This window comes from Camarhynchus parvulus, chromosome 4 (assembly GCF_901933205.1).
Source record: "Camarhynchus parvulus chromosome 4, STF_HiC, whole genome shotgun sequence".
NCBI lineage: Eukaryota > Metazoa > Chordata > Aves > Passeriformes > Thraupidae > Camarhynchus > Camarhynchus parvulus.
Window position 1 is genome coordinate 48,572,019 of NC_044574.1, and position 284,554 is coordinate 48,856,572.

The 284,554-nt window shown below is 42.4% G+C and overlaps 11 protein-coding genes across 17 annotated transcripts; 9 read left to right on the forward strand and 2 right to left on the reverse strand.

The window, feature by feature from the left end:
- Positions 1-322: 322 nt before the first annotated feature.
- Positions 323-16,284, reverse strand: SH2D4A (SH2 domain containing 4A). The gene is made up of 10 exons (XM_030947846.1): positions 16,164-16,284; positions 9,332-9,677; positions 8,407-8,566; positions 7,727-7,889; positions 5,589-5,654; positions 5,043-5,178; positions 3,620-3,836; positions 3,093-3,223; positions 2,470-2,690; positions 323-998 (listed from the first exon to the last, which is right to left on the reverse strand). Exons 2-10 carry the CDS (start codon positions 9,504-9,506, stop codon positions 906-908), a joined length of 1,362 nt encoding a protein of 453 aa, XP_030803706.1. The 5' UTR covers positions 9,507-9,677; positions 16,164-16,284; the 3' UTR covers positions 323-905.
- A 1,724-nt stretch (positions 16,285-18,008) lies between these two features.
- AP5S1 (adaptor related protein complex 5 subunit sigma 1) lies at positions 18,009-20,497 on the forward strand. The gene is made up of 2 exons (XM_030948200.1): positions 18,009-18,181; positions 18,629-20,497. The coding sequence occupies exons 1-2, from the start codon at positions 18,033-18,035 to the stop codon at positions 19,053-19,055; spliced, it is 576 nt and encodes a 191-aa protein (XP_030804060.1). The 5' UTR covers positions 18,009-18,032; the 3' UTR covers positions 19,056-20,497.
- An 86-nt stretch (positions 20,498-20,583) lies between these two features.
- LOC115903593 (sulfotransferase 1 family member D1-like) lies at positions 20,584-22,952 on the forward strand. The gene is made up of 8 exons (XM_030948199.1): positions 20,584-20,902; positions 21,296-21,550; positions 21,625-21,750; positions 21,855-21,952; positions 22,046-22,172; positions 22,251-22,345; positions 22,426-22,606; positions 22,740-22,952. Exons 1-8 carry the CDS (start codon positions 20,620-20,622, stop codon positions 22,850-22,852), a joined length of 1,278 nt encoding a protein of 425 aa, XP_030804059.1. The 5' UTR covers positions 20,584-20,619; the 3' UTR covers positions 22,853-22,952.
- Positions 22,953-24,244: 1,292 nt separating this feature from the next.
- On the forward strand, positions 24,245-26,834 carry LOC115903234 (sulfotransferase family cytosolic 1B member 1-like). Its single transcript, XM_030947543.1, has 8 exons — positions 24,245-24,331; positions 25,217-25,365; positions 25,545-25,673; positions 25,785-25,882; positions 25,989-26,115; positions 26,193-26,287; positions 26,363-26,543; positions 26,615-26,834. The coding sequence occupies exons 2-8, from the start codon at positions 25,218-25,220 to the stop codon at positions 26,725-26,727; spliced, it is 891 nt and encodes a 296-aa protein (XP_030803403.1). The 5' UTR covers positions 24,245-24,331; position 25,217; the 3' UTR covers positions 26,728-26,834.
- Positions 26,835-27,264: 430 nt separating this feature from the next.
- Positions 27,265-29,560, forward strand: LOC115903249 (sulfotransferase family cytosolic 1B member 1-like). Of its 2 annotated transcripts, XM_030947567.1 has the most exons (8): positions 27,265-27,336; positions 27,843-27,991; positions 28,221-28,349; positions 28,438-28,535; positions 28,715-28,841; positions 28,919-29,013; positions 29,089-29,269; positions 29,341-29,560. In XM_030947567.1, exons 2-8 carry the CDS (start codon positions 27,844-27,846, stop codon positions 29,451-29,453), a joined length of 891 nt encoding a protein of 296 aa, XP_030803427.1. In that variant the 5' UTR covers positions 27,265-27,336; position 27,843; the 3' UTR covers positions 29,454-29,560. The 2 variants fall into 2 exon arrangements, with proteins under 2 accessions (XP_030803427.1, XP_030803428.1); XM_030947568.1 differs by lacking the exon at positions 27,265-27,336 and having other exon boundaries at positions 27,807-27,991; positions 28,221-28,352; positions 28,444-28,535.
- Positions 29,561-33,878: 4,318 nt separating this feature from the next.
- LOC115903034 (UDP-glucuronosyltransferase 2A2-like) lies at positions 33,879-45,278 on the forward strand. The gene is made up of 6 exons (XM_030947149.1): positions 33,879-34,614; positions 40,966-41,114; positions 42,326-42,457; positions 42,865-42,952; positions 43,570-43,789; positions 45,002-45,278. Exons 1-6 carry the CDS (start codon positions 33,879-33,881, stop codon positions 45,276-45,278), a joined length of 1,602 nt encoding a protein of 533 aa, XP_030803009.1.
- A 2,633-nt stretch (positions 45,279-47,911) lies between these two features.
- Positions 47,912-68,576, reverse strand: YTHDC1 (YTH domain containing 1). 4 transcript variants are annotated; one of them, XM_030947145.1, is made up of 18 exons: positions 68,467-68,576; positions 64,573-64,674; positions 63,651-63,979; positions 63,165-63,519; positions 61,824-61,913; positions 61,262-61,315; positions 60,559-60,653; positions 58,619-58,727; positions 58,401-58,518; positions 57,467-57,551; positions 55,423-55,589; positions 52,869-52,951; positions 51,434-51,470; positions 51,302-51,341; positions 51,136-51,198; positions 49,539-49,673; positions 48,693-48,900; positions 47,912-48,318 (listed from the first exon to the last, which is right to left on the reverse strand). In XM_030947145.1, exons 1-18 carry the CDS (start codon positions 68,492-68,494, stop codon positions 48,269-48,271), a joined length of 2,148 nt encoding a protein of 715 aa, XP_030803005.1. In that variant the 5' UTR covers positions 68,495-68,576; the 3' UTR covers positions 47,912-48,268. The 4 variants fall into 4 exon arrangements, with proteins under 4 accessions (XP_030803005.1, XP_030803007.1, XP_030803006.1 ...); XM_030947147.1 differs by lacking the exon at positions 61,262-61,315; XM_030947146.1 differs by lacking the exon at positions 47,912-48,318 and having other exon boundaries at positions 48,381-48,900.
- Positions 68,577-95,154: 26,578 nt separating this feature from the next.
- On the forward strand, positions 95,155-109,740 carry TMPRSS11E (transmembrane serine protease 11E). The gene is given in 11 exon segments (XM_030947802.1): positions 95,155-95,202; positions 95,204-95,254; positions 102,803-102,926; positions 104,182-104,297; positions 104,726-104,793; positions 105,246-105,409; positions 106,381-106,419; positions 107,500-107,680; positions 107,902-108,167; positions 109,038-109,180; positions 109,579-109,740. Coding segments are annotated over 11 exon segments (1,362 nt in total).
- A 10,038-nt stretch (positions 109,741-119,778) lies between these two features.
- LOC115903409 (transmembrane protease serine 11E-like) lies at positions 119,779-158,785 on the forward strand. The gene is made up of 10 exons (XM_030947870.1): positions 119,779-119,942; positions 128,211-128,332; positions 129,037-129,155; positions 141,524-141,591; positions 144,755-144,918; positions 153,504-153,542; positions 155,410-155,605; positions 156,405-156,664; positions 157,399-157,541; positions 158,624-158,785. The coding sequence occupies exons 1-10, from the start codon at positions 119,779-119,781 to the stop codon at positions 158,783-158,785; spliced, it is 1,437 nt and encodes a 478-aa protein (XP_030803730.1).
- A 6,246-nt stretch (positions 158,786-165,031) lies between these two features.
- UBA6 (ubiquitin like modifier activating enzyme 6) lies at positions 165,032-194,400 on the forward strand. The gene is made up of 34 exons (XM_030947875.1): positions 165,032-165,155; positions 165,448-165,578; positions 167,785-167,847; positions 168,713-168,807; positions 169,641-169,669; positions 170,459-170,553; positions 171,048-171,159; positions 172,234-172,314; positions 172,873-172,995; positions 175,132-175,255; positions 176,472-176,575; positions 176,990-177,052; positions 177,517-177,593; positions 178,247-178,313; positions 178,720-178,863; positions 179,543-179,610; positions 179,875-179,953; positions 180,144-180,224; positions 180,574-180,651; positions 181,915-182,096; positions 182,446-182,551; positions 183,273-183,362; positions 183,472-183,552; positions 184,128-184,256; positions 185,089-185,140; positions 185,248-185,311; positions 186,133-186,202; positions 186,813-186,884; positions 187,583-187,700; positions 188,700-188,893; positions 190,026-190,153; positions 190,947-191,034; positions 191,403-191,497; positions 192,735-194,400. Exons 3-34 carry the CDS (start codon positions 167,807-167,809, stop codon positions 192,868-192,870), a joined length of 3,066 nt encoding a protein of 1,021 aa, XP_030803735.1. The 5' UTR covers positions 165,032-165,155; positions 165,448-165,578; positions 167,785-167,806; the 3' UTR covers positions 192,871-194,400.
- A 2,426-nt stretch (positions 194,401-196,826) lies between these two features.
- On the forward strand, positions 196,827-225,185 carry CENPC (centromere protein C). Of its 3 annotated transcripts, none has more exons than XM_030947984.1 (19): positions 196,827-196,939; positions 198,231-198,277; positions 199,337-199,398; positions 199,722-199,810; positions 200,878-200,968; positions 201,072-201,291; positions 202,175-202,378; positions 202,553-202,932; positions 203,583-204,420; positions 204,972-205,010; positions 206,233-206,300; positions 207,383-207,451; positions 209,126-209,230; positions 210,010-210,108; positions 212,699-212,797; positions 213,083-213,237; positions 213,656-213,746; positions 215,159-215,228; positions 224,831-225,184. In XM_030947984.1, exons 1-19 carry the CDS (start codon positions 196,925-196,927, stop codon positions 224,871-224,873), a joined length of 2,784 nt encoding a protein of 927 aa, XP_030803844.1. In that variant the 5' UTR covers positions 196,827-196,924; the 3' UTR covers positions 224,874-225,184. The 3 variants fall into 3 exon arrangements, with proteins under 3 accessions (XP_030803844.1, XP_030803845.1, XP_030803846.1); XM_030947985.1 differs by having other exon boundaries at positions 210,013-210,108; positions 224,831-225,183; XM_030947986.1 differs by lacking the exon at positions 204,972-205,010 and having other exon boundaries at positions 224,831-225,185.
- Positions 225,186-284,554: the final 59,369 nt, after the last annotated feature.

The following is a 284,554-nucleotide window of genomic DNA, read 5'->3' on the forward strand; positions in this document are numbered from 1 at the left end:
GAACATCATGTTGAAAGAACAAGTTCTACAATGAAGTTTACACCAGATGCATCTCAGTAATTGGGACACAACTTGCAATAAATAGCTCCATTTTGGAAAACAGCATTCTTTACTGGCAAAAACTCTTCTGTAAACTGTATTAATACTGATATAGGCGTTCCTTCTTACATTTTTAGGCTCTGTACATGTGGTTGTCATTCATAAAAATGACTCTGTCCCATCTCCTTTCCTCTTCAGAAAGGATAATCCCTCTCAATGCAGAAAGGCCTGTGTGGGAGTTAAATACAGGTTAAAAGAGTGAGGATCTACATTCAGAGGCTAGAGGAGTTTAAAAAATGCATTCTTCATGTATGCAAATCTCTTGTCACAGAGAGTACCTTTCACTGAAAGGCACTCAGGGTTTGCTTGGATGTTTGGCTGAACATCCTTCCTTCCAAGGACACAGCATTTTATAGAATTAAGCTTCACATTTTGCAAATTACACATCAAGATAGATTTACCTCTCCAAGTTGTTTTGTGCCTTCAGGAAGGTATAATCTCATTCAACTGTAGGTACTCATCTATTTCCCAGAGAACCTTGCATTCAAGAATAAAAGGCAGCTTGAATACAGAAGTCCCTCAAGAAACCTACAAAAACCCACTGACAATCCATGGCAATATCTCCCTGATCAACTGATTACTTCATCAACTCATTCTTTCTATCTTGTGGGATGTATCCAGATTTGCAGCTTGCTGGGCTGATGCATCCTGTAGCTCACAGTACTTATCTTCCTACTGCTTTGTTGTGAAGGATACAAAATAGAGGCACCGATGGTTTCAGGTAAGTATCAGCAGCTCTAGTTCCAAGTCCAGTTCTAAGTTCTTTGTGAATACAAGTCCAGGGCTGCCCAACGAGATGGGGAGGTTTACTCAAAGAGAGAGATGTAATCTGGCTCTTGGTCCTCTTGGCCACATGGATAAAGCAACAGCTCCTTCCCCAAGGAAGTGATGGGTTCGTCCTGTTAATATAGGATATGATCAAACACCAGTTTTCGAACAGACCCTGCCTTTCACAACTTCATAATGTGGACAGTAGTCTTCCTGCCTGTTATGGTGCGGATGTGTTCCCACCACTGTGTGATACAGCTCAGTTTCCTGGAGAACTCAGGGAAGGGCCCTCAGCCCTCTGTCTTCATAACACAATGTGCTCTGTGCCATAACTCAGTGACACAACTCTGGCAGTTCTAGGAAAGAGCTGTGCTCATCCCTGAGAAAACTACAGCTTCTCTGACATGGAGAGGCGCCCTGCCTAGAAAGTGCAGCATGCAGGTAGAGCAGGACCAGGGATTGTGAACTGTGCTTCTGACTGTGTTTGTGGGAGGGACAAGGGTGGATTCTGGAGAGAGCACACACCCTCTGCTTAGGCAAGTCCTGTTCTAAGTACAGTCTGTGCTTCCAATCTCATTCTCCATCCTAGCAATAGATGCATGGTGGGAACTTGCCTTCTTTCATGCTCACCTGGTGGGTGATAAGCAGAACCCAGTGGGGCACTTTGGCAGAGTGGCCACATCTGCCCACATGTGCTGTAGTGCAGGGGAGCTGCAGGATTCTTTGCAGACTGTGGGCTTGGCTCCATATTTGATGTAGCTATGCACAGCAAAGCTTTAAATCCTTTAGCTCTGATACAAATACCTGTATAACTCCTGCTTTTAATACTTTCAGCCTGAACTGTGAAAATCATGCAAGAAGCAAGCTCAGGCAGTCCAGGTAAAGTTCTGTAGAGCAAATGAATATAGCTATTGTTCTCATGTCCAGTTTTGTTTAGCCATGTCTGTATTAAGCTAGGCACTTTTTTAAAAGAAACAGGGATTTTAAATGAACCTCTGAGAAAAATTATTGACCTGCCCCTGGGCAGATCTTACAGTAAATGAACGAACAATCCACCTGGCTCTCCTAGAAACCCATGCAACTGCAGTCAGTGCTGGTAAAGACCACTGTTATTGTTGCAAGAGCCTGCCAACCTTCCTCCTTCCCTTCTATTTTTTACCTCTGCTCAGTACCATCCCTTGTCTGCTTTGAGATTATAAAGATATGTTGCTCTCTTTCATGCTGAAGCTGAAGGTAAGCAGGATTTTGTGTTTACCCAACTTGCCACTGCCCCTTAACCATGGAGAGAATACAAAATAAAGGAGCTTGTATGAGTATGCTGTCACCTCTCATCAACATTTCTCTAAGTAGTTTGGGCCTAGCATGCAAGGTGTTCTGTGTGCTTGAGGGTGAGTGAGTCAAATCTAAGATACCTGAGATGTATTAGGTCACCTGGGCTGTACCAGTCAGGCTGACATACCCTTCTGAAGCATCACACAGGGTACCCAGCAGCAGTTAAAATGGGTCTAGTTACTGACTTCAAAACAACTGAATCTAGTCTGTCTTATTTTGAAGCGCCCTGAGGCAATGAAGCAATTAATGAATGCATTGCTAGATGTTCACCTTGTGGTAGTCTACAAGGTCAGCCAGAGTTGAATGTTGCAGCTGGTCCACTCCAAGAAAGCTGTAGGAATCACTGGAGGCATCAATGAGGAAATGTTTACATCCTTCCACAGACCGATAGGAGAGCACATAGCCTTTGATTTTCTCACTGACCCGGATCAGAAAACTCCCTGGTAGTGTTTTATTCAGAAGCTCTTCTGCTTTCTTAGAGGTTAGGATACCTGTTCAAAACCAAAACACAAAACTGAAGGGAGAAAAGCATATGTGCAGGATTGGACAGAACAGTTCTCACAAGAAATCTGCTCTAAAACCAGTCCATGGCACCTTCATCCCTTTCACTGTTTTCTTGCCCAGTAGCCCAAGAAGAAGATTGCTGCCATTGCTAGTAACAGGCCATGGCCAACAGCTCTTTGTTAACTGTGCCACACTTGGCCAACAATGAATGACAAATGTGGAGAGCTCGAAAGGACTGTTGCTGTGTTATGAGAAAGAATGGTATTGCAGTTGTTGAATGTTGATTCCAGTATAGGAGTTTATTCCCAAGCCCAGCCTATGTTAGCAGCCATGTTAGCAGAAAAAACTCCTTACACACTTGGGTTGGGGTGGAAATTCCCAGGACTCACCATGGAACCAAGGTGCTATTGTGTCTGTGGTTTTCAGATAGCCAGCTCGGAGGGGGAATTGCTCCTCTTTGAACCACTTGATGATGTTTTCTTCTGTGGAATTGGAGATTGTCCTCTGGACTGCCTCTTTCCTGTTAAAAAAGGCCTCTGGTTTGTGCATCAGATTCAAAAGACAGGGTTTGAGTCCCTGTGCAGGACTTACATTTTACTTAGGATTTTAAGACCCACCCTAAAGAGGCAGCTTACACCAGTTCAGCTGTATGGAATATGGTTTTTAGTGGACATCTGGCACCATAGGGGCTCTCTGTGCTCCAGGCTTAGGACACTCTACTAACTTAATCTGTTACTCTCCAGGAATGAACACCTGAAGGCCTCATCACACCCCAGGCTGGAATATAGCCTAGGCTCTGTATTTTGCCCTGCAGTGTCTCTTCAACACAAGGAGGAGAGACAACCATCTCAACCATCTCTTGCTAGAGCAAAAGAATCTCATCCCTTCTTTCCACAGTGCACAGGGGCTTCCTTACCTAATTGCTCTCCCATTTGCCGTTGCAGGAGGTAGAAGTTTAGGCTTGGGGGGGAGAGGTGGGTATTGAAGTGGTCGCCGATCTCCTGCTGTGGCACCCTTGGAAATATCTGCCTGCTTCCCTCTGTGGATGCCCTGCAGTGAAAGCCTCCTGTAGTCATCTCTGGCTTGCCGTGCAAGGGAGCGTCTCTTCTCATCTGCTGCCTTGGATTTCTGCACTAGAACAAAAAAAGGAGTCTTACAGGAGCGAAGAAGCAGCAAGTTTAAAGCTTGCTACCCTTTGCCCATCCTCCTGCTTGTTGAAATGTAAGACTAATCCATTTCACAAGCTGAAAGAGTCACTCAATTGTGAGACCATTTGCCACGTCTTTCCCATGTGTTAAGTGGCACAGTTTTTATTCCTTTAAAAGATTAAAAACCTATTTTTTTCCTGGGATAAGATTAAAAATCTGTGTGTTTTTTCTCATTACCAGGTCCTTTTGTACTCAGACGCTTCTTGGTTTTGTTTCAGATGCTGACTCCTGGTTCAGACATGGATTTCTGTAATGCCTTTCATGTAAACTGGGGCGGGGGGGCAGAGCTTGAAGCTGCTGAAATGACCCCAACTCAATCATTTGAAGGATTTGAAAGTGCTAATCAGTTTTGGAGGGTGGGAAGGAGCTTTGCTGAAACTATTATGGAAAGTGGAGATCATGACTGTTTTTGTTTAGGTTTTTTTTTCCTGTAAAACTGCCTCTATTGTCTAGGTCCATCTCTCCCTGGAGTCTGTATGAGTAACCAGCTCTCCAGTCAGCGGTTTTTTTATCAGTCAGAAAAATAAAACCCCTAGACTGAAGTGGAAACAACTGGTGATACAGCATTGCCATCTACTGAGCAGCAGGGGAGGAACTGAGAAGAAAAGTGCATCAGGTTCTCCTTCAGGAAGCATTTGGTAGCAGTGATGGCTGCTACTGCAAGTCTCATATTGTTTGCTATTTTACTTTCTATGATTGGGATTCATTATATGAGACAGTGCAGAAGGGTTTTGCTTGTGTAAGATCATGACTAAATGACAGGAAAGCCCTTTTTGTTAGTCCCTGTTACCCATTATCCTTGTCCTTGAGCAATGTTACTGCAAAGTCCTACAAAAGGCCAGCTTCTAGTTTAAAATTAATTGTACTGGCTATACTCATGTGGTTCCTGTTTGTTGCTTGTTTTAACATAGCATCATTTGGAAAAGTTTTCCATTTCCCTGCCCAGCTCTAGTCTCAATGCTGCGTGGACTCAGAAATATTTCTGATAATACAGTGCTGTATTTCTTGACAATACTCTCCACCCTCCGACCTGTTACTCAGTTCTAGTATGGCAGGGGAAGGGTTGAGATGACCCCACAGAGCCCTAGGATTTCTCAAGCCTTCTAGGAAAAGGTAATTTTAAGATCTTACAGAATTCCTGCCATTCAGGCTCATTCTCATCCGATTTCTGCAGCATTCTCTGGCTCTCTGTGCTGGAGTGGCTCTGTGGTATTGGCCTCTGGGGGGTTGTGATCTCTTCTGAATTTTTCCTCTGTGCTTCCTTCATCTATGAAAGAAACAGTACGTTCAGCTTTGTCTCAGGCAAGCTTTAGCCCTGCTTTTTAGCAAGCCTTGAAATACTGGGAACTCTGTCCATTACAGTGAATCCCTCCAATTTCAACAACATAGAGACCCTCTATCTTTACTGCAGGTAACAACTGGGCAGGAAGGGAAAACAGCCCACCAAAAATCATCAGGAGCATCTCCCTGTGCTATTCCTCAGTCTGCCAGCCTGGCCTGCTTTGTATCATCTCCAAATTATCACACCATACATGAGGAGCATAGCAATACTGGATAAAACTGGTCCAAAAGGTGAGAACATTCTTGGCTCATATGGGGCTCTGAAGCTGACTGGGACTCTAGGATAAAGCACTGATCCCACTCAGTGTGTTAGGAGCATCATGGGTTGCCACTTACCTGTTGGAAGCTCTGCTTCCTTGCATGGCAATCCGCCAGCATCTGGTGAACATTTCTGGTTCCTCTCTGAGCAGAGCAAAATAATGGTGAGAAATAAATGTGACATTAGGACAATCGCTCTTTTTTTTTCTTCAATAGATGCTTAATACAAAAGCAGTTATGTGACATTTGTTAAGAAGTTTTTCCAGCCCGCTCTGACAAACGTTGTGGGGGTTTTCCCATCATATTTGGCCAAGCATGCCACAGGAGAAGAACTCAGGGGTGTCAGGATAGCCATAAGCATGCCTAGATTTGCTAAGCAATGCTCACAAGTGCTCCCAGGGAGTAGTCCGTTTCTTCCCTTCCTCTAAAGCAATCCCTTGCAGAGCCAGCTGTCTACAGCTTTACCTGCCTGCGCATGTTTGCGGCTGTGGCTGGATTTGCTGCAAACTCCTACTTGACAAACTGATCCAACTGGCTGGATATTACGTGTTCTCTCTTCCCTGAGAACCAGCCCAGCTGCCCTGCCAGCAGTCTCTAGCTGAGAGCTGCCTCTGCAGATGAACTGTTAGGTTTGGCTTTCAGTAAACACCCACCCACTGCCCCATCAGCCCCCGACTGCCTCCCACAGTACAAGTGATGAGTTAACTGTACTATTCTGCTTATCAAGGTCACACTTCCTTTTAGCTCCATCACCTACTTGGCTAATATTTAATATGAACATGGCTTTACAATTTCCCTCTCCTCTTTAGGAAACTAGGAACTTCAAATGTCTGTGGAGTAGCATTTCTTGTAGATCAGCCCTATTCCCTGCAGCATGATACCTGGATCTCTCAGGTTAAATGGGAACTAGTATAAATACCATGAACTAGTTCTCAGAGAAGACATTTTATGCAGGAGGTGGGAAAAAGCCTCTCTTCAGGCCTAGAAAATACAACAGGAGACTTCAGTCTGGAGCCCTCCTTCTAACAGCAAAAGCCCCAGAAACCTGGCAAGATTTACTAATAGTATAATGACAGAAAAGAAAGGAAAATATACAACCTCCATCTATTCCCACGTGCAAGATTTTGAAAGGGGGGTAGATTTTTGGTGGTGGCTTGTTTGTTTTTGGGGGGTTGCTTTTGCTTTGTTTTGGGTTTTTTTGGTCAGTTTTGACTAATAAGTTCCTTTGAAAAACAAGAACCTCCCACATAGTTGCTCAACTTCAGCAAACAGTGCAGAGAAAATCCCCATGTGACTCAGAGGCTTTTGATAAAGGAGACAGTCACTCCAAATTCCATTCACTATTCTGGTACCAGTAGAAGAGCATTTTGCCAAAACCCAACCTTCTGTTATCATGCTTTTTATACCCAAGTATGGAGTAGCAGTATGATAAAAGAATATACACTCATACAATTTCATTCAAGGCTGAATGAAAAATGCAGAATGAGATAGGACTTCTCCCATTAAATTGGTAGGATGTCCTGTTCCTTTTGTTCAACTGTAGTTGCATGGGTAGTTAATTTAACTCTTTATTTTTTTCCTTTCTCTGCAAATGGCTTTTTGTAGCCAGTTAAAAAGCACAAATGTATTTATTGCTGGAAAAAAATATTTCTGTAATGAAACACCACAGGAATGCAGGCACTGTATTACTGCATTTGGAGCTGTCCTGTGCTATCAATGTCATAAGCCATTTTCTGTATTAGAAGACAAAAAACCCCAAGAGACACCTAAAATATGCATCTCAGATGATGCTGGTAAAATTATCTTCATTTGGTCTTTTTATAAAAGTAAATGATTTGGCTGAGGGCTGTGATGTTCCATTTAAAATTCCTAGGATAGCCTCCCTGGTCTTGCCCCAAAAGCCATTCAAACCAGCCACGGTGCAGAAGGAAAAGTACTGCACCCCTTATTTTACCCACAGAGAACAGAAGCAAAGCAATTCAGAGTAGTTTATCCATTGGTGCAGAGCAGATCTATCCCAGCTGAGAACAGCACATGGACCTTCTGAGTCTTAAGGAAGGATGTAACAACATGGCTTCTTCTATTCTATAGAAGAAAAGCTTCAACAGATAGATGGCTTTTTCCTTCAGATTTGTATTTACAGCAACCAGGATTTGCTCCACTTCCTAGACCTCAAAAAACATGATTCTTACAGTTACGGGAAAATGGAAAACTACCTTTGTGAGCTCGTGGCTTTTTCCTGTTGTATCAATATCAGTCATTCTTCTCCCATGTTCCTCCTTTTTCTCCGCAGTGTTTTTTGTATTCCCATGAAGATCTGTCTCAGCTGGAAGTCCTGGCTGTGGGTGTACAGACCATGTTGCAGAAGATTCAGTCTCTCTGAAATGCAAGAGAGAGAAGACTTAGGAGGGAGTCACTTTCTGATGTCTGAGCATCTCGTGAGGAGGCTGCACGTGAACAGAGCAGAGCTGCAATCATGCCACATGTGAACAGGCAGCTATATCTCCAGATCAGGTAGGTGGGTAATTAAATTAATGACTCGTGGTGAGTAACCGTTGTCCGGCTGTACCCGGGCACCTGCCGGTGAATCAGAGCGATCCGAGCCCATCACCTGCTGCAGTGGCAGCATCAGCATTTCCTGTGCTCTGCAGAGGGTCCCATGCAGCAGCCTTGTCACAAGAGGCTCAGTGAGCCAGGCAATTCTCAGGCTGCAGCTGGTCTCTGCCAGCATTGTGTGTCCTCGCAGAAAACCAACCTTTGCCTGTGCCTTTTGCCAGGAAGAGTGGCATGACAGTGCTAACCACAGCCCCTACAGAGAAGACCCAGCTCATGTGTCCCTGACAAAGCCTTCTCCTCCACATCTGCCCACTGAATCCTTCAGCTGAAGGGTGCTTACCTGCCCTCCTGGCCTTGCTCTCTCGCTAAGCGCTTTGCTCTTTGTGCCTGGATCTCTTCACAGATGGCTGCATAGGATTTATCTGAAGGATGTTCACCCATCACCCAGACCCACACTTCATTGTCAGCGCCGAGTTTCCATGTCACTGACTTCCTGTTGGCTGGAAAAGAAGCAGCTCTTTGGCAAATGCTGTTTGCTGGGTAGCTCTCTGCAGGGCCTGTGCTGCACTTGCTGTGCCCTACCATTTGTTGTTGGTTACAGAGCCTCCCCAAAAGCAACTGTACATGAAGAAACTAGACTAGGATGTACTTGCCAATTTTTTCATACTCCTGCAGCCAGGTCAGTGAAGGAGGCATTTCTGAGACTAGGAGCAAAGGAGAAGAATCACCACTGTTTCTTTTCTTGCCTTAATTCCTGACCACTGTCCTCCCCAAACTGTGTGAGGGTGAGCTACTTACAAATAGAGCATGTGAGGCAGACCTGGGAGAAGAGAGCTATCTTCCTAGCAGCCGGCATGCTGTGTAATCCTGCCAAGGGAACTTCAGTGGGAACTGCCCATCAGATCTAGTGCCTCAGGAGAGCTATTCAAATCCATGGCTATGGTAAAGACAGATTCTGAGGCACCATTTAGTGGGAAACTTACTGAGGTGCATCTCCTGGGGGCAAATAAGCCCTGTCTTCCCAGCTAAGGGAGTTGAGCAATTTGGTCAAGGACAGAATGTCTGGGCCAGGGAGTAAAAACCATTGTGTGCCTGGCCAAAACTACCCCATTGCAGGTGGATTAATTTATGTTTGAAAATAAGCCTATGCCACGTCGCTTGGAGAAGAAATTAATCTAAGAATACATTACTTCCTATTTCTAGGAAGCAGTTGACTAGGCCAGATACATGCCAGAGGGTGAAGCAGCCAGGAGGCAGAGACTTACCTTTTCTTGGCAGTGGCTTCTTTGCTGAAATCTTTTCTGCAGCAGCTTCTCTTTCCTCCCACCGTCTGATCTGTTCCTGCCTCATCTTGAAGAAGAGGATCTGCTTCTGCTCCTCGCTGAGTTCTGCCAGCAGCTCCGGATCGATGTACATGTCTGATAATATCTGTTTCAGCATGGCTGCAGGTTTCACTTACGCACGTTCGTGGTGACAATCTTCAGGGATCGGATCCTCTTCCAGGCTCCGACAAGAAAGAGTGCCTGCCCGTCTGAGACTGAAGTAGGAATGCAGGCGTGCCAGAGCAATTATACTTCTGTCTCTTTCCTTCTTTTTTTTAGCTCAGACTTCCTGTGCAGACCAAAAAACGTAAATAAGTACCTTAAAACCTGCTGTTAAGATTCCTTGGAATAAGAGGTGAGCTCAGCCCCCATGCAGCCCCTGCCGCTCTGCAGGGAGAGCTGGCCAGAAGGGGCGAGGCCTGGAGTGGGGAGGTTGTGTTGATACTGTGATAAACCGGGCTGATAGTATATCAAAGAGAGAGAGCGCTGCCTGTTAGTCATCAGAGGTGCGGCTTGGCTGTGCTCAAGCAAACATTCTTGCTGGGCAGGGAATCAATGAACCCATGACTATATGGCTCCTCCTCCTTCCAAACAGGAAAACTTTGATGATTGAAAGCCCAGCCTGCCTCATTTTACCAAAGAAAGACAGGGAGGACTTTCGACTCTGCTTTTGAGGTGGGAAAGGGAATTTCAGAGTGCTCCCATCCATCAAAGTCAGCCTCCGAGCAAGTCAAGGGAGCACAAGGAGTGCAGCTGGTTTGATGAAAGGCCATTTGGATAGCCAGTGTCCTAGACAGCTCCTGCTATGACACATCTTGCTGATGCACCTCCCACGTGGTGAGCCTGGCATGGGACATCGTTGTCTGACAGGATGAAGCTGATGGGGAGAAGGGGCAACCCTGTTCCTGCCCAGGATACTGGCTCATGTCCACAGCATGCTAGCAAGGTACTACCACCCACACAGCCTTGCTTTGTGCTCAAGGATTTACATTTACAACAGAGATTCCACTGGAAAATTGAAAGCTCTCCTGTCACTTGGGAAGGTGACAAATGAGAAAGTAGAAATGTGGACTAAAGACCTTGAAAACAACTATTTTCCTTATCTTATCTGGATAACTCATGGAGATCAGGAGATTGGCACTGCTTTTGGTGACATGGGGAGGCTGACAGTCATGTATTAAGTGCAACACCAGAGCAGGGTGGCTGACTGGCCACAAGTGGCAGGGACTTTCTGGACAAATTTTTGGGAAGTGTTGCTATTGGAGTACAAAAAATAATTAAAGCAATGGTATTGTTCATGTCCTTCTGCACAAATCCTGGGAGTCTGAGGAACAAGCATGTCAGAACGTAGCACAGTAGGTGGGAGGCAGAAGGTTATCGAGGCAGTAATGTGGAAATACAAAGGACACAGACATGGCAGAACCTGTGCTAGGGTGAAGTGGGAATACATATTAAATCAAGTTAATGGGGTCAAATCAATTAGGCATCTTACAGGAGAGAGACTGAACTTCTAGGAACCCAAATGTTGGAAGAAAAGTGCTGGGAGCATCTTCTCAGTATGACTGCTTGGCTTCTGAAAAAAAAAAAAAAAAAAAAAAAAAAAAAAAGGAGGTAGCCAAGCCAGCAAGTGCAATACTGAAGCTTCCCAAGGAGCATGCACAGAGCACACAATTACTTAGATGAAACGGGACAGCACAACAACAGCAGCCATCATGAAGTCAGACTGTCAGAACAGTATCTGCTGCGTTGGTCCACCTTCCTCTGTCTTGCACCCATGCTGGGAGAAAACAGTCTGTCCCAAGCATCCCCCTACTTCTGAATATGGCTTGCCTTAAAATTGCCAGAGGCACGGCTGACTGGAGCGCCACTTCATTTTCAGCAGGAGGAGCTTGAAAGGAGCTTGGAGCAGGGGGAAGAGCTGTAGGCAGGGAGACAAATTGCTCCTCAAGGAAACAAGGGAGCAGATCATGGTCCCAGAAATGCATTGTCTGCAGCAGAAGCCAGGAGCACGAGTCCTGGGGAGTGTACAGTGACCAGGAGCTGGTATTAAGTTTCCTCATTTCTATTTTGTTTCTCTGATTACATAATACTTTCCCTATTAAAAATGTTGACTTCATTCTAGAAGAAACATGCAGTGGCTGTTCCAAATCGGTATGGATTTGGTTTAAACAAATTATTTTCTTGATTTAAAAAAATGTTTTTAGGCGAGATGATCTGACTTGAGCAATGCTTTCTGAGTAGCCCTCTGATGGCAGGGATTTTTCAGCTCAGCAGCCAGAGGGTCTTGGGCTGTCCTCGAGCCATGGAGATGGCAGGTATAGAGAGGAAGACCTTCCTGGGACATGACACATGAGAATCCATCAGCAGAATGCATGCAGCAGCATGTCCATGCTGCTCTGGCCTCTCAGGAGTTGGAATGGCTTTGCTATGGCATTTACTTGGGTGAACTTGATGTGCTTTGCCATATGCCATGGTGACAAACTGGTCCCTCTTTCCATGCCTGGGCACACAGTGTATTGACAAGATGGAAGGGTACTCAGCAAACAAGTTTCACAGTACTGATGCAGTTTTGCAGAGTTGGATTTCCTCTTAACATTGGTTGTAAGAGGAGATTTATAATGCTGTATCCCAAAGGTACCCTTTAAAGCACCAGCTATTTTAACACAGGGAAATGACATAAGTATCTCGAGAGGTTGGCAATATTTCTGTTAGCAGTCGTTTCATTAAAGATCTAAGAGCTGGAAATCCTTGTAATCAGTCATATACTGTTCCCAAAGTCTGAATCAAAGCCACATTACTGACACCTGGCTGGAAGTAGTTTTGCAGATGCTGTTCCAGCTGTAAGTAGTATATATACAGTTCAAACTTTGTGAAGACAAAGACTGCAGTAATGGCACAGGGACCTCCAAGCAGGTAACTTGCAGAAAAACTCTAGTAGAGGTCCTGTTAAACTTTCTACTCTTTGCATTTTTTTCATGGGAGTGGTAGGTGGGAGCTAGATTTGTGGAGAAATAGAGATGGGAGTAGCCAAAAATAGCAAAAACCAAGTGGGGGGATGTGGGAAGCCAAACCAGGGCTTTGGGGCTCTGCCACTCATGTTTAAGGTACTCAGCCTGAAAGCCATAACGATAAACACAATTCAAAGGCTAAATGACTCTTCAAAATGTTGTCCTTCACACAACATTTAAATCTCCTACTGGAGGGCAGCCTCTGCTCTGTGCTCCTGTAAATCATCTACCAGGAACAGGAGAAGTAAGTCTATGAATACACATGGAAGTGCCATAGCTTTGAGAAGATCTGGCACAAGCTCCTGCTCACATGTGCAGCCGGTGACACTTTGGACACAACAGGCTCCCAAGACACTCCCACCTGGCCATACTAGTCCTGGTCCTCACCATCAGTGCTAGCAGAGGGGAAGTTTCTCCAAGAAACAACAACAGACAGACAGACAGAAAATCATAGATCTGTGTTATCATCATATTGCAAAGGTTCCATATCTTCTGGGTGATTTCTCAAGGGGAGCTCCTTGCAGCACCGACTCCTTCTTCTCCACAGTACAGCCAACAAATTCCATGTCTCTTCACAGCACAACCAACCCCAACTCTTTCCTCAACCAGCTAACCCTTTTGTAGCACTTGTCTTCTTATTGGCCACAGCTGTGGCCTATTAAGGGCAGGTCTGTTCCTAATCTTTGGTGATTAGTACAGCTGCAACTCCTCAGGTGTGAGACTGCCTTCTGCACTATCTTTATTTTCTTACATTCTATCCCTCCACAGATGATTTTCACCAAGAAATCAAACAGCACAGTGTAAATGTGCTCATTTTCAGGGAGGTAGCTTATTCAACCTGCTGCACACACCTCCACTGTAAATGTGACTGTTACTGTAAATTAAAAATAACCCAAGAAACTCAACAGTGAGGAGGAAAGAGAATGCAAGAAAAGCTGTTTCAGGGTACAGGCTGATGACTTAAGAGGATTTCTATTGTCATAAAGTAGTTTTCCCCTTAAAAGGCAGATAAGAGCACTTTGCTCAGTAAATGGTGAACTATATTATTTTGAGTCAAGAGCTCCTCCTTGGAGCTGATTATTTGTTTAGTGAGAGGTGGCTTCAGAGAAACCACTGGGAATTCTTTTCCCTGATCAAGAGGCTGGACTGTTAGAATGCAGCTGAATTTCCAGTTCCAGCCACTCCAATGCCAGACTGATGAAGGCATGAAGGCATTTCTGATTTTTTTCAGAAGTGAAGCAAAGCAGAATTGCAAAACCCACTTGAAATCAGTGCAGCCAAAGGTAATCACCACTCCAGCCTTCTATGGGTTAACTGTTACACATTGGTTCATAACATGCACTTGTGTCAGAAAACATTTATGTTAGCAGCTGCACCAGCAAGGTTAGTACCAAAACATCCTTCAGTGCTTTGGGGTTTGGCTGCTCATTTGTTTGTTTTGTTCTTGTTCATTTGGGGCTTTTTATAATCCTCATCCTGTTCTAAATAGGGGAGTGATTAATTCCTCTCTTTCTGTTTAATTTTGCTTCAGCCTACTGTTTTTGTTTAGGGTTTTTTTGTTTGGTTGGTTTTTTTTAGATGGAAGGAAAACCTTCTGGTTTGGGTATAAGAGAAGGAAAACACAACTGCACAAGCACAGCCCCCATAAGACAGAACCAGACCTGTTCGTATCTTAGCATTATAGAATGGCTTGGGTTGGAAGGCACCTCAAAGATCATCTAATTCCAACCCCCCTGCCATGGTCAGGGCCACTACACCAGGTTGCTCAAAGCAGCACCCAGCTTGGTCTTGAACATTTCCAGGGATGTTCCAGTGCCTCAACACCTTCATGGGGAAGAATTTTTTCCTGATATATAATCTATACCTGCCTTCTGTCAGTTTGAAGGCATTCCCCTTGTCCTATCACTCCACACCCTTGTCCAAAGCCCCTCTTCAGCTGTCTTGTAGCCCCTTTATGTACTGGATTCTGCATAAGGCTGGCATATAATGCTTGAAAGAACAAAACCAATGAAGTCACCACAACATAAACTACCTTGAAATTACCTATAGCTGAACTGACTTGCCCTATAGGTCCCTGATATTGCTGGAGGGGGCAGCAGCTATCTTGTAGCAGGTAAGAATGGATGGTAATGACAAGAAGGAAAAATAATTTGATATGGCAGCAGCCACTGAACACAGTCTGAGGCCACAGGGCTCTATTTTCAAGGAAAATGTTTCTTCCCTCCTAGAACAATGTGCAAACATTTCTTGTATCATCTCCCTGTATCAAAATTACTGAGAGAATTAAGAGTGTGGTGAAAAGGGTGAGAGCTTCTATAGGTTAACACACAGGATCAGATACTCAACCAAACTCAGTCAGTGTAAAAAAGGAGATTTCTCTAACCACGTAATTTGATTTACTGTTCTGCACAGAAAGAGGTGCTGGATGGTAAATCCCAGAGCCAGCACCCCAAGGCACAATCTTGGGCTATTAAGTCTTAAGTTACTACTTGGCTGAAGTTGTTATTGGTTCATCCTTTCTCTACCTCAAATTAAAGCCATTATGCCCCGAGAAATCATAGCCCATGCTTGGTGAATAGTAGTCTTTTTGTAGGGGGAGATGCCTGAGCTAGGGTGGGGTTTTTACTATTATAAGGAGCAAAGTTCATCACTAGGGCAAGTTCTCATTATAGAAGCAGTAAAAACCGGGGATTTTTTTAGTTCATCATTACACATCCTGGATTAGAAGGGTGTTATCTTTCTGTGTTTTTCCCCTTCAAGAACTTATGCCATCAATTTTCTCTCTTCCACATTCCTGTGATTATTGCTTCCATTGCTTAACCACTTTGTTCTTTACCTTGTTTGGAACTTCACACCCATTATTCATCAAGGTGGTGAGAGGAAAGCTCATGTCTTTACAAACAATTTGATGAGTGACAGTATTGGTATTAACGTCTTTGAAAAGGGTCTTAATGTCTGTAGTAACTTTAGGCAGCAGGTTTGTTGCAGAGACCAGACAGCTTGGCTCCTGAAACACACAAGTGGGTCTGCACAAACCTGAACTTCTGAACTTTGGGGTAAAACAGTAGGTACAAGGGGGGATAGGTTGTAGGCAGCTCGGGAAGGCTGTACCTTCTGAGCACCTCAGCCAATGGAGAAAGGAAGCGGGCAACTGCGGCTGGGAGTTGAGGATAGAGGTTGCGCCCTCTGAAACCTCGAGAGAGAAAACCCCGGGGACTTGTGTGGGATTCCCTCCCTTTATCAGAATAAACTTGCAGGACTCCTCTATCTCCTTTATGGACACAAACTTCTGGCATTTGTGGATTTTCCTGACAGTGGGAACCGGTATTGGGGCACCTGTGGGGAATCCCACTGGAGGCTGAAGGTCCACTTGCATTGGTCCAAGAAGTTTAGTCCATCTTTAGACAATGTACAAATATGTCCGTTCATATTTAAGTTATGATAGTGATTGATTTGTGGCCCTGTCAAAAGCCAAGATCATTTGAACAAGCACAAGCAGTAACGAGCCAGAGCAGAAATTAACTGGAGCCACAGACTAACCAAACATGAAAACAAACTGGAACTGCAAATAAGCTGAAGCCAGAAATAAGCTGGGGAAGGTGAAACCAAATTGGAGTCTAAAGCATGCTGGAGGCACGAACAAACTCTATGAGCTGAACCTGAGACAAACTGGGGACAGAAGCAAATCACCTGAGGCTGCAAAGAAGGTGAAGCAGAAACTAGAGAGAGCCTTCACCGAGCTGGAGACGCAAACTAACGGGACTCACAAAGGAGCTGCAGCCGCCAGCTCCCCGCAGCATCTCTGTGAGGGCTGAGCTGCCTGGGCGCTGGCAGGGCCGTGCTGAGAGCAGGCAGCAGCAGCATCCTCCTCGGTGCAGGCATCCCGGCGTCTTCCTGGGGGATCCACACCCGGCGCGGCTCGCTCGGGCACGAGCGGCTCCGGGAGCGGTCAGTTCGAGCTGTTCTGCCGGGTTACAACAGAGCCAGCGCGGGGCCGAAGGGCTCGTCCTGCCGGCAGTGGCTCTGGAAAAGAGCTGGGGAGAAGAACCAAGCTGAGGCCCGGTGGCAGGAAGGGTCGCCAGGGGGCTGACCTGGGACGGGACCCGCGGGAAGGGCCCCTCAGGCTCCCACGGCCCCGGGGCGGCGGCGCCCCCTGGCGGCCGCGGCGGGCACTGGGCGGCGCGCCCCTGTCCCGCACCGGGCGCCGCCTGGCGGCCGCGGCGCGACCCCGCAGTCCCGGGGCGGCAGCGGCAGCGCCCGGCCCGCAGCCAGCCAGGCGCTGCTCTGGGATATATGTACACAGCAAGGCTGCGTGAGGATAAGGCTGGCCATCCACTCCTGGGAGTCAGCTCCGGGAGGGACACTGTTAGGAACATGAATCCACCGTGTCAGAGGTTTATGTCCAAAAGGGAGAGGCCATGGAAATTTCCCATGGGGTCTCAGACCGTTGGGGGACTCAGCCCCCTTTTAATCCTAAATTCCTGGCCGCATCACCCTCTTCCTCTTCCCCATTGGCTGAGGTACTCGGAAGGTACAGACTTCCCAAATCGCCCTCTCTACACCCCGCTCTGGTAGGCATCCCCTCTTTGATATATAAAAGAAAGAAGAACAATAAAGGTATTCATAATTCTATTAAGTCTTTGTTCTTTTTCTGTATGTTCAGGAATTTCACACGGCCTTGGCTAAGCAACAGTGTTGATTCGTAACATTTTCTAGAACTAACAGTTTCTTCTGTTACTTCTCTATCTATTAAAGTTCCTAGCCTATCTACAAGCAGATTCACATGGTCTGTTTGTAAAGACACATTCATCTTATTCCTTTCAGACACCATGCCTGGGATGGATACCGTAGTTTGAATATGGACACCACAGCTGGGTCGTCGCCTCCCCAAACATACCCCAAACACGGCAGAAAGACCCTCACACCCTCCAGTTCTCACCTTTAATCCATGAATAACCAGCCACAGCCACAAAGAACTGTCAAAAACCAGCTTTGCCACTGAAGCCATTTCAGGCAGAAAACAAGTTTTCCGTGGCTGGAAAGGTCTCACGGAAGAGTCTCATGCCTCCACCCAGAGATGTCCCTCTCCATGGCCCCTCTGGCCATAGGCCCCTCCATGCCCCAGCGCCAGCCACACACTCATCCATATGCCCCACTCAAGACAAGCACCTTTCCATGCCGGCCCTGGCCATGTCCCCCGAGCCACCTCAAGACACATTTACCCCCCTGTCCTCCCCTAGCCGTGTCCACCCCCTTCCCAGGGACACACACTCCCTCCCGCACTTAGATCCCAAAACTATGCTGTGCTGGCACTTTGAGCCACAGACCCCGTGCGGCATTCCGTGTTCGTACCCACGGAGACACCCCGGGAGGGGAACACGGACAGGAGCAGAGCGCCTGCAGAGAGGCTGCCAGGGCTCCCTCATGAGGGGACACTACCTCCGCCTCGGCCGCGCGCCCTTTCCCCGCCCACCGGCCTTTTCCCGCCAATCAGCTCTCGCTGCCCCCGAGCCTTGGCCAATCGTGACCCGCACGCCCGGGCGCCCCGCCCCCCCGCCCACCGCGAGGGCCGCTCCTTCCGGGCCAGCGCCGCCGCTTCCGGCGTGCCGTGCCCGCGGCGGGGCCGTGCAGCCGCTATGGTGCGGGCGTTCGTGCTGCTGGCGCCGGGCGGGCCCGCCCCCTGCCGCGTGCTGTACGCGCGCACCTTCGGGACTCCCCCCGGTGCCGGCCCCGGGGGCCCCCGGCAGCGCCTCCGCCGCAAGGAGCAGCTGCTGGCCGTGGCCAGGTACTCGCGGGACATCGGCCCCCGCGGGAATCCCCTTCCTGCGCATGCGGGTGGGACAGCCGGCACCGTGTGCTCTCCGTCTCCTGAGCCCTCTGAACTTGAGACGCCTTCTCCCTCTCCTCCCTCCCCACAGCCGTGATATACACAGTTTGTTTGATGGGAAGGCTCTTGGGCATTGCCTGACCCCCAGGGCTGGGACACCCCTTGACTGTGGGACGCCTTCCATTCCTGAGTAGAGCCTGTGGCAGCTCCCCTTTCGGGGAACAGGGCTCAGCGAGAACCCCAGGTCCATGCCCCATGCTCCTTCCTTCATGGGATCCACCCTTTTGGAGATCCTGGCCTCGGCAGGACCCCTGGGACCCTGTTCCCTCGTTCTCCCAACAGAGGGGTCACTGTCCCTGGATGAGGTGGGGTCTTTAACACTAGTGTCCCCCTTTTCTCTTTCAGGCAAGTGGCCTCCCAGTGTCAACTGCTTCAGGCATCCTTGGGGCGCCCGTCCTCCCCACAGCTTCGCCAGCTACCCGATGAGCCGGTGTCCCTCCAAGATGCTCCAGGGGGTGTTTTCCAGATGCCCCCCGGAGACCCATTCCCTGAGCGGGTGACAGTAGTCTGGTTATCGGTGCTGGCCCTCGCCTTCGCCTTGGTTTGTGAACCCCAGGAGAATCTGTCGTTGGCTGAGATCACCCTGCGGCGCCTGGCTCCCCGCCTGCTGCTCTCCCTGCGCCTCCTCGGCCCCGGTGCTGACGTCCTGCTCCATCCTGATGCTGCTGATGGCCTCCTGGACCGACTCCTGCCCCATGGGCAGATGCTTTTCCTCAACGAGCGTTTCCTCCAGGCAATGGACCGAGAGCTGGGTCTCAAAGCATCCCGCTGAGCCACAGATGACATTCCTGCCTACCACCCCCAGATATTTTTGAGGGATGAGAGACAAGGGAGGGATCTGAGGTGGTCATCAAGCCCCAGTGGGATGGATGAGAAACATAGTTCTGGTATAAAGAGCAATGAGCCAGCTAAGAGCAGGGTTTTAATCCATTTATCCCCTAACACCATCATGGGAGAGCTAATAGCCATCCCCATAAATCCACCTGGAGCTAGGACAGTGCCAAGTTTCCTGCACTGCATTCCTGCACCATTCCACGTGCACATGACAGAGGGTGGAGGCTGCACGTGACCATGAATGGACGCTGTTACCCCAGCTGGGCACTGTGGGGCAGGCAGGGTTTCCTGGCAGGGGAGACATGGCTCTGGGATGGGACCTTGCCAGGGTACATGGGACAAGCAGGGGTGTGCATCCGGCCATGGGGCATTGGGGTCTCTGTGTGGGGGTCTGTGTGGGGGAATTAAATAAACAGGCATTGGGGCAGGATGTAGCCTTGTGCCCGGCACAGCAGGGTGCTTCTCCCTAGATGGTGCTGCTTGGGGCCAGGGGGCGTGTGTGACACCTTGGGAGGTGGCAGGAGTGGCACCCACCTACCCAGCTCTGCAGGGTGCAGTGGGGAGTAGGATCCTACCCTAGCAGTTTCTGGGTGCTGGGAAATCCAGGGAGCCTGGAACTGGCGTGCACAGCTCTTACACCACTGTGCTGGGAACAGGCTAGGCACTGCCAGGCCCCAAAGTGCTTTCCTTTGTAACTGCACCAGTAACGCTGGGGCACCTGAGGAGGGGTGCTGGGCACTGGGCTTCAGCCATGGTGGGTCTCTGGCTGCGCCAGGGGATCTCACTGTGTGCTGGAGGTGTGGGGACATTGCAGCCCACTGTGGCATCCCCCCCTTAAGGGGAAGGGAGCACCGTCTTCACCTTCCCATGTGATAGCAGCTGTCACATGCTGCACCCACAACTGGCTTGATTACAACCAAGAGCCAAAGAGACATTGTCCTGGAGTGTTTCAATGGTGTTAGCAATTAATTGTTGATGAGAATCAACTGGAATCTGAATGTATGGGCCATTACTGTGTCTTCACTGATAGGATTCCAGTTGCTGGATTTCAGTATCACCTGGTTTATGGCCAAAATTCTCTTGCAAATCAGCCACCTGAATTGGATCAAATGGGATAGTTATTTGTGTGTGGTTTTCCTTTCCACCCTGAGGTCTAGTAGATTCAGGGGGAATTGAAGGAGATGAAGAATCATCTTTTCCCAATTCTTTGTCGTGGGAATTGCCCTGTATGTTTCCAACCCATGTAAGTCTGCCAGACTTTTCCTGGAACTTTGATATCATGGTCACCAAATATGGCACCGTTTTGGTAGCAGTTTGCTGACCCTGTCCATTATCTGTATTTCAGTTTTAAGTAAAGGTCATAATGTTATTTCCTCATCATCAGATGAAAATGTTACATGTATTTTTTGTCAGGGTAACAGACCCATTTTCTATCTTCCAACTCCCTCCCTCCCTTCCAACTGGATACAGAAGGTCAGAGTTGTGAGACTGTATTTCTACAAATGGTCCAGATGCTCTGTCCTGCACTGGTGCCTCCTTTCCCAGAGACCCCACTGACCTGGCCTGGGCCAGGCACCACTTGGCTTCTGCTTCTCCTTGATCTCCTCCTGGAGCAAGAGCAGCACCTACTCCATCATGGTGGTTCCTGTACTGCACAACCTGCTGGATCAGATCATCGAGGATGGAGGAGATCAGCCTATGCAGCTCTTCCCTACAAGAGACATCAAAGGAGCACTCAGGAGGGCAGAGAGGGGGGCTACCTCTGCTTGCAGCACCCTCAGCCAGGTCCATAGCTGTGCTCTGTAGCTGAGCCAGCTCTCCTTAACCTTTACAGCTTGGGTGTGGCAGGAGGGTGGAGGTGCCAGGGCTCCTGGGCACCAGAGCGCATGGAATCCTGAGAGGTATGGGGGCCCTGGGTGGCAAAGCTGTCTCTGCACCTCCACAACCCCATGGCACAGCCCATGGCTATGGCTGGGGGAGAAGTGCAGACAGGTGGGAGGAGAGGTGATGCTGGGCTCCATTCCTGACCCCTCATGGCTTGGGCTTAGTGCCTGGCCAGCATCCACGTTACCGAAGTATCATACCAGGGATCAGGGCGTGCTCCCATGGCATTGGCAGTACCTCTGCCACGTGTGTTTTGGGCTGGACTTTGCCTGATGGGGTACTGTCCTGGCACAGGACCCAGTACTGCCCCAGGCACAGTCCTGGCACAGGTGCCATCCAGTTCGGAGGTTGTGGAGGCTGCCAGCAGGGAAGAGAGCCAGTGCTGTGTGGACCCACTGTCAGCCATGGAGCAGGAAGCTGAAATCACACAGGAGCTGGGAAGCCTCCATGGCATCCCCCTCTACAAGAGCTTCATCGAGGGCTGGCCACAGGTAAAGGCTTTCCAAGCCCGTCCAGACGACCTGCTCCTCTCCACCTACCCCAAATCGGGTGAGTGGTCCTGGGGAAGGATGCAGGGGGGACGGGGTGACATCAGCCTTTGCAATGCTGTCCCTGTGTGGCAGGCACAACGTGGCTGAGCGAGATCATGGACATGATCTACCAGGATGGCAATGTGGAGAAGTGCCGACGGGATGCCATCTACAACCGCGTGCCCTTCCTGGAGTTGAGGGCCCCTGGGGAAACAAGTGGTGAGCTTCCCTAGCCTGGCTGCCTGGCTTGGGTGGAGAGGGAACAGAGCCAGCATGGGGGTGAGGGTGCTGGAGTTCACACCTCTAAGTCCCCTGTACCACAGGTATTGAGCTGCTGGAGAACACCCCATCCCCACGGCTGGTAAAGACCCATCTCCCAGTCCAGCTCCTCCCGACCTCCTTCTGGGAGAAGGACTGCAAGGTAACGTGGCAGGTGCTCCCTGTCTCCCCATCTGGGTTGGTGGGGAGGAGGCACCACTCCGTACCTCCCAAACACATCCTTGGCTCTCTCCAGATTATCTACATGGCCCGCAACCCCAAGGATGTTGCCATCTCCTACTACTACTTCCACCAGATGGCTAAGATACACCATGACCCTGGCACGAAGGCCGAGTTCTTGGAGAACTTCATGGCTGGCAAAGGTGTGAGCTGAGCCACCTGTGGGAGGGACATCCCCTGCTACCCCTCTTTCCAGCTAATCCCTTGACTATATCCCACAGTGCCCTACGGATCCTGGTATGACCACGTGCGTGGATGGTGGGAGAAGAAGCAGGAGAAGAAGATACTCTACCTCTTCTATGAGGACATGAAAAAGGTGAGGGTGGGATGTAGGGGAAGGAGCCCTGGTTGCCCCCCAGCTTTTTTGGCAGCCTCCTCATGTCAGTCACCCTACAGGACCCACGGCAGGAGGTGCAGAAGATCTTGCAGTTCCTGGGCAAGGAGTTGGCAGAAGGAACAGTGGATAGGATTCTGCACCACACTTCCTTCCAGGAGATGAAGAAGAACCCTGCTGCCAACTATGAGACCGTGCTCCCCGCCTTGATGGATCACAGCATCTCCCCCTTCCTCCGGAAAGGTGGGGGTTCAGCTGGGGGTTTGGTGGTGGAGGATTTGGGAGGGATGTCCCTGGATTGTATTTGAGCCCCCATCTGTGGCTGCGAATATGTCATGTGTGTGAGGATTTACCCCAGTTATTTTCTTGCCCCCAGGGATCTCTGGAGACTGGAAGAACCACTTCACTGTGGCCCAGAACGAGCGCTTCGACCAGCACTACCAGGAGCTCATGGCAGGCTCTGACCTCCACTTCCAGATGGAAGTGTGAGGGGCTCATCTCCCTTCCCAGGAGGACCGTGCTTCCCCCCTTGCTCTCCCAGTGGGGAGGATGGATCCAGATGGCGATTCTTGCACTAATTCACTTTTCCCCCTGCAATAAATTGTGATAAACAGAGGTTGAGTTATTGCCTTCAGGGAAAATGAGGGTGGGGCTTGGACCCCCTGAACTCTAGGCAGTGTCTGGGAACCCCTTCATGGTCATCAGGAGAGAGGGTGGGCACACAGGGGATTTTTAGTGATGGTCAGGCATCACCAGGAGTGGGCACCTTCCCAGAAACCACCACTGGCCCCTGCCAGCTTGGGCTGCCCCAGCCTACCAAAGTGCCTGGAGGCAACAAAGATCGATGATGAGTGGAAAATCCCCAGAGCACCAGCGAATCCAGTGCTGCCGCAGCCCTTGCATGCACAGGAGCTTTCATGCCTCTGGGTTGGGGCAGGTTTCTTGACCGAGTGGGTGGTGATCAGGCTCTCCTTGGCCCAGCTGGAGCTTGGCAGCCCATGGTCTGGGGGAACAAAGGTGAAGGGAAACAGCTCCCTGCTGCTATGTGGCTAGGCTCAGCAACATCACTGTCCTTGCTGGATAAAGAACACACCTTTCAACCTGGCTGCACTGTGCCCTGGCTGCACTGCATCTGGGATGCCTGGAGCAAACCAGTCCCTGTCCCACTGGGGGCAAGGGTGTGCTTTGGAGCCCCACGTCCCCATTTACACCCCATTTCTGGCTGGTTCTTCAGTTTCCAAGGCTGCAGCTTCTTGGCAAGACAGCCTCATGGGGTTGTTCTATCCTGAAAGATGCAGCCCAGATCCAACTGCTAAAGAGCAGCAGCGCTATGAAGGGACCTGCCTCACAGAAATAAATCCTTTTCACACATTCATGTAAATGCCATGATGCCTTCCACTGGAAGATGTGCTTACCCAGCTCCTGGCTTTGCACATGCAGCCAATTTTGCTGGCACGTGGACAGCAAAACCCTTGAACACCTGCCGTGGCATGCCTCATCTTACCAGGAACTTGGCCCTGGAGATAAATCAGGGACGTTTTTCTCAAGGGTGCCAACAGCTGAGCTGCTGGCCCTGCCCAGCTGCCATCTCTCCTGCGCTTCCCACTCCCTCCCAGCTAAGGTAAGGAAGAACATTTCGCCACCATCGGCACCATTAAACACTTTTCCCAAGAGCACTTGTGCTTTGCAACCCCGCAAACTTTGGATCCGTATTTGAGTGGAGTAGCGGTACAACCAAAGCCTGAACCCCACATCCCGCTCACAAGCCCCACGTCGGTGTGAGGAGCTGGGGACGTCCACGCAGGTGACTCTTGGACCAGGACAGGGTGATGATGTTCAATCTCCCGGGATGTGGGTTGGGATTTCCTCCCTTTGTTTACTTCAGCGGGTGGAGAGGGAAGCTGTGATTTCCACTCCCGCTGCCCGTGTGCGTCCCGACGGGTGCTGAGCACGGACAGCTCATCACAGGTATTTGGGGACCGTCCTTAACCCGCTCGCCCCTTCCCCGCGCTCCTCCCACCACAGCACCGGGGCCGGGTCGCTCCAGGCTCCTGTCCCAGCGGCCTCCCCCGGTGCTTCCATCTTCTGGGCTGGGGAAGGAAATTAACAAATCCCGCCCCGTAAGCGGCGGGGCAACCTTTGCCTCCTCCCTGCCAGAGCGCCCGGAAAAGAGGCAAGTGGCCGGGGAGCTTTGGGCACGGCGTTTCGGGGGGCTCTGGCCTCATAAGCCGGGGGCCAACGGGGGTGGGTACGGGGGCGCCGTGTCCCCGCAAGCCCCCAGGAGATGGGAGCAAGACACCAAGCTTCTCTCCAAAAATCACAGCGTGGGGGTTTTGCCGCTGGCATGTCCAGCGTTTCTGTCCTGAGCCGTGGGTGGAAAGGCTTCACAGGGAGAGAGTTCTGAGTTCTGCTCCTCATTCCTGTCTCTGTCAAACCCTCACTCAAGTCCCCTGAAAGCAAGACTTCCTCCTGTGTGCTGCCGTACGATACGGAGATGGGGAGGAAAAAGCAAAGAGAAAGCAGCCTGCCGCTCCAGCCAGGAATGCCCCTGAGAGTTTTTATACCCAGGAACAGCGCTGCCAGCTTGGTATGGGCAGCTGCCCACTGCCTGTCTGACCGGAGGCCCCCAGAGTCTGACCATGCCCTTCCACTCTCCCAGCACTGCACCTGGGCCCCAAAACCCCCACAGAACACAGGTGCCACCTCCTGCAATGCCAGCAAGCAGGGCATGGTTTCCCTCCTAAGGCCAGGATGGCTGGGTACAGCAGGAATTTTGGGGCCCCCAAGGAAGGAGATGGCCCCATGATGCTCCTGGCTCCAGCCAGCCCTGTCCCATGTCCCTGTCCCCAGCAGGATGGCCGATTCAGACACCTACTTGCGGCAGCCCTGGCGCACCGTGCACGGCATCCCCATGGTCAATGCCTTTTCCCACAACTGGGAACGGATTGACACCTTCCAGAGCCGCCCTGAGGACATTGTGGTGGTCACCTACCCCAAATCTGGTGAGCGTGCCCAGGCACCAAAGGAGGGCCAGGCTCAGGGAGGGAGCCCATGCTGCAGGTGCCTGGGCTGGGACTGGGGTGTGCCAAAAGGCAACGCTGGTAGATGGTGACCCTCTGGTGCCTGAGATGGGTCTCCAGTGGGAATGGCATCAGCTGGACACCCAACCTCTCCCCACCAGGCACCACCTGGGTCAGTGAGATCATGGACATGGTCCTGAAAGGCGGTGACCCGGAAAAGTGCAAGCAGGATCACATTGTGAACCGGGTGCCCATGATGGAGTTTGCTGCCCCTGGGAAGTTACCGGCAGGTAGTGGGGTGGCAGAGGGTGGTGGGCGGCAATGGGTGCTGGATGGGGACAGGTTTGGTTTTGTATGGGAGGCCACCATAGTGGGATCACCTCTGGGGGAAATCCTTACAGGCACAGAGCAGCTGGAGGCCATGCAATCCCCTCGCATCATCAAGACCCACATCCCAGCTCATATCTTGCCCAAATCCTTCTGGGAAAACCACTGCAAGGTAACAGGCTGGAATGAACATACTTGGAGGGATCCAGCCCCCATAAGGGGGCTCCCTGCCCTGTTGGGAGCTTGCAAGTCCCCACATGCCACCAAGCTTTCTGCAGATGGTCTATGTGGGACGCAATGCCAAGGACGTGGCTGTCTCCTACTACCACTTTGATTTGATGAACAAGTTCCACCCACACCCCGGGACATGGGCCGAGTACCTGGAGGAGTTCATGGCTGGCAGAGGTGGGACAGGGCACCCCTGAGTGCATGCAGGGGCCCCTGCAGGGGACTGTCACCTACTGGCTGCTCTCCCCATGCAGTGGCATATGGTTCCTGGTACGACCACGTCAAGGGCTACTGGGAGCGCAGGAGGGATCACCCCATCCTCTACCTCTTCTACGAGGACTTGAAGGAGGTGATGGGGCAGGGGGGATGGTGGTGTGGGGTCCGGCTGTGGCAGGAGGGGTGAGTCTCAGCCTGTGTCGCACAGGACCTCCGCCGGGAGGTTGCCAAGGTGGCCCAGTTCCTGGGGCAGAAGCTGTCAGATGCGGCGCTGGACACCATCACCCGACACACGTCCTTCGAGGCCATGAGGGACAACCCTGCCACCAACTACACCAATATTCCCTCTGACCTCATGGACCAGAGCGTGTCGCCCTTCATGCGCAAAGGTGAGCGGCTGCGGGGGCCTGGCGCACTGCCTGCCCCGGCCCCTGCTGAGCCCCATCTCTCCTGGCCACAGGCACCACCGGGGACTGGAAGAACCACTTCACCGTGGCCCAGAACGAGCGCTTTGAGCAGGACTATGCGCAGAAGATGTCAGGCACCGACCTGTGCTTCCGCACTCAGATCTGAGGGGACGCCGCCGGACGCCCCCCAGATCTGCCCTGTGCTGCGGTGGCACTGCTGCCGTTCCTTCCCTCCCCTGGAAGTGCTGGAGAGAAATAAAATGTGCTCCCTGACCCTGCCATGGGGTGCTGCTCACGGTCCTGAGCCTCTGCTGATCCCAACCCAGGTGTCCCCCTGAGGCTGCTGTTCTCTTCTTGGGCTGGGGACAAGCAGGTGTCCCCCCTCAGCCACTGTGGTGGGGGGATTGCCAGCAGCAGCTCATGGGATTGCAGAAGGTTTTGACAAAACTGTGTAGGAGGAGCATGCTGGGTTGGTGTGGGCAGTGAGAGGTGTCCTTGTCCCCTCACACAGCAGGATGTTTCCTGGGACCTGTGGGGCTGAGATGTCCTCTGTGGCCCTGCCTGCAGGTCAGTGGCTGCCGGTTTCTCCCTGCCCTCGCTCCTCCCTCTCTGCAGCTGCTGGGCTGGTAAATATTACTGCCCTCAGCGCCCTGCCTCTTTCCTTCTCCTTCCTGCAATTACCGAGGGAGGCCCCAACTCTCCCTGTCCTCTGCTGTCACCCTCCTGCAGTCACCGTCCCGGCGTCACCCTCCCTGCACAGAGCAGCAGGTCTGAGGTGAGACGGGTGTCCCGGGGTGCCCTGTGGGTGCTCTGCCCATGCTCAGCTCTACAGAGCTGCGTGCTGCAGGGTCCAGGGTGGTGGGTTTGGGGCATTTTGTGTTTGTGTGCAGTCAGCAGCCCTAAACCTTCCCCTGACCTGTGATCTCCTGCTATATCCCCAGGGACTAGTTCCCTGCTCTCCAGGGGCGCTGAGGCAAGGGAAGAGGTGCTGTTCTAGTCTAGTCCCCTAGGACTGGGTGATGCTAGCACACTCTGGGTGCCCCTGTCCTTGCTGGGGCTCTGGGTGTGCTCCTGTTCCCACAGCTGGGATCCCTGTTCCCAGCGGTGAGTGCCGCGATGGCTGCGATGACGTCTGGTCTGTGCTCTGGTGCTATCACCGCCACTCCCTGAGCAGGCACAGGGCCAGGTGACCGGGCTGCCCTGGCTCATAGACACCCTGAGAGGGGCGGGGGGAACCTGCCCTCATCAGCCATCCCTGTCCCATGTCCCTGTCCCCAGCAGGATGGCCGATTCAGACACCTACTTGCGGCAGCCCCAGCTCACAGTGCACGGCATCCCCATGGTCAATGCCTTTTCCCACAACTGGGAACGGATTGACACCTTCCAGAGCCACCCTGAGGACATTGTGGTGGTCACCTATCCCAAATCTGGTGAGCATCCTCAAGGCAGTACCAGATGTGCTGGTACTGGGTGGGCAAGTGTGTTGTTCAGCTGAGACCCACTGCCTGGGTGTATGCGGCACATTTAGAGGCTGTCAGGACAGAGTTGCGTAGGATTTCTCTTGTCCCCCATGGCTTCTGGTTGAGGTCTGAGGGATTTTCAGTGCTGAGACGCCCAATGCTGCCCTGGCTGCTTTCCTTTATGGTTTCCTTTCCCCAGGCACCACCTGGGTCAGTGAGATTGTGGATATGATCCTGCAAGGCGGAGATCCTGAGAAGTGCAAGAGGGACATTATCAGCAAGAGAGTGCCCATGCTGGAGTTCTCTGCCCCTGGGAAGATGGCAGCAGGTAGTGAGGTGCAGGGGTACCCCACAGGGGCTGAGTCCCAAGGGTCTTTGCCAAGGGCCCACTGAGGAATTGCTCTGGGATCCCCCAGGAACAGACCTGCTGGCCACCATGCCCTCACCCCGTGTGGTGAAGACTCACCTGCCGGCATATATCCTGCCCAAATCCTTCTGGGAGAACCGCTGCAAGGTAACGCCCAACCCTTGTCCCAGCCCTGGAGGGAATTGCAGCAGCCCTGTTCCCCTGAGACAGGACTCCCCACTGCTACCTCCAGCATCTTAAGTGTTCGTGGGAGATCTAGGAGCTGGAACGTCCTTCCTGTTGGGGGTCCTGGGGCTGCCCCTCATATGTCCATGGCCCATCTGCAGATGGTCTATGTGGGACGCAATGCCAAGGACGTGGCTGTCTCCTACTACCACTTTGATTTGATGAACAAGTTGCTGCCACACCCTGGGACATGGGCCGAGTACCTGGAGGAGTTCATGGCTGGCAGAGGTGGGACAGGGCACCCCTGAGTGCATGCAGGGGCCCCTGCAGGGGACTGTCACCTACTGGCTGCTCTCCCCATGCAGTGGCATATGGTTCCTGGTACGACCACGTCAAGGGCTACTGGGAGCGCAGGAGGGATCACCCCATCCTCTACCTCTTCTACGAGGACTTGAAGGAGGTGATGGGGCAGGGGGGATGGTGGTGTGGGGTCCGGCTGTGGCAGGAGGGGTGAGTCTCAGCCTGTGTCGCACAGGACCTCCGCCGGGAGGTTGCCAAGGTGGCCCAGTTCCTGGGGCAGAAGCTGTCAGATGCGGCGCTGGACACCATCACCCGACACACGTCCTTCGAGGCCATGAGGGACAACCCTGCCACCAACTACACCAATATTCCCTCTGACCTCATGGACCAGAGCGTGTCGCCCTTCATGCGCAAAGGTGAGCGGCTGCGGGGGCCTGGCGCACTGCCTGCCCCGGCCCCTGCTGAGCCCCATCTCTCCTGGCCACAGGCACCACCGGGGACTGGAAGAACCACTTCACCGTGGCCCAGAACGAGCGCTTTGAGCAGGACTATGCGCAGAAGATGTCAGGCACCGACCTGTGCTTCCGCACTCAGATCTGAGGGGACGCCGCCGGACGCCCCCCAGATCTGCCCTGTGCTGCGGTGGCACTGCTGCCGTTCCTTCCCTCCCCTGGAAGTGCTGGAGAGAAATAAAATGTGCTCCCTGACCCTGCCATGGGGTGCTGCTCACGGTCCTGAGCCTCTGCTGATCCCAACCCAGGTGTCCCCCTGAGGCTGCTGTTCTCTTCTTGGGCTGGGGACAAGCAGGTGTCCCCCCTCAGCCACTGTGGTGGGGGGATTGCCAGCAGCAGCTCATGGGATTGCAGAAGGTTTTGACAAAACTGCATGTGGGGAACATGCTGGGTTCCTCCCCCCCCTCACACAGCAGGATGTTTCCTGGGACCTGTGGGGCTGAGCAGTACTGGTGGGGCTGAGATGTCCTCTGTGGCCCTGCCTGCAGGTCAGTGGCTGCCGGTTTCTCCCTGCCCTCGCTCCTCCCTTCCCTGCAGCCACAGCGTTGGTAAACATTACTGCCCTCAGCACCCTGCCTCTCTGCCCTTAAAAACTGCTGCTGTCACCCTCCTGTTATCACCCTCCTGGTGTCACCTTCCCCGTGTCACTCTCCCGGCGTAGAGCAGCAGCTCTTAGGTGAGACGGGTGTGCCTGGGTGCTCTGCCCATGCTCAGCTGCACAGAGCTGCATGTGTGCGGTCCTGGGTGGTGGGTTTGGGGTACTTCGGAGTGCAATCACCACCCCTAAACCTTCCCCTGCTCTGAGCTCTCCTGCAATATCCCCAGGGATATTGAGAGGGAGGTGAGGGCAGCATTCAGTTCCAGTTCACTGCTCCCCAGGGGTGCTGAGGCGAGGGAAGATGTGCTTGCTCTGGGTGATGCTGGCACGCTGTTGGGGCCCCTGTCCTTGCTGGGGCTCTGGGTGTGCTCCTGTCACTGCAGTTGGGACCCCTGTTCCCAGCAGTGGGTGCAGCGATGGCCGCGGTGCCCTCTGGTGCTATCACTGCTGCACCCTGGGCAGGAATGGTGTCTGGTGACCAGGCTGCCCTGGCCATTGCAGCCTCCCTGCTCTTTCCCCAGATCCTTCCTGCCCCAGCAGCAACTCTCCCACTAAAACAAACGATTGGCAGGATGACTGGGAAAGTGACGCGGAAAGGCTTGCCATGGGAGTATGAACAGCAAACATCCATGAAAAGGTGGAATGGAGAGAGAAACTCCTCCCTTTTGGGCTGGTCTAGATGAGTCTCATCTTGTCCATACCCATGGGATTTGTAGATTTTCCCATCACCATAGCATGCAGCTTTCCCTGGGAGATTGGACAGATACTGGCAAGACAGGAGTGTGCCACATCTGCAGGGAGCTTGGGCAAGTCTGCTGCTGCTCCTCACTGACAAGAACAGGGTGCAGCACCTATTCTTCCAACAACAATGCAGATTCCTAGCAGGGACACGAAGCTTGGCCTGAACCTTCTCTCACTTCTTTAATGTTTTGGCTTTGCAGAGTGGAAATGGCTTCCATGCCAGTCACCCTGATTGCTGTTGTTTACCTGCCAAGGTGCCCCTGCAGCATTACAGCAGCAGTGAAGAGAGTTCATAGAATCTTAAAATGAAAGAAAAAATCCAAGTGTCTATAAACTTACCCTGTTTTTTTCATCCTGCAATAACAGTGCAGAGGTAAAAAGATACAATTTATTCAAGAAAGATGGTCATGGTGAGGCAATTTCATCTCATTAATTTTGCTGTAGTTTCCCTAAACCCCAGGGATTACAAAGCACTTGTGCTTTTACTGAGCGCATGCACATGTGACTTTGCAGAATTGCTCAATCCTGTCACATCTGCATGTAGGGATGAGCCAACTTTGAAATTTTCCCAATTTAGTATACTCCCTTCCTGCCAACACCCCCCCATCCCACCAAAAAAAAAAAAAGCTAGTGAAGACTTTTTAATGTCTGCTTTCAGACCTTTCAGACCAGAAGTTGTTTCATTGCATTAAGTGAAAGGGAAAGCACAGAGTCATTCGGTGCTTCTTCAGGGCAAAAGCTTCCCTTTCCCACCCTGGCCCAGAATTTCTGAGGTGCTGGCTGGCATGGAGGTTTCCTAGAAATCAAAGTGCCATGCACACTGGAAGCCCCAGCCAGCCAGCACAATGGTGAAGAGACCCGTGTGTGGAAAACATCAGTTTGCATTGCCTAACTTTTGCATGAGGGCCTTAGCCTTGAAAAGCCTGTTGTTTTTTAACAAGGCCGGAGGTTGCATCACTGTCTGCAGCACTTCTGTTAGTAACGGTTAGATGTGTGAAATACAGACACTTAACACCATCTACTTTCTTCTGCTCCACTTCTCTCTTATGTACTAGATTTTGTACTTTAATCCTCTCAAAATGCTTATCTTCTCTGATCTGAGTAATCTGAGTATCATCTTTAGAGCTGGCCATGGAAACAAGACAATTTTAACTCTTCGGTTCCCCTAGCAATTGCTCTTGTTTGCTGTGGAGGAATTTGATACTAAGGGGTTGGAAACAAAAAACAAGTTCCCATCTAAGTTTTTTTTCCACGGAAGTGGTCACAGCGCCAAGACTGAGGGAGTTCAAGAAGCATTTGGACAATGCTCTCAGGCATGGTGTGATTCTTGGGGCTGTCCTCTGCAGGGGCAGGAGTTGGACTTCAGTTATCCCTGTGAGTCCCTTCCAGCTCAGGATGGATTCTATGGCTCTGTGATCTGCTCTAGCTCACATGAACATGGCCTTTCAGTAGTTGCTGGGAAGATTATAAGTTTCTTATAGGACTTCATATAATAAGCTATATTAGCCTGAAAAAAAATCTTACTCTGGATACAGAGGTCTGTGGAGAGACTGTAGTGAAATTCCTGGCTGTAAGGCCAAATTATGGTTGAAACACCCTGGCATAATAGTCCTGGATTCTGAGGGTTTAGAAAAATCCCTGTTGAATATTATGGACAATACTTAAAAATCATTGAAATGCATCTTTAGATTCCGATATTTTCAGGTTATTAAACGCTTGCCTAGATCTCCAGAATCAAGGGCCACAGAGCCAACACAGGTAACGTACCAACTTTTGGAAATTTGCACAGACAACACCAACTTTTGAAAACCTCTGCAAACAAACCACAAGATTCACTCTTTGTTCCTGTTGACAGTTTATATACATATCTACTATGTAACAAACAATTTTGTTTGTTACATAGTAACAAACCTGGGACCATAAAGGGAGTAAAAAAGTATTTTTAGCTGTCAGACAACATATTTCTTACCTCTAGCATACAAAGTCTTCCAAAGAACTTGGCTCTGTAATAACATTATAGTATATCCTGGCAAGGGAAATACCATCTCAACCATTAAATTCCCAGAGCATAACAAAGACTTGAACAAGTACAGAATCCATGCCTTGTTGCCATCATCCTGTATTTTATTACTTCCTCCTTTTGAAAAGTCCAGTTGAGAGGGTAATTTACTTAAGCTCCTTCTGCCTGATAACCAATCCTGCTGAAGCAGCCCAGGCATAGAGGAGGGGAGCAGCCAGGAAAAGCAGCAAACAGGTGCAGCATATTGCACCTTGCAACTCAGAGCACAATGTTTATGTACCTTGGAGGACTCTGCTAGGTAAGAGTTTTTTGCTGCATGGCATTTGCTCCCCAAATTATGTTGGATTGAGTCTATCATAGTATGTGTGGGTTTTAGTTGCCATTTTGGCTCCAGGTGGTTAAAGAACTGCTTCCAGGCATGGTGTTTATATTCAAGGGACAACTTTCCAAGTAAAAGCCATCCCAGATGATGTAGGTTTTGCTCTTTAGCACCTTTAGGGCCCAGAAGAGGCCCAGACCCATGTCTAGATATCTGAACTGAGCCCACAACATGATCAGGTTGGTGGGGATGTGTCAGAGGCAGTAGCAATGGACTCACTGTCCATTGTTATCTGGGAGCAGTTGGAAGCTACCAGTGACCTATTAGAACAAATTGTGTGTTATTATTGGCATTATCATCAACCAAAGGAAGGATTTGTTGACTTCTCTCAGCATAAGAAATATCAGCACTTTTAGCATCTCACTGTGAAAAAGGATGACACTTCCAAGTCAGCCCTGTGGCCTCTTATTCCTTGGCCTGCCTCTGGCATTGCTTGGAAAAAATGCAAGGGATTTGTTTGAGTCTCAGGGCCAGCATCCAGGGGACTGGCTCCTTTGACAGCAGGGAGGATTGCTGTCATCCTCCTAACAGGAGAATAGAACTCCCTCAGCGGGAAGCTAACAGGGTAGAAGGCAGAAAGGGAAAAATGAATCATCAAACATATTTTTTTTTTCAGAGCTCAGACAAAACACAGGTTATAAAGGCACTACCTGTGCAACAGCAAAGTCTCTCTTCTGCTAAGAGTGCTAGTAAGGAGCCATCAAACACAACATAGAGGTGCAGAATTCCCAGCTGGAAGGGAAAATTCCTGGACTATCTAGCCCTTGACTCTGCCATGGCCATGAAAACAACCGGCTCAAAGAAATACCTCCAGCTGCTCCTTTTTCAGGTTGCTCTTCTAGGGCCTGTCTTCTGTGGGAAGGTACTGGTTTGGCCAACAGAAGGCAGCCACTGGCTGAACATGAATGTAATGGTACAGGAGCTCATCCGCCGTGGGCACAGTTTTACCATCCTGGTAGCCAACGCTAGTCTCTTCATTGAGCCCAGGCCTAAGACCACGGAGAAGTTTGAGATCTATAACGTGCCCTACAGGAAAGATTTACCCGAAGCCCTGCTTAATAGCATAGTGGACCTATGGCTCAATCACAGACCAACCATCTTGACCTTCTGGCAGTTTTACAAGGAGCTGGGAAGACTGTCCATAGGCTGGCAGGGGATGAACAAGATGATGTGTGATGCAGTGCTGAACAACCAAGAGCTGATGGCTCGTCTGCAGGGCTCTGGCTTTGACCTGTTGCTGTCAGATGCTGTGACCCCCTGTGGAGAGCTCCTGGCTCTCAAGCTGGGTATTCCCTTTGTCTACTCACTACGTTTCTCCCCAGCCTTCACTCTGGAAAGGCACTGTGGCAAGATCCCAGCCCCACCATCCTACACGCCTGCAGCCCTGTCTGAGCTCACTGACCGCATGTCTTTTGGGGAGAGAGTAAAAAACTTTGTTTCTTACCACCTGCAAGACTATGTTTTCCGGAGCTACTGGGGACATTGGGATACCTACTACAGCAAGGTCTTAGGTAAGCCTTCTGAAACCTCACTTCTCATTATACAGTCTGTCCCTATGATCTGCAGAACTAGGAGCCCACCAGGATCACAAAGTCAAGAGAAAGGTCAGCAAGAGTTTGACTATTGTCCCTAAAAAGGAGCTGAGCCACAAGCAGTCAGGGTGCTGTGCTGCTATGCCATTGCACAGAGAGAGGATCAGGGTCATTCCAATTGATAGATTTGACTTTTGTCATAATTGTAGGGTTGAGTTTGATATGACTTCCACACCATACAGGCCTCTCAGCAAGGGTGACTGCTTGCACAGAAAGCAGCCAAGAACAGAGCCATTTTCCTCATCCAGAGGACCATAACAAGGAAGGGAGAGCTGGTGAATTACGAGCCAGCCTTGTCAGCCTCAGTAGCAATATTTAAGTGCATTGTGGCTTTGTAATAGAGAACTCACTTATGTCACTGGTCATATAAAACCAATTCTCTCTGCACAAAACAAGTTTTATTTAGAACATACCCTCCTACCCACAAAGCAAAGTGAAAACAACAAACCTTTCTCTGCAGGCTTTTCTTCTGGACTGTTTTGAGTGATTAGGTAGAAAAACATGTTTATTGTTAATCACATGTCATTTCTACTACCTCCCCATTGAGCTCTTTAAAAAGACTTCTTGCAAATCTCTCAGTGTTCAATTGCCTGCAAACACCTGCATGATGCAAGACTCCACAAGTACACCAAGCAGGTGTCATGGATACAGTACATGGGGTATCTCAGTCTGGCTCTTCACAGTCCAGCTGTGACCTTCCATGACCCACATTTTTGTCCCAGAAAGGCTGTCTAGGCAGCATGGAAACCATACCAAAAGCCTTGAACGACAACACTAGGAAACCATTGTGTAACAGCACTGGGCAGAAACCCTGTAATAGTGATTCTTTTGCACAGAAAAGAGAACTTACAGTATTTCTTAACTGCACATCAGGAGGGACTATATAAATTAAAATGATGGATTTTCTGGTTCAATTTATAGTGCATAATTGGCTCTTAGTGGCAGGCAGGAAGCCTGCACTATCCCCTCCTGGTCTCCCATGGTGCTCTGTAAGAGGCAAGTTCACATGAGGACAGTCTTACTCTGATATTGGAGTAATTTGCTATGTAGTTTCATGCATTTGAGATGCAACTCTTGGGCTGCAGCCCTGGATCAACAACTTAAGTGTGTTCCAAAGGAATGCTTAGTGGCTTTATAAAAGCAAAAAGTTGTCCACACAGCCAGTGAACATCTTTGCTGCCTACCCAGCTGTGTTTCAAAGAGCCAGAAGAATGAAAAAGTTACCTCTTCTACCAAACAAGTAACACAGAACCTGTAGTTAGATGGGCAGGAGGGATGGGATTACCAACAGGATACAATCCTTACTGAACTGAGCCCCCCAGGGCTGACGATTCTCACTGCTGCTCCAGAGGAATCACATCTTCCAGCTCCAGCAAGTTGTTTACCACCAGAGGGTGCCAGCTGGTGCCAGTCACCTTTTTGGTGCCCTAAGTAAACATGATATTAAACAGGCCATTATCCAGTACAGGATTTCACACTGCCTACCTTTGGCTCCCTGCCCTCGGGATCAAGGCAGTGTCAACTCCCAGCCCAGTTCAGGAGTGCCACTGCTCCTGGTGAAGGAAGGCCACAGAGGCATTGCCACACAGGGCCGGCTATGGCAGGGAAGGAGGTGGCTGTGCTGGTGCTGCTGGCTGTGCTGGGCTGGGGGTCCGGGGGGAAGGTGTTGGTCTGGCCTGCTGACAACAGCCACTGGCTGAACATGGAGCACATACTACAGGAGCTTGTGGCCCGGGGCCACGAGGTGACCGTGCTGCTGCCTTCGTGCTTCCTCATCGTCAATCCCACCAAGCCCTCACCCTTCCAGTTTGAGGTGATTGAGGTGCCAATCACCAAAAAGGAGATGACTGACTTAATGGATAAAATGTTTTATTTTTTTTTTTATGAGGAGAAAGGGCTACCTATCTGGAAAGGTACTTATAAGATAGTTCAAATGGTATTGCAGATGAAGAACATAACCAAAATAATTTGTGATGGAGTTGTGAAGAATGAGGCCCTGATGGAAAGACTGAGGGCATCTGCCTTCAACCTCTTTTTGGCAGACCCACTGTTTCCCAGTGGGGAGCTGGTTGCTGAGAAGCTGGGTATCCCCTTTGTGTATACGTTCCGGTTCTCCATGGGCAACACGGTGGAGCGGCTCTGTGGAACACTCCCAGCTCCTCCTTCCTACGTACCAACCACCCTAACCAGGCTAACAGATAGAATGACCTTCTGGCAAAGGCTAAAAAACATCCTCGGCTACGCTCTGCATGATTTCATGTTTCATTACCTTCTCTGGGCAAACTGGGATCAATACTACAGTGAAATTTTAGGTAAGGCTGCTCTCTTTCCAGAAATTACATCTGCTGTGCATAAAAGAGTAAATGCCCAGAGATGAGATGTTAAGGCACAAATCAGGAGCAAGACAGCCCCAAATTTATTCTCCTTCCTTCAAAATTCCTGCATCAAGTCAAGCAATCCAGGCAAGTACAAACATTGCCTGTTAATCCTGACCTGCTACAGTGGTAGAGCTAAGTCTGTAAAAGTACTTCCAGGATATGTAAAACAGTGCTAAAGCACTTGAAACAGGGCTCATTAGTCATATTCATAGATAAATCATGACATAAACTAAGAACAGTAAAATACTACATACCCAACAAACACTAGTACTTTTTCTCCCATAGCACACTTCTTACTTGCTACCTTGTCTCAAAATTAGAGGCAATATCCTCCTCTGGACCTTTAAAAATCCGGGAGATTAGAGGAGCCCCAACTCACAGTGATAAAAGATCCTCTGCAGAAACATGATTCTTTGCTTTTCTGAAAGTGTCTGAAAAACTATTATAGTTATATCTATTTGTAAGTGGTTTTTAATTTTTTAAAAAATAATAGTTGTATAATTGTTTTTCCATTTTTGCTCTAGGTGATGCTTAAAAGGAAACAGGCCAAACATATGCATTGCTAGTGGGGAGATAAAATGGGTATTTCAAGATGAGACTTTTAAATGTTTTTATTTATATTTCATTAGTAAGGTGTAATTCTGAGTAACAACTTAGCTGAGAGAGCTAAGTTGTTAAGGTATCCTACTCTTAAGAGTATGTAGCGGTGCCTTTGTGTAGATTATCATATTATGATGACAGAGACTAGAAAATCTTGTGCTGGCTGAAGCACAGTTTGGTGTCTGTTGCGTAAGCCTCAGAGCTGTTTGGATCTTGTGGTGTCTTTTTTTATTGTGAACTGCAAGGTTTAGCATTTAAGGCTCCAAGTGCAATACATGTTTTGTTAGCTTGCATGGGCTGCATGATGGATTTGTGCTGAAAAGACGTTTTGATAACACAGGGATGTTTTAATTACGGCTGAGCAGTGCTTACAGAGTGTCAAGGCCTTTTATGCCTCTCAGCCCACCCCACCAGAGAGGGGGCTGGAGATACACAAGAAGTTGGGAGGGGACACAGCTGGCCCTAGTTCACCCAAGGGATATCCCAGCCCATAATGCTTTTGTGCTCAGCAAAATAAAAGATATGGGGGAGAAATTTGTCAGGGCTGCTGTTTCTCAGGGACTCACTGGGCATTTGGCTGGTAGTGAGCAACCGTTCTTTTTGCATCACTTGCTTTCCTTGCTCTTTTTCCTTTTTCCTTTTTTTTAAGTTGTTTCATTCTCAATCTATGAGTTTTCTAACTTTTGCCCTTCCTTTTCTCCTCCTACTGTGGGAGATTCAGAGGCTCTGTGGTGCCTAGCTGCCTATCAAGGTTAAACCACAACACAGGGAAAAGGCTTCTAGTCTTCACATGCTGCAAAATGCACTTTGTGGTGAGCAGATAGGAGCTGCTGTAATTTTGAGATCAGCTGTGGCTCTGCAGAACACTCTAGAATGGGATTTACAGCTTGCCCAGCCCTCCCATGAATGTTGTTTTGTTTTACGATGTTTGCCAATCTTGTCACGTTTGCCAGTCTAGTCACCAAACAAATGCCACTTGTAATTGGTTGGCTCTAAAATATTTGCACAGTGAAGCCGTGAACTGCTTCCAGTTCAGTCAGAGAGAGTCGTACGTGGAATGCTGAAATGTTGGGGCCAAAGTTCCCCTGGCTGCTCTGGGCCTACACATGCTGCTGCAGCACTGTTTTTTGTGGGAGGGTGGTGGTCTGGCCCACCGATGCCAGCCATTGGATCAATGTGAAAGTGCTTCTGCAAGAGTTGGTTCTCTGGGGTCATGAAGTGACTGTGCTGGTGCCCTCAAGCAATCTGCTCATCAACTACCAGGACACCTCCTCCCCTTTTACTTTTGAGGTCATGCAAGTCCCCTTTAGCCAGGAGACCCTGGATGCCTTCATGGAAGACTTTCTCAATTTCTGGATGAATGAAGCCTTTAATCTCTTCCCCTGGGAGATCATGTGGACAATGAAAGAGCAATTGGAGGTCTTTACCAATATGTCAAAGCAGACCTGTGACACCTTGGTGATGAACAGTCGCCTGTTAGCAAACCTGCAGCAGGCCAAGTTCAATGTTCTGATCGCAGACCCCCTGTCTGTAGGTGGGGAGCTTGTAGCAGAAATGCTAGAGATCCCTTTTGTCTACAGCTTCCGCTTCTCAGAGGGGAATGTGGTAGAGCGGCTGTGCGGTGGGCTCCCGTCCCCACCTTCCTATGTGCCTGCCAGCACAATGGGGCTGACACACCACATGTCCTTTATGGAAAGACTACAGAACTTACTCTTTTACATTTTCACGGATTTATTTTTCATGAAGTTTTGGCGAGATGAATGGGATGGGTACTACAGTAATGTCTTAGGTAAGGCAGCTGTTGAGTGGCTTCTTTTCTTGCATACATTGTGCCTTTTGAATGTTTTGAGACCATCATGCTGTTGTCTCAAAATACTCTTTCTCAAAGGCCAGCAGAGGTGGCAATCCTGAAATATCTTGCAATTCTGCATAGTGCAGGATGCTGAGTGTGAGCTCAGCTTCTCACCAATAAATGCTGTCACCTTTCCCTTTCATCCTCCATTCAGAGTTTGAAACAGTCTCCTTAAACTACATACCTACCTGAAAATTTTACTCCAACATAGTACAACTCAGGCATGATTCAACATTTAACAAAGAGTTCGTTTTAGTTCAATGGACTTTGAATCTTTCCAGGGTATCTAAGTTTAGGCAGATAACGAGTGAACAGCAAACACAAGGGCATTTCTTCTGTTTCTATCCAATCTTCTCCTGCATTTGCAAAGAACACATTTGTGCTCTGAAAACTAGTCCCTCTTCGCTGGATTTAATTTTTTAATCCAACATAAAGATTTAATTACACCTTTATATCACTCTACTTGTAATGCAAACTTAATTTTCACTTCAGCCACTTTATAACTGACTCATTGCTCTCTAATTTAAATATAAATAAAAAATTACTAATTATTATAGTGATCAACTAGTGTAAGAAGATGCCCTACAGATAACTTTTATCTTGCTGCTTATTTAGGTTGATTCCCGCTTGCATTAGGCTGGCTTTGGAAAACTATTAATCAATACTTCTAACCCTTTTATGCCCCAGTTTCACTTTGTGGAGAAAATACTGCAAAGAAAACTTGCAACATCTACCTAAGAATATATATTTTTCCAAATGGTAAACTACAAAACATCAGATTACCAATAGATTTTTTTTTCAGATGGATTTCTAGAAATATTGGATATTGCATAAAATGACATTAAAAGTATCTATGAAGTTGGCCAATTTTGACCAATATGTGTCAGAAGCAGCTGACCCAGTCCCCAGGAATACTAGAGATGTCTGTACCTGTGTTTTATTGTTATCTGAGCAGCCCCTAAATGAGTCACCATTTGAAAAATGCTACAGAACTTTGTTTAAAAACTTTCCTCCTCCCTGACAGGTGATCATCAATCTGTGATTCATTCATTTTTTATTTGGAACTAAATCTTCTGTGATTGTTCTCTTTCCCAAGTGTGCTCTGTTTTTACTACAAGCACAGGTAATATTCAGCACTACAAGAATTGCACTTCTATATCAGATACTAAAAGCTTCTTGCTTGTATTTCTCTAAAGTAATCATGAAGGTTCAAAATCCTTTTAAGGATTGTACCTTGTGCTCCTGGCCAACTGCTAAAGCTGAGCAAAGGACAGGGCAAGGAATAGATCCAGATTTGTTGATGTTTTCATTTTATGCATGGTTTGATAAACTATGCTGATTAGGAGTGCCAACAGACAAAGGTAAGGCTCCTGTTTCACAATCCAGAGCAAACAAGGTCACTCCGGTGCATGTTGTAAACCTCTTGTACCTTGTCCACAGGAAGGCCCACAACCCTGTGTGAGACGATGGGGAAAGCAGAGATTTGGTTAATCAGAACATACTGGGATTTTGAATTTCCACGCCCTTTTCTGCCCAACTTTGAGTTTGTTGGAGGACTTCATTGCCAGCCTGCAAAACCATTACCAAAGGTATCCCAACTTCATTTTTCTGTTGGCTGGTTTGTCACAATGACTGTTTCTCTCCCTGACAACCACACAAGCCCTGTCCTGGGAAAGCTCATTGTTATTTAGCATCTGTCCATCCTTGCCCAAACTGAGGGCTGGTTTACAGCCTGCTGTCTTAAAAGAGAATAGCTGATGTCAGCATGGGGTAACAGAGCGTCTGTTTCAGGAGAAAATAGGTGCTACCTCAGGGTACTTAAATGTAATATTTAATTCTAAGACACAGACTTGCAGCCCATGATAACATTGGAATACCTGATGCCAGAAGGCACTGTGACAAGACAAATTCTTTAGGTAAAATGGGGTCAAAACTTGCAGAAATAGATGAGTGATAAACACTTTTTCTATTGTACCTTAGTTTAAGACAGCCTAAAGGGAGTAAAGCACTGAGCATCTCCAGCCTATGCTCTCTGTGAATTGAAGTATTCAGGTGGAATTTGAAACTCCCAAATACTGAAGATGATAACACGACAAGCTCTGGTGTAGATTATCATTCCTGTAGGAGCCTTGGAAGATACAGACCATCTTCAGTGCAAGTTTTCTACTAAAAGAAACCTGCTATCTCTCTTCCCACTCCCCTGTAGCATGGGTTGAGCGTGGGGAAAATGGATACCCATTCTCTTTTGCATGTTACTGCTCCAGTTCACACGATACTAACTAATAAAAGGAACAGGAAAACCTATTGGTCTGATTTGTAGATGATATTTTGAGCATTGTAAGGAATGAGAACTGTCTGACTAGCAAAGTGACAGCACCAACTTGGTGAATCTGTGATCAGGATGCTGAAACACCCTCTCAGGTTTCAGCAGAGCTATGTAATACAAAGTACTTGTTCCAGTAAAATCCAGAACCATGATCACATTAAGGAGAGTGTCACAGAGTATGTATGGCCTGCTCATAATGCCAGGATTCACTCCTGCTGCTTGAAATGAATCGCGAAACTTGCTTTCAAAAAGACAAAGCATCTGTCACCTGTCTCAACTTGTCCTGCTCCTTGTTTAGGAGAAACTGACTGTTTTCCACAGGGCCAGGTCTGTCTTTGTCAAACCCTTCAGTCAGGAGGTGCTCACACCACCATCGTTTCCTTAATAATCTGAAAAGGTTATGCTCTCTAGTCACAGAAATCTGTGAAATCTGCATTGTATAATTACCCCTGGTATGTTTTCTGCCTCTCCTAGGAAATGGAAGAATTTGTTCAGAGCTCAGGGGAACATGGTGTCATCGTATTCACTCTTGGGTCAATGGTCCACAGCCTAAGTGATGAAAAAAGCAATGTGATTGCCAAAGCCCTCAGCCAGCTTCCACAGAAGGTGAATTTCTTTTCAAGTCTCAAACAAGTTGCCTTGTTTTTTTCACTCCCTTTTATGTTTGGAGTGGCCTGTTCTTTACCTGGATCCCTGCTGGATGTGATACAGCCAGGAAGCTGGGTTCTCTCAGAGAGACACACTGCTGAGTTACTTCATGGGGAGTTCTGGTGTTTCACCTCCTCTGACCCAAATGACATGGAGGGGCATCTACAGGCCAAAATGCAAAAATCACTCCATGCATTTTTTTATAATTAGCACATAATAACCAGTCAAAAGAGTTCAACTGCAGCCAAAGCTATCTAAATTCTTGGAAAGGTATAGGGGTTTGAGATAAAGCTCTAAATTACGTGTAATAATACAGAAAGGCACATCACATGCACTGTGTTTATCTTATTCTTCCTTTGTTCAAGGTCCTCTGGCGGTACAAAGGGAAAAAACCAGAAACTCTGGGCTCCAACACCAGGATTTTTGACTGGATACCACAAAATGACCTGCTTGGTAAGACTGTTTCTATGTGGGATGGATTGCATGCTTGGAAACACCGTTTCCTTTTTCCTTTCCAGTAGAATGGTTAAATCGAGCCAGAACCATGTAACACTTGTGGATACACTTAGTTTCACAGCTTAAGCTACAGAGCTTTGCTCTTGGGAGCCTTTGTCTCCTAAAAGGCTCTGACTCAGAGAGCTTGGTGGCAGCTGTCTGAAGGGCTCATAAATACCCGTAGGCAGGAGTAAATGCCAAAGTAGAGATGTACTCTGGAGTTGGATTTGGCCTCTGCAGTTCATCTCCAGGACTCATTCTTCAAAATGTTTGACCTAAGCAAGGCTGAAGCGCAGGTCTGTTCTTACCCTGATACCGTGTGAAAACTACAACTGCACAATAGCGAAAGGGCTGAAGTAACTCTGGGGTAGTCTGGAGGGATATGCTGATTCACATGTTGTGTTAAAATAATTATGCCTGTGTGAAAGCTAAGCATGCAAGCTCTGCTGCTGATCCAGAGGTCAGGGCTGTTCCCTTCTCTAGCAGTGCACTGGCTCCTCTATTCTGTGTTCACACTCCAGTGAATGCAGCCTACCACAGCTGCTGTAACACACCCCTCTCCTTCTCTGTTCCAGGCCATCCCTTGACAAAGGCCTTTATTACACATGGTGGGACCAATGGGCTCTATGAAGCCATCTACCACGGGATCCCAATGGTTGGGATTCCCATGTTTGCTGACCAGCATGACAACCTTGCTCACATGGTAGCAAAAGGAGCTGCAGTTCAGGTGGATTTCAACACAATGAAGACACAGGATCTGGTTGATGCATTGAAGACAGTAATTTACAATTCCACGTGAGTTTTGCTCTTGCCTTACAGTATTCTTGCCTTAAGTAGACATTATTAAAATACTGGGCCGCTCACGTGAAAAATTCTGCTGGCTCTTCTGGGAATGGAAAAGTAGCTGAAGTTTGGATTTCAGATGAAGACCATCTTTCCTGTCTGAGAACCAGCATTTCTCAAAAAGGAGAGATCAGTAATTTACTTTTCTTTATACTGCATTTTATGAGTGCTTTGAGAAAAATAGGTCTTGGAAACTTCAGAGGAGCTTTTGAGAGTTCTCTACTAGTGTAAATCCTCTGGAGGACTTAATTCTAGTTTTATTAGATCTTAGCTGCCTGTAGTCATAACAGTTTTTTCTCCTACCCCTGACTTAGGAGTATTCTTAGGTTATTGTACCTATCAGTCAGGGCTTAGAGGAGAAGGAAGTCCAGCAGCTGGGATTGCTTGCTAAGGATAAGACCACAGACAAAGGGATTGGAAAAATGCAGAAGTCCTCAATCTTTAGCAGCAACTCCCATCCCATGTGAAGGACAGGTGTTCCTTCAAGTAAGAACTTGCAAATTCCTGAATCAAATGGACCAGCACTGATGGAGGTATCTAGTATCTGAGGGAGTCAACCACGGTGGAGGTAATCTGTCACAACCTGGATGGCAGCTGGTACATGAGCCTGACACCATAAGGTCTGGAATCCCCTTAGGTCAGTTGGGATCAGCTTTCCTTGCTGTGCCCCCTCCCAGCCTCCTCACTGGTGGGGTGGTATGAGAGACAGAAAAGGCCTTGACTCAGTATAAGCTCAGCAGTAAGGAAAACATCCCTATTGTATCAACACTGCTTCCAGCACAAATCCAAAAAATAGCCCACACCAGCTACTATGAAGAATGTTAACACTATCCCAGCCTAAATCCGCACACTCTATTATACTGGAACAGAAATGCTGCAAATGCTTCCATGTTTTTTTTTTTGTTTTTTTTTTTAAGGAGTATCTGGAATAATTTTGAATAACCTTTTTTTTCAAAATACTGGCTTTCTCTATTACTATTTTTAACCCAATTTTATGCATAGAGGAATAAACTGGACCAGCTTCAAATATATTTAAATAAGACCGATGAAAGTAAAAGCAGGGCTGTCTACCTTCCTCAAGAGGACTGCCAGGTGCTAAATGGTTTATTTCAGAAATAAGTGAAAAATCTCTTCGGTTTCTGCTTTTGTTTTTTTTTCCCCTAGCTATAAGGAAAATGCTCTAAAGTTATCCAAGATACAGCATGACCAACCTGTTAAGCCTCTGGACAGAGCTGTCTTCTGGATTGAATTTGTCATGCGTCACAAAGGAGCAAAGCACTTGAGACCAGCTGCTCACCATCTCACCTGGTACCAGTACCACTCTCTGGATGTTCTGGCATTCTTGTTCACCTGTACAGCCACTATTGTCTTCATTCTTTTCAAGTGCTGCCTATGTTGCTGTAGAAGATGTGGCAGGATTGCAAAGAGGAAGACAGAATAGACACCTTGTTTCCATCAGCAGTTTTCTTCTCCTAGGCTGACTCAGCAAGGCATTTATGCACATTGGTTGGTGAACAAGTTTATTGGGATGTGCTTTAAGCTGGGTTTATCACGAATGCACCACAACAAAGCTGCTGTGGGGCAGCGCTGCTTGCTTAGCCAGCAAATTCCTTCTTGTCCAAATAAAACTAAATTATAGTTGCTTTATCCCTTGGGACCATGCTAGCTGATCACACATGGTCCTTGCCATGGTAATTGTTGCTCTTTATTTTCAAGTATCTCAAATATTTTGGTATATTTCATAAATTCAGCCTTGCCCTATGGGTCTGCAACTAGGCTCCTTATCCTAACTCTGTCATCTCCTCTAGTGTTATGCAGGCTTGATCACTGATTCACAACCAAAATGCCTCCTCTCTTGTCAGAAACTCTCTAGACTGGACAGTGAATCCAAGATCAGGGGCTCTTAAAAAGTGCCCATCTGAAGGGCCACGATCATGAAAACTGGGAGCTGCAAGTGGCAAAAGCACTGACGACTTGGGGGCTGAGGGGAGATTAGAATCCTAAGACCACCATAAACATTACTTTCCTGGGAACCATTTCTCTTTCCCATTCAGCCAGGAATTCCTACTGCACAGGCCATCATTCTAAATGCAACACTGCAGGGGCATGAAAACCACCTCTGTAAGGGACTTGCCCACCTCAACCCCCAAAGGCCTCTGAGCCATACTAATTGAAAAATGCAGGAAAACCTCCAGAGAGGGAAATTGCAAAGAAGTAACATTCCATGTGGAAATAGTGCAATAGCCACTTGCCTTGCCTGAAGAGAAAACAGTGCTGCACTTGGGTCAGACAGGAGTGGTAGTAAACATAGTACCTCTTCAGGTGTTAAAGATGCCTGTAAAATGTTGCTAGTCCAGGCCTCCTGTTTCAGGTAGGGTTATTTCACTGCTGTGCCAGCTTACTCAAGAAAAATCCCACTCAGATTTTAACTGATATTTTTAAATACTCTGGAATTGTTTTCAAACAGAACATGATTATTTGTTTACATAATAAAATTCCTTATGCCACATCAACTTTTTTTTTATTAGCATTGTCATGTTTCAACATCTGCTTAAACTTCTTCATACTACAACATGTACAAAAGCTCAACTGTTTCCAAACTATAGAGGGGTTACAAGAAGAATACTGCATATCATGGCAATTTCTGGTATACTGTTCCTGTTGTCATGATGGGATCATAGCTAGGAATATGCACAGTGAACAGAAAGGGGAACTGCACGACACTAAGGCCCCAAATCAGAAAGGGGTTGCTGTAACTGTTCAGAGAGCTGGGTGGGTCCCTAGTCACAGCTCCATCAGGCTGGATCACTAAGAGCTCCTGTCACCCAGTTGCTGAGATGTCAGTTTGGATGCCAGAAGGCCAGCAAGCTTCCTAGCATGCTGCACAGGTATTGGTGAGACAGGACTAACAAAGGACACTGGAAACAGGATAGATGGGAAAAGCTGGACAAAGTGCTCCACAGTCCCTGTAAGGAGTGCATCATTTCTGTAACCTACTCTGAGTAATTTCGCTTATCTAGTACTGAATTTAAAAAGTAAAACAACCAATCAACCAACCAACCCAAAGAAAAAAACTCAAACCAAAACCCCCTCTTCATTTTAGAGTCTGTATATAATGCAGAGAAAGATATCAAAGTATGAGGGTGGTCTGTGACACATTTCTCCAATTAGACACAGGATGTATTCTAAATCTGACAGACTGATCTAATCCTCCAGCTAGCAGGCATTACCTCTCTGTGCACAATAAACTGTGCTGAGGAGCCCAAACACATATTCAGCCTCTAGTACTGCTTAAAGAAGCCAAACATATTTGTACATTGGAGATCTAACATTTTGTCTAACATATGTAGATGTCTACTGTGACTGTAGACTAAAACAAGCAGAGCACAACCTATTGCCAGATCAATAAACCACATTTCCACAAATGCCACACAGTGGCCAGTCCTATACTGGCATTTATAAAAATAGCTACAGCACCCAGCAGGGTGGAGCTGGGGGTGTTTAAAGCACAGTCTGGATTTGTTACATGAGAAGACACTGAGGGAAGTTTATGAAGAAGTCCACCAAGGCAGTGCTACTCTTACAAGTTTTGGAAAGTTGGAAATTGCTGGATAAACTGAAGAACTTTCAGTACAAGTTTTATTTTTTTCCTCCCTCACATTTTTACCATTGGCATAGATAAGATATTTCTTATTTAAAAGAAGTAACAAGTGATCACTACAAAGAACATAGGTACAGACTCTGGATCTTACAGGACTAACATATTCCTGAGACAGGTATGTCGTGGCTGAGGACAGCCTCTCAACAGCTTGAAGATCATATGATTAAGTTGAAGATGTAGGGCCTTAACTCTTATGAGCTGCAGAAGTTATTGGCCACTTCACTATGGAAACAGAAATGCAATTACCTTTTATATCAACAGTCCTTTTCCTAAATTCAGGCTTCAGATCAGTTTTGCTTACCACAAAGAACACTTGAACTATTTCTGAACATAGATCTTTTTCTAGAACTGCTGGAACCTAGCAAAGCTGTCAAGCTTAGAAAACCAAGAAACCCGACATGGAGTTTTAAACATTTCAATAGTTACCAATTTATTTTTATAAAAAAAAATGGTAGCAATGTAGAATACAGCAATATTTTCTGGTTCCACGCACGCAGGTTGTGAACATTCCAAGCAATGTGTACATTTTGGAAAGAGACCAGACAAGAGAATTGACCAGAATGTTACTGAACACAGGAAGATTTTTAAAAAAGGCTAAAAATTAGGTACCAATAGTGTCTTCTTAATATTGCTTTCCTTATTGAAGACTGAAAATAAACCACTTGACTTCACAGATAGGGTTAAAAAATGTGGGGGAAAGACGGGGTGGGGGGGAAAAAAGGCTGCTACAACACTGCCATACCGTCAAAAAAAAAGAAAGAGATCATACTTCAGTATTTGCATACTTGATAGCAGCATTCTCCCATCGAACCATATGAAACTACAGGAAGAAAAAAAAAAAAAAAAAAAAGCAGTTATCCATCAGTATTCAAAAACCTAGAATGAAGTCACTAAGTAGAACACTTATTGAGAATTAATCAATATCTACATTCTTAGCTGCTTCCAACTTTGTTCCAATAGAAACATGAAGTTGTGTATCAGCTTTGTGTATTTTATTTTTGGCCTATTTGAATTTTTCCAGTTCATAGTTCACTGCATGCTTGGAATAGAGAGGGTCATTATAAATCCTTCTACACAACGAACTTTAAGTAGACAGCTGAAAATAAAATGTACTACTTGTAAACACACAAAAAAATACAAGCTTTTTTTGATTCAAGTGAGCACTGTTCCAGATAGATTATCTTCGGTATCTACCTCTTTCACCTCTGTCTCTGTCCCGGTCACAAATCCTCTCTCTCTCCCTTTCCCGATCTCGGCCTCTGTCCCGTTCTCTGTCTCTCCGATTATCTCGAGGCCGGTCGCGCTCCCGCTCTCGGTCCCTCTCCCGGGGCCGGCTTCTCCGACCACTGACAACAGCTTGCGTGCGGCGAAGGAAGTCATCTACCCTCATGTCATAGTCGTGCTGTGATGAAAGGAGAGCTCTGCTATTTTCTTTCCCAGATCAGAATTCCCTCCCTTATCTATAAGGCTGGCTGTAACTCCTCAAAAAGCCCAGTATTTAAAAAAAGGCAAACCCAACCAAACCAATTGTCCAGCACCCATGTGCAGAATCTGGGGTTCAAATGCCAGACACCAGCAAGAGACCTGAAAGCTAAGGAGCTTTCAAGCCAGCTAACAGAAACTTAATAATCCACCCTGTTTTCTGATGTGTCTGTAAGAAGTTTTAAACCACAAAATTCTGCTGATACAGTAATTTGTTGCCAATGAGCACAAGCAAAGTTACAGCCCTGTCCTTATTCAAACCAGGTTTCAGGATGAAAATGTTTAGAGGTGGACAAGTTGGAAGCCAATTTAAGCATACACCTCAGTTTAAGAGTATGAGAATTTTTCACCTCTACCTCACCAAGGAGAGAAAGACTTCTCAAATTTGCTGTAAGTGTGTAGTCAATCTAAACAACTGATCTTTCCAAGGAACTCTAATGCAGGTCGTAAACACACTGTTTATCATAGCAAACGAAGCTCAGGCCAGGCTACCCCTGGACCCCAGATTCCTACTCCAGCCTGCAGACTTGCATCCCCTCTGTCTGTGTGGACACTTACTACTCGTTTGTCTCTGTATCTCGCTTCATGGGGTACAGGATGATGTCCTGAGTATGGAGGGTGAGCTTGAGGTGGAGGTGCATGGTGCTGATAGTAAGGGTGGTGTGGTGGTTGCTCCATACCTGGATACGGTGGCTACAAGAAAGTTACAGGAAGTTTGTTGAAGCAAAGGAATGCACACAAGGAGTGCATCATTCAGATGGAAAACACAGCATCTATATAAAATCTGATCACAGCCTCCTAACTGAACAGCAGACTACTTTCCATTGGGCTGGCATGCTTTACTCCCTCTCTACCATTGCTTGGAAAAGTCTGGTAACCACCCACCCCACAGCCCAATATCCCTTCCTTCTGCACCTGCCTCAATATGACACTGTACACAAAACTTCTGCTATTTTAATGTGGCAGTTTCAGTTCTGGGTTTTTCAAACCTTTGTGTATAGAATGTGAATTCTGCCCAATCCGGTGAGCTCTTACAGAAACAAGTCATACTCATTCCTTATGAATTTTTTTCTATTCTAAATTAAAACCCAAATAATTTGCAAGTCAAATTATTTGAAAAAAATGCTAGCCCTCTTTTTTTGTTTTTATCAAAACTTATTTTGGCTGATTTCTTCCATTTCTTCAATCCGCACAGTCCTCCTTTGCCTAGTACCAAAGCATCTTGGCTTGCATTTTTGTTACAAAGAAAGTAAATGAAAGCACTGGATTCTAGGACAACTACTCGGACTGCATGCAGAAGAGGAGAGGAGGAGAAAGAAGGGAGTTTCTGGAGGCTTAACAGTTTAAACAAACTGTTTTCCCTCCCATCTGACAACCTTGCTTACTTCCTTCAGTTGTAAGGAGTTGTGTTTCAGCTGACAAAAATGAGAGGCTATAGGAGCATCTCTATACCTGGCACTGCTTTTTGCTCATTGCCAGTACAAACAAGAGCCAAAAGACTCATTATAGTTATACAAAACCAGGCCAGACTTACTACTAAATATAACCAAAATAACCTCACTATGACTACTTCTCTTGATGTGAAGGCCACAATTTGTACAACTGAACTATCTACATAGTTGTAGATATGTCCACTCATGTATCTGCTCATCTTTTTGAGAAAAAAAGTGCATTTCAGGGGAGGCTGTAATACAGAAAGACTTCGTTTAATTAGGTTCTGCAGCACATTTTGCTAGTTTCCTGCATGCTTCATCGCCATAGCCAAAAGCAAGCCACTGCACAACACTAGAGCCCAGCAGCCCATTCCATGAACCTGTTCAACAAGTCCACCTGTTTGATGCATTTGCTGTTTGAGAGCCAAGTACCATCAACATTTAGCAGGATACAGAATGTGATTGCACCCTCCCATCTAGGCTAAAGCAGGGTTCTGCTATTTCTTTAGAGCTTACTAAAAATGCCAGACTACTGTTGAAAGTAAATTTCAAAATACTTATAATCAATATTTTTCCCCTAAAATTTTTACACGGTTACAGCAAAGATACATTTTACAAAAAGCGAAGAGTTGAGAGCACACTGAATATGGCAGGCTCTTTTTGGGAGAAACAAAAAGAAGCTGTATGCTAAGGAGAAAAATCAAATTCAAAAAGACACAAACCATTCCTTGCCATGGTGGTGGTGGTCCCATGTTGTGGAACTCCCTCACGTAATCATTGTAGGACTAAAATGAAAGACAGTAATATTAAAATTTGTGTTGAGTGTTCTTTGGAAGTGCAGAAAGATGAATATAAAGTTGCCCAAAAAAATTGCATGCAGTAACTTACCCCATTTAAAAATACATCTCGTCGAACTCCTGAAAATCGTCTGTTGGGAATAAAAATTTATAGAACTAAATCCAATTTATCCGTGCAGACAAGTTACCAGGACATAAAATGAGTAACATGAACACACCTTACCTGTCTACTTCGGGATATCTGGGATCCTTTATATACCCTGTTCAAACATCAAGCAGTATTAATTCAATTTACTGTCTCAAGTTAACAATCTTAAAAACTATATTCATTAGAAAGTATCCTCTCATTTTGTGGCTACTACAAAATTATGTCTACCTGCTATTACCCTCACTTTTAAAATAACTCTTGAAAACTTACAGCTTCTAATAGACAATGCAGACAAGTAGTAGAATAAAAAACTGACATCAACAAACCCACTAAGAACTTGCACACAGTACCAACAAATATGCAAGAGGGAAACTGTGCAAATAACGACTTGAAATTTAGTCAAATGAATTAGGAATGCATATCAATTTGAAGAGTGCTGCCTCCAGGCATTTAGCACGTGGTTGTTACTACTTCCTAACTGCCTATTCAGTAGAATGTGTATTCAGTAAAAAGCTCATTTCCCAATATGTTTTGGATGCAATGCTACACAGAAATTAAAAACAAACTAAAAAGTATCTGGAAAAGCCCCACAGGACAAAGAATTCTTACAACTTCAGTAAATCCCTTTAAAGAGCTCAATAGAACAGTGCAAAACATCAGGCATGCTTGCACTACAATAAAATAGTGACCTTCACTATTTTTTAAAAAATCTTGTTCTGTTTTTTAAACAATGGCCTTAGAAAGATGCAGAGCAGCAACACTTTTTGCATAAAAGAATGCAGTCTTTGCAGACGAGCTGGACAGATACAGGCATGTTCTGAACAGGTTTAGAAATCTACGACTGAAATAACAGAATGCGCTTTTCTAAGAGATATGAAGCACAATTTGCTAGACTAAAAGCAACAAATTCTTAATAGCTGCTTTCTGAAGGAAAAAAAAAAGCTGCTATGAGCAGTGCTGTTGCAGTACCACTGCAAACATTTCTTTCTAGGGAACAACAAACTTCCCTTCATCATTAGATCCTCTTGTAAAACACAGTGCAACATCCTCCGCCCTAACTCATGTCAAGTTTGTAAAAAAACCTCTGAAAACATAACTGAATGCCTACCATCATCTTCACACAAAGGCTACTAGTCACGCAGTATCAGCTGATGTTCCCAGGAGCAAATTTCTCGAATATTTTCATTTGATGATTAGCATCTTGACAAGTAGGTCAGATCTATTTTTGTGCCCACATTAACACAGCACTTGAGAAGATCATTCACAACAATGTACACAATTCAACGCTCTTAAAAAGGGCTCAGCCTAGGTTAAACTCAGCTCTCAAACCAGTGAAACAGTGTCACTGACTTCTTGGAGAGGTGGGTTAAAGCAGCAGGCAGCACTTGAAACAAGTCACATTTTTATATCCAAGTTGTATCAGTATTTTACTTTTGAATTAATGAAGAGATGCTAAAAGAGAAAATACTCATGAATTGGTGCACACAAATCTTCATAGTAAGATATTAACCTGGTCTTTGGTGAAACTCAGGGGGATAGTCAATCCTTGGTTTCTTTCTGCTGTTATGAATATCATAATCTTCTGGTCGACGCCTACACAAATTAGATATCAAAGATTAAACAAGGTTGCTTGGAGAATTTGTCACAGCAGAATACCTCACAGGAATAGTCTGAGCTGCCCAGGATATCAATATAATCATTCTCAACTCTATTTGCTTCAAAATATTCTACAGCTTTAAATTTGAATTGAAAGAATCAGAAATAGCTCAATTACATACACTCCACTGTTACTTTCTGTCTACAGGAATTTTGGTAGTTAAGGAAGGAACTCTACCCAACTGTATCTTCATCCCAAACAAAAGGTGACAAATTTGTCTAAACCAAACTCAAGCTTAGGCATTAACATTACACTTTCCACATTACATTTTGCACCACCTATTGGACAACAAAGAATTTCACAGAACATTGCAGTCAGAGGGTATGAAGACTACCGCATTTGATAGCTAATGGGTAAAGAATTCAATAAAAGGTCTACTTCCACAACATTTATGAATAAAACTCTGCATGCTTTGTGAAATTGCAACTTAAACTTGAATAGGCCAATTGTGCTATTTATAATAATTTCTGTTCTAAGCAACTTACTAGCAATGCACTGGTGCATTTTTCAATTTAATAACACTCAAGCTTCCTAATAATTAAAATAATTAGGGCTGTTTTCTATAAAAGCAGTTCTTTGACAGAAAAGATATTAAGAACTCTGCTCTTCCTTATAAAGTTACATTCCAGTTGCTGTTAGGTTCAGAAAGGAGCTGACAACTGGGTGCTTATTTTGCTCCAAGGTACATAAACATTACTGTACTGGGAGACTCTAGTGCTAATGTAACAGTGTTTCTAAACACAAAGCAGCTACAGAACCATTCCCTTCTCACCCCCCCTTCCCCAACAGTATAATTCCTTATGACAAGACATTAACACTTTCTTATATTGCTTAATTACTGTGCAACTTGCCGGCTGAGTAACAAGCTTATATAGCTTTTAGTTTTATAAATAGTGACTTCTTCCTCCCTTCCCCAACTTCAGTCATTAAAGCCCACCATACCCAGTTACTAAGCTTTTTAAAATGGAAGCAGATTCTTTAGTATGAGCAAAAAGCCCAAAAACCAAAGCAGTTGCATCTACAGCAAATTCAGATCAAAGAAAATAAAAGCTGGTGTAAAGAATAAACATACCGCTTTCTTGTAGTTTTGAGAGTGCATTTACGACCGGTATAAAATATGATAGAAACAGTTCATATAGTAGTCCAACTACTGACTTTAAGCTGTAAGCCACATACATAAATGGAGGCCCTGGCAGGCTTGAGAAGGTGTGGTGGTGTTATATGTATAGTTTGCAGTCCATTGCAAAACCTTCACTTGTATATACTTTATTGCACTGGAAACCTCTTAGCTTAACTCCAAAAGCCATCTTGGTGTTCAGTCCTTTAAAGCCAAAAATAGGGGGGCGCTGCCAGGTTTCCTCCTACCTACTCGTTACAGTGTCCTTTTTTTTAAGCTCAAGGAAATGGGGACTCTTGTTGGGGCTCTGTACCTACCACAGGATGTTTCCACAAAAAGGAAACTTAACCAAAGGTTTCAGCCCAAACCATACATCAGTCTGTATGCAAAGTGGCTACCACGGGGAAAAGGTGTTTGGCAGAAGGGCTAGTATCAGTTCTTTGCAAAGACTTCTCCAATTCTGTAACAAGTTATACCCCCTTTTTTCTGGAAAATGATGTTAAGTTCATAAAGCAGTGATCAATAACCATGTCGATCCTCTAAAAATACTTTAAGTCCACAGGTACTGCCAGCATCTGGAAAGGTTGTATATACAGACACAGCAACAGCCATTCTTTTTGGTTTGTTGCCGGGTCTCCAAGGGCCACTTGATCCCTTTTGGAAAGAACCTACTGTTTTCAGAAGCTCAGCAAGATGTGTGAATTCAGTGGTTACATGTTAGAGAATATTTGGCAATAGGGTTAACACATCACGGTGACACAATTTGAAACAGTCCCAATAATGCTCCTCTTGAATATCAAAATAACTTAAATATTTTATCCTCAAAATGAGGCGGCATCTTCTGCAAAATTCTAAGTGATCCTTATAAAAGTCCCATATTTGATAAGGCTTATCCAGAGACACACCTGAAAGAAAAGGCTTTTACAAGATATTAACACATTTTTGGCATATAAATATTTCCTCCTCTCCATCTAGCCTGCTCATAATCAAGCCAAGCTTACCTACAGCTAGCATTACAAGTTGCATTAGCTCAACAAATGATCTAGTCTAAACTAGAGACAGAATTTTAAGAGCTTTTTTCTGCAAAAGCAAAGATCCCCATTTTCCTCTTGAAAAATGACAGACCGGGGAACCATGTGAAATCCTCAATGAAGCCACAAACTTGTCCATGCAGCTTGATTTGAGGATTTTCTCTCTTCTTTATCGCAGGGCAAGCTTTGACGAATCACATTCCTCCATCACGTTATTCTGACACATGTGCCTATTATCAGTCCAAAGAACGTTTCTAACCTTCCCACGTCCCGAACGGGGTCTCGACGGGATGGGCGTCCTCTTGATCGGGGTTGTGAGTGCATTCTTCTCTTGTGCCTCATTTTATGAATGACTTGATACAAGTCAATACTTTCATCAGGAGGGAAGAGAAGGCAAAGTTGGGTTCCACATTCCGGCTCAATTTCCTAGAATTAGTTAGAAGTTCAGTAGTGGTTTATAAACTGAAGAAATTAAACTCTCCCCAAATACACTGACAACAGACATTTAAGGGGAAAAAAAAAAAAGGACATTTCAAAGAGATTTCAGTATCACTAAACACAGCAAAATTCACTTACATTACCTTTAACTCTTTAGGTACTAATTAGAATTTTCATTAAATAGTCCAATACTTTGGGTAACCATATCTTCCCACGAGACATACAGGTCACATCACTGTTTTGCTATAAAATCAGAGGACTGTTTTTCATCACAAAGAAAATGATTACCTATTACAGAAAGAAAAGTGACATACGTAGGGAAAAAAATCCATCCCAGCTTCATATATAAGGCCATGGCCTGATGAAGTTGACTACTACCACTCAGTTCTTCATTGTATGGTAGACAGTTCCATGAAAACACCAACTCAAGGTCTGACCACAGTCAAAACAAGCAGTTTGTCTGCTCAGGGTTATTGAAAAGAACACGGAATAAGAAAGCCATTGTATCACACTGAATTTCACGTTCCACCCACACCTTAAATATTGGGTGCAGTTGTGCCCTTGCATCATCAAAAAATAGGGAGACAATAGAAATGGGAAGCTTCAAAGCAGGGCACCAAGAATAACGAATTAATGCAACAATTCCTACATGCAATGACTAAAAAGGTCAGGTCTCTCCAACCTAGATTAAAAGTGAAATATGTGGGATATGGGGAACAAGATGGAGATAACGGGATCATCAGACACCACAAGTTGTCTGGAGGAGAAAGGGACAGACATGAACTTGCTGACTCTCTCTTCCGGTACAAGAACTTGGGCCATCAAATAAATCTAGCAGGAGCCAGGTGCAAAACAATCCCAAGAAGTGCTTCTTCAAACTGGTGACTGCAGGCCTGCAGAACACCTTCCCAAATGATGTTGTAAAGGCAGATTTTCAGTGTACGTGTTGTCAGAAGAGAGATCCATTCACAGTTGTGCAAATATAAATGGATAAATGACAACCACTTCAGGAAATAAGCAGACTTGAAAAGCAGGAGAGCAAGCATCAGGCAATGCTTGTCCAGACTATAACAGTACAGTAATTTGATGAAAAAAGCTGAAACCCATGTCCAGACTGCAAGTCTACTGTAGACAAAACATTAGGAAAAAAAAATAAATTTCCTTGGCCATTTAACAGGAGCTAAGTTAATTGAAAAACTTTTTTTTTTAAGTTCACACTAAACTAAAAACAGTATCAAAACTATTATTCTTCTCCTGCTACACAACAAAGCAAACATATCTGTGGGCAAAACAATGCAACATGGAGTTGACATTTTCCATACAGTATGGAGATTACCTCCCACCTTGTCTTAAGAAAGCAGAACCTGTTATTTTACCCACACCTTGGGTACATGATGACAGTAGCAACATACCTCCACTCTGGTATGTCTGACAAGACAAAGAACCAGCCCCACTTGAAATTTGCTTAGCATATATTCTATAATGGGAGTCTATGCCTTAAGCAATACAGTACATATAAAAAAATGTAATGCAGAGCACAACTAGAAACACCAGACCTTTTTCTTAAAACCTGATTAGCATATGGTTTGCACACTATACAATGCAAGGCACATCACATTTCAAATTCAGAATACCACACAGTTTTGAAGCAAACACTGTTTATCATAAAGATGAAAACAGAATTGGCACTGTATTGTTTCCTTTCCCTTCTTCCACGGCAGCATTAGAAAGAAGCAAAATACCTTTGCCACAGCACTCTACTCCAAGTAACTGCTATAAAAACATTCCTACTCTCCTGCACATTCTAAGCTGGAAGCAAGCACTAGAGGATGTCAGTTATAGAAAAAAAGTAAGAATTAACAAACCTGTCCATCGCGTCCAATCTTTACTGGCTTATGTTCGTTCCAAGGATTGGTCAGGTGAGCAGATTTAGTGAACGGCAATTCCCGCCTAAATATGCAAGTGGCACCATTTATAGTTTTGCCTCAGTTTTTTTTATTAAGAAAATAATTAAAAATGTATACAGCAGGAGATTACACATAAAATAATCCTGTTATCCTTCGTATAGTTAGGTCTCTGCACATATTCTTATGGTCTATATATTAGTAACTGAAGACTTCACTTGGACTTATTCCAGTAGTAACTGATATAGTTCATACTATACAGGCCCTCCTTTAAAAGAGAGTATCCTGGTCTTTATGGAATATTGAGATTGTGTTTGTTTATTATCTCACCATCTGAATACACTGACCAGTCTCTACATGTGGTAGCTCTTGGCACATACTTAAATCCCTGAGCACTGACCAAACTATGAAGCTAGAAGTGCTTTGAGCTGGAGGTGGGAGCCAGTAGCTTCAAGAGGACCTTTCCAACACAGATTTTTCTCTAATTCAAAGTCTCACTTTTCCTCTATTCAGTCTTTCTGGCAGTCCAAAGTACTTGTACAACCATGCAATGTGTTTCACGGGACTGCTGTAACTTTTTTCCTTAATAAGAGATTTAAAATCTTTTCTGTAAGAACATACTGCTCACAACCTATACATTATGCAATACTTGCACTACGTCATATGTTGTTTAAGAACAGTAGTATTTTCTTTGTTCAGTCAGATCAAAACAGAAAAAAAAAATTAATGTAAGGACAAATCTTTTTCATCCACAGCTGTCTATTCAAGTGAGCAGTGAGGATAGATCTCTGGTTGAATCAAGTTTCAGAAGGATGCTTTTGGCACTTGAGTAATATGCAAAAGTTATATTATAATGCCTTGTTACTAACAGCAACATAAATGCACAATTGGTTACCTGCAAATCCAGTCAATTTTAAAGACACCTCCCAACATTTTTGCATTCATTCCTGCAGGCAGCACCCAATGTATAGGTGATCCTCCATGATGGGACTCTGAAGATAATCTTGCAAACCCTGAAGGATTTTGTATGAATTGTAACAAAGATACAACAGAAAGGCTATTGCATATTGAACTCACTTTGACTCACCTTGAAAATAGCTCACTTTTCCTTACCTTGGAATTTGCCACTCTCTCTTACAGAAAATATCAAAATAACACTCCTCGCTGATCTAAATGCAGCATTAAGCTTCTTTTCATTCACTGGAAGTGTTGACCATACTCCCTAAAACAGAAAAACACCCACCCCACCACCAAAACATAACAGTTAATCTCAAGTGATTTAGCTAACATAAATATGTAATGTAGATGAAGAAAACAAGACCAAAAGATTGTACTGGAGTAGAAGATAATAGAAACAAGAAACATACTGCTAAATTATTTTCCATCAAGAAATATTTTAGCCTGCCTTGTACTAAAACTTTTAAAACACTGGCTTTTCAACCTTTTTTGAACACTGAAGATGCATTTAGATCATCTATAAGACTTCCATTGTAATTATAATGATGGGCAGTTAACTTAAAAATAGTAAGGATGAAAGTTTTCACATGTTTCAAGTGACTTAGGGAATTTATGTATTATATAACACACAGGAATTATGCAAAACCAACAGAATACTACTAAAAGGTGGGCAGGTAGACTTGACTATAGTACTGCAGATTTGCTGAGGACAGTTTGCAGACTTTAAAATTCTTTCAGTGAAATGCCAGCAACATGAAAGACACTGAAGTAGCAATTTAAAATGGCACAAATCAGTTTGTTTAGCCCTACACATCTCCTACTACTATTATCATCTTTTCCATTTCACCAGCTGTTATGCAGCCACACAATAAAACCCAACCTGTTTAAGGTGCCAGCTGAGCTGATATAGAATAACAATTTATTGAGTTACTCCTCTATCCATTTTCTGGGTAAACAAGCTTCAGCCTCAGAATAGGCTATACATTCCAAAGTCAACATTCCTTCCCTTGCATTTTTTTAGCACAGGGGAGTACTTATGCCCTACTCTGAACTCAGATCAGTGTTTGTCTGATTCTGGTAATTCACTATCACCACCAGAGAATATCTGGGGTTTTTGCTAGCTTTCAGTCAGATTACATGGCTTTTGGCTGCTTGTAAAGCCCTGCTGTGAACTCAACAACCTATTACACTGGCACCACAAAAGTGAGTTTCATGAAAGTCCAACATCAAAGCACTGATGCCTCTACACTTAAGAGACAAACCATCCACTTCAATAACTTCAGGAACAAGGATACTACTGCAGCTCCATATGTGGCTGAAGCACAAAAAAGGATAGACTCCTTTACAGAGTCACCAGTCAGAATGGTGTTCACTGCACCTTCAAAGCTGGAAGGAGAGGCGAGAACCAAACATGCCTAGGACTTTAAGATTTGTTTAATAATTTTGATGCTATTTTCATCCTAATTTAAAAACCCTTCATTAACAGAATCACCTACTCTATGTATATTGTGTAACAGCAAATCAAGTATTTTCTCTATGACCTGTTCCAAAGAACACATGCCAATACAAAACCACCAGAGTGGTGCAATAGACACCTAGGGCAATTCCTCAACAGCTGAAATCTGGTGTTCTGGAATCCCTCCCAAAGAACTCACTCACACCAGCACTGCCAGGCATACATTTCCACAGTAAGGCTTCAGATCCTGAATCACCTGACCAAAACTATTCATGTAGCACTAGAAAAAAGCCAAACAACCTTTTGAACCTTCTCAGAGCACAGCAATAGGAACAGAGGTGCTGATGGATGGGAGAAAATACCACCCCAGCATTCCCGACAGAGCCTGGCTTAGGATGTTATCAAACAGACCCTAAGGCCCCTTTTAACCCCATTCTTGCCAAGATAAATTGCCAGTGGTCTAGGACCTTTCCTAGGTTACGCTGGAAGCCAAAGAATCAAGGCACAGCAGCTTTGTTGCTGCATCCACTGGGATCCAAGCAATAAAGAACATAACGCATCCAACTACAAACTCTCCCAAACTGAGGCGAGCGTGTCTGAAAACAGACAAAGGGATCAGTTTGAAGAAAATACAACATACCTTTGCCTTAGCAAGCGATACATTTTCATGGTTATTACTCTTGATGAGAAAGAATCTTGCATCTTGGAGAATGTATTTAAGTTTGCTTGTTTGGTCTGAAAAGAAAACAAAGTATCAAATAAGCTGAACCGCAAATACTTACCAAACATGTTGCTTTGAGTACAGATAGTTGCTTGCTTCCTTCAAAATACACAGTATCCCACCCATTTCCTATCTATGTATTATCACAGTCAACCACCCAACTTAAATTCAAAGCTGCAGAGCACAAAATGCCAGGGGAAACCAAACCAAAACTAAAACTCAGATATCCAAGTAAAGAAAAAAGTAAAATAAAATCAGCATGATTCAGTGATGTTCCGATATGTAGGACTTATTTCCTTGCTTAAAGATCTTTGCATAAATGATGGGTAACACTCGTAACAAGCACAAACTGTTCAACAGAGAATAGTGAATGCTGTTCCTCTTTGCAGCTTTAAGCACTTCCTTTTTAAATTTGCTGCCTCTGCAAAGAGCACAGTGATTGAACTTTTTGCATATCGCTCTCAAAACATGCAAAAGTAGCTCAAGATTCAATTATCATGCTCAGAACAATGACGTGCTTAAATTGATTTATATCAGAACATCACTACTTACAGGTAATTTAATCAACAGAGACAATGGCTTGCTATGGGGCATGCATTAAAAATTCAAATTTAAATGATACCTTTTTGGACAGCACGAACGGAAGATGATAATTTCTCATGCTTCTTTTCTGAACCTGTGTTTAGCCAAAGTACATTTGTTCAGATTGAGCCTTAATAGAGATAATATACAATTTCTACAGCCTTGTCCCATACAATTTTCATTCATGACAAATTATGCTTTCTAGCGCGCACCCACACACACAAAAAATACTATTCAATGTGCACGAGTGTTTTGTTTTGTTGGTTTTTTTTTTGTTTCAGTTTTGGGTTGTTTGATTTGGTTTTTTTTTTAAATAATATTTGAACAATTTCCTACTCAGAAAACTAGTCACTGAATCATCATCTTCCAAGTTTAAAAAAAATAAAAAAAAGTGAAATTTCCACTTAAGCAACAGAATAGCATTAAAGTAACAAGAAAGCCTACTTCCCCCCAAAGGTATCCACACACAACATGCCAGAAGTCAATACCAATTATACAAAGCTACAGATCCTATAAATCTCTACAGCCAGTTACATTTATTTTAGATTACACATTAAGATTTGATGCAAGTCACAATGACAAGCAACAAAAGGGAAGAATACCTGCATATGATTCTGATGCAGAACTCCCACTTCTGTCAAAAACAATTGGAGAGATACCTCTAGCTCTCTTCCTCTCCTTCTTTTTCTCATCTAAAAGAAATCATAAAAAATAAAAGCCATACTTTAAACACAGGCAAAGTTGAGATTAAAAAGTAATGAGACAGGAAAACAGCATCAGTAAAAGTGAAGTTACCATTTGGCTCGCACATTAAAATTGTGGTTGTTGCCACAAAACTATCATGCACAGAAGAAGCAAATGCTAGTTACTCAAGCTTTTCATTCACAAAAGGAAGATGAATAGCACAAAGCTATTAAATCTGTGCAATGTTTAGAGACAGAATTTATTATTATTATATTTTTAGTAAGGGTGGGTTAGCGTTTCTTTCCAGCCTTCACCCAAATGTGCAACATCTAGCACAAACCGTGTAGCAACAGTGATATGAGCTCATTTGCTCAGAGCTCAAAACCAGTAAGAGACAGGAAAACAAAACACTGTGGCACACGGGCAATTATTTCACTCTTAAGAAAGTGTTACATTATACCACAGAATTTTTTAGAACAGTTATTACAGCTTCACTTGTCTTTAGGTTACACCTTGCTGTCTCTAATTCCATACAGCAGAGCTGAGCTAAAAGAGGCAGCATATTAAGCAGGATGACCACCTATGGAGACTTCAGACAAGGAAGATACAAAATAGGAATCTTAACAGGATTGCAAGCTGTTTTCCTAGAAAAAACAAACAACGAACAGCCAAACCCAAAAGTATTTACGTCATTAGCACTTCACATCTGCAAGTTAGGACCAGCTACAATATACAAATACAAACCAATTGTTTCTAGTTTCTGCTTAAAACATTTATTTCATTCTAAATTTGCCCTAATAATTTCAACTTAGGTTTAGATTTCATATGCTGAGCACAGCCAATACTTAAGATTCAGCTATCCTTCCCCAGGGACATAATGTTTTACTACACCAGTCTACCTGGTCACTCATCTAGATGGACACCAAACAGCTCAACGCTGAATTAAAATTAATCGTGTGGAAAATGAAGCCATTAGATACCCAAGAAAGTACTAATTTTAGTGTTACAAAGCATTGAACAGCAAGGCCAAAGCAGTCAAGAATACAATGAATCCTCAACACAATAATCTGGATATTCACAATTTTGTTTTACCACTTTCCAGTACATTTTTTCCTTGCCTATGGTATTTCATCATTAACATCTTCCTGACTTCTGCCACCACGGCTTACTTTCAACGTGGTCAGGAAGTGGTTATTTTTCAAAGCAGTCAAACTTTCCGTGGCCAGGTATTTCACATTAGCATGCAAGATGCTGCCTACCTGATGCATCTGAACCAGACCCAGATCTGACTGACCCATCTGTGAAAGAGGCAGATTCAGAATCAGAATCACTGGCTTCACTCCGTGTGTCATAGTCATTTCCTTCCTTCTGATCCCTCTCATCCTGTTCATACTCTTCTTCATCTTCCTCCCCATCTTCTTCCACCTCTTCATCCTCCTCCCCTTCATCATCTTCCTCTTCTTCCATTCCTTCCTCCTCATTCTCTGTGTTGCCTTGTTCAGAGGAACCACTACTGCCAGTCTCGTGATCTGAACAATATTCCTCAGAGTTCACCTCTTCTTTAGAAGAATGGCTAGATCTGCTTGGTCTTCTATCCACATCATGCCTGATTCTCTGATGTTTAAAGAAAAAGTGAATCAGCAGTCATATAACATTGTCAGGATGCACACACAGTCCTAAGAGAACGTGCCTTACAAAGTCTCATAAAATTGCTTTATTTATAAGGCAGCAAGAATACTTAATACCTCTGAACCATCCGGTGTAGAAGACTTTGCCCTTCTGTCAATATCCCTCTTCCTCATGTAAGATTTTTCTGGTTGTCCTTTATAAGGTTCCCTGGAACTGCTTGACATTCGCATCTTCCGATCGCCATCTGGGCGCTTGTTTCTGTCAGACCTCTGGTACTCCTCAGTCTTGTACTCTGACACCAGCTTTCCTTTCGTACTCACTATTCTCTTGTTATTGCTAACTGATGAACTGGGAGGCTTTGGCATCATCTGCCTTGAGGAATGCACAGAAGGTTTTTGCCTCTTGCTTTCAGCATTTTCCATCCTGTCAGTTTTTCTTTTTGATCCTTAAATAGAAAGAAATATCAAATTCAGTGTTATTTCTGATATCAAAACAAAAACTGTAGAGGCTTCGACATCCTCTATTTTAAGTAATTACCCTGTTGCAGTTATAGGCAACATCTTCCAGTTGTAGGCTTTGCAGCAACACTCAAAACCTGCTGCTTAGGAACAGCTCATGTTCTAAAACGTATTTTACTTGTAAGACGTATGTGTTTCTCAGATTTTACACTTGGAAATCCTAATTTAAATGCTTAGGGGATTGGCCTAAAGCCAAATAAAGAACTGAGCTGGAATCAGACTTTGCAACCCCTTCGCTCCACTTCCATCTCACTTCACTGAGCCAAAAAGGACAATCATTTTCTAACAGCAAATGAATTCAGAACAAGCCAGACTCAGCAACTGCTCTTGAGGAAATGGATCTGACTGTTTGCTTGGAGGGTCAGGTGAAAAAGTACATGTCCATGAAATAAAGACTTTTGGAACTCATTCACTCTTTGAATCAAGTTATAAAATCCACTACTTCAAAGACTAACTGAAACAAGACAGACATTTTTACCACTTATGTTCCTGCAGAACAACCACTACCAAAGTCACATACCCTTTTTCTCACTTTTGTCTTGCTCACTATCGGGGTTATACAACTCATCATCCTGGTCAGGAGCATCAGTCAAAATGTCATCCAGAACATTCAGTTCACCATCTGAAAATACACAAAAAAAGTCAAAACCAACCATAAAAAGTCTGGATATGTAAACCACAGAACTAGTAGTTACAAACCCAAACATTTCCTTCAGGGCTACAGATTTGCAACAAAGCAAAAAATTGACGTCTTCTTGATTTATTTCTATGCTTTCATTTGGGAGGATGAGGTAGAGGAAATAAAAAAAATTAAAATATGTCACAAGATGTATTTAGACCTCTAAACAAGGTCCAAGTTGGCTCCTCATGTCACAAAAGCTTTTCAGCAAAGTTGACCTACAAATGGAAGCTGAACATAAAATTTTAGAAAAAGGGAGACCAGGAGGTAGTCTGAGTGCCATTAGTAAAGAGAAGGGACCCTTATCTCTGCAAAATTCTGAAAATTGCATGATAAATTAATCTCTCTTCACTATTTTTGTTGTCATTGCTGTGTTAGAATGGTGGGTTTTGTGGTTCACTAACAAATAGAAAAAACATAATGGAGAAAACAGTATTTATTTGCTGCATCATTAACTCTGAGTTGTTCTGAAAAAAAACCCCACAACTTGATCAAAAGGTCAAACGTTAAAGAAAATTAATGCCAGAGGCAGTAAATGACCACACCTGCTCAAAAAATTTTAAAATCTGTCACAATTTCTGGCTGTTTCACTTTGCCTGAAACCAAAAGGGATATATGGTGATCCTATTAGAAGGAGGAGTCACAAGCTTTAGGGTAGCAGATCTATATTTCAAGCACTTTAAAAAGAATGAACTAAGCCTAAACATGCAAAGGGAAAAATAAAAAAAGTATTAATTTTGGAATCTCTCCAGAATTCTTAGTTCTTTCCACTTTGTGATTGATTGCATTTTCTGTGCTCAGGAAAAAGAAACCGGAGCAACCTCCAAGGATTCAGCTGGTTTACAATATCCGTAGCAGACGCAAGGTAAGGACTCCAGTACTGCATGAAACTGAGGTAATGCAGCAATTAAGTCCTCCAGAGTCTGGCAGCTTGTCTATCTCAAAATATTCAGCTGAGCCACAAAATAAAATTAAAATTTACAGCTTGATATTGAAAAACCCCAAACTTAGTCCACACACTATATATTTTTATATATATATATATGTAAAAATTAGTATTAAAATTGTCTCTCTACTCTATACTACCAAGTCTGAAGTCAGCATGTGCACTAACTTTCCTGCTGGCACTTCTCCACATTTTCAGTGGTTAGGGAATGCAGAAGTGATCCCTGGAGTGCTCAGTTGGTGTCTCTAATGCAAAGGAAATGGTGCAGAGAGAAGTGGATCAAACCTTTCCCAGGCAGTTTACAGTCAGCAGGCATTTAAATGCAACACAAACTTGCATTGCAAATCACTTAGGAACAGCCCTTTATGTTTGTAGACATATATCTATAGCAAATATTCTTGCTGTAACTGATAAATATATGAGAGTCAGATTCATGGCTGTGTAACTGCCAAACACGGGATGCAATTTCCTGGCTTGCATTCTGCTTGTCCACAGGAAACTTGGCAAGTCTAGAGCACAAGGTTTTTTTACTGGACACTAATGAAAAAGAGGTGCACTGAGATTAGAAAATTAAACATATCATCCATCTCAAATCACATGTATGGAACCTTAGATTTGTTTCCCTCTTGGTGAGACAACAGCATACTTGAATAAACTAGATTTAACCTACCTACTGCAGCAGCATTGAAAGGTGCTAAAAGACTCCTGTATCAGCTCATTCAGAAGTATAAGAAGGAAAATTTAACAGAAAACGCAAGTCTGATGCACAGTCTTTCCTAAATCCCTTCCAGGTTAGATGGGCCTCATTTGCAGCTGGAATGTTAAAGAGGGTGCAGGAGACAGGAGCAGGATCCCCCATCCCCTTCTATAGGCACATCGACCTGATTTGTCTAGAAGCACATCTCCAGATTTATTTAGCAGCCTGCCTCCTGTCTCGCACTGGATACGCTGCTTGACTGACTTGCACAAGATCATTTCTCTCACTGAACCGCCATTGTCAGTGTTCAACCTGAAGAGCCAAATTATCTCGGAGAGGCACCAGGAAAAACACCAAAGCAGAAACAGAAAAATGGCAGAGGACAGGTGTTTTATAGTCCATCACCACTGAAGAGGGAGGGACCAAATGAGTTCTTTCTGTGACAGATACTCCCAACAGGGCTCTCCTGCGTCTTGTCTTTTGCGGGATCCTTCCACGAACAAGTTTAACTCACCCAAAATAGTAGGAAGGTAGCCTGGGAGGCCATTTCATCTGCTGCCCAGGAGAATTAGAACTATTGGAAGGGTCCAAGCAAAAATCCAATTTGGCACGCAAAAGAAATAAGACCCTGTGATCTAAAACTAAATAGGTCTGCAAGCCTTAGTTTTGCTTTTTTAAAGTAGTAAAACAGCATTTCTCTTCCAATGGGAGCACTTACAGCAGAAATCAGTTCAGCTGCAAATGTGCATCAACACTTGTTATTCAGTCAAAATAATCCCTTTCACATGAGAAATAATTAAAAACAAATTAAAGTAAACATATAACTTGACCACTGGCAGTGATTAACGAACACTAAAAAAAATTCAAGCCCAAGTGGATAAATATTTATACGAACAGAAATTTATAGATGACAACAGCAAACATTTCAAATTCACGGCTCATCCACAGTGGGCGATCAGATCTCTTCTGACACAACCTGATCACATCCCAATCTACCAGTCTTACAATAATACCACTAAGGATCAAGCACCACCAATAACTTTATTTATTATTCTGACAAAATCTACTGGGAATTTTCCAAGTCATATAGATTCAAAATAAATATCAGACAGCAAACCTTTACCACTCCGACAAAGCCATTTTGTGGACATATATCCTGCAAAAGGCTTTACCGGAAGACATTATTCTCCACAGAAATCCAAATGAACACAATCCAAGCCATACTACCCTAGTGACACTTTGCCCTTTTTATAACTCCACAACTCTCTGCACTAAGCACCAAATGGCAATCTGCTACACCTAACTCCGGTTTGGCTTCTTCAAAGAGGTTATTTTGTGAGGACTAACATAATCTCACAGATAACATGCGGATCACTTCGGCTCCCGTGGATAGCGGTAGCCACTTACAAGAGCTGTGATTCTATTATTCGACACTAATTGCCCTAGATTATTATTACTCCAGAGTAATGACTCTGAAGTCGTCCGATTCCTCTAACTCAAATTTATTTACCCACAGTGCCCAGATTTCACAGCTGACTACAAAAAGCCGAGCAACAATCGGCAAAGTAAGATTCCAACACCAGTTTCTAATTACTAAGTAACTACATCCCCCCACAGAAAACCGTGCAAAAAACCCCAAAACCAAAACGGCCTAGGGATCCAAGCAGAAACAAAAAGCCGCAATAAAAATAGCAAATACTTTCTGCGACAAGACAACCTGCAGTAACTCGCTGTCGATGATGTAAAACTTACGGCCCACGAACTTCTCCCTCTTCCCGCTGCTCGAGTCACCTTGCCCCGAGCCCGCTGCTGCCGGGACACCAAAGTGTGAGGGGCCCTATTACCGCCTGCTCTCCAAAAACCCACAAGAAGCGCTTCCGCAAAAAATAAAATCATCCTCGAAAGGTCATCTCTGACCCCGCCGCCCCTCCGCTCCCCCGGAGGAGACGGACGTCTCCCGGTTGAAGGCCCAGCACCAGCTTCCAAGGTGGTCCCGGGGAAGGGGGAAGGCTTAGGTGGGGATCGGGCCCCCGCCTGAGCCTTCCCCCTTCCCCGGGGCCTAACGCTTGCCCCCCTCTCTACCGCCACATACCCTTCTCCTCCCGGCCATCCGTCGCCATCCCGCCGCCGCGACGAGCGCCTAAGATGGAGGCTCCGTCTTCCTGCACGTAGCGCTTCCCTCTTCCCACAGGGCGCCGCTTTGTTTACGCTCCCCGCGTCAGAGCGCGCCGTGGGCGGGCGGCGTCGGGGCATGCGCCGCGCGGGGCCGTGAGGGCGCAGGCGCCATGTCAGCCCCTGGCGGCTCTGGGCTGCGTTTGGCTGGCTGGGCGGGGAAAGGGGGAGGTTTTCTGCTCTCGAAGTGCGGAAAGGTCGCATTTCGCCCGTGGTGTTGTGGTAGCTGCGTGTGTGTGGTGTTGGAGCCCTTGCTGAGAGTCTTGAGTGGGGCAAAGTTTAACAGTACTCAACCCCTGGTGTTGGGCGTTGCTGTTCCCTGGTTTTCTCTTGTTTTTTACCTTCCCGCCCCCCGTTTTTTTCCGTTCTCCTGGCAATGAGGCCAGTTCAGAGGAGGGTTACCAAGCTGATGAGGGGGCTGGAGCACCTCTCCTATGAGGAAAGTTTGAAAGAATTGGGATTGTTCAGCCTAGAGAAGACTTTGGGGTGACTTAATTGTAGTCTTCCAGTACTGAAGAGAGTCTACAAGAAAGATGGTGAGAGACTTCTTACAAGGATATGTAGGGCGAGGACAAGGGGGAGTGGCTTCAAAATGAAAGAGACTAGGGTTAGATTATATACCAGGAAGAATTTTTTTATTGTGAGAGTGGTGAGGCACTGGCCTAGGCTGCCCAGGGAAGCTGTGTGTGCCCCATCCCTGGAAGCATTCAATGGATTAGATGGGTTAGATGGAGCTCTGAGCAACCTGATCTAGTGGAAGTTATCCCTGCCTGTGGTAGAGGGGTTGCAACTGGATGACCTTGAAGGTCACTTTCAACCCAAACTATTCTGCGAAATATGAAACAAGTGTGGTTTATCTATCCACATTGTTTTTTAAATAAATTCCAGTTTAGAGCATAATTCTTTTCTACCATAATGTAGGTGGAAACTTCACCACCTCATCTTAGTTGCCCTTTCGGGCAGCTTATGAGGAAGCTTGGGCACTAAGTTGCATTTGCTAGTTTATCAGTATGTACAATACAACCAGGGGGTCAGGTCATAGCATGGGTTTAGGAAAGGCAGGCCCTTCTTGACTAACCTGATCTCCTTTTATGACCAGGTGACCTGCTCATTGCATGAGGGAAAGGCTGTGGACGTGACTACATGGACTTCAGTAAAGCCTTTGGTGCTGTGTCCCACAGCATTCTCCTGGAGAAGCTGGCAGCCCGTGGCTCACCCAAAAGAACAGGAAGCTCAGGGGAGACCTTGTTGCCCTCTACAACTACATGAAAGAAGGTTGTTGTGTGGTGGGGGTTGGCCTCTTCTCCAGGCAAGTATCAGCAGGATGAGAAGAAATGGCCTCATGCTGTGCCAGGGGAGCTTCAGGCTGGGTGTTGGGAAGTATTTTTTCACAAGAAGGTTAGTTAAGCATTGGAATGGGCTGCCCAGGGAGGTGGTACAGTCACCACCCTTGGAGGCATTCAGAAAACAACTGGACATGGCACTTAATCTTACACTGTACTGGTGGTAATTGGTCAAAGGTTGGGCTTAATGATTTTGGAGGTCTTTTCCAGCCTTAATGATTTCATGATTCTATGATAAGGGTTGTGTGTAATTTGCAATTATAAAGTAAGGCTTGCTTTGTCCACTATGGTAATTTATATGTTTATATCTTATTACCTGACATGCTAACTGTTATAAAAGCTCTGTTATAAAGCTCTACCTGTCTTCTTTTTTTTTTTTTTTTTTGTTTAACTGGAGTAGAGGCATAGCAAGGTGAGTAATGCTGTAGAGTATGGGATAATTTTATAATTTTGCTAGACTAGCCTGATAGGTGCAGCCAGTCAACTAAATACCATGAACCCCCTTCTCTAAAACACTGCAGTTCCAGCAATCTTCACTCCTGATATTCACTGTGTTTGCCTGTGCTCCCAGGGTGTACAGGTTGGTAGAAATGCCTGATCAGCACAGCAGCTGTTGGCTAGCTTAAGGGAGCACTTTTCCTTTCCAGTGGTGGGGCTGGAGTGCAAAAGGCACTTGTAACACTGCTTGGTGTTGTCTGTCTCACCTCAAAGCTGTGCAAGCAAAGTCTGAACAGAGAATGAAAACATGCCCTGAAGAACTGAAGTATTTCTGCAGAGAGAGATGATGAAAGATGGAATTATGTGATGAGGTAAAATTTAGGAGGTGATTGTGAAGTTTTACAGAATGAAATAAAAGTACCTATTCTTCAACTTTCTATTGGCTTCTTGATTTGATGAAAGGTGATTGCTACTGTAGTGCTACAGCTTGAGCTCATTCAACATTTATCACGTTTATCTGTTCTCTGGAGTGTCTGAGTGGCAGAACTTGACACTAGTAGATCTACTGGCACTTAGCTTCTGATTCTGTAGCCAAACACTGAAGTAGTTCTTGTGTGTCTGTTCTGATCACATCAATCATCACTTGGGTAAGGTGCTTGTGGAGTGACCTTTCAGTGTCTGGTATGCACACAAGAAGTTTATTTAACTTGTGTTATTTATAAGCAATACCTCCATTTTCTATTTTTACTAGAAATTACTGCATGGTGTTAACTTTACATCCTATTTTGCTACCGATGGAGAAAAGGTCTGTTTGCATGTAATGCACTAGATGGTGCTGTCAGCACGACTTAAATGGAAGGGCACTTCCGTGGGGCTGCTGCTGATGTCTGGTTTTGTACTTCCCTTTGAATCTGCAGGTGCACCAAGAAACCTTTGGAGAATACTGTACTTTAAAGCCCATCGTGGTGGGTTTCATGCCTTTCACATAGGACAAAGTTAAAACATCGTTAGCATGAGTGCAGCACCTTTACTGTAGTATGTTAGTGGTGATAGGTATCTGCAAGTGAGCATAGCTGCTGATGCTTTTTTCAAGGATGTAATGTTAGCCTATATAGACTAAACCATATCCAGAGGTCCCTTTCAGCCTTAACCATTTTTATGGTTTTCTTAATTGATGGGGTCTTGTTCAAGAGTTTTAGGGTAAGAGAAACTGCTTAGTGCAGCAAGCAGCTGGTAGCTGTGGCTTCCTGCATAGATTACAATATAGCAAATCAGTCTGGAAGGGAGGGGGAAAATGGTGCTAAACTTGGTAGTGAGTTCCCTTTTAGATCTTGCTGTGTCAGAGATTTGATAGATACAGTTATTTAAAGGGACAGCTAATTGCTTTGCCCTAGCCTGTTTTAAAGGGATGTGGAAGAATTACCTCAGTGTCTGCCAAATCCCTTTCAAAATCAGATCACTACAGTTGCTTGAAAATTCTCCCTTTGAAATGTCTTTATAACATCTTAGTATTAGCCCATTTGTCCTTTTTTGTGCAAGTAACTGCTGATGGACATTCTCTGAAGACTGTCTACTAAGATGGGCCACTGCTGAGAGGTGACTATGGTAACTGAGAACATCTGTGTTCCACATAAGAGACAAACTTGGGCTTGCTTTTATGTCCAGGCCTTCTGCTATCTATCAAGGAGCTGAGTGGGAATGCTTGCTGATTGCTTGAGGTGTATTTTTGGAAATTATTCTTTGTAGGTCCGTTGCAGTCTGTATAACTTAGAACTGTGGAGAACAAAGGTGAGGTGGGACTATCACTTTTGTAAAGTAGATCAGTGTGTCTAAAATTAAAATGCAGAGTCCACTGGTTTGGAATTTGTGCTCTGGATCATAGGATAAGTCTTGTTACTGCTCCTGCGCTTATTAAAATCAGACTTTTGTGATGTAGCTTAGCAGGGAGCCATCCATGTAGCTGCAGCCTGGTATTTAAGCCTCTACTGATACACCCATATATTTGACTGGTGTTACCATGTGTGTGATTTCCATAAAGCCTGATACCTTCCAGAATGTATGAGCACTAATACTTGTCAGCTGCCTATACCCCAAAACAGTAAGGTGCAGGTTACAATAAAAAATTCTCTGCTTTGCTTTTATTAATTTATGCCTAAAAGCCTTTCAAAAGCCACTCTGGGATGCCTGCAAGTCTTTTGCTATGTCAGCCCATGGAAGATGTTTACAGTTAAAAGTAAGTTGTAATTTTTCAAGAAAGCTCCAGAGAGTGCTGGCAAACACTTGTTAGCATAAATATTCATGACATATTTGATTTAATTCCTCATTTGGACTTGAAATAAGCTGCAGGAGGTGCTGGTGGAGAAGTATAGCTCCTGTGTGCTTCTTGTTCCTGTGCCTTGGTGCACTGGCAGCTTCCTGTTTACAAGGTAACTGCCGTATGCTGGACTGAGTGTGTGTCAAGGTCACGTACTTCAGGCCAGGGAGTTTATTGGATCACGGAGTAACTGCTGTGTAAACAGGAAACTCCCAATAAGGATTACTCAAAAATTATTTTTAATTAGTAAATTAATAAGTTGGAGTGGGGAGGGGGGAAAGGGAAACTTAAGTTCTTGGAAGCCAACACGATTTTTCCCTACTTGCCACAAGATATGGGTTTGACTGCTTTTCCCATAGTTTTTCCTGTTTGTGTTTGTTGCCTGTTTTTTTCCCTGGTCAGGCTTCTTCCTTCTCCCTCTGTCCCATTAGGTGGTGTGACTCTTATGCTGGTAGTGTTAATGGCCATATCTGTTTTCACTGGGTTTCAGGGAGGGTGAGCGTTTTATGAATAGCTAAATAAAACCTGATAAATGCTTTTGGAAGTGCATGTCGTGAGACAGACTGACCCTGAAGGGTTGAATAGTTGCTTCAGTGACAAGAAGTTAGGACAAAGCTGAGTTTATTGAATGGTCCTCTTTGATTTTGGTTTTGTGGGGAGACCTGAAGAATCTGCATTTCATAATCATCACTGCAATTTTCCCTTCTTTGAGCACTTCTGCTTTAGAGACCAAACTGTTTCTCTGTCCTTTATGTTTTCAAATCCCGTGAAGTAAGGTTAAATGATACAAGTGAGGTGGTCTGTGTTTCTGCTGCAGGATATGGTGACCTTCTATCTTGCCTGCTCCTTGCTTTCAGTTGTGCTGCCAGTTCTCACAGTCATCACTGACCTAATTTAAATTGCTCATCTGAAATAAAAGTTTCATTTTTTTTTCATGGATGACTTTCCAGAACATGAGGTGAAATAGCTTTTTGAGAGGCAGGGTGAACACAGAGAAAAGGAAACTGTCCTCTTCTGGCAGTCTTGAGTAGTGTTTAGATGGGCTCAGTCCAGCTGCAACCCTGTTCAGCTTTGTGGGTTTTCTAGGTCAGTCCCCGACAGAATCAGGAGGTGGCAGCATCTTATATTTGGTGCATATTTTGATTCCAGATCAATATGAACTATTTTATTTTCTTTGCTGCAGTAAAGGGGTCTACAGTGGTTATGGCTGGAGGAAAAGAAATGCAGGATCCCCTTGAGATCACTGTCATGAAAGTGCTGTTTGGCATAGTTGGACCTTGTGTGGAGGTGATGGGTGGGATTTGTTTGGGTGATATTTCAGGTGGTAAATTTTTGCTCCTTGTCTGCTTCCCTGGGAAATGAGAGGCTGTGAAGTTGTATTTAAGGTTATCCCTGAGATGTGTTTCTCAGATCTCCTTTCGACATTTGCTTTTGCTGAATTCAGCTGGGCCTTTACAGAACTATGAGAGATGTCTGAGCCTTACAGTAGCCACAAGATCCTAATACCTGAAGTTAAGCATGGCCTTATGGTCCTTACTAAATCCTTTTGCAGTTACTCTTTACTGGCAGTGAGCCCTGTACTTGGAGCTCAGCTGACATGCTCTCCTGCACTGAAGGGGTGGGGTGTCTATTTGGTAACCTCTACTCACTCCCCTCTGCTGTGATTTATATTTGCGGAAAGTACAGCTCTCTTCTTAGCTCACTGGAAGTGTACGAACAATTACTGTGTGGTACAAACTGTCTAGCCCAATTAGACAGGGGTTTAAAGAACAAGCTTGACAAGACTAGGTGTCTACGTGGTACTATAGTAGACCCTATCATTAGCTAGATAGCCCTACCTTAACTTATCCTGAAATAGATGAATAGCACCCTGATGCAAACCAAGGAATTCTTTGGGTAACAAAAATAGTGTCCAGGGCTCTGCACACAGTATTCATACCCATGGGTAGCAGCACTGTTTAAAGCTATACAAAATGGACAGATAGCTTTCAATAACATCATGGAGAGAAAACATCAGGTTTATCTGTCTTGTGCCAGTGTATTTTTCTCTATTCTGTCCTGAGGAAGAAATGTGGAGGGTTTCAGTTTCTGATACTACAGCCTTTTAAGAAAGAATTGAAGAGAGGCAGTGCCATGTGCCTGACTGTAAAGGTCACCTTTTCAAACTCTCACTGTCATAGCCAAGCACAGCAAGGCTTCAGTGTGCTGACACTTCTGAACACCTTCTGCTGGGTTTCTCTCTGCAGAGAGCTGTTCGGAGTTGAAGGTCTGATTAAAGACTGAATGTAATTATTGGGATAATGTTTCTGGGAAGTCATCTTTAGAGAAAGAGGGAAACTTGTATTTGGTGAGTTTGCAGGGAGTTTTCTGTTAATAAGTGGTTCTTTGGGAGTCCTAAAAAAATTAAAACCCAGTTACCTGCATGTCTTTAGCAGAGTTTCTGGTGTCTAACACGATGTGACCATAAATGGTGTTCTCAATAGGGGTCGTAGCCTCTTTTCCTACTCTGCTCCCCACCCCTTCCTCCAGCTCTTAAAATGTCAAAGCCCATTGAGTTTGTTGGGAGACACTGCCTGCATTAATGGTCTGTCTTTGAGAAATCAGGTTCAGAGTAGCAGTTGCTCAGAGGTTTAGTCTATTAGAAGCAATATCCAAGGGGAGTCAAAGGGCAGGAAGCAGCTAAGGAAAAAAATGCTATCCATCTCATAATTGTAGGAATGCTTCTTTGGCATACATATCTGGTTTTGAGTAGAGGTTTTGTATGTATCCATCTCTTGACCCCAAAATCATGAAACTACATCAGTGGGACCAAATGTTATGTTTGTTCACTTAAAAAAGGGACAGTGTGTAAATAGACATCACCAATTGCATGAGGAGCTACTGTCTCATTCTCCACATATAAGCATATAGATGGTCAAGTTGGGACATACATTTTTCTGTGAAAGGAAATTAATTTGCTCCCAATATTGTTCCATTTTGCAGCTGCAATGTTTCTGGTCAGACTCTTGGTTGTGACTAAATGTCTTGGTTCGAATTGTAAAAGCTGTGTTGCTTTTCAAAGTGGTTTTACTGTGATTGCAGATGGCTGCAGCGTGCATGGCTGTCAGGACATAAGCTGGTAATAGCCATTTGTGTTTGTGATGGGTTTTGCTTCTGTGATGGCTATAGTTTTTCCTATTATTTGTACTCATGAAACAGGTTGCCCTGTTCTTAACCTCTCATTCCAGCACCAAAGGAGATGTTAAGGCTGTGACTGTGTGTTGTCATTACAGTGCAGGTTTTGGCTTGTCTCTTGCTTTTGTACTCTCATTGTCTTCCAGCTGAATCACTGCTGTTATCTGGTATCACACCCTATTTTTAAGCCACAATGCTTTTCTGTTTCTGGGACTGCTGGAATACTCATGCTTCATAGGATTGGAGTTTAGACTTGCTGATTCTGTGTCCTGCTTCAATTATCTTATGTTTCGGATTTTTTTCTGTGTGAGTTTGATTGTTTATCAAATAGTTTTTTTGCTTATCTGTGTTACCCTCACTGGATACTTAGAATCGTGAGTCAGATAGCAAAACTATGGGATTTTATAGATAAACAGTAGAGCTACAATAGAAGCCAGGGCTCAAAGGATATTGCTGGGTCTTCTGATTCCTCTTCCAACTCAGAAATTATCAACTACAGTTTAAGTGCTCATGGCCATTTGTTTACTTAACAGAAGCTTTAGAATATCTGTAACTGAAGCTTAGAAGAACAGGTTGAACAGTTATTAAGTGCTCAGATACATAAGAGTGGGTGTTCTATTGCCTTTAAGTTTTAGAAGTAGGATTTATACTTTGGTGCTTTGTGTCACTGTAAATGTTAAAGAAATGAAAGTAAATTACCAGGAAGTGCCTTGTCTGCAGTAGACAAGTGGTAAGAGGTAAAATGTTGGAAGGAAATGATTAGACTCTGAATCAGTGATCAGAATCAATATTGACAAGATTGCATGTGTTTGAAGCCTTGATCTCACGTGTTGGATTTCAATGTAGCACTGAAAAAGTTGAAACTCAAAGAATTATACATCTTTCTCAGGAAATTGTCCATGAATTGGATTAAGGAACTGTTTCTTATTTGGGATGGCACTTCTCAGCCTGTACATATGTTCCTCTAAAATTTTAAATTATGTCCCGAAGGACTTCTCCACATCTGGAGCCTTTAAGTCTCCTCCAGTTATGCATATGCCTCTGACACCTTCCCCCAAGAAACTCCTCACCATTTAAAATTGGGTGACCCCTCTCCTTGTACAGTGTGTTGTGGTACAGTGCTTTGGCTGGATAAGGTTTGTGAGCTAATCCTTAATGACTGAGTCCTGCTGCTGGAAGCTGAGGTGCCAAGTTGCATGGCATGGCTTCCTGTGGGGCTTGATAAGTCTTGATGAAACACAGTGATTGTCAGGGAGACAGCACGTGTGCCAGAGGTAGCAGGAGGGGCCTTAGGCAACTCCTGCACCTTCACGGGTTTGCCTCAGAGAGGAGTTACTGTGGGAGTAGGTAATGAAATGCAATAGATTTGAGATGATGGCAACAGTTGTTCAGTCCAGAGAAGCTTACGAACTTAACTTGACCTTTCAGGTGTTTTCTGGGAACATCTACTCACCAAACGTCTCTGTACGGCTCTGTGTTGGTACATATGGAATGTGGTTTATAATTTTCTTCTCAACCTTGGTTCTCTATCTGCTGTTATTGTACTAATCTGCTTCTCCAGCTCATCACAGCTGTACTCTGAACTTTCATTTGTTCTGTCTCCTTTCTGCTCCTCCTCTGCCACCTGGCTTTCTCTTCAAGGCACTGACAAGTTCTGCTGCAAAGCAAGGCAGCTGAGTACAGCTTACCTTCTGTGACCCAGGTGTAGAAATTCTTCCATGCTGAGATGTTTTTTCAGACACAGCTTGCTCGGCAATTATTCAGATGAGTCATAAATACATGGGTCTAATTTAATCTGTGGTGTGGTTTTGAATTTGTCAGCACCGTTGGCTTACTCATTTGCTTTTTTCTGACATAGGATTTAATGTTTCATTTTGAGCCTATTTGTAGGGTTTTGTACTTTGACTGCTGTATCTTTTTTTCTTTTCTCCCTGAGGAGTACTTTGCATTTTTCTGAAAAGGGTTAACACAAGCCTGAGGATTTTCCATTCCACATCTCCTGAAGTGAAAGCAGATGCAGAAGTACGTAGTGTCACTGTGCTGACTTTATCTGCCTTATCTTTCTTCTGGTATCTTAGAACCCGTTCAACCAGCTGGTTTCTGATGTATTGAAAAACCTACATGGTTTCTTTTTTGTTTTCTGCTCCTGAAATCCCTAGCTATTACAATAAATTTTCAGTTCACCTGTATTTTTTTTTTCAAGAGCCCCAGGTTATCCTAAATTTTCTTTAATCTGACCTGCATGACTCCTCATTCCTTGGTTTGTAAGGAGTAACTCTGTGTTTTGGGATTCTGAAGGGAGCTGACCCTGGTTAGCAATTAATAATCAGCTGATGGCTCAGGTCCAGCCAGCAAGATGGGGGAGAGAATCAGAAGAGCAAATGCAAGAGAAACTCTTGGGTCAAGATGAAGGCAATTTAAATGAAGGACAATGTGTATGTGTGTGGACATCAAGTGACACAAAGGCAGTAACTCGCCACCTTCCACAAGAAGTGGGATGCCCAGCCAGTCTCCAAGCAGCAATTACTTTGGAAAACATGACCCTCGGACTTTTTTGCCAAACAATATGTGATATGATGTTATGTGATGAGGTATCCCTTTAATCAATTTGGGTCAGGTGTCCTGTCAATGACCCCTCACAATCTTCTGCCTACCTTTTAGCCTACTTGCTGGCAGGGAGTGGAAAAGTAGAGTGGGAAACAGAAAAGGTCTTGTTGCTGTGCAAGCACTGTTCAGAAATAGCTGAAATATTGGTGTGTTGTCATTACTATTTTGATTACAAATCCAAAACACAGTACCATATGGGCTGCTGTGAAGAAAATTCATCCCAACCACACCAAGTATACTCTCCTGTGGTAGTACTCTCTGCAGTCAGTTGAACAGTTTTAATTGCCTCCTGTTTTATTTTATAACCTACTAACTGCTGCTTTGAAGTTCTTTTTAAATTTGTATCATGTAGCAACATGTTAGTAATTCTTGCAAGTATTGAAGTAGAAATCATAATTACGTCTGTATGATAGGTTAATTATCTTAATTATGGCTTACTTGGGTATTATAGTTGCTTCAAATGTGGATATATTAGATAAGAACTTGACAATCCAAAGAACAGCCAAAAAATTACTTTGCTTTGGGAACAAAATAACTTTTCTCTGGGAATAAAAGTGTTTGGTGGTTTGAGGTTTTTATGCCCTTCAAGTCATGCTGACAGTGCTAGATCACTTCAGTTTTAAAGCTTCTATATTTAAAAAAAAATAATAAACTTAAACTGATTGTTTTTAGATGTTCTATAGGCTAAAGTAATTTTCAAAATTTCAATTTCTGAGTTACTTCAAATTAATCAATTCCATTTATTCTGCTCATCATGGCTATAATTTTGAGATATGGCCACAGGATATTTTGTTCAACCTCAGTAAACATCTTCTAGTCTTACATCTGACAAGGTGGCTGTGATACCGAGGAACCCAAGAACCTTCAGATTTGGTTCCTTATCATTGTTGTCTCCTCATCTTGGAAGGCTGTATGACAGCTGTCCCTCTTCAGAAAAGACTCCTAGATTTTTTAGACCCCTTGATTCTTAGCTGCCCTTTTGCTGTGGGAAAGTGTGTGGGCCCTATTTTGTGTCACAGCCACCTTACAGTGCTTATGGGATTGTTTGTGAAAGGGACAGGTTTCAGTTCCCGTGTTACGAAGCAGATCACATCACATCTGGGTGTTTTAATTTGGTCAGTCAGTTAAAAACTCTTAAATGGATGAAGTTAGATTAGGGCAGTATCAAGGCAACCCAAACAACATGAAGTCTGGCTTTCTCAAAAGAAAGAAGGGAACACTACAAGGTCATGGAACCTAATGTCTAGGATGTAATCTCTGCTTGATTGGTAAGTGGCAAAAGGGATTCCAGAGCCCTGGGAGCCTGCACCTGATGGGGAGATGCTATGGAGTTGGGAGCAGGTGACCGTGCCTCTTGTAACAGAAAGAGCAACTTCCTTGGGGGAGGGATTGCATAGTGTTTGCTGCAATCCAGAAACCCACCACAGTGACCAGAATCAAACCTGCTAAGGAGGACAAATCTCTTAGGAGAGACCTGCCTATACATGTTTTGAATTTTTTTTTAAATTTTGCATAGTCACTTTGCTTTTCCTACTTAAAAGGTTAATTTTAGCTTGTAAAATTTTTCTTTTTAAGTTGAAAAGTTTTTTACACTTCTGCAGAGTTTGCCATTCTAGCAATGTTTTGACAGATGCAGCTCGGGAGGTCAATTCTAGCAGGTGAGAGCTACTACTGATGGCTGTGTGCAGGGAGGCTGCTTGGCAGCCCCAGCTGGCCTGGGCTGCACAGGCGCTGCCTTTTTGACTACCTGCTGGCAAGGAATGGTGCATTTTGATGGCTTTCCGATCTCATAGTGTGTGGGAGAGTAGGACATGGCTTTCTAGAGTGAGAAACTAGGCACTATTAGCAGATTAACAGTCTAGGGGCTTTTTGCTGTTTTCTAGGATCAGAGGCTTTAGCCATTAAGCAATAGCTCCATGCCTGTCCTAGCTCCTGCTGTATGCCTGTCTGGATTGCCAGCACTGCTCACAGAGCCAAAGTCAGCTTTTTTGCCACTTTCTCAAGATACCTGCTGTTGCAGCAAGGCCAAGCAACTTGGGTTTGTATGGATCTTTGTCTGACTGGCTTTTGGTTAGTGTTGTTGGCTGTGTCACTGATCACCTCACCCCTAAGAGTTCCCTTGTTATTTAGGAGCCTAGAGTTCAAACACCAGCCTTTCATCAATACAGGTATAAATATCATCTTGCTTTCATACGGTGGCATTGAACTGTTGAGGGTAAGTACAGGGAAAATGTGGTGGCAGAAGACTTTTTTCCTCCATAAGAAACCAGGCTTTGGTATTTTTTTTCTGGGTCTGTTACCAGTCTGATACAGATCCAAAATCAGATCTGCTGTTTCACTTGTAGTTCAAAAGAGAAATGGAAATACTAGTAGTGAATATATTCTGATGATCAGGTCATCTGCTGTGGGAGATACTATAAGGATGTGCTTATTGCACATCTTTCTCTTTTTACTCCACAGCTTTGTAATGTAGTCCTCTAAGTGCAAGTTGGGCCTGAACAATTGTACCTCACAGTGATCCCACTTTATTAATGCAGTAGGTTATGTCTTAGAGGCCAATGTCAGTTGTGCAGAAAGTTGTGTCCTTGGGAGATCCTTGTTTTTATGACCTATTTGCTGATTGCTTTGATATGTGCTAAGTGAGGACTTGTGCAGCATTGCCACAGCTGGAGATAAATTCCCTCCAGTTACATACAGGTAACAGTGATGTCAGCCTGGAACTGCCCTGCTATTTGAAGCTGGATAGTCAACTGCTTTATACTTTTCATAAATATTACACAGCTGTTTGTCACATTCATATCTTGCAGCAAGGTAGTAATTGGATAATGTGTGAAAACCCACTGTAAATTCATTGCTTTTAATTTCACTAAATGCCTGTAGCATTCGCATTGTTTGATAATTTTACAAATGCTGGAACTTAAACCTGGCCCTGCAGGTAGTTAAGTCATGTCTCCTCTCTAGTGTGATATCTCTGCCTGTGTGTCATGTTGTCTTAAGGAGTCAAATTTAGAGAGAGATATTTGTTTTTTGTTTGAGAAAGGCTGAGGCTTTTTCTGGCTGTAGGTGCCTAGAAATGTTGGCAGAGGTATCAGAAAATACAGTGATTAAAACTATCATACTCTATGGTCTCCTGCTGTTTTGGAGGCGTGTTTGGTTGCTTACCACCTTGCTAGGCAAGCTGCTGAGCTTTTCAGGCCTTGGGTTTGTCAATTCATTCCCTCTTGATGCTTAGCTAAGAACATGACAGAAATTTTGATGCCTGTTCAACTTCTGTTCTTGTGTTTATTGTCAAGTGCTGATGGTCTCTGATTTGCTAGCTACCTTTTGTGTGGGGGAACAGCATCTTGAGAACCAGCTCAAGTTTTAATGTTGTAACTACTGTCACACATCTTCAGGATGGGGAGATTCTGTTCTCCCCTTCCTCATTCTCCACTCTGTAGAAATTATTTCTGAATGTTTGGTTGAAATTACCCGACCTTATCAAATGCTAATAAAAGAATGAGTAAATTCTGTTCTGCTGAACACAGAAGATAAACTACTTCTAAAGAAGGACTCCAGAGTACAGACCTCACCAGGCTGGTGTGAAGAATTTCCTTAACTTTTTGTTTTGAATGCATCTTCTGTGGTACTCCTTTAACAGTCCAATAGTCTGTTGGTCCTAAAGGCTTTCTACCTAGCATGCTGAGATTTATCAGCCAGTTGTCTTGACCAAACTGTTCACTGAATCTTTCCATGATTATTTGTTATGTTGCTATTTTAGTACCAGATTTTGCTATTTTGCCATCTTTCTTTGGAGATATCACCAGTTTTTTGAAGGGCATCTTAATAGACTCCCTTCCTCTGCTCCGTGTTGTTCCTTTTTCCCCCTTGTTTCTAAAGTCTTTTTGGTCACAAGAGGGTACATTTGGCCCAGGCTTCCAGTATGATGACCTGAAACAGCCTTCGTATTTCTTATAGGTGTTTAATCCATTTAGTTGTCAAGACCTGATGGGAGTCACTAAGAATAGGTCCCACACGCCCACACTGCTGTCACTTGGAGGACCGGATATGTGGCAGACATCCTGCAGGTAGCATTAAATTGGATGAACTGCATTCTGGAAGAAGTCTGACCAGCTAAACTCAGTATGGCAGTGACATGTAGACAGACAGACAGTGATACTGGGGCACGGTAGTGGAGCACCAATTAGATGTGTTTTTAGACAGTTTGAAAAGCCGTATTTGTTTGATAAGATGTATCTGAATATGAATTGCCTAGCTATCTGGAGCAGAGAACTCCAGACAGATCATCTCCCTGTTCCAGGTGTTCAGCACTAGTGCACAGGGGTCCTGGGAAGAGACTGGCAGCCAGAGCCACTCCCAGTCAGAGACCAATTCATCTGTCGGGGCTATATGATGTAACAATAAGTGCTGGTGTTTTCCCAGCTGGAGCCAAATGGCTACTTGTTCATAGTGGATTTTCATTGTTTGGCTTCTCTTTCTTGAAAGAGAATGAAGAACTGAAGAGAAATAGCCACCCTTTTTTATTCAATATGTATAGGTATGTATCATGCCTTAGTGACATGCCGTTGCAAGCAGCAAACTGATTCTGGTTTACCTTTTCATATAGGAGTTAGTTAAAGTTTTGGGTGGTCAGAATCTAGATTGTAGTGAAGCATCTTTCATATTTTGAGACACCATTTTGCTTTCAGCAGACTTTTCCTTAGCCCCTGCCTTAGATGTTTGTTCAGGCAGTAGGAGCTAGTCCTCTGTATCCCAGAAGTGTATCTGAATGTAGCTCATAAATAAATGTAGCTCATTTTAAAACCTACAGTCTGCAGAGGAAAATAGTGCAGTTGTCACCAGAAGTGGAGGTAAGGGAGAAGGTCAAGAAAGACTCATTTTCAAGATGGAAAGACGGAGACCTTCATCTGAAATACAAAGCAGTGCAGCATATGCTATTCCAGTCATGAATAATGGTTAGAACACAGCAAGCTGCTTTACTTAACAGTTAGGAATGTCTAATGAAGACCTAGTAGCTTAAATGATACAAATGAGTCTTCACTCCTCACACAATTAAGTTTTCCATGTTATTGGCAAACATTACACTTGGAGAATAACACAAGCTTAGATTTCTTCAAACTGATTATATTTAGATTTTTGTCTGGCCTGGGTAGAGTGTGTGGGAGAATTTTGCTTGTTAGATTTTTATCTTGCATCTTGTGGCTAGTGACAGACTGCTTGTTGCTGTTACAGCAGCAGCTCCACCTCTTTCCAACATCAATTAGGAGAAGTTACATACAAATTAAGTAAAGTAGTCCTGGGGCTATTTGTGAGGATGACCACAATGATACAGGATGAGAAGGGGAGGCAGAGGGGGGAAAAGGGCTCATGGTTAACAGGTTTCTTATGTTTTCTTCTATTATTTTTTTCTGGTGTATTTTCTGTCAGGATAGGGGAAGGAGATAATAGTTAACTACAAATAATGAGGTAAAGGTGCCGCACCCCAGTGCTCCAGGAAGGATGGATAGGGACGCCAGAAAAAGGGGTGACTTTTGGATTGCTTTTGTTCAGCTTGGTTCAACTCAGCTGAGTCATGTTGACTCCATGGTTGTTTCTATCCCATCACAGCACAAAGCAACATTATATTAGTTTAACATCTTGTTGTAAATCAGATGGAAGTAAGTTTGGGTCACCCTGCAGTTGGCAGCTGATTAGTGATTGCAGTTCAGCAGGTAATTGGTCACTAGTTAATATGCAGTGACTTGGCTGATAGCAGGCGTCTCTCCTCAGGCTCAGCTCCTTGCAGGACCACCTCACAAAACTTGTGCCTTGTGATCCTAACTGCCAGCATAGTGGGTTAAATATGTGGCTTTGGAAGGCAAGCTTGTGTCTTCAATCATAGGACTCTCAAAGGCGTAGAGCTTGCTGTTTCTTTCAAAAATCCTTGGAGCTGTTTGGTTGGATAATTAGAAATGTCTGCTTAGTTGCCTACCAGGTACAAGCTTTTGGGTTTTGTGCAAAATTAAATACAAATTACTTTAGCAGTGTCTCCCACAGGTTATTCTCAGTGTAAGAATCCTGGATTATTTACAGTATAAACAGCACTTTCTGACCTGGTTGTGTCTGGGAATTGACTTTCCTCCATCTGTGCTGAACTTGCAGGGAGAATACTTAAAGTGTGTTATACTGCCAGTGTAATGGAGAGAACAGTGGTAAGAGCAGTATCCCCCTGGGGTTTGATCCAGTTGTTATATTGGCTTCTAACACTATCTGAGACACCTTGAGGTATATGAAATGTCCTCCTGGGTCTGGCACACAGGACTTGGTCAGACCCTCAGCTTTCCTGAGCAGCAGTTGGAGCCTGTGAGATGTCAGCACAGGCACAGAGCTGCCTGCTGTTGCCTCCCTTGGTCTTGAAGAAAGAGGTAGAAGAGCCAGTCCAGCAACACCTGACTGCTAGGCTAAGGGCATGGGGAACTGATGCTTGTGAATGTCAGCTACTAGGAGTTTTGCCCACAAGTGTGTCAGTGTTTGAAGCACAGGTAACAGTAAGAGAGCGTCTCCCTCTCTCTGCAGCTGAATATATTGGAAGTTCGTTCTCCTTTTCAAATGTATTAGCACTCGTTCTGGTCTTTCTGGTGGGCAAAACCAACTTCAGTTACAGATATTTTTTGTGAAGGATAACAACTTTGAAAAGTTGTGATTTTTTTGTTGACGTCTTTTGTTTCTTGCAGTCCAGGTTTTGCTGACTCATGAGAATGTCATGGATGGCTGAACATCTTGAATACACCCTCATCATCTCCAGCATAAGATTTAGGGTTGCCAAGCACTTTACAAGGGTTTGGCCTGGGAAATTTCAGGAGTATTTGAACTAAAATACTGTTTACAATGGATGAGCACTAGTCTGTACAAAGTCAACTGCCAAGCTCTTGTGGAGTCACCATCATTGCAAAGCACTTTTTTTGTGGACTATGTCAGTGTGAGCAAGACTGCCTTCCCGAATTCAAAATTTTGCAAACTTCTAGACTTTTGCATCCTGCTAGTGCTAACAGCTGTGTTGAATGAGCTTTGGATGAAGCACAGAGGGCATTTATATGGCCTCAAGTTGTAACAATATTGGCTTTCTTTACATTGTGGAAGGAAAAATATTTCCTGTTATTTATTATCAGCTTAGCTAATATTAGCAACTAAGCCATACAGTCATGAAAGCTCTTGGCTAGAACTGTGTCTTGCAGTACTTGTTCATACAAAGCATTTTTTTTTCTACCATTGGGTGCAAGACCAATTTTTAATGAATATTATGCACTGGCCGTGACAAATCCTTTATGTTCACTGTGAGATTCTGAGTGTTAAAACAAAGGGGGCTTCACAGATACTGACATTGATCAGATGACTGGGAGGCTGGCCTGAGCTCACCTTGCAGCATAATTGCCTTGCTCTGTGTGCCCTCCTACAGGGAAGCCACTCTTTTAAAAAGGCAGTGAACAAATGAAGGGTGAAAAGTCACCCTTCATGCATGTTTTCCTCACCTGGGCAGCATCATTGTTAATTTGGCAAAGTCCAGAGCACTTCTATCTGTGGCTCAGCAATGAAAACGGCTGGATGAGCAAAGACAGCCCATATATGGAGTGGTTGCTTCCTGCCCTATGGCTTCAAGCTATCAGCTGTGTGGTAAAAGTTAGTTTACATGATTAGAAACCATGCAGTTGGTTTTCTTTAAACATCATGTATCTATTTCTGTTCCCTTCCAAATGGTTCTTTTCCTCTGCTTCTTTCCCACAAGTCCAGAGAATGTGGGGAAAAAAGGTTTAGTTGAGATGGAACTGACTGCTTAAGGATGAGCTACCATTCAGGAGTACCAGTGAGATGCTCTCATCCATCTTGCTGACTTGTCCCTGTCAGGAACAGAACAGGAGCTGGCTTATCGCTGCCCAGACTTCTCCCCTTGTTGCTGTGTGCTGGAGCACGCTGACCTGGCTCCCTGAACAGATGCTGCCTGGCAGTGTCTGCATAGCAGAGATGATTGGGTGAGATGGAGGCTTCTTCCACTTAAGTCCAAGAGCCTCATTTCTCCCCAAGTAAGGGAGGTACAGTCTATTTGTAGTATGCAGACACAGCCTTGTAGTATGAAAAACACAGCTGTCACCAGCACTGTTTGATTCCATGTCCCCACCCAAATGCTTTGTGAGCTGCGCTCCCTGCACTAGCATTCTCTTTTTTTAGCAACTCAAACCAAGGCCTGGCCCACCCAGTTTCAGCAGGCAGGAAGGATAAAATATCCTGAGAGCCCTGCCTCACTGCAGGGAGATCCCATGTGATCATGTGAGATCATGACATGCTCAGCGCAAAGATGTTGCTGTGTTTCTATTGCAGCCCTGTTACAGCTAAGCATTCCAGATGTATGTCTCCTGCTTTAGGGTAAATATGTGCACTACTGTCACCAGGGTGGAGGCTGTCCTCTTATATCTAAAAGAATGGGGAAAAAAAAGTAATCCTAAATAATGCTCTGTTCCAGCTAGTAAAAATCTTGAAGTGAAGACTCTTGGTGTTTGCAGTGGAAGGTTGCTGGTTGTAGAAAGATTCTCCCAGTGCTATGTGCACTCTCTTTGGTACTGAGTGTTACAGGGTACTCAAAGCATGGTCTGGACCTTTTGTTTCTTGCAGGTGATGAAGCTCCAGGCTTACTAGAGAAGTCATCTGTGATTGCTGCTGGAACACTTTGAGAGCAGGAAAGAATGTGGATCAGTCTGCCAGAATAAACCTTCTCTGAGTACTGGAGCTGGAGGCACAGGCAGTTATATGCAGCCAGGGCAACACTGTTCTTGCTGGGCATGGTCTAGTGCACCTCTGCACAGCATGGACTGGAGCAATGAAATGCAACAGGTCATGGGTTGTGTCTCTCATGTGTTGGTGGTTACTTGTATGGTGTCTTTGCTCTATATTCCCTGAGTCTGCAATCTCTATAGTGGCACTGTGACTTGGCCTTCAATGTGGTAGGAAGGTTTCTGAATCCATGAGACTGCAGGATCCACTGGCTTAGTACTGAAGAGCTGTTCCTTTTGCTGTCCAGGAGTTATAACATTGGTATTTCTTTATTTGTTGCTACAGCCTTTAATTTTCCTTGCTCTTTTCTGGATGGATGAGTATAATATAAATGTCGGATTTTTCCCCCCCTTTGTTTAGCTGAGTTTAGCTCTTTGTCATTTGTAGGAGCCTCAGCCTACATAGGGAAGTGCTTCAATGTTTAATTTCCAGCATTTTTGATTCTCATCTTACTAATGAGAATCTCACCACTATTTTCCCTTTCCTGATTTAGAAACTAGAGCTTTGCTCAAGATCATATCTACTTCCATTTCCTTGTGTCTCCTTCATACAAATGACAACCTGAAAATATTTTTGTCCTTTCATGAACAGGTTGTTAATTTCATAATTCGCAATAGGAATAAGTTAATTAAATATCTCTTCTTCTTAATGCTAGCTTTGTAAAATAGTTATGTTAAACAGAACACACAAATACCAAATTACTTTGCTCTTTAGGGTCATCTTGCATCCCCTAGAGATGTATGTAAATCCAAAACCAAATTCTTAGGAGAGATATTTTTGTTAATCACCCTGTTCTTCTCCCCTTTTTTAGTTTGCCTTTAACGAGACTTGCAACTTAGTCTCCAAGCATGTGTTACTGCAGGTATGTGAATAATCATCCCTGAAGTAATGGGAAGAAATCTTCAGCTAGTGGGTATTAGCACAGCTCTGTGCTGGGTGAAGATGAAATCATCTGAAGATGATTTGAGTCATCCAACGGAGCCTATCAGTTTCTGTTGTGGCACTAAGTCTTACCCAGGTAATTCATTACAGCAGCAGCTGATTGTTCTTGCTTCTCTGTGTTTCCAGGACTGCCCAAGGAGAGGTTAAATACTATAGTGATGGTAAGGACTGTGGGCACGTCCATGTCTCAACAGTGCTTACGGAAGAAAACGAGAGCTGTCCTGGCAAACATGATGGGAGGAGTCACAAGGGCTGCTGAAGCAATTCTTGTGACACAGTAGAGCAGGATCTTGTTAATGGATTAGTGTATAAGACAATTCTTCAGCATTCTGCAAGTCAGGACAATTCTGGATAATGTTCATTTCTCAATTAGGGAAGAGATTGACAAGGCAGCAGGAGGCTCCAAACAGAAAAATTTCTACACAGTGATTAAACAAGGAGGAGAGTTTTTTTTAGGATTATCCTAAATGAGAGATTGATTAAATACTGCTTGACTCAGAGCCTTAGGTGAAACTGTGCGGTTTGCTCTTAAGGGCACAAAGGAAGCAGAACAAATTGGAAAAAAAAAGTGAAGGTTTGCAGACATAAAAAATTACTTCTGTATCCACTGGCTTTGCAATACATGAGTTCAATTAAGTTCATACTACAGCAGTAAAAAAGGACAACTGAAGATTTAAGTTTGGTTGTGCTGTAAGCTCAGCTGTAAGTAATACGCTGCTTCTGCACAAGCTGTTGGCACTGGTCGCTGCTGAGCAGAATCTGGCTATTCTGTAGCTTGTGCTGATACAGTTTCTAGCAAAGCAACCCATCCTGTTAGTGTTTTGTTAGGGACAAGTCAAAGCAGTGTTCTAAAAGGAGGAAGTTATCAAGCGCCTTTTCAAAGGCTGAAACAGCACTTACCTATGTTTGCATATGACTTGCTTACTGTATCCTTTATGCAAGGATAGAGAATGAAGTCATAGGATGTGGGATTATTTAGGTGACACTAAAGGTGACATTAAATGTATCAGAGCATTTGTGGATGAGACAGGATAGTGAGCTCTTTATGGGGAAACTCCAAGCTCTGTGCAAGCCCTGTAGGAAACTTTGGGGCTTAAGATAAAGCCATGAACCTGCTCTGGAATCAGTCACATGTCTGTCCCTTCATGGATTTCCTTCTTTCTCTGTAACAATCAAAACCAGAGTTAAGTGACATATATGCCTTACTACCATAGGGTGTTCCTGCTCAGACATCACTAAATTTTTTTTAAAGTCTAGGTTTGTGTTAAATTTCTTCCAGCTTCTGTTCCTGCAGTTACTGTGCTTCAGGGCTACATAGATTCTCATGTTCGGAGGGACTTGACATCAGCAAGATGATCTGGTTTGGACACATCAGGTAGACCAAGATTCAGGCTAGAGAAGATTCCCACGGTGGATTGAAGGCTCCAAGTTCCAAGCATATTTGGACTTGCATTAAACAAACTATTAATAAAAATAAATTTGGCAGCAAGTCCTCTGGCCTTGGTAATCAATCACGACCTGATGGCAGCCTCAGCTATCGTGGTGTGACTAAGTGAAAAAGCAAAATGTGGGTGAAGATCCTTATGTATTGAAAACTTTTTTGTTTCTTTAAGTTTCATAATGAAAGATATTCTGTCAATAAAACGAGAAAGGAAAGGCTTAGTAGGTTTTTTTATAGGCCTGATAAACGATATTCCCTTTTGTGAAAATACACTCAAACTAGGGGACAAGCCAATTTGTAAAGTGTGTTAGGTGTATACTCTTCTTTTTTCCTCACACAGAAGTTTGAATATACCTTTCCTGAATGCTTTATAATAATTCTTTTAATATGTATATTTTTGCTAATATTTAAAATATTGCTAGTGTGCTACTGTACAAGTAAGATACTTGAGTGCAACCATGAGGAAAAGCATAAACTATGGAATTTGGACTTGCATTTGTAATGGGTAACAAGAGAGCTGTGTTGCAAACTTTTTTGTGACATTAATTATACAGATCTTACCTTTTCCATTCCAATTTTTCCATCCTGTAGGTAGCCTTTCTTTCTTTCCCAACTGTGGCTGTAGACCACAACTGTGACACAGTTGCAGTGTTCTGCGCTGAAGACTGAACTGTCTAAACTTGTGGCTACAAGGTGTGGTGAGGTGTGTGCCTCAAGAGTTGTAATTGTGTTGACTTTTTCTTGAAGGAAAAGGAATTTGTCGGGCAGGAGCCTCTGTAGATGCAAATATTCTTTCAGGAGTTTTCTATTCTAATGTTAATTTAGAATTCTTATGAATAAAGGGGATTTTATTTCCTTGGCAGGTGTCTTGGTAACTGGAGAGCTTTGGAGGAGAAAGATGAAAAACGCACTTGGCTTATCAATCGCTGATGCATTAATGTCTTCTCAGTGTCCCCATGTGAAAGAAAAAGTAACTTTCTGCCTTTACTTCAGGTAAGTGCCTGTTGTATACCATACCTCACCTGGCAAATTTTGGGAGGATCTAAGAAAATAATACTGCATGTCTGAAATTAATTTCAAAAGTGAGTGCCAAATTTTGGTCACGTGTAAGACATGAAGTGCTTTGCTTTAAGCTCTCTCAGATCAGAAACTCTGTCCAGCTAAACTGGGGGGGGCACAGCCCCTTTCTGGAGCCTGATGTGTCATCAGGTGCAGACCACGCAGAGAGGGCAGCCTGTAGCCGGGAATGCCTGTTGCTGCAGAGCACAAGGCTGTCTGTGCCTGGAACCTAATGCACTGTCAGTGCCTATAGCTACCTGGCAGTCAGGCTAAATGATCCCTGTAGGATCATTCCAATTGAACTATTCTGATGAGAAATGTGCCATGGTTCCTCAGCTGTCTGAAAGGAAAGACACCAGTATGTCCTTCCTGTGCCTCCTGGTCAGGGTAGGTGGGTCAGACCACATCTTGCTCAGAACACAGATGGGGAAAACATCGATTCCAAGCTGTTGGTTGTTCTGTCAAAGGATTAATAGTACTTTGTTATTGTTATGATGGAATGCCTGGCAGCTAAATGAACTAGGTTCTTGTGGAGTAATCAGTGGAGGGCACCTAAAGAATATGAGATACAGCAGTCAGATTATGGTCCTTCCTGAGAGTGTTTTTTAAACTTCCAGTTATATGAGTCAGGAAATTCTTGAATCGTAAAGTTGAATCATTGTTAAGAGCTCTATGTGTCATTTTCTTCCAGAAAACTGATAATTCCATTTGAACGTGCAAAATAGTTGACATTTTACATAGGCTGAAGCAATGAGTCACATACCTGACCTCTTTTTTATATGTCAGAATTTTCTTGTGCCTATTTTAAATTGGCCACTCTTGGTTGAAGTCCCCTAGTAATTGCATGAGGAGAAACTGTGAACAGTGGTTTCCTGTTCACTTTCACTTCTCCACAGGGTACTCTCTAGACCCCCATCCCTTTCTATACCTTTGTCAGATTGTACAATCCTGTCTGTTTGGGCATCCCATACATAGAAGCTGCTTTGTTCCTTTGATCAGCTGTTCTGCTTTCTTTTACTGTTCCTCTGTATAAGCTTTGAGATGGACAAGTGGACCAGAATTTAATGCAGTATTCAGATGCAGGCATAATATTTATTAATATTGGGATATAACTTTGTTTCCTGTAGCTTTTCTGTTCTCTTTACAAGTAATTTCTAGCATTCTTTTTGGGTTTCCTTTTTTTTGAGTCCTTCTGAATTAATATTCTCATAGGAAACTTCCTCAATCTTATTTCTGAAAGAAATAATAATTCAACTTCTGACACCTAGAGGGTATGGTTAGGACTGGGTTTTTTTTAATATGTGTCACTTCTTCATACTTTTTAATTCCAAAGCTCATCAGTTGTTTTATTACATGGTATCTCAAAATTATGTTTCTGCATCATGCTGTAGTTTTTTTGTGTACTGTGATAACTGGACAGTTATTGTATGATTATCATCTCAGTATTTATTTTTTTCAGACAATTTATGATTATAGCAGAGATTCCTATGATAGTGAGCTGGCTTCAGAAAAAGCATTAGCATTTATTTATTTTATTTACTTGTTCTTAATGGGTTTATTGTTTTTTTGATACCATTATGTTTGGCTTTAGTCTTCCTCAAGGCTTTTTTATTTTCCTTTACCAGGTAGGATGCATTTGCACTAAGAATAACATTATCTCTTGAAAAAGTCTCTCTGTCTCCAGAAAACATGCACTTTAAGGTTTGTCTTTTAGGGGGTTTATAATTTATAAATAGGAGGCTAATATAATTTCTATCTTTGAAATTCAGCATGTCAGTAGTTGATCTGGTTTTGGGTATTTTTAGAAAAGCTGAATCTGATGCTGATGTAGTTCAGACAGAAAGTTGATAAACCAATTGTTTAAACTGGTCAGGACCAAATCAAGAGTTGCTTCCAATTTTGTGGATTTCCTAGCTGTCTGTACTGAAACAGTTATTTGCAACCTCCAGAAATCCAGTATTATCTAAGTGATCAGTGTAAAAGGTTTCAGAGTAATTAAAATAATTGGAATGATAGATCCTGGGATTTCCACATTCCATGGCCTTCCTGCCACCATGTTTCCTTTATACCTGCAGTGTCCAAGTCCTTTTTTGGGGTTAGCATTCTGGGTCTGCCATCAATGTCTTGGAGAATCCTGTGGAACGTGGAAACCGTGATTTTGGCTTTCTGTCCCTGTATTCTGTTCATATCAGACTTTTAAACACTTTTTTTTTACTATGTTAGTTTTGTGTAACTTCTGTCTCATTCTTTGCTTGAGGTTGCAGTGTCTACCATGAATTTAGAACAGGATACATTGTTCCTGTGGGCACCAGTCTGCTTTCTGCTTGTCCATTTGAAGCTTCTGTATAGTCTTCCTGATGTGAAGTGCAGATCCTGTTTCCCTCTCACTTTAAGCAGAAATTTGTTCATTGTTTGGTGGGTTTAATGCACTCTGGAAGCTCCCCAGTCTCTGGTGAACCTGAGCCTCACTTCCTTACTCCATTGCTATAGCCAATCATTGAAACTTTGCCTCCTCACCAGCTGGATTCTGGTGGGGGTCTTGATCTATGTCGTTTTATGTTCAACCTCCAGGATCTTTCTTCTTTCTTTTGTGTGGTACCCAGGTGGGCTACACCCCTGCCTCCTTCCCAGCATTTCCTAACTTCTCCAGGCTTTTTTTTTTTTTTTTTAAGTGTTGCAGTGTAGCACAAAAGGGCACATAAGAGGACTGTCTCTGGAACGAGGAGGCAAACCTGTTTGGTACCTGGCAATGGAACCACTTGTGGCTATTGCCTGTCCCTTTTTCTCATATGAGTTTTTTGCTGCAGGGAGTTATTGCCAGTAAAAGAAGAAACTCAGACACCTTGTACAGAGAGGGGACTATTGATCAGGATTATCACATTATTTAGCAGTTGAGTGCATTCCTGTCATGAAATCAGGCCTGGAGAAGCTTTTCAGTGCCCTAAAAAAGCATCCTCAGTTTAACTTCTTTCTTTAAGCAGCAATAGGGGGTCTTTTCCTGCAGGTGAGACTACACAAGGATTGCCATGAGGGCTCTGTATGGTACATTCTTCCACCTATGGCACAATCAAGTCACAAGACAGAGCTCTATGTCTGAGGATCATGGGGTGCCTGGAATTAATGTCTTTGCATCACCTATGCTCAGGTCAGGTAATCATGTGACACTTGATACTTTACCCTGGAAATTGCCACCCTCTAGCTAGGCTTCTGACTGCATTTTGCTTGCACATCTGGACTGACTCAGGTGTTCCTATATGGGATGGTAATGCAGCTTCCAGTTAAAGAATTGAGAAGCAATTACATTAAATGTGTCATTAACAACTGTATTCATCATGTTTTGTAACAAATAATGCTGAGACATTGAATCCAAGTTATGAGAGGCTGAAGCTTATCTTTAGCTTATGCTTCACTCAGAGGAAGCTGGCATTCTCCAAAAGCAGTCTTCCTGTTACTTGGGTATGGACTTGATGTAAGTGGAAGGAAGAGCTCCAGCCATGTAAGGTGCATTTGCATCAGCGTGTTACTAAGCTGGTGATCCCTGAGCTTCAGAGGGGTCAAATGGAGGTCATTAAGGTGGAGGAAAAGAGTCCCTAGAGGTTAGAAAGTTTATTGCAGTAGAGCAAAGAAAATGTGTGACGCTCATATCTTGTTGTGAGGTCTGTCTTCTTTCTTGTCCTACTGAAACAGATCTGTGTGTCAGGCTATATGGTCATACACATCTTCTATTAAGTTTAGTGGTACTGAGAAAACTTAAAACTTCTTAAAACTTAAACCTTTAAAACTTAAAGCATTTCTGAAGGTTCAGAAATGCTACTTTAGGTTATAGTTTGAGCTTGTGATGATTGTTTGCCAGCTAACTTGCTGTCACTAGCACAAGTAGAACTTCTTATTTACAACCTGAAAATATTTATATCACAAATGTTTATGACACAGCAGAATTTTTCAGGATAGAAATGTATGTGTAGCTAGGTGACCACAATTAAAATTATCATCTAAGGACTTAAAGAAGAATGAAAAATTTGAATTTAGCTGTTGTTATGAGGGCAGATTCTTTTCTGGCCAAATGACCAATTTCAAGGAAGTTCAAGGGAGTTAAGAGGCACATACCTTTTATTCTGCATCAGTTGGTCAGTTCCATAGCTGGCCTAGGGCTGAATGTTGTCTCTTGAACATGCAAATGTTCTGCATTGATCCTTCCCACAATTTCTGATTTGTTTTTAATTATACCAAAGAAGGAAATAAGCTCTGTGTCCTTGCAAAATTTTCATGGCTTTTCTGATTTGGGGTGTTGCAGGGTGTAGCTAATGCTCTGAAAAGGCTTCAGGATTCCTGGATGAAAGGTGTGATGAAAGAAGTGTATTGTTATTGTTTTAGGGGAGGAATCATGCTACTGGGTAAGCCTCTGTCACTGAGACTTGCTGGACTTGTTTGTTCTGACTTGCCTATGACTCCTTTCTTTCTTAATTCAGGAGATAAAGCCTCAAGTCTATGCTGAGATGGTGCACAGTGTGTTGTGGTGCTCGGGACGGTGGAGAGAGCTCTTCCCAGAGAGAAGAGCTTCTTGCTGACCTCTTAGTGGTACACAGAGGTGAGTGCCACGAGCTTCTGGTTTGCTTCTTGGTATTTTGGGCAGCATGGCTACATTGTGTGTAGATTTATAGGGCAGTTTGAGCTTCGACCGAGGGTGTGGGGAGAATGGCACTGGTGCTGAGCTTGCTTCTGTTTTGATCTACCTTTCATACATCAGTAATCCTTCTAATATTTCAGCCTTTCTCCTCACCCAAAATGCATGTTTTCTGAGAATTCTCCAGCGTATCTACAGCACAGTATGGCAAATCAAGGTGGCCTGTGTGGAGGGCAGGTGAGAGTCATCTCACCCTGCGCTGACTGACCTAACTTTTGTGCTAGCACAGTTAGAATGTGTTGTAGGCACAACTGCTGGACGAGAGGATGAGTGGAGGACAGTTGGTAAAAGTAGCTTCTTGTGCTTTTGATTATTTTAATGGGCTTTGTATGCAGCCAGTGAAGTGTTAATTTGTGCAGAATCAGCTTGGAAACACACCAAATCTGGCACCTGACCATTTTGCCTGCCCTGCATTGGAACGAAAATCAAACTGAAAACCCACAGAGACTGTAACTGCTTGTGTGGTGTCTTGCTTTTAGAGTAGATTTCAAGAAATCAAAGAAGGACAAAAGGAGGCAGGCAGAGCTATTTTTGAGGGCTGGAAAGCAGAGATCTACTGCTATCATCTGTGACTGCCAAACTAACAGAGCAAGATACTTGTCTATGGCCAAACACTGCTGGAAGGGGAAATCTGAGAGGTAAAGACGATGTTAAAGCTACAGAAATTTATCCTAAAATGATTGCAGTCAGTGGCCATGTACTTAACATTTTCTTTACACTGAGATGATCTCTCAGTGTTCATGCAAATTGTAAGTATTTATATAGTGAGTACTTCTGCTAAAAGTAATTCTTAGTACTTCTGCTAAAACTTGTTTCAGAACATGAGAGTCTCAAGAGGTTGGCTGTGGCAGTCAGCTGTAGAAAGTTAAGTGATAAAGGATATCTCAGTCCTTGGCATTACAGTTACATCCCACAGACTGTTGTAGTGGTATGGGAGGCTACCTCTATCTACAAATAAAGAGCTCAAAACTTCCAGTCGTGTGCAAAAAGGATGAGAGAGTAAGGAACAGCAAACCTTTTGTGCTGATTGCAGAGGTGATTGGATAACCAGGGAAGCCAGTACGAGGAGCATTTTGGCATCATGGATATAGTTGATGGGAAGCTCTGAGTTAAGACATTCCCAAAGACTGAATGCTGCCCTTGAATCTTGAAGCTAATGACAGGAGCTGTGTTTAGAGTGGTTGTCTTTACCCAGCTGAAGTGTGCTCTGGGGAAGCAGCAAGACCTTGGTAAAATTGGATGGTTAAGGGGAGGAGCTCAATTAGTAAGTGGCAAATACATTACTGATGCCTTATCTGACTGCAGAGGGGTGGCATGCAGCTCCTACTGTTTTTGTGGGCTGTTCAAGGGTGTGGGGAGATCAAGCTGATTTAGTATGACGCATAGAAAAACGCACACTTCATTTCCCTCAGCAGATACCTTCAATGTTTGGAAGTCTTTCATTGTATCAGAATGCTTTAGGAGATATCAAACATTGAGCAACTGAGGCTGGTAGGTAACTGACCTCATCCAAACCAGGGTCTGGCAGTACTTAGGCAGGCACCAGCTTCTTCTGCTTCAGTTCTCAAAGCAGCTGATGTTGTTGTCCCATTCTTTTAGAAGTGCGTGTCCTGAGTATGCCACAAGAGCACAGGAGAAGTGCTAGGTTGGCGTGGTTGCTTGTGGTAAAGGTGGGAGTGAAATTAGCAAGTCTTGCTTTGTGGCCCTGTGCTTTTTCTATAGGCCTCCTAGAGTAAGCCAGATGTATCCCATTTGCTGCCATTCCCAACCACCCTGCCAAGGTAGAAAGCTCCAGGGACCTAGTCTGGATTTTTAAATCATGCTCACCAGGCCAGCAGATTATTCTGTTCAGTTGTCTTGTGAAAGCTCCTATTTCTAGGAAGAACGATTATAGGCATGTACCTGAATCCATCAGCTGGGAAAACTGGTCATGACTATAAATGTGGAGAGACTCTCCCCATCAGATGAGCCACCCAAACTCTGCCACTGGCTCTTCTGAGAATACTGGATTATCAGTTGGCAGGGATATAATAATAAAAAATATAATAAATGTGTTACAGGAAGACAGCAGCAGATCGGACAGAAGAGGTTGTATGTTTTTTTCTATGTGGAACGTGGCAAAACACTTTCAGTAAAGAGCTGGTACAAGGAAACATGGTTCGGATTAATCTAAGAGCAAATCTAGTTGGGGATGCTCTGAGGTCTTAGCTTAAGAAGTCAAAAAATATCAAGGGCAGATCTGTAAAGCAGAACTGGGTGGCTGTTCCCTGCTTATCCAGAAATTCGGTGACTAAGTCCACATGATAAAGTTACACTTTCTTTTCTTGTCTGACCAGATGCATTCTGATCAGTTTGCTGGTATTGCTCTTGCTGAAGAGTAAGTACACACAGTAAGGTGTGTTATCAACCAGAAAATATGGATAATCTCAATATAGTGAATCAAACCCTGTCAGGCAGAGGTGGGAGCTGAAGTTGCATCACTTGCATTGTGAATGAATATAGTAACATTTTAGGAAGTTTGGTACAGGTTTAGAGGAAAAACAGCTTGTCACCTGTGTATTGTGCTTGTCTTTCACTTTTGGGTAAATGTTCCAAATTCAAAGGTAAAGAATTCATTTGGGGCTGGTCAGAAGTCCAGCCTGAAATCCTATGTGCTGTCTCATTGGTTTCACAAGGGAGACCAATTTTAGCTCCGTAAAATTTTGGCATAATTCTTCTTCATAATATGTCAATAACTATTAATGTTGCTTTATTTCTTGCTGTATTTCACCTATTAAAATATCTTGTATCGAGGTTTGATTTACTACATCTCTTTCTAAACACAACTTTAGTGCATTTTGAAATACTTAATTATATTAAAATATATCTACTTTCAAAATAATTCATTTGGATTTTTTTTTTCAGTACAGAATAACTTTTTAGTGATCGCAGTCTTTGTCTCAGAGCCAAGGTGTGTAAGCTAGGAGATTTAATAATTTGTTCTTCCCAACCTGAATTAGCTGTAATATGAACTGGAGAGATGCTGCTGTCTTCATGGATTATCTTGGGCCCCTTGGGAATGACGCATATTTTAAATGAGAACACGGATTGCTGGAGGAGGTTTAATGTTCACGATAGTAGCCAAGATAAGCAGGTCTGTACTGAACTAAAAGATCTTGGGTTTGAAACTTCTCACTAATTCACTGCAGACTGAAAGCTGCCAGATATAGACTCAAGGAGGTATTTTTAAGAGCCGAGAGGACTTGGCCTTTCAGAGCTCCCAGTGGTGTCTGGGTGTCTGATCTCTGCTCCTGTGGAATTTGAGTTATCTCATTCATGCTAGAGGGTGAATGCTGAATTCCTGTTGGCCCTGCTAAGAGTTAATTTGCAGCTTAGTGGAGTTTGGGCAGTAAAAAAAGTCAAAGCCTGTGATATAAGGAAACAAGAAATATGAGGCTGTGTGAAACACCAGACTCCAGAAGGCATCACACAGACAGCTGTGGTATTTGGGGTCTTCTGAGGAGAATGCCGATCTGTTAAGAAATGTCTCTGCTACAGGAAGAAAGAAAGGATGTATCCATGGTCGAAGGCTTTCCTCAGCACTGCAGAGGATCAGCGTTTCTCTGGCCATTGAGTGTTGCTGGGTGGAGCACAATTTGCTTCTTTACTAGAGCGCAGAGAAGACCATCTCCAATTCCTAAAGAGTGGGATCCACCTGCCACTATATTATATAACTGTGGAGCAGGATGTCCCAAGCACAGGAATCCCTGTCAAGGTGGTTTTTCTGGTAGTCCTGCCCTCTGTGGCACCATAGCAAAAAAGGCTAGGGGAGTGAAGAGCTAGTTGGAGGTGTAATGTGTATGCATAATGAAAGCATTGAGTGGATATAACCTGAACTGTCTCTCAGTAACCATCCTAGCCTCTGTCTCAGCAAAGCTAGGCATGTCTAGTTGTGAGATAAAATAGAAAAAAAACCAAACAGCAAAACATGGGGGCTACTGAGCTGGGTCCCACACACAGACATTACAGTTGAAGGATACTGGTAACTGTACACTGTGGGAATCGATGAGTCTTGCTGCTTTCATTGCAAAAGTATTTTGGTTTTTTTCCTATTCTGTTACTTAGCAAGATGGAAGAAAAAACCATCCTACTAAAGGGAGGAAACTCTTTTGGTTTTGAAGAGATATTTCCACTTTAATTTGTATATCCGATATACAAATTAATTACCTGTATATGGGTGTTGGTTGACACCTTGTGGGTGTTGGTGGATGAAAAGCTTAACAGGACCCAGCAATGTGCACTCACAGCCCAGAAAGCCAACTGTGAGCTGGGCTACATCAAAAGAACTGTGGCCAGCAGTTTGAGGGGAGGTCATTCTACTCTGCTCTTGCAGAGTACTGGAGTACTCATCCAGCTCTGAATAAGCTGAACATAGGAAGGACACAGACCTTTTGGAGCAAGGCCAGAGAAGGGTTGTGAAGACCATCAGAGGACTGGAACAGCTCTCCTATGAAGACAGACTTGAGAGAATTGTGGCTGTTCAGCCTGGAGAAGAGGAGACTCATGGGAGATACTGTGAAGAAATTCTTCACTGTGAAGGTGGTGAGGCACTTGAACAGGTTTCCCAGAAAAGTTGTGGATGCCCCATCCCTGGCTGGAATTGTTCATGGCCACACTGGGTGGGGCTCTGAGCAGCCTTGTCAAGTGCAAAGTGTTCCTGCCTTGGCAAAGGTGCTGGAACTAGATGATTTTGAGTCCCTTCCAACACAAACCATTCTATGATTCTATGATATGAATGCTTTAAAGCTTTTCCTAAAAAACAAGTTAAGTGAAGTCAGTGTCAGAAGTGGTGTAGGGTTCTATTCCTTATCTCCCATGTTTACATTTCCCTCAGCACTACAGCACTTCCTAAGATTTCTGTTTCCCTTTGCAAGTCTGTGTGACTTGTGGAGAACAAGCAGTTCTGAAATATTGGAGGAGAAAAGGATCTGTGCTGCCAGTGTTTGTGGCTATAGCTGGTATTTGCACAAAAAGGAAATAGAGACAGATGGCTGGAAGGACAGTGCTGCCTGTGAGAGCATGAGTCTCACAGGCAAGGAGATGCTCAGTTTTTTTTAATCTTAAGTTTTGCAGCTTTGGCATAAAGCCACGTTTTGAGGAAATCTATCTGGATACAGTTCAAAAAATGCAGCGGTTAAAAATCCAAGAGCACAGTTGCCTCAATATCTGCAGAGTCAGACATACACTGCCAGGGCTGTGCTGTCTGTTCTATGTGCCAAGAGCAGTGGAGGGATGGTGCTCCAATTGCCATTCAGGTGGAAGCCCTTGGAGTGGGGACAGGTGCAGAGCAGAGAACCAGTCTGATTGAGATGGATGGGAGGGGCTCAGGCTGGAAGCACAAGCTCTCCAGTGAGGAGAGCAAAGTGAAATGAAAAGCTGCCTCTTTCAAGCATGACATGTGGCTACTGAGGAGGGGCAGAGGCATGTTGCCATAGTGGGCTGTTCTGATTAGCCAAGAGGCTTCCCCTCAAGGGTAATGACTGACTGCCCATGAGGTATGTTGCAATTCCCTGGGACTGGGAAATGCTGTGAGATGGGTATGGGAATGTTCCGTGGAAGGCTGCAGCATATTGAAGAAACTGAGGCAGAACAGTTCCACCAGTTTTAGGTTTTTATCTGAATCTCTTTTTCTGCTGAACTCTCAGAGTTTAGATGGACAGTGTATACAGTGCAGGTCTAGACGGTGAGAAGTCAAGTCCTCAGTAAAGCCAGGTGAGTTCTGGTGGGTGTTATTTTTGTGCTTATTGCAACTTGTAATTTGCAAAGGAGTAATCTTGGCCAGCCTGGGTTTTCCAACTCCTATCAACTGCCCTACAGCCTTGACATCAGGAAACTGAGCCAGTCTGGTGGGGGAAAACTTGGGCTGTGCATTGCAAGAGCAGAACTTGCCCCAGTAAAGTAGGAGCAACAGAAGGAGAGGTACTGGCTTGTGACTCTGAAGCAGAAGACTTGATCTTGGTCACCTGTCCTGTATATTTTGGTAACACTAAGCTGCTGTTTGTGACTACCTGCAGCTGTGATACTGGCTGAAGCTCCTCTATTTTAACTTTTTCTTTCTGGTATGCCACCTCTTTGAATGGGTAAAAAATTTGCCAATTTGGCTAGCGCCCTCACTAGCCAAAATCAAGATGTTATATGAGGAGATTAAACTTCAAGTTTCTTCCAGCTTCCCTGTCTCTTGCTGAATACACCCTTGCTGCCTGCAGATCTCTCATCTCCTTCCTCTGTAGTGCTATCTGGGGGGTGTTTTTTTTTTCTTTCCTATTATGTCTGGTTCACAGCAATACCAGCATGGATCAGGGGGTGTAAAGCAGCATGGTGAGTAGCCAGCCAGTCCTCCTCCTGAGGGCTGGCTGCTGCCATTTGTCTCTCCAGGATATCTGAGAGATTATCTCAGGTGTTTTTCTGATACCATGTACTAATGCAGACCATCTCGCAGAAACTCAGTATGTGGCATGACGATTACCACATGGTGTGCTGTGGAATTATTTGGGATCTTTTGTAATTGTGCATAAGGTTTTGCATCATCCTACAATAAAGCTACTGAGGACAAGCACAAAAATGCATTTTTCCTAATGTTCTGTTGCTTAATGCTGCACTGGAGGACGTAAGTGGAGGAAAAAGTCTTCTGTGCCTCTGTCCATGTGTGAGTCAAGTTCTCTACCATTTTACAGGTTTGCTCTTGGCTTTCAGAGAGTTACTACTGGATCTTGTTGCCATGTCACCTTTACACACAAGTACCTCTTTCTCTATAGATTGTCTGGCAGGAGACAGGATGTGGTCACTTTCAACATATGTGTGGCTTTGGAGCAGTAAGACCCAAACCCTGTAGGGACTCAACAATTGTCACTACTCACACCAACTAAATATAACCAAAGCTATGTATTATGTGGCATCTCTGGTTGCCTAGAGTATGCTTGGGGCAGAGGTTATTTCATCAGTCATGAATTATTACATTTATGTTCAGTTTGAGTGTGGGCAGTTGGCTGCACCTGAAATCTGTGTAATATTTCTTGGAAGTGAAATTGTCTCTACTAGCATTTCCTGCACAACTTTACCTCGGTGTGTATGTGAGGCAACAGAGGCAAAGTTAGACAGGAAACTCTGACTAAATATAAAGGAAAAGTTTTTGCCATGAGGATGGGCAGTGACTGGACCAGAGATCTTGAGAGACTGAGTTACCTTTCTCCTTGGAGATACTAAAAACTTGACTGGACAAGGTCTGGAGCAACCGACTTTAATGGGGCTTAGTTTAAACAGTCAGGCCCTCAGAGTCCAGAGGTCCTTCCCAATCTACCTCATTCTGTAGGGTTTTTCAGCTGAGCTAAGCTGTGCCAGATATGATTAGAGTCTGGATGAGCTATTGTCTTTGTACTGGAGCTGAATTTCTCCATGTTATTTTCTTCAATGCAGGCAGTGATCCAGATGGACAGAGCAGTAAGGCGCTTGGAGCCATGGAAGATCGCAGTCATTGTTGTGTCAGTGATAGTAGCCTTAGCCCTCATCATTGGCTTGATTACATTTCTTTTGTGCCATGGTAAGTGCCCTGCTATTTTGTTGTGACAAGCTTTCAGGAATCTGTTGTGTTTCACTTGCTACTGTGGTCCTGTCTGATGATTTAGGCATGCAATTTTCCTCTGGTATAAAACTCACATGAGAACTTTCAAAATGCTATTTGAGAGCTAGATTGATCTGAAGACCTGTAAGAATACTTGAAATGTGCTTTACTTGAAGCAGAGAGTTCAGTTTTAACCCTCCTTTTGTTTCTTGTCTTGGTGTTTCCACTGGTATCCAGTGTCTCCACTGACTGACCAAAGGATAACAGTCTTGTATAAGCCAGGGGTGCGTCTAGTACTCAGGCTATGCATAGTAAGCTTAATCTTGAATGGGTTTTTGCAGAAACTCAACCTGGCCCCTCTAGCTGAGAATATTCCAGAAAGAGACAGGGCAGTGCTTTAGGCTCTTCAGAGCTCAGAACTCAGTTCCGGTTGCCAAGAGCCCAGTTTCAGTAGCAGATCATAGAATCATTAAAATTGGAAAAGATCTTTGAGATCACCAAGTTCAACCATCTTGGCTTATGACTTGATGACAATTAATTCCATTCCCAGTCACTTGCCTCATGAATGAGGTTGAGTCATTCCATTCCCAGTCTCTGAGGTAGCAGTGTGTGTTTTTTGAAATGCTTTTCTGCATTCCATGAATGGAATGAATCATGTGGCCATCTCAGCTCACCAAGAGTCAATGAGGCTGTGGCTTACACTAGGACACCAGAAGGAACAGTGGCAGAGCTACAGGTCAGCTTTGCTTTTTGCCAGCTCTGTGTTGCAGGGCCCCTCTCTGCCATACACTCAAGAGACAGATTTTTAAATTAACCCAACCACTGAACAGATGTAAACAGCTCTGCCCCACATGCCTCTCAGAGGGGCAGGAATGGGACAGAGTGCAGCCGAGGAGGAGTGGATGTGTCTGAGTCAGAAGAGCTCCTTTGTCTTGTGCTATGTTCACCTTAGGCCAACAAGAAGATGGACCTCAGGGCAAATGTTGTAGTGGGTGTAATTTGGAGCTCCTTGGGATGGTCCTCAAAGAAGAAATGAGCCCCTAGATGGTCCATGGAGCAACAGGATGGTCCAGAACCCCCTTTTACCAAAGTGCTGCTAAAGCTGTAATTTCAGTTTACAGGATCACTGTCAGGGCCAGGGACCCTTGCTTGTGCAATGTTCTGTGAGATATTGTGCATCTTTGAATTGTACTAAAGATGATCAGCTACCTTTCCTTCTTTTTATCCACTGTAGATCAAGACAGATATTACAATGCATCTTTCCAAATCACCAATGTCGACTATAATCCTCAGTATGAAAGGCAAACTACAGAGGAGTTCAGGAACCTAAGTGAACATATCGAAACCATGGTAAACTAAAATCTTCTCTGCTTATACCTGACCTATGCTGAAGAGTTCTGCAAATGTGTAATTGAAAATAGAGTCAGAGGTGATTGTGCCTCATCCCTACATGGCTGGCCTTACCTTACACACCTTGCTGCTGTGGGTTAAAGATGCATAGCTGACTTTTCACATGCAGATGGTAAGCACAGGTGTCTGCTTCACAAGCCCTGTGGTGGAACTGGCAGGCACAGAGCAGAATGGATAGTGAAATCAGGCAACTCAGTGTTTATTTTGGATTTGCATTCCCTGATGGAAATTTAGTGGTAGCTTTGGTGTAGAGGTGGAGATCTGAAGGCATTTTCCTGTGATTCAGAGGCTCATGAGAAACACATGTTATATTGTAAAAGCATATACTCATTGCAGGTGTATTTTAACACACTCTTTTCTTTTAACAGATGTCTCAAGTATTCAGGGGGTCCTTTCTAAGTAAAAGATACATCAGGTCCCATGTGGTCAGTCTAAGGTAAGTAATGTGAAGGCCAGGAATAAGCAGAAATGTGCTAAATAAATTTTTTTCCTACCTGTTGACCATATGAAGCATTCCTGCTTGCTTGGGTTACACCAGTAGGGTGACTTGTCTGGTTGTTGCTGTCCTCTAGTGTTCACAACACTGAGGACACAGTTACCCTTAGAAGTCAGCAAGGAAGAGAAGTTTGGCTTTATGCTTTTGCAGATTGAATACCCTTTCCCTAACTGTTCCCAGAAAATTCCCTCTGATCACTGTCATAGCAAGAAGCTTTTGCTCTCTGCTGACATGTCATCATTTTCCTTTACTTGAGCACAGACATAAAATTTGTTCTGGACATCTGTGCAGACCAGACCTGTTCTTATATAAAGAAGGCAGGCAGTGCAAAGCAGAACCTGGAGCATTAGTAGGCAAAGAGAACTACACCATTTGTTTTTGTTGGTTTGTAGCCCAGATCCTGTTGGAGTGCTTGCATCTGTTGTTCTGGTATTTAAATTTCCCTCTGCTGACAGTGAAGCAACGACCCGGGGTCAAGTCAACAGTGTGTTACTCAGAAGGCTGAAAACAATCTCGACACTCCTGAATGTTGACCAGTCTACCATTAAACTCACAGGCAAGTGCCTTAGGTTTGTGTTTTCAGCTTGGAATTTGTTCCTCACACTCTGCTGTCCTCAGTGTAATGAATTTCACCTTAGTGTGCAAATATGGGCTGTTCTTGTTTTCTTTCTTTGCCTTCTCAAAATTGTCTGTTAGGCTGACAGCATGGGAAGTTGGAAGACAGAACATGGAAAGAACTAAAACATTGGCGCTGATTTATGAGTGTGAGCTCTTCTCCATGCATCAGAGGCTTTCCCTGTGTGACCTGGTTGTGTTGAATGAGATAGTCCCCCTCAATTCATCAAAAAAGGTCCAATTTTGTGACCAAACAACTTTAAGACATACAGTAAATTGAGTAAGAACCTTTATAACCAGGCACTGAAATGCAGAGTCCTCAAGCTATTAAAATTGCAGGGCTGAGCTGGTTCCCTTCTCTATCCTCTGCCATTTCCTTTGTCATTTGACATGTTTCTGTAGCAAGTGTCTCTAACAAGATTCTGAGGATCACTGGGCAGTAATCCTTTCCCATGAATCTGTTGTGGATTGCTGTCTGACTCTGACAGAGGGGTTTTTTTTGTAGGAAAGAAATTAGAAATGTTGCAGTTTACCTTCAGACAATCCCAGCACTGAGGACTTGTGAAGACTCATCTGACCACCTTGCCACACTAAACCTGAACAAAGGCTTGTAGGCATTTGCTGGTGGCTGTGCACATTGTACACGTAGATATAACCTGGACCCACTTGCAGTCATCTGCTGCTTTTGTTAGCTCTGAGCTAAGGCAAGAAATGTGCATCCTGCAGCCTTTCTGTGAGGAACAGAGGCTTAACTAAATTTCTCCAGCACAGCAAATTACTACTTCTTGTACTGTCACTCCAGGCAGCAATGCAAGCCATTTAATTTTTGTATCCTGGGTACAGGGAGGGAGTCTGGGCTGGATCACATAGCCTATGAGATAAACTTACTGTGGTCTTTCCTTTTCATTCCAGAGTTGAACAAGGAAAAGGGAGATAATCTTTTAAACAACTGTAAGTACAAATACTTTTTAGTAATGGTCCAGGGACATGGTGCTGGAGGTTCTGTGCTTACAAAGTCCTTATACTTTCATGATACAAGTTGAAAATATAATTTGTTGCAGATATTAGAACAGTAGGCAGTGCATGAGCGAGGGGAGACTTCAGCTCATTTCCTTGCAGTCTTGCTGGCTCTATACATTTGTAGAATCAAGCATTCTGGCTTGGTGGTGGGAAGCACTTGCTTTAATGTTGGTTGTTGGAAGTAGGGGCATGTAGTGAGCCACTATTAGCAAGTTTGCAGAAGAACTACAGTTTTGCTGTTGGCCATGATTCTTGCTGGAATCCTTCAAAAAACATTTTCCCTCCATCCCCCTCCTCCCTGAAGAAAGGTTTGGCAGTAGATGTCTGTCAGATTTGACCTAAACTTTAAGGGAAAGACCAGAGGGTGGGAGAGGCAGAAGAGCTGTCCACACTCAGAGCAAGGCAGTGGCATGGCCTTGGAGAGTGGTAAGTTCTCAGTCCTCCTGTTGTGCTCCCCCTTGAGGTCTTAGAGCTCCTCAGGAAAATGGGAGACAGCGTAAGTACCTCCCATGGCACTCCAGCAGTCCACTGCATGCTCTTGAAGACTTTGCATGTTAGCTTTCCCTCTTCAAATTGCCTATGAGAATTAACTGGTTTGAATCTAACTTTTTTCAGCTGGGTAATACCTCATTGTTGGCACAGTGGCTGTAAGTAAATTGTTGGGAAGAGTACACTATTTTTTTGTTGCTGCTGCCAAGGCTAATCTGTAGGTGACCTGAAAAACTCCCTTTTTTTTCAGGGTCTCAGATACACAGCCTTCACGTCCCATGGGAATTCATATGGGCTTGTGTGTCTGAAAACTGGTTTAATGAAAAAAGTACTGACTCCTCTACCAAATGTCTTTGTTTACCCTGCATGTATCTTGAGACACTTGTGACCATGGCACTTGGTTTCCTTGCTTTAGGTGAAGGCTGTCTCTTGATGGAGACTCCTGCCTTGTTGCACCTGTGCCTGCAGCACAGGTGATGAGGGCTTCAATCAGCTAAAGCAGAGCTGCCTTTTCTCTGACAGGCTGTGGAATACGAAGTCAGACGTCCTCCTTCACAGGAGTGGAGAGAATAACTGGTGGGCAGCATGCACGGGAGGGAGAATGGCCATGGCAGGCGAGCATTCAGCTCGATGGGAGCCATCGCTGTGGGGCATCAATCATCAGTAACACCTGGCTGGTGACTGCTGCCCACTGCTTTAGAGGGTAAGTCATCGGCACCTCTCTGATCCTACAGGCCTTAGGACTCTTGGGTGCTCTGACCTTTTGTGACCCTCTAACATCTGTATCTGCTGAAAGATAATGAAGTTGTACTCTTCCCCTTCGGCAAACCTGGTCACATTGCTCTTTGATGCTTAAATGGAGACCTAAGCTCCCTTAAGTATGTTGTTTTGTGTGGCTCTGGCATAACCTCAAACATCTCACAGAGTAAGAGATCCTCGGAGGTGGACTGCCAGCTTTGGAATTCTGCTGAGACCTCCAAAACAGAAAAAATTAGTCCGGAAAATTATTGTTCACGAGAGATACGGTGACGTTCTCCTTGATCATGAGTATGACGTGGCTGTTGTGGAACTTGCCTCTCCTATTGAGTTCACAAGTGATGTGCACAGTGTCTGCCTTCCTGAAGCATCTCATGTTTTCCCAGACAACAGTTCCTGTTTTGTCACTGGCTGGGGAGCTTTGGAGAATGATGGTGAGTGTCTCTTGCCTCCCTGTGCCCTGTCACACATGTGCCTGAGAAGACTGATGTTAGTTTTATGGGTTTTTTTTTTTATTTTGAGTTCCTTAGACTTGGTGTTTAATAGTTGCATGTCCCAGTGAGATAGCTTTGGACTTAGTTGGCTGCTTTTTTTTCTGGCTTGGTCAGTGGATCAGAAATGGGGGGAAGACCCTGAAGGTTAGTCTTACAGGATTTAAGAGCAACTTTTCTTAGTTTCTGTACACACAGCACTGGTTGAATACATTTGGTTCTCCAGTCCCTCTGGGTTTAGCTCTGACATCAGTTCTTTCGCTGTTCAGATTTTTTGCAGATGCACCATGACAATTTTCATCAGTTTTTCTCTCTTTAGTCATAAGTGAGGCCTCATCCAGTGATTTGAGTAAGCTTCTTTCAAATTAGTCTGTGTCGTTGAGGTTAGAGAGGATGGGACTATAAATCTGCTTGTGAGAGTCACTGACCTGTATAGGTTGTCTCATGGGAGACCCTTGGGATGTATAGTGATTGCCCAAAGCTATGCTGCAGTTAACCAAATGGGTCTTTCCAATGATAGCAAGGACATACCATGTAGCCTACAGTTGAATGCAGCACTGAAATATGTACAAAAATCCATTTGTCCATTATGCTGAAGAGCATCTGGTGATGATGAAAGATGGATAGGAGTTATGTTTGGGCACAAGTGAAGGACTTTGGCAGCAGAGGGCATTAACTTTCTTAATCCTGAGACATTTTCTGGGTAGCTCCCTTAATTGCCTGTGATGGCAGGAAAAATTGGCTACTCTTAATAACTGAGTTTTTTATTTTGCTTACCTTGTCTACAAATTCTAATACCACTTCTCCTTCTAGGCTACAGTGTTAATCAGCTTCGACAAGCAGAAGTGAGAATTATAAGTACTGCAGTTTGTAATAGGAGACAAGTGTACGGCGGAGCGATAACAGCTGGAATGTTGTGCGCTGGATACTTGGATGGGCAGGTGGATGCTTGCCAGGTAAGTCTCTTTATTGGTATTAGTAAAAAGGAAATAGGTGGGGTGGAAGGTTATGTTTTCTAGAAATAAAATGTACTTTGGGCAATCTTAAGTTTATGAGTTTCATTATCTTGATAGATACAAATTAAGAGCTTCAAGGCTCACGTACTTCAGTTTGCATGAGTTTTTTGGAGTCTGCACTTCAGTTTGCATTAAGTTTATATACAATGCACAAGTGAGAGAATGCAAATGTGAGAGTGTGAATTAGACATAGGCTGTGAGCCTCTGTTTTGTCAGTAAACTGTGTGAAACTTGAATTATAGCTGAAGTCTACCGAAAAATACCCGCTAATTGTAACAGAAGAATTTGAGTTCATGGCTGTTTACTTTTTTTCTGTCTGTTGACATTTTTCTCCTTAGGGTGACTCTGGTGGGCCACTGGTGCATGCAAATTCCAGAGGAATCTGGTATCTTGTGGGAATAGTGAGCTGGGGAGATGAATGTGCCAAGCCAAATAAACCAGGAGTATACACACGAGTGACTTACTATCGAAACTGGATCCACTCCAAAACGGGCATCTGAAATCTGGAGCAGGTTAAGTTCTGTGGGCTGTGTACAGCTATTCCTCTGACACATCCTGCTCTGTGGTCACCCTCTAAGCAGCTGCTGGCTTAGCTTGTGGTCGTGTATAAAGTACCTGTAAGCTTGGAGCAGTCTGGGACTTGAAATTGATTTGGCCTACAGCCCAGACAGGAATGGACTTGATCCATGTGACATTTGTTTGTTCAGGAAGTAGTCTGTCAGAGGGACAACTGCCTTCATCTATACGCAATATATTGACCCTTTTTTCTACATGGTCACATGTCTTGGCCCCAGCTTTTATACCCAAGCAAAGTGTTTGAGCCCAAACAATCATCTACCAGCATCCAAGACAAGCTATAACTGAAATCTAGTCCATCCATTTGCTGTGTGCTCACAAGGCCCTATCTATCCATAGAAAAGCTACAATCCAGGCCCTGACTCCAAGGCTGCTGTACTTCTGAGTTCTTGAGCTTTCTCCTGCATCATTCCAGGAACTGAAATATAATGAAGAATGGAAGATGGCTTAGAGAAGTCTTGGCTCCTAATATCACACTGGACTGTTAATTAAGTGAATAGAGAACTTTTCCTTGCCTGAGAAAGAAATTAGTGGAAAACACCAGCTTGTGTCCACCTTCTTTGAACAAGTGAACGTATGCCTGTTCATAGTTTCATATAAACAGTCTCTACCACAGCATTTGCCAGGGGAGTGATGGCTGGACTTAAGACCAAAAACCACCTTATGTTCATACCAGTTTGTTGTGATAGCACAATATTTGGCTGAATTAATTTCCAGTTTTATCTTTCCAGACTGTATTTTTCTGAATAAAAGTCCTTTGCCTTTTGTGCAGGATGGATGGTTGAAACAATCTTAGTATGACCTTCATCAAAAAAAACTTCTCATTCTTATGAATGCTGTTCTTAAGTCTTTATAGTTTTATATGTGCATTTTTAGCTATATCCTATAAAAAAATAAAATGCTTTTGCATTACAATGGAAATATCCCTGTCCTTCGGAGCAGGACAGAACTTCTGACAGATCCAGAAATCTTATGTACAGAGCTCTCTCTTCTCAAAGGAAGTAAGAATTGCCTGTGTTGCATTGCCAGACTGTAGCTGACTCATTTGATCTCAGCCACACAAACCTCATATTCTCTCTGGCTTTGTTTTCAGGAGCCCATGTTTCTGTCAGCCTGGGCAGAAACATATCTACCTTCTGTCAGGTAGATATCCAATGCTTTCTACAACCCGCAGCAGAACACACCTATTCTTGGTGGAGATGCTCTCCTTGGTGTGTTTGCAAGCTTTCCAACTTCATGTGGATCCTGATCCTAACAACAGCAACTGCTGTGGACTTAATTGCTGGATAATGAGCCACTGAACTGCTCTTTTATCCCTCTGTGGTCAGAAGAGAAAGAACTCAGGAAAGGAGATACTGGCCACACTGCCAAGATTCCGAGCTGGTCCAGCATGGCAAGCAAGCAAGAACCTTCTGCCAGGCTAGAAAAGGCAAACAGCAGGCTGTCAGTATGCTTTTAGTTAGAAGGGCCAGGGAAAACAGGCCCTCAGTGGTTATAGTCTTGGGATCAGAGTGTTGTTCAAGTTGAGCACAGTCAGCTGGCAAAGTTAATGGCAGCTCAGGGATCCCCTCTGGATTGTGCAGCTCGCTGCCAGTGCTGCCCAAATAGAGCAGTGATCCCTCCAGAGCAGTGATAACAGAAGTATTTTGATTACATGTTCTGTGATCTGTTTTTCAGTCCAGAGAACAGTTTTTCTAGAGCCTCACTGGAGGTACAGGAATAGTTGGAAGCCCACAGAAGATCTGTAGCTGTTGTGTGTTCTATACTTGTGTATACCTGGCTCTTGATTTTTTTTTCCTCCAGGAACATTTCTTGTGGAATGTTGTGAGCTTCAGAAACAAACTTGGTGGTTTAATTTAATTTAATTTAATTTAATTTAATTAATATAGGGAATAAGCACAGTCAGACTGGTTCCATAGGTCTGAGCCCAACAAATTTCATTTCAGCCTCTTCAGCTGAACTCGTCTTTAACATATATTGCTTGTCAGAGGAAGCTTAAAACTGATATATGACAAATATATATGAAGTTTTTTTCTTGGTTGTAGCACTTGTCTTGCCAGAATGGTGAATGAAATTTTATACTTGTCTTCATAAATATCATTACAAAATACTATGGATTTTCAGTTTTAAAACCACTTTAGGCTTGGGTTTTCAAAGGACATAATGGTTTCTCCATCTGCTGGATTTCATTGTAACTTGCACACTTCACATTTTTAGGATTGCAAATACCAACTTTCTCACTGATTCCCCAAAATAGATAAGTAGATGTCCAAAAAAATTCATTTTGCATCTGTGAACTTTCCAGTTTGCTTCTTTTGGGTACTATATCAGAAAGCCTAAAGCATTTAGCTCAGTCTCAAGGGCTGGAGTAAGTCTCATTCTCCAAAGTGGTGAAAATAAAACTTAAATACTCAACTTGTCATTTGCTTAAGGAACTGCCATTTCTGAAGGTCTACTTGTAGAGATACAGTACCTAATCTCCCTTATTGCTGAGTGCCAGCACAGTGCAGCCAGGAGGAGTAGGGATGAAGAGAATCTGGCATCTATTGCTGTATGTTTTGGAAGCTTTTATTTTGGACTACCTTGTGGAGATTCTCCTTTATAGCATCTGGAAATTTTGGTTCCAGTTTCTTCTGGAAGCAATGTTCACATTCTCTGAGGCCTCTTGGTGATGCAAAGCAGTACAAACGGTGACAATCAAGAAGAGCATTTGAAAGAACAGACTTCATCCAAAGGAATATTGATGTGGTTGGACATGATAGGCGTGAATCACTTGTGGAAAAAGTACACTGATGTCAACCTTGTCTGGCTTTTCATGGGGGAAATTAAGGAAACTGAAGCCAAAACTTTTTATTTGGTTTAGGTGGTTAGCAGACTTGCATTTCTTTGAAGCTGCATTTTCACCAATTTGTGAAGCTACAAGCTGCAGTTTCTCTCATCTATGTTTTTAGAGGAATTAACGTCTTCACTTAAGGCAGAATGGGATATATCTAAGTATACAATCATGCATGACACACAGGAATGTAAGTTATATGTAAATTTAATAAAATCTGTTAAATTTGCCTTCTGTTTCATGTACTTACTAATTTCCTGCGTCACAACAACTTTAAGTTGGAGACTCCTCTGTTTTAAATGCTACACTGATTCTATACCATGGATTTATGTGCTGGCTTTTATGTTCTCTTAATCATCTGTTTTTTTGTTTATTAGAAGCTGTTAGATGAGCAAAATGTCATCCAGACTAGGACAGAATTCACCCACCTGGCCAGTGGTTACCCAAATTTATGTGTAGGTAAACAGGTCCTGTGTCATCCACTAGAGGGTGAATGGTATTGTACAAGAGCCTTACGACCCATGGCACCTGGTGATGCTCTGCTTCAGCTCACTGGAGAGGAGCTGGAGGACAAGGCACTGTGTTCCTACTGCCTTGAGGATGCAGAGATGCTGCACAGTTTGTTTGCAAAATCTGGGGAGGCTGCAGCTGCTTGAAGCTGGAGGCTTTAAGCACAGGTATCTGCAGCACCATGTGAGTTTCAGGCATCTCCCATTGGAAAGTTGGTGTCCCTCTTTCCCCTCTAAGTGTGTTAAATACAGTAGGCTGTGGCTATGAGAGCAAGGGCTGAGCAGGTTTTGTCTGCTTATCTGCAGCAACAAAGCCAGAGCTTTGTCCTGTGGAAGAGTAGGCTGGGAAGGCACGTGGTCAGGTATTTTTGGCATTGTGGGTCAGTTTTCTGAGCTTGTCAGCCTTCTTGCAAACGAGATAGCAGAGCAGCAGTAATTTTGAGAGCCTGGTAGGATAAAGATAGCGAGGTTTGCAGTGGCATGCTTTGGTCTCCCATATTGACAGTTCCTGAGGATTCTTGTAAATTGAAGACACTGATCAGATTTTTTCTTGTCCATTTCTTGTCATAATGGGGAACTTGGTACAAATTTTACTGTGTTCTGAGCTGGAAGGGAACTACATGCTGGAGTTCATCAATCCCAGTCTATAATACCTAACAACCAGCCAGATGAACTTGGAATTTGAGGTTATTTAAGAGGATAAAAAGGAGTTTTAAAGCAACAGCTTTATTGCAGTATTATAGGACATGCCATGTTGGCTGTAGATGGGAAGGTGGCCATTTGTTTGAAAGAAGAGTAGCCCTTTTGTCACATTTTACTGGGTCCAGTGCAAGAAAGGGAGTTTAGAGACAGACTTCTTAAAGGACATAATTTTAACAAACATTTTTTATGGCTTAGAAAACAGCTCTCTGCTTATTTTCAGACAGAGCCTGTGCTGTGTATGTAAAACAGATAGCATTTATGAGCATTGAGTTACATTGGCAATTGTGTCATGACCCAAAGATATGCTCAGCTGGTGTGGTTGTATTTGGCTGTGTGGTTGGAGTTTCTGTCAAAGGGTTTGAAGTGAAGAATGGAAGAGAAGAATAATTCTTATGATCTTTTGTATGCATGGCTAAACAGCATCCTTCTATAAAACAAAGCTGTCAGCATTTCAGCTTGCTGAGTGTCTGATCTATTACTGCTGCAAAGAAAACTTTTCAAAACTCAAGTGGTTAGAAGACTTCAGAAACAAATAAAACAAATGGCAGTTAATCTGCTTGATCTTTAATTTTATTTCTAAAGGAACCCTTTCTTAAATCACACTTCCTTTGAAGAACATTTTGTTTGCCATTCGTTGTTTGTGGCATTTTCTCAGGTGCAAAAAAATTGTTTCAATTAAGAAAGAGAAGAGGCTTTGAGGGACTTGTCACCCAAAAAATGCAACTCTTTCTTTTATATAAGCCTGCATAGGTCTGAGAAATACATGGCATATCTCCAATTCACTTGATTAGCTAATGAATTCCTTCCTCCCTGCAGTAAACCAGAGTTGTGCTTGCTATATGATGTTTGTCCCTTCTGTGCCTGTGCTTTCCACCTTCCAGTTGTGCCACTTGGCTGTCCCTTACTTTAGGACATCAGCCTGGAATTCAGATCCTGTTTTAACCACAGATTGTTCTTTGCAAATCAATACAAACAAGCAGCAATTGTCACACGTCTCTGACCTTCACCAGGCTCTTGGGATCACCTGCAGCCTTTGGAGCTGTGACTCAGACAGTCTGGCACTGCTCTCCAGGCCAGCAGATGACCTGCATACCAAAGGGGGCTGCTGATAGCAACATTCCTTCTCCAGTGGACAGACCAGATGGAGGGACTGTGCTAGTTATGTGATGTCTGCTATGCTAGAGCATGATGAAAATGTAAGAAAAAACTTATTTACTGTGAGAGTACTTGAACTTTGAACAGGAGAAGTCGTGGAGTCTCCATCCTTGGAGATACTCAAAACAAAACTGGACATGATCCTCAGCACCCTCATCCAGCTATGCTTGTTATGAGCAGAGGTTTTGGGCTAGATGATCTCCAGAGTTCTCTTTCTGCCTCAGCTGCTCTGTGATTATCTTCTCTCCAAGGGCCTTAGCAGCTTCAGGGAAAGGCAGATGGCCATGGCTAAGGGGTGAGCTGACTGTCCCCCTCAGCTGTGTCTGTGACAGCCACGTGCTCTGGTAGCCAGCCTAGAGAAGCCTGACACCAGGTCCTTTTCATGCTTGACCCTTAGTGCCAAGCATGCCATAACAGTGCTGTTGTCCCAGACTTGCCTGGCACTGTTGCCTTTGAATAATCAGTGGAAACAGCAGGGCATGGAAGGGAAAACAATCCATTCTGTGCCACCTAAGCAGGAAGCAAGTTACCCAAGAGAGAGCTCAGACAGGTGGTCTCACAGGAAGGCAGTGAACCAAGTGGGACCTTCATTTGGTAGTCTGCATGTTTCTATCAGGGGGACTGATCTCCTGGGCTGTGGCTGAAAGTACAGCTAGAGTCAAAACAGGTGCAGCATGGAGGTCTCAGACATTATTTTCATTATGTCAAATTTAGTCTATGAAGCCTTGAAGGCTAATGCAGTGTATGATAAATCAGGTGCCCGCTGACAAGAACGCCATGTAGGGTCTTGCATGCTGCTGCAGAGTAAACTGGAACAGGTGATACCTGTGGCAGAAAGCATCTCAGACTCTGTTTGACTTCTACCAGACAACTTAGCTGCTAACAAATAGTGTGAGATCAAATTCAAGCTACATATTTTCTGGGGATGTAGAGATGTAGGAAAAGCCTTGTTTTGTGTGTGCTGCCATCCACAAAGTTCTGTCAAAGTGCTCCCAGTATGTCCCTCTAGCACTTCAGATGTGTGAAACAATGCTGCTCTTCCTTTCTTCAATTTGAGCTGTGCCTATAAAAGATTTATTTGTATTTTAAAGTGCTCTGTTTCTTTATAGGCCTAGTAAGTCATGTGAAGACCTCCTGTCTCCTTGGAGATGCTGTGTGCCTTAAGAGGGAGTGAAGAATTCATGCACTGGATGTAGAGAGAGGCTTGTTAGCCTGACAGAAGAAAATGCAGGCTGCCCTGTTTCACTGCAGCAAGCAGCAGCTCTGTCTGAGCAGCTGCAGAGGGCAGGCACATGTGTGCCACCTTTTTGCCTCAAACAGGGTGATGGGCTAGGAATTTGTTTTTAATGACTCTGGCACTGGGGGACTTCTGTTGTTGAAGGGCGTTGCTGGCATTCTGGGCTGGCCTCCCTGCCTGCAGCTCAGATGGGTGTAGCAGTTTCTGTTACAAGGGCCTGGAAAGAGGGACTGTTTGGAAAGCAGCCAGGGCAGGATCTAGCATACTTCAGAGCTTGAGGCCATTGCTGCAGCATCCCAGAGTCTCCATGTATTCAGGATCTCAAAGCTGCATGGGCATACAATAAATCTTGCCCCAAGTGACTTTTCAAGGCTCAAGAGGCCCTGGCTTCTCTCTCAGCCCTCACATTGGCTCTGGAGAATTTGTCTATTTTTTAATTGATTTTCTGCTTTTGTTTTTCTGCTTATAAGTTATCAACTGCGTCAGTTATTAAAAGCCATGGCTACAATTTCATGTAGCATAGGAAAGCACAGGATAATAAACTGGTGACCTTTCTCGGTCAAAAGAGTAAAGTTGTGTAGCATGTCCACAGCTGAAATGAAAAAATATAATGAAATGCAGATAATTTAGAGCTTCTGCTGATTTTTGTCAGCCAAATGCAAGATATTTTTGTGTTTTTCAGGAGGAGGAGGAAGCCTGAAGCCATAACTGAGCTGCCCAGGTGTGCTGATGGAAAAAGGAGTGAGCTTGTCCAAGGGAAGGATTTCCTTGCAGTGTACCAGTTTGGTGTTGTCAGATGCTCACAGAGAATCACAGAGTAATTTAGACTGGGAGGGATGTACAGAGGTCATCTTTTCGAACCCCCTGCTCAGAGCAGCTGTAATTAATTCAGGTTGTTTAACAATCAGGCTGTTCAACAGAGCTTCTGTCAGGTCTGTTAAACATCACTGACAGGAGCACTCACTTCTCAGTTTAAAGGTAATGATTGATTGCTGTCTTTGGTCTGAAATTCATGGCCTGGCTTGAGGAACCGGTAGACAGTTATGCAAAACATCTTTGCCTGTAAATTCCGGAGATGTTATTGCTACAGGACTGGCCAGTGGTCTTCTCTAAAGGTGTTCTTTGTCTCTGGAGCCCATGAGGCTGTGTGAGTGTACAAACACAAAGCCGGGTACTCTGTCATTACCCTGCTTAGGCAAGCAGTCTGTCTGACCGGCTGGGCTGACTTTGCAGGGTTAAATGGAGAGAATGGTCATTACATCTTTTTACACTTTCATTCACAAAATCCTGTGCACCCACATTCTTGGATTTCCACCCCACGCCTTGATAGCTAGTTTCCGTACTGCTTCCCTAGTATTAACCAAAAAAAGGTAACTAATTGCTTGGCTTTCTGAATGACACCCTAATACCAAGCACTTTGCAACTTGATAATTTATTGTGGGTAAAATTATTTGCTAATTATTGTCTTTTCTTGGTCTATCTGTACCATTGTTCCTGGGGCACAGGTATGTGTAAATTGATTTTGCATCATCTGAAAGAAGCAAGTGTATTTCCTGATTTCACACTGTTTTGCAGGACAGCTCATTTTAATGTGTAATTAATTAGCAAACAAAGGCAACCTATTTAAAGTTTTATTAGGCAGGTTGCAAAATATTCTTGATTGTAAGAAAATGAAATAGTTTTTTAGGAATATCTTTGTTATTCATACTGTGGAGTAACAATAGGATAGTCTGTCCGAGTGTGATTGGAAAGCTACCAGAAGTTCATTCATCTGTTGTCCAATTCCTTTTCTCTGGCACTTCTTCCTGAGAACCTTTGCAATTCTAATGAGTGTTTTTCATCCTTGTTTCAGGGCTCAAGATTTCAGGTAAATGATGTCTCAAAATCTAGCTGTTTTCTAAAGCCTACTTCTCCTGTAATACGTTTTTTACCTGATCCAGGTGGTCAGAGTTTGCCACTGAACTTCTGCACACATCAGGGAGAATTCTCTGCATCTCACAGGGTAAGCACTTCAAGAGCCACTTTTTCCCAGCATAAAAAAGAAAAGAGAAAAGACAAAACCAACAAACAAATAAATGGGAAAAAAAAAGGAGGAAAAAGACCCCAACAAGGAATTTTAGGGTATTTTCTTGACTCATGTATTGAAGGAGGAATCAATCAATCTCCATCACTCCATCAAGTGCTTGAGTTCCTGTGGGGATGTGTGTGTTTCTGGGTGGAGCAGGGAATCCTTTGTGCACAATCTTTTTTGAGTTTTACTGATTTTGAAAAAGTAAATAATAGGGTGGGTGGTGGGGAACGGAAGGTACAGCCCAGGGATAATAATAGTGCTTGACAGGTACCTGTGTCCTCAGTCAGTAAAGCTTCAGGTAAGGCAGGCAATTGTGACAGTGCCCTTTCCACAGGGAGCTCGGAGAAGCCAAAAACCCCAATTTATTTGATCAAGGCAAATGAAGAAATCAGTGTTGCAGAAACAGCAGATGTGTTCAGCTCTTCCCACTGTCCTCGAAAGGATCTGCCCAGATACTCCTACAATTGCATTGAAATGTCTGTGAATGGATAACTCTGGGGAAAGATGGAAAATGATTTGGTATGTTTTGGTAAAATTTTAGTCAAATTTTCCTCTTGTCTTTTTTCTTTCCTCCTCTCCCTTTATGCTGAGGCTGTTTCTGGAACAGAGTGCACGTTCCAACAAAAATAACTGAAATCTTGAGACTTCATGGGAAAACCAAATGCTTCAAGCTTTTTGGCACAAATGCAAGTGCATCAAACAACAGAAAACAGATTTGCTTTATCGTAATTTTACTTTTTGGTTTGTGATTTTCGATTTTTGATATAAATGCACATTTTCTCACTAGGGGATCTCCATATTTTCCCCTTTCCAGATGGCTCTAAAAATCACGTTTGTGCTGGGAGAAGGGAATTCCAAGGAGATTGGTGGCCCTTTTCACAGAGTAAGCATTTTCCACAGGCGGGGTTATGCCAACCATTAAATGACTAACATGTAATTAGGAGGCTGGATACTTATAGTTGTCTTGTCCCCGATGCCAAGGGAGTCCAGGACAGCTGTGGATGAGTGAGCACCGAGGTAGATCAGGCTTGGCTGACCAAGCTATTTATGTCCATATTTGTTTTTGTGTGGCTCCCTCAGAAGACAAGTGACCTAGTGTTGTGGACAGTGCGGTGCCTCTCCGCTGTGGGTTTTACAGTGAGCATGTGGTAGAACGTGCAGCCATTCAGGGCAAGGCCTGCAGTAGGGATACAAGCTGGACAGAAAGGGAGTGCTGGAAAAGGGAAATCTCAGGCACTTCCTGTTTCGCTGTAGCGAAGAACAAGTCTTCTTGCTTGGGCCGGTTTATCTGCTCACTCCATCTCTGCCTGGGGAGCTCTTTGATGCGGAGCTGATCGGAAGGTTGCAGTCTCCTTATCAACTCCATGCTTACCTCTGTTTGTTTTTATTCTGAAGTTCGTTCCCTCATTTTGCAATAACCCACAGGGTGCTGGGTGTTGCGCCAACCGTGCCTCAATGAAGGATCTTCATTCAACAGCTTTCCCTTCCCGTCACACCAGTCAATGTGATTCCTGCGTTTTCCAGCACCATTCTCTGCGCAGCCCAGACTTTAGCCAAGCCTTCATTGGAGGGCAGAAAGGCTACCAGGCCTACAGGGACCTACCATGGGATCTTCAAAAGTAGGTGGCATGCTTGAACCTGGCAAAAAGTTTAATTTGGAGGTGTAATGGTGGTAAAGGGTACTGTCTATGGGAAAGCTTTAGGGCTTCAAGGACATAGATCCAGAGGAGAAATCTGTTTTTTTTTCTCTGACCTTTTCTTCTCAATGCTCTATCTATGCCTCTTTCATCCTTTTAGACCTGGGGTACATCCTGGATCTGTTTAAATGTGCATTCTGAAAAGGGGTGATTTTTCAGAGGGAAAACTGAAGAGGAAATTGCAGAATGAAAGGGTGGTTTTGGAGGTTGAGGTCTGGATGAAAAGAGTAACATGGCTGGAGTAAGCAATGCAGAAGGAAATCCTTCTCTAATATGGTCAAGAGTACAATGATTTGCTGTCTGTTTAGAAAGATGATGTCTGGTTAACACTTATCTTTTCTTCCTTCTGATCATCTTAATCTGCCTACAGCAGAGCAGTGCAGAAACCAAGCAGTTCTTTTGTGTCAAAATCAAGTGCTAGTAACATGATTTTTGAAAACATGCGGTTTGGTCAGGTGTAGTTGCAATATTATTTCCCCCAAATCCTGCAAAAAATCTTGGTTATATAAGTGATGGCAGCACAACTACATAAAGGGAACACTATAGGTGTTCATCATTCTGGTTTTAAGTCTTATATTTTAATGAAGAAACCATGATTTTCAGGGAGGAATGAGTAGGTGGTTTGCATCAGAAAGTGTTTCAGGCAGTCAGAGATGCTGGATATCCTTAGTTTTGTTTTACCATAACAATACTTCAGACAGCACTGGAAAGTTCAGAGTATTTTTAAAAAAATAAGTCTTCCAGGTGCAACACTCTACTATTCTCTCTTGGGTCAGAACAGAGATTGGGTTCTAGAGGTACAGGAAACCTCTTGGAATTTGTAATTTCTGTTTGACTCACTGGATTTTGGATTCCTATGGCAATAGGGGAATGCTCAGTCTCCCTCGAATGTGGCTTTTGTTGTTGCCTTAGCAGTTGATGAAACTTAAAAGTATGACCTCAGGGACAAAATTCAAAATAAATTGAATTATTTTTTAGCATCCTATTGATTTGGCAGGACGGTTGAATTTTTGTGTGTGATTGTTAAAGACTACAACATTAATCTTCTCTCTGTGTTGCTTTGGGCAAATGACTGTGGATGATTGCAAGATACTACTTATTTTTTCCATCCTTGGTATTGTTAAAAGTTGAGTTTTTAAAATAATTTCAGGGCATGCTGAAATTGAAACATTGTTTCTGGATGGACAAAACTGATTCTTTGTGCCCACTGAAGTGTTCTCATTTTGTGGAAACTATATCATTTTAGTCAATAGTCCTGACTTTGCCAGGAGAGAATGAAGTTCATCTCTGGGCTCTGTGCTGCTTAGTAGTACGCTGCTCAATACCCAAAAATTTTCTGCCCCATTTAATATCCATAACTTAAAATATATGCTACTCCATCTGTCAGGTAAAGAAGAAATTTCCATCAGTTGTGATTATCAGTTTGTGTTTGTTACATAAAGAGGGAAATCTAAAAGAGAGTTCTCTACCTAACAGAATTGAAAAGCCTTTTTTTTCTAGTTAGATGTAATTCTCCTTGCCATGTCCTTGTGATATCAGCAATGGTGTAAATAATTTTAATGACAGTGTGCTAGAAGTTAGTTGAATAACCTCTGAGTACAGTTTGGTTGCTTCCTACTTAGGAAAGGATTTAATTGTTTAAATGGTTGTTTAAATTATTATAAAATCTAAAGTACATTGGGGGAAATCTGTGTTGGATATTTACATGTTTGGGAAGGGATGAAAACTGCCTAGTCTTAATCAAAGCCCCTGTGTAACCAGAGTTCTTTGCTGGGCAGGGATGTGGATCTGAGTGTGGAGCTGTAAGCTCTGCTGTTTGAGCTCGTCCCCCTCCACCTTAGTCCCTTGTAAGAGTGGGGTTTCACTATCAGCTTTGTCCAGTTCCCAGATGCCTCTTTTCAAAGCGTTTCAAGCTAAGTTGGAACGTGTGCTCTGTAAAGTCCTTCAGGGAGCAAAGCTGCTGAGGAAACCTGGGTGGAGTAGACAGCCTTGCTGGTCTTGTCCCGCTGTTGTGCTGTGTCCTGTGCTCTGGGGAGCAGGTGCAGTGTCCTCTCTGCAGCTTCCTTGTGAAGCTCTCGTGCCCTGGCAGGGCGAGGTGCAGACCTCACTGGTGCTGTATATGGCAGTCTAAAAGTGAATATGCAGGTGGAAATGCAGTGCCACTTGCACCAATTTGTCATTCAGTAGGTGGGCAAAATGAATGCAAATTACAGGCTGCTGAGGTGTAGCAGGAAATAGATGCCAGCCGTGGTGCAAGGACACTCATGTGCCACTGGCATTAGTGGGAGTTTACCTTGATTATTGCAGGAGGCAGATGTGGTTCCTGCATGGTGCCAAAGAAAAGTCCATCCTGCCTGGACTGTCCCAGAGCAGATCCTGAATTCAGGAAACCCTAAAAGAAATACTTTTGCTTCTGGTACATACCACACCTGAATTGACTCATATGAAATTGGAACCATTGATGTTTCCTTGCTGATTTCCCTCAGTTTCTGGCCAATTTAGACAGGAAAAGTAGAATGAGACAAGACCTCCTCCTGAGCCTTAAAATCTTGTCATCTTTATTCCCTGAGCAAGCCCCAGGGTAATCCCAGCAGCTTTTCTGGCCTCTGCTGTTCTTTTTAGAGGGTGTTTCAGAAGTGTTTCCCTTTATTGTTTTTTTCCAATGCAGTTTTATGACTGGGCATTTTGGGTCAGCATAAGCTTTGCAAATCAAGGCATTCTGCTTCTACCACATGCTCCTTGCATGTGTGTGTTTTTTATTAAATACAGAGCCTCCTTTTGAATGAAGCCAAGCTAACACAAAGCCTGGGATGGCTTAATTTGACATGCTTCTGATACTAGACAATCTGAAAGCTTCATGTAGTCTGTGGACAGATTTGGTGATAACAGTTAGACAGATTTTATACAGAATTGAACACAGAAATTATCCAATTTCTCTGTTACTGGAGAGTTGCCTGGCGTTTCAATATCAGCTGAACCACCTGTCTAGAGAGCTTTCTCTAATTTCAGTAGCATTTTTCCCATGAAGAAATTTGTCCATCTCTGTTCAGTGAAAATACATTGCTAGATTACAGCATTTCACTGTTTATCTACCCAGCCTAACAACTGTTTATTATATATTGTGGTTTAACCTCAAACAGCAGCTAAGTGCCACTCACACCCCATACACACCACCCCTCATCCCAGTGGGATAGGGAGGATATTTAGGGAAAAAAAGGTAAAAACCAATAGGTTGAGATAAGAGCAGTCTATTAATTGAAATTATTATTATTAATAATAGAGAGGGGACAAAAAATAATCCCAAGAAAGACAATTGATGTACAATACAACTGCTCACCCACTGACCAATGCCCAGCCCATGCTACAGCAGGGAATGGCCCCTTCCAGCCAGCCTTCCCCCCATTTATATACTGAGCATGATGCTCTGTGGTATGGAATATCCCTGTGGCCAGTTAAGGTCAGGTGTCCTGGACATGCTCCATCTCAGCTCCTTTCACATCTGCTCACTGCTAGAGTGTGGGAAACTGAAAAGTCCTCAACTGACAGTGAGCGCTACTGAGCCACAACCAAATGATCACAGTGTTACCCACAGTATTCTCACACTAAGCCTAAAACATGGCATGGCTCTGTATCAGCTACTAAGAAGAAAATTAGCTGTATCCCAGTCAAAACCACCACATATAGTGCTTTGAGAAAAAAAAAAGATAAAAATCACTATAGCTGTAGTTGTAATATTACATTTTTCACATATAGTACCTTAATATATATCTTTTCTCATATAGTACCTTAAGGGACAGGTACTATATGTGTCCTAAAACAGTGGTGAAGTTTTGTCAATCTAAGCATGCCTCTCTTATAGGAAGGACTAAAAGCAGAGGACGTGTAATAGCCCACAGGAGATCATCTCCAGGTGACTGTTTTGGGTTTGGCTTTTCATCAGCCTGTCCTGTCAGCACCTTTCCTGAGCAGCCACTGCCAGTGGGTGGGTGCCAAAGCAGAACCTGTGCTCTCTTTCCTGGTGCATGCTGACTTAGCTGGACACTGCCTCTGACACAAAGCTCACTGCAGGTAATGGAGAACCTCCACTGGTGTCCCAGAGTGCTTCCAGCCCTGGTGAGGAAAACCTTGGAGGCTTTTCCTCTGAAGCAGGCAGTTTGACTCCTAGATGGCAGTTTTAATTCTGCTTCTTTGCAAGAAGTGAAGCTGAATTTCAGTAGGTGAAAGATACTAATTTCTTCTATAAACAAAGAGTTTCAGGCTGCAGTGAGTCAAGTGCATTTATGATTTATTTAATGCGATGTTTATCATTTGTTAACTAAACATCCTTAAAAACCCAAGTTCGTATATTAGGCAATATTTTAAATTTTCCTTTGAGACTGACATTTTTTTTGATACTCTTCTGTTGCTAAAAGTCAGACATAATTAACTGTGTCTTTCTTATGCCTTCTATAATGCAAGCAGGAGGGATCCCTCTGGCTCTGCATTCATTGGTGTGAGCTCCTTGTTGAGGAAAAGGTTCCTGAAAGACTTCTTTGCGTATGATGTGAAGGAACCCAAGTATGGAATGCAGGGCTCCAAATCACATACCTCTGTTCAGGGAAGGTCTCAGTGGGTATTTCTGGGAAAATGTCAGCTGAATTTCAGTTGAAAAAGCTGAGACAATGTTGGGAATTACTAGGAAACCAAGAGAGGACAAAGAAGTGAAGTCATTATGTCAGTGTAAACAATTCTATGGCAGTTTTTGTTGTTTCTCTTTGCCAGCAAGTTTTTCGCTCCTTTTCTTCATTGGAAAAATCTTAATCTGAGACATAGCAGTCTTCTGTCAAGAGATGAAATCCAGTCCTTGTTTGCAGTGCATTTAAGATTACTGCACAGACATGGTTTCCTGGGAAAGAGCAGAGTTCCTGGGGAAGAGGGACAGGCAGAAGGGACTCTGTCAGAAAGCCCTCTGAGGTCAGTGGGGAGCTTTCATCTTCAGGTATTTAGTTCAGGCATGAAATTTCAACTTCTACTCTGGAGGACTTCTGTGACTTTCCCAGCTGGAGTGTTTTTAATCTTAGTGTGCATTTCAGTTCCTGTTCCCTTGCTTTGAGCACATAGTTCCCATGGAGTAAGCAAAGACTGCTTGCCTCTTGGTCTGAGAAAAATAAATTCCCAGTGTTGAACTTTTATCAGCTCTCTCCAGAGTGTTCAAGCCCTGACAGGTCATCACAGGGATCTTAGTTGTTTCAGTTCTGGCACAATAACTGTTCTAGAAAATAACAAATATTTGTCTTGTGTGTACTGAATCCCTGCAAGTGCTGTTCAAGTTTACACAGCGGGACGTGTCAGATAAAATAATTAATTTTTGAGGAATGACCCTTAGAAGGTACAGCAAAGCAGTAATAACATTCAAAGTTAATGGGAACAAAAAATTATCAATTCAATAATCTTTGTGGGTTTGTCTCACAGATATCTTTGAAAACCTGGATTAGAAATCCTCTTAGTCTGCAGCATGTCTATTCAAGATGTTTGTGTAGATAGTACAGCCTAACCAAGGATGTTTTGCTCAAAAATACCTTTTATTTTTAAAACCAATTTTCATTTTTAAAAGAAATTAGGAGTGGAAGATAAAATTTAACAGCTATTTCTTGTTTATATATAAAAGGAAGGGGAAAGGTTTAATATAAAAATCAAGAAAAAAGATATCCAAATCCCAAACAGAACCTCCACTCCTGTAAAGTGACTTTCTAAGATTAATTTGTCAAACAGTTTCTTGTTTGAGGAAATTTAGCTTAGAAGCTGGTGCTGAAACCCCTCTGCACCTCTTTGAAATGATGTTCTTAAACAGGTTTCATGAATTAGGTGAAAGTCATGTGTGTGAGTAGAATTACATGTGTGAGTAACTGTTGTGGACTGGGTCTTCTGTTAATGATAACATGGAACTTGAAATACAAGAAATAAAGAATAAGAGTTACAAAAAGTTTTACAGTCTATACAAGAGAATGCTGAAAATGTTTCAGACTTATAGTACTCTATCTAACTGTGTCCCAGCCATGCTCCTTCTGGTCTGAAACTGCTGTTTCACTGATGTGATAGGCAGTAATTTCTTCAGGCTCACCCTGCTGCGGTGCAGAGGTGGCATTCAGCCTTTCAAATGGGCTTCTCCAACCCAGCATTTTGGTTTGAGGTTATGCCAGGGTCATTACAGCTGAAAGACTTTCCAAATGTTTTCCTTCTGTGCAGCCTAATCAAGACAACTGCTTTTTAAATGAGAGTATCTACAAGAAGATAAGAGTAGGTCGTCTTAAGTTAAATGCATTTTTGTGTTTGTTTTGTTGGCTTTTCTTGTAACTCAGTTTCATTTCAAACATAATAGACACATTTGCAAAGCATTTAGGCCATGCAAAGGACTATTACCTGGAGTGAGGGAAAAAACCCCAACAAACCATAAAACAACAAATGCATGTTGACATCACCACTGACTTTATGATTTCACCTAAAAAGCTACAACTTAGAAAGATTCTTGCTAGTGAGATAGAGTCCTGACTATTTGTACTTCCATATTTTTCATTTCTCCAGCTGAAATGGTAAGGAAATTTTCATACAGTAGTCTCAGAAATAATTTTGGAGGTGCTAATCTCTGAACTGTTAAGAGGACTATTAAATTTCAGTCTTTGTTTTTTGGGGGTCTTTTTGGTTGATTGGTTGTTTTTTGTTTGTTTGGCATTTTGGGGGTGGTTTTTTTGCTATGGAGTCACAAATGAGTTTTGACTCAAACTTGATGAGAGGTTAATGGCTGTTATACAGGATAGCAGGAGGGAAGGAAACACTAAATAGGACGTGCAGAACAAGTCAGAACAGATCCAAGTGACAAATTATTACTCCCATTTTCATTCAATCACGTATCATGATATTTGGCCTGAGTCTGTTGTTTTCCAAGCTGAAGTAATAAGATTGTAATTGTAAGGCAGTGCACTGGAATTAGAATGAAATATCAGGATATGCTTTGCTATTTATGAGCCATGCACAGTTGCTTGCTGTCCCTTTCCTGCACCAGCTGCAGGGGTCACTTGCAATTATTTCAACTTATTTGAATGTATTTAAACTTCTGGCTCACGAGGTGTGTGCTCTGGGAGTGAGCTGTGTGTACTTTGTATGTGGGGACTCACTGACGCGCCTCACACCCTGGGGAGAGGATCCCTGCAGCCTGCTTTCCTGAGGTGGGCTGCACCTTAACCTGCAGGTGTGCACGTCTGCATGGGTGAGGTGTCTGAAACAGAATGAAGGACTCTTTACCAAAAATAGTGGCTTCTTGTTCTGTGTTTTGTAATGGCTGATAAAAGAAAAATAGCTTTAAGTTAAAGAAGTCTTTGAGTTTATAGACAAAAACAGAATTTGCTCTAACCAACTTTTTTTTTTCAGGGAGTTTTTTAAATAATACTGTGTCCATTGGCTTTCCCTGAGTTAATTTTGATTAGTACCCATGTAATTAAGAGCACAGCAGAGAGAAGCATCTGGTGAGGTTCCTACTCACATGTCTTTGCCCACCCCTGTCATTCTATCACTTCACCAAATTCTGCTTAAAGCAGTACTTGCCTTTTTGTTTAGATTTGGTCTGAATAAGACAGGAAACACAGGCTGGCCCTCTGAAATCTCTTTCTCTTTTTTGTTCAGCTCTGTTTTGCAGTCTGAAGTGGACTGAGCAGCTAGAATAATGATACGTACTATAGATACGTACTATACAAAGTATGGGGTGCTTTTTCCCAATTTTACTGCACAAAGCAGTTTTGGGAGCAAAGGTGCCAGTGTGTCTGATAACTGATTTGCTTAACCAATTGAAAGCTGTATACATTGCTGTGTGAAAGTTCACCTAGCTGAAAAATAAGTTTTGGTCTTGCAAATTTCTAGTTGGGAGTCACATGAGAATCTTAGTAAGAATCCTCTTTGATTTGGCCCTAACAATATCTAAAACTGTCAAACCTGTCTGTGTTCTTTGACTTCTAGCACATCCCAACACCTATTTCAAAATAGTCTTGTGTCATGGTTTCATTTTCAAGGGTATTGGGTGAGAAGTCAATTAGTATTGCTGGGAAGAATCAACTAATGTTGAGGGAGAAAACTTTAGCTTATTTTTTGGGGTGGGGAGATGGGGGCCTTAAATAGAAAAGGATCTCTTAATAATCTCCCTTTGTTCTTATTTTTTCCCAGAATTCGTCAGTCACCTATCAAAATAAGGCATCTTGAACCCTGGAAAATCGCTGTAATCGTTATTGGAACAGCAGTGGCAGCAGCTATCACCATTGGTCTCCTAGTTTATTTTCTGGCATATGGTAAGTTTTGCATAATGTATCACTATTCCTATGCTTAGTGAATTTCCTCTGTGCCTGTTGTGCCAGATGACACTGTGAGTTTTCACCAGTCTGTCTAAAGCTTATTTTGGGAAAAAACACTGGCTTCCCTAGAGCTCTCTTTCCTTCCTCATTTGGCAGCTTTGCAGATCTCCTAGGAACACTTCCTGCTCTGCAGGGTTATTTAGGGCTGTGGTTTCTTTTGGTTTTCATTTACTTTCACTTGTTTCACATTTTTCTCATTATCTACTTCTGGGATGAAGTCAACACACAAGTGTCTGGTCTCCCTTACCTGAGTGGCAAACAGAGCTTTCTGCATGTCTGTCTGGGGTGTTTCTCTGTTCCCTTTCTCTGATCACTAGCAGCTTCCTGCCGCGGCTTGGTGTTGAGTGGACAGGCCAGGAAGGAAGGTAACTAAGCAGCAAGGTGCAGCTTGTGATTCTGTGTAAGCCCCAAGTGCTGTTGGTTGGCCAGAAATGTCATTGCTGGGAAAACTTGGATTAGATCACCAAACTGAATCAAGCGATTGCTCCTAGCTTTTGGAAGCTGGATTTGAATGGGTTGGATACAGCTGAAGGCTCATCCACCCCCTAGATGTCAGGATATCAGTCAGTGCCAGGTGTTTCTCTAAAGTTCATTCATCTTGGTACTTTGAGTATTGTCTGTTCCTCTTCTTTCCCTTACAGATCAGAAGCTGTTCTATTACAGTGCCAATGTAAAAATCACCAACATCCGGTACAAGAATGAATTTTCCAGACAATCCTCAGGAAGGTTTAGAGACCTGAGCGAGAGGGTTGAGAGACTGGTAAGTTTGGATCATTGTGCCTTTCCATTAAGGACTGTGTGATAATACAAAAGTCATTAATGTGAACAGCACACTCGGAAACCTCAGTTCCCTGGTGGGCAGACCTGGGAAACAGATAGCAGGAGAGACATGATCATGCCTGGCACATCAGGCACTTGCCACTCGGCATCTTCTAGCCTGTCACTTCTCTCTGTCTCTGCAGTGGTGAAGCAGATATTTAAAATAATCTCAGCTCCCTCCTATATCACTGATTGTAGGATCACAGAATGCTCCCAGCTGAAAGTGTCTCACAAGGACCGTGAACTCCAGCTCTTAAGTGAAATGCCCATACAGTGATTGAACCCACAACCTTGGTGTTTTCAGCAAGAGGCTCTAATCAACTGAGCTAATCTCATCATTTGTGTGTGTTCTCTTTCCATGAGCCTGGCTTTGTGATTTATGTCCCATCGTCTCTAAGGAAAGCATTCTTTTACGCCCTCTCCTTTACAGGGTGGGGAACTCTACCTGTTGGGCTGTTACTGTTTGTTGAAAAAACAACACATGAGCCCTTTTCCTGCGCCTTTGGTATGTTTTGTTGGGAAACCCTCCTACGAATAGCAGAGGTTGCTGAGTGGCTCTCAGTCATACAGTAGCTATGGAAATAAATAGACACATTGCAATTTCCTTTCTTGTTTTCTCTTTGGGACACTACCCCAGAGATGCTAATTACAGAGTTCATCTCTATACAACAATAAGCACGTGATTGTGCTTGTATCTTTTTGTGTTTCATTCATCAGAATCTGATGCATATCTCCTACCTCCTGTTTGGCAACCATGCACAGATACCAGTTAATAGGACAATGCTTTGCCCACTGCTATAATTTAATTTAGGGCAATGTCACTTATCCACAACAAAATGTGGATAAGTGTGCTGGACATTGCTCTGGAGAAGTAGGGTGCAGTGTAGGGACAGTGCTAGCATCTCTTCACAGCTCCACTGCTAAGGGCTTCAGTGATCTTAGTCAAGTTGTCCTCTTCTCTGTATGTGTCCGTTCTCTTTCTGCCTCTTTGTCTACTGGGACCCATTCCAGATTTCCCAGGATGCACTTCTGGTGCATATCCATATGCATAGAGTCTTACATGAGCTGTCTTTGCTTAGGTGGTACCACTTTACAGCTATTGCCTAATAATTGCAATAATTTTCACCTTGTGATGTAGGACCTTGGAGAGGGAATGTTCTCCCTGACCAAGAAGACACTGTGTATTGCTGAGGGGGAACGAAGGCAAGGACTGAGAAGGAGTCTGAGGAATAACACTTCACTGACTACAGTTGTATTCCTTCCTCCCACTCCATTCATTCTTCATTTTCTTTAAAAAACATGTGCCTCCTTTGGCAAAGAAACACCCATTTTAGCTAAGGACTTCTTTCAGACAGTGTCCAATGCAATCAGATTCCCTCTGAACATGGCTATCAATTTAGATGCTTGAATGGAAGCCAATGCTTTAGAAACCCCATCTCTTCTCTGGGTGTTGAGCAGTTCTGACAGTAGTGACAGTAAATACCAGTGCAGGTTGAGCAGTGAGAACCATTATATCAGGGCATGTTAATTGCATCTGATAAGTAACACCATAACAAACATACACAGAACTGTGCTGTCTTTCCTTCATTCCTGTAATTTTTCTTAAGAGCTGTCCTTAATTCAGCCATTAAATTATATGTTCCTCTCTCAAATGTTATGAATTTTTTGCTTCTATAAATGGTCCCTGCCATAAATTTGACTTTTTGTGGTTTTAGTTCCAGGTGTTCCATTTAACAAGGATGTACGAGATGGAGAATTGTTTGTAACCTTATTGAAAGCAACTCCATACAGTAATGAAACAATGTGCTCCTTGTAAGTCTGATTTTATAACAGCAAAACTCATCTTGTGGTGATAAAAATCACAGCGATCTTTCCGGACACGTGTATCCTCTTAATATCTTGACAGACAGCTGTCTCAAAACATTTGCATTTTTATTCTCAGCATCTTCACAGCAACTCTGTGATAGAGGAGGAAAGACTTGAGTTCTTTATCACATTTTCTAATTTGCCTGGATTTACCAAAACCCTTTGCAGTCTTTCCCTGGCTGGTTTTGGATATCCAAGCCTTTACATTGTCACAGTAGTAATGATACCCAAAGCTCATGTTGTGAAACAGTGAGTCAATGCAGATAAATGCAATGTCTTTCTCAATACTTGGTGCAAAGTGAACAGAAGTGAATCATCTCTGATAATCAGAAGCATTCAAATTAACTGAGTTAGTGCAACTCCCTGCCAAGTCTTCCCTTCTCTGACTCCTTCCTGATGAAGCCCTCCTTCATTTGTCTCCAGAAAGACACAGAAAAGATCTCATTTCAGAGCTGGTGTTTCACCAGGAAAAATGTTTTTGCTTCCATGCGGAAGCCTTATCGTGACTTCCTTGGGACCTGCCGCAAATGCCTGATGTTTGCTTTGGTTTCCAGATTTGAATAGTAACACCCATTGTGTGAACAACATTCCTGACTCTTATCTCATTGAAGGTGGGAGGGAATGCAGCCAGATCATGCCAGAGAGCTGATGAAGCTTGTGCACCAGTCAACATCTCAGGGCTGACTGGAAAGTCTGGAAAATGTCTTCTGGGGTGGAGCTGAGGGGACTGAGGAACAGATGATGAAAGGTCTTTGCTCCTTGACTGGCTTCCTGTAAGTGTCTGTGAGTGTTTCCTTTGTGCTCTCTTGAAAAATCAGACTTGACTGTATGCCACTAGGGAAAGAGAGATTCCAGCTCACCAGAGCCTCCTCACTTTTTGAGTTGGACCAGTCCCTCTTCCCTTGCCAAGCTAAAATGTTCTGTGCCAGACTGTCTCCTCTTACACTGGATAAAAAGGGCACCGTCTCAGCCTTATGGCTCCTTCTCCAAGGAGCTTCTATTTTATAGTGGTTTCACTTATTGTGTGGCTCATCTGCACAACTTTTATGCACTGTTTTTCTCCAACTCCTTCACCAGACTTGGATTTCCTTTTCTTCTCCCACAAAATGTATTAATTCTTTTGGATTTCCCAAGAATGCCTTGGACACTAACTACTCTCTTACTAACAGTATCCTGGAGGAGATTTCCAATGCCCTGCTTTAAGCTTTGCTTCTTCAGCATCTCTGGCATGCCAAAGAGCAGAGGGAGCTGTGACAATCAGATAGACCTGAGTGACTGGGATGATCCCAGTTGCCTACTCTGGACAGCTGCAGTAACTGCCCTGTGTGCAGGAAAAAGGATGGAGGGGTGTTGTGTCTTGTGTAGAAAGTCATCTTTGACCCCAAGGAAGGGGGATGTGCAGTCAGGAGAGCTTGAAATGAGTACATCAATCTCAGTGGAAGTTGAAGGCTGTCAAGTTTCTAGCTGTGAGAGAGAGGTGAATATCAAGCAGCCACAGCAGGAGATCCCTTCAGTACATGGCTGGTTGCTCAACAGAAACAGACATCCGCCTTTATCAGGGGTTTGTAAATGTACCTGTTGGCTCTTTTTTGCCACTATGATAAATTCTGATATTTCCTCCTAGAAGTAGGTGGGCTTTCCCCTCCTCAAGGAGAGCCTAGGCAACCCTTCTCCCTTCTCAGGCACCTTGTTATCTTCCTATCTCCTTCTCTGGCCAGAGCTGTTCCCAGCCCTGCTGTGTGGCTGCTTGTCCCTGTGTGAGTCCATGTGTCTCTGTGGAACCTTGTTCTGGACGCTGTATCTTTCCCAACTGTCATTCCCTACTCACTCCTGCTCCCATGTGCTGGTAATCCTGGCTGTGAGCTGGGTGCAGGGATGTTCCTTAGGTGTGAGTGTAGCAGGGCTCCCTCCACAGTTGGTTGGGTGGCTGAGGGAGAGTTGAGATGTTTGTTTTCCCTCCTGGAGTGCCTTGAGCCATGGAATGGACTGACATGGGTTTTCCCTTTTGTCTCATAATCCAGAAGGTGCCTGGAGTACCCCCTTGTCCTTTCACGATCTGAAACCAGCACAGAACTAACTGGCTGGATCTGGGCAGAGGGGGTGGGGATTATATTAAAACACTACGTGAATGCTTCCACTGGGAAACCACTGCCTATCCAAATATTTCTATCGAATTAACGGAATTTCATGAAGTAGTTTTCACCTCAGAACTCAGCATTTTCTGCCAGGACATCTCCTTTAGAAACAGATGTCTTGCTTCAGCTACTTCAAGTGACAAGAGAATCTTCTATGTCCTTAAGTACAGGTGTTGGGGGAAAGTTTTTAATTAACGCAGCTCCTGAAGTTTGTCCTATCTGATAGAGCTGAATGAGTGTGGGTTTAATTTAATGTCTCTACTGGGTATTGCAGAGGCATTTGAGATTCCACTGGAAAACGCTGCACAACAGTTCTGATAATGACACCCGTTCTCAGCAGGTTGAAGGGCTCACTGCTGAGTCCCTCTACTGAACTGGTGAGGAAGGAGGCAGTTTTCTCCTTTGGGAGATGATGATTTTAGAGGTTTTTAAGACAAATCTCTCACTATGAATTGTGTGGAGAAGAAACAGAGAAGCAAGCAGGTGTCATGCACCTCCTTCCTTTCCCCCCAGCTCTGATACCTGATAACCCTGTTTGGTGGAAGGGTTAGCCTTCAACAGGATGCTTGTAACTGAGAGGCTCTCTGCTTTATACCCAGGCATAAGCTTGCATCATCCCAATATTGGGAAGTATCTTGAATCCTATAAGGTATGAACAGATTATTGTCACATCTGCAGGGCCAAAGGGTCAGGCAAAGTTCTGATTAGGGTTTCCATCTGAGCTGGACTCCAAGGAAGCCTACCTGAAAACACCAAGAACACTGGTGAATGAGCAGATGAGGCTGCTGCTTTACAGCACTTGGCCTTTTAGGGTCACAGGTGACTCAAATCTCCCTGGGGAGCAGAAATGTGTGTATCTGGGAGAGACAGGGTGGTGAAATACAAATCCCTTCAGAGCTCATAGCTGCAAAGCCAGGTGAAACTGTGCGTGAGGTGTGTTTGTCACACCTTCCACATGGGTGTTTAGATAAAGCTCAGAAGTCTGGGGCTTGCCCCATCAGTGCCTCATGGTCCTTGGGTCGGGAGGTCAATTCAGCAGGAGCAGATCCCCAAGGCAGCAGGTTTTTGAAACACTCCTAAAGAATATTTGTTCTGGGAGACCAGACTGTGAGGATCATTTTAGAGATGATAAGTAAACATGCCCCGAGAAAAGGAGTATGCTGAAGTTCAAGGGAGTCCAACATGAGTTTCCATTTTTACAGCAAATGGAAAAGTGCAGGTATCTACAAATATCATGTAGCTTTGTTTGCTGTGTGTGCAAACCCCCCACTTCTTTTCCACTCTTAGCCCCTAAGACAAAAGAAAATTTAGTATAAATTAGCCAAATCAGAAATTATGGTATCTGCAGCAGCCAGATCTTTCCAAGGACTTTTCAGAGGTTTATCAGCATCCAGACCAAAGTGAGTAAGAATGTTCTGTATGTAATAAATTTCAAAAAAGAAATTTGGTAGTGTTTATGGATAAAGATCCCAAAATGTAAAACCTAAGTCTCTATTTAAACTCAAGCATTCCTAGGCTTTATATGTGCTCCCTCAAGTAATTATATAGTACCAATATGAGGTGAAAAGAGTAGAACTTTAATTAAAGATTTTCTTGTTCATCACTAAAGGCAATTTTATTTACAAAGGTGTCTATAGAAGAAAAGCCAGAATAATTAAGCTTTTTAAATTTAGCTTTTCAGAGACTTAAAAAAAAATAGTATCTTTTTTTTTCTTCTGAAAAACAATATCGTAAAATCAGAAAAAAATCTTTGATCTATGTAAAAAAAGTTATTTAAGGAACATTTTGAGAAGAAAAGTATCAAAATAAATTTAGGGGATTTGACAACTTCCACTTCATAACCTTAGTTTCAAGGGAATGATTCTCACAAATAGGAAGCGTTGTCCTTGGACTAGCGTGGTACAATCGGGGTGCCCTCTATGGGTGGCTGGGGCTAGAAACAAAGCAGAAAGGATTTTCCATGGTAATTCAGCTAAGAGGGAAACAGCAGTGGATCAGTGGCCAAGATGACAGCCTGGCAACATGTTTGTTTAGCTCTGGAATTAGAGGTTGACAGCATACTTGGCTGTCAGTATGTATATATACAGGTGTGGCCCTAAAGAGATAGGTGAAATGCTGTACTCAGAGAGAGGAAATAACTCACAGCACACACCTGCATCTCACTTGTGATGCTGTTTTTAGAAGTTCCTATTGAAATTAAAGGAAGAAAAAGACAACTGGTGTAGGTATATAATGCATAGATTTAAAAGCTGGCATACTTTCTTGCTTTTTAATTTTGATTCCAGTTTTTCCTGTTTCCATGTGACCCATGGAAACAGGAAAAACTAACACAGGAAAAAGTAACACAGGAAACGAAATACTGAAGAAAATATAAAGCACTTTTAAATGCTGGTGTGAGGTGATGCAGTGTAACACATGGGCCTATGGCTTAGTACTTTTCATCACCTCTAAGACCTCAAACTTTCAGTGAGCTCTACCTAAATTTCATGAATTTTTAAAGATGAAATAGTTAGTTATCAAAAATATGCCTAATATCCAACTTCTTTTCCCGTGTAAATTCAGTGATACTTCAACTTCTTTCATTCTTTGACTTACTAATGTAATACAATTTTCTTAAGTAAAAGGCATGCAAGTTGATTTTTCTTTTTCACCTTTTTTCTTGGTTCATCAAAGCAGAAGTTGTAATATGCATATACAAATCCAGAAAAATCATAAGACACTTCACCCCCAATAAACAAGTAACTTTAGTACTGATCCAGTGTGCATGATGAAAAGCTCTAAAATGTGCACAAAGAGAATGGATGGGGAAAAAGGAATTCAAAATGAAGCAAAGCACAGCTATCGATAGTGTGTGTGATTAAGGGTAGAACCTTATCTTAATTATAGACTCACAATCCAGAATTACTGCATTGTTTGCAAGTAATTATATCAATGAAGTGATTCAAGATGCAAACCAGCGATCAAAATCTGGCTGGTCAAGAGAGTGGCTGCTTAGATCCTTGTCGAAAGGGGGAAACTAAATTCAATACTGAAGTTGTGTGATTGGTGGTATTTGGGCACTTGTAAGCTGAATACATAACCAATGATTTTCCTTAGATTGCACAAAACTGTTATTTTCCTAAGAGGTATTTGCTCTTGTATTTCAGCTCCTTACCTTTAAGTATTGCTTAAAAAACCCCCAGAATGCACATAGTAATTTTCCTGGGGAAAGTGTGTTATTTTGGGAAGAAAATCTCCAACCACAAAGCCCTGCCCTTCTCTGGATATTGGCACAGATGCCTTTCTCACCAAACCTGATTTTCTCTCCCAAAGTTGGAAATCGCCCCCCTAAGTGGACAAAATTTTAATAGCAGTGTGAAAGTTTTAGGAAGCCAATTATGGATAATTGAAAGCAGGGAGTAGGAATGAGAATACTTAGGTGACCATAATTCCAGCTGTCACTAATACACATAACTATAATGAAACATTCATGTCATTACATGCCTTTGAAATTGGTTGCACCAAGCATAAGCATGGTACTTTAAATCCTGACGTTATCCCATGTATTAGTCCTCTTAATTTCTTTTATCCGAAAGACCAATCTTTTTAGTAACTACAATTATACAAGGACAATAATTCCTCTTTTGCAGATGTGGCCTCTGGGAAGCATCCAGCTGAGCTCCTTATTTCAGTGCAGTCACGCAGTGCTTACTCACCCCTCAGCTTTAGCAGCCCTGTTAGCTTAAACCCTGTGAGGAGTTTGTGATGCCATTTGCTGATGTTTGGGATCACACAGCTCTAGCCCACTGTGAGACCTGCTGTCCTTGTGTGTGTGGTTTCTGATGGGCAGGTTTCTGGTCCTCTGGTTTGCTGGAGGCAAGGGGACCATTGCACTTGCTCTCCTTCAGGTCTGTTTTCTTCACCTCAGGCAAGCACTGTGGCTGTAGGGCTGTGGTAGTAATTGGAATGTCTGTTTCCAAGGAGAGTGTGATGTCCATATCCTGGTTTGGAACAGTGCCACATTCTTTTTTTTGCTGTCCCTGTCAGTCTTTCTCTTTGTGTCCTCTCTCAACCCCTTAGTTGAAATCAGGGCAGTAAAAATGTCAGGTTCTCAAAGAAGCAGCTACTGGATTGTATTTTGGTCAGCTCTAGGGGTCTCAGCATGTTGAGCTGTAAACGGGGGAGAGTCACTGAATCAAGGGGTATGTTGCAATTTCTATTTATGGTCAAAAAGCTTTAAATATCACTAATAATAGGCTTGACATCCTAAGTAGCTACTGAGGTAAGAGGAAGAATGTGGTATGAGGATAGCTGTTGAAGGACTAAACTGGCAGCAGGCAAAAAAGCAATACTGTTGAGCAATAAGAGGCTTTGTGCTCCCAAGCCTACTGAATGCTTTGGAATATCTCATGCAATTAACTCAGTACATTCAGCAAATATTCCTGAGGAGAGTTCTGTCAAACTAGATTTAAGATAACATTTTGATAAACCTTGTGACCCAGTGTGTGGTGACAGAGCAGTGTGTGGTGGGAGAGAGCGAGGGCTTGACACAGCCAGCCTTGCTGGGGCACTTCCAGACACAGCCACACACCTGGACAAGGCCAGCTCATGTCAGTTCCATACAAACCTAGAGCAATGGGATCCCTGTCATGACCAAGTTCCAGAGCTTGGGTATTTTTTGGGTCCCAGAACATTGTGTGAGTCTGAAATAAGAAAGATTTTCCCAAAAAGAATCACAAAGATTTCAGTAGATTGGTCATGGGCCTTAGAAGGTTGAGCATGGTATGACACAAGAAAAAGAGTATGATTATGGGATCTGGAGTTTTTTGAGACAGAATAGGAAAATAAGTCTTTTTTATCAAAGTATGAAACAGCTTCTGGCTACAAGGAGCAAGGAAGAATTTCCTTTTTGTCTGTGTTTGTACAGGTGGGAATGTTTTGCCCTCTTACTGCATCTTTGGTGCTAGCCACTATTTGTTACTGTATTGGATGGACCAGCACTCAGGAACAAAGTCCAGTTTGTCTAAGAAAATTGTTCTGCATAGAGAGAAGTGTAGTAAAAAGTTAGGAGAATATGAAATTAAACTAAGGAAATTAGAAATGTCATTTTCTAAATAAAGACTGTCAGGAAAATGCTTCTCACTTAAAAAGGAGCAGGACTTGGCACTTGGTTCAGAATGCTCATAGACCTTGCCTGCAGCAACAGCTGTAGCAGTTGAACTGTTGCTAGACAAGGGCCAGGAAAAACAGTGAGATGCACTTAAACAGTGGTGAATTTAAGGGATCTGGTCATGACAGTGTCACTTTTGAAGGGCTATAATCAAAGCAAAACATTTAAAATGAGTTTAAATGCTTCTCGCAAACTGGATGAGGTCACACCTAGTCACTGGACAAAGTCCTAGTTGCTTTTGCTCCAGAGGTTGTGACTCAAGCTGAAAAGAAAGCTGTTAGCAGGCTGGAGAGAAGTGTTTTCTGTTTGGTGTGTGAAAGGCTTCACCAAAAAAAGAACTGTAAAAATATAAGGCAGAACATTAATCTCTGAAAGTTTTTATCTGACAGCATCTTCCTACATACTCTCCTCTTGTATAAACTCTGTATGAATATAAAAATTACTTTTAATAATTCAGGTTACCAGAATCATAGTTGAAGGAAAGAAGAGATTTGGGTCATATTTGCCAAGTGAATTCATTGGCAGGTGAGTGGCAGCCCACAGTGCAGAGGTTTGGCTAGGGCTTCTTTCATGATAAGACACAGTAGATTGCAAAAGTAAAAAATGTTAGCTTACATTTGAAGGTGTTAAAGGCCCTGCAAGGTTCACTGAAAACAAAGCCACCCTTCAGTTATTTTTTTGTCTGTGGGTGATGTAGTGCTAAGGCAACACTTAAGGGTGGGAAAGTTAGTGACAGTGTGTAATGGAAAAGGTGTCTACTTTCTCTTTCAGATATGAAAGTGTGAAAGAGGATGGAAGTAACAAAGATTTGGTATAATTTTAAATCATATGCTTCCTGTTCTCCCCGTGAAAATAACTAACACACCTTCTGGATTGAATGTTCTAAAAACAGTGTCTGTTGCTGGTAGTTTAGTTGTATTTGGACTCCATAGATTCTTTTTGTTAAAAGCACAAACAAAAGTTTTGTGAGCCACCACTGGAAGTCTTTGTCTCTGCTGCAGCACATGGTGTTCCTAATCAGACTGAATGGAACATCTTAGAAGCAGACCAGGCTGAGGAGAAAAGGAGAAAGCTGAACTGTTTGGAGTACAAAAAACACAATCACACAAGCTGCTTAGGCTGTAACAAAGATACACAAGAGAATGCGTGATAGAAGTAGGGATCTCTGTATCTGCTGCAGAAGTGCAGGTGGAAAGTGTAGCAAAACCAGTCGACATCTGAGACAGTAAGGTATCTTAAAAATCCAGCTGTCAGGAGGAGTTAAAGGATTTGGGAATGTCAAATGGACACAACCCTCTATTACAAGGGGTTGTGAATTCCTGCCCTCTTCACTCCCAAGCTGAAAGTCCCTCTGCTTTCACTGTGCTTGTTGGCAATGCAGCAGCTTGAGGTGTATCTCAGCCCAGCTCAAGGCTCTCTTTTGACTGCAAAGCACTCCTCAAAGAAGTCTCTGTCCCAAAGATCTCAAAAGTTCTCAAAGACAAGGCAGCTGAAGATAGCACATGCCACTGCATGCCAGAAAGCTGGCAGTGCTGCTCAGCCACATGCTTCTGCTTACACAATCACTGGTGCAGCAGTTAACACTGTGACAGAAATGATAAGCAAATGTTATCATTAAAAAAAAAAACAACAAAGCAAAAAAGCTCCCTTTCTTGTCTAAGGAAACTGCTTCCAATAACCAGGGGAGGTTGTGGTGGAACAGGATGTGGAGTTATAGGAAATAAAACTCTTTTTAATTGGATGCATCATAAAATGCTGTGGTACCAGCTGGCAATCTGCAAAGTGAGAGGATTAAATGCATTCTGCATATCTACAGCAGCTTGTTGCAGTGGAGATGTCTTTTTCCATGGAATTTTGTGTGTTCCAAATGCCAAAATAATTGCAGATAACTGCCAGTAAGAGCAAGGTAAAACATCAGCTAAATGCATGACCATTAAAAATGTTTCCTTTTTTTCCTTACTAATGTGTGCTTAAAATCACCTTAAAATAATAATTGTGCAGTTTTCACCTTATAATTATTCTGCTTCAATATCCCTGTGCAATGCCATGAAGCTTCATATTGTGACAGCCAAGGCTGGAAAATAGGGGGTTTGTGTTCCTTAGGAGGAATCACCCCCAGATTTCATGCTTACATGCTTGTTTCTGTATCTGACATATTTCAACATATGAATAGTTTGAGAACCATTAATTTTTTCTTTCCTTTGGAAAACAGAACATATTGAGACTTGGCTAAAATAGACTGCCTTTAAGGGCTAAAAACTAAAAAAAAAAAAAAAAAAAAAGACAGCTTACATGATGTTGCAAAGCATTTCTGTGCAGTTTTTCCTGTAATGCATTTGATGTTTACAGGATATGTTCAATCTACTGGGTCTTGCTGGTAGGAGGAGTTGCTGCATAACTCACCAGTGACTCTGCTATTTCTCAATCCTTCGGTGATCCTGAGCCATTCCTGACAGAATTTCATGCCATGTTATATCACACTGAGCTGTCTCAGACTGATCCTGCAATCTTGAGATGACATCCTGACAGGATGTAGTTGAGCAGGAACTGGTAAAGATGTTATTTGGGGATCGATTCCTTAGGAGTCCTGGATTTCAGTTTCTGATGAGAATTGCTTGATGATTGTCCAAGCATGTGGAAAATCACAAGGGTGATGGGGGAACATGATAATCCAACAATAATTTGAAATTATTGGTGGCTTTGCTATAGATTTGTGTAAGACCAAGGGTAAATGCTGTCTCAGAAAGAACCCCTACAAGAGAGGCTGAGTGCACTGCAGAGCACAGCATGCTGTATCCGTTCTGTGGGCAGTCTTCAGGAAGCTGTGCTTTGGAAGAGTGCAGCAGTGTGTTTCAAGGATGTTTATGTATTTCTCAGTACACCTGGGAGTGGATGAGACAGTACTGCAGTGGCACACTGATGTAGCCATAGGACATTTAGAAAAATGAGCTTGCTTTTTTATGATATGCCTTAGGTCAAAGGGGAAATGATTATAAAAGATCTGGGACAAATATTATCTAGAGGCTGGGCTGCTCTATGTTTCTTGGCTCTATAAGCTGTGAGTTTGTTACTGAATGCTGTTTGCTGAATGCTCCTTCCAGCAATATGTCTGCTTCCCTCCTTTTTTGTTGTTATCTTATATTTTTCTTTTTTCAACAGATCGACAAGACATTTTACAATTCCATTTTAAGGAAAAAATACATCCGTTCACGCTTAATCAGAGTGAGGTATGTGAGATTATAATAAATGCACGCAGCTGAGATAAAATTAAATGTACACCAAGCCCAGCTAGATCTGATTCAGTAAAGTGTATTGTGTGTTAAACCAGAGCATAAGCCCTAACTGAGCATAATCTGGTTCTGAACCTTGCTCTCCTTTGGATCTTAATGCAGAAGATACCCTTCAGTCAGTCCAAATTCCAACAAGTTTGTGTGCAGATCCTGAGCAAGCTTTAGTTATTAAAGCAGAGATAACTAAAGCTATCTAAAACCAAAAAGGATTTTCAAAAGTATTTCTCACACTCTAATGCAGATGTCATTTCTAGCATTGCTATTGTGCTGAGCTTGTCAAGTAAAACCAGCTTGTGCTGGCTCAGAAAGTCCCACTTATCATTGTGGCTCTAAGAATGGGCATAAGTAGGCGCCCAGGAAACAGTAGCAGCACAACAGAGCTGTGGTAACTGCATACTTCTTGGTATGCTCCCTGCCTCCAGGTATTTGCCACTTGGGAGTTCTTGAAGTGGTTGTAGTTTGTTTAGCAGCCCTCGGTGGCGTTATTTCCCAAGCACTTGTCTGTTGTCTCCTGGGCTCTTGAAATCCGTGCACCTCAGTCCTTTAGGAAGGAGAAACTTGAGAAGAACCACCTTCTTTGGATCATTCAACGATCCCTAGCTCTCTTGCTGAAAGAGATGGTGAAAAGTTGATCACTACCCCTCCTCTCCATGTAATTACTGATACTGGACACTCCCATCATGTCCCTTTTCTCACTTGTATTCAATAAAATCCACTCTGTTTTTTCTTTCTTTTTTGTCTTTTTCAGTTGCCCAGTCTACTCAGCACTCTTTGCCGTTCAAACTGTTTATCATTCTGTTCATACATCTCTCAGGTCTGCTGCTCCTGCTTTTTTGAGATGAAGGGGTCAGACCCATAGTTGAGATTATCATTGAGCAATGTGGAGCTTTTTTCCCTCTTTTACTTTCTGTTCAACTGCCAATAATACATAATGTTTAATTTGATTTTTTTTAACCACTGTTAAGTGCTGAAAATGATCTTTTTACATAACTGTCTATTGTACTACTAAGATCTTGCTCTTGAGTGACAGTGCCCAACAGTTTGCAAATAAACTTGAATGTTTTCATAATCATAAACTAAAGCTGCAAGACTAAGATCTAAAGTCCTGAATGTACTCCTGTTTGTTCCTACATGGTTTGTGAAATCCAGCCTCTTCCTCTGCCTTAGCTTGATCCCCAGTTACACACAAGCTTTAAGGATATTTTTGATACTGTCTAGAGTGTTGCAAACATAGGCAGAGCGATTTAGGGATCTGAGAGGCCAATATGTAGGGATAGTAGTATTTTTCATTACTTCTTTTTCCCAAGGACAGACTGAGGTACTTGTGATGTTTGCTGTGTTGGATGCAAGATTTGCATGCGCCAAAGCTTGTTTGCTTTTTCAGATATACACTCTTTATGCCTCAGACTGCAAGTTCTTTTGAGCAGGGTCATGGTTGTGAATTTACTTGGAAAGGACTGTGTGTATCTTTTGGTTCAGTATAAGCAATGCATTAATAATAAAGCCCACTGCTCACTGAGAAAGACAATACTAATCTTGAAGAGGTGTCCTTGGCTCTGGATCTCTGCTATATAATAAGTGAATCAGGGTGGGCAGTACTTACCTGAGGGTTTCGAGAGGTGTGGTTTGCTTGCAAGAGTTGATATGGTAATTCCTGTGTGGCATAGCACAGGAAGAGGAGTGGGGGGGAGAGGTGAGGGAACACCTCAGAAATGCAGAGCAACACCCACAGTTGGATCAGATAATATCTGGAAAATAAACGAAGTGGCAATCATGCTGAAGTTGGAACAAATTGAAAAAACAACCTGTTGAAAAGTTCACATACAACTTCTCAGTCTCAGTTATGAGATCCTTGAGGCAAGGAGTGTCTTTCTGCTCACCTACGAACCACTTGGCATGCCTTAGTGTGCTTAAAGCATATGGCCCTTTCTTTCCCTTCACTGGCAATATCAGGAATGTCTGTTTCAGTTTGGTATGTGTTCCTTCCAAAGATTAAAGCCTGATTGCATGAGTTCTGGATAAGCTGTCTGTCTTCTATTTTTCCTTTATGTAATTACAAATTTCCAAGACAGTGAGATATAACTAGGAGATCTTCTCATTTCCTTTCCTAGCCAAAGAAAGAGAAACCTGCTTTTAGTTCTCCCCCTGTATGAAGTAACTGATTTCATCTGTTGTGGCTTGTGTCTCATTGCTTCTTGGTTCAGGCGGGAGGAGGCACAAGAGAGAAGGTTCCTGGTGCAAGCCCTTATCTTCCCTTTGTGATGACCAGGGATAAGACATCTGCAAGTACAGAGCAAGATTTACTATACCAGATTAGTCAGTTTGATGTTTGTAGTCTATCATTCCATCTCTTGCAGTATCTGACGCTTTAAGGAAAATGAAATACAACTACCAGGTGAATTCAACCTGTTACAAGACTTTTCTCCCTTTCTTTCCTCTGATCTTACATTAAAACTGTGGAATTGTGTGTCTCAATGTGTGTGCTGCTTGCACTTTTCAATGAGGTGTTAAAGGCCCTTTTGTGATCCATCTCTTTGACTTTAATAAATATGCTGTGGGCATGCTGCCAAGTTTCATTTATTGTTGCACAACAAGAGGTTATTAGGAACATTCTCCAAGAGGCTGCTGTGGTAGAATTAGGTTGTATGGTGTCTCCCCATCTCCCAAAAAGGTCCAAGTACCTTTTTGATGATGACTGTAAATTTTTATTCTGTGTATGTACAGGGCCATTGAAAGGTCTGTGTAGATACTGTTAATCACCTACCTCATGTTTCCAAGTGCTGTTTATCCAGCTTTTCATTGCAATCAAATTCATTCCGTCCTCTCTTCTGTCTCGGTCATGTAGTCAGCGACTGCTTTTCGGACTCTGTTATAAAATTGGTCTGGCCATTTGTTCACAGAAAGCATCATGTTGCCTTCTAGCCTATGATGCATTTGATCATTCAGCATTCTTGGATTCCTTTTGGAAATTCCTTCTCACAGATGTTTGAAAATGTATCTAATCTTTTACGTTACATTGCCATTGCTAGAGTAGCTAAGATAAAAGCTAAGAAATGCAGAAGTGGGCTGGAGGTAACAAGGCTCTTTCATTGGTTTGTAGCCCAGATACTGATGGTGTGATGGCAGAGGCTTTGCTCACATTCTGGTTCTCCGCTACGGATTCTAGAGAAGCACTGCGGGAAAGAGTTGGGAAGATCTTACGGAGGGGCCTGAAAAGATACACAGGGCCTCTGCGGATAAATGTCCGATCTTCTTCCATCTCAAGTAAGTATGTTACATTTCTTTTAAAAGTAATTATTTCCATTTTCTGATTGATGGGACTTGGTTTTTCCCCTTTTGATGATAGCTTTTGATGTTACCATGTCTGAATGACAGTCTTTCATGCTCCTTAAGTTAGACCAAAATCAGTGGCAAACCCCTCTAAATCTTTAAAAAATATCTTAAATATGGATAACTGGGAGCAGTTATTTTGTGGTTTCACAGTACAGCCTCAGCCTTCCTCCAAACTGCAGTACCAACTTTATGTTACTGTCATGGAGGCTGAAAGTGCAGGAAGTATATTTGGATGACAAGGGGAAATAACCAATGCACTGAAAAAATAATATTTGGTGTGAGGATCAAAATCCTTGCAAATTTCCCAGAAGAAAGGGAAAGAAAGGCATAATGTTTTTATCTACATGACTTTTCAGCTAGGGATTCTATCCCCTTCTTCACAAAGCAGACATAAATCTGCAGGATATGATCATTAACTGCACTATGTTCTACACTTTGGTTCTGCTGCAGAATTTTTGTGCAGGCTTAGAATTTTGTCTCTGTCTTGGCTTCAGTTATATATAGTCAGCAATTTTTTCTGTGTGTCAAACTTTTCAAGGATGAGTTACTGGTTGACAGCTAGGGACAGATACATGCTCCATTTGTTTTTGCAGAACTGCTTGCTCCTAAGTGCAGGGGTGACAGTACAGTAATAGGCTGAGTGCTTGCTGCTTCCTGTTCCACACTAGGCTACTTGAACCAGCAGAAATCTGCAGAGGTTAGACAGCTGTATTTAGAGAACAAGATACCTGGGCCAGATTCCATACTGGATGGATCCAGACTTCCTCCCACACAGAAATGAGCAGAAGCAACTTCTTGTTCCTCCTCTTGGTGCTTGAGCTGGGCACATATTTGCACTGTGGTAATGCAATGAAACTCAAATATGAGCTGTCACACTCCTATTGTTTTTTGATGGGCCAACCAGCCTTCTCCTTTGGAATGGCTCAGGATAATAGGTGACATCTCTCTGGGCAAGTAATCACCATTTCCCTGAAGTGTTGTTTATATGCCAGTAGTTCCTGTTCAACAAAGTGCACATGTAAATTCTCCCAGATAAAAATACTGTGTGGGTATCAGAGAGATTTGAAGATATTTGTTTTTGTTTACACAGTTGGGTGATGAGTTGGTGAATTTTGAATCTTCACTTTAATTTGATGCTTTACATAAAGGATAAATCTGGAAAGAGTACACAAATTATTATTAAAAAAGGACTGTGATCTTATCAAGTCAAGCTGCTTTTATTCAGTCTGGAAAATGTGGGAAGCAAATCAAAATTGTTTTAGTTGACCTTGAACTACACCAGGAATTTACAGTAATGCACTAATAGCTAATTAAAACATTGGCTAATGCAATTGAATTGCAATGTTTTCATTAAATAGTCTCACTAAGAGATGGCATCTATATTACTTTATCCAAGTTGTGTGACAAACTTTGTGCTGCTTTTCTTGGCTCTCCCAGCCTAACCATAAAACACTGACTGCACAGGTCAGCTACTCATTACAGGACTAGCATTGTGCAAGGGCTATGAGTGACACAAAGGAACATAAACAATACCTTGGCATTTCTAAGAGACAACAATAAAAGGCTGTCCGAAAAAAATTTTTGATCTTTTTTGCTAATAGGATTTCAGCAGTGGTATGAAGCTTAGGCCAGATCCTGAATGGTGTTGCCATTTCAGGTGGACTCAGGAGAAGAGTATAGAATGGAGAACTCCTGTGCTTTTAGAGGTGCTGGTCTCAATTTATAAAATCATTCCTCACACCAGGGAGAAGTGACAATTTTCAACAGATCCTAGAGATCCAGAGAAGAATCTAGGTTTTGCCTTTTCTACTTTTCTCTCCCCTCCTGAAATATCTTGTCCACTATTAGTATTTAAACCATAAAACCTAAGAAGCCCTAGATTTTTTCCATGCTCTGCAGACACCTTTCTAAATATTGCTTCATTCTACCTTTTGCCAACTGGAATCCTTATTTATCCTAAGGCATTTTCCGAATCACATTTTCATAATGGCTTGTAAAAAATCATTAACCTGTTCTTTGTAACCACCTTATCAAAATATTCTAATTTAGGGGCCATGATATAGCTCATTTTAGCTAAGCATAGCTCACTAGTTGAACAAATCCAGGTCAGGCACTTATTTATATCACATGCTAGGGGGAGTCTGATAAAGGGAACCTCCTTAAGTCTTCCTCCCCTGAAATAATCACCTTGTTGTTCAACACCATGTCTCAACCTGCGCTTCACTCACAAGTATTTGCCTTGAGAATCAGCTCCAACAAACTCTTCCAAACTGGGTGCTACACTTGGGACCTTCAAGCTGCAGTTCAGGGCAGCACTGCAACATTAAGCAGTCTGCCAGACCGGGGGCAGACTTGCTTTACCTCTGCATTCCTGAGGACTGGGAATAAAGAGGGATAAAGTCTATACTGGCAATATTTTCTTAGTTTTTTTCTTTTTTTTTTTCTAAAATAGAGAGAAGCTTGATCATACATATGTGAGAAAATAGAAAATGTGCAGAACTTCAAAGAAAACAACATAATACTGTCTCTGGTTTTTCTGTCACTAAACTGTAGATGTTCTTTACATAGGACTGCAAAAACACATTTTTGTCAGAGTACCTTCAAATGTGTTATTACTGTAGTTCCTGCTTTCTTATTTAGCTAGACATCAGAGTCCCCTGGTCAAGGATGGTTCACATTCACACATGCCCTCTGATTTTGATAGAAAATAAGAACTGATAGAATTCTTTGCACTTGTGTACAAACCCCACTAGAAGCAAAATTTTCAATGAAGAACTAAGCAAACCTTCCCTGAAGAGCAGTGCAAGGGCAATCAAAGTAAGATATCAAAGTGTCAGATGGCTTGGAAACACCCATGTTAGGACTTGCTTTTCCACTGGCACTGAAAGAAGATATTGCAGTTTGCCTTCTGTATAGTTCTGGCAACAAAGAGTTCTCCTACAAGGCTGATTTACTTTCCTGAGGGTTTCTTGGTTAGAAGTAGAGTCACCTGACAGTCTGGATCCGTATTAAGAAAAGTGTAGAGCAGCTTGCCAGACTATTTCCCTTTGTCAGGTAGGTTGGAAGTATCCCAAAATGTATTTTTGGGAATGTACTTCTGATGTCAGAAAGAAGCTGGTTGCAAGATCACTGGCACTGTTCAAAGTGAGTAGGAAGGATTCCCATCTGTTGCACAGCCAAAGGTTTTGACCATGAATAATGAGTCATGAATTGGTTTTGATCAACAAGCCAACTGTTATTGTTTCTGTTCATCTGGAATCTGGGGCTTGCTAAAGCTCCTAACAACTACAAAGTACAGAACCTGGCAGACAGATTCTTACCTCTTTATCGAGTCTTCTGTGGGAGTCATGCAGATGAGTGTCTGACAGGGTTGATGAGGAATGTTCCGTGTCAAATAATGTATGGAGCAGTCTGGATATTTGCCCTTTATCAGCCACAACAGCATCTCTGGGGAGTGGAACTGAACATGCATCTGTACATTGGGAAACAGTGGAGATCTGATATTCCTCCACTTTGAGGTCACTAGTTTGGCACAAGGTGGTACATTTCAGTAAGAGTCTAGAGAGAATGATTGAAATGGGAGGGACTGAAATGTATTTTAAAATTAGTATTTTGCAAGGATATGCTTGTGATAAAGGCATTAAGCACAAAGTTATTTTGACCTCTCTTCTCATGACCCAGATACATTAATTTAATTGATTTTCTCACTCAAACCTTGGTTTTTCCCTGCCTTGTCTGCAGAGGTTGAGAGCAATTTGGGCTGTCTTTACTGTAGTAAGACATTGATTGCAGCTCAGGCATGAGTGTAGGTCAGGAAGAAAAGTAATGCTAAAAATAATATCTGTTTTGATGCCTGCCACAGAACTGGTACATAGCAGATCCCTCTTCTGGCTGCAGGACAACCAGATGGAGCTGTGAGGTATGGACCTATGTCTGCCTCATGGACAGGATCAAGATGCTGATGGGGGACAGTGGAAGGAGTCACAGATGTGAGGACAGGGGCAGTGAACACCAGCAGGGAGAGAACAGCTGGGTGACAGGGACAATTAGAGGCACAAAGCAGTTATTGTGTCTCTATCAGGTTACTCCGTTGAAGGAATGAGAATTGCATCACCTGTATCTAAGCCATGTTTTGCTACTTCTACAAGGGTGCATAAATCTGGAGAGGTAATTCCTGTTGTGAGCAGTGAGAATATTGGAAGGTTAGTGGAGACATATTTTGGGATGTATGAACTATGTAACCACACAACAGCATGCCTTTCCTGCTAAACCCAAAGCTCATGTTTTACCATCTTTCAGGAAACTCCTGCAGTTCCTTTAAGGTACAGTTTTTGGAACACAACTGAATCTGCTGCTCAGTGCTCTCATTCCCATTTCCCCCAGTACTTCAGACCTTTGTGGTCTTCACTGTAATTAAAGAGCATTAGGGTAGAGCTATTATCCTCTGTCTGCACTGCAGGACACGCACTCTGTGACATTCCTCTCAGCTGCCCAGTTTGGTGACCTACTAAAACTCGCCAGTGATCCTCTTTGTCTGTATATGCAACTGTTACCCTGCATAACTCTGGGTGAGGCCTCTGTTTCTGATCTAGCTGAGAATTTTGTAATTCTCACTCCTTTCAAGAAAGTTGTTATTATAATGTGGTGAAGGACAGTGGGAAAAATGCTGTCTCTGCTCCCTGGTGCATTTCCCAAACTTGTGCTTCAAATGCATTTCCAAGAATGTGTTATAAGTATTGAAGCACATACTCTTTCATTTCCTCCATTTATATCCCTTTTAAGATAATCTCTACCTTACCGTCTCTGTGTGAAAAAACATAGACCAGCAAGATGCAGGAACTTGAAATAGTAGAGGATGGAACATGCAGTTTGCTTTTGAGACAAGAAGTTATGTTTTCACATCTAGAAAATCTGCAAGTGTAGAAACCTATAAAGAAAAATCAAGTTTCTTTTATGAATCAGCACCTGTGAAAAATTATGTAATTGAGTAAAACTGCATCAGATTTTTAAAGCATGTGTCATCTTTAATTTTGCAGCCATCTCTGGCCCTTTCTATGCTGAAAATGCATAATATGCCCTAATAATTAATTTGGTTGCTTTGCTTGTACTATGTCAATTTAATGTCTGATACTCGTACATCATAGAGTTCTGTCTGATCTTTTCCTTTTAACATAAACACTGAACTCTCGATAAAATGAAATGGGGCGGTGGGCACACGGCTGATTCCTCTGATGCAGTGACACTGACAGTATTTAGAGATGTGGCAAAGTGAGCACATTTTTCCATAGGAACCTCTGAGTCCCTCACAGATGAGATGTCCAATTCACTCTGCAGTTAGGAATAAGCATTTCCTTCCAAGTTTGCTCAGACACATATGTTGAGGAGTAAAAAATTCTTTACTGATTATTTATTAGCTTTAAATAAGTTAATGAGAAATTAAGAGTTTAGGTGTGTTTTAGAGTTATTTTGTTTAATAAATATAAAAAATAACTATATTAACAAAATTGCTTGTCCAGTTGGAGAACAGAGCCCTCTTCTAAGAGATGGAATCCCTAAGCTGCATTTCAATAGATAGTTGCCATTTTAATTTAAGCATACATTTTATCATTAAAGTTAAGCAAGCTTGAATTCATTAGCAAGCTCCATTTTACAGGTATTCAATGCAGGTTCAAGTCGAACTTGTTTACAGTAGAAGCTTGAACACTGTTTTCCTAAATGTGGCACAAACAATTACTTTTGCAGCCATATGTGGTTGGGACAAGATATGACACTTTAATTGTTACTAATTGATGCTTTTTCTTGGTAGTGCAAACAACTCGGGCAACTAGTAAATGAGCAGGGCAGCGAAAATTTTCTCTCGTGCCTCACAAGTGACTGCTTCAAGGCAGGGCTTGCAACATATAGGTTGGCACAATATGAACATCTGTGCTCTTCAACAGGCCAAAATGTGAAGCTGGTAACAAATGAAGGCAAGCCCCTGGCGAGGTAAACCAGTAAGGAACTTTATTTTCAGTGGTATAAGGTAACCCAGAGTGCTCCCTGCTTTTGATCTACTGTGAGCTCAGCTTATCGGAAAATAGGGTCAGTTACTTCAGTTTTCCAAACATGTGCACGTGGTCTGTGTTTGGGACCCTACCCTAGTGAATACAGCACTGAATTTGCTAACAGTAATTAAAACAGGGTATCACTGGCCTTTTTCCTTCGGCAGTGGATGGGTAGGAGAGTACAGCAGTTGCATAGTAGTGATATATTATAAGACATGCTGACATTCAGAGCTGTACAGACTGGCAGTGTGTGTGTGGAAGGCTTGTTTCTCCAATTACACAGAAGTTGATCCAACTGGAAGAAATGGGTAAAAGTTTGGCCATGTGAGGGTTGTACTTTTTTCTAGGTGCCTGATAAAAAGGCAAACAGAGATAGATGCAGGTGCCTTGCAGAGCACCTGTGACTCACAGCAAAACTCGATGCAGTGGGAACATGCCAATTGAATTGCTTCCGGCACTGCACTTGAACAAGCTGGTTGCTCCTTTTGTCTTCTCAATGAGCTTTGCAACATAATGTAAGTGATAATAATTGGCTGCAGGCTTTATAATTATGAATTATGAGGTAAATGTCTCTCCACCCAGAGAAAAGCTAAAAAACATTGTTGTCAGTGTTACACTTAAAGGCAAAAGGTCTTCTTTCATTGTGAATTACATTTGTTGGTTTCTTACCAGTTTCCAGATATAAAGTATTGGTGCGACTCAAATGATGAACTAGTTCTGAAGGCTGCATGAATTTCTAGTAAAACACTGGATGCTCATCATAAAGAGCATCAGAAGAAACAAGTAGGGCCAGATTTTTCAAAGCACTTCTAGCCAATATAAATGTACAGGGGAAGTGGCCAAAGCCTTAGTACAGTTTAGCAAACAGTAATGTTTACACCACTGCTGAATCCCTCTGCTGACCTAGCTTTGCTCTCTGGTGTTCCATTTTGATGTAAGAGTTCTAGGAGACAACCAATCATATTATCCATGGAAATTCACAGAATACAACTAGTGTTACTGAAATGAAAAATAAGTGTATTTTTAATGTTTTCTTCCTTTTTTTCATATGAATTGAAAAAGTACAAATGAGCATTTTTATTTGAAAGAGGACCTTGGAAGTTGTGTCTTGCCCACCAGTGAAATGTAATTATCTTCATCATATGAACAGTTCCTGTTCATAGTGAATAAGACTTCAGTTCCTTCTACAGTGAATAGACTGTGCTGCTATATAAATGTCCAACTTTAACTAATCTCCCATCCTTATAAAATCAAGCAGTGGTTGCAGACACACATGTCAGCCCTAGCACTGCCTTTGGTCTGTAACATTTCCTGCAGACAAGCTGTACATGTGCTGGAGTTCTGCTTGTTTCCTTTTTTCTATCACAATCTGCTTACTGTCACATTAAGAAATGAGTGAGCACACGTCTGGTACTGGTGGATTGCAAACAGACAATTCACCCAGCATACCTGAGGGAGTGGCAAGCCTGCATGCAAAACACATAAGATACAAACCCAGCAGGTGACAAGTGTGAGCCAGAGCCCTTTGCATTCAAAAGAGACTCCTCCTGACTTGGTGTGGGTTTGGCTCAAAACTAGGATATTATTCTGTGTAGCAGCAGAGAGAAAGGAAGGGATTTGCTGAGAAAGCCTATCCAGACACAATATATGAAGTTGTTGACACCAGTATAGAAACACTATATAAAAAATTATATTGAAATTATGATTTTTTTTAATTAGTAATATTTTAAAAATGGTTTTGAATGCTGGAAACTACAGTGGTAGCTCTAGTGAAAAACAGCATTCTGGAAGAAAAGGGATAGATTTAAACCCTGAGCCAATGCTTGCTATTGTCAGCATGGGCATGCCATATTTTCAGTGAACATACAGTATGGGTGTTAAATGAGGGAACGTATTGCTAGCACCTGCTGTGCCACGCAATAAATTGCTATGAAGTATCTATTTTAGTATTATTATTGTACCAATAAGATAGGAGAAAGGAGAGTGAGCCACTGCTATTGTAAGCTTCCATTGCTGCAGTGAAGTGTGTGCCTTCTGATCTTGAAGAGGGCACAGAGTACCAGATCTTCTCTGGCCCTCTCTTGGATGTAATACGTGAACTGTTGATTTTTTTTTTTTTTCTGCAAAAAAGAGAAGCTTCAAAAATTTCCACCATTACAATTTCTCCCCAATAAAATTGTAGATCTTGAGTAATACAAGATTTGTTTTGTCCATACTTCCCTCCAGAAACACTGGGGGCCAGCAGGATGGGCTGGATGAGTGCCTGGTCTTCAGACAACACTGCAGAGGAGGCCAGCAGCCAGCATACGAACATGAACACATATGAGCTACCCTGGTTTCTCTAGCAGCTCCCACAGCCATGCCTCCTGTGCGCCCTGTGCTCAAATAGCTGTCAGAGGGATGACCATGAGGATGGGGAACCTTGTCTGCGCTGGCCTGGCCTTACTCTGACTGTTTGCTTCTTTGTTTCAGATGTGGAGCCAGTAAGAGCAGAAGCCATCTTCAATGACAGTAAGTGAGGCTTTTTTTAAACATCAGAAATCTCATCTCCAGCTTTTAAAATTAGCGTCAAGAGTCCCTGAGCACTTTTCCTGGCCCTTAAGAGCCTTTTCTCATCCTTCTGTCTAATGAATGTAACCTTGTACTCTCAGAAATTGGGACTTTGTAATTTTCTTTAGCACCCATTGAAAGGAGAAAGGTACCACAAGGAAATGCAGAGAAGTTACATCAGCCTGTGATTATAATCAAAATATTCTGGAATTTGGAATGGCTGACAGCAGAAAATTTCAGAGAAAGGTCAGCTTGCTTGGAGATAATATAGTCATAAAAGCTATCTTTGCTTACAAGTTGTGTTTCTTTTAACTCTGAGAAGGTTGGTCAGGTCCTTAGCAACAAGCTGTCAAATATTTGAAGATTAAATTACATCACTTTTTGGGTCTGATGTAGGTGCTGGTGTTCTGGGGCACTGATAGAACAGAGTTTACTCCCTGTGTTTTGAACATTGACTGCTCAGGTGGTTGATAGAATTGTGCAGTTTTAGGACCAATTACTGAGGATTACAAAGAACTTTCAGGAGGGAAAAGTCTTTATTCAGACAGTCTTATGAACTATGGTATATTCTGAAGTTTGTCTTTTACACAAAACTTTTGGACAGGTTTCACTGATTTCCTTCATTTTGGTTTTAAATATCAGAAGAGGGCAGACTCTACACTAAGCTCACAAACGCCTCAGTGTGGTGTAACTTTTCTTTCTTTTTCTAAATTTATGAACAGCTTTCAGTCTGCTGTGGTATTCCTGCCACTTTTGACCATGAAGTACTGTTAACATAATGTTATGCAGATCCTAGCAGGAAAGGGATGAAATAACCCTCTCTGTGGCTCCAGTTTTTAACTTCTGAGGACTTCAAGGGCACTGTGGCTGGCAGCTCCTCAGTGATGAATTACCAAGTTCTGTTTTGGCCCCCTCCCAGGTCACTGTCTAGGAGATGAGCCATGCAGCAATGGTTTGGACTGTGCGGTCACTATGCAAATAATTCTCATCTCTGTTTCTCTTTCAATTAATTGGGATAGTCCTGTGTGTCAACCTTCCTAATGTCTAGCTGAAATTGGGACCTGGATGAAAACTAGTGGGTCTTGGTCCAGGTAGGATGGATTTGATGCTATTTGGATGGGAGAAGACGGCTGAAGTAGGTCTGTTCATTGAGGAAGTTTCTAAAGTATATGGGAGCTTCAGCTGCTCCTGAATATCCTGAGTTTAATAGCTGAAACTATGGATATTTCTATTTCTCTCTGGGTTTGGACAAAAATGCTCGTTTTGTGTCATGGATGCCTACCATGCTGGAGGTATCCATGCCTTTTGTCATATCTGTTGGAGTAGTGTGATGCTCTTTGCTTGAAGTGCCCCTCCAGGTCCACTTGCAGACTGCAGTGATCAGTTGCCTCTGTCCAGGGGACATCTTGCTGATGTAATCTGTGTGCATGCATGGTAAAACCCCACGACTTGAATCGTTCCCATTCTAGGTTTTGCCTTTTTCATATTTTATCCTATGAGAAATTACCTGAGACATTAAAGCTGGCAATGCCTCTATTTGGGAATTGTCTTGGGTGTGTGGTGAAGGTTTTGATTCCTGAGTCAGGCTGCTCACACACCTAAGCCTGATTGTTTGACCATCATGGCTTTCCATGATAGTCAGCTGTGCTTGGATTGTGCATGAGGAGCTCGGATTTGGGGGCACTGGTGGAAGGTACGTTTTCTTGTTGACGTCAATACATTTTTACAGAACATAGGTGGTGTGGAATTTTACATATGTTTTCCACAGCCATTCACAGGATTTACTAAACAGAAGAATAGCTAACACTCTCTTTGTCCTTTCTGACAGTCTGTGGGTTACGGCAGAACAGATCAGTCAAGTCCATGGCAAAATCCTCATCGCTGCGGATCGTTGGCGGATTGTCCTCTGCAGAGACCGGGGACTGGCCATGGCAGGCCAGTCTGCAGTACAACAACATCCATCGCTGTGGTGCAACGCTCATCAGCAACACCTGGCTGGTGTCTGCAGCTCATTGCTTCAGAGAGTAAGTTCCCACCTTAGAATCTGCAGAAAATGTGCCACTTCTGCATAAAGTTGTGTGGCTTTCCAGATTTGCACCACACCCCTGACTCTTTCCCAGACAAACAATTTTGGAAGAGAAAAGTCAGAGTTAAGTAGGCCCATCAGCTGGATGTTTCAATGAGAAACTAAAAGACCGGCCCTCAGGAGCACAACTGGCAATTTTATGAGTGAAAATCAATAGTCACTTGGTGTACTGATCAAAAAAGTGCAGAAAAGGTAAGGTGAGTGAAATGGTGGAGTATTTGTTTCCTGTTATACTGTACATTTCTTAAACGAATGACTTCATGTTACAATGGGGTTGCTGCCACTGCAGACTGCTACCAGTAGTTAACATCTTATGTTCCTGCCCCTCTGCTCAGCGATGCACTCCCAGCATTTTTTGTTTAAAGCATGGCTATTGTGAAGCTGCAAGGTATTTTAAAATGAAACAGTTGATGGAACAGATTATCAATGTGCAAAAAGAGTGAGGGAAGTGAAGAGTTTACAGCAGAAGAGCTTTTGGATTTGATGACACCCTATGGCCACACAATGGTTAGATCAGGGGTAAGGAACAGGGGAGTACAAGACCATGGCTGAGGAGGGAACGCAGGAGTGCCTCCTTCTAGTAGCAGCCCTCTCTTCTGTTATGGAAAGTGATGGATGCCACAACTGTCTAGTAGGGAGCTGGCTTGAAGGAGTTTTACAGTAAAGGTACTCTGCAAATTTAAAGTCCCAAACATATATTTACAGCGAAATACTTACAGCACTCTTACCTTTTTCAGCATGACTCACCCTCAGAAGTGGACTGCTACTTTTGGAGCTCTTTTGAAGCCACCAAGCTTGAAGCGATCAGTCAAGACAATTATTATCCATGAGAAGTACCTGTACCCAGAGCACGACTATGACATTGCGCTTGTGCAGCTCTCCAAACGAGTGGAGTTCACGAGCAGCATACACCGCGTCTGTCTGCCAGAGCCATCTCAGACCTTTCCCTACAATATCTATGCTGTCATCACAGGCTGGGGAGCTCTCACCAATGATGGTGAGTTCCGAGTCTGCCAGGTGACCTGCATGGGCCATAAACAGCAGCTCTGAGTGAACTGATACGACTTCCGTAGCCTCATGCGATATTACAGCAAGCCTGGGTTTGTTTAGTTGTAGGCATCAGTTTCTTTTTTTAAAACTTGAGTGGATAAAGACAGAACTACAGTCCACTGAAGCAAAAAAAAAAAAGAAGACTCTTCTGTTTTCCCAGCCTTTCCATTTCATATTGCAAATTCTTAAGACAGGTAGTCCAGCCATGAACCTAAAAAACTATTTTGCCAGCACTAGTCAGAAGCTACAGATAACTGTGAGCTTTCAGGTAAATGTGCAGAGTGAGCTGTGAATTACCCAAGCTTACACTCTCACCAGACCACACTAAGAGTACATTTAGGAATGGAATCAAGATGTCTTTATTTTGTATCATCTGCTCAAATTGCTAGGTAATTTGTGTTCCATGAAACATGGAATTTGTGTCATGGAACATGTGTAAAATATATGGCTTTACACTTAAGGCACTGTGTACCATGAGATCATTACTTCAGTCTTAATGGTTCCTAAGTGATTCTGTGACTTTCTCCTCAAGGGCTTGACCTTGGCAGATTAACAAGCAAAACCCCCACATTAAACCAAGTCAAGCTGGTCCTCCATAAGAGGACATTAAACACTCCTCCTGTACATTAACTACTGTAAAGTAATTATGTTGATAAATACCCAAATTGTATTTTCTTTCAGGTCCAGCCCCAAATGCTCTTCAGGAGGCTACAGTGAAACTTATTGACTCAGATACTTGCAACAGAAAAGAAGTGTATGATGGGGACATAACACCCAGGATGTTGTGTGCGGGATACTTGGAAGGAGGAGTAGATGCTTGTCAGGTAATTGTAGCTGAAAATTAGAAAGGAAAACTATTTTAATGCTGATTGCAGTATCTGGTTGACCACATCTTAATGGACAGCGTATTAGTCCTTTAAATAGGCTCCATTCAAACAGGAATTTAGGTGTAAAGTGGAATAGCATTTAGTACACATCATTTAGCACTAAATGCTGTTATACTAATTATGAGCTAAAAATTAAATGTCTTAAGTAGCTAACATCAGACATCTGTAGAGATGAGAAGCGAGAAGGTTAGGAATGTTAAGTTACCAGAAAAAATGCACTGTCACTCACTGAAATTAAATTCTGGACTGGATCATATCATAACACATCTGTTACAATCTGATCTTTGGTAACAGACTAGGCTCAGTGAAAGGAAAACTGTCTGAAACAAAGATAACTATAAGGAAGGTAGGTGTAAAAGAATGGGAAGGAAATATGCATGCTGCAGGTTTGCACACGTTCCAAGGAAATGCTTATGTTCAAAGAAAAATATTTCCACAGTGTTAACTTTTAAAAACATAATTTCTATTTATGTTATTTGTAAAGATTTTAGTCTTAAAGTGCTTGATCCTTGGAAAGTGGATAATACTTTAAGGAGGTATCATCTAACTAGAAGACCAAGTTCTTGATGAAAGCTCAAAGCAAAAAGGAGCTCTAAGCTCATTTTTAAATGTTATTGCTCAAAGTGACTAAAATTGTTTATTTTAAGAATAGCAATTACTATTAAAACCTCTTAAAAAACAAGGTTCATGCTCTCTTAGATTGCTGCCTATACTGGTGTTTCCATACTCTGTACAAGGAAGAAGACAAGGCAGGTGGGAAGCAGTGTATCACAAAACAGAACAGAAACTTTTTGTTAGGTTTTTTTACCAAAATAGAGGTCAGGAGGTGCCCTGGCAAACAGGAAAATGCCACAGACTTCTGACTCGAGTTTCAGAAACAGTCTGGATTCTGCACAAATGGCTTATCTTGAAATACTGCTTGTTAACTTCTCTTATAGGACAGACACTCCTGTCTATGGAGAGAATTGTATTTTCTCTTCTGATCAATTAAATATTTCTTCCCCCTCCTCTTTTTCTAGGGGGACTCTGGGGGACCACTGGTTACTCCAGACTCTAGACTGATGTGGTACCTCGTGGGAATAGTGAGCTGGGGAGATGAATGTGCCAAGCCAAATAAACCTGGAGTTTACACACGAGTGACTTATTTCCGTGACTGGATTACCACAAAAACAGGCATCTAATTCCAAAGTAAAAAATGGATTTAACTACACAGACTACATGTAACTCATATTTGTCTCTAATTCTGAAAGGTTATTTTTTTAGTAGATATATTCCTATGTAATTTTTGTTGAAGCAACCTTAGTCCACAGCAAGTGCTATCTTTGCTGTCAGAGACGCTAACCCCTTCTGAATTCATGCTAAATGTATGAAATTGTCTGCCTCATCTTTGAGCTGTGAAACTTTCTCCCTTACCAGAAATTATGAACTGGCATCATTAAAATTACGTTTAAAAGCTACCAATTGATCTGCTTTATAAATGCAAATATTTTCCAGTGGAAAAAGAAAAAAAGAAAAAAAGAAATTTTTCTTCAGCCATGGGCAAGGCCTGCAGCTCAGTCTTCCTCCTCCAATGAAGCAAATGCTGTCACAGCTGTGTTTCTAGCAAAGTGGATCCTTGATGATTATTCTTGTTAGAGACTATCATCTGCACTGACTCCAGCAGAGAACCTGGATGCTCACCTTGCTCCGTGGCCTTGGTAACTAAAAGTGCATCAGCAGGACTGAGGTTCGGTCCTCGCTGAAGAAAAGTAGGATTTCAGTGCTTGCAGGAGGTTAGAAGGGGAAAGAGAAAAGCTTGATGTTCTTATTGCAAAGCACATTTTAAACAGGAATGTTTTTGTGGATTCTGTGAAGTTCAAGTTGCTTGAAGTTGCTATTGTGGAAGTGCTTCATCACATCATTGTGCTGCTACCTCTGTATCTGTTGTCTTCTAGATCTACTCTGTTCAACACGCAGTATGCTTAAGATGCAGAAACACAAGTTCTGCCCAAACTGTTTTTTTTTAAGTGTGCCCCCATGAACAATCACACTAGAAATAAATATAGCATTTAAATTTGTTCTAAAGGAAAAAAAAATATTTGCCACAAATGAACTGGGAACTACCTTTTTTTGATCAAGAAACAGCACACTTTTCCAAGGGCATGCCAGCCAGCAGAAACCATCTCACTGCAAAGCAAGTGATTACTGATACTTCACTGATGGATTCATCTCTGCCATGAACGAATATGATCCTGAATATGAATGTCTTATGAGCATGAAGAGTAATTTCATATTAAAGAACAATTCCAGTAAGAACTTGAGTAAATGCAATCCTTACACATTGGTTAAGCACTTTTCCTACCTCTGTGCACAACCTCTCATGGAGTGTTGGTGGAAGGCGGTCCTTTAGAGACAAGGCCTTCATTGTGGGGATCCAAAATGTCACCTGTAGTTTTCAAATGGCCACTGGACTGCTTAGGCTCTGAATGCAGGACTCACAGGAGTCTATATGAGACATGAATGAAACTGCAAGTCCCACAGTTGCACCTACTATAGCTGAAAATTCTGCTGAAGCATCCTGCCTCCCCCACTGCTCAGGACTGGATCTCTCTTCAGCCTTCCTACTGTGCAAGCTCTTCAATAATCAGCATCCCTGGGAATGAGATGCTTGGCATTTCTTGAAAACTCACATCCTGAATTACAAGTCTACCTATGAATGAAAAAACCTATGTTTAAGGCTTGGTGGTGTAGGAGGGGTTGTCTCATTATTGGGCTACTTCCAGTCATTCTGTATATCTTTTGGATTTTGGTAAAAGACAAGTTGCCTTATCTCAGAAAGAAATCTACTGAAGATTTTAGATTAGTTTTAGTTTCAACATAGTAGTACCTTTGTTCTGATTTTCCATGTCATTGTAAAAAGAAAAGGATCATGGGAGTGTTAGGAGGATAGTTAGATGCAGCAAATCCATGTCCTTAATTTATTGATGAAGTTTGTAATTTATGCACTTTTGAGTTGCTGCTATTTTTCAATTAAGAATTTCCTCCAGGCAGGGTTCAGTTACAAAACAGAAACTTCATGGAGCTTTGAATTAGATAACCTGAACACGCGGTTTTCTTCTAGTGCTTAAGAGTGCCCTTTTTTCAAAGGCATCCTTTGGGGGGGGGGGGGGAAGTTACATCTAGGTTTTTGTGCCTCTTATTAGTTTGAGGGTGAAAATCATGAGAAGTGTCCTTCACAATCAGCTGATGAACTGTGATTGAAAATAAACCGTAGTTCACTTTCATAGACAGCTAAAGCTTTGTTTTGCACTTAAATCTCTTTTTGCATAGCAAATGGAGGGGCAACAATAAGGAGGTGAGGCCCAGATCCAGCCCCTAGAAACTGGTTCCTACCTCACACAGCAAGTGACATGTAAATGCAATACCTTTAAAATGAGAAAGGCAGCCTTTATTTCAGATTTTCTCATGAGTGGCTAAATAGCCAAGAGGTGTGTGGGAGAATGTCTACCTTACTCAGGGAGTCCTGAGCCAGCCAGATGCACTTTTCATAAACTTTTTAGCAAACTGTCTGGCCTGGGTTTGTCTTATATTCCTTGTCAGTGTTTTATTTATGATGACTCTGTTTGTTTTCTGCCTTAGAGTAAAACAATGAGGCTACTGTGTGATTAAAGAAAAGGTTTTAAAAAGCCTTTTATTATTGTTGATGTTAAGATTTAGCAAGGATTTAAACAAAACAATGGCAATATGTTTCATAACATTAAATGTATTTAAAAACAACTGATCTTTTTCTGTCCTTTTTCTTTGCATAATAATAAGCTAAAGTTTGAATATGATGCAAAATAGACTAATCTTCCTTATTTTATATAAAACTATTCTAAAACTACAGTTTGCTGCCCATTCCCTGCCCTAGGAATCGTTTTGTTATTAACAGTGTTTGAACTTTACAGCAAAGACAAGGTAAGACATTTGCTTTTCTAAAATACTCAGAGATGAATTTCAGTTAAGATACTGCTATGCAAATTTGAGAATGGATCTGAAGCTTCATTCAAGAATTCACCACTTTGCTTCTGCCCTTGGGAAAAACATGTATGTGATGTTGCACCCCTGTAAATTGGCTGTTGGAAGCTCTGGGTAGCTCATACCAATTTTCCTGAGATTTCCCAGGTAGATTTAAAGCATCAAGAAATGTGTTCCAAACCTCTGGTTATTCCAATTGAGTTGTCCAGGGCTTTCTCAATGCTAATTTTCAGCTTGGAGCCGAAGTAGGAAAGAAAGAAGAGGTTGATTGCACAAGGCCTAATCATGTGAGGAGGTCTGGTTGAATGACATCAGTCATCAGGATTTCTTATGTAAGTAAAGCTTGTAGAAAATCCCATTCTGTATCTGTTATTCCTGTTAATAAATTAGATGAGCTGAGAGCCAAAAGTCATTATTTAACCCAATGAATGTTTATCTGGCAACTTGCAGCCTGTGCTGCAGATTCACAGGCATGGAAAAGCTGGCTCTTCCTTTGGAAATGCATTCATACACATCTCAGTGTGAAATCAGCTTAGGTAATTCGTGCCCTTGTTTATCTGGAATTATCAACATTATTAACATGGTTTCTAGGAAGGTGTCACTTGCTAGAGCAGCTCTAAGTGGCAAGGTCCTTTGGCCCATCCTGCTGGGAAGCTGGAGTCCTTTTAAATATGCCATCAAAACACTCCTACACAGCATGGGTTGCCAAAAAGAGGAGACAAAGCCTTGCCAGTTAGCACCTTGCTCCTGCAAGAGCTGAGGACAAGCCATAGCCTATGGAAGGACGTTTGGAAACCCACTGAAAGATGTTGTTGTAGATTTATGGTAACTTCTGGACTGGCCTGTGTGCTAAACTGAACTGTTTGCCTTAGTTTTTTCAAATAACACATTTTTAGGGAAAAAACTACAAGAGTTTTGTCTGCTAATTTGCTTATTAACTAAATCAATCAGGGAAACAAATGTATGTCCCCAAATCTCCACTACGAAGTCCCCACTAAGAATGTGAAATTGCACCTGTAAACCAGGAAATTAAAGCCTAAAATACCCAAGTGGCTTAGATTTTCCCAGCAGGAAAGGAGAGTTACAGCTACTTCATCTTCAGCTCCTTTTGAAAATACTGTCTCTAAAGAGATGTATTCAGTACCTGGATGCAGAATGAATCTACAGTGGTGCACATAAACTGAAGCTGCAGAGATTTGGGACATGAATAGGCTCAAATCTGGAGGTGGTGATGTTCTCCTGGCCACAGCCTCATCCCACTTACTGCTTCAGCAAGTCTGTAAACTGACAGCTCTGCTTCCTGCCTCAAAGCTACAGCTGACTTTAACATGATGCAAATATGGAGCTGGGATTTCCTTTAAAATTAATTTATGTAAACAAATTGACTAAAATTTTAATGTCATATGTAGTTTTTAAGAAGAATACTATGGGGGGAAAAAAAAGTCAACTCCAAATGTTTCAAATTTTGAAGTCTTAGAAAGGTTAGGGAAAACCTGTGTGTTTTTTGATTTGGTACCATCAACCTAGAGAGTTCCTGAGTACACCTGCTAATTGATGCATTTGTGAACTTGTTTCTTTGGCTTCTGGGGTAAACAGAATCTTTTTACTGCATTTCTTTGTGGCATTTTATCTTAGAAGGTCCACATTCATGGTTTTGCCAATTGTTATTGTTTGTCTCCTTACTGTTAAAGGGTTACGTGAGAATTAACTGGATGTTGCTGTTTCTCCGCTTAGGGAAAAGGCTTGCCAGTATTTGCTGTGACTATGCAAAATCTATTTCATGTGAGACGACTGTATCAAAGTGGACTGGGTCTTGAAAAATGTAATGACCTGGACACAAAGATGGTAGGTAGCAGATTCTTTTAATTATTATTTTCATAACAATTTTGATGGGTAAGCGTTTGAAAAAAAGAATAGTTAGGTTAGCCTTGAAAAAAAGAAGGTTAATTTTTAAGGAAAGAAACTACTTATATAATGGTAAAAATCACTGACAAGACAAAAAATGATGCAAGTGAAAAAACTGAAGCTGACTTTTTTTGGTGTCTTTAAACTCCTTTTCATCCCCCGGTCACTGGAACTCCTGTTAATTCCATTCATTAGATACATGCCATGCTCTTTGAAATTACTGTGTTGAAATAATGAAAGTTATTCTTCCATGTTCTGGTTTTTATGTACTATGTGAAAAACCTACAAAGCAAATACTAGCTTTAGCATCCATTCCTTTGCTGGTAAGGGTCGCAGTCGACATCCAGAACGGCTTTCTCCGATTATCCCGTCTCGGTTTTCCATTCGACATTCCAGACATCTAGTGGCCTCTAGTGGCTCTCCGAAATTTGCCCACATCTCCAATTATTTCTGCGTGAAACCAGCGGTGTAGCAGGAAGAGCCTTCACCCTGATCCTGCCGAAGCACAGCCCACGTTTGAACGAGCACAGTGTTGTCCAGCTGCTCTTAATCTTTGTTACTTAAGTACAAAGGCTGTGTGCGCTCTTGGATTGAGGTGTAAATCTTGAGGGTTGCTAGAATTCTGTTAAAAGAAATGCCAAAATAATGTACTGGATGCTCTCAAAGAGCACAAAACGTGGGTCTTCTTGCCCTTGCAAGTTCCCCTTAGTTGGCTGGTCTGTTTGGATTTTTTTAAAGTTATAAATATTTTAAAATACAAGGCGACTATTCTACATTCACCGTGTGCAAGGACACTTTTGAGTGCTTGAATCCGTCCCATTCTAGATAAGATGTACTAATGGTATCAAGAATGATTTAAAGTTGTCTCATCTACTCCAGTGATCGGGATAACAAAAGGGAATGCAGGGTTCAAGGTTGATGGGAAGGTGGGCTGTGCTAGGATCTTAATCAAGAGTCTGGGAAATGGGAGGAAAATACTGATGGGAGGAGATGTTGGGTTTACTGGGGTGGTGTGGAGTTGGTGGTGGAGGCAGCGCAGTGGCTGCCTCTCTCTTGTTTAACCACCACCGAAACAAGAGGAAAGGTTTCCACAAGCCTATATACCACCCCGGCACGGGCCGTACTTTGGTTTTGGTAACTCATTGCCAAATCTCCTCAGCGGCCTTGGCTACCATCTCGTATTTCGCAGTTGGCTCCCTAGACCCTTGCGATGAAGTTCCGCCTGTTTGTGCGGTAGGTGACATCTGCTGGTGCTCTCCTGCCAGATACACAGGCAAGTACCGCAGGAGCAGGGCCCGGGAGCGCCCTTCATCGCCTAAACTGGTCATGCTTGAACCTAAGGAAGATTTATTGACTTTATTATTCTTAACAGCACGGTGTGGTATTTTCCGGGCAGAAAATGGCGAAGATTTCAATGACTTCAGCAGCTCCGGCCGGGCAGTGGGTGCGCAGCCCCTTCCGCTGCCGAGTCGCGGCGGTCCCGCCTCCTCAGGGCGGCACCGGCCCGGCCCGGCCCGGCCCCGCCCCTCATGTCGGCGCAGGCGGGGAAGCGCCGCGGCACCGGCGCTGCCGTTTCCCACCCCTTTCCTGCCTCTTCCCCCGCCGCCGGCTGTGCTCGGGCCTGGATCGCCACGCCAAGGCCGCCGCGGGGTGAGGAGAGCGGGCGGCGGCGGGGCCGGGGCCGCGGGGGCGGGCGGGGCACGGTGAGCCCGGGGTGGCCAGGGCGGGCGGGCGGCGGTGCCCAGCGCCGCGGGAGCGCCCCGGGAGCGGCGAGTGCCAGCTGCCGCCGCCAGGCTCTGCTGCGGTCGGGGCGGTTCTGAGGCAGCCCGTGCGCTCTGCCGGGGCTCCCCGCTGCAGATCCGAGGTGCCGGTGTTCCCGCATTAGCCCGGCTGGGCAGGAACTGGGTTTGAGCCTCCTCTCTCTCTCCCACCGACTGAACAGGGAGCCTGCATCGCCTGGGATCAGCCGCTGGAAGCTCCGAGTAGGTGGGATGAGTCCAGGCCTCCTCCGTGCCATCCCGGCGTGCTGAACAGCGAGTAGTGAACACTGCTTCAGTCTGCGCTGACTCGGAGGTGAGAGCGCTGTGAAACCAGCACACCGCTAGAGCTCCTGTGCCTTTGCTGCTCTTCAGAGCATCTCAGTCTGTCCTGGTAACATGTGGCTTCTCGGTTTGTCCCTGGGTTATGTCATGCAAGCAGCTGAGGCTTTAAAAAATGAGGAACATTGCTTAAACAGTTAAATACAAGGTTGACATTAAAACTGAGCTTTTAAAAGGAAACAGACAAGTGTGTAAATGTTGAGCCTCTGGTAAGAACTAGGACATAATGTTTAAATTACTTTTTTACGTGCATTTCTTTGAAACAGATTCAGTACCGTTGGAACAAAAGTGAGAAATAACTTGGATGCAGGAGTACATTATCCAAGTTTGTCTTACAGCTGCTTCACTATAGTGTCGTTAAATCCTTGTGGAAGGAGGTGTTTTGCTCTGCCTGATGGGTGCACTGGCAGCATCTCAGTGCTGTAACTATGACTGTGGGAGGAGAATGGGGAAGTGAAAAGTATATTGAAAGAGCCACTGTTAAATGAGTCTGTGTGAAACAGGTGGCTGAGTTTCTCTTGCCATTTGATCACACATCCTAGTTGTTTACAGAAGACTGTTTGGGAGGGCACAGAGGTTGAAATGTTAGCAACCACAGCAGTGGAAGCTGAGCATTTTTATCCAGGCGTGGATCACCTTCCCCATCTTAGTACTGCAATCCTTTTATGTTATGTAGTCCCAGAGTGCCAGTGCTGTTTGTGGAGGCTGGTTGTGGAGGAGCAGAACAGCTCTGGTCTGAGATGGCTTGCTTTGAAGGGGACCTCCAGTCTGGTGTCTCAGGCAGTGGCTGAAATGAAGGCCCTTATTTAAGCAGGGACTGAAGTGCCTGTGACTGTAAGATGTGGTGTATTGCACTCTGGCTTGAGACCTGGCTCTAGTGAAATGGTCATTGCTTGTCTTCAGCCCATGTGGTGTCAAGGGCATGGGAGCTGCTCTGAAGTGGCTGGTGGTGTGGGCTGTGCAGGAGCTGCCTCATGCTGACTGCCTTGAGTGCTTGCTGAAGTGCAGGAGTTAATATCCACATGGTGGAGGAGCTTTGTGGATGAGATTTGTGGCCTGTGTCCAATGTTACTCTGTCCCTTGCTGTGCTATTTCAGCTCTTTCAAAAAACCAAAAGGATGAATTTTGGGTCAGAATGTTGCAGTCTCCACATTGTGACAGACTGCAGGTACCATACTTCTGAAATGTTACAGTGTTTGCCAGAGTCACCTGAACAGTGAATGGGAATTATATTTTGGGCAGGTTTGGAAGCTATTTTAGAGCATATCTGTGCTCTCCAAAAAAAATGTCCTTAGTATGTCTGGGCCCTGACTTTTCAGTCTCAGGAGACAGGGTTGTCAGCTATTGTGTAGTTTCCAAGGCAGTTTGTAGAAAGCTGAAATAAGATATGTGACCCAGAACATCAGTTCCTATCGCTACTACAAAAGTACACACAGGGTCTATTTTGGTCATCCTGTGTTTGGTGGCAGTCACCTGCCACGTTCAGGAAGCACCAGTTCCCAGTGTGCATAAGTAAGAAACAAGGTACCCAGGGGCATCTTCTTCCTAATCCTGGTGCTTAGTTATCACCAACTTAACAATGAAAACATCCTTGTTACTGGCCAAAGGTGTTAATAGCAACGATTACATGTTTTCTTACAGTCCTGTCAAACTGTCTAACTGTATGTTTTAATTGAATGTTGCAGTAATTCAGATCTTTGGGTGTCGGTTTCTTCAGTTATCTGAAACACTTGTTTCTTAAAGGTTTTAAATTAACATAGAAGTAATGCAGCATAAATGCCTATTTCTAGCCATTCCGTGATCTTCTATCTTCTTTTCAAAAAAAACCCACTGATCAGATGGATGCAAGTTGATCAGCTTGGAGCTCTTAATGTAAAAAGAAGTTGTTCTTTCAGTAAATCTTACTCTGGCAAATATAATAAGTAAGTCTTGCATTTCCTCAGTGGGGAAATTAATGTCTGTTTGTATTTTGAAAGTATTTATTGAAGATTTGTGGGTTTTTGTCTTCTGGCTGGTGTGTGTTTTCTTTATCCATGTGCTATGATGTTCTGATTCCTGTGTAACATCACTTTTTTATTTTTCAGTTCCTTTAATGAAGAACTGAGTGGGACAGGGAGGGGGTGCCAGCTGTGAAATTGCATCTGACACAACCAGCTCATTTCTTTTTGTAACCCTTCTAGTGTAAACAGATCACATTGAATCATGGCAGCAGACTCTATGGAAATTGATGATGCTTTGTATAGGTAAGATTGTCTGATTTTTAAGCATTGTTCCTGACTTTTCAGGAACACTTACATTTACATGCAGTAATGTTAAAATTTCATTCATCCCTCAGCCTTTGCTGTGCTTCTCAGTCCTCATCATCAATATCTCTGTTACCCTGGATTTGAGGTTTTTTTGTAGATTTAAAAAAACATATTTCTTTTGGTTTAGTTTAATTTGTTAGCTGGGAATGTCTTGAGATCACTTGCCTTGGTAATTGTTCAAAAAGTCTCTCCTGGGACAAATGGTATCCCTGTAAAAGCATGGTGGGATGAAAAGCTTCTTTGTAAATCAAAAAGTAAACAATAATTTAAAAAATGCTTGTATGCAGAACAAATAAGGCTTCTTTTCAATTCAGTGAAGTACTTCTGGTATTGTGTTGCTTTACTTTTTGGTAGTAGCCTCAAGAAAGTTGTTCTTTTCCTTGATGAGAAAGGTGATGATTAGAATGGTATAAGTTTAATTGTACAGATGGATGTTAGGACTCTCCCACATTTCAGGATCTGACTACAAAAGCTGTGTCACCCTCTGTTCTGAAGATTTCTGACAACAAAGAAATACTTTTGTATGCTTGTGTCTTCAATAGTTAATTCCAAAAGTTTTGTTTATCCTGAAGAAGTTTTGCACTGATTTAAAACTATAACTTTATTTATCTTCTCTAAAACCTGGCACTGACAAGGTCTGACCAAATGCATTTCACTATATGCATTGTGAGTGCAAATCTTATATTTCATTGATAAACATTTCAATTTTGAAGAAGTTTTTTAATGACTGGGAATTCCTGACTTGCTTTAATATGCTCTTGACTTTGTATCTTGTTTTGATCGGAATTTGTCTTTGCTGTAGTCGCCAGAGGTATGTTCTTGGAGACACAGCAATGCAGAAGATGGCTCAGTCCCACGTGTTCCTGAGTGGTATAGGTGGCCTTGGGGTGGAGATTGGTAAGTTAGGTAACATATGTTTAAAAAGACACAAGTGTGGGTAAACATACCGTCCCAGAATACTTGTAAACCTTAAATTTAAATATAATAAGCATGTCTGAACTGAGTGAATTTATGTGTGCATGATGCATATTACTAACATTGCAGATGCAGGAAAGATCCTGGATTAAGTTCTCATTTTACTAGAACAACATTTCAAATTTTAGTTTAAAATGTGCTTCCATGAGCCAGATTGCTTTACCCAAATCTTGTGTCCTGGCTGAAGGTTTAGGGCAGGTAATCCAAGTTACTCTTTTAGGTATCAGTATCAATGAATGTATTATGGGAATAGCTATAGCCCAAATTTTTCCCATGTATGGGAGAGTGTGTGGGGAGAACAGAGCTATTTGGTGAAAATGCATAACTGCCCTGATACAAGAGGCTCCTTAACAATTTTCCTTACTCCTCATGAGCAAGATGATGTTGTTTTGGCTGGTTCATGCCTGGGGTGTTACTCCTTCAGTTGCCTCTAGTGGTTCTTTTCACCAGATGCCAGAACAGAATCATGGGGTTTTGCAGTTTGTTGTCATTACTATCTCTGGAATCACAATTGTGGGATGAACAGCTGACTAATGACAAATGCAGAGAGTCTTTTTAACCTTGCTTATGTTATTTTGCTTTCTGGAGTGCTGTCGAATTCTTGAGCCAAATGTAAAAGAGAAAAAACCCTTAAGCTATAAAGTTCTTAACAACGAAATACTGTTTTGTCCACCTGAATAACTATCTAACTACAGATTTGCAAGTAATTTACAATAATCCCTCTCTCTGTTTTTGCTTTGTTCTTATTTTTTCAGCCAAAAACATCATTCTGGCTGGGGTAAAGGTATGTAAAACAATTCTGTTGTTGGGTATTCTTGGGTAAGCATGAGAAAAAGGCAAAACACTACACACTAATCTAAAGTTTCTGAATCTATTTCTCAGTAGAAGGGTTGCAAAACATGTGAGAACCTAGGGGTGAAAACTTTGAATAATTTGGAAGTTCTAGTGGTACTGTTAGAATCTCACATTAATGTCCACTGTGCTCTGAAATATCTCATAAAATAATTTAGCCAGCTGCTGATTAGATACTGAATCCTTTTGTACAAATTGGCTTCTCCTAAATGGAGTGGTCCAAACTCAAAACCCAAACTATTCAAAGTATGTTATCTTATTTTGTCATCCATGAGAATCCTTTGGTGTAGACATTAGAATGGTTGGGTGTTTTAATCCAACAACTGTTTTTGTGCTGCTGGGATTAATTTTATTAGCAAGAAGCCTTTTAAAACTCTTCTTTCCAATAGAAAAAATCAAGTGAGTCCATTAATTTTCAGATCACAATTGCCCCTGTATCACAGTCTGGCAAAAATCATCCTTGATATTTAAATGCTGTCTGTTATCACTGCAAACTGTGAGGAAAATACTGAATGAAGTGCACGTTGCAGATGTCTTTTGCTCTCTCAAACAGTAAGAGTTTTCTTGGGAAAGTGGTTGGAAGAGCTTGTTCTTATATGCGCTACAACTGAATCTTCTGCAGTGTTAGTCCTCCAACATTTTATGGGGCTTAATCCATCCTTTTGGGTGCTGTGACCTTGTATATTTCTTCCAGCAAATGCTTTTTGACAAACTTTCTTAGGCTCTTACAGTTCATGACACCAAGCACTGCACAAAATGGGATTTGGGGATCAACTTCTTCATACATGAAGATGATGTTACCAGTCAAAGGAACAGGTTAGTGAAGTCTTTGGAGTGAGAGCCTGATGGTCTCATCAGCATCAAAAATAGCAACTTGTTGTCCAAGAGCTGCTAGTACATATCAAATACCCGTTAAACCCTTTCTCTGGAGTTGCTGGCTGTGAATACAGTGGCCAGGTAGATATTAGAGGAAGTCTAGACTTGGGACTGAGGTTCTGAGTCACAAGTGTCACTGCTTGTTATGCAAATTTGATAGTGGGGGCCAGCATGCATTTCTTCCTTGGGCTTTCTCAGCCACTTGTCCAAGACTGGACAGCAGCCATGATAGCAGACAATCCTTGAGTCCTGTGGGATATTGGACACAGCAGTTTTCTTCAGACCTGCTAGGAATTGAGGTGTAAATAAATGAGTTGTTGTTGCTGCCAGGAGATATTGTGAGGTTCTCTTGTAGGGCATGTGTAGTATGAAATTCTATATTGAAAATACAGTTTTGTAGATGTGTAAAAAATTGAAAATTGTTTTTCTTTCAGGGCTGAGGCCACACTTCCTCGTATTGCAGAACTCAATCCATATGTCCATGTAGCAGCATCAACTGTGCCACTAGATGAAACCACAGATCTGTCTTTCCTAAAGCACTACCAGGTATGTCACTCTTAAAGCACTTGTATGTGTGTTCGTGTATTTTGTTCAGAGCATACAACTTGGATTTTTTATGTAAGTAAATAGAACGAAGAACTTTGAAGTATATGTTGAGATGGTGTAAATGAAAGAGTGGGTCTTGTATTTAGACTGTTGAAGTGTTGTGCTTTTTTTTTTTCAAGTGGGTTTGTGTTCTCACCACTTTCTTAGTACACTTACTGTGGAATTTACTATGACAATAAATAGCTAAGTGGAGTTGCTGTACAAATTTTTTTCTTTGAAGGTGACCCTGTGACCTTTGCAGCTACATAGCACAGATGTTCTACATATATTCTGTGTATATTCCAGGCAGCAGAAGCTCAGGCTGTATATTTAGATTATTCTTGTATGTATGTACGTAATGAAATGTAAGTGCCTCTGTGGGGAGTGAGGGCACTTGCATTTGTTCAGTCAGCTGTCTCTTGCCTGTGTGCATGGCTCAATCTGAGTGGGGAACTTTTACTGTGTGGCTGACATACAAGCACACCAAGTTTCTGAATGTCCCAGCTACAGCAGGCCAGTGTAACTGAATGGGTTGCAGTGCATGTGCCTTGGAACCCAGTACTGTCCTAGACATTAAAGGAATGTGTGTAGAAATTCTGTGTCTGCAATTTTATGACCGCAAATACTGGAAGCCTGTGCAGACTTCTTGGTGTGCACTGATGAGCATTATTTATGTTTGTTTGCTAGCTTTAATCCTAAAATTCAAAATCTACATTTTTGCTGAGATTATCCATAACTGTTTTGGTAAATATTCTAATTGGGTATTGAATTCCACAGCTGCAGTCAAAAAAAAAAAACAAACCCAAACAAACAAAAACCTGAGAATTTGCTGTTCCCGTTCTTACTCATTCTGTTTCCAGAACCTGTGGGGTGGTAACCAGTCTGCTTTAATGAAAAAACTTCCTAAAGACTGCTTTCTTTTAAGGGTAGGAGTCAGGACACTCAAGTAACTTGGTCTAGGTACTGAGTTTTGTCATAGCCTGAAGATACTGATTGCTTTCAGTGTCTTAGAAGTATTTCTGTTCTTGTTCACAGTGTGTCATACTTACTGAAGTAAGTCTGTTGCTGCAGAAGAAGATTAATGACTTCTGTCATGCTCAGCAGCCACCTATTAAGGTAATAGAAAAAATGCAACACATGAATAATCTGTACAGTGGGCATTCTGGATCTCCAGGGTGTTCTTTCCAAAAATGGAGAAAGCTGGTTATGAGGTATATAATTCAATGCAGATGGCATGTTGATGCAGCAGCAGGAGTGCTGGGAATACAGTGCTGCTACTGGTATTATCTGGATACCAGCACAGGTAACCACAGCTTGGTCCTGAATTAAAAAGCAGTCATGTTAAAGAAATAGTTTTCACTGTTAACTCAGAATGGTTCTGAAAGAATGTGCTGAGACTGATGGATGTGCTGAGGCTGAGTGTAAGAGAAGCAGAGATGGCAGCATTTCACTGTGTAGTGAGTGATGTTAGTCCTGTGCTGTGAATGGGCTCAGAAATGCTCCTGCAGGTTCAAGGTCTATTGTCGGTGCTGTCCTGTGTAGAGTGGCCTGAGTACACAACCGGTTTCCACTGTAGAATCAAACCTGCTGGCCTTCTACAGCTCCAGTGTGAGGCATCATATCTTTGGCTTGTGCTGTTCTAGGGATGCACATGATGTTTATTTTCTCTTGTAGTTCATCAGTGCAGATGTGTATGGAGTATGTTCACGTTTGTTTTGTGACTTTGGTGATGAATTTGAAGTGCTGGATACAACAGGAGAGGAACCAAAGGAGATCTTCATTTCAAATATAACACAAGTAAGGGATAAAAGTCATTGTGTTGCTTTAACTGTGTTTGAAAGGACTCATTGTTGGCTCTTTGAAAACGAGAGTGGCAGAGTGCTTCGCTTGAGCAGCCTGCTAAGCAATTTAAAATTGGTGTTACAGGAGAAGCAAAGTTACTTTAGTTACTTTGTTCTTATCCTTGCCTCCTGGTTGTTACTTACTATGTAACACACAATAATGATTTTTTTGATTGGAGAGAGAGCAGGAGAAAGAAATGAGGGGATGTAGAAAGAAAAGGATGTAATTTTGGTGTGGGAATAGGGTAAGACTTGCAAGGAAGCGTGAAAATAGGCATGAAAAGAGCCCTTATTATAAGAAGCGGCAGCACTTACAGGCAGGCTACTGGCATAATCAAGGGAATTGAGAGCATATTTTGAAAAGAAATTTAAAGGTTTATTTTAACCTACCAAAGCAGAGGCAATGAGAAGGGCACATTATTGCTAGTACTTCCAGTGCAGAATGTAAGGATGTCCGTTTAATCTTGTATTATTGTTTTATAAAGGGAAATTACTTTAGGTCCTTTTTTCAGTTCTGGAAGTCCAGACAATAAGCTCACTCATCCAGCAGCAGGTCTTTGGTCCTATCTCCAGTCTAGATATAAAATAACCAATCTAGGAGGGGTTGTACAGCAGGTTGGGTTTGGTCTGGATTAAAGCTTATGATATGATGGTTTGGGTAGCCTGTTCCTTGGTGCCTTTAAAAGGGAATGGATGATTTGATTTTCTCAGTAATTACATAAGGAGTATGTAGGGGGATAGAATATAAGAAAATAAAGATAGTGTAGAAAGTAATCTTACCCCTAAAGAGTTGCACCTGGGCTAATTATTAAAGATTAGGAACAGGTCTGACTGTAACAGGCCACATCTGTAACCAGTGAGAAGAAGAGTGCCATAAAAGAGTGGGGTGGCTGGTTGAGAGGAGAACTGGAGTCAGTTGGCTGCTTTGGGAAGAAGAAAGAGTCAGTGCTCAGAGGAGCAGCCCACGAGAAACACCAAGAAGGTCTGAAACTTCTGTGATAAGGAGACAACAGTATGGAACCCCTGCAATAAGATGACAATAGGAGTATGTAGATGAGTTTCATGGCTTGTGCTGATTACCTGCCAAGTCAAGGAATGAATATATATTTGTATATATGCCTTGTGTTTAATAATCAAATGCTTGACTTTAGTTGTATCTTCTTCCACTCTGAAGTGTAAAACTGATGAGAATTAACACTGAATGCCATCAAGTGCCTCTTCTTGTCCCATAAACAGGGTCAAGGTGGCACTGGTGTCCCTAAATCAGAGCAGAATTTTCTCCAGTCAACTCCTTTGCCATTGTTCATTGTCCACAGACAATGTGGTCCACTGTATTTAAGTCCTATGCTCCTTAACTGGAATCTTTCTTATACTGGAGACTCAGGAAGGGATGAGAGGAGACTTTACAGGCCAGGCTTGCTTGCAAATCCACCAGGTTACAGCCTGAGGTGCAGCATAAGGTCTTGATGAGCTGTGTTCAGACTGCAGTGAGGTCTCTGTGTGCATGGCAGGTTGGCATCGCATCCCGTAACAGGATGAGATGTTGTCTGAGATTCCTGCAACTGTAAGCTTGTCTGTGACCTGCTGAAGCTGTGTCTCTCCTGTATGCTGTACAGCTTTTTAAGCTTCCAAACTTTTGAGACTGAGTTTGGATGCCCTTTCTAAGGATATCAGACAGAAAGGAAGCATGGAGTAATAAGCACCATTTGCAAGACTTTATTTTTTTAATGCCTCTGAAAATTTCTTTGAACATGGGGACTATTTTTAGTTTGGAAAAGGGGGATAAATCTGCTACTGTTTTAGAACATAACAATGGGGTTAACTGCTGAGAGCTAGTAAATGCAGTTTGCTAACATACGGAGAAGTGAAAACAGTGAAAATGGGAAAGTTTGTGTTGTAGAAACGCTGTTAAATTGAAAGTCGTAGGACTGAAAAGGTTGCCATAGGTAACTCTCTTGCTGTGACAGAAATGAGGTGTTAAAAGTATTAGAGACTGCCGTTTCAGTAGACAAAAAGCTATGTGCCTGCAATAGAATGTGACCCCTGTGCATGAGAGACTTTCCTCCTTGCTGACTGCCATTTTTTATTTCAGTCAAATCCTGGTATTGTCACTTGCCTTGAAAATCATCCACACAGGCTTGAAACAGGACAGTTCTTAACCTTTCGGGAAGTTAATGGAATGTCATGCTTGAATGGATCCACACACCAAATAACAGGTAAAGTGCTGCTGGCTCATTTGCAAGGTACTTATTTTCTGGCCTGATTTAGCCACTGCAGTGTTAGTTACCATAGTCAGAGGAGTGCTGGGTTTTTGCACCAAAAATTGCTTTCTGGTGCAAAGATCTTCCTGGTGTTGTGATGGCATTTAGTAAAGTCTACCTGAACTCATCTTGCTACTTAAGGAGCCAATGGAATGGCTCAGCTCAAACTGTGGAATCTAGTTAGCAGCCTCTGAGCTGACCATCCTTTGTCTGCTGATGAAACTGGTTTGGTTTTTGGAGGGTCCCATAATGCCTGTGCTTCTGTCATGGTTTTGGATGCCACTTAGTGTGTCACTGCTTGCTTTGTAGCTTTTTTGGGTGACAGTTTAAGTGTACAGGGATGCATTGACAATGTTCTAAGAATGCTCTTGAAGTTATTTTCATGATTTACATCTACCCTGCTTTTTTCTACTTTATGCATGTCTCAAGGCATTCTACTTGGTTCCTTTTGGATGCTGGGGAATTTTTTAGTTCCCAGATCTGAATGTCTGTTTGTTTGGAGCAGAAGAGAGGGCAAGTGGGTAGGGGTTGTTTATTTTTAACTGTTTTGTGGTCTGAGACAAAACCCAGTACCCTTGAAACATGTGCTTGAATCTGTTTCCTCTGGGCCCTTGTATTTTGCTAGAACTGATGCTGCAGTCAGTTCATTCCTCTATTCATTTCTTAGCTTTTGGTTTTAGTTTTCCATAAATTAACAATTTTTCTGTCTTTTTACCTTGCCTGAATGATGTTTCTCATGTATGAGGGGGAAGATGTGACAAAATGCTCCAGCTGCCTTTTTTGATTACCTGTAGTTCTCATCACAGGGCTAAAGTCCTACTCAGAGTAGTTAATACTGGACACTGCTGTGCACGTTCTAAAGAAAATTACATGTGATTTCATTTTTGTTAAAGAGCTGTGGTCATCAGAATTCTTGTTAAATCTGCTGCCACTTAAAAAAGCTCATTTCATAACAGATGATGTGAAACTAATGCTTTGTCCCTCTGCCAGTTTCTGGGTTAATCCTGTTAGAAGGATCAGCTGTGCTTATGCTTTCAAAATAAGGTTGCCCACTGCAAATTGCAGCACTGAAAGAAAGGACAGGCAAATCTCCCCCCTCATTGTATACAGAACTGTGGCATCCAATGACACTTAGAATCATCTGTCACTGTTTATTGTCTTCTCTTTTCAGTGGTGTCACCTTACTCCTTCAGCATTGGTGATACATCAGAGATGGAGCCTTACCTGCATGGAGGCATAGCTGTGCAAGTGAAGACGCCCAAGATGTGTTACTTTGTAAGTGTGTGCTTCACAGAGCTGGGTTCTCAGGCATTAATGCTCTGAGCACTGGAAGCAGAGTTCAGCATGTACATGTTTCCTAGAATTATAGAATTTGTTTGGAAGGGACCCACAAGGATCATGGATTCCAGCTCCTGGCTCTGCACAGGACAGCCCCAGACAGCACACCTATTTAAAGATGAGTCTTGCCACTCGGATGTGAAACATCTCTCTGACCATTTTGATAGAACTTGCAGTAGATAATTATTTTTAGCATCTAGTATGGTATGAATAATGAAAGGAGCAATGGCAGTGCTAGTCAGAAAGGATATGTATTTCTTAATCTCTGTAGGAAGAGTATTGTTTTGTCAGGTAGCAGTGGCTGTGGTGTTCTTAAGTGGTGTGTTGTTGTCATGAATTCTGTTATTCCAGGAACGGCTGGAGAAGCAGATAACAAACCCATTATGCCTTGTTCCGGATTTTAGCAAGCCTGAGGTAATTAGCATGTTAGGATTTGGGCATAAGTGCCCTAATAGTAAAAATACATGAATTGTAATCTGTAACTTTATGTTTAACATAATATAATTTCTACTTTTTGCCCTTAATGCTGGGCTTTGTTATTGATGTTTGGCAAAATGCAATGCATTATAATGTCTAGTTAAAAGAAGATTACTACACTTTCCAATTTCAGCTCTAAATTCTTTTGGGGACTCTTCAGTTAGACTTGGTTGAAGTGGGTGCTGAATGTGTGTAAAATTGCATTACTGAGCAACACTTTTTAAAAAACATTAATAAAATGTATTTCAAATTCACTTTTTAAGGCCATTTTAAAACTTTTTTGAGTGTTGTACTTAAGAGACAAGATATGAAATGGTAACAGAAGTGTTCAGATAGTTGTTTTTGTTTGCCTCATTACTTCCTAGTTTGTAACTGATCAACAGCTGTTTTTGTCTTAACAGGCACCTTTGCAGATCCATGTTGCCATGCTTGCCTTGAACCACTTCCAGGAGAACTTTGGTCGTGGACCAAACATTGGGTAAAGCAGCAGTTCTGTGTTTGCCAAGCCTTGAACCAGACCGGTCTCTCCTTTTGGTGTAGTTCCTGGGGGGCTGTGCAGCATGGCACCTTCCCCGTCTTGAGAGACATGTACTTGAGAGACCATGTAGAAATGGAAAGATGAAAAATGTTACCTGATGTGTGTCTGGGTGTAACACGGCTTTCCCAATATGGCAATGACATTCTCTGGGCCCAGGCAGACAGGAGATACTTCTGGAGGGAGGCCTTCTCTGTTCTAGTTTTTTCACGTTGTGGGATTGATATGGAAAAGTTGTTTCAGTGATCCTGAATTATCTTGTAGTTCATGGATTTAAAAAACCTAAATGATTTGGGTTTAATTTTCAGTGTTTTTCATTCAGCTGTAGTTCTTGATGTGTGTAATTTTGAGTTAAATGAGACAAAATTACTTAAGAAATATAAATCTTAAGACTGTACTTGTGCACGGGCTTTTCCACTGAGACTCCTGAGCTAACCCTAGCATTTAGAAGTACATCTTGAATGCTCACTGTTAAGGATAATGTGAGATTCCATACTTCCTACTGTATCCATTGCTTTTTTTCTGCCATTGATTGTGTTTCTAGAAGAACTCTGGAATGTTTAAGTCATCATTATTGTTTCTACCCTGGTGTCTAGATGCCTTCAAGATGCTGAGGAAATGCTGAAAATAGCCATTTCTATAAGTGAAACACTGGAAAACAAAGTGAGTAAGGAACCATTATCATTATGACTCACTTTTTACTTGCTTATTTACTTGCCTAAAACTCATGCTTTAGTTGTTGGTCCTTGTTCTGGCCCTTTGCGTCCATCTTTGGATAGATCAGCTGGCTATCTGAAGGCCATGTGAGGAAACAGAATGGGATTTCAGCATGGGTTCAACTGAATGTTGACCTGACATGATGGCTGGTCCTGTGGTGATGTGAATTAAGTTTTTAGACGAATGCATGTGACAAATACAGGGTATATGGTGGCTCTGTCTTTGCTGGAAACATTTTCCTAGTCAGAGTGAAATAATCTATCTTTTACTGAAGAGAGATGGACTGTGAAACTGTCAAACACTGACTTGTTCACTGAGGGGGTAAAGGCTGTTCCTGTGTCTTACTTTTCAGCCTCAGGTGAATGGAGATGTGGTGAAATGGCTGTCTAGAACTGCTCAGGGATTTCTACCTCCTTTGGCTGCAGCAGTGGGTGGTGTTGCTAGCCAGGAAGTCCTGAAAGCAGTAACAGGAAAATTTTCTCCATTGCAGCAGTGGGTAAGGCTGTCTTGGTTTTTGGATGGTTATTTTGACATCTTATGAATGGATCGTTGTGTGTAAATGCTGTATGATCAGAGTAACCTGAACAACTTCTATGACATGGAACTAAAAAAAAAAAATATTTGAGACTATATTTAGAAAAAGTAGTGGTTTTCTGTGTACAATAAAATTACAGCCAGTTTTAGTCAAAATTTTTGTATTTGGGGTTCAGATAGCATATTGTTTTTCCATACTAGCAAAAAGAGCCTTGGCTTGTCACTGCATGGATGCAAAAGTGTGATATAGTGCAGATACCAGCTTAAGCTGCTGTACGTAAGATCAGGGCTTTCAGACTCTCAGGATAAATGTCAGAGTACAGTTGGATTAAAAAATGTCACAATCTTCAGAGTTACCTATGGAGGGGTAACATGCCTGTCAGAAGTCAAAAACTTGCAGCTCACCTGTTTGAGTGAATGTTTTTTCCCCTCTGTGTCCAAATGCTTTTTCCTGTCCACTAAAATTGTGAAGTGAACTGTATGGTACCAGATGCTATGTAGTCTTCCAGTAAAAACTTAGTGCTCCTACATTTCCAGACTCTGTTGTTCATACAAAGTACTTAGTTTTTAACTTAAAATAACATTAATGTTTTTCACAGGTTTTTAATAGATTTTTTTTCTTTCTTTCATTTTTTTTGCAGCTATATATAGATGTTTTAGACATTGTAACACCTCTAGAGAAGGTGGGCTCTGAGGAGTTTCTCCCACGGTAAATATAACTACAAACTGCTGGCTTATGTACTGTTCACATCTGAGTCTCAAGCAGGCACAGATGTCTTTTAAAGTTAATTCAGTGCTGTTTGCTGGAGGGACAGGTTGGAGGTTAAGAATGTGTGTCCTATTTCAGCATGAATAGGAATTATACTCTGCCTGACTTTCTTAGTTCATGTCAAAGTGTAGTTTGGCATCAGTGGTACCACCATGATAAATAGCAGCTTGAAGTCTCCTGTTTTTGTCTCCTGTGCCTGCATAGGGGAGATAGATACGATGCCTTGAGGGCTTGTATTGGAGACTCTCTATGCCAGAAGCTCCATGATTTGAATGTGTTCTTGGTGAGTATGGCTGACACTGTTACACTGTTTGCAAATGCTTTGTTGGTACAGCTAATGCCTACTGTCCCCAAAATACATGAGGGCAGCTCTGTGATGGGCCACTGCAGAATAAAAGGTCCAGAATTGGAGTGGACTTGTATTTGTGGTTTCTACTTAACATTTGTGATTCTACAAATGTAATGTTCTTTAGGTTGGCTGTGGAGCCATAGGCTGCGAAATGCTAAAAAACTTTGCACTTCTTGGTGTTGGTACTGGGCAAGACAAAGGATTGGTAAGTCACCTGTTAACCTTACTTCTCATTAGAAGTAGTGTGAGTCTAAATAATTAGACTCCTAAAATTGTTAACAGCTTAAGTCTTATTTCAGGTTGATCTCTGTGCAGAGGATACAGTGGCCTTGGCATAGAAGGGTGTGCAAAAGCAGAATATACTTGCAGCAATCTTGGTGTATTTTGATTTTAAAACAAAATGTAGTCAGTCAGTAAGCTGAGCTTTGGCCACAGTGGATGCCAATAGCAGTGTTTTGTTTTGACAAGTGTTTATAGAAGTTTGATCAAGATCATTGCTCAGTGTTACACTTAAATTGTAACTTCAGCTGTTGCTTTTGCCCCTTCTGACTTAGGTTACAATTACAGATCCAGATTTGATAGAGAAATCCAACCTGAACAGGCAGTTTCTTTTTCGACCTCATCACATACAGGTAGGATTTCTTATTGAGTAAATTTTCTGGACTATTGTGTTTCTCGGTCCTGTGTCCCTACAGAGAGCTGAACTTGTGCGTGTCTGTACTTCTGTCCAGAAAAGACTTAAAGGCTGTAATGAAATCTAGGGGTTCTTTTAAACAGTACCTAGAACTCCAATGGCATCCAACTCATCACTAAAAGTAAAATTGGTAAAATTTTTTTGGTTGTCTAATCTTAATTTGTACTGGTGTTTTTCACTAATGAAATCTCTCAAATTTGACAGTTGGATGAGTACGGTATTGTGTAAGAGCCTGCCATGCCTTACTATGCCAGAAATGCTCTATTATGACATTGAAATTTGGGGAAAATAAAACCACAAAAAATAGACAGTGCTTGCAGAAGTGTTCTTGATAGAGCTCAGTAGTGCTGCTGCTGATGGAACTTGACCAAAGTTGGTGTCTTCTGACTTAATTCAGTTTTCACTAAGCTGGTAAATTGTTTTGAAAAAGCCCAACATGTACATTCAGTAAATGCATAACAGAGAAGCTGTTAATTCCTTAGAAGCAGAGAGAACATCCCAGTCCTTGCAAACACAGCACAAAATAATAAAGGTGGCTTAGATCATGACAGCAGTGTGGAAAAAGGCTTCCCCTGACCAAAACTCAACAGTTGAATTTTCTGCCTCCTGTTTATGTGTAGCAAATCTGGGAACAGATTGCACTTGGGGTGGATAGATAAATGGAAGGTGAACCCTGCAAGCTTTTAGAAGCCACAGGCTTGAGTGCTGATCTTTAGATAATTGTGCTATGGCTAAAAGTGTATTGGGTAGGTCAAGAACTCTATTTCAGTTTAGCTTCTGAAATTGGTTTTGTGTGGAATGCCTTGCAGTAATGTGATTATTCCCACGTGCTTGATGTCTGTGCTGCATAGACTCAGAGTTACTGATGGGTTTATCCTCAGACAGTCATGAGCTGCTCCCTTCTTTTGAAGAAGTTCTTATGAGTGGCAGCACGTGGCATCAGTTTGTTACTTGATAAACCATTTAAGCACTTCCACCACCACGTCCTCTCTGAAACACTAAATAAAACAAAAAATAAAACTAGATCAATAAGGTATTTATCAGTGAGGGAGGTGTATGAATAAAAAAAATGTTTACTGTGTGTTTTGCATACTAACATTTCTATCAGTGAATTTTGTCTGATTAGTAAATGAAATTGCTATTTCTGTGTCCCTGATGTTCTTTATCTGCATATTGCTGATACCTGTATTTATGCTTTCAGAAACCTAAGAGCTACACTGCAGCAGAAGCAACTCTGAACATCAATCCTCACATAAAGATTGATTCAGATATCAATAAAGTTTGTCCAGCCACTGAGAACACTTACAGTGATGAATTCTACACCAAGCAAGATGTGATTGTGACTGCTTTGGACAATGTTGAAGCCAGGAGATACATTGATAGGTAGGAGGTGGAAGGGAAGCCAGGGCAACTGTTAACTTCTGATGAGGGTGAGGATACTCTGTCAGTTTTAAGGTTATTAAAGCATAAAAATATGCATTTAAATTTAAAAGTAGAGATATTGACATTTACAAATTCTCATGCTCGTAATCCACAGGTGTTGAGGTGTGTGGTATCCTGATCTAACCTGAATAATTCTTATTTAATCTCTTTTTTTCCCCTGAGTTTGGTGTAAGCTTTCCGCCCTTCTGAAAGTGCCTAGAGACAACTCTAGTTGCACTCCAGTAATGTTTGCAAGGCAAGAATGTAGAGATTGTTCCGTACTCTGATAGTCTGTGTCTTTCCATATCAGTCGTTGTGTAGCAAACCTGCGTCCTCTTATAGACTCTGGAACTATGGGAACAAAAGGACACACAGAAGTTATTGTGCCCCATCTGACAGAGTCCTACAATAGTCATGTAAGTCTTTCAAGACCATTGCTCACCTTCTGTAGCTTGTCCCATGATGCCCTCTCATTCTTTGATCATTTTTGTGTCTTTCTAAAATTAGTGGGCTATTTGAGCTGCTGCAGAACAATACTGTTAGGAAATAACTGCTTCCTTTGTTTCTGAAGAAAAACTCACAGGAAATAAAATTTGAGCAGTTCTTTACAAGCATACATGATAGTTCTGCTTGAATGGGAAAGGGGAAAATGAACCTTCAGGCTCTATTGGTGATAGACACTACGTGCAGTATCCCTCTATTTTAAGTTCTTGTGGAGAAATTCACTGGTTGAAATAAGGCCATGTGGACACAGAGACAGGATTTTGAGCATCCTAGTTGTCTTGTTAGGGTCCATAAAGAAGTCTTTCTGGCCTTGAGTGACAGGGCATGAAAAACTTTCATGTTGAAAGTGTACGTGAATGCCAGCTCCGCATCTTGGAAAGCTGTCTGTCAATTTTGCTGTTGTTTATGTTTCAAAGTTCAGTTTTGCTTTCCAGTGTTGAGTTTAGATTATTCCTCATAAAGAAGAATTGACAATACTAGCTAGCGCTGATAAAACCGATTTTTAAGCATACAAAGCCACTTTGTATTTTGTAACAGCAGAGTTTTTAACTTGTGTAGTGTACGAGTTCTTGGTGCAATTATTAACAATTAACCTGGGTAAGCCTGCATTGGCATGCAACTCTCTAATTACAGCGGGATCCACCAGAGGAAGAAATACCTTTTTGCACCTTGAAGTCTTTCCCAGCTGCTATTGAGCATACGATACAGTGGGCAAGAGATAAGGTAATGAATTAACCTTTCTAGTATTCAGCACAACTCCATGTGTGTTTGGAAGGGTGGGCATCTGATATTCTTCTTGCATAAATCCATATTTGTTCTTTTTATTTTACAGTTTGAAAGTTCATTTTCTCACAAGCCTTCATTGTTTAACAAGTTCTGGCAAACCTATCCATCAGCAGAAGAAGTTTTACAGGTAAGGGAATGTTGCCAGGGTAAAATAGAGGGTTTAAACTACTGCTTTATGGATTTTGTTTCTATTTAAGGCCAGTGAGATTACAGTTAGTTTCTGAGTTTCTTCAGAAAACCTGAAGACTTACTTGGCCAAGTCATTAGTTGATCATATGAACAGTAGTTCTGGTGTGTCTCATAATGAAAAGTTTCTCCAGCTCATGGGTTCTGTACATGATGTAGAAATACCAGAAAGACTCAGACACTGCTAGTGTGTGATTAGTGTGTGTCACACTAATGTGTAACTAGCTAGGAAAAATGAAAGTAAGACTGAGTTTGAAGTGAGTTCAAGTAGTAATAAATTAGATTGGAATTGTTTACTGTCTTTTTATTTTGAGTCTGTAATGGCCTGTGGTCCAAAGGGCTGGGAAGTAAATGGGGAAAAACCCCAGTGGAGAGGAGCACATAAAGGATAATATTTCGTGAAGTGAACCTCTGTTTCTTCTTGCTTGTGGATTACTAAAAACATATTTGCTGTTTGACTGGACTGGATTAGAAGTAATCTTGTCTGTTTTAACATTTCCATGTTTCTTTTTCTAGCGAATAAAATCAGGAGAGAGCTTGGAAGGTTGTTTTCATGTTATTAAAACTCTCAGTAGAAGACCCCGAAGATGGACTCAGTGTGTAGAACTAGCAAGAGTAAAATTTGAAAAGTATTTTAGCCATAAGGTAGGTAAGACTTGTAAATGGGGTGGTGTGATGAGGATGATGAGGATTTTAGAAAGCCTCGTGGCTCTAATAACGAGGTGTCCAAGTCTTTGCACTCACTTCCATCTCTTCATAAATAACAAACTATACTTGAAACCTAAAAATGCTGTATCCCTTTCTACTCTAGCACTTCTAGGTCTTGTTTATTAACTCACTCTTAGTACTCTGTGCAGTAGTCTCCATGCAGTTTTCTTGGCATTTTTCCATTGTTTTCCAAAGTATCAGGATTATCAGATGTCTTTTATTAGGCAGTGGGTTTTGTTTCCTGCAGTAAACTCCCGTTACTGAACTCACCTTTGTAACCCTGATTTTCTCAAAGATTTTTCTGAAATAAGAGCCAGTTGTTCTGACAGTCTGGTCCACAGTGTTGCCTAAAGTATGTGTGTAATTTTGTAGGAAAGATGGGATTGGGATGTTGTGGATTGATAAACGTTCCTGTGCATACAGAATCCCTGGTGGTAGTTGTCATATTGAGAAAACATTACATTCCAAGTTATGAATCCATATGCAAGAATCCTAAAGTGACAATAAGGTGGGGAAGAATGCTTTGCTTCTTGGATTAAATGCCTTCCTTGAGCTTTGTACAGATGAGGTGACATTGTCTTCTCTGTTCTGTGAATGAAATGGGCAGGCACTCTGTCTAGTAGTACTTGTCTTTAAGCTGTCCATCTTGACAAAGGTGTTTGATGATTTTCCTAACTCTTTAAATTACTTCAGCTAGTCAGGCGTGATTTAGTATGGTCATGTCAATCTATGTGACAAATTACTAAAGCCTCTTTGGCTTTTCCTCTAGGCTCTTCAGCTCCTTCATTCATTTCCCCTTGATACACGATTAAAAGATGGAAGTAAGTACAAATGCCCCTTTATGCCTGTTGGCATATTGATGGCATATGTCATGTTGTTGCTGCTCCTGGTTCCTTAGGATTTCATCTTAAGTCTGTTTTCCTACCAGGTTTGTTTTGGCAGTCACCAAAGAGGCCTCCTTTCCCAGTGAAGTTTGAATTTAACGATCCTTTGTAAGTATGGTACTGTCCCAGATGCATTGTTTAGCATCCTATAAAGCCCACCTTACAGCAGGAAGTGCAAGGCAGTGGCTTTATAGCCCTGGAAGTTGGACTGGAATCAATAGCTGTTAGTGCACAGTCTTATCTTGTGGCAGATTTGGTGAGCTGCCAAATACTTCCACTGCAGATAATTTAACTTTCACTGATATGGGATTGGAGGGTGCTGTTCTGACAACATCTAATGTGAAATGGCTTAGAACAACCCATTTCATGTCTTATATGGCTGCAGAATTACTGAGTTGCTGCTGTCACACCTCCCTACCCCCACTGTCCACATCATAAAATGCAGGATGTGCCAAATGACCTAGTGAAGGGACTACTTTTCTCGTTCATTTCAATTTGGGTCTGATCTAGATGGCTTGGGTATTACAGATAATTTTAAAAAGGGATGCGGTTGATGGATTAAAAAGCTTTTATATGCTGTATATCTACAATTGCTTTGAGAAACTGGATCACTGTTTTTGGTTTGAGTGAAAACTGACATCATGGTAAATATCAAAGTAATTCTGAGGTTAAGCTTTTTATCATATTGATGTCATATGACCATTTGTAATTGTTTGCTTGACTGCAAAGGATAAGGAGACATGGTTTTCATTAACTCTCCACTCATCAAAATTTGCTTAGTTTTGGGGACAACTTCAGAGTCACTAAAAAGTGCTATTTTGTACTGCTTACACTGAAGGATGGAAGTCCTGTTTCTCAGTATGTTTGCAAACCTTTGGGCAACTGAAGTAGAAAAAACGACCAACCAAAAATAATTATTTTTTCTTTAGGCACTATGGTTTCATCGTGAGCACAGCAAAGCTCTTTGCAACAGTGTACTGTGTTCCTTTCACAGAAAAGGTAATCCAGACTCTAACAGTGTTCCCTTAACTTAACCTGGTGTTCACTTTGGGCCTATGTCCAGCTGCCAGTTCTTTTCAAGGGCTGATTGAAGTGATTCTTACAGTAATCTATCCTTCAGCACTGTCTGTTTGGCAGCTGCTTACACTTTATTTAAATCCCTAACCTGGAGAAAAAATGAGTAGTGTAATGGATATTTTCAGTAAGCACTGAACTTAGTAATTACTTATTTTGATGCAATATAACTACTGAACTAAATTAAAAATCTCTTTAAGGCTTTAAAAAAAATTTAGTCTTAGGTATGCTATGGAGGTTTTATTTTTTACTGCTTACCACCTCTACATTGCTTATCTTTTTTGTTTGTTTGTTTGTTTTTTAACTGGACCTTCCTGTCAGTCAGGTTTGCACTTCTGTTCAGTTTTCAAGTGCTAGGCACTTCACACTGCTCTGGTTTGCTGTGCCAAATGAATTCTCACTTGGTGTTTTAATGATGATGTTTAGCTGAAACATCACTGAATATTTGTGACATCCTATTGTATTTATAGTCTTTTTGTGGAGGCCTTTTTGAGTTGATGTGAATTTAAATTGTTTTTCTTCAAAACTATAACAGGACTTGTCAGAGGAAACCATTTTGGGGATTATTTCATCTGTGAAGGTACCAGAGTTTAGACCTTCAAACAAAGTAAGTGTAATATTTGATTTAAAGAAAAAAATAAAATATTCCACAAGCAGTGTCCCACATCTCCAACTACTGCATTGATGCTAATGAGAAATAAACACAAATTATAGTGTGTTCTGGGGAAATAAGTGTGTTAAGGTTAGAGGGAGCCCCTGAAGAACACCTAGTTCAATCCTCTTGCTTAAACAGGGGCAGCTAGAGCAAGTCATCAAGGACTGTGTCCCACTGGGTTATGAATATCTCTGAGAATAGAGACTCCACAGCCTCTCTCTGTGTCAGTGTTCAACCATCATCACAATTTTTCTGGGATGCTTTTGTTTGTTTCTTTTTCTTTGAAGTATGTTTGTGTGTTTTTTAGGGAATTTTATGTGCTTCAGTTTGTGCCCTTGTGCTGTCACTGGACAGACTGTGCTGTCTGTACTTACCCCCCGTGAGATACTTGTACACATTGGTAGGATCCCACTGACCCTTTTATTCTCCACTCTGAACCATCACAGCTCTCTCAGCTTCTCCTTGTATGAGAGATGCTCCTGTCCTTTAATGTTCTTAGAAGCTCTTGGCTGGACTTGATCCAGTAAATCCATGCCTCTCTTGAGCTGGGGAGGAAAGCCTGCAAGGAAGACAGGAAATTTAGGACACTTGACAGCTGCACTGTATGAAGTTAATGTATTTTATTACTCAAGCACTGTGCACACTTGCAGGTTGTACAGACTGATGAAACTGCAAGAAAACCAGATCATAGTCCTGTCAGCAGCGAGGATGAAAGAAATGCTATTTTCCAGCTGGAAAAGTCTATACTATCCAATGAAGCTCTGGCAAGTGAGTAGTGCAAACCAGTGTCATAGTTTAGTAATATCGTGCATTTGCATTTGCCACTAGTGACATTCACATCTTTGGATGAAGCAGTTCTGGAATTCTGCAAGAAGTAGAGCTGATATCTAAAGCTTTCTGAAGTGCCATGCAGATACCTGTCCTGTTGCTTGACATTACCATATGGTTCTGTATTTCTGAGATACATGGAAGTTTTAGGCTTTCTGTTATGCTTGCTTGTAATTACCACACTGATGACAGGGAGCAGGTAGCAGTGGGGAATTGAACTCTTAAGGAGGGAGGAAGCATGCTGGCTGGATTCCAGATGGACTGCAAATTATTTGGGCATGAGAAGGCTGACTGTCACTACTTAAGAGTTCTCAATCTGAAATGATCCTAAATTGTGAAGACCGTTAAGAGTCTTCCTCAGCATCTTCTGGATTCAAAATGAGGATGCTTGCATTCCATTTTGTGCTTGGACACACAAAGAGACCACTAGGCAACAACTACGTGCAAACTTTTTTAGCCCATGAATTCGGGGGAAAGATTAGCTTATCCCTAACTCATTCCATGGAGTGTCAACCCAAAACTCTGATTCCAATGCTACTGAGTCTATATTTTGAAATTTTTGTAGCTAAACTAAGCTAAAAGGGAAACTAAGCTTTAAAAGGGAATTCTTTCAGGATGGAGCTTTAGTGAGGTGAGGTGTATGAGAAACAGCCATAGGGATGTTCAAAATCTGTTCTTGGTGGTGCAAGGAAAGTAAAATTATAGAGCTCTGTTGATGTTTATTTCATTATTAGCAAGTGGTATTGAGAGGGGCATTTCCTAGCATAGGAAAACAAGTAAGGCACCAAGCTCAGGGATGTGAAATGTTTAATTTGTTAAGGTTCTAGTTCCTTTAAATTATGTTTAGTCCTTTAAATTATGTTCCTTTAAATTATGTTTAGGACATCTTCAGTTTTCTAACAAAAATTTTTTGCTCTTTTATATTTTTTTTATGAGCAGCTGACTTGCAAATGAAGCCCATCTCCTTCGAGAAAGATGATGATAGTAATGGGCACATAGATTTTGTAACAGCAGCGTCGAACCTGCGAGCCAAGATGTACAATATCGAACCAGCAGATCGGTTCAAAACAAAGCGCATTGCTGGAAAGATTATCCCTGCCATTGCAACAGCTACTGCTGCAGTATCAGGGCTGGTGAGATTGATTTTTAAAATGCATATTTCTTTCTCTTACTGTTTCTTGCCTTTAACTGCTGTTGTCTGGGTATTGATTACTGCTACCCTGACAGAGGCTCATTTAAAGAAATGGATTTATTTCTCATGTACCAATAGCAAAGGTCATGCTTGATTCTAGGTGTGGTTGTTAAGGAATGCATGTAGTGCAGGCAGCTCAGCGTAGAGCTGCAGTGCCAGCAGTGCCAGCTGAGCTCTGTGTGGGAGCTTTATGCAAGAGGTCATGAACTGCTGACCCTTTGCACAACAGAGGGGCACAGGGGCCTGTGGCCTAGCCAGATGACCAGACACTCAGGGACACAGCAGGAGCTGAGGACTGAGCTGGAATACCCTGGACTGTCGAGCACAGAGACTGTAAGGGTACAGAAGCCCAGGTAGTCCTTTGTTCAGGGCCCCTTCTCCAAGGCACCAGCTTGAGTTGTTATTCTGTTGCTACATCCTGATGAAATTACTCAAAGAACCTAGAAGTCTGAGACTCTGCTAAGGAAAACCCAGGGTCCAGCCAGCAAGGAAACCTTGTCTGGCTGTGAGAGTGGGATAAGTAGCAAGATAGTGATTGAGAAGCTGCCCACTGTGAAGGGGATTTAGTCCCAGCAGTGAAAATCTTTGGTCGTGTGAGTGTGGCTGCTGGAATGGCTCCTGAATGGTCAAAAAGGGAAGTTTCCTTAACATGGTGAGCCTTTGGTGCTTTTACTTTTGATTTGCAGCACAGAAAGATGGGTTGGAATTCCGCGTTTTGGTTTGTTTTTGGCCATTAGTACTAATTTCCATTAGAATGCTGCTGCCAAGAGTATAAAGGATCTGTTCTGTAGTAGTTCATGTTCATGCATCTCAAGAGAACTTCATGCTTTGTGGAGATTGCATGAACCAAACAGTTTTGGAAAAGTACTACATTAAGAACAGTTTTTAAGTATTTCCCTTGGCTGCAACAGAATTTATTTATGTGGCATAGTGGGTTGCATTTCCATATTATTTACTCTGCTGATTGGACAAAGGCTGATCTCATTAACAACTTCCTTGGTAGTTACTGGCCTCTTAACTACACTAGAGTTGATAACACTAAAACCTAATAAGCAAACTCTAATTTACTGCAGGTTGCACTGGAACTCATCAAAGTTGTGGGTGGCTACCCAGCTGATGCATACAAGAACTGTTTTCTGAACCTAGCCATTCCCATAATGGTCTTTACAGAAACTGCTGAAGTAAGAAGAACAGAAATCAGGTAGGAAGGACAATGGCAGAAGGGCAAGGACACTATTTGGAAATATACTAATTGATGCTTAGAACTTGCTGAACCATTCCAACAAGTGAGAAGTTTGAATAGTTACTAAATCCAGATATCCACATTAAGGCCTTATGTGCTCACATAGCAGAGCTATGATGGAACCACAGCTTGTGGCCATACTCCAGATAAGCATTCTAGATATCCAAGGGTATTTTTTTGTTGTTTAATCTTGGAAAATGATGAATTGTTTCATGCTTGCTATCAAACTCTGCTGTCCACTTCCTGTGTACTGCTAGAGGTGTTAGTGATCCTTGTAATACCGCCAAGGGTGTCTCATAATGCATTACCCAAGAATTTCCTGTTTGGAAAATGCAGTCCATATTCATCTGTCCTAATTAAAAAAAATAGTGGGTTTAAAGGCTTAGATTGTTTTTCAGTGGAAGCTGTTAATTGTGAGATTTTAAAAATCTAGAGAAGGTAGATGTGTGGCATTGTTCTTAGGAAACATCCCGGACACGCTTTTGCATCTTGTTCAATACAAGTGCTGTTTTTTAGTAGGTCTGAAAACTCAGCAACTTCACTATCAGATACCACATTTACTTAGAGGTCTTACTGTGTCTTGTGCTTAGCAAGATAAGGGGGCTGGAGAAATGGCAGCAGAGAGGGAAGAGATTTTTGCTCAAGATTAGACAGCACATCAACAAGAAGACATGGCAGTTCTCCAATACGCTTTTAAAGGGAATGACTGCATTCACATTTTAAAGTAACAACCTTTCACTTTTTAAAACAGAAATGGGATATCATTTACCATCTGGGACAGGTGGACAATTTATGGGAAAGAGGATTTTACTCTGTTGGACTTCATAAATGCTGTCAGAGTAAGTTATCTACTGTCCTGGGTCAGTACAAGACAAGAGGAAGGGAGTTTCTTGTCGAAATTGTGGTTGAATTGTGTTTTGTTTTCTTTTTTATTTCCATCAAGTTACTGTTCAAACCAGAATAATTTTAGTAATAACTAATGTCACTGGGAATGTCTCTAAGTAAAGGCATTCAAGCCTGTTTTCAAATTCCTTGTTAATTCATTCGGCTCAAATGTACCTTAATAAAACTTTCTATCAGCATCCATGCATTAGCAGGTTTTCTGGTTTGGATCCTATGGATTTGAATCATTAACTGTAGTATTTGCAGCAGTAGTATCTGGGCAGCTGTTCTAGTCTTTTAACAAGTTTTAATTTGTGAATTCCAGGAGAAATATGGAATTGAACCAACTATGGTTGTACAAGGAGTCAAGATGCTCTATGTTCCTGTGATGCCAGGCCATATTAAAAGATTAAAGTTGACGTAAGTATAACTGGAAAATGGATTTAGGGATGCAAGTGCACATACAAATTATGTTCCTTGCTTGTATCAAAGGATGTGTGTCTGACAGCAGTATTTTCTCTCAAAGTGGTTTCTAGCCATTAATACTTTGGGAAGAAAAAAGATAATTTCTTACTTTTTGTAAAAGAAAAAAGAGAGAGTGAGTTAACTTCTTTGATGAGAAAAGCAGACTTGCAAAATGCTGCTTTAACTGTTGAATACCAGAATGAGAAAGCTAAAGAAGTCTGACAGTAATTTCTTGAGGGGAAAGAATGTACCATGGTTCAAGCAGAACAAGACTACTAGAACGTTTTGAAACTGGCTTAAAACTAATGCTGATATTTAGCAACTAAGCTCTGAAGGAATAATGTATTGCTTGCAGTTTGAGATTTCTGTAAGTCTGTTCAAATAGAGTAATTGCTTGAGATTCTAAATCAGTTCAGCCCTTTTAAGAATGATGACATTCAAAAAGGCTCTGCTATGCTGCTTACAGACAGGAAATTGAGGTGTTTCACCCTGGCATTTTGGTAGGATGTGAAGGCAAGGCATTGGGTTTTGACTGAAGGCCTTTGAAAAATAACAGCCAGATCTCACCCAGGTTTAGTTCTGCCTTACCTGTGGACTGAACTACTTCAGCTTAAAATCTGTTCCTTACAGCTTCTGTGAAGTGTGTGGTAGTCAGTGCTCACAGGCTTTGCTGAAGCAAGTGGATGCACTGATGAGTACTGATTTGAAGGCCTGACAGTAGGTATCAGGCAGAGAGGTATGAGCAAGCTACTTCAAACTCCTGGGGAGAGAGGAGCTGCCAAGCTGTAGAGTGCCTGGCATACTAAGATGAGAATTTACAGCCTGTCTCCAAAAGCGTTGCTTATATGCTTTCTCTTACAGCTGTATAAATAATTTTGAATGAGTGGGGTATGTAATGAAGTCAAAGTCATATAGTATAAAGCTGCCTTCTTGTGAATATCAGGATTTTTTACTACTCTGAGACTTTAATGGGCTGTGTCTGTCAGGAAAATGGAATACTATTTGCTGAAGCTCAGGTGGAGGATCAGTTTTTGTGTGCAATTTAGAGGTGGTGTATTCTCTATTTTAATTTGGTCTGTAGTATGCTGGGCCAGTACACATTGCTGGCAGTGAAATTCCTCCTAGTCTGGCCCTGAATTCCCACTGCCAATCCTCCTGGTGCATTTATGAACTGCTCTTCATTTCTTTATAGGATGCAAAAGCTTGTGAAACCATCAGCTGATAAGAAGTATGTAGATTTGACAGTTTCATTTGCTCCAGAGACTGATGGAGAGGAAGACTTGCCCGGGCCACCAGTGAGATACTACTTTGTTCAGGAAGACAATTGATGGTAGAGACACAAAAGTCATTCATGGACCATTTGTTCTGAAAGGAGTGTGCTAATTTTCAGCTATTAAAGATGGTACTATATATTTCTTTTTGGTGAAGCCTTAATTAAATGGTGAAAATCAGTGGCTTTGCACTGAAGACAAACTGGATTTGTTTCTTCTGCTCCTGTATTCTTCAAGCCTGTTTGCTCAAAGGAGGATTGGTCACTCCATGAGATGCAATGTCCAGTACAGTCCTTACCTTAAAGGCAAGATTTGTATTGAGGAAAGCAAGAAGAATGGTGAACCTAAGAAATGGTCCCCATGTGCAAATTAGGCAATTTGCATTTGCTTAGGGAAGAGTGCAAAAAATAGGAAAAGCACCATTTTATGATACTCCTGGTGTTCTAAGAACATCTCAAACTCATTTCACATGTTACTCCATTCTCAAACAAGAATTTCACTGCTGCCATCTACACGTGACATTAGATCCATCTGAAAGGCTTAAACTCCCACTTAAAAGCAGAGAAGCTGCTTTCTTGTGTGGTTGCTTAGTGGTGCTGTGGTCAGCACAGCTGTCTTCTGTCAGTCTCAACATAGGCAGGGGCTGTAAATTGTCAAACTCCCCTCAAGTCCAGAGAGCTGGAATTGTTGATTATCTGCACTAAGACGGTTCTTTGTGGAATACTGCAGTATGGGGAAAGTGAAAACCTATCAGAGAGCCAAATTAGCACTTTCAACAATAAAACTTCGTCTTCAACAAAGAGAAAATGTGGTCGAGCCTTTCTGCCCTCACCAAATTAAAATCACTATAGCACTTGATTTTAAAGGGAGGAAAAGACAAATACCTCTGGATGTTTGTCAAAGCAAACTGTTACCTCAGCTGCTCCTTTTGGTACCATTTCCCTATAGCAAATTGTTGTGCTGTACACCAGTCCTCAGAACAAGTCTGAGCTGCACTGAACCATGAGGTTTTACCCTCACTGGTCAGTTATTGGGATATGTAACTATAAAATTTCTTCTTAATTGGAAATCATTATGGACTAGTTTTGCTGCTGTGGTGAGGCAGAGGTGTGTTACAAAAACATCATCATTTAACTCATTTTAAGCGGTGAGTACTTGAGGTAGTACTCTTTTTCTCCCCATCACAGTAGAGCAAGGCAAGATTAGAATAAAAACCTATAAACTGAAATACCCTCTCATATGTTTCAGCTTTAGAGATTATTGTTGAAAATTATGTCCTGCAGCTGTTGCAAAGGCTATTAACAACTTAGCTGTTTATCCTCAATCATAGTTTATTAAGCTTTAGGGATGTCTTCACATTTAATTTAATGATGTCACTAATTAGTGCTAAGGATCACTTAAAGGTTTAGGTCAACAAGAAAACACTGTCATCTCTCACAGTTGGAGGTTGGGAAACGAAACTTTGAGGAAGTATACTCTGTTATGTTAGTGTGGTGTTAACATCATGCTTATGCTTTTGAAATAAGCAGCATTTAAAAATAGTAAAGTCTCAGTACTGTTCTAGAATGCCATATGACTGTCCTCAGGGTTTAAAGTAAACTGTCAGCTATAATTCATGCAGTGGCTTTTACCAGTGACAACATGTACACCTTTGAGAGCCTTGTAAAAAGTCCAGGTCAAGTCTGGCAGGGATCACAGCCAGAATTTACAGATATTGCTTTATCTTTATGCTGCTCTTATTGTGTGTGTCTGTTGGACAGATGGATGCTCTGTGGGTGGGTTCTGCTCAGTTGAAAAGTTGGTTATGGAAAAACCAAAAATGCACAATGGCTCTAGATATTTATTAGCCTTTAAAATTTTTGGATATAAATTAATCTAGGTAAAATCTCAGAACTAGTAACTTCAAGAGGACTTTCTGTAGAAGAACTCAGCATGTCAAGTGGCTCATTAAAACCGTTCTTCATGCTTTAAACATTTTTTAATTTCTGATATGGAGAGTGAAGGTGTTTAAATGGAAGATTATGGAATACACTGATTCAGTGAAGGTGTTTATATGGAAGATTGTGGAGTACACTGATTCAGTATTTGTGTTTGATAGAGCCTGTTTCTCAATCTGTTCCTGCTTTTTATCAAAAGTCTCTGCAGATGCTCAGCATGATCACACTAAAAAGGCTCTGGGCAAGTGAATTTTGGGGTGCCAAATCTCCAATGTTGTCACAGTGCTACCAAGCTAGAGGCTTGTAGCATTACCTGGAACCTGAGAACTGCTTTATCTCTTTTCCTTTTATTTTTGTTCATGGCAGTGAAAGCTTTTATTTGTCTAGGACTGTTTGATGCACAATTCCTGTGGAGCAGCTAAAGCTTGCTGTCTTCCTGCCACAATGAAGAACTGTCTTTCCACTAGAGCACTTCAAATAGCTTTCTGTCAAAATGTGGTTCTTTGAGAGAGAGTTTATTTGCAGGAATGAAGTTTTATATCAGTAATGAAGATCCTTCTCACTCAAATGCTTTCTTGAAGAGTTTGCTCATATTAACACCAGCTTTGTCTGATTTTCTATCACTCTTAATAGATGCAGTTAATTAATTTGTGCATGCCAAGTATTAAGCAGCCAGATCAACTTTTCTCTGGGTAGTCATCATGTTTCTTTAAGGTTAGGAGTGGTGAGGATTCTGTGTGAGGGTCTCAATACTGTTAACAAGACTGCTTTAATGGATCAGATGGTTTTAAGCTTTTATTATCTATACCACAAGTAAAAAGTAGATGTTTCCATATTATTTTCTCACCCTTTTCCTATGTACAGTGAAATATGTGACTGCTTATTAAAAAGATAAAACTATGCAAGAATAGTGGTATATAGGGAGAAAACTCTGGCACCAGTCAGGCTGCCACCTCTTCATGGCTTTTCACATCCTGAAATAATATGGGTTTGAGCTAGACAGAGAGTTCATACACCTGTCAGACTTGTCATCAAATACAAGTAAAGATTTTAGATAAGTTTATGATCTTAATGTTTGTAATTTTCCTTGTGTCTTTGGAACAATGTGGATGTAGGCCAATAGTTTTAAGAAAGGAACTGAATTTCAGCCAAAAGCTGAAATTAACTTGAAAATTTATCAATCTGTATGCAATTACAGAAAGCAAATGTGCAGCAATCTAAACCTTTGTGCAAAGGTTGATAAATTTGACCAGAGACCTTTTGAATATTTATTTTAGTAAAGGTATATTGTGTGCGGTTGATTAAGTAGCTGGTGCCAGATGCTTATCCATGGTGTACAAAGCCTAAAGGAGCCGTAAGTTCCATAAGCATAAGCATTCCATGGCCAGTGCTAGCAGCAGAACTGTGTTGGTGCCGTGCATCCTTTTGTATGGCAGGGGTGAGAGACAGGGAAGGAGTGTTAAGTTACCACTTGTCCCAGCAGCATACAAGTTTAAATTTCATAGGGAAAAAGCTGCAGCTCTGATCTGATGCACACTGAGTAACGTCCTCTTCACAAAGTGATCTAAACTATTTTCGTGAAAAGTGCTAGCCTCCCGCGTTATCATGTACTTTTAAAATAGAATGGGCCTTCCCTTTAGTGGTCAGAAAGGATAGGGATAAGACCTGGTGTTCCGGTCACAAGTGTGTGATAAAAGCATCACTAAAACTGTATTTTTGGGCAGTGTTTTGCCGGCACTGTAAGGTACTGCGACCTTACGTTCTCAAGCAGTTGTTTTTTGCTCATTGTTGAGTTCTTCAGTAGAATTTTAAAGAAAAAATTGCAAGGCCCCGTGGTGACAAGGGATGCTTTGTAGCGTTTGGAAGCCCGAGGATTTGAACTGGAGTTTCCCACGGGCGAAATAAAAGAACGGGAAGCATCCCCCGCCCGTCCCCTCACAGAAAGGGCGGGGGGGACGGGTGCAGCGGCTGCTTCTGCGCAAGCGCAACAGCCGCGCGCGCCTAAACGAGCTGCCCTGCCGGGCGCGCGGCGGCCGCCGACCAATGGGACGGGGCCGGGGGGGCGTGGCCGGGGCGCTGCCGCCCGCCGGCCGTGCGCGCGCGCCCGCCGTGAAAGGCGCGCGAGGTTCGAAGGCGGCGCTGGGCGCGCGCGCGCGCGCCGGCCCCGGTCCGGGATGGCGCAGGCCTTGGTGAGAGAGCGCGGCAGCGGCCGCTCTGTGTGTCTCTGTATGCCCGCGTCTGTCCGCGTGTGTGTCTCTGTCTGTCTGTGTTTGTCTGTCTGGTTTGTTGTGGGCGGCGGCCGGGCCCGTCCGTAGCGCAGAGGCGCGGCCCTCGGCGCGCTCCTGAGGGGAGGGACGGGCCGGTCTTCCACTTCCCCCTGAGGAGAGCGAGGCTGGCATTGGGGTTCCGCGCTCACTCCGGGTCCGGGGATTGGCACAGACAATTGTGGGGCTGGTCTGGCGGGAGCCCCGTTCCCCTGAGCGCACCATTGTCTGTGCCAGACCCCGTTCCCCTCAGGCTGCCTCGGGAGAGCGGACTTCCAAGGGGAGTGAGCGCATGAAGAGCAGGACATTTGTGCGGGCACGCTAGAATCGTGCTTAAGTTTTAAAATTCTTCATGTGTAGCGCGGCACGAACACAATAATGAATGAATTGTTAAAGGCTCTTTTAGGTCCTTGGCAGGAAATGTTAATTTCTTCAGTGCGCAGTGCATTATGCTGCACTCTGCTGCGAAGGGAAGGGTGTTCATGTCCGAGTGCCGGATTGACTGCGGAGCGTGGTTCTGTAGAGTTTCTGAAGTGGTAGCTTTTGGTTAGTTTTTTCCCTGTATCTTCCTTCTGCCGCTTTAAACCGATGTTGAAAATTTGCAGTGAAATCTATCCGTATAGAGTTTGATTATTTTTGATACCGGAAGTAATATCCAAAGGGAATCACAGTGAAATGCAAACTACTGCCAGTATGGCAAACTTCACAAAAACGTACAGAATTCTCTTGTGCTAGGATTAGGTACTCTCCACATTGCTAAATGTTCTAAATTTACACGAATCAGGAAGATGTTATAGTTGTTTTTCAGCTAAACATTTGCATTTTTTTTGAGATATTTTCCTGTCCCATTTGTGAAGAACTGCACTCTGCTTTGCTGTTGAATTTTTCTTGCCCTTTATTCCCATTTTATCCCCTACAACCATTGCAGGTTCCCAGATCAGCAGCTTTATTTGATTACACAGAGAATGTGCTGCTGCATGAATTATTACTGCTCTAGTTGTGGTAAATGGCTGGAGTCCTGTCTGCTGCTCGAATGACTGGTTATACTTGGGTTTCAAATGTATGAAGAGGCACTGTGGCGTTCTAAGAAAAACAGTGCTGCAATAACTCCCACTCTCCCACTACTTCAAGATGTCTCGAGAATCCTCAAGATCTGCTTACTTGTTTTTCTGTCAAGTGTCATGCTTAGTAAAAATTGATTCTTATTTCTTCACAGAATCGTTTAAAAAAAGACTACAGAGCAAGATTCTGCCATGGAGGAGGGTAATTTACATTTAAACATCTATTCTTAGATTCTGAAAAATTTACCTGGATTTTTATCTTAGAGCTAAATGTCAAAACTACTTGATGTACCTTATTAAACTGATAATATGATGTTACACAAATTTCTTGTTTTTCTTAGTGGTAGGAGGAGCACGGTCTGTGGGGGGACAAGGCTCTGAGGTTTCCCTTTGCTGAGGCAGCAGGTTGCAGGGTAGCTGTACCTAATGTACCCCTAACTGGGCTGCCTGAGTAGGGGAACAGTAATCTGTGCAAACATGTTGCCTTTCAAGGAGTAGAGAAATTAAACCCAGGCAGAGTTCCAGCGTATTTGGACCTTGCTGGTAAATGTTAGAGATGAGTTTGAGCATTTGCAGTGCTGTGATGTTCTTTACATGCGAGTTAGGAGTCTGTGAGGTTTTTGATGCTGAAATTCATTTCTGGAAATGCATTTAATGAGTTTACCAAATGTACACAATTAGTTGTTTTTAAAGGTATATCGTGATCATTATGGGAGCAAAACTCCATGGCTTTTCTGTTATTTTGGTTTTGATCAACATTGTCTGGCTGGTGAATCACTCACTTGTGCCCTTTCCATTTGTGCTGGTTTGAAATAATAATCCAACCAGCTGAGCTGGTCACTTGCTTATGGATAGAATACCTCAGGCCTGGTTCTAGGTCTGCTGTGACTGCATCACTGTGCAGGCAACATAGCTCCAGGTCTGATTTATAAAAAGATTACTTGTTCAAGTGAGACTCTAGTCAGCCTAAAGTTCATTTACCTCAGGGCTGTTGCAGTAATTGCAGTTTTCTTTAATGTAGAGATAATTCTTCGTTCTTATTATAATCTGTGGCAGTGAGGCTTTTTTTCCTGGAATTCCTACTTAGACAAATTTCTTCGCAGATATCTATGCATGGAAATGGTAGGTAAAAATGTATTAAAGTCTGAACTTGAAGAAATAATAACCTAAAATATTTAGAAGTAAAACGTTGCTATATTAACATTTGGGATAAGAGCATTTGACATTTTTGATTGAAAATATTTTTCTTTCTTCTTTCTAGAAATAAGATTGATCTACAGCCAGGTCAAAACGTACTGAAACTCATACAGGATTGTTTTGATAGTAAGCTCTAATTTGGTGTTTTGCTTGATTTGCTGATAAAAGAAAATAATTATTTTCTTCCTTGTGCTATATTTAGTGGTAAGTACATAGAAATAAAAAATAGGGATAAAATAGATAAAAGTTGTATTTCTCAGGGTTTTTAAGAAGAGCCCCTTCTCAGCTTTTTAAAACTCTGTCTTAGCTGTCTTATAATCTCTTTCCCAAGCATCTGATTGCTTTCTTGTTTGGATTTACATGACCTTAGTGAGCCTTAGAACTTGTTAAAATAAATAAAACCTGGACAATTCCAAGATTCCCATATTTACTGTTTTTTTTCTTCACAGGTTGCAGCAGTGATCTTACAATAAACTCTCCAAATAGCTCAACCTTTGTTTTGAAAAATGAGAAGAGAACTTCAATCCAGAGACAAAGGGTGAGTTCTGTCAGTGTCATAGTGTAGCACTGGATAAAGGTTCCTGTGGGTACAGGTTCAATTCTGTAGCATTTGGTTGTGTATGAGCACTGTAAAAGTATGTAGGCTACAATTTAATGATCTATGATAGTTGTTGAAAATGTGTGGTTTTTCTTAGTTTGTTGTGCTCTAATAGTAACTATTCTATAAGTAGAATTATTTAATAGTTTTTTTTTCCTTGGGTTTTTACTAATGAAAGCTTCTTCAGCTTTTTGTCCAGGATAGTTAAATTTCTCATGATCTGAGGCTGAAGCACGCTGCCTTATTACTGGTGGTGGGTATGGCTGTCTTGGACTCCACTGGAGTTGGCTGTGGTCACTTTGCCAAATACATGGGCACAGTTCTTAGCTATCAGATGGGCAATAAAATTTAATGGGGATTCATGTAGAAAAGCAGCTGGATAACTCCTGATAGTTATCTGTACAATAACTTCATATGTCTGTAACTTTGTTGATGAGTGGAAACAAGGTGAGGGCCTTGTTAATGTTCTGCCTGAGCACATCCTGTTAATGTGATGCCAATAATCTAGAATGTATATTTAGTTTTATTATTTTGATTTTACTTTTTTAAGTAGGATATTCTATTAATGGTAGGGTTTAGAAGAAGCAACCTTAAAATGGTGTTTGTTTAATTTAGTCTGATGTTAGAATATAATCTCAAATCAATTCTTGCTAAACCTCAGCCTGTCTTAGTAAAGGGTAATTAAACAGTTTAAATGAATTCATTCTAATGACAATAATAGGTAGTTTACCTCGAGATTAGCCAGATGTCTGGTTAAAGCTGCATATAGATTTTTAGTGTACACACTGTTTTACCTGTTGTTTGAAATTTACAGTTACTTTTAGAGAGTTTTACACCATAGAAAGTTGAAGTGTTTGGGTGAAATAGAACTGTGATTTGAATGAGTATGAATTAAGGGAATAACATGAATTACATTCATGTTCTATAGAAATGTATGTTCCTGTTAAAATACTGTTGCTTTATCAAATATTTTATGTTGTCTCATTATTTGTTACCAACTATGACAGCCCAAGGCAGGGTCAGCCAGCTCTGTGAAAAGAGCCCGTGAGTCTACAGAACCCTCACCTGCATCACCGCTGAAACCAGTCAGCAGCAGAGGTTGGTCACACTATTACTGAATTAAGGTTTTTAAAGTAACTATTTCTTGGCCTTTTGTAAGGTTTTAAGTAAAAGAATTAAACTTGTTCTATATATATGGCAGGACTGTCATGTGACTCACACCTGAAGCCTGCAACACCTGATTACGTAGCTACTTCTAAAAAGACAGAGTCTCCTGTGTCTAAAAGTGAAAAAAAAAATACTTTAAAAGACGCTGAAGCACCGTGCCAGCATCTGGCTGTGCCTTTGGACCCTGAGAATAATGGTGGGGCTGTTGGATCACCTCTTCCTGTGGAGGAAGCGAAAGCTTCTCCTGCAGTTAAGTAAGTAGAGCTGAACATGGTTGTGGTGTCATAGTCCAGGTGTGCCCTCCACCTCAGGGTAAATCAAGTTTGAATTGTGAACTCATAATAAATGATTGGAAGCTTTTTAGGAAGTTCTGTATCTGGGTTTAGAAAGGGCAGAATTATATTTTATTTAATATTCTGGTGATAAGTGCAGTACCCAAGTGAAGGAAGCCTGTCAAAATAAATTTAAACTCTTTTTTTCCAGGAAAGTGCACCAAAGTATCAGCTTCTCAGATTGTCTAGACTTCTTCAGTGAATCCTGTTGACAGCGTTGCCTTTAAAAGTTAACAAAAATTTGTTAAAGCAGAAATGAGCAGTCATTGTTCCTCTTGCTCTGAATATACAAATACTTTATTCAAAGTAAAATAGCTGTAGTTGTGATTATTATCTCCTTGTTGGAAGAATTGAAGCTGAACTGCAGCGCTGGCCAGTGTCCTGGCCACGGTTCTGCTTTCCTGGAGGACTGAACCCCTGGGGTAGATCATAATGATGGACTGACACTGATCCCATTGACTCCCATTGATGGAATGAGATTGGAAAGACAGTGCACCTACAACTAGGAAACCTGACAATTTCTCAAGCACATCCTCCTAAAATTAAGAATTTTTCTTGCTGAAAAAAAAGGCTGAGCAGCCTTTACTTTGATCAAGGGTCACATGCTGACTCCATGTTGCCTGTGGGCACTTGCTACTATACTGGAAAGCCCTACTGCTCACCTGTGTTGCAGCAAGTTTCCAAAGGGAAGCTCATTCATGGGAAGTGAGGTGCTGTCAGCAGGAGCATCTCTTCATCCTCACAATACTTTATTGTGCACTCAGGATTTATAGCAGCATATTTGAATGCTATTTCTCATTTGTAGATTGCATTTTGATAAGTGGAGTACTCCAGCTGCAGCAAAGAGCCATGGAGAAGTGGAAAATTTGGAAGGACCTCAGCCTGGGAGAGATGAGCAGGTTGTTCCTGTGCAAGGAACAGAAGGTGTTACTGCATCATCTGCCCGGACAGAGAAGACCTTCTCTTCAGCTGTCTTAGCAGCTGTATCAACAAGAACACTTGGACAGAGGTTTGTATGGAGGCTTAATATGGAGCGTATGATGGATGAACTTTATAATAATTCTTTTGAGGAACATTCTGTACTGTGTCTAGGTGTGGGGAGTTACCACTAGATTTGAAAGACTGAAAGTCAATTTCCCCCCCACCCTGATTGATATGAATGTTTTTTCCCTCCATTCTTTAGATATTCAACTTCCATATCACCACCATCTCCTCGTCCTGTGAAATATCAAGAAATAGAAATAGAAAATGAATGCGAATTTTTAATTGATGAATCAGATGGTGCATCTTTTGCTTCTTGGATTTCGATACCCACTAAGAAGAAAAAATCAAAAAATGATGGCTCTGCAGCTCCCATTTCTAAACCTCAGCCCTCTGAAAAGGAGAAGACACAGAAGAAGAAAGTCAAGAAGAGAAAAGTACAGGGTAAAGCACTTACTAAACAGAAACTGGATCATCCAGATGTTGGAGCTTTTGACTTCAAAGAAACGTCAGTGTCAGATCCAATCCCTAATAGTGAAGAAAATGTCCTTACATCTCAAAGCCGAAAGAGTACTTGTGTGGGTAAGTTATTTAACAGCTCTTCAGACTTGACCATACAGGTCACATTACTGGATTATTTTCTGATGGTTTATAAGAAAATTGTAATAAATTAGATGATAAACATCAATAGATTTCTTTTCTGGTATTTCAGTTGTGTAGTTAGATTTGGGTGAGACAGAGAGGCAGTGAGACAGTGTCTTCACTTTTTTCACCACATCCTTTGCCTTTCCTGTTAGAACATTAACAATTAAATTAGCAGTGTTGCCATCTTGTATGAAGAGTCACAGAAAGTAGGTACCCAACAAGCTTTTGTTCCTCTTGCCATAGAAAGGCAGTTATATTTGGACAGGAAGGGGATTGAGTTTTAGGAATTATTTGTGAAGGGTTTTGTAGCATGAAACACTGAAAACTGGAAAGCAGACTGAATGTAACATTTCTGCCCCCTTTTTTTATTAGGAAATACGGGAAGAACACTGAAAAGTTTTTTATGGACTATAGTTTAGTGAAAGCCCTCTTTTAGCCAGTGGTGATAAAACTGGTTTTGTGATACCTCTTTTTTTTTTTCCCCCATTTTGATTCTTTGGGGATTTTTTGTGCATTCAGATGTTAACATAAATCTTCAGGTTTAATGGGAAAAGGTATTCATGTCCCAATATTTTGTGAATTGACAGGAAAGACTAAAAAGGATGCACTTAGACAAGACTCTCCAAACCAGAAAAAGAACACATCTTGGAAACCAGAAGCTGAAGAACCAATATGGCCTGGACTGGAAACGGAATCATCTGATGAAGAGCAGCGTAAAACAAATATGCCAAGTGAGGATTTGCCTATGCCTTCATCTGGGCATCAGAAAGAGAAGATTGTGTCACTGAAAAAGTCTCCCAAGTCTTCCAAGAATCTGCAGGTGGCTTCTAAAGCTTCTCAGCATTTAGTTAAGAAGAAACAAACTGCTAAGCAGAAACTTCCAAAAGTCAAAGTAGCTAAGAGAGAGACAGTAACTCAAAGGAAAAAGCTTAAAATATCTGTCCAGAAAGGTAGTAATAAAAAGCCTCAGTTACAAAGAGAGGAGAGTTCTGACAGTGGACCTGGTGAAGAAGAGCTTGAAAGAGAGCCTGTAGAACTGAATGAAGTGTGCACCACATCTTTGCATCAGAAATTAGGGACTCCTGTGATTCAGAAGTTGACTAAGCCTGAAAAGCCTAGAAATGCATTACACACACCAGAGTCACCTGGTGATGCCAATAACAGAACTCCTCTAAAAGCACTCCAGCATCCTGTGGAGAGTGTGAAGAATCCTGGAAAGAAATGGTCTGCCAAGTCTTCAGGGAAGATACCCAAAAAGATTCCACGTAGAACCAATAAAGTTCTTCACTCAAGCCCTGAAGGCTCTGAGTCTCAAACAGATTCTGACAGCTCTTCTATACAGGACACAGCAAGGAAAAAAAAGAGGTTACCAGATGTGAAAATAAAAAGTAACAAAAGAAAACATAACAGACAACATGGGCCACAGTAAGCTTTTTGTGTGATTCTTTACAAATGTGGTATATAACTTGGTAGATAATTAAATGCATCTTGTCAGCTTTTAAGCAGTGATGGCCCAGTTCAAGTACATGGTAGTTTGAGGCTGGTTGAATAGTTAATAGAGAAATCAAGCAGTTTAATCAACATTCTTTTCTCAAAGCTGGGTGCCATACTTAGTGTCTCCTACATGAGGAAAATTGTTCTAGTTGAAGTTTTCTTGTGAGACTTCCGAAGCAGATCTAGTTTAACACAACCCCACCACCCATGGAATAACTTCACTGTCAAGTTGGTTCCTTTTTAAAAATAAATTTAGAAAATACAGCATGTAATTCTTCAGCTATATTTATTTTTGTCAATCTAAAGACTAAATTCAAGTGGTCTAAAACCTGGTTGATAATCACTGGTCTTTGCATTGCTTTTAAATTTTTTTAATGTCTTCTTTATAGTTTTGTTCACGACATAGAGTTATTGACCTACAGGTTCCTTTCATTAAGTTTAGTTAACACCAAATATAATAAGAGTATTGTTTCCTTTTCTAGGGATTCCTTTGTAGCTGGGAAGGTTGTGAGTTGCCAAAGGTAATTTCCTGAGTTATCTGAAAAACGTTACTTTAATCCTACTTCTGCCCCAAGGAGACGCCCTGAGAGTGGGCAGCTGGTACAGCTGCTCTGTTCTGTGCTCTACTGGTGAAACACTGAGTAGAACAGTGTTGTGATTCCTGCTTGAGGGCTTTAAATACTCTGCTAATGCAGTTAATAAAGTAATACAATTTTTCTTCCTGTCATGAATAGGGGGTCATTATAAGCTTATTGCCTTTGGGGATTTCTTTCCTTTGAGGCTTGCTTCCACATTAGTGTGTAATTTTTGAACAGAAAGATCAGTGCTCCTAGAACTAATGACAACTGCACTAATAAAATTGATGTCAAGTAGGATATAGAGCTCAGTCTACAATCCAGACTCTTTGTGCATGTACATAAGCATGTATCTTCCCCTTTCATGAGATGGAAACTTAAAAACGAAGCAAACAGGAGTGGCAGTCTCTGAATTTATTAAATTCTTATGCAGTCATTGTACTGAAAATGTTGGGGGCTTTATTTCTAAGGGGAACTTGCTGCAGACTGACCTGGACAAATTTGCAGTGTAGATTTGCTAACCTAGGTAATTGAAATGCACCTTTTGGAGTTGGGGTGGATAACAGCTGAACTTCATTGGCACAGTAAAAGCAGTGAAGCACAGCCTCAGATGGGGGAAGAAGGAAGGTCAAGGGTGCTGATTCTAAGGCTGTAGGAGAAGTTCTGTGACAAGTGGCTTGATTGCTAGAGAATCTCTGTTAGAGTTATATGTGTAAATTGTTAGCATTTTATGGGGAGGATTTCATAACAGGCTACGTATTATTTTTCTGTCCTTTCCTTAGAGTATGCAAAGCAACTCTTTAAAGCTCTTTTAATTATAAATTATCTTTTATAATTATGGTATATGGAAAATTGTAAGGTAATGCTACAGAGGTGGTGAGAAGGTCTGTTCTGGAATGGAGAAAAAAAGTTTAGGAAACCTCTTTAGAGAGGAGGTGTGAATACTAATTGTCTTCCTGATGACTGAGTAGGGGAGTAGTTAATGAACTTCTGACCTATGATTTTTAAGGAGTAGTCATTTGCTTCAGCATGTAAATGGTATAGACTTGTTTATAAGCAAAATAGAACCCAGCCCACATGATCTGAAAAAAGCTTTATTTGCTATTCTTGGTAGTGCTGTAATGTTCCTTTGATATGTTCAAGCAGGTGTATTTTTTTTCCTTTGCAGTGGGCCTGTTCCAGAAGATGGACTTACTTCCAGCGCTAAGTCTCCTGAGCAGGGTGATATATCTTCAGGTAATGTTTGAACTTTGTAATTCCTTGCATTTTATGTATAAGCTTCTTATAAACTGTGACTGACAGTTCAGTAATTTCGGTTGTATTCAGCTTGTCCAGAAGAAGAAATGCAGATTTTATTGGCTGTGGTTACATTTCTATCCAAGTGTGTGGTACAGCATGCCAGCTTTATCTGGTTAGCTTTGGGAGAACGTAGCCCTCCGTGTTTTGGCATCATGCATACCAGGATAAAGTTATTCTTTCTAAAATACTTTGAACAAAATTTTCAGGCTCAGTTTGTACCAGTTTGATGGGTTCCCATGTGATGGTCCTGTATGCAGTCACTTCAGGTAAACCTGAGCCAAATTACAGCATTGATGGAGTCATGGCCTGTTCCCCAAAGAATACTTTGGTTTCGTGTTTTTTTGTGGGAGGGGTTGTTTGTTTTGTTTGATTTTTTGTTTCTGGGTTTTTTTTGTTTGCTTTGTTGTGTTAGGTTTTTTTTTTTGTTAGTTGTTTGTTTGGTTTTGTGTTTGGGGGTTTTTGTGTGGGGAGGGTTATTATTATTTGTTTAGTTTCAGTTTTAAATTTCACTGCACAAGTTCCACATGTTGTTGAAATGAACATGAGCCATGGAGATACAAAGTCTTTTCCTTAGTGCTTCAGAGCCAGATGTGGCTGTCATTAGTCCATGCAATGCTTTTTTTCAGATACCTACTTTTGTGTGTGTTCTGGTAAAAAATTTGTTCTGAAGTTAGGTTTTAGTGATATAAATCTGAATGACCTTGCACTTTGATCAATAAAATTATGTGTATAGTTTATAATTTGTCAATGTTTACTTTATCAAGAGGGATAGGTCTGAGGAGTATTTACTTGAATGTATAGTTTTCAAGAAATTTTTAAGTTTACTCTGTTTAAAACTAATTACAGATACTGTTTATCTACACTGGATTTAATATATGTTTATAGCAAAAGGTGTTGGTGGAAGCACCATCCTTGGGACTTCTGCTTGTGTTACTTTTGGTTGCTTCTAGTTGGCATATTGAATAAAAGTCAGGAGTAATAAATGCCTTTGGTGATGGGGTTCTTGAATGTGTTTTCAGATAATTCTGAAGACTTGAATTACAAATTAAGACATCTGTTGTCAGACGAAATAGCAAAGCATAAAATAGGTAAGAGTATTTTAAAATATGTGTGTAAATGCAAGTGCATTTTCAACTTGCTTTAAATGTTACTGAAGGAGACACAGACAAACACCTAGAAATGGGTTCATCTGTTTATAAGTATTTACAGATAGGGTTTGTTATTTCTTCACTTTGGTTTTTCATGGTATTTTGTTAAGGAAACTTTCAGATCTGACCATCCAGGAGCCACTCTGGCAGTCACACTCCCACCACCACAGACTTGAAGTCCTGGGACTGAAACCCCTTTACAGTGGGTAGCTCCAGTGCCCTGACAGGTGCCCCCTTTGACTCTGTACACAGCCAGACAAGATTTCCTTCCTGGCTTGCCTCTGGGTTCCTCATGGCAGAGTCTCAGACCTCTGTTTCCTTTAAGTAATTTTATTGTGTAGCAACAGAATAACAGCTTAAACTGGAACCAAGGACTATCTGGGCTTTTGTACCCTCACATTCTGTGTGCTTGACAGTCTGGAGTGCTGCTGGTCCTTCCAGCTGAGTCCTCAGCTCCTGCTGTGTCCTTGAGTGTCTGGTCACTGGGCTGGGCCAGAGGTCCCTGTCCCCACTGTGGTTCAAAGGCTCAGCATCAGCTCATGGCCTCTTGCCTGAGGCTCTCATGCAGAGCTTGGTCTCTGGCTGGCACTGCAGCTCCACACCCAGCTGTGTGCACTGAATATATTCCTAAAAAACTGAGTCAGGACAAACTCTTACTGTACAGTGAGAACAGTAAGAGTTTGAATTGGTTTTATGCAGTAAAACTGAGGATGCAAATAACCTGCTTTCTGTGGTGGTCTGAGTCTGGATAGGATGGAACAATGGTCATGCAGTCAGTTGTAGTCCCATGCTTGTCTGTTTACATTGTGGGTGTTTTTTTATTGACTTCATTATTACTTTATGCACAACACTTTAGTTGTCTACCTTCAAAAACTTTCAGCAACTGATTCATATTTACCATTTTTAACATTTAAATATTCTTGATTAATTTGCTTTGAGATATTAAGGGGCTTTTACTCTTCTTACAAGCACTAAAATATCGTACTGTATTCATATGTGGCAGCTTACACAACTTCAAAGTTGAGACTGCAAAAAGAAACCACACATTTCCAGGATTTGTCAGATATTTATCTTCAGATGTACTAATCACACAGTCTCAACTTTCTTTTTGCTGAAGTGTTGCTCCTCTGGACCCTGGAAACAGGACTTCTGAATGTGGAAGAGAAGGATGTACTTAGGCAGTCTCTGTTATCCTCCCCTTCCCATAACTGAGGCAGTGCCTTTTCATGGTTGCTAATGAAATCCCCCAGATTCAGGCAGGATTCTTAGTCTTTGTTGAGAACTTTGTCTTCACAGATGTAGCATGTTTGCTGTCATTGAACTTGAGCTCCTAATGTCTGTGTATCAGTCGTTCACTAAGATATATAGAATGAAATCTAAAGTCAAGTCAGGGTGGTGATTGTTTAAGAAAAAGGAGGGTGAAATACTGATTTATGCAAAAGAAGGCATTTGGTAATACTTGAATCCTATTTTCTTGTCGTGATAGCAATGTGATAAAAATATCAGCTGGAAAGGGCTGACCCACTTGTGGTACAGAACAAGAGGAAAGAATACTTAATATTTTCTGTCTCTGAATTTTTCTTTCATACTTAATGACTTCATCCTTGAAATCAGTAATGCCTTCTAACACACCTAATGTTCGTCGGACAAAAAGGATACGGCTGAGACCTCTGGAATACTGGAGAGGCGAGCGTGTAAACTATACTATGAAGCCTTCAGGTATTAGTTCCAAAATACCAATATTTGCTTCCTTCTGATAAAGCAGAAAAGAAAAATCTGAGTTGATCTTGTGCTGTGCAAGCCTCGAGATGCTTACTATTGTGTTATTTTTTAAAAAAGATTATTTGTGGTCTCCAGTTACTTAGTCTTATCTCTCCATGTAGTTTTCTTCTCTTTTGACACTCCTTTGTCAGCTGAAAATATCATCAGCGGAGCATGCTAAGTACTTTTGTCTTCACTGTTGAGGGAAGAACAGAACAGTTTCCCTGTACTAGTGGGTTTTTTATGTCAGAGATTGTGTGTGATACTGGAAAAAGAGACAATCTACTGGACCATTCATTGGAGCATTTCTTTTTGTGTAAGGATTGTTTTTGAGAGCAGATACTATAACATTTTATAGTCTCAGTGTTAAATACCCTAAGTGAGAAAATATATCTTGTTCTCAGTAATTTTTTTACTGACAATTCAATCAAAATAGTATTTTTTTATGTCTGTAAAAGTGATATTTTATCCTAAAAATTATTTGCATGTCATGGCTTTCTGAAATGTTCTTTGACTGAAATTTGATAAAATAATTTTCAAAATGTCTCAAGTTGCATTGCACTCCAAAGTACTTAATGTTAAAAAGTTTTTTGTTTGTTCTGGCTTTCTAAAGTGATCTGAAAAGTTCAGCATCAAGGAAGTCTATTCTCAACTGAAATGCTGATTGCTTGTGCAAGTTTGCATTCTTTTAAATTTAGTATGACTTAGTGGACTTTGTTTAACTTCCTTTGTTTCAGCAGGGCTTGTGATTAGTGGACTCGTGCATCCAGAAACAGAGTCTCCCAGGAAGAGTAAAAGGAGGAAGGATTGTCCCAAGCAGAAAACAGATAAACCAGGTAGGAACAAAGACTTTTTCCTTTGGATACTTTAAAAAGTCTCTTTAATCAAATGCTCTACTGCTGTAAGATTTTTCTCCTGTAATCACTCAGTTCTCTCTCTGGGTGAAAATAATTTTGTACCATAATTTATTAATGTGATCTGATGAGGAAAAACCTGCTCCTACTGGATCTATAGCAATGCTGTACATTGTTGTAAAATTGTTCACTTTTCAGCATAAGAAAGGAAGAAATGCTAGACGTACCCAGAAGTGCTCTTGTGCCTTTAAAGCAGAGGCTGAAGAGACTAAACTGTACTCATTTTGTGTTCAGCTCATGATGCTAGTGTGCATGGTTAAGGTATAAAAACTTGTAGCCATTTTGCTGAAGCCTGTAATACATCTAAAAATGTAGTAGAGAGTGTTAGTAGGGCTTCAAGCTGTTGTAGTTTAAATACAAAACCACAACACTCTAGGTGAAGAGAGAGCTTTAAGAGCAGCACATAAAATGGTTAAAAGTGGGCAATAAATCAATGTTTAAGCAAACCTAGACTCTCTGACCAGTATATAATAAATGTGTAAGTAGTGCTCAGAAAAGAGAGTCAAAGTCCAAAAGCCAAATTATTTTTGCTGTGCTCTCTGGAAGATGTTGTAATGCTATAGAGCCTTTATGGGGACTGTCTAGAGCTTTTGTTTGAAACTGAAACATTTCTCCGTGAAGTTATAGAACTATTAAAAAAAGTGCTAACAAACACAGAAAATGCCATATGGTTCTAGTACTAAACTAATCAGGACTGACATAATCATCAGAGAAATAAGGAAGAAAACAATCACTGTTGGTACCAATTTCTGATTTTACATGTATTTCATGTAAGTTTTATTCCTTACCTCAAAAAGAAAGTGGTAGGACTAGAGAAGGTTTAGGGAAAGCTCATCAAAAATGTAAAAGGACTTCCTGTAGTGAATTCTCCTCAGCCCTGAAGAGAGTACTATGGAGGCCTCTAAGGAAGAGGTCTAAAAACACCTCTGAAATCATGAGTGACACAGAGAAGGGAAATAGAAGTAAATGGTCTTGTTGGGGTTTTCTGCTTGTTTTTTTAAACACAAGAACTAGAAGGTATGGAAGGAAGACAGTGAGAGCTGGGTTATTCAGCAAAATAAGGTGGCCATTCTCACTGTGTGCTTCCTGCCCAGAATATTATGCATAAAAGTATTTATGTAGTTTCAAGGCAAGAACCAGATATGTTAACAGGAGCTTTAATAGATCTAAATAAAGTGTGGGAGCCCCAGGTTAGAGGTGGAAAGTATTCCATTGAATATATTATATTGAGTATATTATTATGGCATATTGAGGAATGGAAGGAGTACCTGCTTTGGGCCACTGATAGGAGATAGGACCCTGGTGTAGATCAATATTTGATCTAAGTACAGTTTATGTTGTAATATAAATCACTTGCAGCCCATGAGAGCCTGAGCTGGTAGTGACTGTTCATATTGTAGCTTACGAGAACTATTGGTTGCTTCAAGTGCCTTTGAACTGTCTTCCAGAAGTGATTGATTTCCTCTGTGACAGACATTCATCCTCAGAGATAGTCTGTCACTTACATCCTTGAGTCTTAGTGATGCATGTAAGGCCTGTCAACCACGTAAAATTTCTAGCACAAATTCTTAAATGTTACTGATACAATAAAAAATCTGTTTTTGTAGCTATAGCGTTGTACCTATTGCTGCTTCTTTTTATAGAGAGATGATTATGTTGGAACAAAGCTGTTCAAACACAGTAACTTTCTTCTTCCCCCTGTCTTACTGTAAGAGTATTTAAGCTGCCATGAGTGCCTACAAAGTGCTATACCTTGCCTTTAGCATGCTTCTTCTGTCTGTGTTTAAAGAAATTTCTTGTGCACTGTAGAGCTAAAATTGTCTGCTTAAGAGAATTCTGCAAGAGAGCTTTGGGGTATTTATTCTACCATGAACATTCTAAAGCATCTCTTTTCTGTTTGAAAAGTATAGTGTTGTCATCAGCTCTTAGGATATTTCTTTCTCTGGAAAGGTCCTTTTTATTATAGCAATAGTTCTCAGATTTACAACTTAGAGTGAGATTCCTGTAATGTTATTTCTTGAGAAAAGGAAAATTGGACGTGTGCTTATCTTTGAATGCTTTCTCTCTTAAGTCCCCCGATGCCTATCAACAATAGGTTGAGCAAAACCACCTGTTCTTCACTCTTCATCACGTATTTCATATTCTCTCAGCATCTGTTGCTAGAAAAACACTTCTCTCGAAACATAGAGTTTAGTTTTGAATAAATACTGTATGTTAATAGCATAGGATAAATAGTTGGCATTTCCCCAGGAAATTCCTTAGGATTTAGAGAATGTTCATCTGTAACACACAGAAATTATTCCAATGAAAAAGACATTTTCAAAGAATTGTTATGGGTGGTTTTCTTTATTTGAAGGAAGGGTGTTCAGTCTATTTAGTCACTTATTAAAGGAAATTTAAGTACTTAATGTGTGACATTGGAATTGTGGAAAAGTTGTGGTTAAATTATTAACTTCTTGAAATCTATATTGATTACTTTTTTGGTCTTGTTTTGGTTTCTTTGTATCCTCAGATAGAGGAGAGATACCTGCAAGTTTGGACCACAGCCTAGCTGATGCGTCTAAGCCAGTCATTGTACTGGACCCAGTTACAAATAATGAAGTGCATCTAGGTGAGTTGATGGATGGGACCAAGGGACTTCTGAATTATGTAGACTTACGAGAAAAAAAAAAGTTCATGCCACATTGTGCATAAAAAGGTGAGGATCTGAAATATTCATTTCTCTTCTGGAGAAAGTTTTGAGGGAGACAGACATAAGAAGTGTCCTAATTTTTCAGCTAAATGTTGAGTCTGGCTTTTGGAGGTGTTGCACTGAAACAATACGTATTGCACTAAGCTTGTAACAAGACTAATTATGTGGTAGCATTAATGTTAATCTCCTGGACATTTTTTGTAGATTGTATAAACACTGCAGACAGTCAAACTTACTTCTTCAAAGATGAAGCAGTAGAAATACACAAAAATTTGAATACGTCTCTATTTGCAACTGGTAGATTGATTCTGAAACCATATAAAGAAAAGGGGCACCAGTTTGTCGACATGGATACAATAGTAAGTGTGCTTTTTAAAAGTTTTTATGAAATGGACTTTGTAAACAGAAGATCTGTTGGGGTGGTTGGAAATAACATACGAAGTTGAGAGGTCTGCCCCGCCCCCGAAAACAAATGAACATTAATGAATTGTTTACTGAAGGTTCTTTGCATGCATATTGCCCTGCTTTGCTTTGTATTAAATCTGTATGTCCATCTACTCCTACTTTGTGAATCTTGCAGGCAAGATAGAAATATCAGCAAAATAAAATTGGACCCCATCCCCCTTTTGAACATCTTATTTTTCATCAGTATGGGGAAAAGAGATTGCAGCTCTGCTGGCTGATTTGGGTTTTTATCTTTGTTATGTGTGTGCAAGAGTTTTCTTGGATATCTTCTTTAAATGGTGCTAACCTTAGAACCCTTTGGCTTCCATTAAGGCTTTCCATATTATCCATGGCAAAGTTATTGTGACATTACATAACACATCGTATTACCTGACTGCAGGGGACTGCTTCTATGTTCCAGCAGGTGAGTGTGTGTGTTTGTTGGGAGGTGTAGGAGACTAAATCTGCATGCTAGGAATCAAATCCAAACAGAATGACTGAATAGACAATGGTACAGTACGGGATGAGGAAGAATGGAATGTGCCACAACACTGGACACGGGTTGATGATCTAATGGTTGAATGCAGGGATACACATACCTCTTGTTTATGTGAGTTGGCCTCAAAGTTTTGATGACGCTGCCAAGTTCTAAGGGTAAATTTCTCTTGGTTTTCTGGTTCTGTCACTAGCTGTAGTGTTGAGGAAACATCACAGACAGCCTAATGTTACTAGTAATTAATATAATTGTTTCTGTCACCATATGCTTGCTGCTTTTTTCCTATGTAAAATTATGAAAATCCATTTGGATCAGTTCACCATTTTGTGCTTTGTGCTCGTATATAGAAGGTTCAACTATCTTGTTGAATAGGTTGTAACTGCATATGTTTTCTTGAGAATTTAAAGACCTGATTTTGTCCTTCTGATATAAAAGTGGCATGAATTCCATATGGGAGGCTGTTCATCAGTGGGTTAAGATGCTAGTCTGGACATTCGTAGTAGTGTTAAAGCAGGCTGTACATGAAGCTGTAGAGAGCTTTTGTACAGCTTTCTTGTGAAGAGGCTTATCTTCAAAAAATGAGGAATTAGCCCATTTTTTCCCTGTTAACTTTTCAGCACAGTGTCCTGACCGAACAGTCATTGCTCAGTTAATGCCTGGTGCTTTGAAGCTGTTTTTTGGTGTTACAATCTTAAAAGTGTAGTGGGTCTGCAGAGACAATTTTGTCATTTGCTTTTTGGGAAAGCAGATTTTATAAAATGCTGAAAGTTTTGTATGACCATAAGGATCTACACTTCATTCTTCCCTGCTTCCTGATGGCTGCTCTCAGTATGGCTGGATGGGCAATGCAATGTTTGTGGCAGGTGATCCCTGTAATTCACTGTGTGGCCGTATATGAATGTGAGGATATTGTTCATTCCCAGTGTTCGGGGCCTATTAGATAATTCTGTTTTGTGGTCATGTTAGTGTGCAAAACTCAAGTGAAGATCTGCAGATAAGTTTCCATGTGCAGTTTTTATTGATAGTTTCTGTAGGAATAAATTAAAGTAAATTCAGTCACCTTAAAGTTTTATTGTGGGTTTTGAGAGCTGAGAGCTCATGCTTGTTACATTCTTCTCAGTAAAAATCTTCTAAGCACAGATGAAAGTAAATGACATTAGGTGTATTCCTTGTCATCTCTTTGAAATGCACTGACCTGCCTGTAAGAGTGGCATCCTAGATTAAGAGCTAATATACCTTCTGTTAAAATATATTAAATGGAATTATACTTGGCTGACAGGAGAGGACTTAAAAAATTGCCAGTGGATCCTAAGGAAAACTTACTCTGTTTTTCTTTGTAGGAAATGGATATAACATACGTAATCTTCTGAATGAAGAAAGTGTTCTTCTCTTCACACAACTCAAAGACAGGTGAAGAACTTTCTGCAAAGAAGTTTGCTTAAACACTTGTCAAATTTTTGTATGTTCTGAAGTCCTTTTACATACAAAAATGTTTGAGTAGGCCCACCCTAACATTACAAATTAATACAGAGCGGCTGAAATCAAGATAAGAAGAGTTGAGGGAAAAAACCCAGAAGAATGTTGGTAGTTTGCTGTCAAACTGAAATGACATACTGAAGGGCCTTGCTCAGAATCAGTTGCTGTTCTTGTGCCATCCAGTGACAGAAAGATAAAAGTATGAAATATGTGGGTGTATTTGTTGTTCCAAATTGTATCAATATGCTTAATCTCCCTAAAGATGCTTAACACTTGAAAAAACGTTTGCATCCTCAGCTAACATCTGATAGATAGTCTTAACGACTGCCTGGTACAACCTGCTTAGAATAATCTCTGTTTAAATGACAAACCTGCTGTTTGCATTCCAGTAATTGTTGTCTAGATGGGCTGCTGCAAGGCTGCTGTGCTGGGGTCCAGCTGCTTTCTCATATGTTAACGACAGGCAACCCTTCCTTGTCTGGCAGCTGGATGATTAGTGCCTCAAATCTGAATAGGAAAATAGGAGCTCTTAAGTAGGAGCTTATCAGTTGTGTCTTTTGTGTGGAAGCTATGGCCTGATTAGCTCTGAATATTGTTGATAGCTTTATTTTGTGTAACAGTGATAGGTCATTGCCAAATGTATTACTTTAATATCTCCTTTTGATTTGCTTGCTGTGTTCTGGATAATAATGAGGACCTTTGGGAAAGCTGTAATTATACTGTATACTCCAGAAGCCAAGTCTAGACAGCAGATGGTATACATAGCATTTGTCTCCCAAGCTCTTAAGAGTTTCCTTCTGGCTGAAGATAAGGATAAACTACAGCTCTTCTCATATGCTGCTTTCTCTCTCTGGTCATTGCTATCCTTGAAGAGAAGGAGATAAGGAAAATTGAATTGGAATCGTGAACTCTTAAGGACTTGAGGATTGAGCACTAACCTTGTAACCAGTCTTGGCCATGATCTTTATGCTAACTCTAGAGTATAGCATTAAAGTAGGAAAGAGGAATTGGCTTTCAGCTCTCAGCTAATTTCCTGTGTCTGTGAGAGGTCTTGGACACCAAGATTATCATGCCTCTGTGAAAGATCCTTTGGATTGGGGAATTTGAGCTAATACTTTGTCATTCTCTTTCAAGCAGTAGTTCCTATGGTTAGTGCATATGTAGACTGACAGTGGAAATACTTGGTAAAAGTTGTGTGCTGTCTTTTCTTTCACGGCTAAGTCACATGTAGCTCTGAGAAGATGAAACAGGAACGTGTCTGTCTTGAAACAAACTTTACTGTCAGAGTTCAGACTACGCAGAAAGTCCTTTTTTTCAACTTTTGTAAGCAGTTTAAGAGTTAAACAAGAAAAAAGTCATTTAGTCACTAGGTATAAATTTGATGTTGGCAGCTTTTCTAAATTTTGGGCTTGGGTTGGTCTCTTCAAGGTCAGCAAGATTCAAATAATGTCCTTCCTGTGCTGGAGCCATACCAGCTACCAGATGGGCACACATGCTGTCTCACTGCTTGAGGGGATCCCACCCACTAAAACGTTTAGTTTTTAAGTCTTTCAGCTCCTCAGGCCTACAGAGATCTGGAACTTTGCCACTTGGAAAAAGTACAGGGCTAGGATTAAACCTAAGACTCTGCTTCTAACTCAAGCAGGTCTCCCAGCAGTCAGGCCATGGATGTGATGGTCTCTGATCACAGCAGCAAATTGGTTCCAGTTAAAAATGAGAACAAGAAAACTTTTCAGTTGTGTTAATAGCCAGGGAGTTCTGAACAAAAATGCCCTGCAGATTCTTTTCTGTGTTACGTGTCTGCAGATTGGGTAGCAGAAGGATGGATACTTAAGGGGTTAGTGTAGGTAGCTTACATGTATGGACTTACAGGGCTTGTGGTCCTAAAGGAGAGTGTGGGAGGATGCTGTGGCAGAGCTCAGCAGGCTGTTGCTTTCCAGGGATGTGTTTTCGTTTGGTGAGCTGGAATGAGAAGTGATGACAATGTCATGCCAGGCACAGATGTGTCTTTGCCACCTGCAACTTGGCAGCAAGATCGTGGGGGATTTTCTTTTGAGTCAAGAGAAATGGTTCTTCAGGATGCTTTCTAAGGCAGGTTTAATTTTCCTGACACAGGCTGGAAAGTGCAGATGTTCAAGTGCAGGTTTCAGGTCAGCATGCCTGTTTGTGTTTTCCTAATTCTATGGCTGGGAGTATCAAGGAGAACAGGGCAGATTTGGTAAAGTATGTCACTTTTTAGGCTGGATGGCTTTGTTGCGCTCTGGCTGGTTGGTTTTTTGAGGGAAATGTCCTGTGTAGTTTGCAGTGAACATTTTGTAGCTGAACTACATCTAAATATGTTTGTGGTTTGCTTTTTAAAAGAAGCAATATCAGGTTTGTCAAGGGATGTTCTCTGGAATATTGCTCTGGTTTAGCAACAATTCTATTATTTGTCAGTAGATGGGGCTTCAAGCACAGCCCTTAGTCCTTTGCTGGTCTCTGTGTTCATTAGGGTCTGGTTTTTGAAAGTCAGGAAGATCAGTGTGTTAGAGGTGGAGATAAATTTAGTTGAATTCTCTTGCAAGGAAATGTAAATCAGTTGCCATTCACAGTAGGACTTAACTACTGAAGGTTGCTAAGTTCATTCAGTTACATGGATGTTGTACTTCTTGCAGCCACTTGCACAAAATCGTTCTTTAAAACATTAGGACACAGCAGGACTTGGGTTGTTCACTGTTGGTCTGGATTGCATTTCAGATTTTTTTGTTCAACTTGGCACTTGTTAGAAATTTGCTGCTGTGTCATTAGCCTAAATATAGTGTGAGGAGGTGCAGGAGAATCTTCTGAGTGCCAGGACTCCTATGGCTGCTGAATTCTGCAGTGTGTCAATCAATAATCAGTCGCTAGTCAGAAGCAGCAGCTGATGTTTCACCTCTGCCTGGTCTTGGTTTGGTCCCTGCTTCCTACATTTTTGTGTACAGCAGGCCAAATAGGATATTGGAAAGAAATAAGCCTTTTCTGAAATGTGACAAGTTAGTGTTCTTCCTGGAAATGTGTGATTCTTTTTGCCAGCCTGTTTTCTGCTCTGCTGAGTAATCTCACTTCCACTGGCTACTATGGTTTAGCCAGGTGTTTGTGGAGCTAGGCTGAAGTTGGTTAACTAGTGTTACCTGTTGTGGAGTGAAGTTGGGATCTTTGTCTTGAAGGAGACAAAATGTGAGATACACTTACTGTTCCTGGAGGATACATACTGATATCCTAGTGGGTATCCCTGTTTTTCAGTATTTTAATTCATTGCTTTCTATCAGCAGTAATTGAGGGAGCTGGAAACAAAAGCCAAGATACATATGTTAATAGGTTCATGTATTCTATAGCAGGTACTATGGTAACATCCAGGGGCTTCTTTTAAGAGGCTTAACTGAGAAGTCATGACACAATAAAAAGCCACAGCTTTCAAAGCTGTGGCTCCCTTCAAAAAATTATAGGTTAGTAGGTTCTTTTGCAAATCTATCTTTTTGTAGTTTTATTTGGTTGGAAAGCTGTTCCTGTTTTTTAAACAAAGCTTTTTGAAGCTTAAATTAGCAGAAGAGTGATTGCATAACAGTCAGATGTGTATGCACATCCATATTTGTACAGCTCTGTAAATCTAAAATATGAGATTGTGAGCTAAGTAATTACAGACAAAATAAACAGGACCAATAAAACAAACTGTTGAGGCACATGTACAGCATCTTCTATTTTGCAAGTGCACAACTAAATTGGTTATCTGCAGATGATTTTAAATTAACATTTGCGGAATGCAATAAACCTAAAGAGCTATTTCCCCATTTCATAACAGTTGAAAAGACATTTCAGCATGAAGGAATATTTCTTGTATTTCTACTGCTGTATAGACTCTGCATGATGTCTTTTGTAATACAGGATTTACTTTAAGTGGTGATTGATTGCAGGTGATACATCTAACTGAAGAGCATGGGCCATGCCTCTTTAATGGTATTGACAGCTGTTGTAATTGAGTATCTTAGTTCTTCCAAGCTGGTACATTTCCTTGGTGGAATCCTGTTGCTTCACAGGCGTTCACAAATACAGTCCGAAGAGATCTCAAAGGCAAACTTTTTGGGTTGCATGGATGAGCTTCAGTTAGGATTTGACGACCAAAGTGAGTCCTGTTGTCCAGTTCTAAGATGAAAACATGGTTGATTATCAGTCAGAACAGTGGGCTGCAGATCATTAGGAAACAAATATGTTAAAAGGTTTGTCTGCAGAGCTGCTCTGTGTTTTTAAGCCCACTCATAAAGCTCCTGTTCTGATCTGCTTCATTTGAGCTTCTGTGCCCAAGTAAACGTACAACACAAAGGGTTGTTAAACCACAGGTACTTTGCACTCCTTCTGCAGTCCTGTTTGGAGCACAAGAGCAACAGTGATTGAAACCCGGAGCTGGAAGAAACAAAGTGTTTACTTTGTCTTGAAGGAGACAAAATGTGAGATACACTTACTGTTCCTGGAGGATACATACTGATATCCTAGTGGGTATCTCTATTTTTCAGTATTTTAATTCATTGCTTTCTATCAGCAGTAATTGAGAGAGCTGGGAACAAAAGCCAAGTTACATATGTTGAGATGCAACTCTAAAAATGTTCACAGAAATAAATTTTAATATCTAGAATAAGATTTTTTTATTTCTCTTTGCAGCTTGATAAGTAAGGACTTTTAAATTTGAAAACTGAAGAATTCCAGTACTCTTGACAAATATTTAGGAAGTTTATTAAATGGGTATGATATCTGTTAACACACATTATTTCATTTAGCTTATTAAATTTTTTTACTGTGATGGTGTTTAAAGATGCCTTTTCCTGTGTTTTCAGTATCTGTCTGAAATGAGAATTGACCAAGATGGCAGATGCATGGTAATGCTGTGAGGGTGTCTTCTGGAGTCAGTGTGCTGTAAAGAGGGAGGGGAAAGGAGTGATAGGAGAGGTGTGAACGTCAGGAAGAGCTCTATGTTAGTGCTCAGAGGTATTACAGACTTACTGGTCTAGGTTATGCAAAGCATTTTCAGTGAAGCTCAATAACTTTGAAAAGATGGATATGGGAAAGGTTTTCTGGTGTTGGTGCCACAAGGACACAGCTGTCTCTGCTGGTAACTCACACTCCTGGTTTGGGATTCTAGTATTGATCCGATCACCTGCATTTAAGAACATCGTGTCATCTTATCTAAAACTACAGGGTTCAGCTAATGAGCATGATGTATAATCCACCTAAGAAGAGGCCTGAATTTAATGAATTTTACCCTTTCTTTATGTTAGCAACACTTTTGTGTTGTAGTACAGTGGGGGTAATTACAAGAATTGAATGTTAATTACAAAAAAGTTTTTTTCAAACACTATCTGGACTTGAAATTTTATTGCTGACAAAGAGGGGGCTCCCCTAGGATGCAGTAGCCTATTCACCGAAGAAACTGAGCACTTCTCCTGTATTTCAGTTAGTGCCAAGTGAGCTCTGAGGCTAATTAATCAAAACAAATTCACAATTAAGCCCAGGAAGGAAGACTAATTAAGTAGACAGTTAAGAAAAGTGCTGAAGAAGGGAGCAACCTTAAGGGGAAAGTATGAGACTCCCAGTACTGGCCCATGAAGGACAATTAAGTGATAATTGCAGAGGCCTTTTTGCATCTAGCAAATGCTGTCTGCCTTTTATTATGGCTGATTTTCTTAGTAGAAGCAGACATTTGCCTGATGAGCAGCTAAGCGCTACTACACACTTTTAAGGTAATTCACAGGTAAAGCAGAGAGGTTGCTACAGCTATAAATTATCAGCTCCCAGACTTGAACAGTATTTTAGATAGTGAAAAAGCCCCACTGTGTTTTAAAGACAAACTAAATGTTTGCTTTATTTCCCTCTTCGTTTTGTGGCATACAAAGTCCATTATAGCATCCTGTTTAACCTTTCAGACAAATTACACTGAGTGAACTATCAGAATTTAGAATAGCTTCATTTTGTTCAGTTGGTCACCCCACTAAAGCTCACAGAATCATTACCTTGTCATGAAATGGCTTCTGCTGCTTATGACCTTGTATTGGGTTTGTATGGCCAGGTTTTGATAGTGGTGGGGGGTGGTTACTGGGATGGCTTCTGTGGGAAGCCAGTAGCAGCTTCCCTGTGTCTGACAGAGCCAATGCCAGACTGCTCCAGTGCCGACCTGCCACTGGCCAAGGCTGAGCCCACCAGAGTTGGCAATAACTACTCCGTGGTAACATTTAAGAATGAAAAAATGTTACTGTGCAGAAATAATTATTGCCAGAGAAGAGAGGAGTAAGGATATGTGAGAGAAACAGCCCTGCCCACACCCAGATCAGTGCAGAAGGAGCTGGGATGAGATCCAGGCACTGGAGCTGAGATTCCCCTGCAGCCTGTGACAGTAATGGGTGAGTGATCTCCCTGTCCTCATCTCAACCCAGGAGCCTTTCCTTGTATTTCCTCTCCCCTGTCCAGCTGAGTGAAGAGAGTGATTGAGCAGCTTTGGTGGGCACCTGGCATCCAGCCAGGGTCAGCCCACAGTCCTGCACTCATGCTGCATGATGTATTTGTGGGTTTTGCTGGAAAAAAAAAGAGGAGGAACCTACAACACTGGTATTGTTTTAAGTGAAAATATTTTAAATTTTCTTCTGAAGAACTTTTTAAGTTAGCAAAGCTAATCTCTGATGAGATGCTGAGGCTTTTAGATGAGGTGCAAGCCCCAGATTTCCTGCATCCCTTCTTGTTCATTTCCATTGAACTGTGATGCTAATGAAATACAAAACCTCTCTTAATTTATTTGACTTAGCATGGGCTATAGATATGCGTAAGTGTTCCCTTTTTTTCCCCTTTCATATCTGGAACTTTGATTATTACAGAAATTACAGTGGAGAGGTCACCTCAAGTATTTATTGAAATGTTGATAATAATTTCCTTTTTTTCATGAAATTCCATGTAAACACTATGCCACTGTGATGTACTGTGTCTTTATAAGCAAGTTGGCAGTTGTCTTCTTGAAGTATCTGCCCCAAGTTCACTTTTGTCTCCTTTTTTTTCTTCCTTTTCTTGGAACAGGCTTCAGAATGAGGCATTCACCTGCTGCTGTTTCAGCTCAGCTGTTTCATCAAGTTTCAATCTGCTCCTTCATTTTTTGTCTTGCTGCCTAAACTAATTTCCTGCCCTATTTGGATGCATTTTCCTTACCAAAGCTTTCTTTGCTGTCTTTTTGCCACTTGCAAGGATTGAATAATTTTTTAGCTCAGTTGCAGGTGTTTGAATTATTTCAGAGGTGTTCTCGTGCCTGAAGGTTCCTTTGCTACCTCTCCTGCAAGTTTTGTACAGGGCCTGGCACAGCTTCCAATTTTCGCCCTCAGAGAGGTGATGCAAACTTTCTTTGGCCTCTGTTCTTTGAAGGACTTTTGTGTAGTTTTAATCCCAAGAAGGTTGGCTTAGGATGTCACTGGCAAGGTGTTTAGTATTGTCATCATCTGCCGTTTTCCTGGCTGCAGAAGCAGAACTGAGACTGCTTCAGGCCCACTTGGTTGCCCTTGAACCTCGTCCATCTGCTGAGGCTGGCTCTGCAGTTCTGGAAGAATCCATCCTAGCACTGTTCCCCATGGCCAGACTTACCCTGGAGCACCGTAGTATTGTGCTTTTTGCTCCTCTTAGAGCACTAATTCAGCGTGCTGGTGACTTCCTTTGCCTTGGCACAATCGTGATGTGTGTCTGCCATCACTTAGGCACCACGCCATACCCTGATTTTGTGTTGGCAGGCTAGTCCAGGCCTTCACCTGCTCTTACATCTTCATTCCTCTTGCCAGTGGGAATGCCGCCTGGCACCAGCTGGTTTTGCACAGAGGTGTGCCCACTGCTGCATGTGGGGGTGTGGATCTCTCATGTGCCCTCTCATACCCTCTTGCTGCTTGACTTTTCTGGTAAATTCCAGGAGAAAGTAATCTTCCTGGTTTTTAGTGTTTCTGCAGTGTCTAAGGAGCCTAGACTGAATGAGATGTGTTGGGTGGCCCCTCAGGATCAGCTTCATACATTTCTCTTGGGGATGGGGCTGTGACCTGGCCAAGCACATGTGACATAGCCTTCCATGTGGAACAATTCTGTCCACAGATTTCAGATCCCATCATTTCCATTTTGCCATTCTTCGTGCCGTGGGTGGGAGTGTGTGTTGCAAAGCACATCAGAGTGTTGGTGTGCACGCTTGGCATCCTCGTTCTTCTTGCTGTGGTTACTGCAGAGAGGTCAAGAGGTACAGAAGAGATCAGGAAACACAAGCTTGTGTGAGGGGAAAGAGCTTATCTGAATCCAGGGCAGCCAGCTCTTGGTGGTCGTGCTTGAGCAGAAGTGTTGGATCAAATGACTTGCAGAGGTCCCTTCTGACCTCAGACATCCTGTGAAGTTGCAACCTGTGCTATGGAAGCTGCTCTTCTATAAGTTTAGTTCACGCTTTTGTTGGGAAGACCCTTATTTCTGTAACCCTCACGTGGAGAGCAGTCTTTTCCATGTCACACCAGTATTGCCATCAGAGTGTGGGGTGTGCCTGAGCCCCAGCTGCTGCCAGACAGTGAACCACTGCCATCCCTTTCTGCACACCAAAGGACAAAACGGGCACATTAAGTAGAGTCACAAGGGTCAGCTTTAACCTCACCTTTCTGGTCTTGGCTCTAAGGAGTCCCTCTAGGGCAGGCGCATACCTTGGTTTGATGAGAAGCCCACTGCTCAGGTTGGGTGAATTAGCTAACACTTTTCTGCACATACACCCCAAAACATTTTACTGTATTTTGATAGTGGCTTATTATTTTCACCTGCAGGCCTTAACAGCATTCTTTATTCTGTGCCATGGGCTGTAAACCAGTTGAAAATTCAGCATCTTGCATAGTCCAGGCTATCAAGTGTCTGCTTTTGCCATATAACTCTACATGTGGAGTAGCAGTACTCAGCTGTCACTTGATGTGGGGAATTGCATCAGTTGTTATTCTTAGCAAGCATTTTATTTCCTGGTTATTTTCCCTACTGTCAGCAGCTTTTTGTGACCTTTGGAACTGCGGACCAGAGATTGTGAACCATTTGTGTAAACCCAAGTTAAAGGGAATTCAAATACACGCAAGATCTTTATAAAAATAACAAGAAACTCACATGCACATTAACTACTGAGGCCTCTTGGTCCTTCACAAGATATATTTTGTATTTGAAATAGCTTAGGAAAATACCCAGAGAGCAAGTGTCAGTGCCACAACCAGGTGTGGCTTTGACAGCTCCAGGTTTTGCACAGATGAACACATTTGTTAGAGACCGCTATTTGTGAAATTAAATTAGGCTAATGTGCTCTTTTGAGCATAATTGAAATAATACTAATGTTTTTATTGATTTGCCACTGGAGTAGGTGAATGTTGTGATGTCCTTGCTGCTGTAAGTACAATTTGCAGTTGTTCCACTTTACTGTTTTGTAACTCCCCAGTATTATGGCACAGGTAGGCCTATTTTAAACTGTGTTAATTTGAACTAATTGCTGGATTTCTTTTATAATTTAGAGCAAGAGCAAGAAATGTGTTGATGGACACCTCTTCCCCATAACTTTACCTGCAAATTGAAGATCATCTAATGCAGAGGAGTTCTAAAGAGCATTGAACATTTTCATCGGACACCCCAGTCTTAGGGGCGTGTTGTTTCATTGATCTTAAAGATCTTTCTTCAGTGTAAATGGTAAATACATAGTTTGTTATGAATTTTCTTTTGTATCAATAAATATTAAGTAATGCAAATCAGTTTTGATTTCTTTGTTTTTAAACAATTTTAGAATCAGTTTTCTAGCATTTCATGTGGTTTTGAAAATGCAGATAATTGCATGAGTTTGACTTGTAAATATTTGTGAATAAATATGTGAGTTACCTTGAGTGGCTTCAAGGATGTCGTGAACTGAAATGTTTCACTGTTTCTTTGGAGTTGTTGAAACATTCAGAGGAAGTTTGAAAGTAAAATAATTTTCAAAGGATAGTTTCATAGAATCATTAAGGTTGGAAAAGACCTTTAGGACCATCCAGTTCAACCATTAACCCAGCCCTGCCAAGTCCATCACTAGACCATGTCCCTGAGTACCATGTCTTTTAAATACTGCCAGGGACAGTGGTACTACGTCCCTGGACAGCCTGTTTCAGTGCCTGACCACCCTTTCAGTGAAGAAACTTTTCCTAATACCCAGTGTACACTTCCACTGGTGTAACTTGAGATCATTTGCTCTCATCCTGTTACTTGGGAGAAGAGACCAAGCCACACCAGGCTACAGCTTCTTCCAGGTGGTTGGAGAGAGAGAAGGTCATCTCTGAGCACTTGGCCTTGTTGAACCTCAGATGGCAATGGAGGTGAGATTTGAATAACAGTTGACAGTGGCTTTGGTTGCATTTGAATCCCTGATGTTCCTGCCAAACTTACACAGAAACATCTGGTTGGAATGGCGCAGAATTATTTTGGTTTTCTAGTAAATCATAATCAGAGCTACATTCTGCTGCAGCATGTGATCATTCAGGGCTCTTCATATTTGGTATGTGATGACTTATGCTCTCCTCCACATTTTATACAAAATTTTCAAGGTGTTTCCATTTAGCTGGAGATGGTGCTCCCTGAGAACTAATCTTGCCTAGTCATCAGAGTGAAATAAAATAAAAACACCTCCTATCCCTTCAAGGGAAATGCGGTCCATTAGTTTTTCATTTGCCAGGAGCGTCAGTTTTTAATGTTTTTCCCTTTCCCTTTATCTCCTGGGAATATCAATCTGCATAGAGGTATTATTAATTCCACAGCAACGAGCTCATTTTCTCAAAAATCTTTACAGTGGGTAGTAAAAGTAGGTCTCCCCAGGAATTATTTAATATCCAAATTGAACTCAAGTGCCCTATGCCTAGTGCTGGGTGGCTGTTGTGGTTGGTAGTGGTGGTTTGTTGTCTTTTCCTAAAGCATCTTTGCCTCATCTGAAGTCAGGTGGTGATAAGGTGAGTATTGTAGGGTTGTTCAGCATTTAAAACTCAGGAGTCTAAATGAGTATTAAAAATAATTCTGGAACCAAAACAATTTTTGGAGGTTGAAGGGTGAGGAAAAATCCTCTTGAATAGCAGCATACTATGCTATGAATGATAGTGTATTGTTGTATAAGCATTGCAGAGAAGGGAGCAAGAGAGGTTTCCCACTCTTGGAAAGTTCTGGAAGCTCTGTTTGTAGCATTCATTCCTGTCAGCCATTCCCCAGGAGCAATGGTGAGCATTTTGCTGGCAGAAGGCTTGCTGGAGAGCAGTATTTCCACCTGCAGTTCTCATGGTTCTTGAAGACCTGTCTCATTTCCAGTATTTACCATTCACTGAAGCAGCAGAGAACCTGGCTCTACAGCTCAGCCTCCTATGGCTATGCACCTGGGTAAGTCCACATCCATCCACAGTGCTTGTGTCCCTGGACTGTGTGGGTTGGGAAGGGGAGGGTGGTGCTGGTGTTTTCCAGAGAGCCCACACCTGGTGTGGGCTGAGTGCAGTGCAGGTCACTGTAGGATCCCTCCAGGGCAGGACTGGATCTGGAGTCTCTCCTTCCTCACCCTGACTCACTCAGACTGAGCTCTTTTGCTTGTGGTCTGACATGAGGAATGCGGAATGGTTACTGCTTATGTTCTTTGCAGTGTTTAGGAGATGCTTTCACTCAGAACAGTCTCACAGTTTCTTGTTAATTGGCTCAAACCAATGCATGGAACAGAAACAGCAATAACCACATAGATAATGTGCTGTATTTTGATAGTCAAGAAGATTGTCTTTTTCTTTTACCTGCCCTAACCTGGAAGAATCAGAACATTTGCCCTTCCTGTGCCAGTTAGACTCAGTCATAACTTAATAGAAGGAGGGCAGTTCCAGTAAAACCTGCACAGTGACCCAATATAAACTTTTTGGAAGCAAGGAGCTTCTTTGTCTGTTGTGTGGATGTATCATTTGGAGTTTGTCATGTCTCTGGAAGGTCACAGTTTGAGCTATCAGAAGTGATAAACAGGTGAGGTGCACAGTTCATGGGGGCCCGTTAAAAGATGAGGCTGAAATTTTTTTGCATGTGAAAGAATTCAACTTAAATCTTTTTGTCTTAGGGGATAGAAAGCAAAGTGCGGGTCTTAAAAATTACCTGAGTCATTCGTGTTTCCCCACTGCACAGCAGGAGGAGGTAGGATATCCTGTGCCTCATACCAAGCAAAGATGCTGGTGCTTATACAGTAGCCCAGTTTTGGACATGGCATGTGCCACAAGCCACAGAGTCACTGCTTGGGGATTGCCAAGCCAGTTCTGAGCTCGTGTATTTACTTGTGCTGTGACACGTGGTGGGCATAAAGGCACATGCTTGTACTCGGGGCTTGGGAGTAGCCATGGAAGCTTCATGTTGAGTGGTGGTGGAAGAGATTATTAAAAGTCACATTTATTGCATGTCTTTGGCAGCTCAATGTTGATTTTACCACTTGAGTCTCTTGTGTATTTTCAGTATCTTGAGTTAAACAGTTTCTCTCCTATAGGGAGCCGCTTGGTCACGCTGGTATGTGGTCTGGTGGTGCACATCTGTGACTGCTTTCTCATGGGATTCAGCTGTTACTAAAAAAAGATTTTCATTCCTCTGCAGATAAGCAGGTTTAACTTGTCTGTTAAAGATAATGTGATTTTTTATTTTTATTTTTTCTTCTTTTCTGTTTTCAGCTGAGTGTTATCCATATGCATGCTTAACTGAAAGACAATATATCAAACCAGTGCCAAATGTTTTGCGGCCTAAGGAATTAAGATGAAAGTGAGTGAGGTGCAGACAGCTCTCCTGGCTGCCTCTCTTCTCACTGAGGAGAGCCTTCCTGTGCTACAATAGCCTTGCTTTGCTTCAGGTGCTGCCCCAGCCTGGTGCAGCTCTGCCACACACCAGTCCTGCTGCCATTGTGTATGCTTTCTGCTGCTCTGAGATCCCAGTCTGAGCAGGAGCTAGAGAGAAGCCCATTTCCAGCTGTGGCTGATTGTATTTAATCTTTTTTTTCCTTTCTTCATGAAGGAAGTAAATAGAACTAATCTGTGGGATTTACAAATGGGAGTTCAGCCAGCCCTGATGAGAATGCATGGTCTTGAAGTCCTGTGCTTGATTATTTTACATTTATGTCATTAAAATCAGGCTGCTTTAGGTTACTCTGCTAAATGTTGCAGAAAAAAAGGTACTTGAACTAGCATTGAGCCAAGGACACTTAAACAGAAGGTAGCCTGGTATCTTCCTTGCTGCTGGTTGCATTTCTTCCGCACAGGCACACAAAGTAGTGAGTGTGAACACTGCTGAACTCACAAAAAGTATTGAAGTGGTGGCTTTTGGATGTTGATCTTTTCCCTTCTCTCCCTGAAAGGAATGCAGCCAATTTGACCAAAACAAATTAGTCAGAAGACTGCATGTGGCTTACAAAAAAAATTTTTTTTTTCAGATTTTTTATGTAGCTCACATCACCTTGCTCCGAATAAATGAATGCTGTGCTGTTTTGGCATGGGGTTTGTTTGCACTTTTTTTGGCAGTTCAGCCTCCAAACAAACTTCTAATAGCAACTCCCTGTAACCTTGGCAAGCACAGAAACTGCTAATATGAATGCAGGAGCAAGTGGACACAAAACCCAGTCAAAATACACTCAAAGTAAGTTTTGAAGAATTTTTTTCTCATGTTTGAGAATGCCTGTTGCTCTTTTCCTTGTTCCTGTGTGCCGTGGTTCCCAAGGGCCAAGCGTCTGCAGAGGATTGAAGGCACATCCTGGGAGCTGGTGGCAGGACTGTGCCTCTGCTGAAGGCCAGCCAGGCAGCCTGTTCCACGTGGAGGGTGGAGGTTCCATCTGCCTTCCAACTCTCCAGACTGCTGTGACAGATGTTGTTTCCCAGGGAGCAAATCTTGCTGTGTTGCCCTGGTCTCCAGAAGGCAGGCGATGGAGGAGAGAGGAAGCCAAGCCAAGCTTATGGAGTTGTTGGAGGGATGCAGAGAGATTGTACTCAGCCAGAGGAGGATAGCACCAGCACCCCCGCCCTGCTCAGGAGGATCTGCTCATTGCTGGTGTGCACAGTTCTGCTGGGGGCATTGTTTGCTTGTTCAGCTGGCTCTGATTTTGAGGGTTCTGCTCTGTCCAAAAGGATATCTTGCTGCTGTCTGTTATCCAGTAGGTTTGCACTAAGCCTCCATTCACTCACCTTCTCAGAGGTTTATTCCTGTGATCCTGCATAGTGCTTTTTAAAAATTATTGTTTGTATTTTTAATGAGTTGAGAAGAGGTGTCATCTTGTTTATATCCATGGAAACTGGAGCCATGGGTTTTGAGTCATTAAATTTATACCTAGGCAGGACTGCTGTTGCACTCACTGCCTGCTGCATACAGACATATGTTTTCATTTTGAGAGCTTGTGTTTACAGAAGACAGCAACTGAAATCCTGGTTTAGATTGTTCTTTACAGCCAGACTACTGTGGTCTGAATGCTGCAAGAGTTAATTTTCAGTGGAGCATATACAGTGGTATCAAGTTTGTAGCCCAAATGTAACAAACTTACTGCCTCTGCAGGTGAAATTTTATTTCTTTTATGGCAGTCAAGATAGGAGCTCACTAGAATGGGAACATGTGTGGGGAAAAAACAATATTTAACTCAATCTCTTCCCTGAATGACAGCAAAACTGAGACTCTGTACATACCTGATACAGAATAGTCATCCTTTTTCATCACATGCCTTGCATTCCTTCACCAGGTATGTATTCAAGCTCCGTGTGGGCAGTGGTGTATTTGTCTGTTCTGTAAATGAAGTTTTGTCAGCACAAGACATAGCTTCTGTTTTCCACTAGAGGCCAATGAAGTGCAGGATAAGGCTGCTGAAAGGCTTTCATGGAAAACCCCATCTTTTTTTCCCTTCCTGACCTGTTGCTGAACAGTGGTATCTACATCTTGATGATTATTTCTCCTTTTAGAAATGGTTCTCCCTCTCATGAAGTGGATTTCAGTTGCTGTCTTCCTCCCAGAATTTTGTTCCCAAAACCTCCAGAAAGTACAAGAATTGGCACCTTGATTTGCTGATAGGTGTTCCTTCCACGTTTTCAATTCCTAGCTGTTAACTATGTAGCAGCCTCCATGGAATAAAGGGCGCATTGAAAAGGCAATGGAAACAGTGAGTAATGCCAGTGCTTGGGACTTTTAAGGGTTTCAGGAAATGGTACATCTGGATCTATGGCATTTTACTGGGGAGCTTCCTCAATTTTTTGCTTACAAGTGACCAAGGCAATGACATCCCATTCCAGCTGAGGCACAGGGTCTTGTCCCTACTCTGACATCATTCTGCCTGAGTGCCTTGGCCTCCTGACTCCTCAGCTCATATCTCAGTCCTAAGTAATAACACTGGTCTTTTACAAAGTTTTTAAGAGATCCAGAACAGCAAAAGTCCTCAAATGTGATGCTGGTGGTGCCAGCTCTGTGTCAGAGACAGAAGAAGCCATCTGGGATAATGTTTCTTTGCCTGGGAACTACCCCACTTTTTCTGTCTCAAATAAGTGAAGCATAATACTGCCTAATGTGTTGGTTAAAGCCCAAAATGTTTACCATAAGACAAAGGCGCTGCCTGGGGCATTAGCTTGGAGGACGGTTTAGGATTTTGTTGCTGCCTGGCAGGGGTGCCTTGTGTGTGGCACATATGTGTGAGCCCCTCTGGATGCCACACTGCTGGGCCTGGTTAGAGCACTGTGCTTTGGCTGCTGATCCTAAACCTGTGAGATTTTTCATGAAGCTGTAGGAAACCTGACTTCAGAGGACACTGGGCTTCTCCTTTGGAAGGATATACTGCTATGAATAGGCTGCTATGGTAGGAAGCAAACCTAAGGTGGGATTGCAGTTCAGAGGGTTGCTTGAGCTGGCTCTAATCACATGGTGGCATGGCTTAACGTAGCGCTTTGAGCTGGGGCACACCCATGGGCCCCCCAAGATTTATCAGCATCTGCAAGCTCCTGACCCAACCTATGAGCCAGAAGGGCTCTGCTGCAGACTTTCTGTGGTTAGAGAGGGGAGGTCAAGCCCAGGCAAATGCTGCATGAGACAGGCTGTAACCCATGAGGAGTCTCCTCTTTGCTGTCTGCAAAGGATTTCCTAATGTGGCAGGATGGGCTGCTTTGAAGTTTATACCACAGAACATGGTAGCTGGCTCTTCCAGAACAAACGGTGTTTGCAGTATTGCACTGTTTGCTAGTCAGGGGCCTCTGGAAACCGTCTCTGAGCTGCCAGTGGCTTCAGTGAATATTGAACACCTTACTGTCAACTGCAGAAAGCTGATTTATTAGTATTATTTACTCCTCATTAGCACTGATGTAACACAGCAGGGAATCGAGAGCAGCAGCAGCAGCTTCCTGGCCGTTATCTGATGCTGCTGATGGCCATGTGTGTGCCGTGCTATGGTGTTATGTTTGTGCAGGACCTGAAATCAGGGGGGGTAGCAGCTGGCAAAAATGGGGAAAAAAAGGAAGAAAAGAGAATCTAGCTTAGCTTTATTTATCCCCTGGTGCAAGTAGTGTCAGAAACATTCAAATGGTGTAATACATAAATTGAAAAATAAGTAGGAAGTGAGACTGACATATCAGCTTTCAGTCTAAAAGAGTCTACAGCTATATTTGCAAAATGAGCAGTTTTGTGTATTACTGGTCACACATGCTGTTTAATTTTCCTTGTTTTCCTGCTGTGCATCTTCCCTTTCTCTCATAGGTAGATGTCAAATAAAGTGTCACTGGGAATCAATGTTAAATGCTCAGTACCTGTTTTAGAATAGAATCATAGAATCATTAAGTTTGGAAAAGACCTCCAAGACCATTGATGATCATAGACCAAGCAAACAGAGCACCTGTCCAAGCCATGACCAGCCAGGAGAATACTGTGGGAAGCACTGTCCAGGGTTTTAATTGAAGTCCAGGTAGACAACGTCCACAGCTTTTCCCTCATCCTCTAGTCAGGTCGCCTGGTCACAAAGGGAGATCATGTTGGTCAAGCAGGACATGCCTCTTGTAACCCTGTGCTGGCTGGGCCAGATCCCCTGCCTGTCCTGTCTGTGCTGTGTGGTGGCACTCAAGACCATGTCTATAAACTTCCCCAGCACTCAGGTCAGGCTGACAAACCTGTGAGTGTCTTATTAGTTCACCTCCTCTCATCTGGGGCCTCCCTGATTAACCAGGACAGCAGGTAAATGATGGGAAGTGGCTTGGTGAGCCACTTGGTGTTCAGATGTACCTGAAAGATTAGGACCTTATGATACAAGGTGCTGTGCAAACAAAAACTCCAGAATCTTTATTCTACAATGCTCATATTCTAACTGACAAGGGGAAAATAATTTTAAATTTCCTGGTGTTTGTACACTCCTTGAAACAGTGAGGCCACCCTTATAAACCAACGTAATAATTCTTCATTTTCTGAAGAATGGTGTTACAGGATGACTGCCTTGCTGTAACTGAAGCTCTGTAAAGCAGGTGTGTAGACAAAAATGTGAGCCTCCAGTTTCTTGGTGGAGTTTCAAGACAAGCACATCTCTCTGCTGAGGTTTGCCACATCAGAAATGTTCAATAAAACAAGGGGCTTGGGGCATTTTCCTAGCTTTAACTGCAAGATACTATTTCCCTTGGCAGGTGACAGTACCTTCCTGTCCAGCTGCTTCACCCTCATGTAAAATGGGTGACTTGGAAACTCACACTTCAGCAGCTGTGGAGGAAGAGCCTTGGGTTTGACAGATGCTGAGCAGACGCAGTGACTCTTGCATCATATGTGATGCACAAGTGGGAGATACTTTTAATGCTTCTTATTTTGTTAAATTAGAGGAATGTTCAGCCCTGTTTTCTTGATGCAGGTGTTAATTCTAGAGGTCGATTTTGTCCAGGGAATAAGTTCCTGCTCCTTACAGCACAGGCTGACTTTGAGTGGAGCTGGCAGCCCGGTAGCCATGCTCAGGCTGTGCCACATGGAGGTGGCAGTTCTGTGTTTGGCCAAGGCAGAGATGCTGGCATCGACCCTCAGCTGCCGTTCAACTCAAGCCAACAACTGCATCAGGGTGCACTTCAAGCTGTTCTGACTGGGAAAAGTACTGTTAGATCGGTGCATGTTGTATTTTATACTAAGCCTTTCATGCCATCCCCAATATCACAAGTCAGCGGGATGCTTGCAAATGAGCAGCAATGTTTGATCTGGGCCTGTAATTTTGTTAACCATTCCCCCTTATTTTAATTTACATTTGGGTGATTCTGTGAGAAACTATAGCGGAATTTAATAACACTAATATTAAAAAACCAATATCAGGTCTGCATATTTCAATCTGATTAGTAGTTTTTCTCTTGATTAAATTATACATTTTTAATGCAAGCCCTTCATTTGTCTGCAATAACATGGCACTGTAACCCTCTGTGTAAAGCGAGCACAATTCAGTGCCCTTTTTGCTCTTGCTGGTCCTGGATGCAAATTTCCTTGTTTCTCAGTAATCTTTTCTCTGTATCCATCATAGCACTTGCCATTGCTTGCCTAGAATAAAAGGTCATTGTAAATCCTGATTACTCTTGAAAGTTGCTCACACATTTATTTCCTAGGCTTGATATATTTCATCCTCTTGCACGTCAGAAATAGATTTAATCAAGCATGAGAATTTGTCTGGGAGAAATAGTTCATGATTCTTTTTCTTTGTGTGGCTTTTTTTTCCCTCCCCATATAAAATGGTTTCCCCAACCCCTCAAATTTAAACTGTTTTTCTTTTTAGTTTGGAGAGCTGACGCAGAATAGTTATTCTTTGTCAAAATATTTCTTTTCTCTTTTTATTTTTTGCAGGGGATACAGACAAGAATTCACTCTGCACCTCACTGTAATATTTCAGTGATTCTCCAGAGTCACCAAAACCACACCGAAGGTGTGATTAAAATGGTAACAAGAGAGTTCAGGATTGCATCAGAGTCAATAGCAAAAGGAGTGTTGGGTTCAGTGACACCAGGATATCGTGCTGCTGGGGTTATTTGGTAAGTACATCTTGTTCCTGATGCCCTCAAGATTTATTTGGTATATATTTTTAGTGTATTTTTTTATGTGAGGTTGATTGCAAGTTTTGCCTTTTCCATGCAAAGAAACGACGGTGGTACCCAGTTCACCTCTTTGTGGCTATCTCATCAAAACCTTATATTGATCTGGAGAGCTGTGAAAAAGGGATGGCTGAGGCCTCAAAACCAACCTGACCTGCTTTTATCTTAATTTTTAAACAGTCTTAAAATTTTCTTCTTTAATTTTGCTGACTGCTAGGAGGCAACAGTCCTGTTTGCTACTACTCTCATGTATTTTTCACTACCCTGTGTCTGCACAGGAGTAAGCCAGCATGATGAGCATCAGCTACCATTTTTGTTTTAAAAAACATATAAGATAATGCTATTCTCACAATGTAGTCTGACTATAATTTTCCAAACACCAGGCAAAGTGCTGGGCTATGAACTTAAACCCACAGAGGAAAAAAAAAAAAAAAAAAAAAATATGTTCCACCAGAAGATTCACAGCCAGCTTTAGTGTTAAAATAATTTGATATCCTTTCTACCATGGATCCGTGATTTGTTTGCTTTTCCAAGCAGGACTGTTTCCCCACCTCTTTTCCCTTATATTCTCTCATATTCATGTTTATCAGTTACACACAGAAATAAAACTGCTTTATGGTGAATACCCTCATTAATGTGCTTTAAACACTGTTGACTTTAAAATGATCCACTCCAGAGCTCCAAAGGCATTTTCGAGATTAAAAGTATCATTCCCCTTTTAGCACAAACAATGTGAAGGCACCAGGTAGAAGGCAGAGATAGGGGAAAACCATTTCCAAAGCTGAAAGGGATTCAGGAGATTTAGCTGCAGCCTATCCGGCTTAAAATAAAGTTACAGCCCCGTCCTTTGCTGTGGCTCACGTCTCTGACAGCAAACGTCATTAAAGCCGTAGGGAGAGGCATCGCTGCTTCTTCTGAATTGCTGAAACTCAACGACCAGGAAAATAATGCCAACTAATGCATCCCCTCTGGGGCCCAGTCCTTTAGTGGATTTTTGTTTTTTTATTTTTTTTCCCTTCAATTTGGGCAGGGAATACTGTGAAGGAGAAACTGTGAATCAGGAGGAGATGTCTCTGGGTACTGGATATAGATCTTGTCAAAATTTAGACCTTGCCCTGGCTCTGAGGATTCAGGTAGTTTTCTGAAGGCGGTAAGTGCCATTTAAATTTTCAGATGTTTAAAATCATCTTCCCAGCGTGTACCAGCATGATCTCCTACCTCATTTACCTGAAATGAGCCTTAAACTTAATTCTGCACATGAATATGCCTGAACTGCCTTTGCTTTCATGTTCAGTTTCACTCTTACTAAAAAAACAAAAAGGCATATTATTCCCTTCATTGTCAGACCACATTTGGGGACTTCTATACTCAGCCCAGCTTTACTGCATAGAAGTCTCCCTTCTTTTTATGTTTGTGGAAGAACTTGTCTCCTGGTGCTTTCTGCAAGCCAGAGCTCCAGGCTCCCAAAAACTCACCTCTGCTTCTCTACAGTTGGAATTCAGGTGCCTGCCAAAGCCATTCTCTCAGTCACCACCTCAGCTGGACAGGGAAGAAGAAATATATCAAAAACCTGATGAGTTGAGATGAGGACAGTGAGAAATCCACTCAGCAATTAGCATCACAAGCAGAACAGATGTAACTTGCAGAAAAATTTAACATTACAAATCAAATCAGAGTAGGATAATGAAAAGAAAAACTGAATTTGAAAAACCTTCCCCCTTCTTTCCTCCTTCCTGGGCTTAACTTTACTCCCAAATTTTCTACCTCCAACCTGTGGAGGGATGGGATTGTGGTCAGTTCATCACATTCTTTCTGCTGCTCCTTCCTCTTCAGCGGGAGGAGTCCTCTCAACTTCCCCAGCTCCAGAATGGGGTCCCTCCTACAGGAGACAGTCTTTCATGATCTTTTGGCAGCACGAGTCTTTCCCATGGGCTGGAGCTCTTCACAAGCTGCTCCAGTGTAGGTCCCTTCCATGGGGTGCAGTCCCTCAGACACAGACTGCTCCAGTGTGGGTTCCCTGTGGGGTGACAAGTCCTGCTAGAAAACCTGCTCCAACACAGGCTCCTCTCTCCACAGGATGACAGGTCCTGCCAGGAGCCTGCTCCAGTGTGGGCTTCCACAGGGTCATGGACTCCTTTGTGCATCCATCTGCTTGGGCATGGAGTCCTTCATGGGATCACTTCTCACCCATGTGCCTCCCATGGGCTTCAGGGACACAGCTGCCTCACCATGGGCTGCAGGGAAATCTCACCTCTGGTGCCTGGGACACTTCCTGCCCCTCTTTCTGCACTGACCTGGATATCTGCAGGGCTGTTCTCACATATTTTTACTCCGTGCTCAGGTTGCAGTTGCTCTTGAGGTAACTTTTGCCCCTTAAATCTGTCATCCCTGAGGTACTACTGTCACCACTGATGGGCTAAACCTCGTTCAGCAGTGGCTCTGTCTTGGAGCTGGCTGGGACAGACTCTGTTGGACATGGGGGAAGCTTCTGGCAGCTCCTCACAGAAGCCACCCCTGTAGCACACCCTCCTACTGTAGCCTGCCCAACCTGGCCATGCAAACCCAACGCATGCAATAATATTGCACTTCTAAGAGTTCCCTGCACAGCTGCTTCTGATTTTACCCCTGAGCCCATGTAGGTGAGCTGCAGAACCATTCCTGTGAATCAAAGCTGCCCCTTTCCATGGCTGCTCCCTGCTCCTGGTGCCTGCCATGCATGCTCAGAGCAACAAGGCAGCTGTCAGTGGCAGGCAGCCTTTGGGGATTACCCACACACATTTTGCTCCTGTAAAGCCTCTATTAAGGATACCATTCCACAATACATATTTCAGTCAGTATCTCGGCACCACAGTTGTCTGTGTGGAAGAAGCCGAGGAACTATGACTGTGAAATTGCCTGCAGCTCTTGAGCACAGGAGGCAGCAACTGGTTAATGGTTCCTTAGGCAGCCCTGGCAGATGTGTCAGGTTGCTTCGCAACTGTGCACCTCGCGGGAGAGCAGCGTGCGAAGCTCCCTCCTCCGAGTGTCCCCTCCTGTAATTACTCCATGGCATCATTTCTGTTGTGTCAGCAGCAACAGATGGACCAAGCACTATTTTGCAGGACTAACCTCAAAGGAGGAAGACTGAAATTATGTGTCTGATGATTCCCCAGGGTAGGCACAGGTTGTTTTGTGGAAGGCAAGAGAGTCTGAAAGAGGTGGGGTTATGATGAGTGTGGCCATGGAAGATGAAAGAGGGGATAAAATTACCTTTCACCTTGTCTTGTGCTACTGTCTTATGTGACACTGCTTCCAGTCTTGCCTACAATGGGAATTCAAAAAGGGCAGCTGCAAAATGAAGCATCCATTTGGCATTCAACACATCAAGTTGTTCACTGCATGGTACATGTTGAGTGAGCAGATAAAGAGGGGTGCAAGACCACATTACTTTGATACCAACAAAACATCCTCCTCTTCCTTAAGCTTGTAAAGAGCTCTGGGGAGTTCCCAGTCAGAGCTGAGTGCCTGGACTTTTACAGATCTAGGTTTAGGTGGAAAACTCCTGTAACTGTCTTTTAGATCCTACCCTAGAAAGAGAGAAATATTTTTTAAGACAGTCTAGCCTCTCTAACCCTGTATTAAAATAATTTTGTTGCCAAAGCCCTATTTACCAATTATCTATTTAATTTCTATGTTTATATTAAATGTATAATCAGATTATACATAAGCTGATTTATTCAATGAGACAACTGAAAAAGATTAAACACTTCTGTGCTGGTCATATCCACATTGCAACGGCAAAACTCATGCCAGAACCCTATAGGGAGGTAAGCAGTCCCTGTGCTGCCATCAATAATGCCAAACCTCATTTGTCAGGGAGACGCTGTAATGGCTGTGGACTGAGCAAGTCACATGTCAGCTGCCTCCAAGGCTCCAAGAAAATCTTATCAAAAAAACCCAAATGATTCCTGCCTTTCTTCCTGCCTTTCTTCCTGCCTTCCTTCCTGCCTTCCTTCCTTCCTTCCTGCCTTCCCTCCCTCCCTCTCCTCCCTTCCTTTCTTCAGCTCTTCCCCACTTCATTCCTCCCCTGAAATTTGATGTTTACCCAGAATGATTTTGTCACCACTTCAAAGCAAGGGAAAAGATTTTATACTTAAAAAATAATATCAACTGCTTATATTTGATTTTGTCTTACAGTAATGGTGGAAATAAAGCTGTTATGATCTCTGTGACAGTCACTACTGCTAATGCCTATCATAAAAGCCGGTTAGGAGGCAGATATGTTGATTTATCATGCATTGCTGCTCCCATATATCTACTTTCTAATAAAAATCTGTGGAATTATTGCTTACACTGAGCTTCATGTGCCCAAATTTGTATAGCTAACTTCTCCTGGAAGATTTCAAAGCTTTATTTATGGGAGGCTTTTATCTAGCTGTAAGAAAAGCACTTGCAATGGGAGCATGCCTACCCTCGAGACTCAAACCCGTTAAGCGTACAGATTTATGCCACCCAAATTCCCCAGTGGAAACACATGCTCTTCATCTGAGCTCTCGACTAAAACCTGGCTCCAACACATGTTTGCTGGCACTGAGGATGCTGGTAACCAGGGATTTTTGAATGAGACCCAGCTCATCCAGCAGCATCTCTTCAGGCAGGACCACATGTATCACCTAAGATCAAACCTTCCCTCTGAAGCCCCTAAGGGTTATTTCACAGCTGTGGTTTTTTCCTCCCAGAAGAATTGCTTTCTTGCCTGCTTCATAATCTTATAATATATGGATTTTTTTTTATTTTAGAAATTAAATTGTTTTAGAGTTTGCTACCTGCACACAGCATGTGCTGAGAAGAGAAATGTGTTATTTTGAGCCAAACTATCTTAAATATGGTCCTTGGGACAAGATGTCTCCCTATCTTTTCTCTACAGTTTTTGCAAATTATGATGAATTTTGACAGATTTAAGAACCAAAGAAATATACCAAGTGCCAAGCTTTACATCCACAAGTTTGTGAGATGAAAAAGATTGATGCCTTGGAGAAAAATACCTGTTTAAGGATGGAGGTGAATATAGTGAGGAGCCAATTCCGGTTTCCAGCAGCAGTTTGGAGCTGTGTCCATCCTACCTGCCCTTCTGAGCCCTTGGATTCATGCTGAGAGTATATATTCCCCTATTCCCAAGTGGCATACTGTCGGAGCTCTGACTTGGATCATGGGGAAGGATCAGCACACACTGCTGCGCTAAAATGACTTGTTTCTGGACAAACATCCCAAACCAGACCTGACTCTGGAAATTTCTCTGCACTTGTGTTTTTCCAGGTTTGGGACACCATATTCTGTCCATGCTTTTTCAAAATCTCAGCAAGCAATCATACAATATGTAATCCCATGGGCACAGCACTGAAAGGGACATGCAAAGGACAGCATTCTCAGTACATGGCATTACTTAAGGGACAGGTTTGTGTCCAGCTACATAGTTATCTTCAAAATAGTTATGTTCAAAAGCTAACTGCTCATCTGTCTTACCCTGAAACCAAATTGCATCCTCTTAAACCTCTCCTTTTGTTTTGTGGACCTGTTAGTGAAGTTGGAGGTAGCCCATTTCATACCTTCAAAAACACAGATGAAAAAATTGGTTGGTTGGGAACTCTTAAAAAACCCCAGGAACTTCCCCATTTCCCATCCTGCTTTAGACTGAAGATTTCAAACTAATTTTCTTCTCAACACTGAAGCCTCCTTCCTCTTTCTCCCTAGTAAATATTTCTTCATTTTCAAGATTATTCCAACTTTCTTTTTAAAGACATGGAGATGATCTCCAGCACTAATAAGAAGTTAGCAGAGCAATCAATGAGAAGAGAAGGCTTGATCCTTTGGGCAAATTGGGTCTGATCCAGTTAAATATTTATATGGGAAGAAAGCAAAACTCTCCTCACATATGTGTCACCTGTGCAGGAGTGAGGGCTGTTTGCTATAAGAATGCAGTTTGGGCTGATGCTCTATTTCCACGTCTGTCCTTTCAAGAAGTTTTGTATGAAAGAGAGGACAGATTTTTTCATCTAGTATATGGAAACGTGGTGAAATTGGGAAATAAAAAAGAAATGCCCCAGTTTTTAATTCTGGGAGCAGTTGCTTTCAGCAATATGAAAAGCCTGTCCTCAAACATGGAGTGAGAAGTTTAATTTTGAATAAAACAAATTGTTTTGGTTAATCTGAAGTGTGTCATATGGTACTGCTCACATTTGTATACCATAGGTCCTTAATAACATGGAATAATTTGGAGGATTATTCTCCAAGTGGAATAGATTTTTTAAATATTTGCTACCATATGTGGCTTCCCTTGCATGAGAAGCATTCAAATAAGGAAATACATTCTGAAGAGCTTTATGCAATTTTCACCCATCATTGTTCTCCTTGAACAAAACAATTCTTCACTATATAACCCTAAGCATCAAAATATTCAAGCAAGTAAGTAGTTCTGATAAAGTTGGGGCACTTGGACACTTAGCTTGTGGTTGAGGATGGGGATGAGAGACCACAGGTGTTCACCAAGGCATTTGTCAAAGCCTGTGTAAGTACAATGAGCCAGGGACCATGAGTCTGTGGTCTGCACCATTTCTTTGTGCCACAGAGTGCTGGGCCTACAGCAGGATCCATAGTGTGAATACTTTTGCATTGGTATTGGTGAGTGGATGCCCCATGAGTCTGTTTGTAGGACCATTCTGCTTTCATATTTTGTGCTGTCACTGACTTTGCTGGTATGTTGGCTCAGACAAAAGCACTTCTTTTCTGATCTTCTGTGTTGCCTTCCCTGTGCAGTCAATAGCTAAGCAACTGTAGCTGTGTCAGCATTAAGCCCAGCAGATTTACACTGCAAATACTGGCATGATGATATTTTTGCAGCTACCCCTGGAGACTGTGGATTCCTTAGAGATGCCTGGAAGAAAAAAAATTGAGATGAAGGGGAGTACTCCATGGGAAGCAGTGTGAGTGTCCTGGGGTGCTGGTGAGAGATTGATGGGGCAAGGTAATTTTATTTGCCCATCCTTGGACTTTGCAAGGCAGAGCTGCAGCTGAATTGCAGATGGGTAGTGCTTCCCATGCTGGAGCTGAGGAAGGCCGTTTCCATTGGCTCTAATGGGGCCACAGAAAAACCTTCTGATGCCTTGCCGGAGATGGTGTTTAATTTAAAGGAAAAAGTCTTTCTGGTCAGAATGACTGCATCCCTCCCCTTGGGCCACGTTCGGCCATGGTATCAGATGCTGCCTAAGAGGTGCGGATGTAAAAGCCATCTGTAGTCACAGACATGTGACCCAGTGGTTAAGTAATGGAGCAACATGCCAACACAGCCAGCTGCTCCCTAGATGTGCATCCAGAAAAGGTTTGATTCTAGTTTTGAATTGCCTTGCTGGTGCTAAGTGGAGCTATTGCATTACCAGCAATTAAGGCACTTTTCCCAAGGCTGCTCAGCCTCAGCCCATCATGGATGCAGGCTCACATAGCGGATGGGCTGACCTGTCGCAGAGGATGAGGATAATGGGAAGGTTTCCTTATCCCAGTGAAAAATGAGCCTTTTTGGAACATTTTGCAGAAGTGTCTCTGCACCCTGGGGGGCTGCACCCTCTGCAGGAAGCTTTATATGGAGTGTGGGAAGATTCATAGAATGCTTTAATTTGAAAGGGACCTTTACAGGCCAACTTCTCTGCAATGAGCAGGGACATCTTCAGCTAGATCAGGTTGCTCAAAACCCCATCCAGCCTGACCCAGCCATGGGGCACCTATGACCTGTCTGGGCAACATGTTCCAGGGTTTAACTATCCTCACAGTAAAATATTTCTTCCTTGTATCTAGTCTGAATCTACCCTCCTTCAGTTTAAAGCAATCCCCCCTTGTCCTATCACAACAAGCCCTGCTAAAAACTTGCCATCCCAGGCTGGCTCATTGCTCAGCTTCCGTTACAGACAGACTTTCTCCAGCCAGTTCATAGCATCTGCAGCACTCATTGCAATCATTTTTATTCTGCTCTTTTTAAGGCATGCTCTTTTCTCTAGGAGAAGATAGGTGCAATAATGGTTTCCCAGACTTACATGTAATGAACACGGTATTTCATACATGCCTTAGTTAAAAAAAAGGGACTGGTTTGAGTAACCTGTGTGTAAGCAGTTTTTAATAAGGCATATTCATGTGCTGAAGTGAATCATTCTGGTCCATTGAGTAAATATGTATTAAAGTAATTTTCAAAATACTTTTCTGCAGCCAATGAGCTGGAAAGGGTCAGTACAACCATGCATCATTTTTCAATGCATACACTTATTTATGGAATAGAAGGAGGAACCCAAAATTCTTTTGTTTACCTGCCTGGCCAAATGCATCTTTAGTTTATTTAGCACAGCTATAATGTTTGGAAGGAGAGTCAGCAATGCTCTTTCCTGGTGTTGGGATTGCTCAGTGAAGGGGTCCAGATTCACTACATGAAGACCAGAACTGTGACCACATCTCTCTCTCTCTCTCAGCAACAATTCCCATTGCTTTTGGCATGAGTTCCCAGGATACCGGAGGCCTTGAAGCAAGCCCAGGAGAAATGGGTGAGGTGCTCTTGGTTTGAGGTTGTTATTAGGATTCTATGTGAGCAGAAATCGATGGATTGGCCTTGATTTTTCCAGTATGCAGAACAGAACTGGAGCACCTGGAATCTTTCTGGCAATTTAGCATAGTATGATGATGTTTCAGCATCATGGTTAGTCTTTAGTCATTTAAATTCCAAAGAGATAATGCTTAAGGAATCTGAATTTGTTTTTTGATGAGGATAAAACATGGGCAGTACCCCTATTTTTGAAGGTGTGCAGCAGGGAAGTTGGAGTCAGTAGCAGAAGTGTGATTAACCTTGGATTCATTCACATGTTTTCAGATCGATTTTCATTTCACAAGAGAAAATCATAAAACATCTGGGACAGTTTGACATAAACATGCAGGCAGCAATTAGTCCTAGCCTAGGGGTAAGAGGGCAGAGTAGGAGTTCTTGCCAAGGTCTGAACATTTGTGGATTACTTTATGTTTATTGTACATGTGTGGACTTAACACCTGGAAATGGAGGCAGAACAGCAGAAATGCCCATTTTCCACTTCAAACAACAGAAGCAGTTAGTCATTTGCCTCCTCTGGAGAAAAAGAGCATTTAACAAATATATCCCAAGCAGGAATATGCATGTATGCCATATTCCATCATTAATGTATCTCCAGCCAGTTTACTTTATAAATATGCACAGATGGCTCGTATTGCTGGTTAAGATTTACAAATTAGGTGGTTCATATTTTTAAACAAACCCTCAAGTGCTAAATCAAGAAAATGTCATGACTCTAACAATGGGGAAGAAAAGTCTAGTTCAAAGGCACAGCTGTGGGACATCATGGGCGTAGAATAAAACAGAAGGTCTTTCCCTTCAGGAGCTGGATATCATGAATTTAAACCATTATTTTTGTGCTTACAAAGAGAAGTCTGAGTCTGGTGTCACCTTATGGACCTTCTGCCTCCTTAGATGACCAGAGGGGCTGGGAGCCATGGGTTACTTTGCATCTGTTGTCTCCCCTGAGTGCTGGTGGGTGTGTTACAAGAGCAGTCAGCAGCTCCAAGAGACTGTGGGAGTGTGATGCTGCAGTAGCACAGCAAAGAGAGATGCTCTGTCCCAAAGAATCTGCTCTCTGGGGGTGGTTATATCCAGGTTTGTGTGTGTATGTGTGTGTGTGTATATGTATATGAAAAAATACAAACAATATACCCACCAGCACATTTGGATGATGACAGATGGTGTTAATGGTGATAATAATTATGCATAATTTTCTTTTATCTGTATTTTTACTCACTATTGCAGTGAAATGGACATCAAACTGTTCCTGTCTGTGCCTCCCTTCATACAAACAGCTGGGGGGAACTCTTCATTTTAGTTATTATTGAAAAGAAAATACTAGTGAATTAGGTTAAGGGGAAAAAACCCAAACACCAGACACTAATTTAAGCAGCACTTTAAAGTTATTAGAATTCTCTGTGTTGTGCATTTTTAATTGTTTGGTCTGTGTTAACCTCCTTCTGATCAGTGTGTGAGGTTCCCTGAACTCTGTAAGATGCAGAGCTGGGAAATAGCTGACCTCTTGGGCCAATACAGGGGAGTGCCCAGTTTCTGTTTTTAGTGTGCTTATATGTCCTCAAAGAAGGGAAGGCTGAATGACAGTCTTTTAAAAGAGGCGTAAAGTTGAGGGAAAGGTCTGTATCAAGCCTCTAGGAAGATACTTCTGGAATAACACTTTGCATTTTTCATGATTGCCCTTCACAATGAAAGATGTAGGAACTTCCCAGAAGCTCTGCCCATACCCTTTGACAAAGAAATAACCAGAAAATTATTTGATCAAAGACTGAATGTAGCCATGTTTTCTTTAGCTAAAGAGCTCTTCAGTCAAGCACACAAGGGTGCATTGAGATCTGAAGGCTGAAAGCTGAGGGCTACAAAACAAAAGAAAGATTTTAACAATGAGGAAATTAACTCTGGTAGCAGCTCACTGAGATGTGGTGTGTTCCTTTTGCCTTCAGTCTTCATAGCAAAGCTCTGTGCTCTCCGAGACATGTGGTAGGACTCAGATTAAAAGTTTCCAGCCCAGCTGCAGGCATAGCTGGGTAAGAAATTCCCTGTTCGCTGTTTGTAGATTTCAGACCCTTAAAAATCTCCCTGGCTGAGCTTTAGTTTGGGGTGTGTGTGAGGAAAAAATATAAAATCTCCTTTCAATCTAACACTGGAAAATAGTTTCAGAAGACCTTTGCAATCAAGTCTTTTTTTAGTAGTTCCTGATGGTTTCTCTTCATGATTTGAACTATGTTGAGCTGAGAGAGGTCCAGGAAAGCTGAACCATGCTGAACTTGACAACACCTCCTCTCTCTGGATTCACTCCCCTTTGCACTTCTTAATTTGATAGCAGATACCCTGTTAAACAGCTGATGGATAGTAAGAAAATTCTTATTTTATTCACTTGCCCAAATTAACACAATTTTTTTCATCATGCTCAACAGACATATTTCACATCCAAAGTGAACTTCATTTTTTATAGTGATGGTGCTGAACAACTCATTTTCATGGCACTTAGGCTTGCTTAGTCATCAGGAATAATCTTCTAATTGTTTTCCATCTCTCAAAAATGAGAATTTAATGATGATTGATTTAAATAAGTCACAGCTGCAGGAAATACCCCTCAGCTCAGACATGGGACGTCTGCTCCACTGGCTGCAGAGGGATCACCTTGCGCCCTTCCTCTCTTTGCTCTCCTCACAGTGCTTTCAGGGCTCTTTTTCCCATTTCCCCCTCACTCCTCACGGTGCCTTTTTGCCTTTTCCCGAGTGCATTTTCCCCCGAGGCGCTGCCAAGGTGCTGTGCTGCTGTGCTCAGATGCAGGGCGGTCAGAGCTCACAGGGAGCTCCACTTCTCAGGCCGGCGCCTGCATGGACACGGAGGTGTGGGGGCGGTTCTAACACGCTGCTTTTCCTGGGTAGTCTTGGCTAAAAATGTCCTCCAGCTGGGCTTCTCCCTCAGGCCTTGTTCCAGGTGTGCCGGGGCCCTCAGGTGCGGCTGCTGTGCCCAGGCTCACCTGAGGGGCCGCCTGCCCTTACAGGAAGGAACAGCTTGCCGATCTCTTGACAAATGTGGTCTTAGGACTGTGAATGATAGTTGATTTTTATTTTTTTTCTTAAAAAGGCTGAATTTTTGCTTGGTTTATTTTTAAGTAAATTCTCCTTTGTGTGGTCAAGCTGGTGACTTGAGAAAAAGCAAGAGGAAAATGTGTGCAGCACCCGATACCCAAGGACAGCCCAGGGTTTGCTCCAGGCCTGCAGTGCTGAGGGGATCTCTCCCATCCCTTTGGTGCTTTTCCCTAGTTTTCTGACTGCAGTTCAGACATCTCCTACAAACAGGACCACTAAAAGGTATGTGCAGTTGGGTTTTATTTTATTTTTATTTCTCTGATGTCTGGTCTGGCTCTTTTAGCAGCGTGGCATTTCTTTATCTTAATCTTTTCAGTTTGCTAGCAAGGAGAGGAAGAAATGTACAAATACTGGAAAAAGACACATTGTGGCCGCAGAAGTTTCTCCTGTGATAGCAAGAGCAGCATTACATCCCATTCCTATTGGTGAAAGGCTCTTGTTCACCTCTGGACACTCTTGTCCAGGATTAACCTAATTTTTTCCTTTCTCTGGGCTTTTGTTTTGCCCCTGTTCCTATAAGAACTAGAAGAAGGTTTTTTTAGTCAAAGACAAGTGATTCTACCCTACAAAATTATTTGCTGGGTTAGAGGATTTCAATAAGGCACAGAAGAATTCAAACAGAGATGCTGCTGTGAATGGCAAAGGAAGCTGCCTTGAGGGCACATTCAATAGGCTGTGGGAGCTGGGGCACTCTTGGAGACCTCAGAATACCCATCCAAAAAAGCCCCAAGTTAATTATCTTGCCCTATCTGCCTTTTTCCACCAAGAAAGCTGCAGCCACTGGAACAAATATTCAAAAGAAATGCAGTGGGTGACTTTGTCATTTTCTGATCCATCTTATGAGGGGCCCAGGAGTTGAGGGTTTTGCCATGAACAGAGGATTTCAGCTGAACAAAAGCAAATACAGAGAAAATTGGGCAATTGAAACAACATTAACCTTTGCAAGGTTATGTTCACTCCATCTTCTGCCACCTGGCGCCATAGTCTGGGTATGGGGAGCAGCTATATGTGATCCACCCAGCCCTTGTGTGCCCAGTGTTTATCATGGTCAATGCGTATGTGTTGAGATCCTTCTCCACATCTCCATGTGTATCTGGTTTTTATAGCTACCACATGACTTGATTTCCCACAGGAATTCCTCATCTCTGGTCTGTCTACGCATCTCCATTCCACAGTAAGCTTTTGTACTGTGGCTTTACAGTAAACTAAGTTTCTTCTCTGTGTCTGTAGCTTTCAGCCTGATGAGGCTACATAAAAGTCATCCATTTGAAATCATGGTTCATAGTTTTGTGGTCTTTGATTGAGATTTTCTGCATTGAGAATCTGTAGAAGTTCATTTTCAGACAAAATTTGCTTTGAAATCAATGAAGAAAACCAGGACAGTTATTAAGGTGCCTGAGTACAAAGTCAGCTTTAAACACTGAGCTCTGCCAGTGTTGTCTCTCGCAGTGCACTGAGATGCACTCACTGCTAATTGCATAATAAATCAGGGCAAATTGCAAGGTGCTGTGGTGCTCCAGAGTGGCCTTTGCAAACCTGCAGCCTCTGCTCACCAAGCAGCCCTTGCCCCATGTGAACTCACTGTCCTGCTGCTCCTGGAAGCATCAGCTACAATTAGTTATAAGCAGATAGGAAAAAGTGTGTGCTGGTGGATTGATGAACCAGGGATCCCTGGGGTTTAAAAGGATTAATCCTCTTAATTTCAATAGCAGTGAAGCTTTTTAATTGCTGAGCTGGTCTTCCAAACATTTCCTAAGGGAAAAACTGATCTTCCCCTGTTGTGAGGTTGGCTGTCTTCCTGGGAATAGATGGAGCTCGTGGGAACTACAGGTAAGGACTGGACTGGATCTTGGGTTAAACTGTCCTGTGTGTTTCAGGGACACATGTGTTTCTTACTGTGGTGGATAAACCTCTAGCAAAGGATGAAACTCATGCAAATGAGAGGCAGCTGTGGCTCCTTGAGCCCTAAGGGGTTCGGGGCAGTGTGTGCTGGCTGCCTCCCATACCAGGAGCTGTTGCTGCAATGGGGATGATGGTGTGTTGCAGAACATTTGCAGTGAGGTTTCATTTACAAATAATTTAGTAAGGCTGTTCTGGTTTTACTTATCTGTTTTTTGAAGGGCAGGCCTTCCCTGCTGAGTTGTCAATTGCCAGGCTTCTAGGAGTGTTTCCATCCTTTCATGGTGATCAGAGAAAAAAAGATGAGGGATTGCAGCAGTGGTTCTGTGTCAGTCCTTGGGGATACAGTCCTTGGTGTGAAATGTATAAAGACCTTTTTATATGATAAATCACAGCAGGGACAGGCATGTCTGTCACAAACAGGTTCCTACTCCACAAGATGCTGAACAAACAGCGAACAAAAACCTGGCTGTTGTCCTAGCTAGGTCAGTTCATATGTAACCTGAAATCTGTATGCACAGCTCCTTGCATTGGTGCCAAACACAGAATGGTGCTCCTACCCCCTGTAGATATTCTGAGTTTCAGAAGAGTTAGCAAATACAGCCAAATTCTGACCCAAAGCTGCAAAAGTCAGAAGAAAAATTTTATGTAACTTTTGAATAAAATTTAAAGTAAAATTAAATACTTTTTTCACAAATTTAAAATTTTATATTGTACTTTGTACATTTTATTTTTTAATGATACCTTTTTGTTATAAGGTTTCTAAACAGATGAAGTAAAAAAAAAAGATTTCTAGAAGCCTAAAATATTCGTCTCTTTTTTTTTTTTTTTTTTTTTGCAATCTGGAGTTCATCATAAATGAACCTTTTTGTAAAAATGGCTTTAATTTTGACAAAATGTTTGGTTTCTGATGAAAAACTGTTTGGGTAGAAAATCTCCACAGTGTCAGTAGCAAAGACTCTTAGCTTCTATGGCTTAAATCTTGTTAGTGTGTCAGGGTTTTGAAGTCAACTCAAGGATCCAGATTTTTGGGAGGTTCAAAATGAAGAAAGTCCAAAGCTGTAAAACCTGTTCTATCTTTATCTGCACACAGTTCTGCCCTGTTTGTTTGTGCCTTCTGAGAATGAGTATTTATGTGTGTGTGTGTTTTGTTTAGAGTTTTATATGAGGGCAACTAGTGAACAAGCACACCGGAGATAAACTATTTCTCCATGAGTTTCAGGCTGAAGCCCAACCTGATTTATTAACGTTTTTCCCTATTTGTAACAAATGTTTTTCTATTTCCCCTATCGGCTGGTGACACCGTTTCTGTGGTAAATGAACTGACATGTGAAGGTAATGATGACAAGGGGCTGATAATGGATGGTGAGTAGAAAGGGGGAGTTCGGTGCAACAACATGCCCTACTGAGGTTGATCCAAGGACACCTATCAATCAAAATGGTGACAGCAGTCAGGGAAATTTAATTGGAGATTCATTGAACCCTTAATGATGTGACAAAGAAAAATAAGGAGGCTAAAAACAGCTTCTGGGCTTTTCTTCCCCTTCATTCTGCTAGTTCTCAGGAGGAGAAGGGGACTGTGGGATTGCCAAAGGCACCTCTTGTCATTGCATCTGTGAGAGGTAATCATCATGCTTTGAAAGGGAGCAAAGCTGAGCTGGTGTATTTATATAATATATATGTTTCATTGCTTCCGTTCAGAAAGACCTTTTCTTTAACTCATGTGGCAGGCCTACCTGCCTCTTGATTGTAATTGGAGGTGTATAAAAAAAGCTAACAAGGTTACCTGTGCCTTGCATGAAAATGGGGAAAAGCAATATACTGATGTGGGCAGTGCTCCCCACAGGAAGCTTTATTCCAACCCCCTTTCTCCTAATCTTGTTTTATCATCAACAAACATGATGAGTTACATTTGGGAGCGTGCAATCTGCTGGAACTTGAGAGTTGAGTTACCTGGCTTGTAAATGACAGGATAGATAAAAGGCTACCATTCCTTCTGAGCTGCCTTTCAAAACTAGCATGGGTTTTTAGTGCATATGGATAGCTCCTCTTGTTTGGCTTTTGCATACATTTCCATGAATAATACATTGTTATCATTATAGTGGAAGGCCCAATATGTGGAATGAACTCTCTGCAGATGCTGAGAATCTGTTCATTTCTTTTCACCCAGCAATTCTCTCTCTTTGAATATGCCATGTAAGAGATGGCTCTTTGGGTTGGAAGGACTCTGCTGGGAAAATACGTCATACACTGCAGATATTATTTTTTTTGTTGTCGTCTGAAAAACCCATTCCCTCCCCTGTTTTGATTCGGCTTGCTTAGTTCACTGTTGAATCTGGGTAAAATGACAGCAAATGGTGTGTTTTATCAGAGAATAGTGAATTTTATCTACATCTTTAAGTTCTCTTTAGTCTGATCCATTCCCACCAAACGAGACTAAGCCATGTACCTGTATCTGTCTCAGTGATAGTCCTGAAGTACAGCAACAACTACTGTAGACACATCTAAATATTTGTGTTTATAAAGAGCTAAATACCTATTTATTTGGATATCTAAAGAGCTAAATACCTAAATATTGTGGTCACGAGCCAAGTCACTAGGCAGATGTAGCCATTAATGTGATGGTCAGAATTTGTTTTGGCCAAATTTGTAAAGATATGGGCAGAATTTAATTTTATGAAAACATAAAGGGAAATCCTTCTTGATTTTTCCCCTCCCCTCCTGCAGTGAGCTGAGAAAAGCTGATAGGAACCGATCAGGATGTAGAGTGTACGATAACACACAGCATAAGATGGGATTCAATAATCCTCATCTTATCTCTTCTTATTTCTGAAGCTGGTGATGTGCATCGATAATTAAAGTGAATGGCAAGCAGCAGTGCCACCCTGACCTCTGGGATACCAGTTGTCATTAATAATAATGCAGTCAGACAATAAGGTTTTAGCACCACATTAATACAGACAGGATGAGAAAAGGGGGATAAAGCCAAAGGGATAAGCCAAACCCCTTGGTTTCATCTGGGTATCCTTTCATGCTGATCTCTCCCTTCATGCTCTTTGATTCCAATTATTCCCCTCTCTTTACAGGCAGGAATATTTGTTTAATTATGCTATGGGATGGGAGGAGCAAGGAAGAACAGATTTGGATCTACCTACCCTTTTTGGCTCTACTATAGGTGAATTTGCTCCACAGAAATCCATACTTGCCTTGTCAGAGACTGCATTTGGAGACCTTGCATGCCCAACTGGACCTGCAGATTGGCTCCATGCAGTTTTAGTCAAAAAGTTAAGGGCCCATGCTGGAAAATTCAGGCATGACTCCTTTCCTGCCAGATGAGTGTGTCTCACACCAAAACTTTCAGGAAAAAGCACTTCTCTGTTATGCTGTTGTCTGCATACCTGTGTAGCTGAATTAACCTGGGTTTATCACTGTGCAGAATTTCTTGATGTAAAGTGAGAGCATCTGCATTTGCCAGCCTCCCTGTGGCTGCCCTAAAGCCCACAGACACCTGTGAGATGTAATACTAGAAGAGTCTACATTAGAGCCTGCATATCATTCCTACACCTAAAAAAAGGATGAAGTTATTTCTAAAAGCCTCCAACTTTGCCCAGGCTCTGCCATTTGTCAAGATAGGTGAAGTTTTGCCACCAATTTTTTATGACTGGCGCGCTTAGAATCCACTCATCCCTGTACCAGTGTCCTCTGTTGCTCCTCTCTGTACCACAGTTCAGCAAAATGCCTTGAACCCCTCATAATACAGGGGTAGAAATGGAAATTTTGTGTCATAATAATGTGTATATATATATATATATATATATAACAAATAATTGCTGTCAGAACTGAACTGGCAATTTCTTTGTCCTGCCTAAGAAGGGGTTTCACAGCAGTGTCTCCCATGAGCGCAGCCCATGTGAAGAGGCCTCCTTTTGTCTTTCACTGTGACTTTGCTGGTACTCCCTGTGCACAACCAGGGGGACTGCACAAGCTGTTGTTGTTAAGCTGCCCAAAGAGTCTTACTATCCATGCATAATCCAACCAGCCTCTGGATAATGTATTCATAGTCATTTTTGTATAGTTAAAGGCTGCTCCTTCTCCCCTTCTCCATACTTTCCCAAATGCAGAGCAGTTTCTCTTCCCTTTGACTTACAGCCTTTCTTTGCCCTTCTTGAAATTGGTTCCCTCCCCTCACTGCATTTCCAGTTTGGCAGTGCTTCCTACTGCCAGCACACGTTCTCCTAAGTTTAACAGCTGCCCTTGAAATGAGATTAGGCTTTTATATGCATCTGGCACCAGACAGATTTGTGAGAGGAGATTTAGGATGTTATAGGGTGTTTAGGGCCACACAGGGTGTGCTGTGTATGGGAGCCTGTTAGCAAGAAACTGATGTTAATCTGTAGTACAAATTGTATGCACTTCATCTGCTTTTACCAGTCTGTTTAGCTCTCAGAAACCCAGATTGGCACTAATCTTAAAATTGTTTCTTGTCCAAAGGGCATTTCCCTGACTCCTTTGACATACCTGTATCTTTGCCCTTTGGGACAGCACCATTGAATCAGCATTTTGATTATGGTTGATCTTCTGGCCGTAACCTCAATGTGACCACTGGCACTGCAGTTGTCATTGCGTGCTATTTCCCCCCTTGTATTTGTACTGCAGGAAAAATGTGCAGAAAGGAGTGATTTGGGAAATCATCTGGATGGGAAAGGTACCCCCCAAACACATTTATTTCAGAAATGGCTTTGCCCTAGAGCTCCATGTCCCAACAGTCCTGCAAACTCGGGAGGAACAAGAATCCTACTCTCTTCTTTGCCATTTCACCCAATCTCCAGTTAATTTGATCTTTATCTGAGACCACCAGGGAGAGAACATCTATTAAACAATAAAATAGACCAATTGTGATGTATTTTCAACCGCTTTGGGGGAATTCTACAAAATTAAGTATCAGAATTGTTTTTCTTATTGGCAACTATTGATCTCTGGCTGTGCCAGTTTCTCTCATTAACACTTTTATTACCTTGTCAATCACAGCACAACCTGCACTAACCAGAGGCTAAAAGGATTTACTCTTATTAACAAAACTGTCTGGTGCCTCAGAGCAATAAAAACAGCTGAAACCACTGGGGGAGGGAGAAGTCTGCAGAGATTTTGGTACCATTTTAGTCTGGAGACCATGATTCAGAGGGAAAAAAAGCATCCATAAAATAGGAGCCAGTTTCACAGCTGATACAAATGATCAAAACCTGTAAGAAGCATCAGAGCCATGAGGCCATCTGTTTGCAAGCAAAGGTCCAGCCAGAAATTCAGGGTAATATCTAAAAATAGAGTAACACTAAAAATGCTGTTTGTGAGCCAGAAGCCTGGTACATGAAGCTGCAAATACTGAATGAGGCAGTGCCTGTCCAAGCAGACATGTGGTTCAGGGGCTGTAACTGGTTTCCACAGCCTGAGAGTGCCATTTTGGGGACTCAGTAACTTTGTAAGCCAGTCTCTTTGGGCGTCCCTTTACATGTGTCCATATAGACTAGAAAAAGATATTTTAGGCTTTTGAGAAGCCCCCAAAAGCCCTTCTGTGAGTGGGACTGACTGTTGGCAGGGATTGGGTGTGCACTTGTCAGGAAGCTGGGGGTATCTGATATGCACATGATAACATGGTGACAGCAAATGAGATAGTGAGCTTGCTGCTGGTACTTTCAGTAATAAGAATAATAATTTTAAAAATTTTAGAAGTATTCCAGAGTTGGTAGTTTGAATGACTTGGCCCTTGGTATGATCAGAAGCAGAATTCAGTTGCTTCAGGACAGGGTGTCCCAGCAGTCTGAAAATGGACCCTAAACTGCAGTGGGACATGGTTATCAAGCTTCTGAAGAGGCAAGCCTCTCGTGATAACTTCTGAAGTGAGATACTTGATAACAGATCCAGGCAAGAAAGGGCATGTTGCTTTTACTACCTAGGTCTTCTCTCAGGCTTAAGACCTTTAAAGCTACTGTGTTTAAAAATCCCTTCTTGTAGTCTGTGGTGCTACAACATTTGTAAACAGAAGAGTTTATCCTTAATTTCTAGGTGACAAAGTAGAAGCCTCAAGTTCTGGTGTGACTTGCAGAGTTGGCCCTCCAGTTTGGTGTGAGAATGTGCACTTTCACACTGATTGGGAGAGATGCACATCATGGGAATGCAAATGTGGTAGGAATGGTTGGTGTCATCCTGAGTATTTAGCATCATTCAATACCTGAGCACTCAGCTTGCATGCTTTCTTAAGGGAATATTCATTTTAGGAGAGCAAACTCCTGGTGTGCTTGCTGTGAGCTCAAGGTAGGCAACTCACACTGTGTCTATGGAGCAGAGCCCCTGCCTGTGCCTCAGGCCATGGGACAGGTTATGCTGTGTGTGCTGGACCACAGGATATATATAAACCCCTCTCCTCTGCTCCACTCCTCCAGACCAGGCTGTGTGATGGAGCCACACCTGGATCCTGGCATCACTCCTGAGCTCTGCAATGTGGCAAGGAGCATCTCCTTGCCACTTTCTCCCTTCGCCTTGCTATTGCTTGGCAAGGCTCCACGGTCTTTCTTTTTTTAATTTTTTTTTTTTAACAAGAGGGCTTCTTTTTGACAGTGTCTTTGAAACATAGTGAGATTTTCTCATTAATACTATGGAAATATAGTCCAGATTTTTTGTCTCTTTCCTAACCTCCAAGGTCACCTAGACACTTCAGGGATGCGAGACTGCTCACTGGAGTAAGAAAGCAATTGACAAAAGGCACAAGATGGGTGAAGACAGCCATTAAAATCCTGCTCTGGCTCTAAATATAGCAATCTTGCCATGCCAGTCTCCTGTAATTTGCATGTTGAATTAGCATCTCATTAATATCTTATTAGGGACACTGGAAACCTAATGACAAAAACAAACGCAGCATGTGCGAAGAAGAATAATAGAAGGAACGAACTGAATAGAAGAGCTTCTCCCCCTTTTTTTTCCCCGTTGTGAGTATTCAAATGAAGGCTCAGCTGCACTCTGTCAGCCAGGCTGTGGTTTCTGACCATTTCAGTGTCATCAGAGCCAGGAGGCTGGAGGTGCTCCCATTGCACAGATGATGCCAAGGGCTAAACACCCAAAGGATATCTGCAGACTCACAGTGGCTGCTGCACCCTGGCATGCCTTGCGCTGATGTACATGCAAGGTCAATTTTAATGGAGACTCCCCAGACCATACACCAGCTTCCCCAGGATTTAAAAAAGTGAAGTGTTTAGATCAGAGATCCCGAGTTACAGGTTTTGAAAAAAAATTATCCCAAGAGATGAAGAATAAGAGAGGAAATTTACTGGGCTTTTCTGGGATCCACACAGGCTTTAGTTGAGTTCAGGATTTCCTCTTTCTTAGCTCACCTCTATCTAATTTTTCAGAGCTCACAGCAATGAGCCCAGCCACCACAGTTCATATGAACTCTCCTCAAATGACCAAGCACTTCAGTGTGCATGTTCCTGTCACTGATTTTGCTGTTAAAGTAATATGGTACCAATTAGATTACCTCCCTCTGGAAGTACATTGCAGCTGCAAAATGGACATCATATCATTAGCACCTTTCCCTTCCATGCTCCCAGGGGATGGAAACACCAGGCAATGCAAGTAGCATAGTGCCAGCAGCCCCTCATTTTTCTGGTGGAGAAGTGTGTTTAAAGGATGCTGCCCATGTTTTCTGCAAACTGCAGCAGGAGATTGCTGCTGGCAGCTTTTGAGAGCCTTGAAATCAAAGACCATCTGATAGAGAACAAGAACTCTCAAAAATGAGAAACTTAAAAGATGAAGCTGGGAAGTTTAGGGGAGAGAGATGGTAGGAAAATGGTGTGCATCAAAGGGAAAAGCACAGTGTTGTATAGGGCACAAGTGGGCTTTGCTGTAATGGCAGGATCAGGCTGCAGAGCAGGTGAGGGAAGGGATGTGAGTCCTCCTTGCTCTGAAACCAGCAGTGAGTGGCATGTAGGCTGCAACATGGATGGGATAGGTTGCAATTAGAAATCCAGCATATTAAAGGGAAATTAAACACTTGTAAATTAAGGAACACAAGTCAGCTCTAGTCAGCTGTTTCCTCATCAGATTTACCTGTAATGTATTGGATTAGATTATTTAAAAACCAACACCAGTAATGCAAACCATACAGAGCATGGAAATGCTCTTCACTTCCTCTTTATAAGCATGTTACAAGAAATAATTTGGGTCTGTATTTATGTGAACTGTTGAGTTCCTGGGTGCTGGCATTGTACAGTGTAAATGATTTACTCTAAGCCTGTTTTGCAGCCTTGAGCTGAGAGAAGCAGAAGTTATGTGCTCCATGTTGCTCTCTGACACAGTGCATGGAGCCTCACATGGTGAATGAGCTCTTTGTGTTCCCCACCATTGCATGCCAACCCTGGGTGCCATTCCAGAAAGTCCTCTATGTGTTTTTCCACAGGGAAGAAATGGCAAAAAAAGAGAAGGTGTTTATTAGAGGATTTGTGCAAGGATTTGCGACCCCTGTGTTGTGGATCTTGGGTGCTTATGGTTGTTGGCAGCATCTGTTGATCTTGCCTAGTGCCTCCAAAGCATGGGATTGAAATAGATGATAATTTGACAATGGGTAATGAACACATTCTGTCTGGGGCTTTTCACCTTTTCTGCACGCTGCCATTGCGCAGTGCCCTAGATTCCCTCTGTGTCAGGGGATACTTTGGGTTTTCTCTCCTCTGAACCACCTTGTAGTAAATTTCTCTCTCTGCAGAGGCTCACCCCAATGCAGAAGCCCAAGTACAGGAAATCTGTTTGCTTCAAACTGTGACCCTCATGTAGAAGGACAACTGTACAGTGGAGGTTGCTACTGGGCCTTTGCCATTTTCCAGATAGGAGGGTATGTTATTTCAATCAATCAGTAATCCAGCCATAAATTTTAATCTTTCCAGTCTGGAATTTTAAAACAACATGACCCAAATCCTCAAGAAGCTCTGCTGTCACTCACAGCCTTACTTTCCCCCGCTGCTGAAAAACACCAAAATGCATCAGCACATTGGCAGTTGGCATCTGTCTCTCACAGCTCTTTTTTACATAGGCAAAGTGATCTATCCTTTAAGCAAGGGTTCACTAATCATATTCATTTATTCAGGCACTGCCCTGCTGCATGTTATGAAGAAACAGAGTTGCCTTGCCAAATGTACATTTCAAAGCTCTTGGGAGCCGAAATCTTCAGGGGACAGAGAAACATGCAGGAAAGAGGGGGCAGTGATTTTTGGTGCTCATATGTGTCATCACATGATGCCAGGGCAAGATGGATGAACACCCTGCACTATTTTGGTTCATTGAATATGCAGGGAGGTGACGTGTTGGGTATTTGATCCTGGTCCAAAGTGTTATTGATATGCTACATTGGCATACAACGGTCTAAGTGTCCTCAACAAGCAAGGTTGTGCTTTTCTAGTGTGCAAAGCGCTTACTGAGGAAGTAAAAAGCCCAAACCAATGCACAGCATTTCTGCTTCACTCATGGAATCTCCCATGAAGGCAGCATCCCTTATAGTAAGATAGACAAGCTTTGGGTAAACTCCAGATTCCTTTTTCAACCAAAAAATTAAGAGAGCGTGTCTTGTCATTTGTGGCCCATGGGGTCCCTCTCATTTTGGAGTACTCTACCACCATGCCTACATTGAGCCTCAGTACTGCAAGAGCTGGTTGACACGTTCCCATTGCTTTTCCTGATTGCAATGAAGAGGTGCCCTGCATATAAAGAAGACTTGATCCTGAAGCACTGGATGCTGATCTTTGCTGTGCTCAAAAGAATTTGGGTTGTTTTTTGGTGTCACCCGACCTTGGATGTTGCTTAGCATTTAGTCTTTGAGGCTGTCACTTCCTGTGTGATAAGATAATCATAACAGAGCAGAGCTGACAAGTGGTGTTTTGATGTAAGCAATGGGCAAACAGACAGATCAATAAGTGCTGAGCAAGGCACGCTTCACCTCATATCGTATCGACTTACTGCAAAAATAATGGGGCAACAAAATGAAAATGTGTTGTGTTCTGAGTTATGGTCAGTGGTTATATATAATATAAAACAATATATTAACTCAGATGGGACTTGCTGTTGAAAAAAATAGAAATGGGCAGGCACAAAATGTACTGTCTCTTGATGTACATGGCAACACATAGAGATTAATTACACAGAATATGGGAAGAAACGAAAGCAACAATAAATTTCCATTATAACCATAGAAAAAACATGAGAAAGATTTATGGCACTAAGAGCAAAATTTCTGTGTCCTCTTAGTCTGACTGTCTAATGTGTGAGAGATTTATGAGGCCAGTGAGTAATGATCAGAAGTATTTATAAAATTTAGCATTTGTGAGATTTTGTTTTTGCTCTCATTGAGGCTGTTTATGAGCAGCGGAAGGATGACTCTGGGCTGACTGGCTGTTGGTGGGAATTGTGCTATAGGTTGGTTATAAACATTTTGATGTCAGCAGCTCTGATTTCTGGAAGCCAGATGGCAGCCAAGGTAGGGAGAGGTACAAGAATACACTGAAGGAAATCTGGTGTGTTTAGGGACTTTGGAGGTGTAAATGAAGGTTCAGTGAAGCAGGGAGGCACCCTGTAGTGCTAAGGGGGCTTTTTATGCACAAGAGACTCTTCTGCTTTGCCATCTTTTGCTTTTGCTGATTAATCCCAATGGGCACACCTGCTGGTTCTTGATTTCTCCAAGTGCAGACAGGCATTCTGTATCTCCTACTGTGTGCCCACACCTGGAGAAATGATGGACAAGTGGATAAAGGAGGCTGCTGCCAGGAGAAAGGCAGAGTGCCTGTGACAGTCAGGTGGCAGGAAGAGAAGGGTTCTGGCAGAGAGCAGAATAGCTCACTGCTGGGCATTTACTGCCTTTGAAATGGATTGTGTGTAGCCAGGAAATAGGACGTTTCTCACAGCTGTGTGGGCATCTATCTTTTCTCTCAACAGCCTATAGCAAACTGCCTACTCAGAGGCTTTGCAAGATAGATGATGATTATAGCTGCTTGGTTAATTGTGATATGACATGACAGGGAATATAATTTACCTTGATGATAATTATCACTGACCCAGGTAGTTTTACAAAGCTTGGACAGAGTGTAGAGGGTTGCTCTTATGGATCAGCTCCTTCCAGAAAGGTTTTTCTAACACTCTTCAGCTTCACAAGCCCTTTCTGAGTGTGCTGGGGTATTTTTCATATGTTTAATGTAAGAATCTACACATAGAAATAAAAAAAAAAAAAGCCCAAGGTAATACTCTCAATTCCCCCCTACAAAAGAAGTATGTAAATCTGGAATGCCTTTGCAGTGGGTTTTGGCAGCACAGATATTCACAGGATCAAATAGCCATTGGGGTCACAATATTGAATGCAATTGTTCTGTCCTTCAGGACTTGCCAGGGTTGCTGTCCTTTAATTTCTTTTTTTCTTGTGAAGCAGGGAAAATCCGAAGTTTTGTCTTTGCTGCGATCTTAGGTCAGGGATGTAATAAGACATCTAAGCACAGACTGGAGAGGGGAAGTATTTTAAAGCAAGCTGCAGCATTTCAAATAGTTAAGTAGCTTGCCCAAATTTGTCAGGAAATTGTAAAATTTTGAAAAAGCCTTTTTTTTTTAATAACATCATTCAAATTATTATCTCAAAATATTGTTGTCATCAAAATACTTCTGTGACCAAAAAGAATTATCAAAATTGTTTTGTGCAGACAAAAGCCTGACATTACAAATGCAATTTGCAAGAAAATCCCAGGTCATTAAAAAAAAATCTATATTTTGGATACTTAAATGCTAAAGAAAAATCCTGTTTCTGAAAAAAGAGATGCTGAAAAATACTTGAATATCTGTTATTCAAAAAGATCTGCCAGGCAATCCTGAACTTACACAGATAAAAGAGGTGACTTCATTATTTCAAGTAACCCTGGTAGAAACGAGAGCAGAATTTGGCATAGTGAATAGATTCTTAGTATTAAAATAAGTATATTCAGGCAATTCATCATGATGCCTGATTTCACAGAATTATGCAGAGGTCTCAGCAGTGACTAGTGCTGTTGAAAGGAAGGGAAGGCCTGTTATTTAGATGTGAAACTTCATTTGAGGCTCCTGTCACTGACGGCTTTTGTCTAAAAAGGTATTATGTGCTCCAGGGACCTCTGATTGCATATTTTTGAACTTTCCTGTTACTGTTTTGGGAATTTTTGAAGGAATTTTCCTTTAGAGGTTCTAGAAGTGGTGTAAGCGCTTGCAAAAGCCTTTAGCTTGTGGGAATTGTGCGACACTTGTGGGCTTCACCAGCGCCCACAGGTATGCAGTTTTTAGGACCTGTCTTTGTGGCTGTGAGGGTGTTGTGGCACTTTGTTCTTCCTGCAGATTCGCCCCCTGGGTCAGAGCAGGGCAGCATCAGCTGGCAGAGCTCTGCCTCTTGCATCCCTCTCCTACACCTTTGAAAACTGCTTGCAGCAAAGTGGCTTCTTGCTGAGAGAAAGTTGTGTTTTCTGCTCATGCCTGTACCAATGGCTGTGGTCTGGCTTTTCCACTGTGTCCCTGTGCTTAGGGACCAAACTCTGTCTCCTGCTCTTTCATCTCACACCTTTCATCTTCTGCCTCATTTTGAATGGTGACGGAAGTATATGGCAGGAAAAGGTTGAGAGGATCAAAGATACCGCTTTGAAGTCTGAGAATGCTGACTAATGCAAGGTGAAAAAGAGTACAGCTGAGAGTCATGGCCTAAAGAGGGACAGGGACAGGGTTTTGTCACTGAGTGGATTCTGTTATTGAGTCACAACTTTCCTTTTCATGGGGTTCAAGGATATGAGGCCATTGACTGATGGCTTTGCCGCATGCCAAATGCTTTCCTTGAGCTAAATAAGCTGGAAACAAGAGAAAAAAATATGAAAGAAAAGTGAATGGGAGTAATTTGAAGCACAGAACAACTGTATGTTTGTTATTTAAAGAAAAATAAAGTCCTTAAAAGCCAAAACGGCCCCTAAAGAGGCATCCCTTAGCAGGTGAGGAGCTAGACTGAATCTACATGCAGAGATTTATTTTTCCTGCTTTCTCATCAGTCCTCCAGGCTGGAGTCAGTCCCCAGCCATTTGAACCCTGGCTGAAGCTTCACCAATACTTGCTCTCTTGCAGGTTTTGGATGGGGAGAAAAAGGAGCTCCAAAAGGAGCCCAAGAGGAAGCTTTAATGAAGAATAGAAGCAGGGGGAAAGAATTTGATTAAATATCTTTTAGCACCTGCCAGGAGCAGAATACACCTGACACTTGGCATTATCTTCCTAGTGCTCTGATAAAAACTTCATCTGCTTGGGGAATAGGGCTGAGGGGTGGCCATGATTTATCTCCCCTAACTGCTTACAACCATGTTGCACAATCCTGTTTATATGGCTATCAAGATCCATCTTAAAACTCATGGACAGCTCACTCCTGGCATTGTGGAAACCTTTGAGTCATTGAACTTTGCCAAAACCATTTGCAAACATCCTGGCACATGATGTAGCATGAGTGAGCTCTCTCATAACTTAGCCTAAAAATCCCAGAAGAAAATGGCTTTGTCCATTTTGTGTCAAATCCGGGCCTGATTAGAACAGGAATTTTCTAGAGGAATTTTGTGTCATGGACTATACCCAGAAATTTGCAAGTCACACAGCCATATCTGGAGTTCTGCAGCAAGATAACAGTCTTTGTGAAAAGACTGATATCTTAACTACTGGCACTGACACATCACACCAATAAAAGACTCAGATACACCACGGCCAAATCATGAGTCTGTCTGCCCAAACTGTAGTATTTTAGCTGAAAGATGGCAAAAATATGTGCAAATTGCTAGGACAGCACCTTCTTCGTTTCAGAAAAAGTTGTCTGAGATAAGGAATCTCAATTTCTTCTCCAGGACGAAAAATAAGAAAGGGTTTTTTCTCCTGAAGAAGCACCTTTCCCAGGTTTCTTTGCCAGTCTGATGGAAAGTCCATGAGCTCAGAGGTCTTCTGTAGGGGTGTGTGTGTTCTTCTGCATGAGGATCTGTATCAGCCATTTGAATCAAGATCAGCTTGCCTTGGGGGGGAAGGGTGTGCATGGCAGCTCTCAAAGTCCCATCAAGCATCTTTACCTGTGGTTTTGTGACCTCACCAAGACTTTGTAAAAATCTATGCACACTGCTTGATACATCTAATTGTGTGTTGTGGTTGCATAGAGCCATATTTGCTGTTTGGATGTGGAAAACAGCTGTTTGGAAAAGTATTTGTGATTATGTTCAATTTTGAAGGAAAATAGCCTCCAAAACCCAAACCAGTAACCTCTACAGAAAAACAACAGGAAAAATACACATGAGAGAAAAAAATCTGATACTATGGTTGATCAGTACAGGAAAGAGAAGGATGGAAACCTATGTGCTCTCTATGAATATTTGCAAGGAGGAATGTCCTCCTTTCCTGCAGCTGAACAAGTTTCATGTCCCTGGTGAGAGTTTTGATGCTTTGTCCTAGAGCTGTCCTGCAAGGCTGAGTATTCAAGTGTTGTGCATGGGAGAGTGACGCCCTCCAAAGTTATAAAATTCACAAAAATGGCAGAAATTTTGGCTTTTGTCTTTCTCTTAGACTTGTGGAAGTGGCTTCTGCTGAATTACTGGCCTGAGGGGCTTTAGGACTGGCTGACTGTTAATAGTAGCATTAAACAAATCAGACATTTTCTGCATCCAAAATAACACTCTTCCAAAAAGTATACAGCACTTGCAGCCCAAAACAGTTTCATATCAGGGAGCTCTGGTAGGTGTCTGGCACAATTTGTAAGAAAGCTGCCTGTGCTGGCCCATACTGAGATACACCCCCAGTGCCTGCAGGGCTCCCCTGCACCTAGAGGAGTGCAAATGAATTAAATTTTTTGACCAAAATTACAGTGACGTCCAGAAAAACTGCAAAAGGCAGGAGGGAAATGTTCAGCAATGTCCTAGAGCCCTGCTTTGGGCTGCAAGAGAGCTCAGTGTGAGGCTTTCCCTGAAGTCTTCCAGCTCTCTGAGGGCTATAACATGCTCTCAGCCTCCTGCAGAGAACCACTGCAGTGCTCTTTGCATGCAAATTGTTAATGCATTGTGCATGAGGCCTCTAATTAATACTCTGCTGCAGATAACGATTTTACATTATAGCTATTAACCTTGGCATATTTCAAACGAAATGCTGGTGTGTTGGGGACGATTTTGTGTATGCTGCGTTGTGAAATAATGAATTACGTTTTTGCATATTTTATACACTGATTTTCTTTAGTCACACTGAGACTAATACTGGGGAAAAGAGGTGTGCAGTAATGTATTGGCTACTCCAGTGGTTAGGGCATTAGCCAGCCATTTTGGAGCTTTGGGTTCAGTTTCTTGTCCTGCATTTGCCTTCTGCCGGTCTTTTCACCTTACATGTGCAATGGAGATAGGATCTATCAGAGGGATGTGTTTGTAGTCCTGAGAGAAGGTAGCCCCCCTTTTCTGTGCCCAATATCCCTTTTACCTTTAATCTTTCTTATAAGATTTTATATGAAAGGCTCCTTGATTCCCCACTCACTTGGATTTCCATCTGCACGACTAGATTCCTGGATCAACATTATGAACCATATACCACCAAAGTTTGGATGCTAATGAGTTTTTAAAGTGAGACTTTTAAAAAGATTTCTCTTTGGGTGTTAATTAGTTTGTCCCAAATAGTAGATCTGAATTAATGACAAGGAGTAGCAATGCTGAAAGCCTGGTCTGGTGGGGTTTGCCTGAGGGACACAGTTCTGAAGAGAACATTTGGTTCAGACTGAGGACAAAGACTTGGAGGTTAAACACCACTGCTGCCTTTGAACACTGGTGCTAATGGTGGACTAAACTGTTTCCACCTGCAGTTCTCTGCCCTTTTGTCTTCCTAGGGTTAGGAGAGAGGATCTCCCATTGCTTCTTCTGACAAAAAATAAAAAAAATATATTTGTCTTCAAAGTGCTTTACAAACCAGTTTCTTCTGCCACGGCAAGTGCAATGCCCATGGAAGGGCTACAGTCTGCATTTACTGTGAGGAGAAGAATGTCTAAGGATTTTTCAGTCCTTTTCAGCTCAACCATCTTCCTATACTTGGTCCTTGAGCACAGTTTAAATGCAGAATGACCCAAAGTGCCAAATTCTGAGGAAACCTGGACCTCATTTACCCTGCAGTTGACATGATGTGTAATGGAAAAAGGATGCTTATAAGGCCACTTTCCCTCAGAAGAATTTTGTTTCTGATCCAACTGGCAATAATATAACTCTGCGTAAACTATTTTATGGATCTATATAGTCAACAGATCAATTTTATTATACTTGGCCACTGCAGAAAAACTGTAAACTCCTGCTGTTAGCTGAAGTCTGGGAAATATGTTTACAACTTTATTCTTTTCCTTTGGTGGCATCAGTGTGTTTACTTTTCTATTTAATAAAAAAATGTGTTGTGCTCTCTCCCATACTATTTTATCATCCAGAACTTTTCCACATGGCCAGCTCTAGCATAACATATTGCGCTAATCAGAAAACCATTCTAAATAATGATAGGTCTCTTTGATTTTCCTGGGCTGGTAGAAATTAAATTCTCCTTTGTCTTTTGAATATTAGGTTTTAGTGGGTTTAAAAGTATTTAATGTAGTATGTTTGCAAATGTCAGTTTCCAGTGAAGCCCCCAAAGTGACTGAGAAAGCAAGATTTTGTTTATAAATGAGCTAACTCCCTCTAACATTATGTAGAAAGTATTAAATGTGCAGGAGTGCTTCTATTTGCAGCCGTGGCAGCCAGAATGTCAGAGTGGCTTCCTTAGGTGCCAGTGCTGCACCCTGGACAGAAGTAGGGCTGGGAGCTGCCCTGAGCACAACCCTCCTGCTATTTAAATTGGTTTGTCCAGGGAATTGGGCTGAGACAATCAGATACCCAGGGGCCCATATGCTGCTTGTGTGGAACAAATAGTTACCTTTTGCAAGCTGGCACTGCCTCTCCAGTAGGATATCAGAAGGGAATGTTGGATCAGTAAATTTAAAGGGCCCTTTAAAAATAATCCAGTTTGGGAACATGTTTTCATGTGATCTAAGCTTCCTCTAACCCAGTATCCCATCTGTAAGAAGCACTAGGGCCAGATGTTTCTAAGTAAGATATGAAACTCCCACAGCAATAGTTGTGGGATTATTTGCCTTAAACAAAGGTCTCACCCTGACCTTGCACAGTTACAGATCAATCTTGGAGCAGGTGTTATACTGTGAATACGTGGTGGACAGGGAAAGCTCACGATATACTGAATTATACTGAATAAAAATATACAGCTTTCTGACCACTCAGCTGTGCCCTCTTTTGAGGTACACTAAACTGTCATTTTCCTTTTCAAAAGAACTGATTGTGGACTCACAGGATAGGCATAGTAGGAAAGGACCTCTTTTGTGGGCTTCAGAGATGGGTTTGATATGGGAATCTTAAAATTAGCATCACAGAAAACAAATTACAGATCTTTATTACTGAAGTGGGAAACAGTGATAAGTGCTCCAATGAGTCTTGCATTTGTGGAGTCACTTTTTGAAGTGAGTCATACCTCAGCTGTTTCTAAGATGTCTTGGTAACTCTATTATTTCATATTTTCTCTTGGCTCCTGTGCAATTTGCACATTCAGGGTCAAGCCTTCGCTAATGACAGCTCCTTGCGTTTCAAGGTGGCCGAATCAGTGGGACGTATGGCACATATCCACAGAGGTTTAAAAATATCTCTGCATGACATATGCTGTTTGTCCCTGAACACCGGATAGGTTAATTGTTAAAGAAACATTAATAACATTAACTGATGGTACGGCTTCCCACTGCCTCTGCCCTGGCAATCTCACACTGGCAAATGGATTAATAATGCTATCGGAAATGAATGTCGTTGCTATGCAAGTAACTCCAAACTAGATAATTTAAGAATAGTTTGGATGATTACTAATTAGATCCACCGACACAGGGGAATTTGAATTATTCATGACTGGCTGAAAACAGCAGGTAATTAATTTGTTCACTTTTCTGCAACTAATGTAGAAGTTGTTTATTTTACACACACGCACACACACACGCACGCACACACAGATACAGATGATCTGCTAAAAATGATCCGTTGTTTCAAAATTGTTTGTTTCTCTGTGAAGAAATGTCAGAGCTGCAAGCTTAGGATAAAAAGTCTTGAAAAGTTAGTTGGACAAGCCACACTTTGAGACAGGACCCATCCAGCACCACCCTGTTTCCCTGCAGCACAGGCATCAGGCTCTCCCCAGAGTGTTGCCCCCTCTCATCTGGATGAACACTGAGGATTTACCTACTCTGGGGACCCTGTCTAGGTGCAAATGCATGTGCCATTCCAATCCTTAGCAGCTCTGCACACACATACTGCTGGACATGGAATTTGCTATGGTGAGCTGGTTAATTCAAATTGGAGACATGTAGGAGACAGTGAACGGTGGTCTCCAGCTGTGCTTTGTTTATCCTTAATGTCAGGCAAAAAACTTCAAAATAGTGTGCAAAAGCTTTCTGCACTGTCTGATTGCTGCTTCTGTCCTGGAACTGAGCTCAAGCCCCAAATAAATTTAGGACTACTCCTTTTTACCTTGTTCCTTCCCTGAAGCGGCTCTGATTAGTTTAAATAGCAAAAAGGAAAAAAAAAAAGATTACTCGAACAGGAGGATAAATAATCCCACACATGAAATTACAGAGCTTGTTCAATACGAGGCTCAGCAGATCCTATTCCCTTTATGAATTGATGAGCTTTATTATCTTGATTTTTCATTAAAATACAATAAGTTGGTCTAACCCATAAAATAGATAAAGTGCAGGACAATAGTTCATTTAACATTGATCCATTTTTGTTACTCACAGAAGACGATGGCTACGGCTGTCACATGTGAAGTCATACCCAGCTCAGAAGTGCTACACAACCATGAATAGCTAAAGCAGAGAACAGTGCCTCATCCTTCCTCCCTGGCTCTTCAGCTCACTTTTTGCTCATATTTTAACAGGCTCCAGCACAGCAGCACAAGCTAATGTCAGTGTCTTCTTGTGTCTTGTATGAAAGCTGCTGTAGAAGGGATTAATATGCAAAAGAAGACAGATAAAGCACACCATTTAGCAGTGAGCATGTTTTAAGCATGAGAGGCTTGCATCTTGTTTTCTTTGTTTTGTGAAGTACTAAGTCCAGGCCTTTCTTACACCTTAAAGAAGCCAACACTTGAGCACAGGGTATTTGTGTATCTCTGTGTGTTTGTGCATATGCCACATATATCCATTACTGGATAGAAGTGGCAAAAATCCCAGGGGCCCAAGTGTGTTTTCACACTAATTCCCATATACTGGAACTTCCTAGAATTTTCCCTTACAAAGATACCTTAGGAAGCAGATGAGTAGCATGCAGCCCCTAGAGGAGCAATGTTGATTGTGTGTCATGTCTGAAATGGTTTTACAGCAGTGGTTGTAATCACGTGTTCCTCAGCAGCCTGCAGCAGACACGTGGCTCTGTGTACCCCTCCCAGTTTCATCCATGATGAGCTACAGTTTAACCTGGCAGCCACCTCCTCATCTTGGTGTTCCTCAGTAAGAGCAGTGCTGTGGGACCACAGACAACATGAAAACACAGCACAAAAATTATCACTCTGTGACTTTTGTCTAATGTGTATTTCTACTTCCTCCTCCTGGCAAGCAGAGGAAACTTAATTGGCTATTTCATACCGCTGTCCCTTTCTCCTTGACCCCAGACATTGCTTGCTGGCATCTCCAGCATCCCTTCATAAATGGCAGTAAAAACACCTGATGTGGCAAGTGAGTGCTTTATGAAGAGTGATATGCCATCAATCATAATTAACCCCTGTGTCCCTGTCACAGACTGGGGCAGGCCCCATCACATCTGGTTTCCTGTTTGAAAATATTTTGGTTTGTGTAGGTTTCACTGAAAACAACCAAGAGACTTTAGGCAACAGGAGCTGATAAAAAATGAATTATTTGTCACTCAGAAGGATGCCCTGGCTGTGGAAACCATCAAGCACATTTGTAGGGTTTCATTAGTCCTGTTTGCCCCCTCCCCATGCTCGGCGTTATTTGCTTTTTGGTTTGGTTAGCAGCCCAGCATCTGCTCTCCGAGCCTTTTGCAAAACACTTCAGGGGGTGCAAAGCACCTGAGTCCCACACCAGTATGATTTTACAGCTGTTCATAAAAGCAGGGTCATTCCCGTTGCTTCTTGAATTAAATGCCACACCATGAGCATTTCAGACCTGGCATCTGTTTATGCACAAATAAATATTAGCCCAGTAAGCGCAGAACACACTGATGCTCTGCATTAGCGCAGGAGCTGCTGTGGGGTTTGTATCACCAGGCTGCAAAGCACTGGAGACTTTTGCTGCTGATTATCGGCTCTTAAGGCAGGAACTGGCTTGCAGATCCACTGGGTAAGTGGGATGGAGATTGTCCTTTGGGCTCTCTGGTCAGGGTTCTTTTGGCTCCTTTGCTCCCTCTTGCCCAGCAGTACAGCAACTCCTCCTTTTGTGCCCTTAAGCATTAAATCAGGCCCTCCACTTTCTAATTTTCAGCTAAAGCTTATTGTTTCTTTTTTTTTTTTTAATACAGCATAGCGCCCTACTGTATCCCATTGTTACTATGGTAATAGATGGGCTTGACAGCAATCACTGATGCTATAGGGAATAATATAGGGAATGGGACACTTCACTTGGGAGATATAACATTATATATTGGTATTATGGAGAAGATCATCTAGAGTGCCATGACACAGCATGCATAAGACAACCAGGGGATCAGGCCCAGCCAGCATGGGAAAGGCAGGTCCTGCTTGACCAACTTGATCTGCTTCTATGGCAAAGTTACCCATTTGATGGATGAGGGAAAAGCTATGAATGTTGTCTGCCTAGACTTCAGCAAAGTCTTTGACACTGTTTCCCCCAGCATTCTCCTGGAGAAACTGTCTGGTCATGGCTTGGAAATGTGCATTGTTGCCTGGGTGAAAACACTGGCTGGGTGGCTGAGCCCAGAGGGTGTTGGTGAGTGGATTCAAATACAGGAGGCAGATAATCACTAGTGGGGTTCTCCAGGGCTCATTTCTGGGGGCAGCCCTACTTAAAATCTTTACCTACTTAAAATCTTTGGGACAAGGGGATTGAGTGCAGTCTCAGTCAGTTCACAGACAGCACCAGGTTGGTTGGGAGTGTTGATCTGCTGGAGGTTAGTAAGGCTCTGCAGAAGGATCTGGACAGGCTGCATCCATGGGCTGAGATGAATTGTATGAGGTTCAACAAAGCAAAGTGCTGCATCCTGCACTTGGGTCACAACAACCCCAGGCATTGCTACAGGCTAAGGAAATAGTGGCTGGAAAGCTACCTGGCAGAAAAAGACTTGGGGGTGGTGGTCGACTGCCATCTGAACATGAGCCAGCAGTGTGCCCATGTGGCAATGCATCCATGGCCAACTGTATCCTGGCTTGTGTCAAAAAATAGTGTAGGGCCAGCAGGATCAAGGCAGTGGTTGTGCCGCTGTACATGGCACTGGTGAGGACACACCTCAAATCCTGTGTTTAGTTCTGGGCTGCCAACTACAAGAAACACATTGAAGTGCTGGAGTGTGTCCAGAGAAGAGCAGCAGAGCTGGTGGAGCATTACAGGCACAAGTCCTATGAGGATTGGCTGAGGGAGCTGGGGTTGTTTTGCCTGGAGAAAAGGAGTGACCTTCTTGCTCTCCACAACCACCTGAAAAGAGGATGTAACCAGGTAGAAGTCAATATCTTCGCCCAGGTAAAAAGTGACAAGATGAGAGGAAATTACCTCAAGTTCCACCTGTGTAAGTTTAGATTGGATATTAGGAACAATTTCTTCAAGGAAAGGGTGGTAAGGCATTGGAGCAGGCTGCCCAGGGAAGCAGTAGACTCATCATCTCTGGAAGTACTTAAAAGACATGCAGATGTGGCACTTAGGGCCATGGTTTAGTGATGACCATGGCAGTGCTGAGTTAATGGTTGGACTCGATATTAGAGGTATTTTTTATCCCTTATGATTCTATGATTGTAGTAACCTCTCTTTTTCTTCTTTCCTTGCCCTTCAGATGGATGAGGAGGCAAGCAGAATACAGTTTTGGGTCTTAGATATTACTCTGTGAATTATTACAGTAGAATTCGTAGAAATGGTGGTGTAAGGGGCTGCTCAGCAGGAGTTATTGATATTGGACTCTGACCTTGAAGCATTTAGAACATAACTGATCCTAGCACAGCTAAGGAATTGTAGTGAGCTTGGGGATTTAAAGCCTATTAAATGTAGAGCCCAAGCAACCTTTGAAAACACCATGTGGAAGTCCAAACACTTTTGCTTGCTCTCAGACAAGAAGCAGGAGCTGTAGCATTATTCTCTTCTCCATATATTAGCCTTCCTAAGCTTGACTATATGTAGGTTTCTAAACTGGAATGATGTTTTCTAATCTAGTGTCTCCCTTCAAACTATCAAGACAATTGCATTCTCCTAATGTGCCTTACTGGCTCAGGTCTATTGGAGTTGTTAATGCCTTTTAAAAAAATTACTGCCTACTCCAAATGTGTGCACTTCTCTCTGTCCTTCCAAACAGTGTTTTGTCTGTATTGAGAGTTAAACTGGCGGCTCTCTTGGACTTGACATGGTAATAAATCTAAAAATGTCCAGTTAACAGAGCTAAACACCTCATTTGAGGAAAAATGAAGCAACATTTTTCCCTGAGCTGTAAAATATGTTGAGTGATTTCATTTCCTTTGTATGGAACATTAGGGCTTGGCACAATCCTCACTCACTCCAAAAAAGCATAAAAGTTGCCTCCCATGTGTTAGCTCAGTTGCCTCACTGCCAGGTACCCACTGCATACTCTGCACTGCCTGGCTTGCTTCTAGCAGTAACATGTGTGGTTTTCCTTCTTACTAAAGGGAAAAGAAAACAGGACTGTTCTGGGATTCAGTTGCAGGCTGTAAAATTGAAATTTGCAGTCAAGACACAGACATCGCTACCTACAAAGGACCACCTGCACCACTGATGCTTCACTTTCAGGCATGTTCCTCAGTCTGTCAGGATCCAAACGTGGGACACGTTATGTGGACAAGTCTTAAAATTGTGGATGGATGGATGGATGAATGAAATTTGAGTGGGGACAGTGAAGTACCAAAAGATCAGATTTTAAAAATTTAAATGGCTTTTCTAGTGGCTCTGTCTGGGAGTCTTTATCTATCTGATACAGATAGATTTCAGTGGAGAAGTGTGGGAAAGAGAGGTATTATTAGGGAAGAGTCTTGCTTATTTCATTATTATTGTGGCTGAAGTCCCATAAAATAAACTCTCTTGTTTTCAGGAGTTAAAGGAGAAGGATGCAAGAGGAATGTTACAGGTCTCAAGTATTTCTGCCACCTTTGCTGTTTAATTTCTAAAGACAGAGCAGTTAAGAATCTTAGGATCCAGCTTTTTGAGGTTTACTACATAGAATATCCTAATGAAGTTTGGCTCTCATTTAACTCTATTTCAGCTCTATAAATACATAGATATAGAATACAATATATTAGAATATAGATAAAATGCATTTTATATTGTTTCACCCTTCTGTTAGGGATTTGCAGTCTTTTGAGTCTTATATTGAATCTTTACCTGCTTGATCTGTTGTAGTCTTAAATGAGCACCTATTTATGTTTTCTAGTCTATTTCATTTAATTTCTGCTAAATCAGTTCAAGTTTCACGGATTGTACTGCATCCATTTATTTTCATTCGAGACAATAATTGCAAATAAATACAAGAATAAACATATCTAGCCCCTCACATCTGTGTATAAGCATGTATCTGTCATGGTTCTCCTAATTCACCTTTTTCAGTTTATTCTTCGTGCTCCAAATACAACTAAATCTTTACTTCAAACAACTTTTATTCTTCCTGAATGTAATCTCCCTGGTCATTTCCTTTATGTTACGACCTTCCTTTTCATATCACCAAGATGAAACCAAAAGCACAGCTCCTTGTGTATCTCCAAGTTTTTACATTGATTATATATGGCTCACTTGAAATTGTCAGGTGTGGAGGCACCTAAGACAACAATGTTTTAAGCACTGCTCAGCCTCTAGCACTAAGTACCTGGTATGTGTCTGTGAGTGGGTCAGCAGTAGAACGTGGTGCCAGGGGCCTTAACACGCTGCATTTGTTGTTGAGTGGCTGCATGAGGTGCTGTGTGTTGCACATTTCCTTAGCAAAGTTGCAGCAGAGCACTAGGAAGGAAAGCTTCCGATTTGTGTTGATTATAGCAATTGGTAATAAGAATAATAATAACAACAAGTGGATTCTAATTATCATGGATGCAATCATTTCCCACCTGTAATGACGGAAGATGCTTAGACACCTGGAAAAAAGTACTGGAAGACAAGTGGAAGAGGTCTTTGAATTGCTTGTTCATATCTTGCTGCCTGAAGCAAGGAGAGCTGAAAGGTGCCAGGTCATGGACAGGTTATGTTGAGAGTATTTTGCACTCAGTCCTTATTCAAATATCTATGGAAAAATACATCCCTTCAAAATACACAGTGGTTTAAATGTCAGTAATAACCAGCCCCCCATATTTTTTAACCTTTGCAACAGCAATTGCTACTTATAAGGAATTTCTGTGTTGATACAATTATTCCAAATGCTCTGAATGCATAATTTTCAACAGAAATTAAAGAGGAGTATATATTGAAATTTTAAAGTTTGCATGATACTTAACTCTGTAACAGGTCTCCTACTTTCTACTTCCCCTGATGGTTCTCTTTAGACAGCAGGTCTATCCTGTTGGTCCTGTCCTTGTCCCATCACGGACACTATGTCTTCACTGCCTACCTGCTTGCCTTGCATACCTGGCTCAGAACAGAAAAAAAGGGATTAATTGCTGGGCTTATTACAGCTTCTTAGCACTGTGGCTGTCCCATGTGCAAGTGGAGAAGGCAACACTGAACTCAAGCTGATTAATTTTCCTGGTGACATGAATTAAAATTCTGGTCTAGGCTGGGCTATCAGGGTTAGTAGTAACAGAAGTAGGAGGGACTGATTTGCTCTAAGGTATCAATACAGTTCCCTGTTTCACTTCTATTTGAGCCTCCCACCCTGGCAAACTGACAGGAACTTGGTTTACAGAGGTTGGAAAACAGTAATCCACAAAACATTTAGGGGTCTTTTAGTTCCTGCTTGAAGTCACTTGGGAATTAGTTCAGATCAAGGTGAAAGTGATTTTCCCCACAAATGTGTGGCAACCTGGGGAACCATAACATCAATTTCCATTAAATGGGTCTATGACCTTGCATAAATATCACTGCTTGCTCCTCAGTTGTGGGTCTGCAGATCCAAAGATCTGGAATGTTACACAGTTATGCAGAGAATGACTTCTGCTGAAGGAAATATGCTCCAATATACTCTGTTTTCACATTAAGCAGAAAAATTCGAAAGTTCTTGTCTCAAAATGTGAAGATGAGAAAGCACAGAAAAACCCAAAAACTTCTGGTTTTCAAAATGATTTCTCCCTGTTTTAAACTCTCAGATGTCATTCATTTAACATTTTCAAATATTGCTTTGCCCTAAGGAGAACTGGCACCTTAAAAGCAAACTGGCTGTCTGCTGAGAGTTAGTATTTTTCAAAAATTGCATAACTCTATGAGTAAAATGTTTAAGGCTTGTACCATGGCCTTGCACAACCTTCTTCCTCTTGTATCCCTCACAAGGGCTGCAAAGCTCTGCTGGGCTAAGTGTGCTGAAGACCTGCCATCTGTGGTGTTAGCAGCATTCATTGGAAACCACAGTGCTGATAAGGGTTGCCATTTATGCTGCTTTCTAGGCAGATCACTAAGCTTCAGTCCCGTTGATTTTTACTAGAAGGGTGCAGGGCACCACCTGCGTTTTCGAATTAAATCATCTTGGCTACTTCCCACTGCTACAGGTTGCAATAATGTCTTTTCCTGTCTTAAGGCTTTTGCTTCTGTTGACAGGCTGTAATTTAGGTTGGCATGCAATAATTCTGTCACTGAGTCCTTTGGTGAAATAAAGTTATTTTTAATAGTACTAAGAATCTTTTCAAAATAACACAAAGAAAGGATTTATTACCATTTCACTGCTGCGTTCTCAAAATCTTGCCCCTTCTCATCCATTCTGCTAAATTTGTTTGGACTTTGGCTTCTTGAGCAAGTGACGAACTTGGAAGGTACTGGATTGCCTTTATAATTATGTTCTCACCCTGCTGATCTCAAGTGCTCAGAAATGGAGTGAAAAATCATAGCTTTGACATAGCAATCTTGGTTTTTTAGAATAATTTTCTTTGTCTTTGGATGTCTTATTTTAATTTTGCTTCTTCTTTTTTTATTTTTTCAAATTTGTGTTTGAATTTTGATGGCATCTTGTGTTTTTCATTTCTAGAGTACTGAGATTTTTATTTTGAACAAAAATTGAGATTCTGACATTTGGCGTTAAATCCCTGAAGAAACTCCCTAAAATTTACTCCAAGGAAAATCAAGGATTGGTAGCTGTCTTCATCACTGGTGTTGCTATGGCTTACATTAATGTTTTACCTGCATTCTTCTTTAATGCTGTCCATGGGTGATACGTTGCTTTCAATTACTTATGTTGCAGGCTTCATTTCCCCACACTTGTTAGTTCACTTTGAGGTAGAGCCCAGTGAAAGGTCTGGAGGTCTTTCTGAGAAATCAATACCTCTGTGATTTAAACTCTAACAATTAAACAAGGGCAATTAAATGTTCAAGCAGTCAACTTAGTCCATCTCTACGCAGTGCCCTTTTGTCTTGTAAAAGTGAGGTAGTTCATGTACGCAGTGATTAAAAGTCACAGCAAGGTGTCTCTTACTGGAAAGTGTCCTTTCCAGCTGCAGGGTACCATGGTAGCTCAGACATCTCGATGCAACATGTGGTCTTTCTTAATCTGGATTTGAGCCATTTGGCTTGTGCACGGTCTCGCTTGCTGAGCTGCTGCAAATTTGTCTGGTTTAAATTAAAATTATTTTTGATGTATTCACAGTTGCCTGTAACCACTTACCGTAAGCAGACTTGGGAGTGCACAGGTCTGTGACCCTTCTCCATGGTCTCCTTTTGCTTCATGCAACACTGAGGTCACATCCTTCCCACCTGTGCTGTGTCACAGGACACATTGCTTGGCAAAGTGGGACACACGAGCAGGCGGCTTTGGAGTGGCATACATTGTCAGGAGGGACAGTAATGGTAGAGGAGGGTGTGTTTGCAGGCTGTGATGCGGGATCCAACCCTTGTTGAGGGGCTTGTCACAGGCTTTGGCTTCTCTCTAATTGGGATCATACTGATTGGTTACTAAAATGGTGCTCCCAATAGGCCAGAGTGAGTTTTCCTAAGGAGAAGACTGAATCACGTCTCTCAGCATGGTAGTCTGGCTGATGTGAAATAAAAGGTATGTTTGTCAGTTTAGTGTCACGCTTCCTCCCTCACCTCCTGCTGGGGAGTAGGGCTGATATGATTAGAAGCAGCTCAGACATGCCTTTTGGATTGCCTGCAGCAATACTAGCAGGGACTTTGTTTTTTGTTTTCCATTTTTAAAGCTGGACTTGGTTTCTTCCAGCTCTGCTTTTCTGTTGCTCTTCTGAAGATTGCTCAGCTCACTGAATACATACAGCTATAAAAGCATTGCTTAAAATAGCCTCAGATTTCTGTCTTAGGTCACAAACCAAGGAGTAAAAATATTTAGTCAGAGGTACCCTGTGTGTTTAAGCAAAAGACAGCAATATTTGCAAATAATCCTAAAAAAAAAATAGGGACTTCTATGGAAAGTCAGAAAATTACTTTCTCTGGAAAGTAATTTCTGACTTTCAGCTGGGAGCCTGCAGAAGTTGATTTATGGTTGTGATTGCACTGACAGTCAGGAAGGGTGTAACTTGGAAGGGTAAAATCCACAGCAACATTTGCAAGTTTGATGCTGCGTTTTGTGTCGGTACACACTGTTTATGCTGTGCACACCTTCACTTTCAGATGCGCACAAGGGAAAATTGATTCCATACTTTCCATATAGATGATATTATGGTCTCTGCGAAACACAGAAATGTAAAATACTTTAAGCCATGCAAAAGCCTAAATATCTCAGACCTTTGTGGGTGAGCCAGTGATTAGCTGAAAGTCCAGTTTTTCTGAAGTAGGCAAATAAATTTTCAACCACCTCTCTGCAGCCTAATTTGGGAAACTCAAGCCATCAGCTCAAGGATATTGAGCACTGGTATTGTAATTTCTGAAAACTTGGGCTGGGAAAAACATTCCAGGTCTGACTTACTCCAAGCATGTGTGATCATCAGTCCTGCTATGTGTGCTGGATTGTATCACAAGCACTTCACTAGATGGTAACCAGTCCCTCTGCAGTATCATCTCCTTTTGCCCCTGGAGCTGTATCCCAGCTTAAGAGTTGTCTGGATTTATAAGGACTTTATGCAGACCACACTGAAAATCTCTGTTGTGTCTGAACATCCATTAGCTTTCTTCAGCAGGCTCCATGGTACAGAGGGAAATTTTGGATTCCCTACTACCCTCTAGAGGTGCTTTATTCTTGCCTGCAAAGCCCCCTGTCTGGGCAGTGTGCCATTGTCTTCAGCCTGCAATAAAGTGCCACTGGCTGATGGTGCAGTGGGCATCAAGTTTAAAGGTGCTGGTATTATGAAAAATGTTGTGTGATGCTAAATTAGCTCTGCCAAGGATTGATATGACTTTTATCCCATTTTTTAAATACATATAAAAGTGTCTGTGCTGTAGAGCTGCCTCCTTTGGCAGATTTATGTGCGCATTTGGGAATAATGGTGCCGTATGATGATTATAAAACTATATAAAGCATCCTTTATTGTTCATTACCATTGTTCTATATTAACTCACCATTATCTCCTGATGCATTGCAATTGCAAATCCTGGGCCCCTCCACATGGGAGTCTGAACAATCTGAACTCATTTGGACACTAGATATTTTGGGGAGGAATGTACTCTCACTTGTTTCCATGCAGAGGCAATGGCCTGTCTTCTTTCTATCAGCTTTCAGAGTTTCCCACAAACACTGGAAATGAGTGGTGGGAGGTTTTTCTATGAGCTGTGGGCAACTTATTTATAACCCATGTTGCAGATATGCTGATGTGTCGGCAGGGCAGTGGGATTCCTCAGTACAAGCAGCCTGGTCAGCTCAAGACCTGCTCAGGAATTTGGGACTCAGGGACTGAACAGATGCCATAGACAAAAAAATGCCCTTCCTGCAAGGAATCAGTAATGGTGTAACTTCTAAACCTAAGGGGCTTCAACGACAAACTGTTGCCAAGTCTTCAGCGCCTGTTAGCGTGTTGCATACCAATAGAGGGGCACTTGAAAAACATCTGTCAGAATTACATTCGCAGGAGCTGAGCTCTTTTGGATACCTGGCCCAACTGGTGTGAATTAAACAGCCAAAAAATCCAGCCCTGAGAATCTCAAAACCTTTGTTTTTTTTGACATGAGGCAATTCCCAGAGATGAGCCTGAAAATAACTTTCATTGCCTTTAGAAGGATTGGGATAATGCCATTAGCACCCCAGCTGCTTTTCCTCCTGTCAGTGAACACGTATATGTGGGAATTGCCCGCTGATTTTTTGAACATCAAACTTGCATCAATTAAATATCACAGCGTACTGGGATCGCTCCTTCACTGTTTGTGACTTTTGTTTGCGTATAAGACATCTGGCTCTGTGAATGCAGCATCAGTTTGATTTTTTTTTTAGTTGCTTCTTTCTCTTTGAGTGAAACAACTCCCATCTTCAATGCCTTCCCCCGAAAGCAAGAGTGCACATTTATGTCTCATAGCCACGCGTGCAATGGCATTCTGATTGTATTTCATGTGGCTGGCCCTATGATAACATTTTATTGAATTGGTGCATAGATTAAATCCCTCCAGCCAGGACAATTAAATATGAAAAAATGTGTATGCTATTTACAAGGATACTATTTAAACAGAAATAGACAAGAATATGAGTCATCAGCTCAGAAACAAACCCAGTCTTTATATAAATTCAATTGTACTTGTTCCAGCTGTTTGCAGCAAAAAAATATCATTTTTCATAGATATGGCAATTTCAACTGAGCCCAGTTGAATTTGACCAAAAGCAGAACCTTCAGGGCATTTTAGAGACCTCACATCACTGTTTATTGATGGCAGCTGTGGAAAATAACTAAGCAGTGGCAAAGGCCAAGTCACTGTGGGAGCACTGAGGGTGCTAAGCAACATGAGGCTTGAGAATAAGGCACACAAACATCGCACCTCACTATAAATTCAGTTTGCAGGTATGCATGGCTGCAATAGCTGCCATGCTCTGGTCCTGGCATCCGGAGTACAGTGACCTTGCCCACTCCATGGGGCAGAGACTGTGAGGGACAGATGTTTTAGGTGGAGGCATGGCTGGAGCCCAGTGAAACAAATTTATTTTATACGTCCTGTTCCCGTTAAGGATGACATAGCACTGGGCACTTGGCTGCATTTTTGGCAGTCAATTAGTATTAATCAAACCCAAGACATAGAGATAAATTATTAAGAATAGTTAGAAATGAATAGCAGAGGGAGGTCTGCTGGGACAGCAGCAGTCTGGAGATGTTCCAGTTGTTTTCAAGTTTACTATAACCTCTTTGGCAGAGAAAGCAAGCTGGATGTTTCAGGCTGACAGGTTTAGTTGCACAAGATGACACTCCAGCCTGGCTGGAGACAAAAGCAGGAGGAAGTTTCTCATTGAAACTTTGCTCCTGTGTTCAGAGTATCTAAGAATTGCAAGTGAGTATGCATATCCACGAGCAGCATCTTCCTGTCTGCTGGAGATTTTCCCCAAAATCACGACTTGTCAATCAATTCCTTTCAAACCCATTCTTCATCTGGTTCCAAACCTCAGTGATTGAAGTTCTTCATGGTTCCAAGCACAGAAGTCAGAGCAGGATGCAATCTTTGTGGCAGCAACCTTAGGACTTTTCCAAAATTAGTATTACATTAACTTGACAGGGTCATTTGCCCTCATAAACCCGTGTTAACTGAGGTTAATTATTTCAGCCTTTTATTCCTTACTAACCCATTTCCTCTCACCTGCCTAAACTAATTTTGACTGACAATCCTATACATGCTATTCCCTTTAACAATTTTTAGGTCTGATTCCTGTATTTATTTTATTCTGGCCCCATGAGATCTGGATGTGTTCCAAGCCGAAAAATCAATGCTGATTTTGCTGAGTGCCCCTCAGCCACCTCTTTCTAAAAGTCTTGGCTATGAAGTAGACTACTGCTCTTAATATGTCTGACTTGAGTAAATGAACTGGTTCAGCCTAGATGGGAATGAGTAACATTAGTTTCACCTTCCTAGACATTTGCCTCAATGAATGGCTCAAGGAAGTTTCAGTGTGGATCAGCTAATGACACTGAAATCAGCCACTCTGCTAAAAAGACAGGAAAATGAATTTACATCCTCAAGGAGACCTTGTGCATCTGTGTACGGCTCAGTAAAGAGGATATGCACACATTTACTTAGAGGAAATGCTCAATCACCGTGCTGTACAAGCAAGAGCACGAATGACAACATGCAAACAAGTGACACGTGTGAGGTATTGAGTACAGCAGTGCTTTTCCTGGCATGGTGGCAATGTCTCTTATTTACTCTTTCAGCCTTCTACTGAGCAGAGATGCATTTTCAAAAAGGGCAAGAGGTAACATCCAGGGCAATTTAATGTGGTGTTGAATCAAAGATAGGGGAGCGTGGGGAGAAAAATTTCTAAGCACTCTCTTAGGAGAGAAAACTAAAAATGCAGCGTGCAGCTAGTGCAGAGGAACACAGCTGATTCTCTCTCTGAGGGTCTATCTACAGCCCAGTGTGGGAATGCAATTTGGGTAGATGTCCTGAGATTCCACTGCATGCACAGTTTGGGAACTCATGGTCACAGAGCTGCAGCTGCAGAGAGCAGCACTTAGTGTGTGTGCATCAAAACAGAAATGGTGCTTCTTTGGATTCAGCTATTTGCATGCAAGCTAGACTTGTCTCGTGACCTTGAAACCCAAAGAAAATGTGTTTCTATTGTCATCAATCACTCTTCTGCAAATGCAGGCTCTACTGAATGCTAGGACAGCAGCAGGAAGGCAATATTCTCTCTTCTGTAAGAGTGACTTGCCTTGCTTGGCAAGCTGGCACATTTAGCATGTGAGGGAGAAATAACAGATAGATCAGCAGCTCAAAGATGCCCACAGTAGGTGATATAAAATAGGGAAGTTCTTTAGCAGTACTGGCTCTACGAAGCCCCCTTGTAACCTGCTGCACGGCAGCGAGCTGCCAGTGCTCTTCTTGTGGTTACAAGAGGCTCATTAAGTAGGGATCTACCTCTCTCCCACAACCTCAACCTCCCTGGTTGTAGAAAAAACTGGTTTTTTAAAAGTGATGAGATGTACTCAGTGTCACCTCACTTCCTCTTCATCCTCACCATTGTAGTCTCCTTGGACCACAGGGTGCAAACACTGAAAATAGGCTGGAAGGAAGGAGGTGACACAAGGGGGAATGCAAATTACACTCATATATTTTTTTGTCCAAGAAGGCCATTTAGATGTGGCTTTTCTTAATGACTTTATTTGATGGCTGGAACACTCAGTTGCTATATAAAAGTCAATGGAGCCTCGGTTTAAAGCTGGAGAAAAACTATGGCAAATCAAATCCCTTTTACAGAAGTTGTGTTATAACTTCAGTCATAGCCTAGCTACAGCTGTCTGCAGATACTCAAAATATTACAGGTGTAGCTGTTGCAAAAGAATATCTCTGACATCAGGCTTTGATTGAGGATGAATGTTACATTATTTTTTTCCATAATACTAGTAGCACATTTCAGAGAATGGAGGTGCTCTCTCTAGAAAAAGGAAAAAAGAGACACAAAGAAAAGTAGCAGACAGAGCAATGTATGTTCCTGTCTGAGGGCAAATAGGTCGCATTTGAGACGTCAAGGGGGACTTGGGAGATTTATGTTCAAGCTTCCCTGAAAGCAACTTTTGGCATGTCTGGGAGCAGGTCCTTTAACCTCCCTGTGTTGCAGTGACCTGTTTGTAAACCGCAGACATTTTTTGCTTTATTTGGGCTTGATGATGCCAGCGGATTTTTCTCCTGTGACCTTGGCAGGAATTGCTCATATCCTCAGGTGCTGGGGTCTTCAGGAAGGACTGGAAATGTATAATTGACTTACGTATGTCCTATATGTATTTGTACAGTATCTTGTAAGGTGTGATCCTGATACTACTATGTGGGCTTTTTAAGTACTGCCAAAACATGTATCGTGATTAGTAAAACATGATAGATAAGCTCTCCTGCCTCAGTTTTAGTGTTGCTGGAAAACTGAAGAAGGAATTGGTAAGTAACCTGTCTCTCTGTATATGTATGAATGCACATGTAGTGCTGTGCTAAGTAAGCAGAAAGCTGTCACTGTCCTAGAAAGTTAGGAAGCAGGAAGCTGTTAGCAGGGCAACTATTATAAGACACAGAAATGTTTGTGTTGGAAGTAGCAAAGCATTTCTTAACTGGCTGTGCTAAATTCCTAGGCATAGGAATGAAAATGTGTACTTGATTTGACAAGTTCGTGCGTGCCTATGCAATAACTGCCAGAATAGTATTTTATCCTCATCTAAAAGAAAAAAGCTTTGCTTTTGTTGTTGGAGAAGGCCTGGTTGAAAATTGTGTAGGAGCTTTTCTTTCTCCTCTTGCTCTGCCCGTGAATGTGTGAGAGAGAGAGTTGCTATGGTGAACAAAGGCTAGGAAGAACTCTGATTTTTGCCCACAAAACTGTAATCTTATTCCTCCTGATACTGTCTCTTTTCTGAAATATATATACATATGTATATATTTATATGAAATGTATATATTTGCATGCAGTCACGTACATTCATGCACACAAAGCTGCTTTGGAGAAAGGGATATGTGACTTGTCACTGTGTAAAGCGACAGGCTTCTAGAGCCACAGAGCTGTTTTTCTGTGAATGGCTCAGCTGGTGACATTGCTTGGCTATGTTTCCAATTTAAGCAAAGCAATCTTGGGAGGACTGGATGAATCAGAAAAAGACTTCCAGATTATTAGCATTTTAATAGCAAAATGAGGCTGATGGTCCCCCTCCCCTTGCAATGCTCACATGGAGGTGCAGTAGAAATGTGTATGAAGAACTGGAAGCTGTAATATTAAATCCATCCTCCTCGGCCACTGCAAACTGAAAAATGAGCGGGGACAATTTTCTATTTAATAACCTATATTTCTTTGTTTAATGTTTTGTTAAAGTAGATACAGTGAGAAAAGTTTGAGCTCAATGATTTTACTAAGGACAGAGAAGGTTTGAGCTTTGTGTTAATTTTGGCACAGTCAAATTTCTTTTAGGGCTTAAGCCTGTGGACTGCAGCACATTCCTGCCTTTGCAGTGAGCTTGTGGGAATGTTTTAACCCAACTTCATATCAGGGCTGGAGAAGTTAATGTGAGTGCATATTGTTTTCCACTGGGGACTGACAGTAAGATGAAAGGAAAAGGGAAGCATTTCAAAGGCATTTTAAAACTTCATTTTGAAATACAGGTGACTTCAGAATATACTGTCTAGTTTTTTTAACTGGTGCTTTTCAATATACTGCTTTAAAATGACTTCTTATTTCAATCTGTGTCTCTCAAACAGTATCATTTAGCTCTATAAACTCAGAACTGACATAACTTCATTTTCATAGAATAAACTGCCGCCAGATAGACCAGATAAATATGGTTTAAGTGAGGAATTCTGGCTCATCTGTCTCTCCATTGCCTGGATTATTGCCTGTTTTTTTAGGATGCACATCCAATTTCTCTTCTCACATGATGTTTAGACATTTAAAAAAAATATTGGAGTGCCTGGCCCCTTTTGACCAAAATACTCAAAAGTGGTGACACTGGCATCCGAGTTGGGCAGATACTTGCTAAAAACCCAACACTTTCCAGCACTTTCAGGCAGAGGTAACACAGGTCCATATGGAGAGCCTGACTGGCAAATCTCTTCATCTACACTGTCACAGTATATCTTACTCTTAAATACAACAGGGCGAAGTGTTCTCAGTGGTCATTAAACATTACAGCTGTAATCTTTGTTCTATGGTTTTGTGGCTTTATTATTTTACAAAGGTCAGCATTAATTTAGCAATTTTCTCGCCTTTGTTCCAGTAAAAACCTTACAATATCCATTTGTTCCTTACAGTTTATTATTGCAAGCCTGGTGTCTGCTGATCAATGCTGAATGGAAATACTGCAAAATATGATTTCCCACCTGTCTGTGTGAGTTTAGTTCTTACAGCAGTTTTGACTAATTTCTTAATCTGCTCTCTCCATAATTACAGCTGTGCCTAAGTGTAATGTGTAGTCAAGGTAAAAACAAAGGAGCTCTGCTGATATCCTGCTAGTTTTCACTTTTAAAGTGAAGGACAACCAGAATATGAGGATTTTTTACTTTTGCAAGCATCTCAAATTATATTTTCTCAAATTATATTTTGTTAGCTGCATTTAGCTCTGAGCTCAGTCATAGCCTAAGTATCCTTGAGCAAATCAGTGATGCTGAGGTCTCCACCTGGTGAGGACAGAATCCTTTTTTAAGGGCTGGCAGTGGGATAAATGCCACTGACAAGTGCTGCATACTGAACACTGTGGTGACAGAGTCCAGCAGAAGTGCTCGAGTGCTGAGGCATCTGTCTCTTTCTTTGTCATGCCAGGTTCACCCTGCTTTGGCACCCTGAGTCTTAGCAGGGCTTTCAGAATTAGCTTTGACCTTTTAGGTGGCGTGCTTCCATCTAATGAGCATGGCAGCTTCTTTAATGAACATCAGAGCCGGGTGCCGACTCAGCTAATTTGATTGCGTTTTATGCATTAATCAAAACCCTCACAGTAATCTGACCTTGACTAGGACATAATGATATTGAGTGCTGGTCTGCACTTCCCTTTCAATGCTGGGGTGGGGTGTTGCAGGGAAGAAGGTCCTCTGGGCCAAAGCCCAACCTGCCCTCTGACCCTTTCTGTAACATATATTCCCTGGGAGTCTTTGCCCTCTGCTTTATTCACAAAGGCACAGTGGCTCTTTCTTCTTCACCTACAGGTATCAGACCCTGATAGTTTATCTCCCACCGCAGCTTTTAGGTCACCATGTTGTGAAACTTAAAAAAAAAATCACATGGAAAACAAAGTTCTCTTGGAAACTATAGGAGTGCTTTTATTCAAAGGGAGAGTTGCTCCCTCATTTGTGACATTAATAATGGAGAATATTGCCTACAGGCTTCTAGTAAGGCAGCTAGATAACTTTCATAAAATATGAACTCCAGAAAGGACTTTAGAAGATGATGACAGACAGTAATTAATGTAACAATTACCAAGGTATCGATTCATGGTGTCTTAAAGTTTTTGTTGCCATTGAACCAACTAATAACTTACCTTGACAGAAGTAATGTTGGTTCAGTGTTTCCATCAAGCATCCAGGCTCTGCTCAATCTATCAATCAACTGGCCTTGGATCTCAACCATCTCCCACCTG

Bases quoted from the DNA above. Each gene is read 5' to 3' on its own strand.
- UBA6 (XM_030947875.1), top strand. From the start codon at position 167,807: ATGGCAGCAGACTCTATGGAAATTGATGATGCTTTGTATAG. The intron at 168,808-169,640 runs GTAAGTTAGGTA...TTATTTTTTCAG, and splicing joins TGGCCTTGGGGTGGAGATTG to CCAAAAACATCATTCTGGCT. The intron at 169,670-170,458 runs GTATGTAAAACA...AAACTTTCTTAG, and splicing joins TCATTCTGGCTGGGGTAAAG to GCTCTTACAGTTCATGACAC.
- CENPC (XM_030947984.1), top strand. The intron at 198,278-199,336 runs GTAATTTACATT...TCTTCTTTCTAG, and splicing joins AGATTCTGCCATGGAGGAGG to AAATAAGATTGATCTACAGC. The intron at 200,969-201,071 runs GTTGGTCACACT...TATATATGGCAG, and splicing joins GAAACCAGTCAGCAGCAGAG to GACTGTCATGTGACTCACAC.
- SH2D4A (XM_030947846.1), bottom strand. From the start codon at position 9,506: ATGCTGAAACAGATATTATCAGACATGTACATCGATCCGGAGCTGCTG. The intron at 3,837-5,042 runs GTAAGATCTTAA...TTTTTGTTCTAG, and splicing joins GCCTGAATGGCAGGAATTCT to TGCAGAAATCCAAGGCAGCA. The intron at 3,224-3,619 runs GTAAGGAAGCCC...CTTTTTTAACAG, and splicing joins GCAAATGGGAGAGCAATTAG to GAAAGAGGCAGTCCAGAGGA.
- LOC115903234 (XM_030947543.1), top strand. From the start codon at position 25,218: ATGGCCGATTCAGACACCTACTTGCGGCAGCCCTGGCGCACCGTGCAC. The intron at 25,366-25,544 runs GTGAGCGTGCCC...TCTCCCCACCAG, and splicing joins GGTCACCTACCCCAAATCTG to GCACCACCTGGGTCAGTGAG. The intron at 26,116-26,192 runs GTGGGACAGGGC...CTCCCCATGCAG, and splicing joins GGAGTTCATGGCTGGCAGAG to TGGCATATGGTTCCTGGTAC.
- LOC115903409 (XM_030947870.1), top strand. From the start codon at position 119,779: ATGAAGGATCTTCATTCAACAGCTTTCCCTTCCCGTCACACCAGTCAA. The intron at 141,592-144,754 runs GTATGTGAGATT...ATTGGTTTGTAG, and splicing joins TCACGCTTAATCAGAGTGAG to CCCAGATACTGATGGTGTGA. The intron at 155,606-156,404 runs GTAAGTTCCCAC...TACCTTTTTCAG, and splicing joins GCAGCTCATTGCTTCAGAGA to CATGACTCACCCTCAGAAGT.
- LOC115903034 (XM_030947149.1), top strand. From the start codon at position 33,879: ATGGCCATGAAAACAACCGGCTCAAAGAAATACCTCCAGCTGCTCCTT. The intron at 42,953-43,569 runs GTAAGACTGTTT...TCTCTGTTCCAG, and splicing joins ACCACAAAATGACCTGCTTG to GCCATCCCTTGACAAAGGCC. The intron at 43,790-45,001 runs GTGAGTTTTGCT...TTTTTCCCCTAG, and splicing joins ACAGTAATTTACAATTCCAC to CTATAAGGAAAATGCTCTAA.
- YTHDC1 (XM_030947145.1), bottom strand. From the start codon at position 68,494: ATGGCGACGGATGGCCGGGAGGAGAAGG. The intron at 57,552-58,400 runs GTAACCAATTGT...TTGCATATTTAG, and splicing joins AAAATTGACTGGATTTGCAG to GCGGGAATTGCCGTTCACTA. The intron at 51,342-51,433 runs GTAAGGTGTGTT...TATTCCCAACAG, and splicing joins AGATATCCCGAAGTAGACAG to ACGATTTTCAGGAGTTCGAC.
- LOC115903593 (XM_030948199.1), top strand. From the start codon at position 20,620: ATGGTCCAGATGCTCTGTCCTGCACTGGTGCCTCCTTTCCCAGAGACC. The intron at 21,551-21,624 runs GTGAGTGGTCCT...CCTGTGTGGCAG, and splicing joins CTCCACCTACCCCAAATCGG to GCACAACGTGGCTGAGCGAG. The intron at 21,751-21,854 runs GTGAGCTTCCCT...CCTGTACCACAG, and splicing joins GGCCCCTGGGGAAACAAGTG to GTATTGAGCTGCTGGAGAAC.
- AP5S1 (XM_030948200.1), top strand. From the start codon at position 18,033: ATGGTGCGGGCGTTCGTGCTGCTGGCGCCGGGCGGGCCCGCCCCCTGC. The intron at 18,182-18,628 runs GTACTCGCGGGA...TTTCTCTTTCAG, and splicing joins CAGCTGCTGGCCGTGGCCAG to GCAAGTGGCCTCCCAGTGTC.
- LOC115903249 (XM_030947567.1), top strand. From the start codon at position 27,844: ATGGCCGATTCAGACACCTACTTGCGGCAGCCCCAGCTCACAGTGCAC. The intron at 28,350-28,437 runs GTAGTGAGGTGC...GGGATCCCCCAG, and splicing joins CCCTGGGAAGATGGCAGCAG to GAACAGACCTGCTGGCCACC. The intron at 28,842-28,918 runs GTGGGACAGGGC...CTCCCCATGCAG, and splicing joins GGAGTTCATGGCTGGCAGAG to TGGCATATGGTTCCTGGTAC.